Raw genomic sequence first — 288358 nt, 5'->3', positions numbered from 1 at the left:
TTAATCTTCACAACAAACCTATGAAGTAAATACAATTTTATCCTCATTTTGCAGATGAAGAAAGTAAGGCACAGGAAAGCTAGTTCACCCAGGGTGAAAGTTGGGAAACCAAGATATGAACTAAGGTATTGGGGGTCCCAGGGCCCACACTCTCAAACACCATCCCACATTGCCTCTCACTTTTACAGCAAAATCATCCCCTTGGGTTTAAGCCTGATTTCTTTAAAAAAAAAAAAAAAAAAAAAAGCTTTGCAAAATTTCTGTGCTTCTTGGAAAGAGTAATGGGACATACCTTTTAACCATTGTCCTTAGTGCCTCTGAGACACTAACGCTGTCACCTAGGAGACCATGAAATCCACAAACAGGACAGAACAGTAATGATTACACAAGAGGGAAGGGGGTAGGATCTTCAGAATGTTCCAGAGCAGTGGGTACCTGCTGGGAGGAGGCCGCCATCCACAGTCAAGAGACCAAATGCTTAGGGAGATCTAGAGTGGGTAGGGTGACTGTTTTAGGGTAACAAGCCAACTTTAGCAGCATTCCAGCTTGACAAGGGATTAGGAAGGGTGAGCAAAACTCTCAGACAACACTTTGAAAGGGATCAAAGACACAGAGTAGCTTTCTTTCAGAGAAAGTAGCCCCTTCCTTGGGATCCAGCTCAGTCTATTGGTAACCAAGTGCCTGGCTTATCCATCTAAGTCATCTGATAGAACCACAAGCTTGTATTTATATCTGCACTGAAGGACACCTGCCAGGCTGTCTTTGTCATTACTGGTACACCTGAGAAGGAATACCTTGTATTCTTTCCCTCTGCAGTGAGCTGAGCAATGATACTGTAAAACAGGTGCCAAAGCCCTGTGTCCTTTCTTCTCTTTCTAACTCCACCTCCACCCTTCAACCCTGATGCTTGCCTTTCTGCTCACCCTCTTTACTGCTGCTATTTCTCCCTTCCTCTAATTCTCAAAACCAAATCCAAGTTTATTCAAAAAATCTTTATTACATGGCCTATTACCTGCATGCCCTCATTCTATTTGTTATAGAGGATATAAGAACATGAACTCTGGTGTCCGTCTGCCTAGGTTCAGATCCTAGCTTTACCACTTACTAGCTATGGGACAACTGGGCAAGTTACTTAACCTCCCTGTATCTGTTTATTATCTATCTAAAACAGAGATAATACCTGCTTCATTGGCTTATTAGAAGGTTGAATTAGCTAACATAAGTGCTTAGAATGGTGCCTGGTACATAGAAGTATCTTGCGAATGTTGGCTATTATTATTAGAAGATGTGGTCCCTGTCTCATACCAAAGGCTTGTTAGAGAGACAAGATATGGGCTTCTAAAATAGTTAAAGAACAGGGGCGCCTGGATGGCTCAGTGGGATAAGCCTCTGCCTTCAGCTCAGGTCATGATCTCAGGGTCCTGGGATCGAGTCCCATATCTGGCCCTCTGCTTAGCAAAGAGCCTGCTTCCCCCTCTCTCTCTGCCTGGCTCTCTGCTTACTTGTGATCTCTCTCTGTCAAATAAATAAATAAAATCTTTAAAAATAAAATAAAATAGTTAAAGAACAAAACAATAAGTTTTGGGAATACTCAGGTCATAATCCCAGGGTCCTAGGATCAAGTCCCACATCCAGCTTCCTGCTCATCGAGGAGTCTGCTTCTTCCTCTCCCTCTGCTCTTCCCCCAGCTGGTGCTCTATCTCTCTCAAATAAATAAAATCTTTTTAAAAAACCAATAAATTGTTTTAAAAAATAAAATGCAGTGACTTTTTTCTATACTGACATACTTCTACAAAAATCCTTTTGTTTTTCAACCAAATCTCCAAATCTTGTTCGTGTTAGTCCCTACCTCAGAGAGTATAATAGGGACAAGGGGATGTTAAAAGTTTCAAAGAAATAGGAGCTTGGAAATTGTGTTAAGTATGAGCTTGAGTCAGTATGAAAATTAGAAGTAGATAATAAAATCCCACCCCACCTATTGGGATCTGGCTGTGTTGTTGAAAGTGGGTCTTAGTGGACATTTCACTGTTCCATTATACCTGAAGCTATTTAGCCACCACACAACAATTGGGGAGCACGGCGTCTTCTCTCTCAGCCTGACCTTTCCTAGATCATTTCTACTCTCTTTAGTAGAAGGTACCCAGCTGAGCCAGTTAATCCCAGTTTCAGACAAACCATTCTGTCTGAAAATTTACATTTTTTTCACAGCTTTTGAAGCACCTGGTCTACCAAAAAGGTTAGATGCTTAAAAAACACACACACACACACACACACAAAACAAAGAACAAAAAAACCTGAAGGGTGCCTAGGTGGCTCAGTTGCCTTTGGCTCAAGAAATGGTCTCAGGATCCCGGGATGGAATCCTGCATTGGGCTCCTGGCTCAGCAGGGAGCCTCCTTCTCCCTCTGCCTGCTCCTCCTTGTCCTTACTCTCTCTCTCTCTGACAAATAAAGAAAGTATTTTTTAAAAAAGAACTGAAAGAAAATCAATCAGCATTAGCAGTGGTTATCTCTGAGTAGTGGGATCCTGAGCCCCATATTTGCTTCTATGCAATTATTAATATTTTCCAAAATATATATGCATTTCTTTAACACAAGAAAAATAGTCATTGTTCTACCAGGAGGCCTGGAGGCCTAGAGGCCAGCAAACAATATCTGGATCCCTACTTTATCATTGGAGAAATGGCAGAGAGAGGGATTTCATAGGCTGCTTATGGAATTGTGCACATTGCCTTTAACCTCACTTCCTACCAGTCCATAAAACTGAAGTTTCCAGAGGGAGGAAAGCAAAAGGGCCCTACTTTGTTCTAGTGAACACCTCACGTATTAAATTCCAAAGGTGTGCTATGGCAAGGAGATTGCCTCAGCCAGAGTAAAATTAACAGAATTACAACAGGCCTCCCTTGTGCATGCCAGAGATCGAACTCCATTGCCCCTGGGACACCTCCATGCAAGAAGTGAAAGAAGGCAAGGTAATGAATAGGTGCCTATTTGCAACTTATATCAAGCCTTTCTCTTTCTGCCATTTCCTCTGGCTCCTTCCAGCAGATGGCAGAGGCTGCTTGAGTGCCAGTCCAGATTCAGAAAAATTGAATGTCCAGGGTAAGCAAGGGCCTGGTCTTATCTGTCCACCATGGCTGTGGTAATTACCAGACAAGCTGGACAGACTGCTCCATGTTTGCTAGCAAGTGACCGTAAAGAGGTAGGACCAATACCGGTTAATCTCAAAGTTAGAGTTGCTCTGTTTCTCAGCTTAGGAGAAGGTGCTATTGCCTAAAAAGGGAAAGTGTGGGGGTTTTTTCTACACTGCGATCCTATCACACAATGGAATGCCGAATACCTGGTAAAAAATGAGGCAGCTCTACATAAGCTGATGAGAAACAATCATCCAAGATTAATTAAATGACTGTGGTGGACTCTGGGCAGGAAACTGAAAGTGGGGGAAAAAAAGAGAGAGAGAGAGAGAGAATTCTTTTCCATGAATATCCTTTGGTAACTTTTCTTTTTCCTTTTTTTTTTTCTTATGATTTTATTTATTTATTTGACAGGCAGAGATTACAAGTAGGCAGAGAGGCACACAGAGAGAGAGAGGAGGAAGCAGGCTCCCTGCAGAGCAGAAAGCCTGATGCGGGGCTCGAGCCCAGGACTCTGGGATCATGATCCAAGTCGAAGGCAGAGGCTTTAACCCACTGAGCCACCCAGGCGCCCCTCCTTTGGTAACTTTTGAATTCTGTACCATATATATAAAACTTCCGTATGATTTTTAAATCATCTACATGCCCACATGGCCTACATACAAGCAAGAGTGCAGATCCCCTGCCCGAAACTATAACATACCTCCTCAGTCCCTTAATGCCACTTTCGAGAATCAGAACAGCTATGCCCTTGACTGGCCCATTCACTTCCACCCCTGTGATTGCCCACAATAGCTTAATTTCATCTCTCCACCACCCCAACCTCCCTAGCTTCCTATCTGACCACAAAACGCCATCACCCATTGCTACTCTCCTTAGCATCCCTAAATTTTAAAATATCTGTTCTATGTTGTATTTTCTCAGAACCTAGTATAACTAATCCACTAACTCCACCTAAAGTTACCCCTTCTGGACATACTTGCATATTAACTGAATTTAAGCTAGAGAGTGACTGATTTTAGGGCAAGTGAAGCAGAATCATAGCACAGTGAAAGGAATACCAGATTTGAGGGTCCAGCGACTTTTATCTTATTCAGGCTATGAGACTCAGGGCAAATAACTTCACCTCTCTCGGTCTCAATTTCCTTAACTTACAGAAAAGGGGGGGGTGGGTGGAGATGGGGTGTGTAAGAGATGATCTTCCCAGATCTAACATCCTACAAAATCCCACCGTACAATGCTGATTGCTATCACCTCTGAACTTGATGTATACTGTGTGTTCAATAGCATTGCCTGAAAGAAATAAAAAGTGAGTCATATATTTATATCATTTTAAGCATTCTAGCAACCCCACAAAAAAGTAGAAACAGCTGAAATTAATTTTAATAGATTTTATTTAACCCAACATACCCAAAATACTATCATTTCAACATGCAATCAATATAAAAATTATTGAGTTTCCATTTTTATAGTCCTATATCTTCAAAATCCAATGAGTATTTTACATTCACAGAACAGCTCAATTTGTACCAGCCACATTTCAAGTGCTCAAAATCCACCTGTGGCTAATGGCTACCATGTTGGACAGCACAGGTCTAAGTGTAACAAGGAAGCCCTCCCTTCATTTCTGACCTCATTAAAGTCAGACCTGAAGACTGATATGAATACCAGCCTCCATTCTTAGAAAATATCAAAGTTATCAGAGCAGTTCTGGTTCTGAGTTCCTTGACTGACTAGGAAGGTAGCTGGGGCTGGTTGCCAGACAATATGGCAGAGTTCAAGACGAACATCACACAGAGAACCTAGAGGCCTAGAAGCTGAATATGGAAGAACTTCAGGGGACAGACAGAAAAAGGAGTTGGGTATAGTCAGGTCTTTTTACTCAGACTTTTCACAATACAAAATATACCAAAAGCACATGGACCTTTTGTCCTGACAGCTATAGCAATTCATTAATTTAAACACCTCTGATAGCTTCATATTTCCTAGGTGCTTGGCTAGGCCCAGAAGTCCCTATGAAATAATAACTAACAGATGAGGACAGTGAGGCTGAGAAAGGATAGGTCACTTTCCAACAGTCACATACGTTGTAGAGCAGGGATCCAAACTGATTCTTAAACCCTGCAACAAGCCACATTCCCCAGCATCAAAGAGCTCACAGTTACTGGAGGTAACAAAGGACTTTGCAATTATAAGGCTATGGGGTCACTAACATAAAAAGGTGGAAGTAGACATCAGGAGAGGATTCCCAAAAGTAAACCTTGAGTAAGTCTGGAAATTTGAGGAGCTAACCAGGCAAAAAGTGGGAGCTGGGCCTTCCAAAAGGAACAGCAGGTGCTAAAGATACAGCAGTGTGAAGGAACATGAAATGTTCAGAAAACCATGACTGGCTGGGCCGAGGGCAGCGTGCGTAAGCAACAGAGGCCCCACATAAAAGTGGAGGGATTAGCTGAAACCAGTGCCTAAGGGGCCTTAAATTCCATGAAGAATTTAAGAAGAAATGCCATGTGAGGCATGCAAAGTCATTAAAGAGTTTTTTCTAGGGTAGAGAAAGGGACCAGATTTTCATTTTGAGAAATCATTCCAACAGATCTCAAGGCTTACCTGTCTCTTTTCCTCTTCTCAGGGTTCTTAACTCTACTTAAAAGTCCGTATGTATGGTGGCTCAGTAGGTTAAAGCCTCTGCTTTCGGCTCAGGTCATGATCCCAGGGTCCTGGGATCGAGCCCCACATTGGGCTCTCTGCTCAGCAGGGAGCCTGCTTCCTCCTCTCTCTCTGTCTGCCTCTCTGCCTACTTGTGATCTCTGTCTGTCAAATAAATAAATAAATCTTTAAAAAAAAAAAAAAAAGTCCGTATGTAAAAATACAGATTTGTTTCCTACAGAGGTGGACTACGCCCTAGGGATTCACCTCCCAAAGGCGTTTGGGTTTTATTTTTCCCACCCGCTTTACTAAAGACAAACTGTTGAGTTGGAAGGCCTGAAAACCAGCCTCTCGGAAACTACTAAGCATCTCCTCTATTCCTGGCATCAACAACGCCTGAAGACCCAGCAGGGGGCAGTTTGCTTGGCCTTCAGCCTCAAAAAAGGCTAGCCCCTGCTGGAATCCTTTTACAATTCCGACAGCATAGTAGTGTTTTACATTTATTTGCACGGAAACTTGTAAGATTCTTGTGGCTGGTGACAGAAAACGCTGAAACATTTCAAATACCCAAACGCTATGGCCCCAATGTGTCCTCCTCCTCCTAACAATGGATTGTTCATTGCCTTCAAAACCCATATCTCCCCTCTGGCCAACTCCCTCCATACATCCCTTCCAGCTCACCTGATTACCCAGTTCCATTTTCAGCTCATCAGCCTCTAAGGCTGACCTACTTTTCAAGGCCACACAAGCAGAAAAATTTGCATATTATACAAAGAATAGACTATAACTAGAACAACAGGACACAGAAAGCGGGGAGAGGAACCAGCAACGGTATATACCAAGGGGGTAGGCAGAACCTGGTTAGACAGCCATCAAACAAAGTATAAAAATACCATTGCAGAGCAGGAAGAAGGAACTAAAAGGAAGAAAGAGAACACAGGAATACTGAGTGTGTAATAGAGCAGGACTTGGCCACTGACAACCTGGAAAATTGAGCTGAAGCCCAAGAAGCACCAAACAAGATCACTTTACCCAGTGAGAAGAGCGGAGCAGCCTTACTTTGCTTTCAGCAGTTACCTGGGTGGTTCTGAAAGCCACGTCCTGGTATGAAAAGAGAGGACCCAAGCAGCTTCAAGCCTACTGCGAAACCACAGGAATGGTATATTGATAAATAACTTCTCTATGCTCCTCTCCACAGATCTGGTGGAGAAGAGCAGAGAAGAGAAATAGTGGCCCTCTCAGATCTTCACTCTGCCTAACTAAGGGCCTGACCTGTGAGACAATTTTCAGAGGTTAAGTTTTCCACACAAGTGAAAGGCCAAGGGTCATTCCATCAGAGTTTTCTGAACTTCCAGCTTCCTTACACTCTGACCTAAAAAACCAATCCTTTGCTTTTACCAAGAAGATGGAATATTTCATGGATATACTCTCCTTTCCCAAACCCCTCCTTTAGAAGGGGCCTTTGGTATAAGGGAGTATTATTCCAGAGGACTCGTGCTCCCTGGCCCTACTTTGTTCCTGCATTACCTACCAACACCAGCCAAACTAGGGTGCAAAGGGGAGAACACTCGGGCAGCAAAACATAGTTCACCAGACTGGATCAACTCTTTCTAGAATTGGGGTTGGCCCCACCCCTGTGGGGCCACAGCCAGCAATAGGAGGGCCACCATGGATGAGTTACTCTGCTTCTGTCATGGCAGACCTGGGGAGTATAGAGGTTGAGTGGAATGGGAAAAGTCACTCAATCGTGGATAGGAAGCCGGTAGAGAGAAAACATGGCCTCTTGGATCCGATGGAAGAGCTGAGCCAGCTTGTAGAGGCAGGGCAAAGAAGAAGGAGAAGCTGCAGGAAGAAGGAAGATTGTTGTCAGTATGCCTGCCTTTACTCCCCTCTTCTTCCCCTCAGCCTCAAGTCCCATCCCTTGGAAATGGAAGTACGGGTTATTTTTTTAAAGCATATGTTGATGCTTAATGTTATTTGCTCTTCCTTCCCTTCCCAACAATAAAGAAAACCTTCACTTTCTCTAGGATATATTCTCTGGGATATATTTTCTTCACTTGGATTACAGTGACCTTAAGTTTGCTAAGAATAAGAAAACATATTTTAGCCTAGCTTTCTGATACATACACAAACAAACTGATAATGGTGGCTGCCTCTGGGAAGATAAATTTGAGAAGAGACTTCACTACATTCTTTTTCATACCTTCTCAACCTGCAGTCAAGTGACAGTATTTTGTATTTTTATCCTAAGTTAATTATATTAAAAATAAAGTACAATCTACCTCTTTAGAATTAGGGCTGAGTTGATTGGTTAGTTTTTCCTTATTACCAATTTTTTAACTGATTTTTTTTCTTTCTTAAAAAGAAAAATGTTATTTTTAAGGAAAATTACCGACAGTCTACTCTTTTTATATCCTTCCTTCAGAGTTCTAGCTGCTGCCGAATCACGGGCTCTCCTCTCCCACAGAACCACCACTGCAATGAGTTAAATCTGCCACTGGGGGTCAGCAGCTCCAGGCCAGAGCATGGTTAGGCTCCAAGCAGCTGGGCAAGCCGCATACTCAAATTACCCTTTGCTGTTCCCACTCAGAAGAGCAGGACTTACAAGAACCACTGGGAAAAAAAAAATCTAAATTTTTATCAAGTCTCTGTGGAACAAAGTAGAAGTCTGCAAGTGGACAGGAATGAACACAAACTATCCTTAGCTTTCCTGAGAACTACAAGTGACGCTTTCCTTAAGCAAACAGAGCTATTCAGAGAAAATTTCTGCTCAGTGTTCAGCAAAGTGAAAAGGACAACTCTGAGCTATGCAAAAAAAAAAAAAGCTCACTAAATAAGAGGAAGGGGAATGGGGAAAATGGGGAAGACCTAAAGATTAAATCAAGAACTGGCAGGTTTTGTTTTTGTTTTGTTTTAAAGATTTGTTTATTTATTTGAGAGAGGGAGAACATGTATGCACATATGCTCGCAAGTGAGCTCCATGTGGGGCTGGATCCTACAACTCTGAGATCATGACCTGAGCTGAAACCGAGAGTCTGATGCTTGACCAACTGAGCCACCTAGGCGTCCCAAGAACTGGCAGTTTTAAAAATAGACAAATTATTTGTGTGACCGTGGGCTAGTTACTTTTTTCTCTTCTTGGGTTTCTCGATCAAAAAAAGAATGAAAAAAAGGAGGAAGGGACTAGAATAAGTGTTTCCAGTTTTTCCTGCAGTTTTCAAAGTTATATAATTCTATTCTAAGTCTAAATTCATGAGAAGAGTAAAGATTATATTGTAACTCACATAGAGTAACACACAAACATAAAAATCTAAAAGGGTGAGCTCTTAATCTTTGATCCAGCACTTAATTTCGAGGAATTAATTCTCAGGAAATAACAAGGGTTGTTCCCAAATAGCACTTAGGGAACTCATGTCTACTTCATAGCTCTGCAGAAAACGGAGTAAGAAATAATCAAAATGTTCAACAATAGGGGGTTATTAATCAATCACAGAAGTTTCTGCAGATTGGAATATTATTTAGCCACCTAAAGCCATGTTTTAAAAGATATTTATAACATGGGACACCTGGGTGGCTCAGTGGTTGGGCCGCTGCCTTCGGCTCAGGTCATGATCCTTTGGTCCTGGGATCGAGTCCCGCTTGGCAAGGAGCCTGCTTCCTCCTCTCTCTCTGCCTGCCTCTCTGCCTGCTTGTGTATACTCTCTCTCTCTGACAAATAAACAAAATCTTAAAAAAAAAAAAAAAGATATTTATAACATGCAAAATTGCATCTGTATCCATATAGAAAAAGACTGAAAGTATAACTATTACAATAACAAACTTCATAGGTGATTTCTGTTTTCTTCTTTATGCTTTTCTATATTTTCTACATTTTCTAAAATGTACATGTATTTCAATTATGATTTACCACAATTTTTTTTTAGGTATTATGATGAGGAAAAATAATTTTTTTTTAAATTTTCACATTCTAGTCAGAGTTCACCCTCCCGATAAAGTAGATGACAATGACTCAAAGTCAGTGTTCAAGGGTCAACGGAATAGAGTGAATTTCCTCCAGACTGCTCTCATGGACTTCAGGGCTATTCTCTTCTGGGCGGGCTGAGCTGGCTCTTGCTGGTGTCCAACAGTCCCTTCTTATGGAAGAGACTCAGGGAGAAGTGGACAGGAGATGCCTCCATCCCCAGGAGGGCTCTCACAGGCCCAGCCCCTATTCAACAGCCCCTTCCCCAGGAAGGGCAGGAAAGACGACAGGCTTCATTACTCACCTGGATCAAACCTTACCACCAAGAGGCAGAGGATCAAGGCAGCCAAGAGGCTCTTTTTGAAGGGCATGGAGAAGAAGTGGCTCACTGCAGAATCCCAAAGCCGGCGAAGCAACATCATTAGTGACAGGAACTTGTGGGAGAAGGAGCCTGGTCAGGGAGACAGCGCATACCTGCAGGTAACTCCACGAGAAACAGCTTCCCCCACTCTGAGCTTTGAGCAAGATTATGAAAGCTGACAAAAGGTAACAACACTAGTTCACTCCTGTAGTTCATTAAGTGGTTCTAAAAAAGATTCCAAAAGCTCCAAAAATATTTTAAGGACAAACTACATCACTAGAATGTCATCTCCTTAGAAGATAGTTTTAAGAGACAGCATCTACTCAGCTAGGTAAACCTGGCATATCTGGTGTATTTTTTAAATATTATTTTATAGCATTCTTTATATTTTGGCCTAAGATATGTACTGAGAGTTACAAAGAGCAGTAGTTCTTGATTATCACATTAATGCAGGAAACAGAGAGGCACTTAATATATATAGTGAAGAATTCAAAACTCAGGTTGTAAATATGAACACCACCAACTAAAATACAAGTGGTGCCAAGTCCTGACAGAACACTCTGAACTTGCCATCAAACCTTTTCCCCATCCTTTCCTCCTTAGGAGATGGAGGGGCAGAGGGCTTTGGTAGCCACAGGAAATTCCTGAAGCCAATAACCTGTTTTCAAAGAAAGGATTCTACATCAGCAGGTTCATGCTCTGTAGCACACAAAGAAAAGACACTTTGGAGAACAGGATTATAGTTAAAGAACTTTCATTAAAAAAAAAAAAGGATCAACCTGGGTTGCTCAGGAGCCACCTGGGTGGTTCAGTTGGTTAAGCGGCTGCCCTTGGCTCAGGTTATGATCCCAGGGTCCTGGGACTGAGTCCCACATGGGGCTCCCAGTTCAGCGGGGAGCCTGGTTCTCCCTCTGCCTGCTCCTCTCCCTGCTTGTGCTCACTCATTCTTTCTCTCTCTCACACAAATTAAAAAAAAAAAAAAAAAAAAGATCAGGCCTATTCTGTACACACCAAGAGAAAAATCAAAGAACAGTGGCTAAAAACTACCAAGAAAAAAACTTAAATTTCAGGAAGAACTTCTCTACAGAACTGCCCATACATGGAATGAGATGCTACTGGAGATAGTAAATTTTCTATCCTTGCATAGACTATAGGATCACTTGAGGAAAAGAGGATGGAAAAAATTCAAAGACCAGAGGAAGGGTCTGAAGTAGAGGACCTTTAAAATCCTTTACAACAAAATAACCCCCACACCCACCCCTATGTAGGCATTCCATCCCATGTAGGATAAAAGTCAGGTGTATGATGTTGGGTTTAAAATGGTTTCCCTAAAAAGCCATTGTGTGAAACTGCATTCCAATGGGCAGAGATGGGCTGCCCCTTAAAAGGCAACATCAATCACTGAAGAACATACCCAGGAGATCTAGGAAGTAAAGGCAGACAGGAGGTTGGGTGGTGGGGCCCAAGCTGAAGATAAGTAATTTTTATCTAAGTCAAGTTACCAAGTTACTGTGTCAGCTTTTTTTTTTTTTTTTTTTTTTTTTTTTTTTTTTTTTTTTTTTTTTTTTTTTTTTGCTATCCCCCAGCATACCTCAGCTGTGTTTGGGCCAGCCTTTAAAGAAGGAATAACATCCCACTCAGACCAGCATGATAGAGACAAGAGATCTAGTGACAGGACCCGAAGGAGAAGTTGGCTTTCAAAGAGACCAGAATTATGGTTCTGAGATTCAGCCACACCTCCCAGAGATTCTCCTTCCACCGCCAACCACAGACAGGGCTTCGCTTTTTATTTATTTTTTTTAAAGATTTTATTTATTTATTTGACAGAGAGATATCATGAGTAGGCAGAGAGGCAGGCAGAGAGAGAGAGGGGAGGAAGCAGGCTCCTGCTGAGCAGAGAGCCTGATGCGGAACTCGATCCCAGGACCCCGAGATCATGACCTGAGCCGAAGGCAGCGGCTTAACCCACTGAGCCACCCAGGCGCCCAGGGCTTCGCTTTCTAATCCAATCAACAGGTTTCCTATTCTGTGATTTGGGAATTACTCATACAAATAATTGCTCCCAAGCTCCCAGGAATGTCATGATAATCCCGAAGTATAAGGGAGAGCCCACAACTCCACTTGACAGAGGCCACCAAAGAATAATGTCCTACCTTCCTGGTTTAGCTTCTGGGCCTCCTCAGTGCCCGAGTGTTGGTGTTTCTGCTGTTGCCTTGCCTTACTAATGGCCTGGAGTAAGTCCAGCCGCTCTTCCTCACTGAAGGCTGCACAACCCACCACTAGCTCCTCAGCCTCCGACAAGCAGCCCAGAGGCAGCAGCACTCGGTACAGGTGAAGTTCTGCCAAAGCTCTGTATTCTGGAAGGCCCTGATTGTCAAGGTCTTGCAGCCAGGCACTGACCACTTCCAGCACAGCTCCAGGCTCTTGCATTTTGCTGTATAAAAGAACACTGCAAACCCAAATAATCCAATTTCAAAAAAGGAACAGTCAGTGCTCCATGGTCGGTTTACCTCTCATTACTACCACCCTCTCCCACCCAATCCTTCCCCTGTGTCCTCTGGGCCTTCCCTATGGGATACTAATATTGATAAGAATTAGGAATTCTTGGGAAGTAGCAAGAAGCTCTGTCAGCTAGGACTCCACTTCTATCATCCCACTTCACATCTCCTATTCCCACTGTCCCCCTCCTCCTCTTTTCCTCTACCCAACTCCTAAATTCTCTCTTCCTCATCCTTTATAGCTAGGTTTAAAAAAAAATTTTTTTTTTAATTAAAAAAATTTTTAAAACCAGGGAAAGAGTTAGATATAGAGGGAAAGGGTAGGGAAGGGGTAAAGAGAAGATACTGGGCACTGATTCAAAAAAGGACATGAAAATCCTCTTGTTTCTGAACTGACCCAGTGAATCAGAACAAGGACTTACCATAGTTCCAGGACTTTGGGAGGTAGCTTTTCAGGGACCTGGTAATACTGAAGAACCCAGGACAGGACTTCCTGCCACCGATTCATTTCTGCCAGGGCCTGGATCCCCACAACACACAGGGAGCATTTCACCTCCAAGGAACTGTCAGCAGAAAAACCAATTCAGGTTTAGAAGTGGTTCCCCTCCAGGGGTGCCTGGGTGGCTCAGTCAGTTAACAGGTGACTCTTGGTTTCTGCTCAGGTCATGATCTTGGGGTTGTGGGATCAAGCCCTGCACCGGGCTCCATGCTTCGGCTCAGTGTAGACTCTGCTGGAGATTTTTTCCTCTCCCTCTGCCACTCCCCCTGCTCTCACACACTCTCAAAGGAAGAAAGATGGATGGTTCCCCTGTTTCCATTCCCACTACCACCCTGGGACCATTCCCCCCATACAGTTCCCAACTCAGTAGCCATCACCTCTATCCTCCCCATTAGTATTTAAGTGGAGCTCAAATTACAACTGGTCTTACTAGCCCCAACAGAGAGAAAACTGCCCTTTCCCCCAGGAGTTCAAAGTTCCTATAAATCTGGAGACAACTCAACTGCTGCCTATCACACATCTTTGTACCCAGGTGAAATGCAGCACAGGTGTGTGGGTGGAAAGAGCTGGAGCTAAGAGTTTGCTTCAGTGAAGAAGTGGGGATTGAGCAAGGTTTCTGCCTGAGTGTAGGTATAGGAACTTCACAACTGGCCTATTAGCACCACCAAGTGAGGTACCTCCAGGAACCCCAAATCACAGCCTCTAGCATTTACTGCCACAAGCCCTACTCAACCCCCTAAAACACAGCCAGGGCTCCCTAGTTCATCCTTCTCTGGGGTCAGCTTTGACTATTCAACCCACCTCCCTAAAGTGTAGCCATAATCAACATTACTATCCACAGAGAAATGATTCCCTCAACTTCCCGAAGAGGCTAACAGCATTAGAAAGAGCAATGCAGGACCAAGGTTTTCATCAGATTGATACTTTAATCCAGTCCTTCAACAGTCCCAGAACACTACTCCTGCTGTGAACTCCACTTCCATTCATCAACCAAGATCAGAAGTGAACAACCTGGGGGAGAAGACTGTACCTAGGAGAGGACTTCCACCACCTGCTTACTGATCCTGCTTACCAAAATAATTAGGGTTAGAATGTCTTAATAGACATTCTATCTTCCCATCATGCCACTCTACACCGGAATAGGGAGAAAAGAATTGGCTATGGGTTTTCACTAAGCTGTTACCCGACTTGACAGCTTCCTCCTCATTGGCAGTGCCTCAGCTTCCTCCTCTGTAGAATGGGCACACCAGAGAGGGCTCCTTATGAGCAATGTGGAATGACAGAACTCCCCAAATCTTGAGTCCGTCCCCAAGATCACCCGGAAATGAACGGAGCCCAGCACGTACGTGCCCGCATCATCTTTGGCCAAGCTCCGCCAGGCGCGTTCGCAGGTCTGCAGTGCCGCCCGGAAGTCCAGGTGCACCACCAAGAGGTCTGCAGCCTCCTCTAGCAGAACCACGGCTGTCGACGGAGGCGGGGCGACGCGTACAGGCTCGCTGCTCCTGAGAGGCGCCCCGAGACCCTTAAGGGGGGCTGCAGGGGTCGAGGAGTCACTCTTCATAGCCAGCCTGGGCTTAGGGCCTGTTTCTCCAGACATCAGAGTGGCAGCCTCTCCGGGGTCTCCGGGATATCCCGCGTCGGCCCGGGAGAAGAGGGACAGTCCTCAAACGCTTGCCCACAGCCCTTCCCGAAGCCGAGTCCTAGGGAAGGAAAAGTTAGTAGACATGTCTAAGGCAAAGGCTGTTAGCCGGGCAGATGCTCCAGCTCAAGACACTGAACACAGGGAACCAATTCACACCTCAGATTTGCAGAATAGCTACATCCCTGGAATACCTGCCTCTATCTTCTCTGGCCCCACGACATGTACTGATACCAACTTAGCCCCGGGGAGGGCCGTTCCAGGTTCTTTTTCATGAATCTAGCCGCTCACTGCAGGCGCGGGACAAGGTAACCGACATGCTTCCTGCTCTCGCAGCCCCCTGCAGACTCATGGCGTCCCGATGGCGCGGAGGACTCTGGAAGTTGTAGTTCTCTGGCTCTTGGCTCAGTCGCCTTCTTGAGGTAGATGGAGGAATTTCGGACTACAACCCCCAGCATACCACGCCACAGAAACTGTCTCTGTCCCCGGAGAAAACAAACTTGGCACCAAAGCTTTTGGAAATAACAAAGCAGAGGATGTGTCGTGAGATGGGGAGGTCCTCTCACGAACCAGTTCCAGCAAAGGCAGAGGAAATTTCAGTAACGGAGGTGAAGTTATGAGCAGGCTTCTAAAAGCAGGAAAAGCACTGAAAGGAAACTTTAGAGCTGGATACTTTTCCTTCTATATTCCGCTTTCCCAGGCATAATCACATTTGTGCAGCGCTTTACGGGGCCTAGCTCTATGCTAAGCGCTTTTTGTGCTATCTCATTTAATCCTTCCCTCAACCCTGGGAGATAACAACTGTTATCACCATTTAGCAGGTGAGGACATTGGAGCTTATTTAAGCAATTTGCTGAAGGTCCCACAACAAGAGGTGGCAAAAACTAAGTCAACAAGGCTATTTTTGCTCAAAGCCCTGTATTTAACCACTATTCTGTTCTGCAGGACAGGGCTAGTCTATGCTTTCTATTCAGAGAATGTATAAATCATTGCCCAAGTAAGTTACATAAGCTCATTGAGCCTCCTTGCTTCGTATAAATACATAAGCTCATTGAGCCTTGTTGCTTCGTAAAATAGAGATATTGTGAAAACAAACCCACACAGTGTGTAATGCAATGTATAATAGAGTGCTAGAACAGATCAGGTATTCAATAAATTAGAGAGCTACAATAATTATTATTTGATAAATTTACACAGATACATAAATTACATTTAGTATTATACTATGTGCTTCACCCAGACGCTGCTGAATTTATACTAGGTTCTCTCAGCTTTAGCTTCATCTCAGTTCCCTACCTTTTGAACTCCTCATAAAGCTTCTCTAGGATTGTTTACTCCTCTGGTGATTAGAAAGGCCTGGCACGGGGTAAATGGTGGTTAGTACCACATATCCTCTTCCCTTGTCACTAGATAGAGACACACCCATCTGCTGGGCTTTCAGCTCTCTGCAGAAAGTCCTCATGGAAAGCTGAGGCAGAAACATGAAATCCATCAAACTCTGAGGAAGGAGAAGTATGGACCCTGTAACCGTATAAGGTGATGAAGTCAGGACTTCACTTACTCTGTAAATACTTTTTTTTTTTTTTAAGATTTTGTTTATTTATTTGACAGAGATCACAAGTAGGCAGAGAGAGAGGGAAGCAGGCTCCCTGCTGAGCAGAAAGCCCGATGTAGAACTCCATCACAGGACCCTGAGATCATGACCTGAGCCGAAGGTCCCAGTGAGCCACGCAGGTACCCCTTTGTAAATACTTTTTGAACACCTACTCAGTGCTAGGCCCTATTCTAAGTACTGCAGATCCCACAGTGAACAAAAAGAGACAAAAATAACCGCTTTTGTGGAGTTTGTGTCATAGTGAAAGAAAACAAAATTTTTTTTAATTTCCTTTTTTTATATATATATTTTATTTATTTATTTGACAGAGATCACAAGTAGGCAAAGAGGCAGGCAGAAAGAGGAAGGAGCAGGCTCCCTGCTGAGCAGAGAGCCTGATGCAGGGCTTGGTCCCAGGACCCTGAGATCATGACCTGAGCTGAAGGCAGAGATTAACTCACTGAGCCCCAAGAAAACAACATTTTTAAAAAGCAAGTGAAATACAAACAATAGTATGTCAGATGATAATAAATGCTGAGGAGAAATAAAGAGGAGAGATTGGGAATGACAGCAGTGGAGAGGTAGAGTTGGTCTCTACATTTAACTTTGTCTTCTAACAGGAAATCCAGGGTTGCCAGCAGAACAAAGAGAAATGTGGACCTTCTGCTCAGGACCAGGCTCTGTCAGCACGATCACTACTCATTTTGGAGCACTGCCCTTAGGACCAACATATCTTCAGGGTTGCTTGTGAGAAGCTCCACCCTACATCTCTCTTCCTTGCCTGCCAGTATTCATTCCCACACAGAAAACTCCAGATGAAAACAGAGATCCCTGGAAAGTGTGCTTCAGTCTGAGAATCAAGTTACCAGCTCTAACTCAGATTTTATTATTATTGCACTGCAAATAAAAGCCCTGTTCTCAGAACCAGGCAGGGGTAGAGGTCCTGCCGGAACAATCAGGAAAGCAGCAGGAGAATCAGAAAACAGACCAGAGCAGGACTAGGCAGGTTGAGATTGGTGCAACCACGCCACATCATTTCCGGAAGCACCACCTCAATTACTGCCTCGAAAGGACTCCATTAAATTCTAACAAGGAGTTTCTTGCTATTTCTAAGTGGTCCCAGGAGATGGCAGCACAGCCTTAAAAGAAGCAGACCTGCCAGAACCAAACTTGCCTATTTAGAGGTATGGCTGCCATAAGGAGGTCAAGATTCGGGGGAGGGGAGATTACTAAAAATCACGTAAAAATATAATTGTGTTCTGTTTCTGTGTTTCACCCAGTTTTTGACTAAACAGGACTTCAATGGTCTGTATGTAACCATTTAACCTTTAGCATTGTTAAGCCCACAAATTGACTCTTCAACCATCATTGTGACATTGCACTGTCTCCCCTGTCTGAATGTACCCAGAATTTCTCAGGCTAAGACACAACAATCCTAAACACAAGCAAGTTCATTCTACCTGAGCGAGAGTGAACGGACATTATATATATCGAACCAGTCTTTCTGACTCAGAGCTCACAACACAATCTTTGAAAGCACCTATCCTCCCCTGGGGATAAATCAAGAACCAGAAAAAAGGCCTGATCTGTAAGACCAGATCTAAGGTCTGGTCCATGCTAATATTTGTATTATCGGAATAGTTTCTTTGGAGGAAAATAGAGTAAATGAGATGAAGAATCCGCATATGAGCCATCCTCTGAGCCCAACCCAAGCACAGTCTATCAATGCATTGCCTTAATCTGAGAATGCAGATTTGCTCTGCCTGCTTTCAGCGGATGATGAGTTGGTATTTTTGTAGCTGAAAGAACTCTAGACTAGAAGATGAACTACCCCAGTTAAAATACTGGTTCCTTTGGTGACCAAACCAGTCACCAGGCCTCTAGAAAGTCACTGAAACCCTGTGGGCCTCAGTTTTCTCATCTGAGGACATGGGTAACAGCACCTGCCACATAGGATGTTTGTGAGGGTCAGAAGAGACCATGCGACAATGGCCTATTGAGCTCTCTAAATCTCTGAAACAGTTCAGGCTGATATAAGGCCAGCTGGTATAATATATCAGGGAGTGAGTAAGGAGAAGAAAGGATCTCATTCCACCTCAAAGTTCTGCAATCTTACTTTCTGATCTAGAATTTGACTTGACTCTTTCTTACACAGGGGAGTAGTGTTCATCCTGGCCTGCCCTCTTCAAGCTGATTCTACGTTCTATGACAATAGACAGCATCCATAGCTGACCCTTCTAACAGATCTCTTTCAGCCAGGGACATTGATGATAAAGCTCCTGTGGAATAGAATCATACCTAATATGGACCTTTGACCAGACCCACACCAGAGAGATAAATATTAGCAGGGTGGAGATAATATTTTTCCAGGATGGCCAAGTGTGCTCCCTCACTCCAGACCTTCATTGGCATCTTTATGGCTCTTTTTTATTTATTTATTTATTTTTAATTTATTTATTTGACAGAGAGAGAGAGATCACAAGTAGGCAGAGAGGTAGGCAGAGAAGCAGGCTCCCAGCTGAGCAGAGAGCCCAATGCGGTACTCAGTCCCGGGACCCTGGGATCATGACCTGAGCCAAAGGCAGAGGCTTTAATCCACTGAGCCACCCAGGCGCCCCTATGGCTCTTTTTAAAGCCTGGACTTGGTATTCAGGGCAGAACTCAATGCTTCATATTTGCTCCTGTCCATACAGATAGAGCAGAATTCTTACTTTGCTTCTGTGTCTAAGAAGTAATGATCATAATTATTCTCTTTGGTACTTTATAAAAATAAGACAGTCAATTTATATAGTATAGTATAAACTATGTACTAGGTGCTATTCTGAGTCCTTTACACTTAAACTTGTTATAATCATCAACAACCCTATAATATAAGTCTTAGTGTCATCCCTATTTTGTAGAAGAAACCAAAGCACAGAGAGGTTAAGTGACTTGTCGAAGGTCACACAGAAGCGCAAAGAAGGGCTGGGACTTAAATCCAAGCAGTTTAGCTCTAGAGTCTTTCTTCTTAACTGATGCATAATACTGGCCCTATGAAATATTTTCACTTATTTTATTTGAATTTAACAACCAACCTGTGAACAAGGTGACAGATATATTATTATTATAATTCCTATTTATAGATAGGAAACTAAAGCTCAGAAACCACCCAAGCTCAAACATTTGGTCTCAGTGGCAAAGCTGACATGGTTACTGGAGATTTCTAACAAGATCCCATGCCCAGAACCTTCTTCAAAGAGCCACCAGAGCTCCTCTTCATCACTTGAAGGTGACTAGGGGAGTCACTCTGTGGAGACCTGTTGTCCACCATTTCTCACCCACTATGGGAGTCAGAAGATTAACTCAGAGAAATCCGAGGAGATCTTCATGATGACAGACCAAACCTGAAAAATGAAACAAGTAATGGTTGCTCACTAGAAATAAGTCAGCCTTGGCTCTCTGATGGAAGAGTGGAAAGATGTTATCTCCTCCCTGAAAACTTTCCTGATCACACCTAATGCAATCTAATCACCACTTCTTCAAACTCCCAATTGTGCTTTGCTTTTTTATGCTGTTCTTCTTGTCCTTCCCAATTTCCAGGTCTTCTTATAGATTTTTTTGTCATTCCCATATTCAGCTGTGCTCCTCCTTAGGGCAGACACAGAGTCTCACTCATCTCAGGATCCTTGCATGGTTTAGCAATAGGCATAAAGCAGTAAGCACACAATGTTCAGGAAGGACCCCACCTCTCCTGAGCTGCTCTGCATCATTTGGTCTTAACATTGTCTGGTCAGCACTGTGTGAAAAGGTTGGACGCTGAGGAGATATTAACCCCACAAAAAAGAGAGACACCTAAAGGTGACTCCAGGTACCAATAGCCCTGGCCTAGCTTCTTGCCCATGGGAATTTGCAATGTTCCTTCCTGTGGTCTCTTCTTACTTCGTAGGAAATAGTCAAATAACCTCAGTCACCTTGAGTGATAAAATTTTAGAGTTGTAAGGAGGCTTATCATACTACATATGGCCAAGGAAACTGAGGCCAGAGGAGGTTAAGCAATAGACTGATATTACACAGCCAAAGAAGGCAGCATTCCTTGCCCTACCAATGCTGCCCCAGAAAGGACCTCACCTTTACTTAAAAGTGTTTTCCTCACTAGCACAGAAATGCCTGCCATTAATCATACTTTGGGGTAATCTATGGCATCCTGGTCACTGTTAATGTGCAGATACTAGCTGGGAAGAGCAGCACATGGAGCTATTGCCAGCCATTGACCCCCACCACCCCAGGGCTCTCTTCCTTCCCCTCCGTGGAGAACAGCAATGGTTCTCAAAACCTGTAGTTTTTACCCCTAGCAGGCCTTCCGGGGAAAACGGGATGGAAGGGTTCTCAACAGTTTTAATCAAGAAGAAATTTTACACTTACCATGCTTACTTGTTAATAGGTTTTATTTAGTAGACATTCCAAAACACTGTATTGATGGAGGGGCAATTAAAAGCGACCATTTGTACAAAAAAAGGTTGAGAACCATGAGAGAATATTTATGTCCCAAGTGATTTCCTGAAATTATCTCTGAAGTACAATTTTGAGTCAACAAACCAAAATACCTTAAAGTATTTGAGGAATGGCAGAGAAGGGAGAAATGTTGGGAAGGTTTCCAGAAATCTTAATTTTAACTTCATCCAGGTGAAGGCTGTAACAAAGGAAGGGTATGGTAAGAATCTCAAAGAAGCTGCGATTTAAAAAATAAATAAATAAATAAATAAAACAAGTAGTGAGCATCTGGGAATGCATATAATTGTCAAATCACTATTTGAGTACAGCAAGTAAAACAAATATTTGCCCAATACTGTTCCACCTGTCCAGGGCCTAAAACCAATAATGTAACAAATATAAAATAAGTAAAAGGAATTGCAGTTTGCCTTTGCATTTGTTTTAATTATTATCCTCAGACAATGATCTCAAGAGCCTCTTGGTATCCCCACCCCTAGCCCAGTGCCATGGTCCATAAATGCTCTGACCCATGTAGCCATTGTTTCTGGAGCGGAGTAAGAATAACACTGGAAAGAACATTAAAAAGTTACTAAAGTGAGGAAAACAGACATCTGACCATATTTTTTAACCAAGAGCAAGTCAGTTTATTTCAAAAATTAAGGACAACTCAGAGAAGCTCCAGTCTGTTGTCATAAAGACCTCTCCCTCTGCAAATCAGTGTGCTCAGTGGGAGGGGAAAATACCCTTCCTGGGATTCACTGAAGTTCAGCTCTGGGCTGTGTCCTTCACACGGAGTCCATGTGAATGCCGCCCTCTGGGGTTGTGTGGTTTTATGACCTACGTGTCCTATCATGGCAGCCCTGCTTGCTCCTGGCTCCACATTAACGTGGGCTTCAATGCTGAAATCTGAAAACGTTCAGTTCTTTCTGCAGACAGTTGTTCAGACAATAGGGAAGAACTGCCCATCCCCCTTTTGTCCTCACTGGGGTTGGGCTGCATGACACACAAGCCACGTCCAAGCTTGTGTGGACTTGACTGTAGGAAGTTTTCTGGAAAGATTATCATGAATGGTAAGGCATTCTGTCACTATCCCTTTTATTTCACGGCTCCCTGGGAAGGTTGTTCCTTTGAGTCTGGTCTAAAACATAGCGGGACAGTGGGAGCGGATTCTGAGTAGGCTCACCACACCCTTCCTCCTATCAGTCATGACAAAGGGTGATTACGTGAGCCGCATGAAAGAGGAGGTGAGTTCCTAGTCCTACCTGACAGCCAGGTCTAAGGGACCAGAAAGAATAGAGGGAGAAAAACAGGAATCACATGTTACCATAGCAAATTAGGAGACTCATGTGTACACAGGCTATGAAAACTACCTTGTGATTACAGCCCAGGAAATAAACAGAAGTGAAAGGTCACCTCTTCCTCTCCTTTCAGGGATATCTTAGAGGGATTCCCTTCCCCTCCAACTCCTTTTCACAGGCATTTGTCTTTACCATGTTCACACACTTCTCCTTATTGCCAGAACTTCCATTTTCCCTGTGTAAGAAATCATTCTCTGGGGTAAAAGGACCATACAATAGATGCTGCTAAAGTTTTATAGCCTGAGATCTGCCTGTTTGATATCTGCTCTTCTTTTGTCTTTTAACTGTTTTTGTTAAAATTACACCTATCCAGGGTGAAAAAATCCAAACAAGACAGAAAAGTATAAGAGAATAAGGACCATTGGAAATCTCATTACCCATAAATGACAACTTTGAACATTTTGATGAACATCCTTCCAAAAATACACATCATTATCCATAATTACACTGCCCTGCCGCCCAACTTACTCATTCCCAGTATGTGAGAGGAGTTCTTTTTATTTTCCAGTGGAATATTGCTATTACCTACTAAGTAAAACAAGAAACAAATAATCCTGCTGTGACTAGTAACAATTCACAAGTTTATAGTTCTTTGTAGCTAAAAACACTTGTACATACTTACTCCTGAATCATCCTGAAGCTGGAAGGAAAACTCTGGGGAGTCCATCTGCCTTTCTTATGGGCTTAATTCTAATCATACCTCACATTGGTGTAGTAGTTTACAATTTTAAAAAGCATCTTTACATGACTTTATATGATTATCACAAAGTAAGATGATTGAAAGTCAGATAAGTATCCACAATGCAAAAATAATGCATTGTCATAACTACACTTACATAACATGTTAATAATAGTTGTAACTATATATATTGAGAAATTAGTGTGCCAGGCTCTGTGCTCAGTCCATTCTGTACATCATCTCCTGTAATCCTCACAATCCCTGTCTTAGAGACACTATAACTAAGATTTAGAGGGCAGTAATTTGGTCAAATTTCCACAGCAAATCTAGGTGGGATTTTAATCCAAATGTGTCTGGCTTTAACATTCCTTGTTTTGTTTTGTTTAATTTTTATTTGTTTATTAGAGAGAGAGAGAGCACAAACAGGAGGAGTGGCAGGCAGAGGCAGAGGGAGAAGCAGACTTCCTGCTGAACAGGGAGCCAGATGCAGGTATCAATCGCAGGACCCGTGACCTGAGCTGAAGGCAGATGCTTAACCGACTGAGCCACCCAGGTGCCCCTTTTCCCTGTTTGTTTGTTTGTTTGTTTGTTTGAATTTTTTTTTTTTTTTTAGAGGATGGGAAGCAGCAGAAGGACAGAGAATCTCAAGTAGACTCCCTACTGAGTGCAACAATAGGGGCTCAATAGGAGGGGGCTTTCAATCCCAGAACCCTGAGATCATGACCCAAGCGAAAACCAAGAACTGGACGCTTAACTGACTTCGCTCCCCCACACCTGGCACCCCAACATTCCGTTTTTAATCAATGCATCATCCAACATTTTATACCAACCTTAGTGCAATGCTGTATAAAACACATTCCTCTGATTAAAGGTGCTGAGTGTCAAAATGATCTTTCAGCTCTCCAGAGAAGGGCACTCTTCCAAAGATCTTCCAAAAATCCTTCCTGCTGCATTGAAATCTCTTTCTTCTTCAGAAGAAGCAAGTCAGGGGCACCTGGGTGGCTCAGTGGGTTAAAGCCTCTGCCTTCAGCTCAGGTCATGATTCCAGGGTCCTGGGATCGAGCCCCGCATCCGGCTCTCTGCTCTGCAGTGAAGCCTGCTTCCCTTCCTCTCTCTCTCTCTGCCTGCCTCTCTGCCTGCTTGTGACCTCTGTCTGACAAATAAATTAAAAAAAAAAAAAATCTAAAAAAAAATAAAATAAAATAAAAAAAAAAAAAAAAAAAGAAGCAAGTCAGTCTCTTCCACAGAGACCAACCTCTTGGTCACATGCACGTGCTAGTTGCGAAGATATGAAGTTGTGGAGATCCAAATCATTCCTTCTTCATGGCTTTCTTGTGCTTTGGATAGAGGGCAGAGTTGGTCTATCTTGTCCTTTACTTCCAGAGAGGAGGGAGAGAGTGTTTATTCTTGATAATATGAAACTAGAGATGATGAAACAAAATAGAGTGGATGCAGGGAAACCATTAAAAGCAGGGTAAGTGGGAGGTATATACAAGGAATTAAACAGCATCTTTTTGACATACAGGCAGAGTTGGTTTGAGGAGGCAATTAGGCAATGAAAATTGATATTTTCTTCTTTAAAGATAACAATTTTTATTTATAAAGCACTCCCTGCTGGAATGAGCTCAAAGCATCTAATGGGTGCTGGCTAATTACCCCACCCAACAATTTGGCAGCCAGGAAAAGAGAGAGATAATTATCCCCATTTTTCAGGCAGGGAGACCGAGCCACAGAAGAGTGGTACCTTGCATAAAACCAGAGAGCTGAAAATAGAAGGCAAGCCTCCTAATAACACCCTTCCACCCCTGTGTATGTTTATAGACATTGACTCCTGAGGAAGGACAACCCACTTGCCAAAAAAAAGCAGCTGTCTCTTGTTGGGAACTACAGCTCCCAGCAGACACAGAGAGGAGACAGGGCTGTGCCCCTAGTGCCCATTCCAGATTCCCAAATATGGAGAAGGACTGGGTTTTGGAAGATGAACAGAATGCTCACCCTTGAAAGAGAGGGAGAGAAAGAGGGAGTATGAGGTAAGTTTGAAATATTTAACTCTATCTCCTAAATGTCTGCCTGGTCTTTGAAATATAGCAGCCAAAGTCATGATCTTTTAATAAATTTTGCTAGAAGATCTCACTCTGTAAACCAAACAGTTACTTTAGCAGAACCCTGTTTTTTCCTAAGATTGGATATGTGCTGGTTCAGTTCTAGGAGGTCAGAGACCCTTCCTTGGAGCCCAACCAGCTCGGAAGGTGATAGTGGTGATGGAAAGAAAGATTTCTGAGTAAAGGGCAGCCCTGCTGTGATAGGAGCAGACATTCCAGAGGCTGGGGCTGGGGGGCCGGTTTGCTGGACCCAAGCATGAGCAGCCCTGGGAGGACAAGGGTTACTTTTTTTCTGCTTTGGAGCCAGCTGAGCCTGCCTGGTGGGAAAGGCATGAAAGAACTCTTTCCCCCATTCTGTCTCATTCTGTCAACAAACACTTATTAAAGCACCGATGCTCAGGGCACTAAGCTAGATGATGAGAGGAAAACAAGTCATAAGACCAGATTTCTGTCCTCAGGGTGCTTATGATTGGGGGATTGGGTAGATACAAAAGGAAAAGGGAGCAAAGGGAAGAAAAAGACAGTGCAAAGAACCTATTATTTACACTTTTCATCCAATGTTTAGTTATCAGTTAATTGATCACCCATCGTGGGCCAGGCGCTGTTCAAGACACTTGGAATACAGTGGTAAATACATCAAAAGCAAGAGCTTCTGTCCTTGTAGATTTTACTGTCTGGTAGCCCCTGGATGTCTGGGGGAAGAGTCCTCTAAGCAGAAGGAACAATGAGTGCAAAGCCTTGAGAAGGATATGAACCTGGTGAGTTTGAGAGCAAGCCAGTGCAGCTAGAAGGAAATGGATGAGGACAAGAGCAAGGAGAAGTGAAGTCAGAGAACTAGTCTGAGGTCAAATCACACAAGGCCTTATAAGGGTAAAAAGTGTGACAAAGTTCTCATTGGGAAACTTGTTTTTAAGCAGTGGTTTGTTATGATTTAATGTAAAGGGCCAGATAAGGGGAACAGACCTGTAAAGGAGTTTGTAGAATAGAGGAGAGGTATCACTGAACTGGAATGGACAAGGAAAGCTTCCCAGCAGAATGAGATGCAAGCTGAGTGCCAATGATTAAATAGGATTTGGATCTCAAGAGAAGGCATTCCAGATGGAAGGAACTCCAGGAGCAAGGTGTGCTGTCAGGATGGACCATGGCATGTTCAGATCATCAATCTGCCATAGATGTGGTCATATGGAGGAGTAGTGGATGGTGAGGTTGGAGAAGGAGCATTGGAAAAATGTAAGGTCTCTATGTCAGAAGGTTCTGAATCTCAGGTTAACAGTCGTTGGGGAATTTAAACGCACAGAGGCATTTTCACAGGCTTCATTATCCAGTCAGAGAACTCGGTCTTCCCCAGGGTCCAACATTTTTCCCCAAGAGACTTATTTCTTTGAGTCCCAGGCTTTTGAGTCCCACATGAAATCGAGGCAGCTGAGTGGCACAATTCCAGAGGGCACCATTCACATTGTGCCATATGTGAAAGGCATCCCCTATTGTATCACGTAAACCACAGGGCAAAGGGTGCCTCTGGAGGTGTGTGATAGCAGAGGCCCTGATTAACATTTTAGGGGATAAAATACCAACCTGCCCACAGGCCTGCCCATAGTGCCTCAGAAGCTTCCTTCCCTTTCAGATTTAAAGCCCAGCTGAACTGGCTGCAGAATCAGTGGGGATTAGGGCCATCAGCTGACAGAGAACTGGAAGGGAGAACAGAAAGAAGAGAGATTCAGCGAGAAGGCAAGGGAAGAAGCACTTAATGTTGGTCATCCTTTTGCCTAGTGGAGCACAAGAGGGAAGTAAAGGAACTAGAAGAAGAAGGGTGGCGGGGCCGGGGGAGTGGGGTGGAGAAAGAACTACTCAGGTAGCTGAGCTGCAGGTGGTTTTAGGAGATTGCCCTGTAGCTGTCATCATTCTCCTGTAGGATATCCCAGTACTGCTAGTCTATGGGCCTCAGGAGGGCAGCAAGCTGCTGAGCAGAACTATGGTGGTGGGGGCGGGGCAGGGGAAGGGTGTCTAATGAATACTCTGCCCCTGAGACAGACTGACCACCCATTTACTTGTTTTTTATAACCACCCATTTAAGTTATGTCTATTTAAGCACCTCACCAAGGAGTCTCCCAACTTTCTACCTGAATTTGGGGAAACCATGGTGTCGTTGCAACAGATGAAAGCAGAATAAACTCAAAGAAAATGGCATTCCCCTCTGTGCCTTCTTCCACCGCCCCCCCCCCCCCCCCCCGGAAGCCACACAGAGAAGGGAATTTGCATGAACAGGGAACAACAGTCTGCTTGCCCAGGAAAGGGCAAGAGGGCGGTATGTTTGGGATTAGTATGTCCTCTGCCCAGTCTGATCCATTTTACATTCTCAATAATAAGTAGTAGCAGGTGCCTGGGTGGCTCAGTCAGTTAAGCATCTGCCTTTGGCTCAGGTCATGATCCCGGCGTCCTGGGATCAAGTCCCACATCAGACTCCCTGCTCAGCGGGGAGCCTGCTTCTCCCTCTGCCTGCAGCTCCTGCTTTCTTTTTCTGACAAAACAGTAAATAAAATCTTTCTTAAAAGATAATAAGTAGTAGCAGTCGGGGCAATAAAATGTTCTCCTGGGCTGTCATACTGTTTCCACACTCCCTCAGACATGGCAGACCCAGTAAATCCAAAATGAGCCATGTACCCAAATTCCAACAGTGTTACCTCTCCAGCCTCTCATTGTTCCTCCTTTCCTAATATAATCATTGCATTTGGAATAATATTAACCTCTAGTTCCTGCACTAAACCCAATGGGCATACAGCTGCACATATAGCTGCCCTGCCCCACTCTGCAAATGCCCATTTTTAAGAACCAGTGAAGAAATTCTTGACTTTAGCATGGTAGTCTCAAAGTATGTGGACAGATCCTTTGATCCTCTGATCTATCCAGGAATACCATAGCTATGTTCCGTCATGATGGCCAAGAACGTCTCCCCACCTGCCTTCTTCTTGTTTTCCCTTCCGCTGGCACAACTGTGCAGCTTCCTCATACACCTAGGCTCAGAGAGGATGCAGCTCTGACTGAGAGCTGTAGCCACTCACTGCCCTTTGATGGCCCAGCAGTAGGACTGTTTTGAGGAGCATGGACTCTTCCCCTCTACTGGAAGTGCTTGCCCATCACCTTCAGGGTAAGTGCCTACCAACCCTCCCAGCCTTATTTCTCACACCCGCAGCTCCAGGAATAAAGCCCTCTGCCATTTTCCTGACCAACCCTGCTCTCTCCAAACCTGGGATCTTGAGCAAATTAGTCCCTCGTCTTGGGAGCCCTTTCCTACTTCCTGGACTAAACTAACCCTCCAGAGTTCAGCTCAATTATCATCTCCTCTGAGGAGGTTCTCCTGAATCCCTTTTCACTTCTCTCAGGTGCCTCCTTATCTGTATTTCTGGAGCACCCTATACTTAGCTGTAGCTTAGTTAGCATGCTAACTGTCTGTTTACTTACATGAATCCCACACCGAACTATTAACTCCCTCAGGGTGAAGAGCTGTTTATTTTATTTCTGTATTTCCAACTTCCAACCCAGTGAAGTCATGATGATCATTTGTTGAATTAATAAATGGCCAGGAGGGGCACCTGGGTGGCTCAGTGGGTTAAAGCCTCTGCCTTCAGCTCAGGTCGTGATCCCAGGGTCCTGGGATGGAGCGCCTCATCAGGCTTTCTGCTCAGCAGGGAGCCTGTTTCCCGCCCCTGCCCTGCCTGCCTCTCTGCCTAGTTGTGATCTCTGTCTGTCAGATACATAAATAAAATCTTAAAAAAAAAATTTTTTTTAAATAAATAAATGGCCAGGAGCCTTTGGCCCAATGAGTAACCAGGTCTCCATCAGTGAGGTAAAATAAAGTAAGGCCATGATCTATTTTCCAGGCCAACCACCTGTCTTATTAACTAACACACCCATTTCCTGGAAAATTCTCTACCTACACTCTCACACCTTCCCTCAACCTCCCCCCCCACCCCACCCAGTCATCACCCACACATCTTGCCATCCTCTACCCTAAGGCTCTCCTCAGTATTCATTGGGCGGCTAAGAAGACACTAGTGCCTTTCTGGATTGCCAGAAAGAGAGTATCTTGTGTTCTTGGATGTCAACCTTCCCTTTCTTCCTCAGTCAGGAGAATGTTGGCTTCTGGCACCATTTCCAAACTGGGTTCTCTTTCTGGGTAACACAGAACAAGTTACTGACTCTCTGACCCTCAGTTCCTTTATCAAGGAAGGGAGTGAGGAGTAAGGATAGAGGCATTACAGAACACCTGTTGGTTAAGTGTCTGCCTTCAGCTCAGGTCATGATCCCAGGGTCCTGAGATCGAGTCCCACATTGGGCTCCTTGCTGGGAGGGAGCCTGCTTTTCTCTCTGCCTGCCACTCCCGCTGCTTGTGCTCACACTCTCTCTCTGACAAATAAATAAAATATTTTTTTAAAAGGATGGAGAGATTAGAATAAGTAAATTCCCATTCCACTAATCTTGCAAAGTTACAAAGATGAAATGTAACCTAAATATTGAGGTATCGGTGAGGGCTCTCTGTGACTCCCATTGTCCAAATCAACTTCATCAAAATCTTGGCAAGATCATTCCCTGCCTAGCTGTCCAGTCCTGATATGAGCAATCTCAATTCCATTTTTCTGGACTTTCTTTCTCATCACTAGATCTTGGCAAACTCCATGCCCTTAACTTAACTTAAAATGCTTGGTCTGATCATCCCCACCCCCACAGCTTAGGTCGACATTAAAAAGCAGGGAGACTGTGTCTTATTCACATCATATCTTCCATAGCTAATGATGCACATGGCTCCAGTGGTTGCTCAGCAAATATCTGATGAATATATGAATTTGTCTATGATTTCCTTCTTCATCCCTGCTTATTTCTTCATTGTTACCAAGATGTCAGTCTTTCTGACCTCATCCTGTGGGAATACCACAGAGATTAGCTAATTAATAAGGGTAAAGCTCTCCTGACATTTGTGTTAATGTTTAACAGAAATAGCTGGGAGTGTGGTGACCCAGGGAGACAACAGCAAAATCCTGTGGCCTTCTCGGACCATCATGACATCAAGTTGCCCCTGTTCTCTTCTCACTGCACAGACATTCAGTGGGAGGCCTGACCCTTGATCGTCATTGCTCCCAGGACCCTACTTTCTTCTCTTGGCAAGGCCTATCCCCAGGATCCAGCCTTGAGCCTAAACTCCACCCCACCATCTCCTGTGGACATTGCCTCTCCCTCTGGGGTATTCTTGCAACTGTCAAACAGGGGGAGGCTGTGGAAGTACCATAGGTTCTGGAGGCCAGTCACCTGTTGCCAAGGTTTCCCTCCTCTCTTCCTCTTAAGCAGATCAGATGTGGGGATCTAGGAATATGAGGAAGGGCAGTTTATTTGGTTCTTCCCTTCCACAGAAAAAGGGAGTGGAATGGTCACTGGCAGTGAATAAATCAAAGCAAAAAGCCTGTTCCAGCTAGAGATCATTGGAAAAAATGAGCAAATCCATGAATTATCCTGTTTATACCAGAAATGATAGTTTGGACCTTTATTAATAGATTGTCCTGAAATTACAGGCCATTCACAAAGATAAATGCATGAAGCTGTGTTTTAGTCCCTCCTTATTCATTGAAGACTTTGGCACCAAACTTCTAATTTTCTACTCTATGCCAAGTCTTGCTATCATCCTGGGTAACTTCAGTGTCAAACAGACCAATTATTTGCAAAGTAGGGATCACAAAACATTAGTGAGTCATGAAATCAATTAAAAAGGTTGTGACTAGAATTTTTCTTAAGAAACAGAATGGAAATGAAATGAAATATCATGTGTAGAAATGGTGGTTTGGGGTAAAACATTTATTTCAATAACATAATAATATATATTATTCTGTAATTATGTTAATAATGTATTATTTCAATATCAATACATACATATGTTCTAGTCATGATGTAAAATACATTTCTTTTTTTAAGATTTATTTATTTATTTTGAGAGAGAAAGAAAAAGCATGGGGGGGGCGGGCAGAGGGAGAGGGAGAGACAGATTCTCAAAGAGACTCTCCACTGAGCGTGGAGCCAGACACAGGGCTGAGTTTCATGACCCTGAGATCAGGACCTGAGCTGAAGCCAAGAGTTGGATACTCCATGGACTGAGCCACCCAGGCACCCCTAAAGTACATTACTTATTGTGGGCCATAATCAAAAGCTTTAGATGGTTAAGAGTACATACAATAGAATATTATTTAGCCTTAAAGGGAAGGAAATCATGGTACATACTATAAGATAGATGAACTTTGTAGAAATTATGCTAAATGAAATAAGCCAGTACCAAAAGGACAAATACTATAATGGTTCTATTTATAGGAGGCATCTTAAATAGTCACATTCATAAAGACAGAAAGTAAAATGGTGTTTACCAGGGACTGGGTAGGGAGCAGAGAATGGAGAGTCCGTGTTTAGTGGGCACAGAGTTTCAGTTTTGCAAGATGAGTTCTGGGGATGAATGGTGGTAATGGTAGCACAACGATGCAATATACTTAATGCCAGCCAAAATACTTAATACATTTAATATAATGCATTTAATACCCTTAAAATGATTAAGAGGGTAAACTTTATGTTTTGCATATCTTAATACAATTTTTAAAAAATCTATCAGAGAAGCTTCCAAGGTCTTTGACCAGTGACCTTCATCCCCACTCACATCCAGCTTTCAGCTTCAAGGTTATACCCTAGTCCCAGTCATCATCAGAAACTGTTCATCTCCCACTCTGTGATCTCCACCTCCACCTTTCTTGCTTCCACACTCCTTATTCTCATTGTACCAATATCTGTACCTTATTGCATCATTTCAGCTCTTGCTCACCTACCTTTTCCCAGTCTACCTTCCTTCCTGTATTGGTGCAACAGCTTCCTTACTAGTCTTCATGAGAGTTCTGCCCCCTCTAAATTGCATAGGTGTGACATTTCTAAAATTTCACTCTTCTCTTAAAACTTCCTACTTAAAACCCCTCAGTGGCTTTCTTGCTTTCAAGGAAAAGCCCTTAGCTAAGAAGAAAAACCAATTGTGAGGTGGCTTCTGGTTAACATGGATCACTTCTTCCCTGCCATCCTGCATGGCAATGTGTAGCCTTCAACACTACTTGTAGTTTCAAGTTCAAGCTTTCATTTGCTTGAGTCTGGACCCATTCTCCCCTTCCCACCCACCTCACTTGTTCTTCATTTGTCTGAGTCCTATTACTCAAGACTGGATTGGCTTATCACTTCCTCTAAGAAATTTCCCTCTACTCTCATAAGGTTGGATCTGGAGCCTCAAGTGAAGTCCTACAGTACCTTCGGCCTGATCAGATCAGAACACGTACCATGCTGCACTGTAATTGCCTGTTTACTTCACCATCTGCCCTCACTAGACTGTCATCCGCCTCCCTAAAGCTAGGCGTGGTATCTGATTCATCACTGCATCCCTGTGCCTACTAAAATACCTACCATGGAGTAGATACTCTGAGTGATGAGTAGGTCAGCAGACAGGAGGATGTTCAAATGGATGGATTTCATAGGTTTTGAAATTGAAATGGATGAATTTCACAGGTTTTGGAATCAGGCTCAATCAACAACTTTCAGCTGGAAATACCTTTGATCAAGGTCTAAAGAATGGTTCATCCAAATGAATAACAGTTACTATATTTGTATAACATTCAACAGTTTATAGAGCACTGTCATGTTTTTTTAATCTTACTTGACACATGTAATAACATATGAAGTAAGATAACCAACCACAAGTAGAAGTCTTGACACTTTATAACAGAATGGGTATTACACGTGACCTTAATTCTTGATTTAAAAACATGTTTATAGAGGTTCCTGGGTGACTCAGTGGGTTAAAGCCTCTGCCTTTGGCTTGGGTCGTGATCCTGGGGTCCTCGGATCGAGCCCCGTATCGGGCTCTCTGCTTGGCGGGGAGCCTGCTTCCCTTCCTCCCTCTCTGCCTGCCTCTCTGCCTACTTGTGATCTCTGTCTGTCAAATAAATAAATAAAATCTTAAAAAAAAAAACGTGTTTACAAGTTGCAACCTACTTCATGAAAAGTCAAATAGACAAAAAAGTAAATAAATAAAAGAGAGTGAGCAAGAAGGAGTGAGTGAGAGAGCAAAAAGAAATTCCTAAAAAGTCAACTTGTTTTTGTAAAAAAACAAAAACAAACAAACAAACAAAAAAACAAAACAAAACACAGAGGCGCCTGGGTGGCTCCCTTGGTTGAACGTCTCTAAAGTCATGATCCAGGGTCCTGGGACTGAGCTCTTTGTCAGGCTCCCTGTTCAGCAGGGAGTCTGCTTCTCCCTCTGCCCCTCCCCACTCCTGCTTATGCTCAGTCTCTATCTCTCTCCAATGAATAAATAAAATCTTTAAAAATAAATAAATAATAATAAAATAATGTACAAAGTAAGAAGGAAAGCCATCATCATCACCACATTATAAATGAGGGAACTAGGGGGTCTCCAATGTCAAAAAGGTAGTGAATGAAAAAAGCGGGATAAGTGCTCACAACTTCCTTCCACTCACTTTACTGTGATGCATTTAACCTTCAGGAATGAAAACAATCTGAATAATTAATCCCAAAACCAGAATCTTTCAGAAAACAGTATAGTATTTTCTGGCTTCTACAGGGCCCTGTCAAGATCCTAGCCCACACATACCTAGTAAATATTAACTAGCTCCACTGTAGCAAAACCCTCCCTGATGTGCCTTGCTTTTTTCACATTTCCCTGAAAAAGAAAGAAAACCAACCACCCTAAGGACCAATATCTGGGATTTTCCCCTTACATTCACCCTATATCTCTGTGTTACAAATCAAGCCCAATTTCTTTTGATTCTCAGCAGAGAGAAATAAATGAAGCATGAGTATTATTTATATCCCAACTGTATCCAAAAAGCAAAGGAGAAGAGTTTATCAGTAGTCCCCATATAAATAACCTTTTCCTTCTGCCCTCTCTGGTCCAAGTTAAACAATTCAATTGCATTTTGCATAGGATCTGTTTTCCAAGCACTCAGTCATTTTATTTGTTCTTATGTGGACTCTATCCAATTGTTCCCAGTCTCTTTTTTACTTTTAGAGCCAAAATTGGACATGGGTCACCAGTAAAATTCTGGTTAAATTCAAGAATTGTGGGAGGATGAAGAAAAAAAAGAAAAAGAAGAGTGGGAGGATGACACCCCATGATCCAGGAATAGCACTACAGGATACTTACCCCCAAAATACAGAAACACTAATTCAAAGGGATACATCCCCCCCTGTGTTTATTACAGCATTATTTATAACAGCCAAACTATGGAAGCAGCCCAAGTATCCATCAATAGATGAATGAATAAAGAAGATATGGTACACACACACACACACACGGGTATTATTCAGCCATCAAAAAGAATGAAATCTTGGGGCTCCTGAGTGGCTCAGTGAGTTAAGCCTCTGACTTCGGCTTGGGTCATGATCTTGGGGTTCTGGGATCAAGCCCCACATCAGGTTCTCTGCTCAGCAGGGGGAGAGCCTGCTCCCCCCCCCCCGCCTACTTGTGATCTCTCTCTCTCTGTCAAATAAATAAATAAAATCTTCCAAAAAAATTTTTTAGAAAAGGGGCACCTGGGTGGCTCAGTGGGTTAAAGCCCCTGCCTTCAGCTCAGGTCATGATCTCAGGGTCCTGGGATCGAGCCCCACATTGGACTCCCTGCTCAGCGGGGAGCCTGCTTCCCCCCTCTCTCTTCCTGCCTTTCTGCCTACTTGTGATCTCTGTCAAAATAAATAAATAAAATCTTTTAAAAAATTTTAAAAAAGAAAAGAATTAAATCTTGCCATTTGCAGCAACACAGATAGAACTGGAGAGTGAATGCTGAGCAAAATAAATCAGAGAAAGACAAATACCATATTCTCTCACTCATACATGGAATTTGAGAAACAAAACAAAAAAAGCAAAGGGGAAAAGAGAGAGACAAACCAAGAAACGGAAGCTGAACTCCAGAGGGGAGGTGGGTCGAAGGATAGGAGATAGGGAAAATAGGGGATGGGGATTAAAGAGTACTCTTAGCATGATGAAAAAATAAAAATTTAAAAATTTAAAAAGTAAAGAACAGTGGTAGGATGACTTCATGGACCTTAGGGCTTACCCACAATATGTATCCTAGTGCATCTCCTTTGCTCCAGCAAAGCAAGCCCTGTGAGGTTCATGGCTACTGCTTTTGCACAAGAGAAAGGACAGAAAGAGCATCTGGTTTTTTTTTTTTTTTAAGATTTATTTATTCAGGATAAAGAAGATAAACACACACACACAGGAATACTATACAGCCATCAAAAGAAATAAAATCTTGCCATTTGCAATGACGTGGAAGGAACTAGAGGGTATCATGCTAAGTGAAATAAGTCAATTAGAGAAAGACAGTTATCACATGATCTCTCTGATATGAGGAATTTGAGAGGCAGGGCAGGGGGTCATGGGGATAGGGAGGGAGAAAATGAAACAAGATGGGATCAGGAAAGAGACAAACCATAAGAGACTCTTAATCTCACGAAACAAACTGAGGGTTGCAGGGGGGATAGGTAGGGATAGGTAGCTGGGTGATGGACATTGGGGAGGGTATGTGCTATGGTGAGTGCTGTGAAATGTGTAAGCCTGATGATTCACAGGCTAGTACCCCTAGGACAAATAATATATCATATGTTAATAAATAAATAAAAACAAAAATAAAAATGTTCATTTATTCATTTGAGGGAGAGAAAGAGAAAGAGCATGCTTTCACTCATGAGCAGGGGGAGGGGCAGAGGGAGAAGCAGGCTCCCTGATGCAGGGCTTGATCCCAGGAGCCTGAGACCATGACCTCAGCAGAAGGCAGACACTTAACTGACTGAGCCAGGCGGGCGCCCCCGAAAGACCATCTAGACTGCAAAAAGCCCTTCCCTTTCCTACACACGTACACATAGTTACTCACCTCTATCTCAATCAGTTAAGTACAAATCCTTTGCCTTTTGTGAAGTAAAACTGAGCAAAACCTGAAACTCTGATTTCAGGAATACTGGGAAGGCCCATGTCTCCATAATCACAAGTCCTGGAATTTTCAGAATTATCCTAACTTCAGAAAGTTTATTCTGGTTTGCCATAAACCATCAAATGATCCTAGAAGTGTCACCATTTCTATTTCTAAATTACACTTGAGGAAAAGCTTCTTAGGGCACCTGGGTGGCTCAGTCAGTTAAGTGTCTGCCTTTGACTCAGGTCATAATCTCAGGGTCCTGGGATCAAGCTCTGCTTGGCAGGGAGCCTGCTTCTCCCTCTGTCCTTCCCTCTGCTTGTGCTCTCTCATTCTCTCTTTCTCTCAAAAATAAATAAATAAAAACTTAATTTTTTTCCTTAAAGAAAAACTTCTTTTATCTAAAATCATTTTTAAAAGGTCTACAGGTAGACAATGTGTCCAAATTTTTTTATTTAAAAATTATGGTCAGGGCACCTGGTGGCTCGGTCCATTAAGCACCTGCCTTCCACTCATGTCATGATCCCAGGACGCCGGGATCGAGTCCCACCTCGGACTCCCTGTTCCACTGAGAAACTGCTTCTCCCTCTGCCTCTCTCTCTGTCTCTCATGAACACAAAAATAAAATCTTTTGAAAAAGCAACAACAGGGACACCTGGGTGGCTCAGTTGGTTAAGCAGCTGCCTTCGGTTCAGGTCATGATCCCAGCATCCTGGGATTGAGTCCCACATCAGCTCCTTGCTCGGCAGAGAGCCTGCTTCTCCCTCTGCCTCTGCCTGCCATTCTGTCTGCTTGTGCTCGCTCTCTCTCCCTCTCTCTCTCTCTCTGACAAATAAATAAAATCTAAAAAAAAAAAAAAAAAAAAAAAGCAACAACAACTATGGTCAATGAATCTAGGTTTTTGCAAAAGAAACATCCCATCTGCTTGCTCCAACCTACAATTTTACAGTTAGAGCTTCAACCCTTTTTTATTTTTTAAGATTTTATTTATTTATTTGACAGAGAGAGAGAGATCACAAGTAGGCAGAAAAGCAGGCAGAGAGAGAGGAGGAAGCAGGCTCCCCGCTGAGCAGAGAGCCCGATGCAGGGCTCGATCCCAGGACCCTGAGATCATGACCTGAGCCCAGGGCAGAGTCTTAACCCACTGAGCCACCCAGGCACCTGAGCTTCATCCCTTCTAATCGGAAGGAGCTGCCAGGGCCATTACTGGGCAAATATCCATGTGAGATACGCTGTCTCAAGCTTTTATCAGTCATTTATAACTTAGAGGGGAAGTGTTTTAGATTCTATACTGAAAGCAAAGTTTTGTTCCAGAGAAAGAAAGGCAAGAGCAGGAGACCAGAATGACAACATACCGTAAAGAATGTGTTTAAGCATCTTCATGATCATTGCTCTCCCCATGACATTTGAATATCACAGATATACTGTACATCTGTCTGTGTGTGTGTAACGTGACTTCCTTTCTAGCAAACACGAGTTGTGGTTTTTTCAGTCCCCAAGAACAAAATTCCCTGCTTGAGGACAGTATTGAACCCTTTGAGGATGCATAGTTGAGAAGGAAAAGAGTTATGACTAAGAAGCTGAGGCACCAAAGACAAGCTCCTTGCACAATGCTGTCACGCTTGATTTAACCAGACTGCCTTTCCGCATCCTTGACAACCATTCCTAGACTATGGGAGCAGAATTCAGCCTCTGTGGTCTTCCTCTGCTTGCGGGGTCTCATTTTTCTGGCCCTGATAGTACTTAGCTTAAGTGACCCCTGAGCAAGAGACAATATTGCTGGGCAAGTAGGTCCCCGAGGAAAGCAGCACTTGGGATCCACTGTGGGGCCATATGTAGGGCTAGATGCCCCCTGGAAGTTGTCAGGTATGAATCCAGAGGTCTGCAGGCATAATCTGTCCTCTCCCCCTGGTGATGGAGGAAGAAAGAGCCTTACAGCAGGAAACACATGACTGGCAGACAGGGAGAAGGCATACCAAGTTCCACCCTCCTCCAGGGAGGCAAGGAGGCATTCCACTATGCTGATCTGGAACCAATGTTGTCTACTTGTTAATCAGTTCTAATTACTGCACTGGTAACTGGAAAGGACAAACTGGTTTCAAAGAGCCCCATAGACTATACGGTACACCTAATACTAATATAATGCTGTATGTGAACTAACTGGCATTAAAATAAAAACATTAAATAAACAAACAAACAAAACAAGCCAGCCCCACAGAAGAAAGCTAAGAGAAGAAAAGTGGAGGGATTATAAATCCAAGGAAGCAAAGAGCAACAGATAAGAAGCTGCTCACCAAAATCAAATCTAGATGAAAAGAAGGTAAATAAGATAATGCCAGCTAGGGTTGTCCAAGGAAACAAGAAAGAGTTCTATAAATATAGCCAGAAAAAAAAATATTTGTCTTAGCTGATGAGATCACCACACATGGCTCATGATAGGAATCTTTTGTTGCTCCCTTAATTGAAGCTTGGAAGAGAACAGAAATGAGAGCAGAAATCAGACTACTGGCCCACACGGTCCGTGTTCCAATAAGCTATTCCATTTTTAATTAAATGCAGCTGAAGTCATTAAGACTTGATACTATCAATCTGGACTGTGGCCTGTATTTTCATTGACATGCTGGCCCCCACCTTTTCCACCCACCCCTCCGCTCCCAGCAACAAACTGGCTAGCAGCTTACCCACACTGAGCAAATGGAGTCGAAAACAGGAAAAGGCAGATGGCTATGAGTTGGACACAGGCCTAGGGGAGGGAAAAGTGTGAATAAACCCCCAGCCTCCACTTCCCAGGGACTTCCTTTTTCTCTGAAGGACACTCACTGTACAGGCAGGAGCAGAAAAAGAGCTGGAGTCCTCCACAAATATTCAGTCCCTGTTATGTGCCAAGTAGAGATCTAGGCATTGAGAATATGCCAATGAATAAGACAAGTCTCTGCCTTAAAGAGCTTACATTTGGAGCTGGGAGTGGGAGAGTGGGGAACAGTTGAAGACAGACAACATAAATAATGAATATACGAGATAATTTCACATACTGTTAAGTGCTCCCCAAAATGGTGATAGAGAATGATTGGAAGGATTCTTTAACTCAGGAGGTTAAGGCAGGCCTGTCTGAGCAGGTGCTGCAACCTGAAAGGTGAGGAGGCGGTCAGGCAACAAGGCAAAGTGCTCCAAGACGAGGGAACATGAAATGGAAAGCCACTGAGTCAGAAAAGAGCTTGGCATGTTCAGAGGATGTAAAGAAGGCCAGTAGGGCAGTACCGTAGTGGGCCAAAGAGAGAAGAGGAAGGTGTCTGCAAAAGCAGGTAGGACCACTTAGGTAGGGTCTTACAGGCCAGGGATTTGGAATCTGGAGAATATTTTAAAGGGAAGAGTGTTTTGAGGCATATCTATTTCAGAAAAAACACTCAGGCATCTAAGGAGAGAATGGACCAAGCCAGTGGAGGCCAGGAATGGAGACAGGAAGACTAGGTAGGGACTTGAGTCCAAGGAAGAGAGAGGGTAGTGGTTTAGATCTGTGTGGAGGTGGTGGTGTATTTAGATCTGGTCCACGGTGAAATTTATTTTGAAGGTAAAACAAATAAGAAGATTTCTTGTGAGATGTAAGAGAAAGCAAAGAGTTAAGGATGACTCCTGTGTTTTTGTCCTGAGCAACAGGGTAACAGGTGGCTTCCTTTAGTAAGGTGGGGAAGACCAGGAAAATAAATGCATTTGAAGTGGGAAGGAATCAAGTATTTTGTTTGGGACATATTGACCTTGAGATGAATACTCTACATTCTTTCTTGGACACCAAGGAAACGTGTTGAACTTCATGCTTCAGTTTCCTCATCTTTAAATATAATACCTTCCTTGGTTTTTGTGAAGATTAAATGAGTTAATATGTATAAAGCAGTTAGGATAGACCTGGCACAGAATAAACAGCATGATATGTATTTGATATTAATAATTAGGCAGGTTTTTTTCTTTTTAATTGCAAATGGTGAGGAGGATGAGAGAGAAGAAAAACATCGAAAATATGAGAGAGAAAGGGTGAGCAGAATGATGAAGACCTTGTGGATACAAGGAATGATTCCAGGAGTCCAAGTAAAAGACTGACCTCAGATAGTTAACAAGGACACTTCTGCTGCAGAAACAGGAGGAGATTCTGCTCGTGTGATACAAATGCAGTTAGACCAAAGGGGCATGTGGAGGGAGGGGACAGTTTTCCTCTGACCACACCAATCTTCTCTGTGAAATAGAGGGCAAGGTCTTTATCTAGTATGAAGGGCTGGGAAGGGGTGCTGGAGATGCAATGAGAGTCAGGAGCATGAAACTGTCTTCTCCAAAGTGTGAAGATGTGGTCACCAAGAAGGGAGAGTCTGGCAAGTGGGAGAAACATTGGTCTCTCAAACTGCCTCACATGGTAGCAGGTTGGTTTTGCTGTTATTATAGTTTTTTGTTCTTGGTTGAGCAGGAATAGGTGCTGTGTGTCTAGCACTGCACTGCCCACTTGGGGAGTCAAGGTGGGGACACGGTATATGCAGTGTGGATAAGGAGAAAAGTTTTTGAGTAAATGAAATAATTTGGGGACAAATATAGTTCAATTTGGAATCAATAGAGCATGTTACCAAATTCAGAGGAAATGGAATTTGTGGTGTGCTGGAACTATGAAGGATGGCTTCCCAGGGGAAGCAGGGTCTGAGCTCAGCTTTGAAAGACAAGTTGTAGGAACTCAACCATCCACAACCCAGAGGCCACTGTTACCTATAATCCCTGGATCTTCCTACCCATCTTTCTCATGAATAGTGCCCCAAGACTGCTTTAATAAGGTAGAGCTGATATGCTGGCTTTGTCTAATGAGGAGCCATGCTGTGTCATCAGCAGAAACAATAGCAGAAGAATTTAATAGTCTTCTAGGTGGTTTTTCTTTCTTTCTTTTTTTTTTTTTAAGATTTTTTTTTATTTATTTGTCAGAGAGAGAGAGCGAGTGCACAGGCAGAGTGGCAGGCAGAGTCAGAGGGAGAGGCAGGCTCCCTGCGGGGCAAGGAGCCCGATGTGGGACTCCATCCCAGGATGCTGGGATCATGACCTGAGCCAAAGGCAGCTGCTTAACCAACTGAGCCACCCAGGCGTCCCTCTAGGTGGCTTTTCTGAGAGCGGGGCAGGTAGTCTTCTGAAGCTAGAGAAGGTTTCTTCCATCTTAATTGGCTCTCCTCTTCCTAACATCATCATTTGCAGGGCACATGAGAAAGTGTTAATTAGGAAATATTCTGGCAGAAAGATAACCAAAAAGGTCATACTGAAATCCAGCCACATCTTTTTCCCTTGAAAGTGGGGCCCACATTCTTGCTCCTTGCACAATACAACAGTCTATTTTATTATCAGTAATTATCAGCCTGATCCAGCTCTAAGGCCCTTGGGACCTACCCCAGCAAAAGGTCATAGAGACTCTTCTGCCTCCCTTAAGTGGCCAGCTAAGTAAGTGGAAAGACTCATGGCTGAACCCCAAAGATATGCTCCTCATAGTATTCCGGGCAGAAGGATCCAAGACTTGATTTGTGCTGGCAAAGCCATTTTTTAAAACTGGAATTGCTGGTAAGGCTGCTTCCCTAAAAGGCAACTCAAATCCCGTCTTCTCCTTGCCCTTCCCTGGAGCTATGGCTCTCTGCCATCATGTTGCTCTAAGACTCTCTAAGGGCAAGGGTTCTTCTGGTCCTTTCCTCCCATCTGAATCCCTTAAGTCCACACTTAGCTACCAGGAAAAAAACTATTGGAAAGCTTTTCCAATAATGTTCTATAAAGCAAAATGCTGCTGGTTGCATATGGTACAACACACAGCCCACACCTTCAGACTCTGGGATGGTACAAAGGCCTCCTGGAATCCCTTCCTAGCAGGCTTAAGACCAGTACAGGCCACTTTAGGGGGAGGGAGAAGAAGAGGAAAAGAATCCCAAGAAGACTCCTGCTGAGCGTGGAGACCTAAGTGGGGCCCAATCTCATGACCCTGAGATCATGACCTAGCCAAAACCAAGAGTGGGTCACTTAAGTGACTGAGCCACCCAAACACCTGAGCCAATAGTCCATTTTTTTTTAAGGATTTTATTTATTTATTTGTCAGATAGATGGAGAGAGAGCACACAAGTTGGCAGAGGCAGAGAGAGAAGCAGGTTCCCTGATGATCAAGGAGCCAGATGCAGGATTCAATCCCAGGCCCCTGGGATCACAACCTGAGCCGAAGGCAGCGACTTAACCAACTGAGCTACCCAAGCGTCCCCAGTAGTCCATTTTTAAAACAATGTTCATTGCTGGAAAGTATTGTAGGGGTTAATAAAGACGTTATCAGAGAGACCTAGGATTTCCGAAGCATTGTTTTTTATGGGGAGATCAGCAGAAAAACTAAAACTCTGAAGAAAAGTCTCCATTTTAACTCAATCATTTGGCCCTTCAAGTTGATCTGTCTGTTACTTTTTCCTTCTACAAATGATTTTCTGATTTGGGATCACCTGGAAACTGTCTTAAATGCTACCTAGATAACACCATAAGTTCAATTTGTGAAGGCAAGTTACAATTTGGAAGTAAAACGGCAGTCTGTGTAGGTTTTCAGTGGTGTAATTCCATATTCATTCTAAGAAAGACTTACCAAATCAATAGCTTATAGATTCTTAGACTGTGAGTGCCACATGAGCCTTAAGTTATCATGTAGCAGATAAGGACACCAAGTCACTTGCCCACAAGCACACAGTAAGGTACAAGACAAGATCAAGATCTTCATTTCCATTCAATCCCATAGCATTTCAGGTTTACTTGTAGATTCCATGATAATATTTAAGAGTTGAGTGATTGTGATCAAATTTGACACTATGGAAAAGCACATAAAAATAATTTTGATGTTGGTTCGACTTATGACGTAGAAAGAAAATGAAAGCCAAAAACAACTTGTCAATAAAAGTCAGTGATATTTGACAAGTAATCAAGGTTAGAAAATGGATGTCTTATGAGAAGAAAAGCTCAATTTCCCATATTAAAAATAACTCATTGTGGGGCACCTGGGTGGCTCAGTTGTTAAACGTCTTCAGCTCAGGTCCTGGGATCAAGCCCTGCATTGTGCTCTCTGCTCTGCCGGAAACCTGCTTCTCCCTCTCTCACTCCCCCTGCTTGTTTTTCCTCTCTCACTGTGTCTCTCTCTGTCAAATAAATAAATAAAATGTTTTTTAAAAAAATAAGCCATTGCATGCTGCCAATATTTTTATAACTTACGAACTGTCCTTTACGCTCATGTCAGCAAGATGTGTGACATCTGTCCCTTTATTCATTTTAGTAATTTTTCTATAGTTTTAAAAAATATTTTATTAGTTACTTTTTAAATCCCATTTTTTCTAGAGGGAAAGGGTAGGTGGAAGTTAAGTATTTATCAAAAATCAAGAAAAGTAGAAAGGTTTGGTTTAAGATTATTTAGGAAGTATGTTGTGAGTCTAGTAATAGTCTAACCAGAGTATCTAGGTCTGACGCCTGTAGTAGAACTAAGACTTTAGAAAGAGGTATGGAGAGAGGGAGAAAAGTGAGTATGGAGAAGTAAAGAAAGAGAAAAAGATAATGAGGGAAGAAATTGGTTCTGCTTTCTCCTGAAGGCCTCCCAGCAGAATCTATCACCCAAGAGCAGTACAAGCATTGCATAGAGAAATGGGAACATGACCAGTCAGAGATATTTTAGCCTTGCACACAATTTTTTTAAATTTTATTTATTAATTTGACAGAGAGAGATCACAAGCAGGCTGAGAGGCAGGCAGAGAGAGAGGAAGGGAAGCAGGCTCCCTGCTGAGCGGAGAGCCTGATGTGGGTCTCGATTTCAGGACCCTGGGATCATGACCTGAGGCGAAGGCAGAGGCTTAACCCATTGAGCCACCCAGGCGCCCCAGCCTTGCACACATCTTAAGTCTTAGAGTTTACTGAGCTGGTCTCCAGTTCAAGGCATACGGTCCTTTTTGAACTTCTGGACTTTACCTTCAAGGGGTCCTCCTTCACTCTTCTATACCCCTAAGCCCTGAGATCTCCAAGAATTCTGCAGGGCCTGGGAAAGAGCACTCAATCCCCCCAGGGAGAGACAGAAGAGCACCTTATTTCCTGAATCTTTGTGCTTCACTCCCAGGAATTGGGAGAACAGGAGGGTGGGAGAGGGTTGAAGAGAAGGGTTAGGGTGGAGTTTTCAGCTCCAAGCCAAAGCATTGCTCCGGGGAGAAGAGTGATGGTAAATGGAGTCTTGCTATTATTTTCTGTGTTGCTGCTGGGGATGGGGGTTCCTGGCAGCTGGCTTTGGCCCCAGCTTTGGCCTTTGTTTCCCTACTCTCTCCTCTTGGCACAGTCAGAGGCTTTCAGTGTTGTGCTTTCAGGGTCACATGGTTAAATCTTTGCACAGCTGCCTGGGGGGGAAAAAAAGAGTGAGAGAGAGAGAGACTGAGACAGAGAGAGCACCCGTTCTATTCTTACTGTGTGTGAGGCTAAACAATTATTATTGGCATGACTAAAAGCCCATCAAAGCATTCTCTCCCTGACCCCTACCCCTAGTTACATAACAAACCACCTCTCACTCCACTTCTGGACTATTCACACCCAAATCATCCTCTGTCCTCCACACACAAGCTTCTATCCACATTCCTATCCACACTCTCCTGTGCACACACACTCTCTCATATCCACAGTAGAGAGTGTGCATATGTATTATGGTGCCTACTGAAAGGGAAGTCAACATTTTAATCAACCCAATAACTTCTGCTCCTGATATTGGATAAAGAGTTTAATTTTTTGGGAAGGTATCAGTGGCTCTGGCAATTTACACAAACATGCACACACACAACTGGCCTTTTCCATACTACTTCAAAGTTTTATGATCTCTGTCCTTAACCATCTTTCTTCAGTATAAAATCATGAGTTTCTAGTCTCCTATTTTCTACTAATGCTGTATCTTTCCCACCTGAAAAGCCAACACAATGTGGTTTTTCTCCAGGTGCCCACTAGTAAGTTTTATCCCTCAGTCTTTCCCACAAAACCCCAACTAGTGCTCTGTTTATTTCTATATGTTTATACCACCATTAATCAGTCACTGTGAGCAGCAACAGCTGAGGCAGATAAGGTCCTTGGCATGTCCCATATTTCTTCAGGCTGCCTCAAATTGGTCTTCGCTAGTTTAACACCTTGAATGGCCAACGGGAAATTAGATCTTACAAAGTATTTTTATGAAGTAAGGTGGTTCATTCTTAAAAAACAAATAGACCTGGCATGCCTGGGTGGCTCAGTTGATTAACCTTGGGCTCAGGTAGTGATCCCAGGGTCCTGGGATTGAGCCCCACATTGGGCTCCCTGCTCAGCGGGGAGTCTGCTTCTCTCTCTGCCCCTCCTCTCACTTGTGTGCTTTCTTTCTGTCTCTCTCTCAAATAAATAAAATCCTATTTTTTTTTTCTTAAGAAAAAGACCAGTCTTCAATATCCAAATAAAATTTCACATAATATTGTGATCCACATCACTGGGTTTGGTCTCTTACTTCTGAAGGCCATAGTGAAACATCCACTTAAATGTGTAACTTTTGAAATGCTGTTTAAAAAGCAATCTTGTTGGAGTGCTTGGATGGCTCAGTTGGCTGAGTGTCTGCCTTTGGCTCAGGTCATTACCTTAGGATCCTGGGATCAAGTCTGCATTGGGCTTCCTGTTCAGTGCGGAGTCTGTTTCTCTCTCTCCTCTCACTCTCTCTCTCCCTATGTCCCTCCCCACTGCTCCTTCTCTCTCTCTCTTTCTCTCTAAGATAAATAAATGAAATCTTTTAAAAATAAAAAATAGTGAAAAATAAAAAGCAGTCTTATTATTTTGTAGGTCCAATTCTGCTAGAAGGTTTTGAAATATACAGAACCATAAAGATAGCTAACAAATACATAATAAATGCTTCCAATGTTTATTTCTTGGTTTATTTGCTGGAATTATATCTTTTATCGTAGGGGGTGTCAAACTACAGCCTGAGGGCCGAATCCTGTTCTTGTGCAATCTGTGAGCTAAGGGTGGCTTTCATATTGTTTCAATGGTTGAAAAAAATTGAAAGAATATTTCATGACATGTAAAACTATATGAAATTCATATTTCAGTGTCCATAAAGTTTTATTTGAATATAGCCACATTTATTTGTTTACATATTTTTGTTTGTTTGTTTACATATTTTCCAGGCTGCTTTCACACTGCTACAATGGAGTTGAGTAGCTACAACAGAAACTATATAGCTTCCAAAGCCTAAAATATTCACTATCTGGCCTTTTACCAGAAAAGGTTGCTGATTCCTGCTCTACAGCATCGCTTTTCTGTCTTCAAATATCTTTGGGAAAGCTTTACTAGAAACAGAAGCCTGAAATAATAGTGGCTTACACAAGGTAGAGGTTCATTTTTCTCTCATGTAGAAGAAAATTCATGATAGGTAGACTGAGCTGACACAGTGTCCTGGTGGTCATCAGAACCTACAGCTTCTTGGATCTTTCTGCTCTGCCGTCTTACTACAAGGCTTTCATCTCCAAGATTACCTCATAGTCACATAAAGACTACTGGAACTCCAGTCATCACATCATGTTCCCAGGAGTAGAAAGCAAAAGTATGGTCAGGACAAAAGAGCTGTCCTCCCAACTAAGTTAGTTCTTATTAAACAGCTTCACCAGAAGTTCTAGCCAAATATTCCTCTCCTTTTTTTAATCCAGGTGTATTCTTCTTATACCTATTTGGGCAGCTCCATTTGCAAAGGAGACTGAGAAATGTACTTTATAGCTGAGAACATTGCCACCCAAAAAAAATCAGGATTCTGTTAGTGACACACAAGAAGAGAGTGGACACTGGTTAGGCAGCCAACAATCTCTGTCCCAGGAACAAATGGGCTCTCCATATCTTTTTCTTTTCTTTTCTTCTTCTTTTTTTTTTTTTTTAAGATTGTATTTATTTATCTGACAGAGCACAAGCAGGCAGAGCAGCAGGCAGAGTAGCAGGCAGAGGAAGAGGGAACTGAAGCAGGGCTCGATTACAGGATACTGGGAACATGACCTGAGCCAAAAGCAGGTGCTTAACTGATTGAGCCACCCAGGCATCCTTCTCCATATTCTTTGCAATATATGCTGCATAATAGTTTCTCATAAACATACAAGTATTTTTCAATTACTCTTTTTTGTTGTTGTTGTCTTACTCAGTCTCCTCAGGTCTAGCTGTTTAAAACATTTATTCCACAAATATTGAATCATTTAGCCCTTACAACAACCCTGTGAAACACAGCAATCATTACTGGGAAACTGAGGAAATTAAAACTCAGAAAAATGAAGTAGAATGCCCCAAGTCACTCAAATAAGAAGTAGCAGCAGTGCAACTCAAGTTCAAGCCTCCTACCTCAAATCTAGTTGGTTTTTTCCACCATATCAATACTGTACCCAGTTTGATGCCACTGATGCCCAGACCATTTCCTGCCAACAATACGCCTTATTGGGATGCCTAGGTGGCTCAGTTGGTTAAGCATCTGCCTTTGGCTCAAGTCGTGATCCCAGGGTCCTGCAATCGAGCCCCACCTCAGGGTCCTGGGATCAAACGCTGCATCGGGCTCCCTGCTCAGCTGGGAGCCTTCTTCTCCCTCTCTCTCTGTGCCTTCCCCCACTTGTGCTCTCTCACTCTCTCTCTCTCTAAATGAATAAATAAAATCTTAAAAAAAAAAAAAAACCCGATACCCATTATCTCTAGTCCCCTCTCTCAACCATTTCTTCTCTTCCATGTCCTCCTCTCCCCCTTACTAACTTGACATCTTCGAGGCCCTAAGGATTTCTCTCTACATAGTCATGGCACATCTTTTCTGGTTGGCTTGCCAGAAGTTTTTGCTGAAAAAATATACTGATAGTCCTATGGAAACTCCTTTGTACATAACAAGTTGTTTTTCTCCTGCTGCTTTTAAAATTCTGTCGCCTTTAACTTTTGACAATTTAGTTATAATGTGTCTTAGTGTGGGTCTCTGGATTCATTTTTCTTGGAACCCTCTGGACTTCCTAGATCTGTCTATCTGTTTCTTTCCCCAGGTTAGGGAAGTTTGCAGCCACTGTTCATTTGCATAAGCTTTCTGCCTGTTTAATCTCTCTTTTTGTTCTGGGACCTTTACACATTCACTTTACTGTATCCTTTAAGCCCTTTAAGCTATTTTCACTCTTTTTCATTCTTTTTGCTTTTTGCTCCTCTAATTGGATAAATTCCAATGCCTTGTCTTCTAGCTTGCTTATCTTTCTTCCAATCGATCTAGACTACTGCTCAAACTCTCTATTAAATTTTCTGTTCAGTTATATTCCTCGGCTTTATGATTTCTGTTTAGTACATTTTTATATTTCCTATTTTTTTGTTGAAATTCTCACTTTTTTCATTGTTGTCTTGACTCAGTGAGGAATCTTATTACTGTCATTCTGAACTTTCTATCAGGTAAGTTATTTATCTGTTTCATTAGATGTGTTATCTGTTTCACTAGATGTGTTGCTAGAGTTCTATCTTGTTCTTTTGCTCAGAACATATTTCTCTGTTTCTTAATTTTCTTTGACTCTCTGTGTTGATTTTTGTGTACTAAATAAAACAGCAACCTCTCCCAGTTTTGAAAGAATAGTCTTTTGTGGGAGATGAACCTCACCAATTAGCCTGGCCAGTGCTCCTTATTGTCTCTCAAATCTTTGTGATTTTCCAAATCTTTGTGATCTTTCTTGCTCTTGGTGGGTCCCAATAGTTGAAATATGCCAAGACCCTTAATTGTCTCAAAGGGAAAGATCACAGTCAATACCTGTCAATACCAACACAGGCTGTTTGGAAGCCAGTCAGGTGACTGCTGGGAAAGTGTGTAGTTAAGTCCCTTTCAGGGAGAAACTGGGAAGTAGGCATTTTTGTCTGTTGCCTCTCTGCTGGGCCCTGGGTGTATAACCATGGGTGAGAGTGTGGTCCTGAATCTACTAAGAATTTCTTTGTTTTTAATAATACCATGGGACTCCTGAATGCATGCCCCATTGGCTATAAGAGCCAGGTGATCTGGGGGCCCATTCCTCAGGTGGCAGCCACAAAAGCTGGGCACAAGTCATGCATACAAGCTCCTTCCAGGGAGATACTGATGACTTGAAACAGGCTAGAGGGAGAGGACAGGGGAGATGTCTGCAGGCTTTCCCCGGTGTCTGGAAAGGATTGCAGTTATCCTCTAGTTGTGTGCTAAATTAGAAGCCTTACACTCAGGCAGCAACTTTTAAAGGCAAATAGACCCTTTTCAGGGAAAGACTGCGAGGTGGGCATTTCTGCCTATTCCCTCTGCACTGAGTCCTGAGTCCTGGGAGGGGGAGAATAGCCAGTTTAAGAACTGCTCCTTTGTCTGCTACTGTCCTATGGGACTCCTGAATGGAAGTCCCATTGGCTATCAGAACCAGGTGATCTGTGGATCCATCTCTCAAGTGGTACCCATGAAAGTGGGGTACAGACATATGTACAAGCTTCATTCAGGGAGATATGGTGATTTGGGACAAGCAGGAGGTAGAAGGCAGGGGAGGCATCTGCCAGCTTCCCTGGTTTTGTAGTCAGCCTCTAGATGCCTGCTAAATTAGAAGCTTGACCCAACGGCAGCAACTTTTTTTTGTTTTTAAGTAGGTTCCATGCCCAATGTGGAGCTTAAACTCATAACTCCGAGTTCAAGAGTCCTATACTCTACCTTAAAGAAAGAATATAAATGGACCCTATTCAGGGAAAGGCTGGGAAATTGGCAGGTTTTGCTGTCTCCCCCTGCACTGAATCCTAAGGTGATAGCAAAAGACAGTGCTCAGGTCTGTTAATAACTGCTTCTTTGTTTCACTATAGCCTTGTGGCCCTCATGAACTCAAGCCTCACTGATTTTCAGAGGTAGATGTTTTGGGGGTCTATCTACTGCATGAAAATCTTAAGAGTAGAGATATTAAATACGGAGTCCAAACTCTTCACTCCTTGAGGAGAAGCTTAGAATTAGGGGTTCCCTCCTAATTGTATGGCACTATCCATTTTGATGTGGATATTTTCTTGTTTGCTTGATGTATAGAAATTACTGAGCCAGGGATGCCTGGGTGGCTCAGTTGGTTAAGACGCTGCCTTCCGGCTCAGGTCATGATCCCAGCGTCCTGGGATCGAGTCCCACATCGGGCTCCTTGCTCCGCAGGGAGCCTGCTTCTCCCTCTGCCTCTGCCTGCCTCTCTGTCTGCCTGTGCTCGCTCTCTCCCTCTCTCTCTGACAAATATAAATAAATAAAATCTTTAAAAAAAAAAAAAAAAGAAATTACTGAGCCAGTTCTGGATTACCGTCAGAGGGACTGCTCTGTGTGCAGTTCTTCATTTGGTGTGTCCAGGGGAGCAGGAGAATTCAGGAGCCTCCTATATCACCATCTTTAAAGACCACTCCTGAGCAAGTCTAAATTCATTTTTAATAAGTAATAAAAAGTACAAAAGTATATCCATTGAAAAGTAAATCATCTTTTCATCTCTGTCTCCAGCCATCCAATTCTCTTACCCAAGACAACACTTGCCTCTTGAATATACTTACATAGGTAATCTATGCATTTCCCACTATGTGTATATACATACATGCATATACATGTCTTTATAATATTTTATTAGATTAAATGATAATATATTATATACACACTTCTCTCACTTAACAGTATACCCTAAGGTTCATTCCATCTGTACCTAGGTCTGTTTAAAACTCAGACCTTAACCATGTTATTATACTACTTTAAATTCTTTAGTGGGTCCACATTAACCCACAGAATGAAATTTATGCTCCTTAGTCTGACTTCAAGGTCCTCTCTAACCTGACTCTTCCTAGTACTTCAGTATTCTATCCCACCATCTACTGATTGCTTATATTCTAGTAGTCAGATTGCTTATAGTCTGCCCTCATACTCACTGTGTTATTTCACAAGTCAGAACCTTTGCAATGCCCTTCTCACCTTTCCTCATCTTAATTATATTTATATACCCTTCAAGAAAACTCAGATGTTTCTCACCCAGGAAGCTTTCCCTTTATGCCCAGCCAAGGCCAATCCCTGGTCCAAGGATTCCTGCATGCTTAGATCATAGCCATTATCATATTAAATTAAAAGTATCTGTTTAGGGGCGCCTGGGTGGCTCAGTGGGTTAAGCCGCTGCCTTCGGCTCAGGTCATGATCTCAGAGTCCTGGGATCGAGTCCCGCATCGGGCTCTCTGCTCAGCAGAGAGCCTGCTTCCCTCTCTCTCTCTCTGCCTGCCTCTCCATCTACTTGTGATTTCTCTCTGTCAAATAAATAAATAAAATCTTTAAAAAAAAAAAAGTATCTGTTTATGTGTACATTTTCATCACTTAACTTCTTCAAAGCAAGACTCTTACCATTTGAGGCTCATATTTGTTTCCCCAGAGCCTAGCATCATATCTAGCATATAGTTGAAACTAAATAAATATTTATTGACAAGGACTGATTTGAACTATTGAACTTCCTCTCTGGTAAGGTCAGAATCCTTTTTAAAGCCGAGAGTCAAATGAAACAGTACACATTCCTAGAAATAGTGAGTTGTGATTGGGATAGGGCTATAAGGAAACTTTCTTGAAAAGTTGATGTGAGCATGTTGAAGGTGAGAGACAAATCCTGCATTGGAAATGGCTAATGGGTAGGAAATGAAGAAACCTAAGAAGCATCAGTGAAAGGAGAGAAGGGAGCTAAGGATGAGTGTAGCAGGCAGAGGTATTAGGGACTAAATTGGACATGCTGGGATGAGTTAGCAAGAGGTGACTATAGTAGTATCTTCTAGTGCAGGGTATTTGTTCACTAATAGGCAGCCTGTGTATCAGGAGAGAAGGACCCTGCACATTGCAAACTCCACAGTTCCAAAATGACCTTCTTTTCTCCATCCCTCACTCCCTGATGAAGGAGTAATAACTCTTTCAATGGTCTGGGGAAAAAAGATGGCTTTTCATGGTATGGGTAAGGAGGATGGTTTTGAACTAATTATCTGCAACTGTTGATGTGGTTTGAAGTTCAGAGCCAACAGCCAAGAAAGAATTTTTGAGATGTTTTCGGTGCAAAAAGGTAGTTTTATTAAACCATAAGGTCAGGACCCATGGGCAGAAAGAACTACACTGGGGTTGTGAGGAGTGACTGATTGTATAAGATTTTCTATCCTATGGGAGGAAGGGTGATGTTAGGGTTCCAGGAAATCTAGTCTATAGGTTTCTGGAGATTGTTTTTTTCTTGTAAATCATTAGGACAGTTCCAAACTGATGGAGACTCATGTCCTGCATGACTATGATCTCTATCAGTTAACCACTTGTTTTTCCCTTTCCTTTGTTCTTGGGCAGCCAAGAGTGCCACATATCCCACCTGGGGCTGGGGGACTGGTCAGGGTATTAACTTGTGCTTTACCCTCAGCTTGCCTTTTGCTCCTTCATCACTGTGATTAGTGCTCCTCCTAAGGGCTGCAGGTGTCACAAGCACCAATGGTAGGGGACACCTTCTCAAAGAGGTCAGGGAAGGCTTCCTTGAGAAGTTTCAGCTGAGACTGTAGGTTGACTAGGAGTTAGCTAGACAAAGCATGGTGTGAGTGAAGGGGGAGGGAAATGTGTTTCATGCAAAGGGAAAACAATATGTGTGGAAGACTAAGGAAGGAAGATGTGAGGCTTATAGAAGAAAATAAGTTAAAAATGGCGTGGAATGCATGGCAAAAGACAAGGCTGGTGAAGTAGATAGAAGTCCCATCAGGCAGGGTCAGAAAGTTTGTGTACTTTATCCCCAAAACATTCAGAAGCACCTTAACGTTCAGAGGAATGATGTGATTTGTGTTTATAAAATATCACTCCTGGGGCACCTGGGTGGCTCAGTTGGTTAAGCATCTGTCTTCTGGTCAGTTCATGACCTCGAGGCCTTGGGATTGAGCCCTACATGGGCTCCCTGCTCCACAGGAAGCCTCCTTCTCCCTCTACCTCTGCCTGCTGCTCCTCCTGTCTTGTGCTCTCTCTCTTTCTCTATGTCAAGTAAATAAATAAATCTTTTTTAAAAATCCCTCTTGTCCATCATGTATAAGTGAATAAATAAAATTCAGTGTAGTCATACAGTGGACCAATATTCAGCCTTAAAAGGAAAAGAAATTCTGACACATGCTCCAAGGTGAATGAATCTTAAGAACATTATGCTAAGTAAAATAAGCCAACACATAAGGACAATATTGTATGATTTCACTTATATGAGGTACCTAGAATAGGTAAATTCATTGAGACAGAAGAAGAATAGTGGTTACAGGTGCTGGGGGGGGCAGGGTGGAGAATGGGGAATTATTGTTCATGGATACAGAGTTTCAGTTTGGAATGATGAAAAAAATTCTGAACCTGGGTAGTGGTGGCAGTTGTACCCCATGGTGAATGTATTTAATGCCACTGAATTGCAAATTTTAAAATGGCTTAAATGATCTCAAAGAGCTCTGAATAGCCAAAACAATTTTGAGAAAGAAAAACAAAGCTAGAAAGATAACACTTTCTGATTCCAAACTATATTACAAAAATATAGTAATTATAGTAGTCAAAACAGTATGGTACTAGCATAAAGACAGATACATGAGCCAACAAAAAAAAAAATAGAGTCCCCAAATGCCCCCCCACACACATATGGCCTACTGATCTTCAACAAGCATGTCAAGACCATGCAATAGGGAAAGACAGTCTCTTCAACAAATGGTGTTGGGAAAACTAGATATCCACATGCAAAAGAATGAAGTTGGATCCTTACCTTACAGAATATACACAAATTAATTCAAAATGGCTTAAAAACTTAACGGTAAGACCAAAAACTACAAAACTCCTAGGAAAAAACATAGAAAAATCTTCATGACATTGGGTTACACAATGATTTCTTAGATATGACACAAAAAGTCTAGGCAACAAAAGCAAAAATAGACAAATAGAACTACATTAAACTTCAGTGTAGCAAAGGAAATAATCAACAGAAATTAAAAGCAACATATGGAATGGGAGGAAATATTTACAAACCATATATATGATAAGGAGTTAATGTCTAATATATATATATAGAACTCTTACAACTCAACAAGCAAAAAAACCAAACAGCCTGATTTAAAAATGATTAGAGGACTTGATTAAACATTTCCCATAAAGAAGATGTTCAAATGATCAAAAAACACATGAAAATATACTTAGCATCACTAATCATCAAGGAAATGAAAATCAAAACCACAATAACACCTCATACCCACTAGGATAATCACTATCAAAAAGGAAAAAAGAAAAGAAGAGTTGGTGAAGATGTAGAGAAATCGGAGGTAGCCCATGCTTCTGGCTACCTGGTGCATTTAACTCTCACCCCTAAGGTAAAATGGTGCAGCTGCTGCAGAAAACAGTACAGAGGTTCCTCAAAAACTTGATAAAAGAATTACCATATGATTCCACAACCCTACTTCTGAGTATATATCCAAATGAACTAAAAACGGGATCTCAAAGATATATTTGCACACCCATGTCATTGCAACACTTTCACAAAGGCCAAGAGGTGGAAGTAACCTAAATATTCATTGATGGAGAAATGGATAAGGAAAAAATACATATATACAACGGAATACTATTAATCCTTTAAAAAGAAGGAAATTCTGTCACAGGCTACAACATGGATGAAACTTGAGGACATTATGCTAAGCAAAAGCAGCCAATCTCTCTCTCTCTCTCTCTCTCACACACACACACACACACAAATACTGCTTGATTCCACTTATATGAGGTATCTAAGGTAGTTGAATTCTTGAAAACAGAAAGTTGAATGATGATTTCCAGGGCCTGGGGGAGGGGAGATATGAGGAGTTTTATTTGGTGGGTATAGAGTTTCAGCTTTGCAAGATGGGAAGTACCAGAAATGTTGTTACACGATGTGCAAACAGTTAACACTATTGTACCATACACTTAACAGTGTTTAAGATAGTAAATTTAATGTTATGTGGTTGTTTGTTTGTTTTTTTTTTTTAAAGATCTTATTTATTTGACACAGAGAGAGTGAGAGAAAGAGCACGAGCAGGAGGGAGGGTTAGAGGGAGAGGGAGAAACAGGTTCCCTACTGATTCGGGGCTCCATCCCAGAACCCTGTGATCATGACCTGAGCTGAAGGCAGATGTTTAACCAACTGACACATTCAGGTGTCCTCATGGTATGTGTTGTTTTTTTTCCAAAGAATTTATTTATTTATTTGACAGACACATCACAAGCAGGCAGAAAGGCAGGCGGGGGGGGGGGAGCAGGCTCCCTGCCCAGCAGAGACCCTGATGTGGGGCTCGATCCCAGGACCCTGAGATCATGACCTGAGCCGAAGGCAGACGCTTAACCCACTGAGCCACCCAGGTGTCCCATGGTATGTGTTTTTTCCCTTTACTTGGTTAAAATGGTAAGTTGAATATTATGTATATTTTACCATGTAAAAAAGTAAAAAAGACATCACTCTTTCTACAAGATGAATTCAAGAAGAAGCAAGGATTAGGTGTTTGGTAGGCCCAAGCAAAGAGATGACAGTGGCTTACACCGGAAGAGTTGAAAGTAGTGGACAAAGTAAAGCTATATTCTGAAGATGTCTTGTCTCCTGAGTTAAAATGTGAGTTCCCAAAGGGAATGAGCACCATATTCTTTTTCTTTTATGTCCTTATACTGTATCCATCATAGATATACCATAAATATTGTTAGATCACCTGTAGGAAAGTGGCTACAGAAAAATCATATCCTAACTGACACGTGGAAATGAAGAGTTAATGACTTTTTCTCACAAGCATAGTGATTTGCCAAGTAAATCACTCCATAGTAGAGCTTTGGGAAACTGAGGTATTCTCTATAAAATGGGAGGATTTTCTGGTTTTCCTCTTGGAGTTCATAGGCTTTCATCAGGTCAAAGGAGACCCTATGGCCTCATTCCTCTGAGTGAAGGAGTGACTAACAGTTCTAGCAGCTAAATGATATCCCAAGGAAGCAAATAAGAGATAGGCTTGTGAGCTAAACTTGCCATGAGCTAGATCAGTTCTTCTTCCTGCATGTTCACAAAGTTCTGTTCATAAAGTTCACATGTTCTGTTCCATCAGAACACAGAATGCCTACAGTGTTAGCCAATCTGATGAGGACTAGAGAATGAGGAAAGAGAGAGAGTGGCAAATGGTGGTCCTTGATATCTCAGGAGGGTGAGAGAATGGAGGTGTTGACACAGGGAGACGTACAGGTTTTTCCTAGACCAAATAAAATACTAGGAGGAACTACAGATTTATTTGAAGCCTGCATCTTCCTTATGTGACATCATGCTTCTGACTTCCAATATTCTGAGAAAGAATCCAAGCAAATATATATGTATTATATATAATATATATTTATATTTATAAGCCTATATATAAACATATATTTATAAGCTTATATATAAATATGTATATGATATATTTATATATATTATTTATATATTATGTATATAATTATATATTTTATAGAATATATTATAATGTTAATAGTAATTAAAATAGTTAAGTGTTTATATATTATATATATCATATATTATATATTTATATATACAAAAGTATATATATCTATATATGCTCTTGTGTAAGTATGTATGTAGTTTAAATCTGCTTGTTCAGGTTATATATCTCTGCTTATGTACATGGTATGCCTGATACACACACATGGGGGACACTGCATCTACAGAGGTTGATACATATATACACATATGTATGTACACATATGTGTGTGTATATATCAGTGTGTGTATGTGTATGTGTCAGGCAGGGAGGTCGGGTAGAGGGAAGGGCTTTGAACTGAAATTTGATTATTTTTGGCCAAGATGAAACGCAATTAAAGTGGACACATCTTTGCTGGCAGACCTCCAGCTGCCTCATGATGTCAGCTGTAATCTTGCCACTCTCAGCCTTCTTCACAGCCCCATCACCCTGCTGATGAGGATAATGATCCCTATTAGTCACTGTCTGATTAACCAGACTGAGAAGGTCTCTGCCTTTAACGTGGGGAATCCCTGTAGGTAGCTCAGTGATAGAGGAAAGACAGATACCAGAGGAGCTAAGCCACAGGCAGCTACCTGGTTCCTTTAATTCTAAGCCCCAAAGACCATTCTCTTAATCAGAAGACATTTAATTCCATAAGTTTTAAGACTCAGAGACAGGATTTCTACTCATTTTCATTCAAGATCTCCCATTTCTCTCCAACTCAAATTCTCTGCCTCAGCCTGCTCATTGTCTTTTGAATAGACTTTGAGGCAGATTTCCTGCCTCCAAGTCTCAGCTTGCTCATTCCCCTACCCAAGAATGCACCTCTCCACCACCACCCTCATTTCTAAACACTACATAAGTATGAGCTCAGAGTGAGCTCTCCCTCTTCAGAACTCCACGGGTCCTTGTTCCTACTAGTTCCCTCCATAGGCATGGATCACCTTTCCTCAAACCAGATTATAAACTCTGCTCTCTCATCAAACACCCTGGTGTGTACACAATCAGAGGCCCTGTTCTCGCTGTTTTTCTTAGTCGTATTAAGTGTCCTTAGAGTATGTTTCAATCAGATAAGTCTCATTGTCTCTTAAACTGCCCTTAAAACACAGGGTATGTGTAACAAAATGGTCAAACAAAACATAACTGCAGACCATACATGGCCTATGACCAATTTGTAACTCCTGACTTTGAGCCAAAAAACTTATTAACTAAAGGTTTGTTTTTCTCATTTTGGATACTTCAGGAAGATCAGAGTCTTCATTTCCTGAGTTCTTTATTGAAAGCATTAAACCTTCTGGATAATCCACTTTAGAAAATCATTTGTAGGGTCCAGTTGGTTTGGGTTTTGGTTTTGAGATTTTTTTAGTCTACAAAATCACCTCTAGGAACAGGTGAATATGAATTTGGGACCCAAGATCCTGGGTTCTGCCTTTAGTTATCCATTATGCTTAACTCTCTAAGGACTGACAGGCTAGGTTGGGAATGATCTGAACCCTCTGAACTGTTCTCCTTAGCTTCCTGAGTTTCTTTTCCTTAAGCAGCTCTTAGAGGTTAGCCTGGGTAACAACAGCATCCTTACTGCTAGAACTCTTGTCCCAGACACAGAAAGAGCTAGGGTTCCTTAAGGATAAAGTTTCTGATATCAGAAATGTAAAAGTTCTCTTCAATGAGTCAATGTCACCTGCTTAGGAACTGGAAACCCTGGGGGGCTGTGGATACACAAGCAGATTCCAAATCTGCCAGGGGACATAGTTTTTCATTTGGACAAGGATACTGAAGTCTGTTGAGTAGACAGGCAAGAATCCTCCCTCACAGGAACTCTAGCTTACTTCAGCCTGTCAAGGTCCAGAGTGGAATTGACCAGGGTTTTCTGAGTAGCCCAGGTTAGGAAGCCCCACTGTGTAGGGAGACCATGTCAAAATGCCTCTATATTATGTCTATCTTGGCTTCAAACGGTGCTTGAGATCACCTTTTGCTTCATACTGACACATCACCTAATGGTCAGTTCTATCTAGAATGGTCCTACTACTGTGACTGAGACGGATCTCCTCCACCTGACTCTGAATTCTGTCTCGTTCTATTCCCTTCCTATGATGAGTACACAAGTACTTTTCTCTTCATACTTCATCTGTTACTTGCAAGTCTGCACTGTACCTACCAGTCACAGCTCCCCACCTGCTTAGGGCAGAACAAGGAATAGAAAGTGACAGAAGGGCAAAGCTCTCCACTTTACTAATTACACAGTTCTGGTCAAAATTAAGTAGCACTTGTGATGAACACAGCATAATGAAGAGACTTGTTAAATCACTATCTTGTGCATCTGAAACTAACGTAATATTGTATGTCATCTATAATTTTAAAAACTAAGTAGAGGACCAAACATTACAAAATAAAACTGTTATTTATCTTAACTAAAATAAATCAAAATTTATAATAGTTCTTTACATGGGACCCCTGGGTGGCTCAGTTGGTTAAGCATCTGCCTTTGGCTTGGGTCATGATCCCCAGGGTTCTGGGATGCAGCCTCACATCCGGCTCCCTACTCAGCCAGGAGCCTGCTTCTCCCTCTGCCTGCCACTCCCCCTGCTTGTACTCTCATTCTCTCTCTCTCCCTCTCCCATGCTCTCTCTGGCAAATAAGTAAATAAAATCTTTTTTAAAAATAAATAATAAATTAAAAAATAATAATCCTTCCCACTTCCATAGCACTTTTACAGTTTACAAAGTGTTTTATTTTTCCTTATATTTGATCCTCACTTGCACCTGCAAAATGAGGAAAACTGGTATTTCTATTCCTATTTGACAGTTAAGGAAATACATTCATTAGAGAAGAACCTTGATTTACTCAAGGTTACACAACTAATAGGTGGTATAGCTGGAATTCAAACTTAGGCTTTCTTATTTTAGGTCTAAAGTATCCTTGATGTTCATTTATTCTTCTTTCTGCTGCCCTGTAACAGGGCCAGACAGGATTGGAAGATCAGAACGCTCTCTGAGTGATCCCTTAAGTTTGTACTCCACCTGGCTTTTGTCTCAGTGGATGTGACTAAGTCCAAGGATGAACATTAGCTGTTTCCAGGCATGAGGGCTCATCGTATCCAGGTAGAAAAGAGTATTGACTTGCTAATTTACTGCTTCAAGTCTAGGAGCCTCTCCCAAGTCTTCAGCCCCAAGAGGCCTCCTACAGTAGAGAACATTCTCAGTTAGTGTGGTTGGTGCCAGTGACTAGGCTGGTTAGAATGGAGAGGCGCTGACTTCTGGATGTGTGGGAAACTCCATAAAGGAAGATGAAGTTCCCATAGGCATGCCCTCTTATCTTCCTACCCTTGGGCTTAGAGGTGTTTAATAGGAACAGAAGAGTTGCCAGGCACAGACCTGTCCTCCTTCCACCCTGGCTTGGACAAAGCCATAGGCAGCACTTGTTCCTAGCCCTATCTCCACCTGACCCGAGATATCATCATCAGAAAGTTCCTATTAAGCACCTAACTGTAGGTCAGAGGCAAGAGTGATTTCTGCAACACTGTGTCCTTGAGCAGCTACCCAGGCCTTCCTGTTTTGCAATACTGTGGGGTGATTCTAATTATCCCCTAGGGTGTGGGGGGGAGGCAGGCAGGTAGTGAAGGGCCAGGGGAAGGGTTGATAAATTCCCCAAAGCCAAGTGTATTAAAATTCACACCGATTTAAAAATAAATATATACCATCTGGCATTTTTAGTTAAATGGAGAGGAGTTGGGTTTGGGGAGGAAGAATTGCTAAGTGGCACAAAAACAGGTTGTAACTTCTCCAACAGACGTGAGTCACTCTAAGGAGCTCAGTCTTGTGTCTTTCATTCCAAAGCCCAGCTGGTAGCAAAGCTGGAGAGCAGCCAATCCCAGAAAACTGGGCTGGGCAAGGAAATACAGTGGGGAGGTTTCTGAGCTGGTCTCCAGGGAACAGAGGGAACAATGGAAAGAGGAGGGGCAGAGGAAACTCTTTACCACCTGGTGTCTTGCCCCCAGACGACAAAACCACAAAACCGCTTGGACTTTGATCCCTTAGTGACTTTATTAAATGCACACTGCCCTAGTAGACACTTTGCTGAGAGATAGAAAGACAGTGGTTAGGAGCACAAAATCTGTAGCCAAAATGCTGGGTTCACATTCTGGGTCTGCCATTTACTAACTTGTGACCTTGAGCAAGTCACTTAACTTCACCTCCATTTCCTCAACTAAAAAATAGAACTAAAAGTAATAACTACAGAATAGAGCAGTGGGTAGGACAAACACAAAGAATTGTGCTTGTGTTCTAAGTTAGTGAAATACAACGTTGATTACTGTTATGGCTGAGTACAATGGAGAACTACAGAGGAAGTGAAGCCAGGGTAGGAGAGCAGCTATAGTCTAAAGCACAAATGCATTTAAGGCAGAAACTTGTTCTAAAAACATGAATATGTGCCAGGAGATTTAACTATGGCAGTCTGGGGCTTACTATAGGCCAAGTTCAGGCTACCTCATTGGAACAAGATAATATAGTTTCAGAACAATGACACTTCTACCAGACCCTGAGAAAAAAATAATAAAGGAAAAAAATGTCCTACTCCATCTTTAAGAAAGTCAAATCATTCAAAACACACCTACTCTGTATAAAATATTCTGATAGATGTTATTAGAGTTAACATGAAATAAGGGACTTGTAACCTGTCATTTAGGGACCTTATAATCCCATTGTGGAGTCTGGGTCAACACTAATAGTGATAGAAGTGTATCTTTCCTCTTCTTGAACAATAAGAATCTACATCATAATTTTTCTCTTTGCCTAGAGCAAGTTTAAATTTTAATTTAGTGCCCAAATTCTGTAGCAATTCCCCCCCAAGGGCCCTTCTGGATTCAATTCTTCATTAAAAGTTTTAACTGTTTTTTTTTTAAATATATATTCTAATATTATAAACAACTCTGAATTGTTTTGGTAATCAGAGGGTCAAAAACACGAAAAACATTATCTATCAGAGAGAAATAGCAGTACAAGAGAAATGACCTATGAAGGCTCCCTGAGTTAAAGGGAACTTAGAAGTCATGGAATCAACATTTCTCCCAGAGTAGTATCCTCCTGTAAGATCTCTGATGTATGCCCCCCAGCATTTCCTTGAGCACAGTTCCAGACCATTCTGTTGTGAACCAACAATGTTGGGAAACTCTTAGAGCAGAAATCCATTTCACATTAACCATCATTCCTAATGATCCTACTTCTGCCCTTGGTGTGACATAGAACAAGTCACATACCTCTTCTTCATTTGACAGCCCATGAGATATTTGAAGATAATGATCATGTCCTTCAGAAGTCTCCAAGCTAAACATTCCTAGCTGCTGTGTCCTTTCATCCTGAGGAGCAGAGCTCAGGCCTTCACCGTCTTCTAGTGGATGGACTCCAGTTTACAGATCCCTCTCAGAACACTTACCATGCATAGTGATACAAATATGACCAGACACACACTCCCTGCAACATCAGATCACTCTCTGCCTATTAATAGAGCCCCAGAGGTTGTACCAACTGTTTTAGCAGCTGTTCCTCACTTGGGACTTTTACATAGTTGACTTGACTCCACCATCTTGTTTCACGTGAACTTTAGCCAAAGCAAGCCTATACCATACAATAGATTTTTCAACCAAAAATGTGGCCATTGTATATATTGATGCTAAACCTCTGCCTATTGGGTGTAGCTTATCATTCGAGGCAGATCATTTTTAATGTTTATATTGTCATCTATATACTAGAAATAGATTTCAGTCTATTTCTGTTGGCTATCTTTTCTAGCTTTCTGTCATCTGCAGATTTAATCAGCGTGCCTTCAGACTTCAAGATCACTAATAAAATTCAATGCAATCTCGAACTAGTCATTTCAGCTCTTTCGGCTCCAGTTTTCTCACCTGTAAAATAATAAAGGGGCAGGGAATGATTTCCTGGGTCCCAAGAAATTTGAATGTGTCTTATACAAATCAAATGGCCAGCTGGTGAAAGACTGGGAAGGGGGAAAAAGATGGGGTGATCACTTTCACTCCAGGATAACTTGCTCAAGTAAATTGTGAGAGTTAATTTAATGTGTCAACTTGACTGGTTCCTGGGATTTCCAGATATCCGGTAAAATATTATTTCTAGGTGTATTTGTGAGAGTGTTTCCAGAAGGGATTAGCTTCTAAATCAGTCAACTGAGCAAAGATCTCCTCACCAGAGTGTATGGGTGTCATCTAAGACCCAGACAGAACAAAAAGGCAGAGGAAGAACAAATTTTCTCTCTCTCTTCTTGAGTTGGGACGTCTATCCTTTCTTGCCCTCAGACATGAGGCTTCCTCAGACATGGGTTCTCGGGCCTTTGGACTTGAATGAATTACACAATGGGTTTTATGGTTATACAGCTTACAGATGGCAGATCATAGGACTGTTTGACCTGTGAGCCAATTTTTATAAGTATATACATACACATATGCACATATTATATTATTCTTTTGGGAGAACTCTAATATGTAAATTTTGTGTTCAAATAGATGGATTTCATGTATTTGAAAGGTTTTGACTTTGAACTCTAAAAAAAACATGGTAGATACCTTCACTCATAGACTTTCTATTTTTGCATAGCTCTAGTCTGTGAAAGAGAAAAGTTGCAAAAGATATAGATAATTGTCAATTTAATTGCAATAATTTCAGTTCCAAATTCTGTGTGGTTATCTAAAACTACCTGGTGAAATATTAGTTGTATATTCCCTTTAGTGAAAATAGTGCTAAATGTTGTGTTATATATTCAGAAATTTACTATAACATATCCCAATAAGAGAATTTGTAGATCAGTTACCACAGTGTACCCACTCCTGCCAATTTTGCAGCAGCAATTTGCCCTGTAGCCAAGAGCAAAAACCTTTCAGTATAATCTGGATTTACAAGGTAAATTTTTAAATAGTCAAAAATAGATCTCCCTTCCACCCCGCCACACCTAACTTTTTCTATAGAGGGATAACAAGTGCTTAAAGGACTTAGATGGGGTATCTGGCTGGTTCAGTTGGTAGAGCATACAACTCTTGATCTCAGGGTCATGAGTTCAAGCCCCATGTTGGGCGTAAAGCTTATTTTAAATGAATGAATGAACGAATGAATGAATGAATGGCTTAGAGAGACTCCAGTCAGTGTTGTACCCAGCTCCACTCTCCCCTACATGTCTTCCCTCTTTTGCTATCTTCTGCCAAGGAAGAAGGGATCCAGCATTAGGCTAGCTTTTCTTGCATTTTACCTTGACAGATCATCAGTAACATCAAGCAGTCTTATCTCACAACCTTGGAAAGTTCTATTACTCTTGCAGATTTTCTTCAGAGATCTCCATCATCCAAGCCCAACCCTCTATGACAACATTACTAAATTCACCTAATCATCTAGTCAGTGCTGAACACTGAACTAAAATGCAAGGATCAGAGGGAAATCAAAGACAGCTTTTCTTTTTCTTTTTAAATATTTTATTTACTTATTTGTCAGAAACAGACAGAGAAAGCACAAGCAGGGGGAGCAGCAGGAAGAGGGAGAAGCAGTTTCCCTGCTGAGCAGGGAACCCGATGCAGGACTCAGTCCCGGGACTCTGGGATCATGACCTGAGCTGAAGACAGACACTTAACCAACTGAGCCACCCAGGCATCCCAAAGGCAGCTTTTTCTGTAACAGGATGGAGCTTAAGCCACCACCAGAGTCAACAGTGAATAAGTTTCAAGTTCCAACATCACTGACATTACAGGAACTTGGAAAGCTTACCACTCTGTCTTAAATTTTTCCTCCCTAAAGTCTAACGTTTTACTATTTCTTGCTTATAGAGTTGTTATTGTTGTTGTTTTTTAACTATGGAATGTTTCATGAATTTGTGGGTCATTTTTGCGCAGGGGCCATGCTACTCATAGAGCATTTTAAAATAATAAAGAGCTATTGAGTTTTTCTGAATAAAATAAGCAAACAAAACAAAACTAAAACTAAAAACAGCTAACTACAATTTTCCAAAGGATTTATGAAATAATCAACTTCAATGCCAGATGCTAACTGCAGGCACACCAGACACTGGGAAATGTGTAAGTGGAATGGTATTGTGAATGCCTTGTGGAAGGGCCAGTGATTCAGAAATCCCCACTAGAGAAGAGCATTAGAAATTTTTAAAAATGTTTACACCTTACATTAGCATCCCCAAATCTAACAAAATATGTACAAGATCTAATATAAGGAACACTATGAAGCTCTGATGAATGAAATAAAAGGAGAACTAATAAATGCAGAGATATTCCATGTTCATGATTAAGAAGACTCAATACTGTCAAGATTTCAGTTGTTCCCAATTTGATCCACAGACTCAGTGTAATCTCAATCAAAGTCCTAGCAATTTGTAGATATTGACACACTGATTTTAAAGTTTATTTAAAGAAGCGAAAGACCCAGAATAGCCAACACAATATTGATGGAGAACAAAGTCAAAAGATTGACACTACCTGATCTCAAGACTTACTATAAAGCTACAATAATCAAGACAGTATGGTATTGATGAAAGAAAAAACAAATAGATCAAAAGAACTAAGAGAGCCCAAACATAAACTCATGTAAATATATATAGTCAACTGATCTGCAACAAAGGAGCAAAGACAATACAATGAACAAAGATAGTCTTTTCAAAAAACAGTGCTAAAACAACTGGATATCCTCATGCAAAAAAAAGAATCTAGACACAGACCTTATACCTTTCACAAAAATCAACTGAAAATAGATAGCAGAGCTAAATGTTAAGATGAAAAACTATAAAACTCCTAGAAGATAATATAAGAGAAAAACCTAGATGATCTTGAGTATGGAAGTAAGTTTTTAGATAAGCACCAAAGGTACAATCCATGAAAGAAATAATTGATATCTTGGAATTCATTAAAATTAAAAACTTCGAATTGCAAAAGAAAGTATCAAGAGAATGAGAAGGCAAGCCATGCACTGGGAGAAAACATTTGCAAAAGACACATCTGATAAAGAATTATCCAAGGGCACGTGGGTGGTTCAGTGATTAGGCGTCTGCCTTCAGCTCGGGTCATGATCCCAGGGTCCTGGGATAGAGCCCCACATCAGGGTCCCGGCTCAGTGGGAAGCCTCATTTCTCTCTCCCACTCCCCTTGCTTGTGTTCCTGATCTCGTTGTCTATCTCTGTGTCAAATAAATAAATAAATAAAGACATACAAATGGCTATCAGACACATGAAAAAATGTTCATCATCACTAGCCATCAGGGAGATTCAAATTAAAACCACAGTTAGAATGGCCAAAATTAGCAAGACAGGAAACAACATGTGTTGGAGAGGATGTGGAGAAAGGGGAACCCTCTTCCACTGTTGGTGGGAATGCAAGTTGGTGCAGCCTCTTTGGAGAACAGTGTGGAGATTCCTCAAGAAATTAAAAATAGAACTTCCCTATGACCCTGCCATTGCACTCCTGGGTATTTACCCCAAAGATACAGATGTAGTGAAAAGAAGGGCCATCTGTACCCCAATGTTTATAGCAGCAATGGCCATGGTCGCCAAACTGTGGAAGGAACCAAGATGCCCTTCAACGGATGAATGGATAAGGAAGATGTGGTCCATATATACTATGGAGTATTATGCCTCCATCAGAAAGGACGAATACCCAACTTTTGTAGCAACATGGACGGGACTGGAAGAGATTATGCTGAGTGAAATAAGTCAAGCAGAGAGAGTCAATTATCATATGGTTTCACTTATTTGTGGAGCATAACAAATAGCATGGAGGACATGGGGAGTTAGAGAGAAGGGGGTTGGGGTAAATTGGAAGGGGAGGTGAATCATGAGAGACTGGACTCTGAAAAACATTCTGAGGGGTTTGAAGTGGCAGGGGGTGGTGGGAGATCGGGGTACCAGGTGGTGGGTATTATAGAGGGCACGGATTGCATAGAGCACTGGGTGTGGTGAAAAAATAATGATACTGTTATGCTGAAAATAAATAAATTTAAAACAAACCTAGAAAATCTTTTAAAAAATTATTATCCAAAATATACAAAGAACCCTTATAAAAAGGACTCAAATAAGAAAGAAAACAAATAATTCAGTTTAAAAAAAAAATGGACCATAGACCATAACAGACCCCTCTCAAAGAAGGTATTCAGATGAAAAATAAGCATATGAAAAGATGTTCCACATCATCATCACAGGGAAATTCAAATTAAAACAACAATGATGGGGTGCCTGGGTGGCTCAGTGGGTTAAAGCCTCTGCCTTCAGCTCAGGTCATGATCCCAGGGTCCTGGGATCGAGCCCCACATAGGGCTCTCTGCTCATCAGGGAGCCTGCTTTCCCTTCCTCTCTCTCTGCCTGCCTCTCTGCCTACTTGTGATCTCTGTCTGTCAAATAAATAAATAAAATCTTTAAAAACAAAAGCAAAAACAAAAAAACAACAACAACAATGAGGGATGCCTGGATGGCTCAGTCCGTTAAGCATCTGCCTTTGGCTCAAGTCCTGATCCCAGGGTACTAGGATCTAGTCCCACCTTGGGCTCCTCGCTCAGCAGGGAACCTACTTCTCCCTCTGCCTGGCTGCTCTGCCTACTTGTGCACTCTCTGACAAATAAATAAAATCTTAAAATAAATAAATAAATAAAAGGAGATGCCACTGTACACCTGTAAAAATGGCCAAAATCTTGAACAGTGACAACATCAAATGCCAGCAAGGACGAGGAGCAATAGGAACTCTCATCCACTGTTAGTGGGAATGCAAAATGGTATACCCACTTTAAAAGAGAGTTTGGCATTCTTTTACAAAACTAAATATACTCTTAGCATATGATCCAGCAATCATGTTCCGTGGTATTTACCCAAAGGTAAATTTATTTACAAAAACCTGTACATGGTTGTTTATAGCAGCTTTATTCACAGTTGGCAAAACTTAGAAGCCACCAATATCTCCTTCAGTAGATGAGTGGATAAATAAAGTGTGGTATATTCGGACAATGGATTACTACTCAGTGCTAAAAAGAGATGAGCTATCAAGTCATGAAAAGGACATGAAGGAATCTTAAATGCATATTACTAAGTGAAAGAAGCCAATCTGAAAAGGTTTTATACTATTTTATTCCAACTGTACAACATTCTGAAAAAGGCAAAACTATAGAGACAGTAATCACAATAAAAAGATCTATGGTTGCCAGGGGTTAGGCGATGAACAAGCAGAGCACAGAGGATTTTTAGAGCAATGAAAAATATGATACTAGAATGATTGATGCATATCATTATATATTTGTCCAAACCCATAAATATGTAATACCAAGAATGAACTATAGGACAAATTATGTGGGCAACAATGATGTATCAGTGTAGTTATAACAACTGTTATTAACCTTGGCAGGGGATGTTGATGATGGACAGGCTATGCATGTGTAGGGACAGGGAAATCTCTGTACCTTTCCCTCAATTTTAATATGAACCTAAAACTGCTCTAAATAAGTAAAGTCTTACAGTGCCTGGCTGGCTAAGACTGTTAGTCAGTTGGTGGAGCATGCAACTTTTGATCTTGAGGTTGTGAGTTCAAGTCCTGCATTAGATATACAGATGACTTTATTAATTTTTCTAAAATTTATTTGAGAGATGGGGGGCCTGGGTGGCTCAGTCGGTTAAACGTCTGCCTTCAGCTTGGGTCATGGTCCCAAGGTCCTGGGATGGAGCCCCACATCAGGCTCCCTGCTTAGCCGGGAGTCTTCTCCCTCTGTCTGCTGCTCCCCCTGCTTGTGCACGCTCTCTCTCTCTCTGACAAATAAATGAAATCTTAAAAAAATATTATTTGAGAAAGAGAAAGAGAGCATGAGAGAGCAAACACAAGCAAGGGGGAAAGGCAGGGGGAGAGGGAGGAGCAGGCTCCCTGCTAAGCAAAGAGCCCAACTTGGGGCTCAATCCCAGGACCCAGGATCATGACTGAGTTGAAAGCAGATACCTAACCAACTGAGTCACTCGGATACCCCTAGAGATGATTAAAAAAAAAATAAAATCGTTCATGACTTTAAAAAAAAATCTTTTTTAAAAAAGTAAAGTCTTAATCAAAAGAAAAAAACTCATATCTTTAATCCAGTATTTCCAGTATTTTAAATCAAATATTCACAAACATGGGCAAGACTTATGTAGAAAAATTTTTATTACAGTTATATGAAATCAATAAAAATGGGAAATAACTCAAATATTCCATAAGAAATTATGATACATTCATAAGCTGAAATATTATGTAGTATTTAAAGTAATGTTCTTATTTTATTTTTTTTAAGATTTTATTTATTTATTTGACACAGAGAGAGGCAGAGAGGTAGGCAGAGAGAGAAAAGCAAACTCCCCACAGAGCAGAAAGCCCAATGCAGGCCTTGATCCCAGGACCCTAAGACCATGACCTGAGCCAAAGGCAGAGACTTAACCCACTGAGCCACCTAGGCACCCTAAAATAATGTTTTTAAAGAACTGTAATGGAGGGTAAAATTCTTACAAGGTTATTTTAAATGAAAAGCATACATACACGGTCTTTAATTATACATACATGGTCTTTGTCTTAGTTCATTCGAGCTGCAATAACAGAATAACATAGACTGGGTGGCTTATTAATAACAGAAATTCATTTCTCATAGTTTCTCAGAGTTGGAGAGGTCCAAGATCCCCAAGGATCACGAAGTCCCATGACTGGTGAAGATTTGTAGACAGTAAGCATTCCTCTCCATGAATTCTTACATGGCAAAAGGGGCAGAGAGCTCTCTGAAGTCTCTTTTACAAGGGCATTATTCCCATTCATGAGGGCACAGCGTCCATGACCTAATCACTTTCCAGAGGCCCCACTTCCAAATACCATCACTTGGAGTTTAGATTTCAACATATGAACTTGGCAGTGACACAAACATTCAGTCTATGGAAGTCTTAGTTTAATGATAACAAGAAAAAGACTGGAGAGAGTGCCTGGGTGGCTCAGTCCATTAAGCATCTGCCTTCAGCTCAGGTCATGATCCTGGAGTCCCAGGATAGAGTTCTGCATTGGGCTTCCTGCTTAGCAGAGAGTTTGCTTCTCCCTCTGACCCTCCCCCATCTCATTATCTCTTTCTCACTCTCACTTTCTCAAATAAATAAACAAAATCTTTTAAAAAGACAGGAAAAAATAGGAATATTAATCATAATTTTCTTTGGATGATAGGATTATGGATGATTTTTATTCCTTTATGTTTCTGTATTTTTCAAGGTGTTTTTTTTTTTTTAAGATTTGTTTATTTATTTTAGAGAGAGAGAGAGCATGAGTGGGAGGGGCAGAGGGAAAGGGATAGAGAATCTCAAGCAGACTCCATGCTGAGCTTGGAGCACAACGCTGGGCTCAGTCTCAGGACCCTGAGATCACAATCTGAACCAAAACCAAGAGTTGGATACTCAGCCAACTGTGCCACCTGAGCACCTCTCAAGTTTTCTAAAATAAACACCTTATTTCTTTTTATTGATTTTTATCAAATTTTATTTATTTATTTGACAGAGAGAGCGAGGGAGGGAACACAAGTGGGTGGAGTGGGAGAGGGAGAAGCGGGCTTCCTACTGAGCAGAGAGCCAGATGCGCAGCTAGATCCTAGGAACCTGGGACTATGACCTGAGCTGAAGGTAGACACTTAATGACTGGCGCCCCAGCATCTTATTTCTTTTTAAAAACAATGGAAATAGGGGCGCCTGGGTGGCTCAGTGGGTTAAAGCCTCTGCCTTTAGCTCAGGTCATGATCCCAGGGTCCTGGGATCGAGTCCCACATCGGGCTCTCTGCTTTAGCAGGGAGCCTGCTTCCTCCTCTCTCTCTGCCTGCCTCTGCCTGCTTGTGGTCTCTGTCTGTCAAATAAATAAATAAAATCTTTAAAAAAAATGGAAATAGAAAAAAGTAGTAAATGAGAAGTAGAAGAAATTATCAGTGATTCTGGACATCCCAGGAAGTTTTCCCTAATATCCACTTGGGCCAAACCCTGATGGCCTCATGCCCTCCACTATCATGTCACACAGAACTGGGTGGCAATTCCAGTTTTACCACTTATCTACATGAATAGCCTTGCACAAGCAAGTAACTTATTTTGTGGGTTTTTATGTTCTTAATTTATAAAAGTGATGTAAAATCTTGTAGGTTGACGGGAGGATTAAATGAAATAACCCATGAAAAGCCCAGGAATATTGTCTGAACTCGGTAAAAATGTATACCCTCCCTTATTCTGGAAGTAGAGCAAAACATCTGCAGATAGGTGGGTGGAATAGACATTGATGCAGAGTTCTAGTGAATGAAGGACTCAGGACATCAAGCAGGTACCACCTCTGCACTACAACCCTGATCTTCTCAATAGCCTGATCCTCATATTAAAGACTACGGAAATGAGGGGAACACATTAATGAGGCAGACAATGATATGATTAAGGGATAACCCTTGTGACAAACAAGAGCCCTTTCTTCAAGTCATCAGGCAAGGGTCAGCCCTCTTCCGAGAGTGCTGACAGGAGTCAATCTGCTTTTGACTACAGAGCCAAGATGGATATCATACTGAAGCCAATGGTCCTTGAAGACAAAATAATCTCTAAGGCTTCTTTCTGCTCTAATTATAATGCTATAATTATAATAAGCAAATGCTGGTAGGAATTTATTCAAATCTATCCAGTCTTCCATCTTTAAGTGCTTGGCAGGTTTCTTTCAAGTTCCATGGGCTTTGACAATCCAGGGGGCATTGTTTGGGAGTGTGAAATAAGATCACTTTAAACTCCAGCAGCAGGAGCTCTTCTCAGAGTAAAGGAGAAAGGTCTAGGTCCTGAGCCCTTGAGAGGCTTCCTGCAACTGCACCCTTCCCCCAGGGAGTCAAGCACTAATCTCCATTTAGCAGGATTCCCTAGGGCAGGGGGCTTTAAATTATGGCTGGAAATTCCAAGCCTTAAAATGCTAGTGTGTGTGTGTTGAGATGGCCATTGGGGAGCAGGGGAGGGAAAGAATCCCAAAGGAGGAAGGAGGGTTTGGTTTTGGTTTTGGCTGGAGGCTAAAAAACAGACATTCTGGACAGTACCATTCAGGAACTCCACTTCTCTTAGCTCCCTTGTGGTCAGCAGATCCCAGGAGAATCTATCACGTCATCACTCATCTGTTACCTTTTCCCCACTGCCTTCCTCAGCCACCATCAAGCCTCCCGCTCCTGGTCACCATAGCAACCGGGACGAGCCAGCATCCAGCTCTGCCGCACTGACTTCCCCAACCCCAGCTGAGATGCAGCAGTGAGGACAAGAAGCGAGAGGCAGACACACAGGATCTAGGTCCTTCCTTGTTGCCCCGACTGTGAATCCCTGGACCCTGGGAGAGAGTTGCGGAGAAGGGACAAGGGGGAGAAACAGCTGTACCTTGGAGCCTCCCGATGCCGACCTCCGGTGCGGGGTCCAGCGCGAAGGTGGAGTGGGCAGCACTGAACGTGTGTGCTGCCATAGCCGCGGCACCTGTACACCGAGGACCAACCGACTCTGGAGAGCCAGCATCTGTTACTTATCGAGGAGATGCCCTTTGAAGCCCTAATCGGTGAGTACCATCAAGTTTTCCTTTGGGTGAACAATCTCTGAAATGACAAGGTTATATGTTTTGATTACTGCCTTTAAGAAAAAAAAATCATATTTTTAAATTGCTTATGATTGGAAAGCATTTTCCCTTCTGACATCTTTGGGTTTCTGGGAATTGTTATTTCCTTCTCCCTTTAAATGCGCTACTCCCTTAACCAGTGGGAGCTACACTCCAGTCTGTGTCCCCATTACCGCAGAACACCCCACTGGTGCAGATACCAAGCATCACAAATAAACACTCCAAAGGCTATCCGAGAAGCAGCAGGGCTCCGTTTCCCAGCACCTTCATCCCATTTGCTTTGCGTTCTTATCCTACAATCAAAGAAATAACGTCCTCAGGCAAACCGGTGGCATGCCAGATGTCAGAGGAATGCCAGGAAGTCCTTGTTCCTTTTTGGTGAGCTCAAGGAAATGAATCCATTACCTCAGCGAGAAGAAACAATTGTTACACGAGGAGAGAAATCCACTTCATGCCAGTAGGGGGCGCGAGCGCTTGCCTGCGCGGCTAAGTACACAGCCCAAAGGCCACACAGACACGCACGCACGCGTGTACCCGGAGGCTGCGGGGGGATGGAGGGCACTCCTTCTCCTGGAGATTTTTAACAAAAGGATGGGCAAATTCATTCCTTCTTGGAAGCACAGGGAAGCGCCAGATGGCTTCTAGGGGACTGCATCTTGTTTTTAGAATTGAATGATTACGACTCCGTGGCAAAATACTTTCTGTGTATTAAGTCCTTTCCTTGCCAGACTACTCTTCCCATTACTCTCCACCCCTCCCTCGAAAAAAAAGCTTTGTTATTGGCCTAGCACTGTAATCAACTACTTAGAGTTTTCATTGTTATTAAGATTCCTTTCAAGGGAAAGGTGAAATCTTGTTAAAAGGTAAACAGAAGGCGGAACTGTTGGGTCCTTGCCTCACTGTTCAGTGGTTCTCCGCTGGCCGCCGGTTGGAACACCTGGGGAACTTGAAAAAAAAAAATACTGATTCCTGGGTCTCATCCCCAGAGATTCTGACTTAATTGGTCTGGGACACAGCCTAAGCTGTGGGCTTTTTAGAGGCTACGAGGTGATGCTAATGAACTAAGTTTGCAATCCACCATTCCAATTGATTAGGATGACATTTTTCCAGTTGAATTTGATAGTTAAAATAAGTCTCTCAAAGAAGCTACTTCTGTGGGGCACAGTATATAATTGTTGTGAATGCCTAGAAGCTACAAGCTGAGACAGATGGCAGGGATCTAGCTGCCCAAAGGGCTCAGAATGAAGGTGATGTTTCAGATGTGGGTGGGAGCAAGCATCTCTTTCAGAATAGGTTCTGTCACTAACTGAAATGTTCTGATTTATATTCCAGGGCAAGGGGAGAGATGTGTGTTTTTGCAAGTCTGTAGGGTGAAAGCCATGGCTCCCGGTAGATTTATAGGCTTTATGTCTGTTGGTACTAATCAGGGTCACATGTGTAAATCTTCCCCCCACTGCAAGGAGAATGGACGTGGAGGGAAGAGAAGGGGTTTAGAATGCAGTGGTCACTCTGAAAAAGGGAGAAACAATAATAAGATCACTTAAGAATCATAAAATCTTATTCTTCTCAGGCTGAAACCCCTTCCAAAGGGCTTGAACTCCTCCTAAGCTTAAGGGGTATCCGAACATCTTAGGTTCCCTGAAAATTCAGGCATCAGCTCTGCAAGTACCACTGCAAACAGGAGGGCAAACCTTGCAGGAGGTTTTTCCAATGCTCACATGGTAATATTATCTCATGAATATTCATAAATTCTGTGAAGCAGGTGGGAGGCAGAAACTACACAGCAATACCTAAGGTCCTCAAGGAGATTAGGTAAGACCTCAAAACTCTGGGCATGAGAAGTTCAGATTTTAAATACTTTATTAAGTATCATTTACCAGCCTGGAGTCAGAAATTCACCCATCATGGCTGTCTTTTGTTCCTGCTTTAATTTTGGTTAGAAAAATGATTACGGCCTCCTTGAGGGATAAAAGTACTATATCTTCTGAAACCCTCAGCAAGCCTCATTCACCAAATAAAAAGGCAAGAGAACTCAGATTCTGTTTAAAGATCATACAAGCTACCTGATGTGGATCACAAAGCCTAATGTGCCAGGGCCACTGAGGGAGTAACTGGGAGGTACTTCCTGACCACAGAAACACCACACTGCTACACGGGATTATTTGTATGCCTGCATTCTCAGGCTCTGCCCTCCACAAGTCCTTCCCTAATACCTCTCTCCAAGCAACCCAAGACAGTTGTAACCACCTCCATCCTGCCCTTTAGTCATTGTTTTTCTAGTCTGTGCACAGCCATATACACAACACTATTTGTTCCCTCTTGGAGTCCATCTGACCACCCCCCTCCCCTGAGACAATGCCTTCCCTTACCTGCCATGGGTCTCCCCCAGGCTTCCTCCAGCATTCACTTGTCAAGTCAGGCCATAGGCATGCTTAACCTTGCCTGCTCTTAGCTCTCTCAGCTGAACTGGAGCTACTTTCGACTAATTCCACATGAGGGACCGCTCCCGGTGGCTTATGCTACCTCAGACCCAAGGCCCTCCCCCAAGAGACCACCTTAGAGCTGATTCTAGAAGACCTTTTTATCCCGGGTGTGTTGATACAACTTCTGTTCCTCTTATGTTGTACTGCTCTTTTGAGATTGAACAAAACCTTTAATTTAAAGTATTTTGAATACTACAAAACAAACCTTTGGAACTCAAAAAAAAAAAAGCACACACTAGAATTCCATGCATAGCTATATACTGTATGATTCCATTTACATGACGTTCTGGAAAAGACAAAAACAAAAAAAAAAAATTTTAGCAATTACCAGGAACTGGAGGTGTGGGGGAGAAGTTGACTACAAAGGGGAACAAGGAGAGTTTGAGGACAATAGAGGTATTTTACAGTGGCATATATTTGTTAAAAGCCAGAGCCTTACACTAAAAAGAGTACATTTTTAATATGTAAATTATATCTCCATAAACTTGACGGGGGTGGGGGTGAACTCCTTGGATAAATTCAGGGTCCATAAAAAGAAATTCACTCACTTGAGGAAGTAAATGAGCAAACAAACACATAGATATGTGTTTGTTTTGACAGCGATCAAAAGTGAAAATTATAACACTGTGCTACTCTTTTATTTTTTGCTAATGATTAGCAAATTTTAAAAACTGGGGCACCTGGGTGGCTCAGTTGGTTAAAGGTCTGCCTTCAGCTCTGGTCATGATCCTGAAGTCCCTTAATCTCCCTGTTCAGCCTGTAGTCTGCTTCTCTCTCTCCCTTTGTTCCTCCTCCCCACTCATGCGCGCACGCGCGCGCGCGCGCGCGCGCTCTCTCTCTCTCTGGCTCACTCTCAAATAAATAAATATACAATCTTAAAAAAAAAAAGTAACATAATGCCATTGAGGGGGCAATAAGATTGCATTGCTTATTGTGTGTTGCAGTGTAAATTGGTAAAATTAGGGGGGGATGGAAGATGATCATATATAGGAAAAGTTCTAAAAGTACTATATCCTGGAATTTTTCTCAAAACAGTTTTTAAATAAATATTTTAAAAATTCCAAATGCATGAAAGATATCCTCTAGTGTGCTACCTTAAAAAAGAAAGAAAGAAAGAAATAGCTGAAATGTCCAACATTGGAGGAATAATGAAAAAATTCATGGTACATCAACACAATGGAATATTTTGCCTTCATAACAAAAGCTTAAATCCAGAGACAAGTAGAAAGAAACATGGAAGAGATTTATGATTAAATCGATGACAAAATATAAAATAGCAAGCATTCCATGTTTGTAGCTTTTTTTTTTAAAGATTTTATTTATTTATTTGACAGAGAGAGTGACAGCAAGAGAGGGAACACAAGCAGGGAGAGTGGAAGAGGGAGAAGCACGCTTCCCACAGAGCAGGGAGGCCAATGCAGTACTCAAGCCCACCTGAGATCATGACCTGAGCCGAAGGCAAACACCCAATGACTGAGCCACCCAGGTGTCCCTCATGTTTGTAATTTAAAATAACTGTGTACCTGGAAGCCAAAAATCCTCACGTGCGAGTTACTGTGCTAAACTGAGGTACTATAGATGATTTTTAAGTTTTAAAAATTCATTATTCATTTGCTGTTATACATTGCCATCTCATTAATAAAGCCACCACCTGGGTGGCTCAGTGGGTTAAAGCCTCTGTCTTCGTGTCAGGTCATGATCCCAGGGTTCTGGGATCGAGCCCCTCAAGTCTGCTGAGCAGAGAGCCTGCTTCCCTTCCTCCCTCTCTGCCTGCCTCTCTGCCTACTTGTGATCTCTGTCTGTCAAATAAATAAATAATATCTTAAAAAAAAAAAAGAATTCTCAAACCTTCAAGATAGAAAGAAGTACATGTGGAGGAGAAAAAAAATCCCATAAATTATAATATTACAATGTAGAATGTTGTTTTCTTGGCTCTAGAAACCAGAGAAATAATGAGAGTCACAATTATGTTGAATAAGCTCAAGCTGTATAGATTTTTGTTCATTCTTGTTATGAGCTAATGTCAGTTTTGGTAAATTCCTTGCTTATGGCAAGCAGTTTGTCAATATCTGCTTGACTGAATAATTAGGTCTTTTAGTTGTGTTTTTCACCATCTCAAACCTAGGAAAACCTGAATTTATCTCTGAAGAAGCATCAGAAATCTTAGTACAAATAACACTTTTTCCTTATCTATATATTGTGAGAGGACTTTAATTTTTCCAGCATAGTGAATGCCATCTTTGGGTTCCCCCCTCCATTAAAATAATTATAAGATCACTTTAAGGAATGTCTGGTTGGCTTAGTTGGTAGAGCATGCAAGTCTTGATCTTGGGGTTGTGAGTTCGAGCCCCATATTGGATGTAGAGATTACTTAAAAATTTTTAAAAAGAATTATAAACTAATTTTAACTAGGTCACAGCTCTGAAGAGAAAGACAGGGTGTAGCTTGGATAGAAATCTGGAGAAATTTTCTTAGAAATTTGCCTAATGTAGATGTTTAAATGATGGAGCTGTTTTATTTGAGGTGAGAAGGAGAGTGGGGGCAAAAAGAAAACCAACAACTTAGAAAACCTGCTCTTTTGGGGTGCCTGGGTGGCTCAGTCGGTTGTGTCTGCCTTTGGCTCGGGTTGTTATCCTGGGGTCTTGGGATGGAGTCCTTCATCGGGCTCCCCGCTCCATTGGGAGTATGCTTTTCCCTTTCCCTCTGCCCCTCCCCCTGCTCATGGTTTTATATGTGCACTCTCTCTCTCTCAAATACATAAAATCTTTAAAAAGAAAGAAAGAAAAAAGAAAAGAAGGAAGGAAGGAAAAGAAAACCTGCTCTTTCTCTTCTAGGCTCTAGCACCTTCAGACCAAATGGCCTAGTGTATCATTTCTGCCTCCCCACCTTAACCTTTGGTTTGCTGTGTAACCTAAAGATAGACATTTAGTGTCTCTGTGCCTCATTTCCATATCCTTAAGAGGAATGAAAATTTTTGTCTCTTCCTTTTCCAAAGGCAGGTTGGGTGGAAGATTTAGATTATATGCATATTTATGTACCCCCTCTGCTCTTTTTCCTAAGGGTGTCTGCATTTTCTGATAGACCTTCCACAGACAGGACATCAGGACACAGGTGGAGGACAGAGATATGAGGGAAACCTCCATAAACAAAACTGTGTGTGTGTGTGTGTGTGTGTGTGTAAAAGAGCGAAGGACAGAGGGAGAGAGAAATTGTACTTGAATCAAGTCAGAAGCAATAATCTTTGGACTAAAAAAAGAATCGATTTGTTGAACTAACCCTACAGAGATAATAATTTTCATTTTTAGGGAAATAACATTAATATGTATTAAGCACATACTCCAGGCCACTGCCTTCGTGTACATTATTTCCATCAACCCTCAACAAATCTCTGAAATAAGCATTATTTTTCCCATTTTTCTGATTTAGAGGGAATTGCTGCAATTTGGAGACATTAATGTAACCGGGGTTTTATGCAGAAAAGTGGGGATTTGAGTTCATTTTTCTCTCAGGACAAAACCTGCTCTATTATGCCTCCATGTCAGATAGACTTGGGCTAAGATAGCTTAGTCCATTCATTAGCTGTGTAACCTTGGGCAAGTTTTTTAACATCTCTGAAGTTCAATTACCTTGTATTAAAATAGAGATAATAATGACACAAAACTAGGTTCTTAAGAAGGTTATCTCATACCTTGAGTGGTGTTTTGTTTTGTTTTGTTTTGTGGTTGCAAACATCAGAGATAGACTTTACGGCTAACTTTGGGGAGTGGTGGGAGAAATTTATTGGAAGAAGATGAATTAGCTAACATAAATGAATGAAAAGTATACTACCAGATCTTGCTAAGGATGAGAAACAGGGCTGCTAAGGGGATCTAGAGAGTAGAGAGAGAACCAGTTTCCTTCTTCAGGATATTCACAACGGGATGTAACAGCTTAGGTCAATTTCAGTATTTGTGTCTTTCCATAACACTGAAATTCGAAGAAAAGAAGTCAGCCTGGCCTTGGCTGGGCTGTGTGCTGTCTACCTCACAGGTGAACAAGATGCTTAGGCTGACATGCCCACAGGCCTGCATGCAGCAGGGAAAGGAAATTCCCACAGAAGATATAGGTGTTGTTCCCCGAGAGAGGACCTGGGTGCTGAGTAGGCACAAGTCAGTGATACCCACCATGGAACTGATCCAGGTCCTGGCACAGAGGAACAGTCTGTGAATGCTTGCTGCTGGCGTTCTCACATCACTTTCTGTAAGATAGCAGTTCCAGATCAGCAAATTGTGGTATAACAGTAATCCTGAAATCTATTTCAGTGTTCTCCATATGTGTGCTATGTTAGGCACATGTAGAAGATGGTATTTGACCAGTACCCTGGGGTGAACTGACAAGGTACTCCTGCAGGAAGAGGCTAGATGGAAGGCTCGGGCCACTGCTGGTCCTACCTGGCAGCCCTGAGAGCTGAGGGCATCACAATGTGGCACCCATTAGTGACACACTGGTAACAAAACTTAAGCTTATATAATAGAGCTTTCAAACTACCCACCATTACCTAGTCTCAACTCAGCTTACACCACCTTTCCTCCTCCCAATTTTTTTTTTTGAAGATTTTATTTATTAATTTGAGAGAGAGAGAGAACGAGAGCATGAGAGCACATGAGAAGGGGGAGGTCAGGGGGCAGAGGGAAGAGCAGACTCCTCACCAAGCAGGGAGCCCCAAGCAGGGCTTGATCCCAGGACTCCAGGATCAAGACCTGAGCTGGGGGCAGTCACCCAGGCGCCCCCCTTCTTCCCAAATTTCTCATGAGGCTTCCCAGTAGGCAGGCAGGAGTTGAAGTCAATAGTGGTGACCCAGAGTCATCTTCAGTCTCCACTCCTTCCTTAGGGCTTTCACAGTCAGGAATTCAAGATTTGCAGAAAATCAAAGTAACTTCTCTTGCAGATAAGGTTTAGGGATATTTGGCCTAAGGGGCCTAAACTATCTTAGAGATTTTATTTTGCTGAAGCCAATGATTTTGCAATGATATACTCTCTGGGACTGCACTGAGGCACGCTGCAGCTCTTGTTGAAGCAAATAGGCTGGGTTTCCCAGCAGGACAAGACGTTGGCCATACAAAAGATGGCCACGATTGTGGAGGCAGCCAGAGCACGCAAAGACTGTGTAAAGTTGAAAACATGTGATGCCCTTCTCATTCCTTTTTCTCTTTTTTGGGGGGGGGGTGCTGTTTGAGGAGGAGGCTGTTGAGGAAGAGGAGGCTGTTGTTTTTATTTTTTCTCATTACAAAAGCATGTTCCATAGTCCATTCTTTCCCAAAATGAAAAAGCACAAATAAGCAAAAAGAAGAAAATCTCATACCCTACCCATCCCTTGCTTTACTTAGATGTTAACATGTTAATATTTATCCTTTCAAATTAGATATCTATAGATAAAGATATCTATATATCTATATATATAGATAGATATATACACAGAGATATCTATATATCTATATATATAGATGTGTGTGTGTGTGTGTAGACATATATATAATTTTTGGTAAATTTTTCTTAGATGTGGCTGCATATGAAGCAATTAGTCCAGAAAAATCCTGTTATCAATATTTGCCATGTTTCTAGAGACTTCCAAGAACTTGGTCTGAGTTGGATTAGAGAAGAGCCTTCTTGCACTAGTTTCCTAAAACTCTATTTTGATGATGATTACAATGTGGTAACCATAGATGTTATTTTGCAGCAACTTTAATGATTAGAGATTTCTTCTATAGACTATACTGGTTTCAGTTTGCTTACACGTAGATAGAATTTCTGACCACAAATGTACGGACCAATGAGCTGGGACAAACACTTCTTAATTTTTTGACGTTGTATTATGGAAAATTGATGCAAAAATAGATTTGCAATTTTTCAAGTTGTGTTTAAACTTTTTCCTAGCATGGTGAAACTTGCAAATCAGGAGTTAGTTATATTTAATTAGTTAAAAGATTTCTAACTTTTTAAAACCCCACTATGAAATGTTAGCCTAGGGATAAACCCCAGAACCGAGGATGTATTCCAGTTCTTGGACATCCCAATCTATGATTCTCTTTTCTCCAGAAGACTGGGTTATTTCAAACCAGTCTTTGGTATAGAAGAGGAGAGGAGCAAGGGCATCAAGTTTTTCATCTCATGTCTTCATAGGTCTATATGACAATGCATGTAGCCCAGGAATCAAAATTGTACCAAACCATCCTCTTCTTCCCTCTTGATTCTCTTATCCTATAGAGAGAGAAGAGAGCATTCTGAGTCTGTCTGGCATCCTAGAAAACTTTATGCTACACATAGCTTGGGATTTCCCTGGAGATAGCTTCAAGATAAATACCTCCTGGAGTCATGATGCACTTAACTAGCAGTGGTAATGGGTGTGATATTTGGACTACAGAATCTCCCCACAACTAGTGTTTCAGTCAGCATTTTTTGCATTGCCAGTGACAGAAAGCTGACAAAATCTGATTTACGCTTAAAAAAAAAGGTGGGGGGAGTATTTACTATTTCATATAACTGGCTTCCCATGAAACTTGATTCAAGGCTCACATACATGACCAAATCCAACTTTGCTTCTCTCCATTTCTCAGCTCCACTCCTTCAGGTTTTTTCCTCCTGTAGGCAAAGTCTACCTCATGGCCCCAGATGGCTGCCAGCAACTTCCAGTGCTACCTGCATCCCACTTCAAGTTCAGAGAAGGGTTGTGATTACTTCCAGCCAAACTACACTGAAAATGGGGAGAGGTAAATTCTTCCATGAGAAATTAGGCTGTCGATAGCTGGAGAAAAGGACTTTATGTAGGGGCAACCACAAAACAGAAAGCTCAAGGACACGAAAGCTAAGCAGGAGCTGAGAGTCACGTTGAGTGGACTGGTGAACCACTCAGTACTGGAGGATGGGCTGCCAGCTTGGCCTGTCTTGGATTTATCCCCATCACAGAATTGGGTCTTATTGAAGAAGCACAAACTGATTTTAATATTGGCCTGTACTAATGGTGACACATTTTACAGCTGAAAAAATTTCTATGCATGGATTTGTCACCCATTTCAAAGTTATAGTGTATAGATTTATGTGTTATTTTGAGCCATCTGTTCCACTACCATTTTTATTGGTTCAGGTAAAATGACACTGAGTTTATCTGAGCTCTGATCATTTGAACAAATTCTACTCTGATTTTTCTATCATTTTTCAGGGATTTGGGAGAAGGGTTGTTAAATGGAGGAAAAGGGAAACACTCATTTTCCTGTTTAGTTTCAGGGCACTTGGAAGGAAAAATATATATTCACCACTTTTTTTTTTTTTTAAGATTTTTAATTTATTTATCTGACAGACAGAGATCACAAGTAGGCAGAGAGGCAGGCAGAGAGGAAGGGAAGCAGGCTCCCCGCCGAGCACAGAGCCCGATGCAGGGCTCGATCCCAGGACCCCGGGATCATGACCTGAGCCGAAGGCAGAGGCTTCAACCCACTGAGCCACCCAGGTGCCCCTATATTTACCACTTTGATAGGTAAAAATACACTATAATAATTGAAACAACGAGATGTTCTTCATCTGTTCAACTGACAAGGATTACAAAAGAAGAGAAATGCCCAGGATTGGTGAGGGTTCAGAGAAATAGCCCCTTCATAGCTTACTGGTGGGAAAGTAACTGGTGTAAACTTCCTGAAAGACAACTTGCCAATATATATGGAACACTTAAAAATGTGTATGACCTTTGACCAAGGAATTGTGTTTCTAGAAATACTAGGAAATAATCATAGCATATATAAACATTTATATATGTGGATAATCTTTGAAGTTACATATATAATGGAAAATTGGAAATAATCTTTATGACTAAAAAGAAAATCTTGGTTAAATAACTTAAAGTATATTCATTTAAAGTGCAGTCACTTAAAGTCATGTATTAGAATAATATTTATTGGAATGGGAAAATTCCTAGTCTATTGTTATGGAGAAAGTAGACTGCAGAGGAGTTTGATTAAATTTTGTTTAAAAGATACATACAAGGGGCGCCTGGGTGGCTCAGTGGGTTAAGCCGCTGCCTTCGGCTCAGGTCATGATCTCAGGGTCCTGGGATCGAGTCCCGCATTGGGCTCTCTGCTTGGCAGGGAGCCTGCTTCCTCCTCTCTCTCTCTGCCTGCCTCTGTGCCTCTATGCCTACTTGTGATCTCTGTCAAATAAATAAATAAAATCTTAAAAAAAAAAAAAGATACATACAAAAAAGACATGCACAAATATACAAAGAAAATACAGGAAAAATACATGGAAATAGTAACAGTGATAAGCTGTTAAGGGTAATGAGTAATTTTAACTTTTTGTAAGTCTCTGTATTAAAAGTTTTTTAACAATGAACATGTATTACTTTTGAAATCAGAATTTTTTTTTCTTAAAAGTAAGACAGAATTTAAAAAAAACTAAGACAGAATACACCATAATTCTTTGGCCAAATCATGGGTTGATATTATCCCCCCCCTACTGTTTGGTACATGTCCTGTTATTTCTGGGTACCCTCCATTTTTCCACCTTCCTCCCCAATACAGAGGCCATCTCCCCCACTCTACCCTTTCCCAGAAGCCTGTCCAGTGCTCTTCATCCTACTCTAAAGGACATGCTTTCCGGCATGAGCTTGCAGTCAGCCTGGGAATGGAATCCTGTCACATAATTTGAGGAGTTTGGGCTGACCCATTCCTCACTAAATGAATTTGATGTTTATCTCCCTCTCCACTTGGAGAGTACAGGCTTCATTTGCCATCAGTCAGGAAAACCCCACACAACCTGACAGTCCTTTGCTCCTGGTAGGTGCCCACTAAATGTTAGAGTGCATAAAGGAAACACTTAGATAAACAGAGGTTTTTTTTTTTTTTAAAGATTTCATTTATTTATTTGACAGAGATCACAAGTAGGCAGAGAGAGGAGGGAAGCAGGCTCCCCGCCGAGCAGAGAGCCCGATGCAGGACTCGATCCCAGGACCCTGAGATCATGACCTGAGCCAAAGGCAGAGGCTTTAACCCACTGAGCCACTGAGCCACCCAGGTGCCCCAGCAGTGGGAGTGAAAATTAACTGGACTGACTAGCCCTGGGCCAGGCAGAGATGGAAACAGGAGTATTGCCTTCAGAATTATCAGGCTTATTTTTCTTAATGATATTAAAAGTTTACTGGCTCCCACATCATTTTGCGAGGTGGTCCACCCCTGTGAGGATTTCTGCAGTTTAAAAAGAATGAGATCATTAGCCCAGCTTACATTTTCAGGGCTGTGTTACAAGTGTGAGTGGAGCAGAGTACTTTACTAAACAGCAACTAGGAAACTTCCCAGAATCTGTAAGCAGCAGCAGCCCTGCACATAGAAATCCCTTCCTCCTGGGCGCAGGGCTGATTGTATCTCCAGGTACTTCAGGCAGTGGTGGGGGTTATGGGCAGTTTTTGTTGCCCTTTGCTACTGAGTTTGCCAGGTGTGTCAAAGGCATAATCTCAGAGATAGAATATAAACACGACAGTAGAGAGAAAAGCTTAGTGCTTCTCACTACTTGTAGAAGCCTTCCTTGACTTGTTTTCCACCCACTGTCAGCACTGGTGCCCTTCTCCCTGGATTCCATGCTGGGGGGTTTGCTGTTATTTCTTCCCGTGTTGCTTATAAATTGCTCTCTACTGGTTATATGTGAAAAGACTGTGTTCACTCAGGGAGCAGGGATTTCAGTGGGGAGAAAATGACAACTTGGAAAACCAGACTTCATTATTGAACACTCTTGTCACCAGAGTTAAACTGGTCAGCATTTCTGAGCTGAAGTTTTCTCCTCACTGCAGACAAACTGCTCGTAACCTTCCTGACATGGTTATTTTGAGGCTGAAATGGTATTATAGGTATAGACATGTAAAAAATGATATAAGTGTATGACATTATCTTTTGAATGGAATGCTGTAGCTTCTTAAGAAATAGGAGATAGTGGGGTGCCTGGGTGGCTCAGTGGGTTGAGCCTCTGCCTTTGGCTCGGGTCGTGATCTCAGGGTCCTGGGATTGGGCCCCCTCAAGCTCTTTGCTCAGCGGGGAGCCTGCTTCCTCCTCTCTCTCTGGTACGTCTCTGCCTGCTTGTGATCTCTGTCTGTCAAATAAATAAAATCTTTAAAAAAAAATAGGAGATAGTATTGCACTATGGGTTTGTGAAGGTAGAAATGACAGACCTCAACATGTGTACTTGGGCAAATCAGCTTCTTTAAGGCTCATTTTCTCTCCATAAAACAGGAATAATAATAGCACTTCACAGAGTTCATGTGATGGTGAAATGAAATGATACATACAGAGCATTTCCCAATAGTACTTAGCACATAGTAAGCATTTAATGAACGTAAGCAGCTGCTGCTGCTGAAAATGAATGAGAGAGGAAACTATATTAATAAAAATTGCATACTGGGGCAGAAACTCAGGGTTATGGTGGCACTGAGCAGAAATGGGAGCTCTATAAGCTCACAGCTTCTGTTAACTAACCTGGGAGTTCAAGGAGAGACTAGACTTTCTAGAACTCACTGAATAATAGTTGGAAGATGAGTTGGGGGTGGGGTGGGGCCTGGATAGTGGAGCTATTAGAAAAGTATCCCTAACACCTCATATAATTTGGAAGAAGGTTGAGTGGATGTAGGATGAGCAGATGATGGAAGATTGAAAAGTTCTGAAAAATAAAGGTGGAGTTGGTCTGAAGTTTGGTGGCCAAAATGTTGGTCTAGCTGCTGGTATAAAGCTCTAAAATTGAGCAGAATAGGCCCCCAAGGGCTGTTTTCAAGTCTTGAATTTGACGTGTAGTGTGACTAAAAACAGAATTAGCCATGAATAGTTGAATGGTATGCCAGACACTTCAGATAGTGCTTCAGCCACTCTAATGAGAACTGCCCAGTGAGCTGTGTTGCTAAAAGTATGGATTCTGGACGCTTCAACAGGTGTAGTAATTACGAATTGAAACTTTTATACTGTGGAGGAAGAGAGAAGGAAGAAGAAAAGGTGACTCTTGTAAGAGTAGAAATTATGAGATATTTGTAGGGGGGAGTAGAGAGTTGGGGTGTTCACCACATATAAGAAAAATGCTTTGCTTTAAGAGAGGAGGGACAAAGAATATTGAATGTGTCTTTACACAAGATGGAGTCTATAGTGTTTGTATAAAGTGTACTTTCAACTAGAAAGTGTATGTTCAACCAACGTTTTTTAAGATGGGGGAACATACCGAAAATTGAAGAATATATATAAATACTGCCAATCCCACGCAAAGGATTATAGGACCACAAAATATGAAAGGACCATCAAAGATCATTTCTAGTTCAATATTGTCATTGGATTAGATGAGGAAACTGAGGCCGAGAGATACAGAGTAACCTATCCAAAGTCACACACATATATCTGGTGCAATTCTCTCCATATCTTGTTTTAACTCTCTTACCCCCAAATTTGAGGAGCCCTTAAATTGTTTCCCGTCTGGATAAGATCAGGAAAAAAATTCTGGTTTTGTTTTGTGGCGGCTTCTGAGGGAAACAAACAAGTTCCCTTTAAACGCATCCTCTCTTCTCCCCATCTGGCAGGTTTGATATGCCCACCGCGTTTTTCCATTGGCCATTTTGTGTGGTTCCTTGCGCCCTTCCAGGATTCCCAACCAATCAACTCCTCCCTTTCTCACTTGGGCTGTGCTTTGAGGAATGTACCATATGGACCGTGCGGGGGGATAGAGAGGAGGAAGGGAGTGGCGACAGTCTATTTCTTTACCTTTTGCATATACCATTGAGGTTCTGGCAAAGCCTGAGCCTGCAGGTAGCAACAACGCCCTGAGGACGGGAACCACGTACCAGTTTCAGAGGCGCACTTAGATCTGTCGCCCCTGAGACTGGGGTCCTATAGCAAGGGCTGAAGGGCCGCAGCCCCCGCCCTCCCATGTGCCCGCCCAGCCTCCGGCGGCGGCGCCGCTGCTTCAGCTGCGGCCGCTGCTGTTGCCCGCGCGGACGCTGCGGCTGGCGCGCGGGGGCTGCGGCGCTGCGGGGCTGCGCGCCGGGAGCGGGGCTTGGCGACCCGGGCCGGCCAGGGGACGCCGGCGCCGGGGGACACACCAGCATGAGGCGAAGGTGAGGACCGGGGTTCGAGACCTAGACTGGCCCCAACCGTTCCGTGGGGGCCGCATCTCACCCGCGCCCTGAGCGCAGGGTTTCCGGGGTCCCCAAGGGTGACTCCAGAGCCGGCGAGAACCGCGACCAGACCTGTGGCTGGAGACCTTACCCGGGGTAGCCGGGAGGGCTCGGGACCCGCCGTGGACGCCTGGCGCCTCCTTCTGGCGGCCCCTTCGAGCCCTTTTCCTAGCGGGGCGGCGGAGTGGACGAGGAAGCTCCTCCTCGCGCTTCTCCGGCTCTCCCGACCCCTGTCCTTGACCTCCAGGAGTTGGATGTTCGGTCAAGTGTGGCCTCGCGTGCCCAGGAGTTCCAGGGGAGGCTGGCATTGGGGAAGCCAGGGGATTGGGGAGGCTTCCAGCGTCTGTGGGAGTGGGAAGGAGAGTGGCTGGGACTGAATTTTCTGAGGAAGCTTTGGGGGTGGGGGCGAAGATCTCTTATCTTAACCCAGGAGTGGTGGGGTCCCGAGGCTTGGAGATGGGGTGCGTTCTGCCCTGGCGCCCAGGCCCAGCCTCCTGGCCATTGGCCTTCCACTCGAGCTGGGGTATGGGACTCCTCTGTTGCATCGTGGCCGGGCTAGTGCTGGCTTCCAGGGCGGTAGGTCCTGTCTTGATCTGGAGTCTAACAGATGCTGAGTGTGGATTTCTGGGTCGCTCTGGGCAGGTGGCCATGAGAACCATGAAGTGCTTTTGCCTTTTGTTTTCTTAGGGTAGTGGTGGACTGGGTGAGATGATGGCAGCCACGTACGTCACTTATCTATGAGCCATTCCCCCTTGCCTAACTGCCTTACAAGGTGATAGTGTTATTGGAGGTCTGTGTGATACAACTGTGAATTCCTAGTTTAAAAACCACCTGGAGGAGCCCTTACACACATCAGAGACTTGCCTTGTGTTAGCAGAAAACCAGACGTAGTGATAGTCTTTGCTGGTTCTGGCATGGATGGTAAACTAGTCATCACAATTGTTTGTTGGGCCCCTCAGGCAAGGCCTCTACCTTATCCCATTAAGGGGCATGGATTAGCCCTATGTCTTGGCTGGTTTTTTCTCCGGAGGTTTAATTCAGGGAAAACGTTTCCAAGAATCCATGCAGATCACAGTTACTTTCTTTTAATGTTGGTGTTTAACACAGACATTAATTAAGGTTAACATGAAGTGCATTAATGCAGAGAATTGTGAACATCAGAACATCAGTATTTGGTCCCATTTGACACTTTGCTGTGTGGGCAATCATGTAGGATGATGGTTTGTACCCCAAGGGTGAGAATGAGTTGGATTTTATTTTTTTTATTTATTTTTTATTTTATTATTTTTTTAAGATTTTATTTATTTATTTATTTGACAGAGAGAGAAATCACAAGTAGGCAGAGAGGCAGGCAGAGAGGGGGGGGGGAAGCAGGGTCCCTGCCGAGCAGAGAGCCCAATGCGGAACTCGATCCCAGGACTCCGGGATCATGACCTGAGCCGAAGGCAGCGGCTTAACCCACTGAGCCACCCAGGCGCCCCAATGAGTTGGGTTTTATAGTGAGAAAGATATCTTATTTTGCATTGTTGCTGCTAGCAGGGAGGCTTTGCCCTCTCATTACCTGACCACCCAGATGCCAACTCATTATTGTGGTTGCTTTCTTCCTGTGAGCACATCTGTAAAGAGCCTGGAAGAGAGTAGTATACATTCTGGGTTTGATTGTCAAATGTACTCTCAGGTCAGAAATTTGGCTCAGATTGTTTTAGCCCTTAGTGAATTCTTTCTTTCTTTCTTTTTTTTTTAAAGATTTTATTTATTTATTTGAGAGAGAGAGACAGTGAGAGAGAGCATGAGCGAGGAGAAGGTCAGAGGGAGAAGCAGACTCCCCATGGAGCTGGGAGCCTGATGTGGGATTTGATTCTGCGATTTCGGGATCATGACCTGAGCCGAAGGCAGTCATCCAACCAACTGAGCCACCCAGGCATCCCATCTTTCTTTCTTTTTTTAAGTTCTTTTTCTTTTTTAGAAAAGAAAAAAATTATTTTGACAGACAGAGATCACAAGTCGTCAGAGAGGCAGGCAGAGAGAGAGGGGGAAGCAGGCTCTCGACCCAGGGATCATGACCTGAGCTGAAGGCAGAGTCTTTAACCCACTGAGCCACCCAGGTGCCCCCCCTTAGTGAATTCTTATTGTGCTCTATGTTTTAAACATTTTTGAGCTTTTTTTGATAGTATATTAAATAACTGCAGTTAATTCCAGAATTATAGGAAAAACGTGGTTTGAGTATTCCTCTTGCAAAGAATCTTTAGGAATGTGGACCTGGTTCCTATCCAATTTACAGAGAAGGAACTAGGGTTTGGTAGGACCCTAAGTCGAAAGAGTGAGAGCAAGGCTGGCACTCAAACCTGGGCTGTCAGATCTCGAAGTGTGTGCTCTTAAATCCCAAGCTTTAGTGGTGACTAAAGGGCAGATGTCAGTCCCTAACTCTTGTTGCTGGTGCCTCCCTGGGGCCTGATGGCGCTGTGATCGTACTGGGCCTTTATTTTTCATTGATGTAAAGTTTTCACATCCTGGAATTTTTCTCGAGCCGGGGGCATTCTTCTAGCCAGGTGTAGGGTTGCTACTTTAGAAAAAATATTCAGAGCCAAAAAGGCATCTATATTTGGAGAGTAGGAAATACTTAATAAGACCAGAAGGTAAGAATAGGGACAGAGAGAATCAAGGTGGTTTGTGGGCAGGAAATTTGTGATTTTCTAACCCCGGGAATATCTTTACTACCCAGGCTTTTTAAACTTAGGCTGTGCATTGAAATTGTAAACTTGGAGACAGGGCAGCACTGGGCTAAAATCTGTGTAGTAAGGCTCTCAGTTTCTCGTTTAGATGGCAGAGTTGAAATTCTGATTCCTTTCCAGGCTTTAGCTTCTACAAATAATCCAGTAAGTTATGGGAATGATGGGGATATTGTTTGGAAATTCACCTAAACTCTTTGTGGACTTCCCCTTCCTTTCATGCTTCGCTCGCCCATCTTCAGTTCCACTTTTTCAGAATTCAGCTCTGATCCTATGGAGTTGGAATGGTGGAGGGTGTCAGGCTCTGTGATGTTTGGGACATACCAGTGGATAGAACATCCCTACCCCCGTGGGCTCTCTCTGCTGTACATGACTTGCTGTTGTCATGGTTTGGGCTTTAGCTGTCTTTGGATAAAAACTGGGGATGGAGGACAGGGAAACCATCACCACAAACCCTGCAGTTCATTGATTTGTCATTGTGGAGTCAGAATTTCACAGAGAAAACTGCCAACTGCCACAATTTACAGAAAATGAACAGTGGTGATAATCAGATTACAGAAGGGTGGTGAAGTAGGACTGTTGGTTTGTACCTTGCTGAAAAGGAGAAGAAAGGCAGGAGTTTTTGGTAAGTATTAAGTTTTGTGATAAGAACAACTGGGTCTCCCTGCATCCTTCTTGCGTGGCTTGCTCAGTGTCTATCACAAGAAGGGAGAAACGAGCATGTCTTGGTGTGTGAATGGAAGTCAGGAAAGGAGTCTTTCTGCATTATATAGGTCTACAGAGGTCTCTTTAATTGTATCTCCAATGAAGGATCTGGTTTGGTTAACTCTGGAAGGAGAGAGACAGCCAAGTGGTTAACTAGTGGCTTTATTGACTTCTTTACTATTTTAAATAATAACTGAAAGGCACAGTGAAACTTTAGTTCCAGCCTTGTCCTCTCTTCTTCCCTGCTTTTTTTCCGTTGTTGATTTACATAAGTATGAAGGAAGGCTGAGTTTGGGGAAGTCTTCTCTTTGTCAGTGTTGGAACCTGAGAAGAGAGGAGGGGCAGAGTATCCATCTGAGGGAAGATCAAGAGTAGCAATACTTCTAGCTTCTGTAGCCCCTCTGGATTACACAACAAACCTTCAGCACAGACTGCTCCCAGCCTACAAAACTCTGACTTGTGAAGGTCCCAGCTGCACTCTTCCCTGTCTTCCCCCCAAGCTTCACCCACCTTCACCACCAAAGCTGCCTTTGATTGAGAATTGTTGGGTTTGTGAGTGGAAAAGGAAGAGAAGCAGGGAGAGTAACACAAGGATGATAATGATGTTGGCACTGGTAGCAGCAGCAGACACTTAGAGACAATTGACTGTGTACCAGGCTCTGCGTGGATGAACTCATTCAGTCCTCATAGCAGCTGTGGAGGGTAGGTGCTGTTCCAATCCCAGCTTTCTGCATGAGGAATTCAAGGCCCAGGGAGTAGTGACTTATTGAATGTCTCACTTAGTGGTGGAGACGGACTGCGTATTTAGGTATTTGGTTCCAGATTTGTGCTCTCATGGACCAGTTAAGGGCAGCTGACTTGGGTAGACTTGTACCTAAGAGTTTTCTCTGGCCTGAAGGTCGCCTTTTCTCTCTTACAACCTGCCTTCCATTTTTATATTTAACCCCCTCTTTAATAATCTGAAATGCTATAGGAGAGATGCATTTAGGTTAAGTGGTATATTCCTTTAAAATTCGGACAGAGACAGAGAAGGTAATTCTGAAGCTACATGAGGGGCCTAGGTGGGCTTCCAAAAAGGATACCTCAGACAGTGTACAGAGTCTTCAGGGACCCAGAGGCTGGACCATGGGATCTAGAAAGAGTACTCATTATAGCACTGCTCCCAGAAAAGATGAGGAACCTTTCCTTTCCCACCTCTACCTTTTTGCTTGGCATGGGTTGCTGATTCCCGAGACCTAGAACGTGAGCAAATCCTCTCACTGCCCTAGCTCAACTACTTTATGGATGATTTTAGTTTCATTTTCTAACTTAATTAAATAAACTAGTCTTGGGTCTTCACCATGTTTGGAACAGAACCTTTTACCCAGTTTGGTCATAACTGGTTAGGGTCATTTATTTCCCTGTGAAAAAGGAAAAGGGAAGTATTGTGACTAGTGGCAAGGACATGTGTCATTTTGTTTCCAAACAGGTTTTTCTCAAAACCAGACTTGCAGAGGAAGGGGGAAAAAAAATCCACCTCTGCCTTTGGCATTTTAAGCATCTTTAGACAAGTGAGTCCTGTGCACAGTTAGGTAGTAATACTTACTGAGTGTTACTGTGGGCCAAATACTGTGCCAAATGCTTTAATACACACACACATCATATCTAGTCTTCAGGTAGACACTCCTATTTTATCATAGGAAAAATGTTCCAGAGAGGGTAAGGTCCATAAACCCAGTAACTTGCAGAGGCTTGATGACTCTGAATCACCTCGTTGTAAGGAGCGAAAGGAAGAGAAAATGGGGAAGAAAAAGACAGTATTGGGCAGGGGAAAGAAATTCATAAGATGGCAACATGAATCAGCCCCCAGTATTTACTGTATACCTCAATGTACAGTAGGTGTACTGGATGGGGCACCAAGAAGCCTATGAATTCCAACCACCCTTGGGGAGCCAGGGAACAAAGAAGTTTCAGAACCTAAGAGTATTAGGTTACACTCTGGGACTTGGTTTTAGTATGGATTTATTGAGTGATTACTATATAATAAAGCAAGTGCCAGGTATTAAAACAATGTCTACCTCCGAGAGGTCACCAGATTTCTTAAGGCAAGCTGACTTGAATCCAGAAAACCATAGTGTGTTATTATAAGTGACTTCACTGGCCAGAGAGCCCTGCATGTGGAGTGGTGCGGAAAATTTATACTTACTGGCAAAATATTTCTTCTTGATTCAGTTTTGTTTATTTCATGCACATAAGATTGAGAATTTCTGAAATTTATCCACCCCTGTGGCTATTGTTTCTGGAATGTTTGTGTTTTAGCAAACAGAGGATCTTTTTGCAGGTCCTCTCTTGAGGATCAGCTCTACACCTTGGTTGCAGGAAAGACTGTGGCCACCTCCCTTTCCTGCAGGTTGCCCTTAGATCCATCACTACTGCAGATCTGTTGGGTTTGGTGCGCTTGTCCTTGCACAATCACTGCTCACTTGGAGGTATAGGTCTACTCCAACACACCAGTAGCCTTGCTAAAAGAGCATATTGCTGGGCTGTGCCCTTTCCAGGTGTTCTAACAGGTGTGAGAGCAGTCCTGGGCACGATGATGCTTTACCAGTGCTTTGGGAATTAGATCAGACCATCTATTACCATCTACTACTATGGCTCCTTTCTAACTCTAAGACCACATTACTGTGCCAGCAGTGACCTGGGCACCCAGTGGTAGCCTTGTAGTGATTGGTATCCGCCAGCCCTCCTACTCCTCCTCTTCCTTCCATATTTTCTTGTCGTGTGCTATATTTGAAAGCTGATATATTGTGGAAAAGGCCTAAAGGGGCTTCTTATTGCTTGATGTGCTTAGTGAGATTGTTTTTGTTCGTGTTTTAATCTTTTATAAGGCCTTTGGATCACTATGATCAGGTCCATTCAAGTAGAAAGTACATACATCTCCTGGACATTAAGTTGACCCAGTTTGGTAATAACACTTAGCATCCTTCACATGCTGCTCATGAAAAGCTCTCTCTGTCCATGACCAGTGGCTCAGAGAAGGTTTCATCAGTTTAAAGGTATCCCTTGTGTTAGGCATACTTGATGTATGGAAATTGTATTGACCTCCAAAATATAATTGTGTGTGTCTGTACTTCTTAGCTTCAAATTTAATTCTTCACAGTAAAGGAATTTTGCAACAGAATTCTCTCTCTAGGAATTTAAAATTTTACTTTTTCTGTGTACAACTTTTTCACGCAGTCTGATCTTCCACCATTGGTGGAAATAACTGCATCACTTACCTGCTGGGACCCTCCCCAACCCCCAGTATGCATGCAGCTGCAGAGCCACGGGAGTTACTGGGCTCGCCTTTACAGGTTCCCAGGCCTATCACCCCGGCTCGGTGTGACAGACAGAACCAGATGCTGTTATGGCCATCAGTCAGGGCATATCCTGGCACTGCCTGGATGGCCAGCTTTGGCTTATGCACAATTCAGTTGCACACCAGGATTCATCTGGACCATCTCTGTCTGTGCTGCCTCACTTGACTCCATGCGCACTTTTCTATCATGCTTGTCTCCAGGTTATTTCTGCAGGCTTTCATGAGGCCCAAATGCTTGGCCAAAGGTGATAGGCAAGAAAATGCAAAGTGAAGTGTAGATTGTTCCTGGCTAATGGGCCAAGGGCTTTTGGCTAAAAACCTTGCATACATTGAAGTATGGGACAAGTGGGAAAGGAACTAATATATCAGGAGTCTACTTCATAAAAACACTTGATGACATAATCTCCTTTGATTCTTAAACAACAGTTAAGTATATGGTACCCATTTAACAGGTTGGGAAACGTGAGACTCAAGGAAGTGAGATGACTTGCCTGATCGATATCTCTCATTTGGTGAATGGTGGAGCTAAATTAGATTAAAAAGACCAAAATGTGGAGTGGTTAAGATCATGAACACTGGAGGGGCACCTAGGTGGCTCAGTCAATTAAGCATTTGCCATCAGCCCAAGTCATCCTGGGGTCCTGGGATCGAGCCCCACATTGGGCTCTCTGCAGAGCGGGGAGTTTCCCTCACTCTCTCTTTCCCTCTTCCTGCCACTCTGCCTACTTGTGCCCTCTCTCTCTGTCAAATAAATAAATCTTAAAAAAAAAAAAATGAACATTGGAACTAGACTGTTCTACAACATTTACTAGGGTGTGTGACTTTGGGTGTGTGCTTTAACCTCCTTGGGGCTCAGTTTCTTAATCTGTGCAGGGGCACAACAATCCTATTCACTTTATTTGGTCATAAGCATGTGGAATTCTGCCAGGTACCTATTGAGCATCCTATTTATTAGCTGTACGGTTAGTGACTGTTGCTTATGAAACTTGGAGCTAAATACTGAGACACTGGGTTTCTTCTCCTCCAGGGACAGAGCCTGTGTGGGTTCATGCTTAATATCAAAGTACCCCCAAATGCCCCCTGCTCTCAACCATTAGCAACTATTTAGACTTCCTGGAATAATTTGTTCATTAATTTGTCATCTGCTGGGCTCTTCTTCCTCCTGTTGCACTATGCTGGGTATTAGGGCAGGGCACAGATTTGTGGAAATGTATGAACTTACCCTGTTCTTGATGAATGCATCTGCTTCAGAAGATACGGTATAATTGTTAAAAAAAAAAAAAAAAAAAAAACGTCTGGGGGAAGAGGAAAGAAAAGCAATGACGTACCAAAGTGGCACAGGCAGGTGACTCCAATTGTAAGGACAATAACCACAGCTGACACTTGAATAACATGGTTTTGAACCGTGTAGGTCCACTTACATGCAGCTTTTTTTTTCTTTTCCTTTTTTTTTTTTTTTTTTCTGTAAGTGCATTCTGGGACTACAGATGTATTTTTCCTAGGATTTTCTTCATAACATTTTCTCTGGTTTATTTTATTCTAAGAATATAGTGCATAATGCATATAATATACAAAATATGTCTTAACTGTTTATCAGTAAAGCTTCTGGTCAACAGTAGGACACTATTGGCTAAGTTTTGGGGGAGTCAAAAGTTATACACAGATTTTCAACTGTGGGGAGATTAGCACCCTCAACCTTCCATTGTTAAGAGTCAGCTGTATTGTCCATTCTGCAAGTTAGATGGTACTGTATCGTCCCTGCTTTGTAGATGAGGACTCAGAGATACAAGTGTCTTGTCCAAGGGCACACAGCAGGTGAGTGGGAAGAGCCTGGGGTTGGTACCCTAGTTGACACTGACTCACCTGGGCCCGGTCATTGGTAAGATCGTCCAGGTGCTGCTGTGAGCAAAGCTTGGGTTGAGAGTGAGCAGGATGCCTTCCCAGCAGTGAGGAGGCCAGCCTGACTGGCTTGCAGTTGAGTTCAGGGTTTGTGGACTGCTGTGCCACGTTCTGTCTGGGTGTTGGGAGATGAGTAAGACATGTTCCTTGCCCTCTTAGAATTGTGCTGTAGCTGGGGAGACAGACACACAAATAGATGATTTCAGTGTAGTGTGGTAAGAGCTGTGATGAGGGTAAGTATAGGGTGTTGTGGAAGCCAAGGGAAGGGAACCAGGAAATGCTTCCAGAGTCTTGAAAAGGTACGCTTAGCAGGTGAAGGCAAGAAGAGTTTTCTAAAAGGCAGAGGGCGGCATGAACAAAGGCATGGCCTTTGTGGGCTTTTCTTGCTAAAAGCAAGTTTATTCACCTGTTCTGATGGATACCACGGGACCAGGTGAAGTTTACAGGCAACACCAGAGGTGTTGGAACGCAGAGTAATAGTGTGGAAATAGTGTTTTGTGTCCATTAATCTGGTGGAGGCAGGAAAGATGAAAGTCAAGCAAGACCACCTGTGGGAGGAGTCGGCAAACTTATCTGCAAAGGGTCAGAGAGTAAGTATTTTAGGTTTCAGTGGGCCATGTGGTCTCTGATGCAGCTACTTAGCTGCTGTCATAGTAGGAAAGCAGCCTGGTGGGAAAGCAGCCGCAGACAGTTAGTAAACAAATCCGCATGGCTATGTGCCAACAAAGCTTTACTTGTGACCCTCCAAATTGAATTTCATAAAATGCTCACATGTCTCAAAATAGTCTTTGATTTTTCTCCCCTGAGCCATTTAAAAATATAAAACCCTTCTTTGTTTGCAGGTTGGATTTGTCCCACAAGTCCTGGTTTGCCCACCCTGAGTGATTGGTAGTAATTCAGGTGTGACAGGACAGGGAACTGAAATAGGTAGTTGGCAATAGAAATAGAGAGGAAGGGACTTGGTGCCAAAGACATTTTGGAAAGAGGACATTGATTAGATGGAAGAGATAAGGGAAGAGAAGAGCCCCAGATGAGGCTGAAGCTTCAGGTTTTGTGGCTTCCCACCGTCTTTGGTAAAATTGGCCCCATTTTTCATGTGCTGAGAATATGACTTGATTCGGGAGAAAAACCCGAGAGCTTGACTTGATGATGCTAGAGAAGAGCCCAGAGATAGCGGCTGCCTTATGTGATCCCTAACTTCTGTCAGCATTGTTAATTGTTCCAGTTTTTTCCCCAAGAGCGTCACTGTGCCAGACTCCTCTGCTGCCTTGGCCTCTGGGTGCTTTAGGTGAGAGATGGCTCCAGCTATAACTGGGAGAGCATGGGCACCTGTTTGACGGGGCACAGGTGAAGTTCCTTTGTTGGAGAACTTCCTTTTATATACTTTCACACAGAGAAGTTGCAAGAGCAGCCACCTTCTATCTGTTACCTAGGTCTATTAAATGAGATTTTAATAATTTTTTACATTCTGTCCCATTCGCTGTTTTATTCTCTCCCCACTCTTCTCCCACTTTTTCCTGACCCATTTGAAAGTTGGTGACATTCTGCCCTCTTTTGCCACTAAATACTTCAGCATGAATTTATCAAAGAAAAGGTAACCACAGTGTGGTGGTCAACATCTAATGGTGGTTTCTGGAGCTAACACACCTCTAATAGCTGTTACTCATAGACTATCTGCCATATGTAAGGAATGATGCTGTCATTCCCCTGACAGTTGCAGACACAGACACCTACCTGGCTTTGGGGACCCACACTCCCCGCAGTAGCAGTTCTCTAGGACTCATGCTTGGGCTGGTCCCTGGGTTTCTCCAAAAGGAGAAGCAGCCCCAGGGCTGCAAGGTCACTTGGTGTCTTGAGCTGCTGAGCTGCCGGAGGGCAGGCACTTTACTCCTGCCATTTCCTGATGCCTTCATGAGAAAGCTCTTCTCTGAAATGGAGCACAGCTGCCACAGCACCCAAACTCTCACTTACGGTTACAAACATATTCTTTTTCTTGGCTTTTTTCTCTTCCATTGCTCCCCAGCCTATGGAAAATGATTCTTTTAGAGTGGATTTTGTTTCAGGCTTGATTGGGGTGGAGTGGGGGAGGAATTAAATTGGAGTCATTTATTTTGGGAATAAAATGGGAGGGAAAACTATATTATCTTTTCTGGCTTAGAGCAAAAGGGGATATTCTTTTTTCCAGACTGAAACCAGAAATAGGGAAATATTTGATGCATACTCTTTAGTTCCTTATCAGTAGTGATAGCTTGTTGAGTTTCATGGGAACTATGGAAAAAGGAATCTGGAAATTCTGCCCCCAATGAGAAAGGAATAAAGGGAAGGCTTTTATCTTAGTGTAACATGGGTGTCTCATTCCATTTACCCAAGTTCTGTATGACTTAACTGAATGCTTGGTCTTTGCCAGTGTGGATGTGATTGGGACCCTTCACTGTGTTCAGTCATTACTGACCTTCAGAGAGCCCATTCTTGAAATCCAGGACATCTGAAATCTGAGAGTCAGGAGTCTTCAGAGCCTTAGATCTGCGAGGCCTTGTGCTGGCCTTGGGGTGGGGGGCGGGTCACAAAGGAGGATGAAGGTGTCAGGTGCCTCTGCATTCCCTCATCTCCCAATCTACACGAGAAAACCTTGACTCAGCTGTTGTGCAGTTAGCTCAAGTGAATCACTTAATGGTTCTGTGTCACGGTTTTGCCATTTGTAAAGTGGAGAGATACTGTCTCTTAGCCATTTAGAGGGACACCCTGGAGGGGCACCTGGATGGCTCAGTTAATTAAGTGTCTGCTTTCGGCTCAGGTCATGATCCTAGGGTCCTGGGAACAGAGCCCCTTGTCAGGCTCCCCCCCTCTGGAGGGTGAGGGGGTTGGAGGGAGAAGCCTGCTTCTCCCTCTCCCTTTGCTCCTCCCCCTGCTTGTGCTCTCTCTTGCTCTCAAATAATTAAATCAAAATTTTAAAGGAGCATCCTGGAGATAAAATTTGAGTATAACATTTGCAGGTTTGCTTGGAAACAAACTACGAGTACTATTTACATGCTGACATTTTCATAGGAGCACCCTTACTTAACACAGGTGGAGGTTACTGCTTACCACTAGTATAGGAGGACTGATGGTCACAGATGTCCAAAGCTGCCCTCACGGGATCTGCTTGTTTTCTTTGTGGTTTATGGAATCCACAAAGGCAAGGCAGGCAGATTCAGTAAACAGTCATTTAAAAGTACTAGGGACATACAAAGAGGGTAGAATTCACAGGCTCTGTTTGTGGAGTTCACAGTTCATCTGGGAAGTCAAAATAAATAGTAAAAGAGCAGTTAGTGAACAGCAAGCAAATACAGAGAATCCATGTATGTAAACCATATATTCTGCTGCTCAAAAAGCAGTGGGTATTATTCCCTTTGCTCCCTGTGCTCTAGCTTCTCTGGGTGTCGTGCTGTTCCTTGGACATCCCAGGCATGCCCTGCCTCAGACCTTTCCCCAGACTGTTTGTTCTCTGTGAAGCAGGCTTCCCTACGATGTACACAGTTGACCTCCTTAGTCTCTGCCTGCCTTTGGTCACATGTTACCTTCTTTATGAAAGCTACTCATGCCACCCAGTCTGAAATTTCAGTGTGTCCCCAGTATTCTAAATTCCTTTCATCCTGCTTTTTCTTTTTTACCAGAGTACTTAAACCACCCTCTAGCATGTTTTACTTCTGTTTATGGAGAGGCACAGTAGCCTGGGCTCTGGGACCAGACCGCTTTGGTATAAGTCTTGGCTTCACCACTTATTTCTTATGTGAACTTGGGTAGATTATGGAACCCTTTTAGTCTTAGTTTCCTCATTTGTAAGAATAATACCTAACTCAGATAATTTTTTTGAGCATCAAATGAATTAATATTTATTGAATGCTTAGCCTAACACCTGTCATGGAGTAAGCACTATATGAGTGTTTGATGAATACAGTTTTTATTGTCAAATGAAATTGCATGAGGTCACAGGGCTTCATCTGTTTTGTCCTCTAATGTATCCCTAGCATTTAGAATAGGGCCAGGCAGGAAGAAGGCAGTACGTGCATGTTCAGTGAATGAAGAGGTTGTGGAGAAGTTGGTCTGGAAAGGTGAGTAGTGAGGTGTGGGCAGCGTTGTGGATGACAGGCCAACCTGGGATCCCATTCCAGCTAGCTCTGCACTCTGTAATCTTGGACCAGGGTCTTAATCTCTCCAAGGCTTGAGCTCTCACTTCCCTTGCAGAGTTGTTAGCAGAATTAAATGAAAGAATATGCATTTAAGGGCCAAGCACGATACTGGCCTGGCTGGTAGCAGATGGTCCATAAATGTTAGTTCTTTTCCTTCCTCAGCACCCCTGGAAGAAGTGAGTCAGTGAAGGAAGCTGGTTGTTAGGGAGGAGCAGGGGAAATCCTGAGTTTAGGTGCAGAGAAGAGGAACAAAAACAAGATATTCGATAAAGATGTGACCATCACCAACACGCTGGACTGAAGTGCTTAGTTAGAAGGGGCTGTTCCTTGTCAAGCTTTGATGTTAAGATGAGAAGTGTAGGGTTTTGTTTGTTTTGTTTTGTTTCTTGTAACTTTGTTTTGCTGCAATTTCAGAAAAGTGCAAGCATAGTGTAAGGAACTCTTTTTTACGCAGAACCATCAGTTTTCATTTTGTACCATTTGCCTTTCACATTTTTCTTTCTCTCCATATGAATTAAAGACATTGTATTCCTTGTCCACTAAATAGTTAAGTCTTTATCTCCTAGGAAGAGGAATATTCTCTTAGATTTTTGATAGGAAGCTTTAGGTTCTTAAATAGGGTAGTGGCACTCTGAAAAGTACCTGGGGAAGATGGGCTAGAGCCTGATGAGCAGGCAGTTTAGGGTAACTTCCCCTGGTGGATAATGAAGACATATTGATGAACAGAAATGGGAAAAGGGAGATAGACCTAGGAGATATATAGGGAGTCTTGGGTATGTTACAGCTGGGGACGAGGTGAAAATGATAACTAAGGGGAAAGGAGGGCTCATATGTAGCAGGGCTGCTGTCTGGGGAGGAGAGCAGCATGCATAATATGAAAAAGCAAATTCAGCTTTATTTTATGCTTGGGAAAATGAAACCTCACTCCTGGCTTTGTTCATGTTATTCAGTCTACAGAAGATAAAGGTCCACCAAATCCTGGCTGATGCAGTAGAGTCTATCTCCTACAGACTTAGAGGAGCAGCTGTGACAGGCTTGTATTGTCAAAGGCATAGAGATACACAGTGTGATCTGAAGGACACTGCAGTTGCTGAGAGCTGGGGAAGTACTTTAGGCTTTGTTTGCCATGAAAATAGTAAGTAGAGATGAGCATTCAGATAGTCCGATGGAGATCTAGGAGTTATTAGTGACAAAGACAGTTGATATTGTGTGGGGACAATGATGAGAAGCCAGGGACCAAAACAGCTTTGGTGAAGTGATCTACAGCGAACCAAGGAGAGGGACGATGACCAGAGAAAGAAACTTAAAGGGAGGGTAACAACATTGATGTAAAAAGAAGTAGCATTTAGGAGGACCCAAACTGAGCTAAAAGAGATCCAGGGAGTCGGTGAGTAAGCTACCAACAGTTCCCAATGCCAGCCCAGTACCTTCTGGGGCCTGGAGATACTTGCTGGACTGTTTTTTCCAGAGTAGGAGCCAGAACTCATGAGCTTTAAGGAACACCCTGTGAATAATGCCACCCAGGGTGCTAAACCAAATTAGACTGTTAAAGGATTTTAAATTAACTTCCCAGTGCCTAAGTGTGTTGTGGAAGAAATCTCAGGGAGAATTTATCAAAAATATCTTACTTCTGAGCTTATACTAAGTATTAAAAGATCTCCTTGAAGATAATGTGTTACATGGAGCATTCTGCTATTCTCTCTGGCATTCAGAATTCTCAGGTACAGTAAAATCTTGTTATAGGAAAGTCTTGATTCCCTCTAGAAAAGCAGACTCTTAAGTAACTATTAGAGATCATGCTTTGTTTCCATGAATATGCATGAGTGCCTTTTGTGTACTAAACACTGGGAATATAGTAGGATCATGGCCTGCCTTTTCAGGAATTTTGCAGGTTGGTTGATAAGTACAGCCATTATTAAAAATTCTATAAACTTACAATTGAATATATTAAAAACAAGGGTAATAAATACTCAACATTCATCTCTTCCTCATTAATTTAGCACAAACAATGCTCTGTGTTTCTTCTATCCATATGGTTGAGATACTCTGTAATAGGTGAGCTATGGTGCATTTCTTCCCAGCTCAGCGCCCATGCTAAGAGATGTCAAGTTGGTAGCTTGAAATTGACCATGATGGGAGTATATATTCCATGGAAACAAACAGCACTAAAAACCAGGGCCTGATTTATTATTTTGTTCATTGCCTAAGAAAGTGATGGAGAAAATGTTAACATTTGCTGTTCAAACCTAGTGTTGTTTTTTTCCTAAGATTTTATTTTATTTTATTTTTTAAAAGATGTTATTTATTTATTTATTTATTTGACAGACAGAGATCACAAGTAGGCAGAGAGGCAGGCAGAGAGAGAGGAGGAAGCAGGCTCCCTGCTGAGCTGAGAGCCTGATGCGATGTGGGGCTCGATCCCAGGACCCTGGGATCATGACCTGAGCTGAAGGCAGAGGCTTTAACCCACTGAGCCACCCAGGTACCCCCCTAAGATTTTATTTTTAAGTCATCTCAGCACCCAGTGTGGGGCTCAGACTCACAGCCTCAAGATTGAGAGTTCCATGCTCTACCGACTGAGCCAGCCAAACTTAGTGTTCCATGTCTAAAGCTATTTTACTGTGAATTAATATGAGAAATTGATGAAATATTCATCTAGTGTTTGAAAGCTAGGGAAGGAAGGAAGGAAGGAAGTTGCTCATATCCTGTTTGATATACATACATCTTTCTTGTATTGTTCCAATTTTATTTTACTCCTTAAAGTAAAAGAAAATATCAACATTCACCTATTAGTTGAATCCATGAGTTGGTTATAGATATATGAGTTAGACAAAAATCTGTGACAGCAATCTGTAAGAATCAATTGGCTATATGGAATTTACAGTAGAGAGTATTATATATTTTATTACTATATACTTTAGTATATATTTATTACTATTCTGTATATTTTGTTGTATGCTATACATTTTTATATCAGTAAAATTTATTATTAAAATTATTGAAATTTATTATAAATGTAAATATATGTTCACATAAATATACCTGTAAAGACATGAGCATGTTTTGGGGAATAGGCGGTTAAGCAATTACCAGCACCCCACCCTAGTCAGTTAAATAAACACTGCCTTCATGGTGTTCGCAGTTTAGTGGGAGAGACAAGTGTAGTCACAGAGATACCTAAGTCTGTGAAGGACCTGCAGGAAGGATCAGTGCAGGGTCCAGGGAAAGTGTGGGACAGAGTACTTCATCAGGGCTGGAGTAGGGAGGTGGAAAAGGCCTTCCAGGGAAAAGGATACAGAAGTTGAGCACAGACAGCTGGCAGCTGGGGAGTGGAGGAGGGCCTGGGGCAGAGTGAACAGTTTAGGCCTGCAGGAGGTTTGTGGGCTTGAAGAGTAAACTTGAGACTGAAGCAGAATGATAAGAAAGAAGGAGAGGGCAGTTCTGGAAAGAAAGGTGGGTGTGGACCACATTGTGTGGGTGCTTGCTGTAGATCATGTGAAAGTCGTGGTAACAATTTAAGGATTCTGCTTTTAGGCTGTTTGGCAACTGAGATGCCAACATTATTTTGGCAGACTAATGTGGTTTAAGAAATAAGAAAAAGAGGCATTAATAATATTTTTATTATTCTTAATAATATATGTATTATAAAAATAATATATAATATATTTTAAATATTTTTTTGTGACTAAATACTTAAAGTTGACAAATATGAATTATCCACTTATTATATGTAGGACTTGGTGCTAATGGTTTTCTTTTTTTTTTTTTTAATTTTTTTTATTAACATGTAATAAATTATTTGCTTCAGGGATACAGGTCTGTGAATCATCAGGCTTACACAGTTAACAGCCCTCACCATAGACACATACCCTCCCCAATGTCCATAACCCCATCCCTTTTCCCCCCATCCCCCAGCAACCCTCAGTTCATTTCCTGAGATTGAGTCTTTTATGGTTTGTCTCCCTCCCCAGTCCCATCTGTTTCATTTTTTCGCCCTCCCTACCCTCCCATCACCCCCCCAAATTCCTCAGGTGCTAATGGTTTTCAAGGAGACAAATCATTAACACTGTCCTTACCTACCAGGAGTGTGTTGCAGGTGGGGACGAGCAGAAACACCTACAATTAACTGTAGTATAAGGTGGCTTTAAATAAATGCTGTGGAGGAAGCAATTAATTCTGATTGTAGGATGGGGAAGGCCATATGGACAAGGCAGGATAGTTAGTTTTGCAATAATTTATTTGGGGGACCCCAGGAGAATATCCTGCTTTTGACCAAAGACTTTTACTGTCTCTATTTCCTGATTTATCCCCATTACCCACTGCCCTGGAGTTTCAGCTTACTTCATGAATGCCAGTTCTGCCTCCAACCAGGCTGCTAGAGAGGGACCACATCCCAGACTTCCCTCCCATTACTTGGAGCATCTGACCAGGAGCTCATGTTATGTGCTTTCAGAAATATTTGTTGGCTTTGTATGTTCATCAGCAAAGCATCTTAGAATCCAGGTTTAGAAGAAACTTTAGACTGAAAATATCAGCTTCATGTGCAGGGGCTGTCCTGGGCTGGAGAAGGTGGTACGGCAGGGCTCCTGGCTTCTCTAGGCTGGGACTTGTCTCACGGAAGTCACTGAATGCAGTGGCGAATTCCTCTAATGAAATCTTTGGTGAAAGACTCAACATTTCTTTCTTTCTTTTCTTTCTTTTTTTTTTTTTTTAAGATTTTATTTATTTGACAGACAGAGATCACAAGCAGGAAAGAGAGGCAGGCAGAGAGGGAGAGGAGGGAGCAGGCTCTCCGCGGAGCAGAGAGCCTGATGTGGGGCTCGATCCCAGGACCTGATCATGACCTGAGCCAAAAGCAGAGGCTTTAACCCGCTGAGCCACCCAGGCACCCCAAGACCCAACATTTCTATTATCTTTATTTAACCAACATTTATTGATTACCTACTGTGTGCCAGGACCTTGAGCTAATAACCCTTGTTCTCAGTTGGGTTTTTTCTTTTTTTTTTTTTTTAACAGCTTTATTATATAATTCACATACCATTCATTTCATTCATTCAGATTATACAATTCAGTGGTTGCTAGTGTAATCAGAGAGTTTATAACCATCATTCCAATCAATGCTAGAACATTTTTGTCATCCCCCAAAGAGGCCGTCTACCCATAGCACTGACTGTTTACTTATCTCCAGTGCCCCTCCTTCTAGGCAGCCACTAGTCAACTTTGCTGTCTCTGTAAATTTGTTATTCTGGATATTTCATATAAATGGAATCACACAATATGTGGTCTTTTGTGAATAGCTTCTTTCATTTAGTATAGTGTTTTAAAGTTCATCCTTGTTGTAGCATGCATGAGAATTTTATTCCTTTTTATGGCCAAACATTCCATTTTATGGATAGACTCCATTTATCCATTCAGCAGTTCTGCTATGGGCTATTTTGAGTAATGCTGCAGTGAATGTTCATGTACGAGTTTTTGTGTGGACATATGTTTTCATTTCTCTTGTTTATTTATGTACCTAGGGGTGAAATTGCTGGATCAGATGGTAACTCTGTGTTTAACATTTTGAGAAAGTGCCTACCTATTTCCAAAAGTAGTTGCACTATTTTGCATTCCTACCAGAAATGTGTAAGGGTTCCAGTCTCACCACATCTCATCCCCACTTTCTATTATCTGTCTTTTTTAGTATAGCCATCGGGGTGGATGTGAAGCCCTATTTCATTGTCGTTTTGATTTGCATTTCCGTAGTGGTTAATGATTTTGAGTGTCTTTTCATGTGCTTATTGGCCATTTGTGTATCTTCTTTGGAAAACTACCTATTCAAATCCTTTTCCCATTTTAAAATTTAGCATGTCCGTAGTGGTTAATGATTTTGAGTGTCTTTTCATGTGCTTATTGGCTATTTGTGTATCTTCTTTGGAAAACTACCTATTCAAATCCTTTTCCCATTTTAAAATTTAGATTACTTTTTATTATTGAGTTGTAAGAGTTTTTTATATATTCTAGATAAAGTTCCTTATCTGATACACAATTTACAAATATTTTACCCCATTCTGTGGGTTGTCTTTTCAGTTTCTTAATGGTATTCTTCTTGCTTTGAAGCATAAAAGTTTAATTAATTTTGGTGAGTCAAATTTGCCCTCAGTTCTTGAGTAAACCCAGATTTATATGACAGATTTCTATGCTTTCAGGTATTTGTTATATTTAACAAGTCTTTGTTGAATAGTTTATAGCCAGTTTTATAACCTTTAATACTTGCAACTTCTTAACGTGGTGAGATTTATAGCTTTTATTTATTTTTTAAATTTTTAAAGATTTATTTATTTGAGAGAGAACGCGCATAAAGAGTGAACATGTGAGCACGTGCTCATGAGCTGGGGGGTGGGGCAGAATGAGAAGGAGAGAGAGAGAGAGAGAGAGTCCAGGCAGGCTCCGTGCTCATGGGGCTCCATCTCACAACCCTGAGGTTAATGACCTAGCCAAAATCAAAAGAATTGGTAGCTTAGCCAACTGAGCCACCCAGGTACCCCTGTTTTAGCTTTTAGAAACTTAAAACCCTCTGAAAGCAAAGACTAAGGCATATAGACTGTTTATAGCATTTTAATCACCATATCGCTGGTAAAAATACAGCCATAGGTTGATGACTACTGAACCCATTGGGGCCAGGCTTCTGGGAGTAGTTGGATGTTGAACTGAAGAATATTGAGATTGTATTTAAGCACAGGCCAGGAAAATGGAGCATTGTTATTTCCTATTGTAATTTTAACTCCTTTGTGTTATCTAACAAGATTTTCGGCTATATTTACTCTATAAGGCAAGGCATTTAATAATAAGAAGTCCATCTGGGTTATGTAAATATGTTAACAGAGTGAAATACTTAAACTACCTTCTACCTGCTTCCCTACAGAATATTTTAGTTGTCTACCTTCTGCTTATATCGTTCAGACAGGACTAAAGACGTTTTACTTTCATAATAATGTTAGTTCTGTTGCCTGTTTTATTTGTTACCTCCTCTGAGCCACCTAGCACTTCCAGGATGGTATATACTGTCTCCTGTCAATGAGGGAGCAAGCTCAGGGGGCATGCAGCAGGTGCTGTTTCTTGTCCAAGATCACATTCCTCCTAGTAGGTAGGAATGCTGGGGTCCCTTTGGGGGGACATACTGGGGATTACTTGCAAATATGGTATTTCAGAGCCTCATTTGTTTTGTATCCCTTTAGCTCTCTTTATAAGGTATTTCCCTTTCTAAGTTTGGATAAATGAATGTGTGAAGTTTCTTCCTTTGCATGTAATCTGAATAAGTAGGTATAAATCATGCAGCTGGGGGCTGGGAGTGTGTGGAACATAAGAACAAAAATATGAGAGGGAGAGGACACCTGATTAATAATCAGGAATAGTGGAGAAGACAAGAAGTTCTGTCTTCCCATCTTCAAGAAAGTAGTGGGAATTTATGAACTAGGAAGTGAATCAAGTAGGCTGTAAGGCAATTTAGATTCTTAGGCTTGTTCACTTCTTGTTACCCTGAGGTATCAGAATGCTTGGGTGTCTTTAGCAAGTGCAATTTTGAAACAAAGCCTGGTTCCATATTCCTACTTTGAATTGGGCTGCCTGGGATCAAGTGGATTATAGTGGGTGATGATACTATCTTAGATTGCTCTAGCCTTTGTCTTCCATAGAACCATGCCATATGGTTTTGTGATTACAAGGTCAACCTGAGACTGACAGTTCTTTCAAAGAAGTCACTCTCGGAATGTTTTTGAACCTGTGACACTTTGGCCTCTTTGCCTACTTTATTCTTAGTGAGGGCAGATACTTTGATGATGGACATGATGTGGTTAAGACTCCAAATTTGGACTGCCTGGATTAAGTTCCATCTTTTACTACTTAGAACTATGTGACCTTGAGTATATTACTACATTTCTATCTCTTCACCTATAAAATGTGTATATTAGTACCTATCTCATGGAACTTTGGAGAATTAAAGGAAATCCTGTGTGATGTTCAGAGAACAGCATACAGTATAGTGCTCATCACATAGTAAGCACACATTAAATGTTAGCTGCTATTACTTGTCTTTGCTGTTGCTGTGAAATGACCAAAACGTTAATTTGGACCCAGCTTTTGTAAATAAAGTGGGCAGTTAGGTTGGGTAGCAGTATTTTTGGTAAAACATGAAAATAAATAGCAATCTCTGTAGTTCCTATTTATTAAGCACCTCCTGTCTGTTAGGCCCTATAGTGTAGGCTCTTACTCATACTTCCTCAGTTAGTTCTGATGGTGGTCATGCAGGGTGGTTGATCAGCATTGTTGAGGGACACGGTCACAGTTCGACAGCTGCTCAGTGGGGAGCAGCTAGTCTTGGTCACACAGCTCTCAGAAGCCGGGCTTTCTCTTGACTATACTGTATTGCTTCCCTTGTCTCTGTTCACCTTGGCAGCCAAAGTAACAGGAAAGTCTTTATTTTCCATGAGCCTGTAATTTTGGTTATGCACACAAGCCATAGCCCAGAGGGAGGTAAGATTTCCAGGGTATAACTTTTTTTAGGTGAGTCTTTTCCATTGTGATGATTGAACAGTGAGGAGAGGAGGACCTCGGTCGATCTGTCTTTTAAAAAGGCCCATGGTCATCCATTTCAAGCCAGGTGGCTATTAGTTCTCCTGGCACTCACAGCCTTAATTAACTGCCACCACTGGCTGGGGAATGAATGTGGAAGGGGGTTCTTGCCCCATCCTCCATGGTCATAACATATAGGTCTCAGGATGAGTGCAGGGTCTGGATGACCCTTCCTGTGTCCTGTCTCTCTTTGGAAGGAACATGGGCTCAGTTACATATTCCCTAGAAATAAGTCTCTTATCAGATATATGATTTGCAGAAATCTTTTCCCATTCTCTAGATTGTCTTTTCACTTTTTTGATGGATGTCCTTTGAAACCCAGCATTCCCTTGCCACCCCTCCATTTCTTGTCCACCCCCTGCCCTGTTTCCCATAAGGTGAGGCTTTGCAAGCGTTGGGATGCCACAACATGCAAAAGAAGGTAGTAGCACCCACTCCCTGCCACCCACATACACTTCCTTTCATTTTAAAATAACACAACCAAAGAAGAGTTAAGATTAAAGACCCATTGTTAAGTAGGCATGGAATAAGAGTGAAGTTCTGCCCCAAAGAATCCGAGACTGCAGAGAGTGGTGGAGGGCCTAGCGCCGCCTGATGTGGGCAGTCCAGGTGAGCTGTGAGCTGAGCGCAGGCGCAGCCTCCCTGGCGCTAAGGGGCGGGGCCACAGGGCGGTTGAGCCGCAGGTATGTGCTGGTGGCGCAGGGGCTGCCCGGGGAGTGGAGCATGGTAGGTTGCTTTGGGTCTGGCACTGCCAAAGACTACATGGGCTGGTGGTTCAGGTTACAGTTGCTGTGGGAACTGTGACCTTTGAGTTTCCTGGCTTATGCATGGAATTTCAGTTGCATAATACTACAACAACTTGGATTTTTTCCCCCCTTCTTGCCGTTCTTGACATTTAATTTTTTTATCCCAGTGAATGGGATCCATAGCTCTTTGCCTCTCCTTCCCTTGGGGCAGACAGTTTCACTCACTTTACTTCTCCTGCTTCCTCTGAGTGTGCCAGGGAAGAGAGTAGCCTTGGCCCTTGGCCTGTGAGAATCTTCCTCTTGTCTCCAAGCAAGGCCCTGAGGTTGGGGTGAGCCGGCCTGGAGCAGCCTGTGTGGGGGACTGCTGTATGTTTTAGGGTGGGCTCAGTTGTCCCTGTGTGCTTATTTCTCTCAAATGGACTTTGCTCGTTTCTACTTCTGCACCTCCATTTACACTATTCCCCATGCCTCGAGTATCCTCTGCAGGTGGCTTAGTTAGATACTCCATAGACTTCAGTTTCTACTTGAGTCCCACTCTCTTTTGGAAACCTGTTGTCACAGTAGCCTAAAATTATGCCACTTTCCAGTGAACTGTATATGACTTGAATGTTTCATTTGGCATTTAATCAGATATTGCCTTAGGATATTTTTCTTATCTCGAGAACATTTGTCATTTGGGGTGAAGTAGTCTGGTTTCTTTTTTCTACAAACCAGATTATAAGATTCTTGAGGGCCAAGATTTTAAGTCATTGCATTGCTTATTAAATGGTCACTGGTTTATATGTGATTTGGTGAATTAAGTGTGTATTTTCTTAATGTTTGAGAATGGAGAATGGAGCTGGTAGCTACAAAGGGAGAAAAACAAGGTCCTTACATCCAGAGTCTTCAAGATGCCTAGCCTTGCCTGGGGTGGTATGGCTGGCCACATTTTCCTTGCCAACCTCTTATTTCTCTCCCAGTGAACTCTAAGCCCAGTTACAGAAAGTAAATGGCCTTGGTTCGTGGAAGGCCCAAGTCGGTTGTCACCAGACAACCGGTGCACATGTGCTTCCTTCTGCCCCCAGAGAAAGTGCCTAAATTCACTTAGCACCATCCTTCTGGGCTCAAGTAGGATAATACTTCCTTTCCTGACCACCTCAGCCAGGGAGGTCCCTTCTGTTATTCTCCCTTACATTCACTTTTGTTTTCCACCACAGACTTTTTTGTAGTACATAAGTATAAACTTAATTGTTTATGTGTTGACACTTCTCTTTTGATGGTTATGTCCACCACTGTATTTCCATTTCTGGCACATAGGAGACCTAGCACGTTGCTCACATTCTATACTCATTCAGACCCAGTACAATGCCTCGTGTTTGATAGCCTCATTGGAAATGCTTAAATGATTGGGCATTCTTACAGAAATGTATGTACTTTTTTTTTAAGGGAAAGAAAGGGGAAAATGGTGATTTATCCTGTGATCTATCAGCTTTGGTTGGTCTGCAGTAGACAGGCCTTAGGACCTACCCAGGATCCCTCTCTTGAGATAAAAATAGGAACATCTTTGATCCTGGCAAAGTGTATTTGCTTTTTTCCCTTTCTTTCTCTTTTTCTGTCATCTTCCCTCCCTCCTTTTTTGACTTGTCTAATAAATGAGTTAAGGCAGCTTTGGCTGTCTATCTGTTCTGTACTGTGAGGAGGGAGAGGCAGGACTGTTATTCTATTCCCTATTCTGTGGAATTCAGGACACTTTTTGCGGGGGGGGGGGGGACCTTTGGGATGCTAACTTTTTTCTAAGCTCTTAGAATTGAATTTGAGAAGCAGCCTTTACTATGCACCAGAACGGCTATGAGAAGGCGCTGCTCGTCCACTTTCTTCAGATTTCCCTGGGGCAAATTGGTGTGGGTATGTGTGCTTTTCCTAATCTGTTAGGGTGGATTTAACATCTTCACTTTCCCAGGTATTGGATCCTGTATATGACTTGCCTTTGAAAATGTTTAAGTAAAGAACCTAATGTCTCCAAAGTACTAGTACTTCAAGTTCTTCAGGAAAGAAAGAAGTGCTCTGTAATCTCCGAGTATAATTATTAATCAGACTTTCCTTTGGTCCACTTCTCTGCCCTGGGTTTGCCTTCTGCTGCTGCTTAGGCTGCCAGGATTAACATACGGAAAGTAACTGGATCATCTTTCCCAACCCCCCTCCTGGCATGGTGGCACAAACTGTGGATAAACATTCTGAGTGACTGTCCTCAGTTTGAGGAGTGGCAGCGGTCTGAGTGAATGCTCTGACACAGAGTCTTTGGTTCCTCTGGATGGCTGTCTCTGCCTCTGCCCGCCTTCAGTCCTGCATGCCATTTTCAGCTGCCTCTGACACCCACATTTCTCAGCCAGACAAGAAGAGAGGGGACTAGTTCTCCTTCAGTAGGCCCTCTTGTGTTGTTGAATATAAGCTGGGAGTGGGTACCAAGTTCTAAACCTGTTTTTCAGTCCATCCTTCAGTGAGCAATTAACCCAATCAACTGACCATGGGTCCTACACCTCAAGGGTCTCCATTCTCCACCCCAGTCTGCACTGGGCAGGATCCCTCTAGGAGTCAGATAAAGAAGCTTCTGCAGTTGGAACTGTGTCCCTTTTATTGTAGCAGACTGTCTTATTTGTTTTTAAACTTTAGTTTTCACTTCTTTTTTTTTTTTTAAAGATTTTATTTTATTTATTTGACAGACAGATCACAAGAAGTCAGAGAGGCAGGCAGAGAGAGAGAAGGGAGGAAGCAGGCTCCCTGCTGAGCAGAGAGCCCGATGCAGGCTGCATGCCTAGCACTGAGCCCAGTGAAGGGCGTGAACTCACTACCCTGCGACTGAGATCGGAGCAGAAATTAAAAAAATGGGACGCTCAACTGACTGAGCCACTCAGGCACCCACCTCCTTGTACATATACTTTTTAAACAATCCAAATTCAGAAGCAGAATCTGATCACTTCCCCTTCATTGGCTTTTCCTGTGTCCCTTCCTCCCTCTTACGAAGTCCTATTGCGTAGTGCTTATTATGTTCCTAGCACACAGTAGGTGCTTTAATAGTTCTTAAGTTGGAGGTGGTGGGAAGAGGTACCATATAATTTAGCAGGATTCACCAAAATGTAGGAAAAAGTTTTATTTACTGTTTTCCCTGTTTGTTTTTTATCTTGTCCTCTATTTCAGCACTGTTCTCTACTTTGAGGCAGTGAGTCCTAAACTGTGTTCCATAGACTGTTAAGATGTGTTCTAGAGAAAATTAAAACATTTCTTAATAAGATAATTTTACTTATTTTGTAGTGGTGAGAATTTTGTTTATGAAGTTTTAAAAACAGATTGTTTTCTGCAACAGTTAATTTATCTATGAGACCTTTTGATTTGTGGTTAATAGAATACAACTTTATCCAAAATGTGGTTGAATTCATAGTTTGGATCACTAGGCACTTAAATTTGTTGTCCCTTGCTAATCTAAGTGCCCCTAAGACCTCTTGAGCTCCTTTAGTATTCTTTTTTAAGTTTTAGTGTGGAACTGTTCTGTGGCCAAATCTGCTTGAAAAATGGTGGACCAGCATGGAACCAGCCTTACCTTTAAGATTACCTTGTGGGTTTTGAGTAGTCATGGTGATCACTGAATTCTCTGGTCTGTGTTGGAAATGTCCTAGGCACTTCAAAGAGGTTGCCTCTTTTGAGCCTTACCTCAAAATATTTATGTTCCAGGAGTTAAATAGTACTGGATCTCTGTTTCACAGTGGGGAAATGTAGGCTTAGGAAGCCTTGACTATCCAAGGGTATAGTAAATGGTGGATCCCAGATTCCAAGATTAACATCCAGATCTATGGGATTCCAAAGCCTGTTTCCACAGTAGCCTCTGACATCTATACTGCTCATATTTTGAGAAGCTCTGTCTCTTCAGTATTGAGAGTCTAAACTTTGTGCTAAGGTTACTGTCCTTCCCTCCATTTTCCCACATCACCATTCCCAGAAAGGCAGGCTTCACTACTTTGATTTGTTGCTGTATCTCTCCTTTGCCCATCATGCTGATTTTCTTATGTTCCTTCCTGTCCCCTTCTCTCTGCCCATCTCCCCCTTACTCATCCTTCAGGATCTCCTCAGATCTGTCTTTCTTTCTATGAAACTTGCTTGGATCTACTTACTTTTACAAGCACTATTTTTTATTATCATAGTTAAATGTTTATTGTAATTAAGTTAGTTGCATGTTTATTGAATTGAATCTATTAGAAGTTTGTAGTCCAATCTCTACCCTGCTTCTGAACTCCTGTTGTCAGTAATCCACATGCTGTAGGCAGTGACCTTTTGTGTGTGTTAATGGCCTGAGCTTGGTTTGATTTAGTGCCATCTCAAACATACATATTCTGCTTTTTTTGCAATATGTAGTTGCTGTTGTGATTAACAACATGTAAATTCATTGGAAAATGTTGAATTCATGGTGCATTTTTCATGGTAGGTTTTTTTGTATTGTTAGGCATTTTTTTTTTAATCGGCAGGTTATAAAGAATAGCCTATATTGCATAACAACAATAACAAAATAGTTGATGGTAAAAAGGAGTCATCATGCCTCCCACCCTCCGCCACCAGAACTGGGAACTGCTGGCTATCCTATCCATTTGGCATGTATGTATTTTTTTTTGTATTTTTAGTTATTTTATGTGTTGCCTTACCTGCTTAGCTAGATTGTAAGCCCTCTGAGTATGGGCCCTTGGAGCACTTGCACATAATCAGTGTCCAGGAAATATATACAGGTTTGATTTAATCTTGAAATCTTATTTTCCTTGTTTCTCTACCCATCTCACTGTATTTTATTTTCTTGAGCTCCCTCTTCTCGTCCAGTTGGTTTTTTAAAAAGTTTTTATTTATTTATTTGACAGAGATCACAAGTAGGTAGAGAGGCAGGCAGAGAGGGAGGGAGGGAAGCAGGCTCCCCACTGAGCAGAGAGCCCGATGTTGGTCTCCATCCCAGAACCCTGAGATCATGACCCGAGCCAAAGGCAGGGGCTTAACCCACTGAGCCACCCAGGCGCCCCTTGTCCAGTTTTTATAAAGAATCCCTAACCTCTAATAACTTCCCATCACTGCATTGCAATTACTTGTTGAGCTCCAACTGCACATTCAGCAGGCGTTTGGCTAGGCTGCGGGCAGATGCATTATCATTTACATAATTATTTGTGGAGCATTTTGCAGGCATCGTGGAAAATACCTTAGAAATGCATTCTCTCATTTACTTCGTAGAAATACCCTATTACGTAGGCACTGTTTCTGTATGCATTTTACAAGTGACTTATGTAAGAATTGGATAGCCGAGGGTGCGGCAGTCCGCATCCAATCTCACTCAGACTCCCAACCCAGTACTTGGAGGCCTTCTAACATCTGCATCTCCCAAGGATCCGGCATGGCTGTTCCCCTAAGGAATTTTCCACTGGGGAAATAGAAACAATGGCAAGCTATACTGCTTGGTTAAGAGTAAGTATCAAATTGTCTAGAACTGTGAAGGAGCTCAGAGGCGGAGGGACGCAGGCAGAACCGGAGGAGCTGAGGGGCTGCACAGAGGGGCCCATTTTCTGCTAGGGTCTGAATATGGTGGAATTTGGGTGCGGGACTGCCATGAGCCAAGGCCTGAGGAAAATGTGCTGAGCGGCAGCGGGGGCAGGGATGGGCATGGGGCTGGCCCAGCTGGAGGGCACAGTATCTCAGAGAAAGTGGGAGAGGAGACTGGGTGACTAGAGCCAGCAAATCTGTTGATTTTTGAGCAGGAAGTGACAGGGTGAATTTTCTGTTTTAGAGCCACAAGGTTGGCAGCAGATGGCAGATTGCTCATGGCACAATTGTTGCCTTCATTCTCTTGTATAGTTCTCCTTTCTTAAGGCTTCCTTCCCTGTGTGCCCCTGGGACCTAGGGTCACCTCTTCTGGTCCCAAGAGTAGGGTCACCTCTTCTGGTCCCATGCTGGTTGATTAAACTGTCTCAGAGTGAAAAGGTACTGAACACGGAGGTCAGAGACCTAGATTTGACTGCTGGGCAGTAGTTCACTGGCTAGACAAATTATCTAACTTTTTTTCATTCTCTTTTCTCCCTCCATCTGTGATCTGCAGATAATAGTAACAACTAAGAGTTGTTCCAGGATCAAGAGACTAACAGATATAAATATAGAGGCTGTTTAATAGTCTAGTGGTTCCAGAATTTCTGGGATCAAGTGCCAACTCTGTCAACTTACTGTGTGACTTTGGGCAAATTTCTGAACCTCTCTGTGTCTTCCTTTCGTTATCTATAAAATCAGGCTACTTCACAATGAGAATTAAATGTGGAAAGCTAGGTCAGTGGATAGTATCTAGCTCTTATACAATACTGGCACGTGGTGATGTGATTAATAAAGCAGAGCTGCTGTCATTATTATCATCTTCATCACCACTGTCACCACAGTAGTCAGTATGGAGTATGTGCTTTCTTTACAGCAGGAAACCAATGAAGAAAGCCTCTAAAATATATAGTAAGAAACTCCCTCTAATTAAACTGGAGAAATATATGTCTTTCATTCTGATTATAGAGATATATGTCTTCATCACTTCTCTCCTTTTTTTTTTTTTTTTTCAAGAAAGATTTTTATTTGAGAGAGAGGGCACACATGAGAGAGAGAAAGAGCATGAGCCGGGGATGGGCAAAGGGAGAGGGACAAGCAGAGTTCCAGCTGAGCAGGGAGCCTGATGTAAGATTTGATCCCAGGACCCTGAGATAATGACCTGAGCCAAAGACAGATACTTAACCATCTGAGCCACCCAGGTGCCCCCAGTGCTTCTCTTAAGCAGTACCATATATCCATCTTCCCCCAATTTTGGGATCTTTTGGAGATTCCAGGTATTACTGAAATTCTTTAAAAAGTCACAACTTGCAAAGTTGGAATCACAACTTTTTCTCAGACATAGAATTATTTCCTTCTTTTTTAAATAAAAAGAGGGGAGGAGGGAAAGGAGAGAGGAGAATGCCTGGATTTGCTTGGGCCACACAGTTCTCTCTCTGTCAGAGGTCTTCTACCTCTGAGTGAGAGGCAGGGGCCGTCATGGGACAAGGCCAGCCCTGCTGGATCTGTCCTGGGACTGAGTGGCACTGAGGCGCCCATAGGGAGTTCAGGGCCTGCTTTGTAACCCTTGAGCTACAGTGTTTTTGCTTAGGAATCTTTCCCCTCCCTTTGTCCCAGACCTAGACTAGCACGTGGAGCTTTAGCAGTGCAGTTACATTCAGCAGCCAAGGCCAGTACATTCTGGCTGCAGCTTCTAAAAGACCCCAACCCCTTGGTCTTGAATCAGCAATTATGTCTGAGTCTTGACTATATCTGTGTGGAGCAATTCTTTCCCCTTTTTTTTTTTTTTTTAAATACCCAAAACTCAAATTGTTGGACCTTGTCCTTTGCAGATGAAGTGAGAGTTGTTTTCTGAGGACTGGTTCATACCAGAAACCAGCTGCTTTTAAATTGCTACAGATCTTTAAAAAGACAGTTTATTTGTGGACCAAATTCCCTACCCACAGAACCTTGATGTCTGTAGGATTCTCGTGAAGACTGTGACACTGTTGAGGTGGGTGACAGCTGGCAAAGGTACATGAGTTTGGTTTTAAGACTGTAATCTCATGTAGGGTCAGAACCTTGTGGAGCTAATCCCTTTGACCCCCCCCCCCCCACACACATTATAGTTGGTAAAATGTGTGGATTTGTGCCATGGACTGAAATGGTGAACAAAACCCAAATGCATACATTAGGCATATGGGCAGATGATCAAACGAAAGTAAAGACTTATCATTTGGGAGCCTCTGGCATTGGCAGTGGTGTCTTACATGGAACAATGCCCTTGATTAGCAGTTACTTTGTAAAGGGCCAAAAGACTGGGCTGTGTATACTTGGCCTCAACTGTGCAAGATAAAAATGCAATCAGAAGGATATGATAGGAGAACAGCCTTTTGGAGGGAGTGCTGGGTGCTGAAGAAAGCAGGGTGACAGAATGATAGCAACAGGCTTTGCCTCCAACTTTGCCTTTCTTGGATTTGCACTGGCTCTGAGGGGGGGAGGCTGATTTTTTTGGGTAACGACTGGCTCTTTTCTTCATTCTTGTTAGAACATGGAATTCCAACTCCAATAATAATAATACTATTTGAATTAATTTCATTTATGTCCTATAGATTTGGATTAGAAAGTACATAGATCTCCATCTGGTTTTGGGGAAGTCTAGAAGAAAGTCTCTTTTACTCTGTTGGCTATAATTGCCTTTGCATTAAAAAAAATCTGTGACGGGGTCAGATTTTGCCATGTATTATAAATGCAGTAAAGATGGGGATAGTGTCTTTAAAAATGTCCCCAGGACATTTTTAGGGGTGCCTGTGTGGCTCCCCAGCCATTCTTAATGTCCCAACTCTTGAACTAAGCTCGGGTCTTGATCCCAGCCAGGGTGGTGAGTTCAAGCCCTGCCTTGGCCTCCATGCTGGGCAAGGAACCTACTTTAAAAAAAAAAAGAAGTGTCCATAAAACCTTCTAGATATTTGACCCTCAGCTAGTTAGTTAGTAGGTGAAGAGGTTACTTGTCTGAAGCTAGGACCGTCTTATCTTGAAAGGCTGATAATGGAGTGTGTGGTATTTTATTTGGGTGTGGGTTAGGATGGGATGGGAGGTGGCAAATAAGACGGTCCTAGCTCTACTGTGGCCCCTTCAGTGTGTGTGGCTATGTCCTCAGTAGAGCACAACTTGCCAGGTTTGTGGATACTCCTGAGGTTCAAGGGGCGGGGAGGGAGCTGGGGTGAGTGAAGAGTTTTCCTTAGTGCCAGTGGAGTGATAGGTATCCTTCAAGCTCCAGCCCACTGTCCTCATCTCTTCGGGTTGCCACAGAGGGAAGATGGTGCTTGGCCATAGTGAGGTAAAAGGATGGGGAAAGTAGGCCCATCAAATGTTAACAACTGTTGTGTTTTACTGTTTGGGAAATAGGAATTTTAAGATCTTTTCCTCCATATTTATGTAAATGGAGCAGACAGACTAATTGCTGTGAAAGTGTGGAGATGGCTGTCATTCGGTCTCATGCATAGAAGACTAATGGAGTCTTCCTTTAAACATTCTGTTTTTAGGGGATGTTTGGGTGGCTCAGTCTGTTAAGCATCTGCCTTTGGCTCAGGTCGTGACCCCAGGGTCCTGGGATTGAGCCCCTCATCAGGTTCCTTGCTCAGCGGGGAGCCTGTTTCTCCCAATGCCTGCTGCTCCCCTTATTTGTGCTCTCTCCCTCTCTCTGACAAGTAAATAAATAAAATCTTTAAAAAATAAAAAAATAAAACATTCACATTTAGGACAGTTGTAGGTAAAGTTAAGGCATTGACTGGAATATGGACGTATTTGTCAGCCTTCCTGCCTTTGAATAGGATGCAGATGATAAAGTCAGCAGTTGATTTGTATAACCTCTATATCTTATCTGCTTTGTTATTTCTTTCTTCAGAATGTCTTTGGAAACTGCTTATCTCTAGCACCTAAAACTATATCTGCATAATTTGTTCTCAGTATTTGTTAAATGACCTTCCCTTTTAAAATTTCGGTTCCCACTGCCACAGCTCCAATCCGGTTCCCATCTATTAGGTGCCCAAGTGATTGCATGGGCTCCTGGACATTGCTTGGCTGAGGTTCCATCTTGCTTCTTATCACCCTCCTGGCTGTGGCCAGGCCATTCTGCTGCTTTGAGGCTGGGCTGCTCCTCTATGGCCCCTGTCATATGGCTCCTCTCTTACATGGCTTCAGAAGCTCATAGGGAACTTCTCACCCTCCTCCTAGTCTCCTGCATGTGTTCTGCTAAGTCCTTCTTCTAATCCTGTCTCTGCCTTCTCTTCCCAGTCTTCCCGAATCATAACCATCCTAACCCTGATAGCCTGGCCATACAGTTTTAGGATGTGTTTGCTTGTTTGCTGGGGTACATGTGTTAGTTTTTCTCTGACTGGATTGTAAGCTTCTTGAGGGTAGGGATATTGTCTTGTATGTACTACTTTCATCAGCCAGCATACATTGGTCACATTGTGAGCATTATGAACACTTAAACTTACCACTTTCGTAGTCATTGGCCTAGAAAATAATCAGCAAGAAGCACTGTCCTACCTTTGCCCCGTTTTAAATTCTATTTATTTATTTATTTATATTTATTTATTTTTTTAAAAGATTTTATTTATTTATCAGAGGTGGGGGGAGAGCGAGCACAGGCAGACAGAATGGCAGGCAGAGGCAGAGGGAGAAGCAGGCTCCCTGCTGAGCAAGGAGCCCAATGCGGGACTCGATCCCAGGACACTGGGATCATGACCTGAGCCGAAGGCAGCTGCTTAACCAACTGAGCCACCCAGGCGTCCCTTATTTATTTATTTTTTGTATGGCTTGTCTTTCTCAGGTTGAATATTCAGGACATAGCTTATGTGGATTTGTAAGAAACCCCAAATAGTATGTTTTTATTTTTTATTATTATTTTTTTCCAAACAGTTTTTAAACAGCTTTTTAGGGGTGCCTGGGTGGCTCAGTGGTTAAAGCCTCTGCCTTCAGCTCAGGTCATGATCTTAGGGTCCTGGGATCGAGCCCCGTATTGGGCTTTCTGCTCAGCAGGGAGCCTGCTTCCTCCTCTCTCTCTGCCTGCCTCTCTGCCTACTTGTGATCTCTATCTGTCAAATGAATAAATAAAATCTTTAAAAAAATAAACAGCTTTTTAAGGATGAATCTCACAGAAATGCAAAGTACCCTTTTGGTCTTTGGAAGGTGAGGGGGTAGAGGAGAGGAGTAGCTCTAGATGAGTGATACAGTGGTATTAGTGGTGGCAGCAGGGGTGGCCTGGGAGGCCTTCGTTTGAGCAGGAGATGCTCTAGAATATCTGAGGGCAGGCACAGCCTGAGTGAGAGTGGGTTTGGGGTACAGACCCTCAACCTGTCTCTTGACTTACCCTTCTTATCTCCTGTTATTTCCTACCTCCACCCCCAATTCTGTACCACCTCCTGCCATTATTGCCTCCTCAAGTAACACAAAGTGTGGGGAAAAGACCCTAGTAGTTGGGTATGTACTAAGAATATGGGTTTCTGCTTTATTTGGAGATCCATTGAGCTGTCCTGGGCCCATTCGGGATTGGTAAGGAGTTCCAGGAGCAGATTTGAGGATGTGAGACCGTGTGCCGGTCCACCTAGGGAGGGTTCCTGGTTTTGAGAATGCAGGAGGCAAAGTTGGGGGTGAGAGGCTGGATCTGGAGAGGATGCCCTGTGGTCAGATCTGGAGCATGGGAGAGGATCTCTGCCAGGTGACCTTCTTCCCCTTCAGGGGACACACACAGTGAGAATGGCCACGGGATTATTTCCCTATTTCACTGCCTCTACTAGGACCCAGAAGGGGTGAGCTTTATATGTTGTCCTTTTGTTAGGTGGTTCTTCATTTATCTTTTTAGTTCTTCGTGCCCAAGCTCTTTGGATGCTCCATTAGCAAGTCCTGTCAACTCCACTTTCCTGTTTGGACTCAGAACCTAACTGCAACCTGCACTGATACTTCTTTAGGCCAAGCCACTATCACCTAGTTCCTGGAGTTTCGCAGTAACCTCTAAATCAGTTTCCCTGCTCCCCGCTTTTTACCCCTAGACGTGTTGTCAACACAGCAGCCAGAGGGTTCCTCTGAAGATCTGACTGCACTCTCATCATTCTTCCTTGCTCACACCTCTGCAGTGTCTCCCCCTGGTGCCCCAGTAGAAGCTGAACCCCTCGCTGTGGCCAACAAGGCTTCACACAGCCAGATTGCCTCTTGTATGTCATGACCCCCTCTTCAGTCCATATGCTGCTCCCTTGCCTCCAAGGCTGCCCCACCCCCAGGTGATCCGGGATTTGCCCCTTTCTTTCTTTGCTGTGCTCTGTTTCCTCACAGGCTTCCCAAACCGAATGGTTAACCATGCCACCTCCTACCCAACCCACCCCCAGGGCTTTCTAGCCTCCTTCATACTCTCTTCTTCCTCCCTAGCGTGTCTTTCCGTCCAATATATCAGGGTCCACCTGCATGTTGTCTGTCCCCCTGTAGAATGAAAGCTCCACAAGGGCAGGAATGTTTGTCTTGTTCACTGTTCTGTCCCCAGTGCCAGGCGCACAGGGAGTGAACAGTACATATTTGGTGGCTTCATTCAGTTATTCTGCACCCATTAGGCACTAGGCCCACACATACACACAGACACACACACATAGACGCTACGCACACAGGAATAAGTACATATTTGGTGGCTTCATTCAGTTATTCTGCACCCATTAGGCACTAGGCCCACACATACACACAGACACACACACATAGACGCTACGCACACAGGAATAAGACAGGAATTTTGTTACCCTCCCCTTCCCCCAATGAGCTCACCGCCTGGTGAGGAGCAAACAGTGAAGTAATACCAGTGAAGTGAAAGTAATACTGAAGGAGAGATAAATAAATTTCTATGAGGATAAGGAGGAAACTGGCTGGGGTGGGGGAGGGAGAGGGGCTGGGAGAGCGGCACAGATTCTCTCAACTCTGAGGCTAGCTTAAACACATTCTGCTGTTCTTTGTGCACATCTGCTTTCCCCCTTCCCCCTTCTCAGCTTCCATTTGCTAATCAATCAACAAATACTAAATGCTTTTTTGTGTTCATTTGTGCACTTGTAAACACTGGAATACTACTAGATCTTGAAAGCAGGGAAGGTAGCATGAGTTTTTTCATCTTTATGCCAAATGAGTCCAATTCCTTTAACCTTCCCTTATAAGGTCGGTCTTCTAACCAGTTAATCTTTTTTTTTTTTTTCCTGTACCCTTTCCAGTTTTTTTTTTTTTTTTCCATCTTTGTTTATCTTTGTTTTTCTGTCCTAGAAGGATCACATCCCTACCAGGAGGAATTTTACCTTCTTATGCTACCTAGTATTTTACTAGCAAAACCCCCCTCCTGCCTTCTCCAAACAGTAGGTAGTCATTGTAAATCACTATTGGTGCCAGCTGCATTTAGGGCCATACCTTCATGTAAAACAGGCCCCAGGGCTTGGGCTTCTACCACCTAAGCCCCATTCTTATGGCCAGTTCTGGCCCTACTGGCTGCAGCCATGGTATGATCTACTCGCCCAAGGACAGTTCCATTTTACCTGTTGAGGGTTATCTTTGGCTCTTGGGGTGGAGAAGCACATCTGTTTCAGCTTTAACAAAAGAGGGTGGGGTGTCAGGCTGGTAGGAGACACCTTTGGAAGGAGGACAGAGCTGAGCTGTAGCTCTGTTTTCCTTTCTTCTGTAACCACCTCCGGCCATTTGTTACCATCATCAGCACTGTAGAGAGTATTCATTCAACTGAGGCTCTGTCAGGCATTTCATTTGCGGGAGCATAATACAATTAACAACATGTCCTGAAAAGTGAACCCTAATAAGGGTGAGTCTTGGTTGGTGAGTTAATGAACTGAAGGTTTTGAAATTCACTGAGATTTGGATTGGTAGGGCTTTTCTGCAGGAGGTAATATTAGAAGATAAACTAGCCTAAAACTGTTAGAAATTGATTATAATGGGGTTTGCATTATTTTAATTGGTGAGGAAAATCTAGTTTTGTATCATCTAGGGTTCACTGCAGAGATCAGACCATGCCACCTTAGTGAATCAGTTGTTTCTGAGATTTCGGTTATGGATAATGTGGAATATTTAGTTCCTTGGGGGTGAATCTTCCTTCATCTTAGCTTCCCAGGAAAAGCTCTGCTCTTACTAGATGAAACTGCAGCCAAAGCTGTGTTTTTGTAAGCAGGTACCAGTTGAAAAGATGCCAGGTAGAGTCTGTTCTGTCTCCATATGCAAAACTGTATACCATTTTATCTCCTTTGGAGCTTCCTTTGGTAAGTAAAGGGCTTCTTTTAAGGTCAGTGGTGTCAGTTAGGATTAGTTTCAGTTGGGAATTGCAAAATATGGCTGAAACGTGAAGGTTTTCTCCATTATGTAAAAGAAGCCTAGAGGTAGGAAGCCCAGAGCCAGTATGGCCAGTTCCATGGGCATCAGGACTTTGGCTAGGATAATAGAAGTTCTTCTGTGTTAGCTACAATATGTGGGTCCACTCCATGGATACATAGGTGAGAATTTAACTTGACCTAACTCTACTATCCTGGTGCATGATTTCCATCATTTAGGTTACTCATGGTGAAATGTAGCTGCTGGAGCTCCAGCCATCATATTTCTGTTTCCAGGGAAAACACAAAAGGGAAGAAATGAAGAAAGACAAAAAGTTGTTCTCCCATGTGAGAAAACACCTTGAAAGGAGTCTTTCTGGAAGGCTCACACATTTCTACTTGTATCTCCTTAGCCAACACTTAAGAAAACGTGATATAGTTGGCTTTAAGGAAGGCTGTAAAGTGTGACTTTGTAACATTGCTAATAAAACTGTAGTTCTACTTTTTTTTTTTTTTTTAAAGATTTTGTATTTACTCATTTGAGACAGAGAGCACAAGCAGGAGGGAGGGTCAGAAGGAGAAAGAGAAGCAAACTTCTCACTGGGCAGGGAGCCCAACAGAGGGCTTGATCCCAAGACCCCAGGATCACAACTCCAGACGAAGGCAGACACTTAACCAAGTGAGACACCAGGCGCCCCTGGAGTTATGTTATTAAAAAAGAAATCTTGGGGTGCCTGGGTGGCTCAGTGGGTTAAGCCACTGCCTTTGGCTCAGTTCATGATCCCAGCATCCTGGGATCGAGCCCCATATCGGGCTCTCTGCTCAGCAGGGAGCTTGCTTCCCTTCCTCTCCCTCTGCCTGCCTCTCTGCCTACTTCTTATCTCTGTCAAATAAATAAATAAAATCTTAAAAAAAAGAAAAAAAGAAAGAAATCTTTGCCCTAGTCGGTATGTCTAACTTTTCTGCCCTGTCTCCCATGGACACGGAGAACTGAACATATAAGTACATAGTAGTCCTTTCTCCTGATTCTGTACTTGCATCTCTCCTTTTAGCCAAATAATAATGTAATTGCAGGAGTTGGTTGGAAGCTGGTTGGGTGAAAGAATATGAGTATTTCTGTGGGTAACCGCTCAGTTAGTAGCTGTGGTAGCAGTGCAGACTGGGGCATACTGGGGAGGTAGCTTTTCTTATGTCTCTGGGTTCTTCCTGTTCTCTCTCAATTTTGCTTTGTTTAGAAGTTGTGATCTTGACGTGAAACCTTTTTTTTTTTTTTTTTTAAAAAGATTTTATTTATTTGACAGAGAGAGAAATCACAAGTAGGCAGAGAGAGAGAGAGAGAAGCAGGCTCCCGCTGAGCAAAGAGCCCGATGCGGGGCTCGATCCCAGGACACGGAGATCATGACCTGAGCCGAAGGCAGCGGCTTAATCCACTGAGCCACCCAGGCGCCCCGACGTGAAACCTTTTTAGCTCCTTTCCTTAGCTTACAATCACAGGACCTCCGGGGGATTGGGCACTAGCTAGGTGAGCACACAGCGCTTTGGATCATGTGGATTAAGCCAGTGCAGAACACGAGAGGGTGCTGTGTGTATTTGTGTGCTTTCCTTGCAAATTCTCTCTGCAGCTGCATCTCCTGAAGAGATCAGGGATTACAGAAGATGCATTCTCAAAGGTCCTTCTTCCTGCTTATTTTCTCCCCTTTTGTACATAAATACTCACAAATGCTGGTTAATGGGCCAGGATTTGGGTTTATGGCTAAAAATCTGAAATCCTGAAATTCTCTGGACCCAAGTCCTCAGGAAACCTGGATCATATACTCAGCTAAGTGAGCAAGTTGAGATCTTTTGGGTCTTTTCCAGATTGAATCCTCAGCAGTTCTGTGATGTCAACTCGGGGCTTTTGGGGCATGAGATCTATTTCCACCTTCCAGGCCTAACTGGAAGTTGTCCGGAAATTGTCACTGACACATTGAGATGCATAGCAAATGGGGCTGTCAGGGGAAATGTGGGGTTCATCTTAGAAAGCACTGGTCCCAGCAGCAGCTTGGCAAAGTGTTAATTTGTGAGAATTAAGTTGGTGTATTATGGGACGGTAGTAGGTGGGACTAAGTGTGTGAGTGAGTGGAGGAGACTGGCTTGGCTCTTAGATTTTCATTGGTTCTCAGCTGGCAGCCTTTTAAGAAACCGTCTGTTTTCCCCTGCTGTGCACAGTCTTTCAGTGCTAGGTCTGTCTTGGGTGAGCAAGTCACTGCTAATTCCTCAGCATACTGTTATTTACATCCCCTCCTGAGCATGACAGAAAGAAGCTTCTCTGTAGAGAGGATGGGTGAGCATAGATTTGACAGGAACAAAGGGATGGGGGGTGAGGCAGACGCATCTATAGCTTAGGTTAGGGTTGGGATGGAACAGGGCTGTCACTCCAGTCTGATCCTTTGATTCTGTGTGGTCCTTGCCTCTATGCTGTCCCAAACCAGGGGGATTTTGAAGAATGGGCAGGGAGAGAAAATGATTATAGCTAATAGCCACCATTTGTTGAGAGCTTACTATAGGCTAGGCATTAAATAAATAAGTAAGTAAATAGGCATTAAGTAAATAAATACATTGTCATTAAATCCTTAACAAGAATCTTATGATGGGATTTAATTTGAGAGAGCTGGAGTGACTTGATTAGTCACATAGCTTAATAAGTAGCAGAACTGGGATTTCAGTCTCATTCTGTTTGATTCAAAGCTTGTGCCCTTAACCGTATCAGGTTTCTGCTTCCCCCTCTTTCTTTCATTTATTCAGCAAGTGTTTGAGTGCTCATTCTGTTCCAAGCACTGTTCTAGGTGCTGCAGAATAGCAGTGAGCCAAACAGCTAACAGTCCTTGCTCTCGCAGAGCTTCTGATTCCGCAAGGGGTTATTTCCCACCTTCTTTCACAAGTAGTTTCCTGTATTCCATCTTTTCATCCCCATATATTCTATAAATATCACACACACAGGATGTTCCTTAAGTGACTCTTCTTTTTCTCAAATACTAGAACAAGGGTTTTCTTGTTTGTTAGATATTGGGATATTGATCCCTACTCCCGCCTCCACCTGTTATCAAAGCCCATCATTGGGACAGTGAGCACTTTCGGGAGGCCTGGGGGTGCTCAGGAGTTTATCTGTGCCTGGGATCTGGCTTTGCCTATCAGATCAGTTCCTTTCTTTTCCAGGGAAAGGTATGCCTGACTTAGGTGGATAGAGTTCTTTGTCTTCCCTCCCCTCCCCCACCCCCAGAAGTTGTTTTTTGAGGTGGCTAAGAGTGAAAGTCAAGAAATCAGTGATAAAAATAAATAAAAAAATAAAATCAGTGATAATGTTGATTCTTGCTGTGAGCTGCCCTTTGGGCTGATCTCAGAGGTTCTTGTGTTCAATTTATTTTAGCTAGTCAGTCCCCCACCCCATCCCCAGCATCTGCTTTAGGCCTTATGGATATAAGCTGGAAAAAAGAGAAGGTTAGCTGGATGTTTTTATCTGCCTTCAGATCAGATTCAGGTACCTAGAGACAGACGACTTCTTGATTCAGAAGAAAGAGGAGGGAAGATATCAGGAGATTAATTTATACCTGCAGTATAAACAATGCAGTTATGGGCTTAGAGTAAGTATATTCATCTTGTGTTCATGAGATCTAGTGAATGAAGAATTTTGAATTTGACATTGCCATCAATTTTCTGATGTTAGGCATACGCAACAGGGAAACTCCAAATTCACAGGGAAACTCCAAATTCCTCTGTGGACTGTGTTTGGATCCAGCTGGGTAGAAAATGGACAGGAGACCTCTCAGAGCCTTAGCTGGGACTGTCCTGGCTACAGAGTACTAAGAGGACCTTGAAGAAAGTCAGTTGTCTCTTTCTTTAGGAGTTACAAATGAGTATTAATGTATTCCCATTAGAAAAAAGAGCTTCCTAGAAATTATAAGAATGTTCTCTCCCAAAAAAAAAAAAAAAAAAAAAAAGAATGCTCTCTCCCTTCCCTGGTCCCTCTGAAACCATCAAGACCTGACTGAGATCACATCTCGGAATTGGTATCTGAGGACCAGGGCATAGGCCTGTAGCAGGAGGGGAGCTTTGGGACACTCACACCTAAAGCAAGTTTGGGGAATGCAGTGGCTTCCATGGCTATTGCTTAGTAAAGCCACCTGAGACAATGGAGGGGTTCCCTGGAAATAGGAACACACTGATGTTGCTGCCCCCAATGTGCTGAATATCATCCATGTGGGTGAATTGGAATGTAGATCCAGGAAAGAGGGTAAGTCGTGGCCAGCTGGCCCATCAGGTGGTGTGACAGTGGGGCAAGGCTGTGCCCAGTTCCCACTCCCCCAAAATGCATACAGGTTGGCTTAGTTCTCCCTCCTCATCTCCAGAATTGAAGCACATTTTAAAAGCCTGGGAGAGTGGAATGTGATAAGAGATTTGAAGAGGAGGCATGCTACCTTTGCATGTCAGAGCTGGTCACTTAACTCCGGACATTTATAATCTGGATGCTGGAGTTTCCTTGGTGGTGCCACAAAGAAATGAAAACACAAGATTGTTGGAAGAGTCTGGAAAGAAGTGCATGGGGTATTGGGGTGGCTGGGGGCCACCCACCCCTATTTCAGTCAGAGAAGTTGTTACCTGTTATAGATAGATGTCGGGCACTAGCCGCTAACAAAATCTTTAATTGCTTAGCTAGTACAGTCCTGTCTTTTTACAAAAAAGGAATCTGAATCTTTCCCCAAATGAGTGTTTTATCCAAGGTTTTACAGTCTAATGAGCCACTGAGTCAGTGTTGGAATCCTGTTGCTGTGCTTGCAATCAATTTGTGCTTGGGTTTTCATGTGTCAGATAACACAAGTAGAGAGCGAAGTGTTTTGACTCCTATAGGGCTTCTTTAGAAAATATTACAATATTGATTCTCATGAAGTGAATTAGTAGATTGCTTTCTTATTATCCCGTAACAGAGAAATGTTTGACTTCATGGCAACCTTTAGTGGTCATTTTATTCCTCAAAAGTCATGTACAGGTGGTACTATATTCTTAAAATAAAGTCATCTAGAAGAAAGAAAATCATAAGAATGAGTACCTGGGTGGCTCAGTTCGTTAAGCATCTGGCTCCTGATTTTGGCTCAGGTCATGATCTCAGGGTCGTGAGATCAGGCCGTACATTGGGCTCCTCCCTCAGTGGGGAGTCTGCTTGAGATTCTCTTCCTCACCCCCACCCCCACCCAAATAAATAAATAAATCTTTTTTTAAAAAGAAAATTGTAAAGAAACAAAAATAAATTTACAGCACTGTATTGTAAAAAATCCACATTATGAACCCACATAGTTCAAACCCATGTTATTCAAGAATCAAACTGTTATTTAGTATTTGACCTTAAACAAGGCCATGGTTTCTTCTTTGTGCTTTGAGTGTCTCCTTTTTTTTTTTTTTTTTAGATTTTATTTGTTTATTTTGGAGAAAGAGTGCGAGTGCTTGCATACACATACATGAGCGTGGAAGGGGCAGAGGGAGAGAAAGAATCTCAGGCAGACTCTGCTGAGTGCAAGCCCCATGCAGGACTCAGTCCCATGACCCTGAGATCACAACCCGAGCTGAGACCAAGAGTCAGTTGCTTAATTGAGTGAGCCACCGAGGCAGCCCATTTTTCCTTTCGTAAAAAAAAAAGGGATAGTAAACACTAGATAGATACAATGGAGTACTGACATAAAAGGAAGAGTGTCATAAAGGGTCTCTTATTTTTCAGAACTCTAGGAGTAAGGAATTGGGTTTTTATAGTGCTTTACAACTTATGAAGCATTTTCACATACATTGCCAAATTTGACTCCTAATAGCTTGGATTATAATTTCTGTTTTGTAAACGTGAAAATGGCTTTAGGGAGGTTATAGAGCTTAGTAAATGACAGAACCCTGATTCAGATCCCTGTTTCTAATTCTGAATACAGTGCTTCCCTGCCACACTACCCTGCCTCTTCCCAAACACAATGTGCACACTGTGTGACCTTTCCTTGCATCTGGGCATTCATTTCTGTTTGCTGAGGAATTCATTGGGAAAAGGCAGTGCCACTTTGTCTGAAACAGCAGAGGAAATGACCCAGCCAGGAAGTTGGGCCACATCACCAGATGGCATAGTTGGAGAGACCACTATTCTGGCCCTTCTCTTGGGAGATCTGTGTTAGGAGGCCAACATAGGGTGGGGCTGACAGTGGGGTTTGCTTTCCTGTTCATTATGGGATGGTAAGTATTTAAAACTGTCTTGTGAAACATTCTTTGGCTAGTGGCTGAGTGTGTGCCAAAGTTCATGGCTCTAAACTTCTGAGCATCACCAAGTAGCTGAGTAGTTGGGGCTGCCTTCTGTAAGATATTTATCTTGGTGTTACCTTTATTAGATCAACAAACTAAAGTCATTCTCTACCTCGAACTTATTCTCAGGCCAGTCAGTAAGAAGCTCAGGGTTCTTCAAAGAGAATGAAGGCTCGTAATTCCTAGGAATTAAGTGGTGATACAGTTTAGGAGTTTTTTATCTTTTTTTAAAATAGACATCTGTACCCTGAATGACCTGTGTGTCTGTGCTTCTTCTTTCCTGGAGTTTGTTTCGTTTTTCCCTCCATCTTAAATATCATTTTGGGGGACACCTGGGTGGCACCAACTGTTAAGTGTCTGACTCTTGATCTCAGCTGAGGTCTTGATCTCAGGGTCATGAGGTCAAACCCTGCATTTGGTTGCACGCGGGTATGGGGCATACTTAAAAAATATTTATATTTATACATATATATATATATATATATATAATGCACATTTTCTTTCTTCCCAACACTCCACCCTAGACTTCTCCAATTTTTTTTTTAAGAGTTTATTTATTTATTTGACAAATAGAGATCACAAGTAGGCAGAGAGGCAGGCAGAGAGCTAGAGGGAAGCAGGCTCCCCGCTAAGCAGAGAGCCCAATGCGGGGCTTGATCCCATGACCTGAGCCTAAGGCAGAGGCTTTAACCCACTGAGCCACCCAGGCGCCCCAGACTTCTCCAGTTCTACTCAGTCCTTTAAGGGCTCTGTTTCTAATTTACTTCTTTACCTTTTCTAGACCACGCCAGCCCAGAAAGACCTTTGAAATACTCTAGCTCCTTGATCACAGCATGTTAGAAACATAGCGCCAGGGGTGCCCCCTCTCAGTCTATTATGTGTCTGCCTTTGGCTCAGGTTGTGATCTCAGGGTCCTGGGATCAAGCCCTGCACCAGGCTTCTTGCTCAGCGGGGAGTCTGCTTCTGCCTCTCCGCTCTAGTTGTACTTGCTCACGCTCATAAATATATTCATATCAATATAGAAAATTTGTCAGAGCCTGTATGGATCATATAAGAGATGTGACATGCGTACTCATAAAAATTTACTGCTAAAGGTTAAAAAAATGTGAGCGAGGACACAAATTTGAGTCCACCAGGTGAAGCAGTATTTGCGGAAGAGGCATATAGGCATTGGAGCCAGCCATGTTTCTGTAGGTGGAGTCTCCCAACTTCATCACTTGCTGTCTGTGTGTGTCCTGGGGGAGTTTGTCCCTTCATTGGATTCTTTGAATTATCTTCTGTTTTATAAAAGGGATAAAACAGAGATAACTTTCTTAAGAGTCATGTTACAACTACGCTCCCTTGTATTGTTTTATGATTTCCAGGATAGGTCATAAGCTCCTGAGAAATAAGGTTCCAGTCTTGTGTATTTGACTTCCCTAAGAATGCTCGTCCCAGGAAGGAGTGCCTGGTATTAAATGCTATTCAGCTGGTGTGTGAGGACGTGAGAGGAGCAGGAGCTTGACAAGGGAGAACACTGCTGCTTGCTAGCCCTGCCTTGGAATACCATGCCCATCCCATCTCCCCCTCTCCCACCTAGTAGTTATTCTTTTACAGATCCATGCACAAAGCAGACTACTGAAAGGTGAACTCTGGTCTAAATAGCTGTCTTGGGAGCTCTCAGAAATAGATATAGAGGGGTGCCTGGGTGGCTCAGTGGGTTAAAGCCTCTGCTTTCAGCTCAAGTCGTGATCCCAGCGTCCTGGGATCGAGCCCCACATAGGGCTCTCTGCCCAGCCGGGAGCCTGCTTCCCCGCCTCTCTCTGCCTGCCTCTCTGCCTACTTGTGATCTCTCTCTTTGTGTCTGTCAAATAAACAAAATCTTTTTTTAAAAAAATAGGTATAGGGGGCGCCTGGGTGGCTCAGTGGGGTAAGCCTCTGCCTTCGGCTCAGGTCATGATCCCAGGGGTCTGGGATCGAGTCCCGCATTGGGCTCTCTGCTCGGCAGGGAGCCTGCTTCTTCTCATCTCTCTCTCTGTCTGTCTCTCTGCCTATTTGTGATCTCTCTCTCTCTGTCAAATAAATAAATAAAATCTTAAAAAAAAAATAGGTATAGAAAGCCAACAAGATTGTGGCAACACAAAACGTCTTCCTGCAAGCTCTTATATATACTTCTGCACAGGGCAGGGAGGGGAGTAAGGGCTTGTCAGATTTCCAACTAATTTGTCCTTCAATGGCAAGCAGCAGAAGGAGAGATGGATGGTATAAGCATCTGGTAGATCAGCTTGGGACCTGTTAAGCTATTGTGCATTTACTTTGTTAGAGCAGAGACTTGGGGACTTCAGAGACCTTAGAGCTGATGGCCGAGATCCATATTGACAGGTTGTGTTTTACTTTTTGCTGTTGAACACGTGGTGTCTGTCTGGAGCCAGGCAGGGTGTATGTGAATGTGTCACAAATACGCTTCTGGCTCTTTGAAGGTGAAAATCATTAAGGTTACCAGGGGGACCATCATAATCTTTTACTCTTGATTCAAAATAAAACAGAGGAAATGCCTTGTTTTCAGGCACTTTTAATTTTGAAGGGATTGAGATAGCTTCCTAATACTTGTAATTTTACAATGACAAGCCAATGAAAATTGACATTTCTCTTCACATTGGTGATTTTTGTAACAGCTGTGTGTATATGATACCCTGAGGTTTAGTAGAAGGAGGGCCATTATCTTGGAGTTAGCATGAGGCTGCTGTATCAGAGTGTCTCCCTGTTACCTCAAAGGATTTCTTTCCTCTGAATTAGCTGCTTGTTAAGGGTGAGGCTGACTGTGTGATTGGAGTAGTTAGGTTGGTGGGCGGCCTTCAGGTTGAGTAGTTGTCTTGGCTGCTTCAGCCTTGCCCACCGGGGTGCGGATTGCAAGATTACTGTGTGCAGGAGCTGTGGGCTGGCCTGAGAGAACAAAGAGGAGAATGTCGGCCAATCGAACCGTGTGGTACAGCAAGGGTTGTTCTGCTCTTAGATGGACAACAAACAACTTACGTACAGTCTTTCTCTTCTGAAGTCATATTCCTACTTTCTTTGTGATTTAAAAAATTTCTCCTCTCCCACTTTTACTCCAGGCTCCTCAGTCCGTATTCTTTGAAGTCTGAAGGGTGGGGAGGTGGTATCAGGGCTGCCACAGCCTCACCTTCCCACATGGTGTCAGGAGCCTGTGCTCCAGCCAGAGCCTTTTGCTGGAGCGCAGAGAGCGGGGCGCCCCTAGGGAAGAAGGAAGGAAGGACCAGAGGCTAAAAATAGGCAGCTTGGAAGAACCTGCTTACTGTTCTTTCAGGTCAGATGTGGTCCTCCCATGACAACCTAGCTTGGAGTATAGTGATGGTTTTGGAATAAAGAAGAGGAAATAAATCACCTCTCATTGAAAGAAAGAGAGAGAGAGAAGGAGGGAAGGGAGAGAGAGGTAAAGGGAGGGAGGGAAGGAAGAAAGGAAGGAAGGAAGGAAAGAAAGAAATAATCATAAAATACAAGCTTTTGCAAGAAAGGAAAAGGAAAGAAAAAAAGAAAAGAAAGAAACATCACCACAAAGTATAGACTTTTACTGTATGTTCCAGATAAAAGGAACTTTCCCAAATGGCCTGATGGTTTTGGATGTGTGTCCCCTGAAGTTCTGGGGATATATGTGTTTGGGAATGTGTGCGTGCACGTGTCCCTGCGTGCCTGGCACTAAAATGGTTCATTGTGTCAGATGCTGAGACATTCTGGGACTGTGGGTAGGTGTTCTCACAGAGGTTTTTCTCAAGAGATCTTTTGCACATATAAAGAAAGATGTGTCCCATTTATAAGGCAACTCTCCTTATACTGAATGGAAGAAACTCCCCTGGGTTGTGTTTGTACCGTAAATACACAGTCTGGGTCATTGTTTCTTTCACACAGGAGGCATACCAGATGCAGAACAGAGGATCAAAAAGCGAGCTGTGTCAGCTACTCCCGTCCCTCCCTTTTCAGTCCTTTTAAAAAAGTGGTCTCCTCCCCGCACCACCCCTGGCCTCCCCCCACCCCCCACCCCCAACCACAGAAAACGAAATCTTCCCTGAACTCCCTCCCAGACTATCTAGCAGGTGCAAAAGTTGCTGATTCAAGCTGGTGAGAGTCCCTTCTACTCTCCCTGGGATAGCTGAAGGGGACTTCAAGGGAAACAATAGAAAGTCCTTGAGATGCTTTAGGTCATTTATACCTGCTTGCCATATCTTCCTTCTAAATAAACGGTACCGTTTTTCTGAGGGAGAATTTTCTATCCTGACTTTCAGACCAGATTTCTAATAACTTAAAAATAAGGCTATTGCTTGTATATGCCCTTCTGCTCTTGTTTCTGCCTTTTCCTGTAACCTGAGAAAGTAGCTGTACTCTTCAGCAAACTGACCCCAGCCCTGATCCTACCCTGACATGGCTCGTGGCCCGACCTTCCACTGGGCTAGGCACTAATGAAGTCCTTGTGTGGTGTTGGCCTCTATGACTCATTTCATTCCTTTTATCTTTGTCTGTTAGCTAAATATATCTGTTTCTTTCTCTCACCCTTTCTCTGATCTCTGGGCAGAAGATGAACTTTGTCTATGGTCTTCGATGTAGGGGGGCTGGACTAGAAAGGCATTCTTGGTAGGTGTGGGAGCATGTGGTAGAACTGGGGCACATTGATGCTGCTGGCAGGCTTGCGGCAGGGGAACCCCACTGCTCTCACAGAACTCCTCTCCCTGGGTGTTGTGGTCCACATTACCCCATGACATCCAAGTCACAAGGCATAGCTTCTCTGGTAAAAGAAAGCATTTCCTCCTGTGAATTTTGCTGTTTTACTTGGGGGGAAATGTGGGAATATCAATGATTGAGGATCTTCTTAAGGGTCGGCTTTTTTTCTGCCACAGGTGACTGTCCTGCGGTGGGTGGGGATGCACTTGGGACTCACAGAAGATGGTGGTACTACCGTCTGTGGGGTAAGCTAGCCAAGGACCCTGCTTTCACATTGGGCCAGGGTGAACCTCAGTGTGAGCCCAGAGCCCACAGCGTCCTTGAATGCAGACTTTCATGTATATTAGTGGCTGAGGAAAAGGAAGCACAAGCCATTGGGTAGTTTTAAGACCTAGGCTATCAGCTGGCAGTTCTGAGCCCAACCGGGGAAGGAAGTACGAAGACAAATGGAACTCTCACCCAGCAAGAGAAACAACTTTTGGAAGAAGGTAAAGACAGAAATGGCAATGTGAGAGAAAAGCTGAATGTTCTCTTCTGGAAGTCAGGGAGAATCACAGTTGACAGCAGTCATCCCTAAAAGGCTAGAGTAAGTCTAGCCTGAACCTAATATTAGATTATATCGACTGACTTAATCTTATCTAGTCATACTGTTTAAAAAAATGGAGTCCCATTGAGACATTTATATTTAATGGCATTCGATACTATATTTATCATAGAGTAAGTTTTAAGAGCTCAGAGGGGTGTAGTGATATTATCAGAAATAAATAGGGCAGTGATTTCCCAGTAACTCCTCCCCCTTTTACCAGCATGGTATGCCTGGCTCTCAGAGGGCTATTTGAGGGCCCAGCAGCCTCTGCTTCTCTTAATATGTTCAGTTGTACCCTATTTTCATTTAAAAATGCAGTTCCTCCTACATGCTTTCTCATACAGAGTCATGTGAACGTAGTGCCCATCTCTTGCAACCTAGTCGCTCTGGCCTTTAATCAGAGTTGAGTGCTTGTTCTCCTTGCTGCCTGGCTGTGTCCAGCAGTCTCAGCTTGTAGAGTCCCAGGAGAGCTGGCGCACACGTTGCTGGGCAGACTTTGCATGGAATGTTGCCCTCGTGCCATTAGCCAAAGCGGAGGCTGCTCTCTCTGCCTCCAACTTTATTGTTCAGGACTTAATGTAATAATATGCTTGAACAGGCGGAGAGACTGCATTAGCTTGGCTCTGCAATTGTAAACAATATTTGCTCTGTGAGTTTTCTCCTTCACCCTGTACTCTCCTGGATCCCTGTGCCCCCTACCACCAACACCCCCTCTCTTCTTGCATATTCTAACCTTGGCTAAACAGCTTCATTCATAAGATGGTCAGTGTTTTCTGGGAGGAAAATGTACTGAAAATAACCAAGTCCCCAGAACCTCCAGCTGTCATGCACCGGTAAGAACAGCTTTGTTTCTGGGTAGAGATTTAATTAATGTCTAGATAAGCAAAGTATTTTCCTTATATTTCCCACTCCCTTTGCTACTTTGAAATCCTGCTTGAAAACACATACATATGCACTCGCGCACACTCAGGTAACAAAAAACAACTTTCCTAAAACTGACAGCCTCCTTGGCAGGGAGCACTGGGAAGATTCCATTCAGTGCCTCCCAGAACAAAGGCTTCTGTGTCAGTCTTGCCAGGAGTGGAAGGTGGAGAGGGACAGGTATAGGGGCCTAGATGGTCTTTACTTACATGTAGGGAATTGCGGAGTTTCTATATTTTTTCCATAGACAAGTTTTTCTCCCTCTACTTCTCACTTTCTCCTGTAGTTTAACACAAAAACAGGGTAAAAGAAAACCCTTCCTCACACCTGCACCGTCTTTGACAGTCATTATGGTTGGCTTCCTTCACAGAACCTGCTCCACCTTCTCTGTGTTGATTGGTGGCTGATGATGTCATGGCATAAAACTCAAACTGATTGTTTTCTCTGTGGGCCAGGACAAAAAACAGCAGACAGCAGAGCTCTTGCTCTGTTGTCTCCTCCAGTTCATGCTCTCAAATGAGATGGAAAAAGGTGGGAGCAGAGCCATGGCAACAGATCACTTTGATTTACTCATCAAGCTCAGTCTCCAGCACGTGGAATAGGGAAGCTTCTCATATATGGAAAGAGCCTTTGTTTTTTCCCAAGAGGACCTACTGCTTTTTGCACAGAAGAGATTTTGATCCTTTTTGCTTTAAATCTGTTTAAGGGATGGATAGAGGTATTTTCAAGGAAACTATATTGGCCCAAGAAAGGATAGTAATAGGAGTTAATTTCAGGAAAATAAATAATAATTGGAAAAATTTCACTTGGTTCCTCACAGAACTTGGCAACTCTTGCTGTCAGCATGCTTCTGTCATGGAAGTAAACTTCAGCTCTATAACGACAACTCTAGTATGTGAATTAAGGGGATGGTACAACCTCGGAGTGTTACATCTGATCTGAAGAGCCCAAGGAAGAGAAGTTACATGTGATTCTAGTCTTGAATGGACTTGATGAGATTCACTTTCACCTTGGACCTTCCTGGGCCTACTGTGGTACAGGCAGAGCAGTTAGGCCTGGCCTGAATCTGGGGTGGGACCCATCAGACTTGAACCTTCAGGACTGCCTTGGTTGACATCAGGGGTTGGGCTCACCTTATACTGTGCAGCAGAATTACCAGCATTAATAGACCCTTGTCATCTATAGCTGCTCATAACATCTGGAAGCCTAGGGGAGAGTCCAGGCTCCTTCAGGGGCTTCTGCCACAGATAGCACCAATGAGTGAAGCATCTAAACAAAGCTCTGTCTTTCGTCAGGTACCACTGACGACGGTCTTCAGACTTGGTAAGGTCGCTGAGCATGTGAAAGCCTTTCCCCTTAGATTTTACACATTACCTCAGGACATATTTTTTCAACCTACCTTTCTTTTTTCAGATTTGTGGTCATACTTGAATTACCACTAACCTTAATGACCATTTCCAAAAAGATTGACCGGAAAAGTCACACCACTCTGGTAAGTGGAGGAGGTGAGGCATATCTGACAGGAGGCATCATTGGTAGGACAGAGGCCTGGATAGGAGTCCCTCCCAACCCACAGAGCTGTCCTTGGTGGGGGCAGTCTATATTTACTCTCACTGAAGCACCCAGGACTTTGATTTGTTGATTTGTTGGACAAAAGGAAACTCTAAAGCTGGCCTGGCAACCACAGTCACTCACATACAGTCTTCTTCACCCACTTGGATTGTGCTTAATTCTGTGCTTCCCTGCAAACATACAATCTCTGGGCTATCTTTAGATACGTTGCAGTGTAACTTCACCCCAGGAGAGACAGAACATTACAGCTGGTTTACATTTTCCTGAACAAAACATACACACTGAAAGATTAGGCACACCATTTCCTTGAGCTGTGTGGAATATTACTCATTTCTTTGCTGGGAAGCTCCCTTTTTGTTAATGTTATTTTAAGTTTGGGGATAGTAGAGATTTTTCAAATATGTGATTGACATGAATGTAAGGGAGAAGGCCTACTCGAAGGTAGATAAGCCTTTCATTATTCAGCCAGATGTGTGTTGCATTCCTAAATTTGCCTTCTGTTTCCTTTCTTCTCAACTTTGGTGGCTCAGCAGAATCATGGTGTGGGGAGAGTGACATATACCTACCCATCCCACCACAGAGATTCAGATTGGATTGATCCGGGGTAGGGCCTGAACGTTGGTAAATGTTGTCAAGTTTCTTGATGAGTCTAATGAATAAATAGCTGATCTGAAGAGTATAGTAAAATGTACCCCCAGAATGGTACATTTGAAGTACGTGGTAGTTTCTTTCCCATCATCAAATTCTTAATCATCAAATAATTCTTTCTAATAGTTGAGAATTGCCTACATTTTCTGAGCAGTGACACCTGTTGCTCTGGTGTGGCATTTGACGGCTCAACTTACTTCTTCTTTCCTTCTTTTAACTTCCATCTTTGCAAGGGAACCCCTTGTCTTCTGGGAGGAACCCAGTCATAGTCTGCTGAGGGCATCTCTCTGAGCCCCAGATTTCTCTAGAAAAACTGAGAATGGGGAAGTGCTTTAAATGCTCAAGGCCCTGGCCTGCTGTTACCACTCTCCACTGATGGAAGGCTTTTCTCCCCTCCTGGGAATGGCTGGGTTTTCAACTTGGCTAAGTAGACAGTGTTTTTGTTCACTTCTTCAGGCCAGAGAAAAATGGTGTAGAACAGCTCTTTGCCTCATTTTACCCCACAGTAACCAAAATGAAGACTCAATATAAGTCTAAGAGAACCAGAATTGTGGGGAACAGTCAGTGTTGAGTACAAGCACCTGCTGTACCTGTGATCAAGTGGGGGGAAGAAGTGCTCTACCTGGTTCAGTTGTCTGGTGGCCTCTGAGCACAGTTGGGTGTCTTGTACACTTTTAGTGTGCAGGTGGGAGGGAGTAGGTTGGCCCATCATTCTTTCAGAGTTCTGACCTGATTGTGGGAGTTTGCATGGCTTTTGGCTGGTTTTGTGTAATTTATTACACTGTGATTTAATAGCTCTCTGAGCATTTGGCACTAACCTGTTGGAGGCAGAATTTATGGCTTTTTCTTGGAGAAGAAATTAGCCCATTGTTTGAGAAAATGTTCTTTAACTCCTTAAGTATTCACTACCTCATTTCTATGCCTTTCTCTACCTAGTTTCCCTTTCTGAGCCCCTCTGTAGCTGCCACTGCTCTTGTATTTATACAGATTTGAGTTTATACTACCTTTGCCTCTTTCCTGTGATAAGCAATTTTTTTTTCTTTTATTCCCAGGTATGTTATGTTCTTTGTATCTTCTACCACTGGACTTGACTGTTTCATGGAACTAGTCCTTTGCTGTTCCCTTTGATCTTCAGGTTTGATTTGCCTTTTCTAATGTTGTGTTGTACAGATTAACAACCTTCATCAGGATCAGTTCTCTTCTTTGTGGGCTGATTCACAAATACTTTTCACCTGTGTGAAATCTTGTTTTTGAAGTGGTGTTCAACTGGCTCAGAAAGACCAGATATTAAAATGGCAGCTAATGAGGGGTACCTGGGTGGCTCATTCAGTTAATCATCCGAGTCTTGATTTTGGCTCAGGTCATGATCTCAGGGTTGTGAGATTGAGCCCCACATCAGGCTCCACACTGGGTATGGAGGCTGTTTAAGATTCTTCTCCCTCTACCCTCCCTCACCCAAATTCTGTCCCTCTCCCTCTGCCTTGCCCACCCCCGTGCAGTTAATAGAAAAAATCCGACCTTGGGAGTCGCATGGTTGGCACAGTGTGTTAAGGCTCTGCCTTCAGCTTAGGTCATGATCTCAGGATCCTGGGATCAAGCCCCATGTTGGGCTCTCTGCTCAGCGGAGAACCTGCTTCCCCCTCCCTCTCTGCCTGTCTCTCTGCCTGCTTGTGATCTCTCTCTCTCTCTCTGTGTGTCATATAAATAAATAAAATCTTAAAAGAAAAAAAGAAAAAAATCAGACCTTGGTTCTGAAACGTCCAGGTATCCTATAAGATGGTAGACAGGTGAAATCTGGAAGACACCATGGAAATCAGTGGACTCCAAGCATATTGCCTCTTAATAAGTACCTACTTGGAAAGACTACAGAGGATATGCCTTAGGAGAAAGTTCAGTTCAAGCAAGAATAGGGAGAAAGCTCTGGTAAATGAGGCTGTATATGTAGGGGAGTTGGTTGGGTATGGAGTGATAGTTATAGAATGCACAATGGCCAGATTTGAGGCTTGAAGGTAAGAGAAGGAACAAGGAAGTTCAGGGCATTATGGGAAGAAAAGTTTGGTAACATAAGAAGCTCAGGAGTCTTCCCCATTTGGTGTTGACTATTGAAAGTAAGGTATTCAGTAAATTTTGTATCAGTTCCATTGAGGAAGAGTGAGCACTAGCCCTACTGATAATCTTTTTTTTTTTTTTTATAAACATGTATTTTTATCCCCAGGGGTACAGGTCTGTGAATCGCCAGGTTTACACACTTCACAGCACTCACCAAAGCACATACCCTCCCCAATGTCCATAACCTCACCCCCCTTCTCCTAACCCCCCTCCCCCCAGCAACCCTCAGTTTGTTTTGTAAGATTGAGAGTCACTTACGGTTTGTCTCCCTCCCAATCCCATCTTGTTTCATTGATTCTTCTCCTACCCACTTAAGCCCCCATGTTGCATCCCCACTTCCTCATCTACGGCCATGCCACCCTGAACGCGCCCGATCTCATCTGATCTCAGAAGCTAAGCAGGGTCGGGCCTGGTTAGTACTTGGATGGGAGCCCTACTGATAATCTTGATGACTTTTTATTCCCTTTATTCAAATCCAACCATAGTAATCGAGTGATCATCAGTATTAACAATCCCTTATTGAATAGAGATATATAGGATTTGAAATTTTTAATATTAGAAAGATATAATGTGATCAATTTTAGATCATTGGTTTATCATTAAATGTAACATTTCATTCTCATCAAATAAATTATGTAGCTCAGTTTAACTAGAGCAACAATCCTAACATTTAAACTTTTTTAAATTTAATTTTATTTATTTATTTGACAGAGAGAGAGAGATTAGGCAGAGAGGCAGGCAGAGAGGAAGGAGGAAGCAGGCTCTCTGCTGAGCCAAAAGCCCAACGCGGGGCTCGATCCCAGGACGCCGAGACCATGACCAGAGCCAAAGGCTTAACCCACTGAGCCATGCAGGCGCCCCCCCTCAACATTTTAAAAATTTAAAAAATTTAAAAAATTTTTAAATATTACATGCCTTTTATTGAAATATAGTTGACATACAATGTTATATTTAGTTTCACATAGTGATTCAACAGTTCAGTACATTACTCAGTGCTCACCAAGATAAGTAATAATCACCATCTGTCATCATACAACATTATGACAATATTATTGACAATATTCCCTATGCTGTGCTTTTCATCTCCATGACTTATTTCATTTTTAAAATTTCTTAGCTCATTTCAGTACCTATTTTCAGTAATCAAATAATATATTAACATATTAGTCTTTTAAGAGAATACAAAGGAAGCCTGATTATTTGCTTTTGGGGTCCTAATCTGGAGTGTGTAGGTTCCTTCCAGGAAAAGGAAGTTCATGACATGGTTTAGCCCAAATTAATATTGGCATTTGGATGCAAAATATGTTAATAAAGATGATTAGCTTCTCAGTCATTGGATACCTCTCATATATGGTCTTTGGGAACTTTTTGAATATGGTGGCTGGGAGCAGAAAGAATTCTAATGTTTATAGGCTTCCTGGAAAAATGTCATCTCAATATTACTTATTAACATATTTACAATGTTATGGAAGACAGTGCAGAAAATTTCAATATCATGTGTTATCACATTCTTTATAAACTTCATCTGTCCCAGGCTTTTTTTGCTAATTAATGATTTGAGGATATTCAGTTGGGTCCTTTTGCCCAGAAGTCAGGTTAATGTATAGATTTAAACATCTTTTGAAATAACATTAACTATTTTATTTTCCCTGTAACTCTATTTTGATAATTGACAAAGTCAGTGATTGTAATCAGGAATAGGTTACTTAGGTGGTGACTTACTGGTGTTTTGTAATTGGAAGTTTGTATTTCTTAATTCCCTTCACCTATTTTGCTTGTCATCTGTACCTCGCTGCCCCTACAACCACCACTTTCTTTTCTTTATTCAAGCATCTGTTTGTTTGTTCATTTATTTTATTTTTATTCTTCACATATAAGTGAAATCATCTGGTATTTGTCTCTGACTTAATTCATCTACCATAATACCCTCTTAGGTCCATTGTCACAAATGGCAAGACTTCATTTTTATGGCTGAGTAGTACATATATTTTTATAACTTGTGATTAAGTAAATTTACCTATTTCCTTTGTCTTGAAAATATAGCACATATGTATACTTTATTTAAAAGGCAAAGGTGAGGGGCGCCTGGGTGGTTCAGTGGGTTAAAACCTCTGCTTTTGGCTCAGGTCATGATCCCAGGGTCCTGGGATCGAGCCCCATATCAGGCTCTCTGCTTAGCGGGAAGCCTGCTTCCTCCTCTCTCTCTCTGCCTGCCTCTCTGCCTACTTGTGATTTCTGTCTGTCAAATAAATAAATAAAATCTTTTAAAAATTTTTTTAAAAAGGCAAAGGTAAAAATCTTTAAAGATTTTGCAAATAATATATTTATAATTTGATTATTTCATTTTGCCAATAAAGGAAGAAAAATTCATTGTATGTTTGGTAGTGGGGGTTGGGGAAGAACCTTTAGACCTTGGCATTTCTTTGCCAGCCTTTTGTCCTTGGCCTCCGAGTTATAAAGCCCAGGGCCTTCTGTAGTGATCTTATAGGCATGTTCTGACCTAGGAGCAGAACAGGATTGCTGATAGTGATGACATGACTTCTAGGGCTACTTGGAGGAGTATTAGTATCTTCAGTAAATATAATAACATGTTCCTATGTTTCCTTAAAGTGTGTCCAGATGTTTTCTGAACGGGTGTCACCTGTTTCCAAGGTGCCTTGAGTGAGGTAACTTTCTGATAGTAGACAAGGCAGTAGTGGGTAGGACTGTTTGACTTCGGAGAGGGCAGTCGCTCTAATTTAATATAAAGATAGGAGCCTAGTTTCTCAAGTCTCTCTCCAGCCAGGAAGTAGTTCTCATTTCTAATTATGATTAGAAGTGAAGTGATTACAATTTTCAGAATTGTAGAGACAGATGGGTCTGTCCTTGACAAGGTACACAGAGTTGAATCTGAGCCCTTTTACCTGGCGAATTTGCTGCCCATAGTCCAGATCGGCACTCATGGGCTTCATGGCCTATCTCATGGTGTTTGCTCTCCTTGATGTAAGTCAGGGGTGCGTGGCCATCACTGGCTCCGAGAGGGCCTTTGTGTGAGTAGTGTGTGCATGCCGCTCCTTACCAGGTGTATATTTTTCTGAGTGGGGTTGTAGCCACATTTCAGCCCCATCCATTCCCCTCTTTAACTGGGGAGCTCGCAGTGTTCCACGCGGTGGCCAGGGGTTGGGGAGCAGGAGCCCGGTATTTACTTGGAATCATGATCTCTAGTGACTGTATGGATGGATATTTATCCTTCATTAACTTGTTACCCAAATGGTTTTTGCTGTAAGTGCTTAATGTCCTTGAGATTTCAGCTAGAGCCAGGAGCACTGGTGGGAACACAAGGCAGAAGTGGCCTCACTCTCTGCTCAGCTTCCATTTAGTCAGTTAGTCTCCAGTCATCTGATTATCAAAGCATCGTCTTAGAGCAAGGGATTCCTAATTCACCTTGACATCCAAATCTTTTGTCTAAAACTGTATTTGGCACCAGAGTATAGCACAGTTAGCTCTCGGGTTTGATGTCATTAGGGGCCTCATTGTAAGGAAACTACCTCCCACCCCCCATCCCCCATCTTTCCCTCAGCAGTGGTTGGAGCTGAACCCTGCTGTGCTTGGTGGTATAATAAATCATGATATCAAATGTCTAAGGTTTGGAACGACTTCCTTTCCCATTGGGTGCTCTGGTCGCCCTTCAGAGGTCTATGTTTGTATTCCATTTTTGACGCATTAGACTTCTTGGGGAAGAGATGGGATAATTTGGGCTTCAGAGTAATGCACTCCTGGGTTTGAATGTTACCATTTTCAGCTTATTAGCTGGACAGGTTAATTATCCTCTGATTTTCAGTTTTCTCATGTGCAAAGTGAGAATCATAAGAGGTCTTGTAGGGCTCTTGTGAAGATCAAATTAAAAGATTTCTGTGAAGTGCCAGCATACAATGTTTGGCACATAGGAAAGTTCAGTAAATGGTGACAGTTGTTATAATCAACAAGAAATAGGCCAATAAACCTCTTAAGCCTCATCCTTCCAAAGCACAGAGTATTTGTAAAATCTTACTCTTAGCTTGAAATCTGATTGCTGCGACCATTTATAAGAGGGAGAAGAGAATATATGAGTTTTGGTTTTTAAAGTTTGTTTGGTTTACTCCTATCTTAACTGCTTTAATGCTGGGAATAGGACATGCTCCTTGTCCCTGGGAACTTAGAGATCTGGGAGACAGTCATAAACTGGTTATACTGGAGTATAACTAACCTTATAGGTGCCATGATAGAAGTCATTGTGGGATACGGCAAAGTAAGCAATCCATCTTTGATAGTGAGCATCCTTTTTTTTTTCCCCTGCTTTGGGCTAAACTTGTCTTCTTACAGTAAGTAAGTACAGGACTGAAGTAGATGGGGAAGGCTACTTTGATATTATCTAATTTAAATTGTTGTCCTTGGAGGGTTGATGAGTCCTTGGAAGGACCTTGGGCTTGCTTAAAAGTATGATATAAAGAAGCAGAGGGAGAATAATGGAGAGACTTTAACCTTTAAATTGCAGTGGTATTGGTAGCTTTTTGTGTGACTCAGGACAACTTATTTCATCTTTAACAACTATTTTCTCTGGCCGTCAAGAGGAGGACATTAGCATCTGCCTTCCATACTCAACTGTGCAGGGAGTAAGTAGTGTAATATATGTGAAAGTGCTTTAAGAAGCAGGAAATGCTACCTATATGGTGGTGTGGTTGAGAGCAGTATATAGACAGACATCACTCCCGTGTTGTATTGTATTGTGTTGTATTTTTTCAGTGTTCCAAGACTCCATTTTCTTTGTAGAGGAAGATGGCACTGAGAATCAGCTAGAGAGAGAGAGAGGAAAAAAAAAAAGAATTAGAGAGGAAACCTGTGGAAATGTTCAAGACTGAGCACATGGTGTTCCCTCTTCTTGTCCTTTAGACCTCTGCTTTAAGTTACCTACTCAGAAGAGCTTCCATGACCAACTTATTTTAGGGCCCCTCCTATTATTCTGAGTCAGAGAATCTGCATCTCCTTCCTGGCACTCATATTTTGTAATGATATGCTTGTTTGCTTACTTGTTTTCTGTCCATATGCTCCATAGGCAGTAAACTTCCTCTGCTGAGGTGGGAGCCCAGTGTGGGGCTCAATCCCAGGCTCATGATCTGAGCCAAAGGCAGATGCTTAACCAGCTGATCCACCCAGGCACCCTGTATTTAAATTTTCATAACAGTAAACTTCCTCGGCCTGACATACACTGCAAACTCAACAAATAATTTGATGAATGAGGTGAAAGGGGGCAAGACCTCTTGGTTTTCTGCCTGGAAAATAGCTGCTTTGGGAATGCCCGGGTAGACATCTCATTCTTTTGTAGGTACAACCAGAGGCAGGGTGTCTGTGCCTGAGACTGCTGTTGCACCTCCCGATTGCAGGTTCTAAATGCCACAGGCTGGATTTGTGACTCATCTCTCCCCTTCTCCCACATGTCCCTTTCTACCCATTTAGAGACCCCTAAACTCATGTGCACATTGAATTTGGTGACTCTCCCTTGGAAAGTGAAAACTTACTCTGAACTGTGGAACTTGGTTCCAGGGAGTTGAGAGCTTGCCAGGCAGGGAGCATGTGTCCTATTTACTATTTATAAAGTGTACCACCCTGGCTCTTGGTCAGAGGCCGCACCCCTTGGGTTCCCAGCTGTCTATCCCCATCTTATGCCAAGTAGCATTGTGTCAGGTTCTTCCTTGGTATGTGAGGCATAGTGTAAGTTTCATTCATGTATGCTGCTGGATGCCCCTCAGATTGCAGTTCTCTTAGGACCCTGAAGAGATGCCCTTTTTTGGTTTATTTTTTGACTTTTTTAAAAAATTAATTATTTTTATTAACTATAATGTATCATTTGCCCCAGGGGTGCAGGTCTGTGAATCATCAGGCTTACACATTGCACAGCACTCACCATATCACGTACCTTCCCCAATGTCCATCACCCAGCCACCCTATACCTACCGCCACCCCAGCAACCCTCAGTTTGTTTTGTGAGTTTAAGAGTCTCTTGTGATGAGGCACCTGGATAGCTCAATGGGTTAAAGCCTCTGCCTTTGGCTCAGGTCATGATCCCAGGGTACTGGGATCGAGCCCTTTCAGGCTCTCTGCTCAGCAGGGAGCCTGCTTCCTCCTCTCTCTCTCTGCCTGCCAAATAAATAAATAAAACCTTTTTAAAAAATTTTTTTAAAAGAGTCTCTTATGGTTTGTCTCCCTCCCAATCCCTTCGTTTTGACTTTTTTTTTTTAATTTGCACTCAAAGGCAGACGCTCCATGATCGAACCACCCAGGCACCCCTGCAACTAAAATTTTTATATATGTAAATATCTGTATGTGTCTGACTGGGTTCAGTTGGAAGTTGAGCTACTGTGAATTTGGGTTATAAAGGATTTATTACAGAAATTCATGAAATTAGACCTTACTCGATTGAGGGAAGAGCTAGGAAAGCGAAGGTCCAAAGTGGGGCATTGGAATCAGAGAAGAGTCACTAGCGAGTCTGCCTGAAGCATCAGCATAAGAGGACAAATCAGAGGCTACAGGGAAGTCTGAGAAGTCTGCCGCATCTGTTTCTGGGGTGGAGCCACCTACAGAGCTTTGTGGGAAGCCATAGCCTCTAGGCAGCTACTATCCATTCTGGTCTACAGCCAGTTGTCTGGTGGTGGATCAGAGGGTCAACAGTGAGACGGAAGAACAGTATAGGGGAGAACAAGGACCTGCTGGAACCTGCCAGGGATCTCTGTCTCTGTCCATTACCACATTTGACTGCTAAGACCTTCAGAGAGTAATGGCCACTGATTCAGTACCATTTTCCAAATCTCATGCAAGTTCCTTTTTTGGCCATCTCTAACTTGGAACCCTAACTGGGGATTCTGGGGAACATAGTTCCCAGCTTAACTAAGCTGACACAGCACTGTCCAGCACACCATCCAGATCAGGATTCTAAAGGCCCCCTCCTGCCCCTTCCCAGACTGTGTAATACCACCCCATCACTTACAGTCATTTTTTAAAAATTATTTATTTATTTATTTATTTATTTATTCATTCATTCATGAAAGACAGAGAGGGGCAGAGGGAGAAGCAGGCTCCACGCAGAGCAGGGAACCCAATGTGGGACTCGATCCCAGGACCGTGGGGTCAGGACCTGAGCTGAAGGCAGACGCCTTAGCCAACTGAGCCACCCAGGCACCCTGCAGTCATTATTTTGACTGACTTCTGCACATAGATTTGAATTGCATTTGCTTATGATTGTTATATAAATGGAGTCGTGCAGTATGATCCTTTTGTGTGTCTGCCTTCTTTGCTCACCATTAATCTGTGAGTTCATCTGTGTTGTTACACGTTGCAGTGGTTCGTTCTTTTTCACTGCTGCATAGTATTCTAGTATAGGAGTATAACTGCTGCTTATTTCTCATTTTGCTATTTTTGGTCATTTGGGTGGTTTCCAGTTTGGGGGTATTATGAATAAAGCTGCTATAAACATTCTTATATTTATCTTTTGATCAACATAGACATTTTATTTTTTTGGGATGTATTTCCAAGAATAGAATTTCAGAGGCTTATATGATTAAAGGGATGTTTAGCTTCAGGAACTACTGCTGAACAGTCTGCAAGGTGGTTGTGCCAGTTCACACTGAGTATCTGAGAGTTCAGGTGTTCCATATCCTTTTCTACCCCTGGTATTGTCTGTCTTTGATTTTAGTCATTCTAATGGATGTGTGATAGTATCTCATTGTGGTTTTGCTTGATCTCTTCCGGATAACTAATGATATTGGGTGCCTGTTTATATGCTTTTTGGCAACTCGGATATCTTCTTTTGTGAAGTACCTGGTCAGATCTTAGCTCCTTCTTCACTGGATGTCTACATCTTTCTTATTCGTTTGTACAAATCCTTTGCATCTTCTGGATATGAGATTTTTCTGTTACAGGTAGCCCTTTAGTTTTAAGGAGGCATGTTCCTTCTGAAACAGTGAATAGGTGGGGCTTCAGGCATGTTTGAAGAGGGAAGCCTTTGGAAAAAATGTGTTTATTTATTGCTCTTTTCTCAGGGAATTAATACAGTTCAGGACTGGAAATTAGCAACCCAACCTACATGTGGTTTTAAAAATAAAATATAGGACCCACAGATATTTCTGTTGCTTTTTAAAAATACAGTTTATCTTGAGCACTCAAAATACATACACACAAGCCAAAAATTTAATTCATTCCATAAAGCTTTGAATGTTACTTGTGGATCTGACTCAGCTAAAAGCTGAGGATAGAAACCTGGCTATGAAACTCGCTATCCCCTAGGAGCTTAGAATCCAGTGGTAGGTATTTGAGGAGTAGAGGAGAGATCTATACCTAGGAAGAAGGGAAGAGCAAAAAAGTTGGGCAGAGAAGCGCTCAGAGAAAATGTGGAAAGGGAGCCCTGATGGACGAGTAGGTTTATATTTATCATCAACCTCGGTTTAGAGAAGATTGAAGGAGGTCAAATGTGTGTGCATGGGTGGGCATGCATGTTGTAAGCTCTGAAAACAAAATGTACAGGAAAGAGCATAGCATGTTTCTGGAGCAGCCAGCAGATGTGAATGCCTGAAGCATGGGGCACATGAAGGCAGATGTAGAGAGTGATGAGGATGAGGTTGAAGCCGGGGCTAGCATGGGGGGGCAGCCAAGGAGTTTAGTCTTTCAGGAAGATGGTGTCTTTCAGAGTATGAAAACAAGAGAGTGGCATGATTCGATTTGTTTAGGAAGATCACTTTGAAAGAAATGTGGTATATGAACTGGAATTTCAAACTTGAGACAGGGTCTGTAAACTTGTACAGCTGTGTTCATAGCAGCATTATTGACAATAACCAAAAGATAGAAACAACCCAAGTGTCTAAAGATGGATGAATGTACACAGATGGTAGAACATTATTCAGCCATAAAAAGGAATGAAGTTCTGGTACATGCTACATTGTCAATAAACATTTGAAAATGTTATGCTGAGTGAAGCAAACCAGGAAGAGGAGGGCAAATATATGTTCTACTTATATATGAGGTAACTTAGAATAGGCAGATCCGTAGAGAAAGCTGAATAGAGATTACCAGGGGGTGGAGGGGAGGGAACATGGGGAGTCACTGTTTAATGCATTACAGAGTTTCTGTTGGGGGTGATGAGAGGAGTTCTGAAAATAGTGGTAATTGTTATTCAACTTTGTGAATTTACTTAATGCCGCTGAATTGTATACCTTATAAAATGGCTAAAGTGATCAATTTTATGAGACACACACACATGCACGCACCTTCCCACAAAAAATAAAAAACCTACCTTGAGGCAGGATCTGCATCTAGGAGATCTAAAGGTGTGTTTTGACTGTTGTAGGAATTAATGTAGAGATAATGAACTTCAAGGCAATGAATTTGAATAGGAAGGGATATGTGAGAGTAATTTAGGAAGACCAAATGGGAATGAATGTATTTTGTACTGTCCTGTGTTCCCTCCAGTACTTAGTATAGTATAATCCTCATCTCCCTTTTTTTCGCCAATGAGAACTTGGGAAGACAGATACGGAGGCTGACACCTGGATTCTGGCTTTGCTGGGTGGCAGTTTTATACGAGGATTACAATTCAGGGTTGGGGGCGGGTGGACAAGTTTGGAAGAGACAATGAAGAGTTCTGTTTCGAGTACCTGAGTTGGAGCGCCCTGACATATTCTGATGGAGATGTCCAGGAGGGAGTTACAAAATTGGTGCAGAATGAAATAAAAGGAAGAAAAAGTCAAGGGTAGAGTCCTGGGAGCTCTCATTATTTCTCGGTGTGGCAGAAGTCAGAGGAGCAACCCGAGAGAAACCAGGGGAGGAGAGTTCAGTTGTGTAGTCCTCTGTCTTTTGCTGGATTAGCCTTCTGATTGTTCTCAATAGAGTCATACTTCTCTCTTGGGGTATTCCCTCAGCAAGCCTGATTGTTCTTTGGAGGGCCCACACCTCTAGAGTGCTGAAGATGAGTATAGTAAAATGCACTCAGGGAAGTGTATTCATGTCTAAGCAATTCAGTTGTGTATTTGGGAGTTGTGGACCTGTAGCCTTCTAACCTTTCCTGATTTTCTGATTCAGTTGTCCCTTCACTGCTTCTTCTTTTTTTTTTTTAACCCTGCATATGAAGAAAAATTGATGGCTTTTGACCAACATCAATCTCAGGATAAAAGACATCTGTAAAACCCTACAATCCCATGGATAAAATTAAGATGCCTGTATGTTTATGGTTTTCAAAAAGGTTAATGCATTTTTTTCATAAATTTCAATTATTTTGTTTGATCAGTGGTTTGGAAAATTATTGGGTTTGGGATTCAAGACCTCTTGTTTTACACTGTGCTTTTGAAAGCACACAGCTTTCAGGAGGGAAGTGACAGTGTCTCCTTCAAGATTTAATTGAGATCTGTTTGATTCTTTTGCCCTAGTACTCAAAATCTGTCCGATGAAAAGAGATTTGTGTAATAGTACTACTGATACATCACTGGGGAAGGGTGCCAGAAAATGTAAACAGATTAAGGTAGTCTTCCTTTTAGTTTGGGAACCACTATTCGCAGCATTTGTTACTTCTTTAAAAAAAAAAAAAATTGTGTAAGGTTCCACGTCCCTCAAACTAAGCCCAGCCAAGTGCTTTTCAGACAAGACGGCTGTGATTTCTCTTCTGTGGCTTGCTCTGAGTTCCTTTCCAGATGCTGAATTGGCAGCAATAGCAAATGGATACTAACATCTTTCTTCATATTCTTTAGCCTCTTAAACTAAGCCATAATCATCTTCGTGTTTGGGAGTTATTAAAAAGCCTCCCTGAAGTGATGGAAATGTTCTGAAACTAGGTTTAGTGGTGATGGTTGCATAGCTTGGTAAATTTACTAAAAATCATTGAATTGTACACTTAAAGCAAGTGATTCTTTGTGTATGTAAGTTATACCTCACCAAAGTTGTTTAGAAAAACATCCCTTCCAATCCTGAGCACTGCAACCATTTCTCCTGCCTAAATGCTACTCTTTTCAGGCAACCAAAGCCCTACTCAAAGTCCTCTTGGCTCTTGGCCAAGTACTGGAGGGTTCTCTCAGGACTCTGGCACAGCTTGTGGCTCTTGCCTGGCTCCTCTCCACTTGCTCTGCCCAGTGCATCCAGCACCTAACCTGGTTGAACTACCAGCCAATTCTGTTTCTTTTGTGAGGCTAAAAGGTGAGCAGTTCAGGCTCTCTAGGGCACAGAGGCCAGTTACTCAGTTTGTGGTTTATTCTGAACTGATGCCTCTTGTTTTCCCTTGCTGCTTGATCTTTTTACTGCTGTTAATACCCAGGTTACAGGGTAAGCAGACTATTTCAGTGCAACTAGAACCTTGCAATATGGCCCTTCTCAGCGGTTCCATTTGAAGGTTCAGTGGGAAGAAAGGTTAAGTAATGTTTCCAGTTGTCTGTATATTTTCTAACCTCTTTATCCTCTTCTGCTTTCCTCCCCAAGTTGTCTAGATGACTGAAAATGAGGTGAAAACATTTTCCTGCCTTCACCCCAAATTTCACTCTACCTAGTTGAATTGCAGCAAAGTTTGTTTCATATTGGGTGATTACTGACTTTCTCTTCCAGAGCCATAAGTTATGAGGGCAGGGGTCCTGTGTACCTTCACTGTTACGAGTGGGAATTGAGCTTTAATACAAACAGGTGGGTTAAATTGCCACACAGGAGGTGGGCAGCCAGAGCACAAAGCAAGACTGCCCAGTTTGATGTCATCCTACTGTGAAAATTATTGAGTTCCTGCCATCCTCACACTGTACTTGGAGGTTCTCTGTTGCTTCCGGTCAGGTGTCTTTGGAAATATAAGGTTGTTAGTTAAGGGTCTTTTTTTAACACTTAGTGTTTATGTCTGTCGTGCCCAGTATTTGGATCAAATACAGATTTAAGTTAGAATGCTTTCTTTTTTCTGTCCCAAAGTGAGTGATATTTCTTCAGGTGGTATACCTAATACTCAAAAGGGGAACTTTAGAGGGTGAGATGCACCCCCTTCAGCTTATAATGCTTGCTGTTGAGTAGTCTTGACTCGTGACTACATGCATAGAAGTCTCAGTTTGTGAAAGGGCAGGTGGCATCCTTTGGTGCCTTCCTCCCAAGGATGGCTTCCCTGGAGTCTGCCTAAGCCACAATGGTGAGAGGGTCAAGTAGTAAGTAACACTTTATAATAGCCCCTAGGGAGCATTTGGGTTCTATCGGTTTCTAGATTTCAGTCCATGGAGCAAGCCAAAGTGTTTACCTTCTAAATGCCAGAGCCAGCAGGTCAATTAGCAGTTGTCCTATGTCTGTAATAAATTAGGCAAGGATTTTAGAAAATCAGGCAGTGGGCAAGGAATAGCTTTTAACCTCATACTGTGCTGCTGCCAAACCAGAGAAGACTGCCTGGTGGCAGCTCTGTGCCTCTTGGCGGTGTTGGAGTTTTAGGACAGGAATGGATGGGGAATATAGTTTTTAGGCCCTTTCAGGGCTATATCACCTCAACTCTAAACTCATTGGCACTAAAGTAAGTAAAGATTAATTAATACTCTGTAGAAAAACTTCATAGGTTGCTGGCTTTGAGCTCTAAGTAGTGGAATTTTGGAGCCTAAAGGCCCTGTGTCAGTTGGTTTTTGATGATTGGTCTTTGGGAGAGTAGAAACTAATGTGTCAGCAGTACTTCAGCACCCCCTTGGACAGGGTGGGGGGGTCATTCCCAGGGGCTGGGGGTGGTGCAAGTAGGTAGTAGCTGTGGGCTATACACTTTGAAGACCCTGCCAGAGTGTTGCTTAGGGAATTTTTAATATTGCTTAAACATAAAAAAGAATTTTGTTACTCCCTTTCTTTGGATGTTTCATTTCTAATCAAATAGACTCTTTCCCATGTGAAGGAGTTAGAGATACAGCTGTGGGAGTGATCATCTGATGTCAGAGCTCAACAAGACTCAGAGTAGAGTAGGGGTTAGCCTTGAGCATTTGATACAGAGAAGACTGTCTCGCTGGGAAAATTATGCCTCAGTTCCATACCCTTTTAAGCTAATTCAGAAGGGAAAGTATATTTTATAGAGATGGTTTAAAATTAGCCCTCTCGGTTTATTTCTGCTTTGGAGAGAACAACTGCAGTTTTTTCTAATGAAAGTGGTTGAAGAAACCATGGCCTTAGAGCCAGGTAGCCCCATCTCCTGTGGCCCAGAGCCGAGGCAGATCTAGTTGGTTGGCTTGGTTCAGGGATTTGAGGTGGAGGGGGCACACCTAACTTGCTGGGAAATCAGGATCTCTTTTTTGCTGTCAGCCTCCTGAAACAGCTTCTCTTAGCACTCCTGAGTTACAGCCACTCTTCTCATACTTCACTTGCTTTGTCTTTCCCTTCCTTCCCCTTTCCCATCTCCAAGAAACCTAGGGGGCATCGTTTTTTCTTTAAATGCTTTAATTTGAGAGCTTCAAAGCCACAATTCCAGTAACTTAGGGATCATTTGTATCTGAAAAAGGGTAATACCATTCTGGAATGTGAATTGAAAGTAGTGATCCTTTTTATAATCAGGAACTGTCCAGAGATGGCCACTTGTCTTTCTCTCACACCCTAAATCAGTAACAAGTCAATAACAAACAAATCGTCACACAAATACCTTTTTCCCTTTTCTATACTTCTGTGACATTAAACACTGTGGCCCAAGTAAGCCTTTCATTTATGTTTTTTCTTCTTTCCTGGCACCTGCTTTTCCACAAACATGTGTACTAAGTGCAATAAAAATGAATTACTCTTCCTCCTAACTAACATCGCATGAGTAATAAGTAGACAGAAATGGACATAATTCCAGAGCCATTGGTAAGTGTTGAAAGAGATGTATGTACCAAGGTGAGAAGAGACACAGAGGAGGAAGTGATGAACTTTGACGGGGGGTGGGTGGGTAGGTTGGGTCATTTCAAGTGGACAGGGAGAAAGGGCATACTAGGCAAAGGGGAATGACATAAACAAAGTTCAAGAAGTTTGTAAGAGTGTGGTACATCCCAGTAACTGCAAGTATGACTGAAGAAAATGGTTTGTGTTTGGAAGCGTAGGAAAGAAGGCTGGTGTTACATCTTGGTGGACCTTCTGAACCTTGCTGATGGTTTGGATTATTTCCTAAAGATAGTGGAGGATTGTAATATCACATCAGAGGCAAAGAATCACACTTGCTCTTAAACAAGAACACTTTGGCACTCGTGGAGGGTGGATTGGAAGGGAATTAAGATTCAAAGGCTGGGGCACCTGGGTGGCTCAGTCAGTTAAATGTCTGCCTTTAGTTCCGGTCATGATCCCAGGGTCCTGGGATCAAGCCCTGCTCAGCAAGGAGTCTGCTCCCCTCCGCACTTTTGCTTGCCCTCTCACTCTCCGTCTCTCAAATAAATAAATAAATAAATAAAATCTTTTTTTTTTTTTTTAAGATTTTACTTATTTATTTGACCGAAAGAGAAAGCAAGTAGGCAGAGAGGGGGAAGCAGGTTCCCTACTGAGCAGAGAGCCCGATGCGGGGCTCGATTCCAGGACCCTGAGACCATGACCTGAGCCAAAGGCAGAGGCTTAACCCACTGAGCCACCCAGGCGACCCTAAAGTCTTCAAAAACAAACAAACAAACAAAAAAGATTAAATAGCTATTATAATACAGTCCAAGCTAGACATTGTGGATGCTTTTACCACCATAATGGTAGTGAGTATTAACTCTATAAATAGAAGTCCTAGAGAGTTAGAATCAGTGGGACTTTGCTTTTGGTTGATTGGATTGAGAGGTGAAGACAGAGAAGGGTCTGAGATGATTTCCATTTGATTTGTGGATGGTTGTAGCGTTAGTCTGTATAAGATGGTGTAAATTGGGGGAGGAGAGCAGAAATTTGGATTCCTCAGTCTGAGGTAATACGGGATATCTAGGTGAGGATACTTAGCATTTGGACCTCAGCAAGGTCACAAAAGATAAAAGTTTAGGGGTCATCCAATTTTATGAAAGACAGGAACACATGATGAAATCATTAGAGCCATTTGAGAGAGATGAGCAGCAGTGAGAATAGTAGTAGGAGAAGCAGGAGATAGAGCCAGGGGAGGGGCAGTTTCTAAGAAGAGCTACTGAGAGGGAACAAGTAAGATAAGGATTGAAGTGTCTGAGCCTTTCACAATTAGGAAGCTATTGTCAATCTCGGTGGAGTGATGGAGACAGAAGCCAGATTGAAGAGGGAATGAAAAGATGGACAGAGGAGTCACTAAGAAGTCATGAAGTGGTAACAGAAAAGTCGACTGCTTTTCCAGGAACCTCAGTTATGAAAGCAGGTGGGAGAGATTGGTAGGTTGGCGGGCATACTGGTTTCATGGCCGGAATGGGGGGTGGGGGTGTCTATGTCTGCGTGTAAGATGGAGAGACTCCAGCATATTGGCAGGCTAACGGAGAAGTAAGCTGGTAGTGAAGAAGTTTAAAATGTGACACATGGATGGTGGTGATGGTTTATAAACATATGGGTGTACTTAATGCCACCAAGCTGTACACTTACAAATGCTTAAAATGGGGAAACGTGCGCCAGTAGATGGACCCAGATTCAGAGGAGAACCACGTGGATGGGCTGGGCAGCCTCTGGCTGGTGGGACTTTTCTCTGAGATAGGGGAGCAGGAGGGTGAGGGCATCCTTTACTCTTTTCTTGACCATGTGAGAGGCAAGAGCATTGAGAGTGGAAGGGGTTATGGAGTGGGGGACCTGAGAACACAGAGCCAGGGGTACAGGAACCAGAGTGAGTGCCACGAAAGAATTGCTGGATAGGATTGAGGCCCTACCTGTGGTTGGATGTGATGGTGTGGTGTGGCCACATCAGGCTGCATGGCTGACTTTTTAATTTTTTCTCTCCAGCATCTTAGAAAAGTTTTTATCCCATCTCTATTCCACTTCTGAAGCTGGTATTTCAAGTGTCACACTATCTGTCTGTGTTTGCCTCCCTACCTCTCCACCTAATCTCTGGGCAGCCTTATCAGAAAAGCTGGTGAATAGTGAAACGCATTATCACCCTTGGCTCCCCTTTGTTATCCTGCCTTAAGTGAAAAAGTGCTGCCTTTTCAGACACCCTGGGCTTAAGACAGGTTGGTGGTTTTCTGATGCAGATTTAAAAACTACACGCGGCAACTTGGATTTAGAAATATTATGGCTGCTTCCCTTATCTCTCGGGAAGTGGGCTGGGGCCTGTTGTATAGCATTTCATGCCACTGATACCACTCTTCTAAAACCCAGTTTCTTTTTATAGGGGACTGTGGCTTTGAACCTGTTTGGCTGTTGAAAGAAAGCTGTCTCTAGGTCTTGGCTCCTGTCCTGCTCTCCTCTACACCTTGCAGGTCCTGAGCTGGGTGCAGTGGCCTCCTGGGCAGGGCCTGGATAAGGCAGGTCTAGTGGTCATGTGGAAGGACCAAATCATCAGAGCAGAGGGTAAAAACCATCTGGATTCTCCTTGTGGGATTGATTCCCTGATCTCTGTATGTGTACTCCTCCTCCTACCCTGATGGCATTTGCCCAAAGATACTCAATCCGTTTTCATTTGATATGATTTACATCTCAAATCTTAACAGAATTCTGCCTTGGCAGGCTGGAGAAGTGTATTTACCTATTCACTTACAGTGAAGGCCACGCTAGAGAGGTGACATTTGAATAAATACCCAAGGGTAGTGAAGGAGTTAACTGTGTTCCTGTCAGCTCCATCAGAAGACTTCTGCCCTTGAAGGTGAGAGTGTTTTTCCCTCTGTTCACTGTATTATTTCAAGAACCTAGAAAAGTTCTCAGCACATAACGGCTGCTCAGTTCTTTTTGTATGCATGAATGGTCTGAGGGAAGAGTATTTCAGACAAAGGGAGCAGCTAGTGCAACGATTGAGGTGTGTGTCTGATGTGTATGAGGGACAGCAAAGGGGCTAGTCTGGCTGAGGGAGTGTGCACGATGGGTAGCAAGAAGAGGTTAGGAGAGGGGTAAGGTGTGTCTGGGGTGTAGATTTTAGGGCTCCCTGAGACCTTTTCAGGGCATCCATTAGGTGTTTTACAAGAATTCTAAGATGATATTATTTGCCTTTTCTACTCTTTTATACTCCTGAGTGTATAGTGGAGTTTTCTGGAGGCTACATGATATGTGTGTGTTGCAACAGATGGAATGTAATATGGGAATCCAGCTATCTTCATTAGACAGACATTAAGGAGCTTTGCAAAAATGTAAAAACATCACTAAATTTTGTTTTGGAAAATATTTTTTGTTTTGTATAAAATATGTTAATTATGTGGCTATATAATGGATTGTTATTTTTTAATGAATTAATAACTATTGAAATTATTTTTTCTTTTAACCTTAAATACATTAAATATAGATAGATCTTTGGGCCCTCCATATTTTTAAGAGTATAAAGGAACCTTGAGACCAAAATTATGTGAAATACTGCTACAAGGTCTTGTAGGCCATTATAAAAATAGTTGTTTTTTCCCCAAGATGGCAGCTATAGCCATGGCTCTGGCTGAGTCAAACAAGATGAAATTCATTGAAAGTAGTTAAAAGGTTCTGAGGGGTCTTGAAAACAAAGCACATAAGTATAGGGTTAGGGAGACACATTTTAGAATAATAAGAATTTGGAGATGTACTATACAGTATATATCAACAGTTCAGGGTACATTTCAGTCAAGCTCTTTACTTTTTTTTTATTGGGCCTCCATTCCGCTGGAGGAGGTAGACAGTAAGCAAATAAACCACATACTATGTCAAGTGATAACAAATGCCAGAGGAAAAATAAAGCAAGGGTGATAGGAGATTGGTGTTCTTTCATGTAGGTGGTCAGGAAAGGTTTGATTAAGTAGGTGGTATTTGAGCAAAGATCTGAAGAAAGTAGGGAAGAAAGCGTGTAGCTGTCTGGGTGGAGATCACCAGGCAAGAGACAAGGAAGGTCAGAGACTCGGGTGCACAGCCTGCTGAGGGTGCTTGATGAACAGGAAGAGGCCAGTCTAGCTAGAGCCCAAGGAATATAAGGGAGAGTGATAGGACATAAACAAGGAGATACGGAAGTGGGGACAGGCTGCTCAAGGCCTTAGAGGCCATTGTAAGGACTTTGGATTTAGCTATAGGGTGGGAAGCCATTGGAGCATCTGAGCAGAGGTGTATCACCTGATTTGACTCACGTTTAAGTGAAAGCTAGGGCTGCTGTGTAGAAAATATTCGGGGTTGGGGAGCAGAATTTGGACAGTGGAAGGGGAGAGAGGCTATTGCAGTAATCCAAGTAAGAGATGATCATGACTTTGGTAAAAGTGGTAAAAGAAGAGATGGTGAAAAGTGGTTGGATTGGCTCTGTGTTTTGAAGATAGGCCAAAGTTACTGAGAAACTGAACATGAAATGTGACAGAAATTAGGATAATTCTAAGGTTTTTGGATTGAGTGAGTAGGTAGAAGGTGGTATCATTTGCTAAGATGCAGAATACTGAGGAAGAAGCACATTGAGGGTAGGAATGGGAACCAAGTACTTGGTTTTGTGTATGTTAAGTTTGAGATGCCTGTCATATATCCAGGTAAAAGGTGTCAAATAAACAATTGGTTATACAAGTTCAGAAGAGCGAAATAAATATTGGAGCACCATCAACTATCTCTACTATGAAATGGTGCTTAAAGCCATAGGACTGGAGCGTTTTCAAAGTGAATTGTGTCTCCTTAATGGGTCATGAAATCAATACAGTGGGGATCAGTAATTTTTTTTTAAGTGAAATAGAATACAAAACATCAGAATATCTCAGTAGTAAGGGTAAACTGTGAAAGTTTAAAAAATAATACCTACAGAGAGATAACTGTGTGTACAATTTAAAAATTTTAAGCCATCAATGATCTTTAGGGAGTAGATGTAGATTGAGAAGAGTACCCAAAACGAGGTGATCCTGTGGCTCTTTCAACATGCAGCAGATGGCAGTGTGTGAGGGACCAGCAGAGGACACAGGGAAGTGGCTAGTGAGGCAGGAGGAGAACCAAGAGAGTGGTGTCCTAGAGGCAAAGAAGAGGGTTGACCAGCTGTGACTCACACTGCAGATAGGTTGCGGACACAAGGATTGAGAATTGGCTGTTAGATTTGACAGTAGGGAAATGATGCACTTCCTTGATGAGACATTTCCATGGAGTGGTCGGGATCAAGCTAATTGCTGTAGGTTCAAAAGAAAGTGGAGAAGAAAAAGTGACCACATGCAGTTCTTTCTGGGAGTGGAGTAAGCTAGTCAGAGGACATGGGAATAGGGGATGGTTTTTAAAAATGAGAGAGAGGTGTTATGTTGACGGAGATTTTGGGGGAGGAGGTTAATGTGGGTGAGAGGGACCAGTGTAGGAGGCCATGTAGTTGATAGGAGGGGATGGGATTGGGTGCACAGATGGAGGGTTGCTTCAGGTCAGCATGTAGATAATGGTCTGCTCACTGTTACAGGACGAAATGCAGATGAGATGGGTATAGACATTAATGATGGGAGTTTGTCAAAGAATGCTAAAGAAGGTAAACTGAAAACCATGTCAAAATTTATTTTTTTTTTTTAAAGATTTTATTTATTTATTTGATAGACAGAGATCACAAGTAGGCAGAGAAGCAGGCAGAGAGAGAGGAGGAAGCAGGCTCCCTGCAGAGCAGAGAGCCCGATGTGAGGCTCGATCCCAGGACCCTGGGATCATGACCTGAGCCGAAGACAGAGGCTTTAACCCACTGAGCCACCCAGGTGCCCCTCCATGTCAAAATTTAAACAGTTGACGGAGAATGTGTAGATAGCAAATATTTGGAAGGTTGTTGCGTAAAAGAGAGGAACTAGTTTTGTTCTGGATGTCGCTTAGGGGGACATTTTGGATCACTGGGTAAAAAAAATGATGGGCAGAATGATTTTGGTCTTCTACATAGAAATTGAGTCCTTGGGAAATTAGCATTTCAAGCAGATGGAAGATGGTGAAGACTACTTCCTAAGATAGAAAGTTGCCTGTCATTGGAGGTGTTTCTGTGTTGTGGCTGTTGTACAGAAGATGCAAGTGTGGGATGGCTGGCTAGGTTAGATGATCTTTCAGATCCTACCCAGCCTTGACCATTGTGTATTTTGTGATTCGTGGTAACTGGTAGTAGGCAGACTGTACAACTGCAAAACCCCAAATTCTGTTCCAGGTTAATCTCTTGCCAGTTGTTTGTATGTTCTGGGAATGGTCTGGCTGCAGGTCTGCCCCTGGGGGAGGCAGATCATTAAGATGTGACAGAGTGAGTGCCTTTACAGGACCTCGAATTTTTCCCAGCAGCTCTACAGTCATCTTTACGGGGGTGTTTGTGTCCCTTTGGACATAAACACAACGTTGGTGTTGTCTGAGCCCCTGTGCTTAGTTGACCCTACCCAGCACTCTGCCCAGGTGTCAGCCAGATTATTTCCTGAGTCTGCAGAGGGTGTACCTGGCTTGGTGTCCCCTTTAGTCAGCAAAACCTCATTGAACATCTGTTGTGTTCCTAGAACTGGTGCATAGAACTGAACAAAGTAGATGCGAGTGCACCCCCTTGTAGAAGAGCAGCTTTTGGGTTGTGCTTTCCTACAACCTCAGTGAGCCTTTCTCCCGGCCAGAGGCCCTTCATCACCCTGAGAGCCCGCGTCTTTGTAACTCAGTGCTGTCCTCTTAGTAGTGGGTAGGTTGAGGTTCACCTTCTGTAGTGCCCTGAATTCTTACAATGCATGGGATGGCAGTAGAGGATTCAAACATTCTTTGTAATGGGCTTCTCAAAGGTGTTGCTGTTGGCTGGGGTGGGAGAGCCTCCTGAAGAATGCAGACTGATAAGAACTCTGCTAGTACTATTTTAGTTGCCTTGCCCTTCAGCAGCCAATGGGAAGAATTGCTGGAAACCAGACCGCCCTTACTGCCATTTATGAAAGGGCTCCATTTCAAAGGAGCAGATGCAGCGATAACTTGTGAGAAGAAAAAGAATCGTGCATTGTGTATCCTTACTAAATTTGCTTGAAACTGCCTGCCGGTAGCTGAGCAGTGACCTTCGTAACAGGCAGCGTCTGTCTGTGATCTGTGTGTACACCTGCAGGTTCTGGCTCTTGGGCAGCAAGGGGCTGGGAGCATGCTTTCCAATGCGCCTTGATTTCTCCAGCTGTGTTCTCAGGTGGTTTCTCATAGAGGTGAGGCTTTGGGCTCTGAAGTAGACAGCTCAGGATGCAAAATACAGCTGCATTACTTTCTTGCCGTGTGGCCTTTAAAGCTCTTCAACTTGAAGGGCGCCTGGGTGGCTAAGAGGGTTAAGCCTCTGCCTTCAGCCCAGGTCATGATCTCAGGGTCCTGGGATCAAGCCCTGCATTGGGTTCTCTGCTCGGCGGGGAGCCTGCTTCCCCTCTTCTTTCTGCTTGCTGCTCTACCTATTTGTGATCTCTCTCCCTCTGTCAAATAAATAAAATCTTTAAAATAAATAAATAAATAAAGCTCTTCAACTTGAAGTTTCCCCATCTGTAAATGGAGGGAATGGATTCTACCTCAGAGGATTGAGGTGAAGATGCAAATACCTGACAGCTAGTAACTGTTCGTGCAGTTCGTTAGCTATTTTTACCGTTATTGATGGAAATCCATCTTTCTTGTTTTAATACTTAAGTTTGGTAGGAACTTACACAGATCTTATCTAGCCCTCCACCATTATCATACCTTCCAGAACAGATGGAATGGAGAGGGTGCAGAGCAATGATGGAACAAAGAAAGTTTTGAAACATTTTTCTTTTCAAAAAACAAAGCTGTCTGAGCACTCGAGTCCTAGTATGTGAGCCATTTATTTAGCTGGAGTATAACCTTTTGTTGCCGGGATTGTAAACAACTGGTTAATAATAACTACTGCCACTTACAGGGTCCTGCCGTGTGCCTGGCACTGCTGAACATTTCACATTCATTACTTCAGTTCCTGCAAAACTCTGTGATCTCGTGGGTATTACTTCATTTTGTAGATGAGGAAACTATTAATTATAAGAAACCAGCCTCAGGGATTGTTCTTTTTAGACTGGAGGGGGGCATTGTTCTTTTTAACTCCTTGTTTTTCTGGTGTAAAATAAAGTTAGAGAAGGTGTAACACCGAAGATAGGGCCTTAACCATGTCTTCAGAATTAGAGACTTAAAGAGAGCACAGAGATCACTTTGTCCAGGCTCTTTCTCAGATCTCTCTAGAGAGGGTCATAACAAAGGATAAAGTGGTATGAGAATTCATAACAAAAGTGCTACATTTTTTTTTTTACTTAAAAATTTTTTTGAATTCATTTTTTCCTATTTATTTTTTAAGAGATATATTTATTTATTCATTTGCGAGAGAGTGTGCAAGCCTGAGTGGGGGTTGGGTCAGAGGGATAGGGAGAAGCAGGCTCCCACTGAGCAGGGATCCCCAACGCAGAACTTGATCCCAAGACCTCGGGATCATGACCTGAGACAAAGGCAGACTCTTAACCAACTGAACCACCTAGGTGCCCCTCCTATTTATTTTATTTATTTTTATATCATGATAAATGTTCTCTTTAATCCCTACCCCCTACTTCCTTATCTCCCCACCTCCCCTCTGGAAAAAAAAATTACTAAACATAATAAAAACATGAGTGACAGTCAATAGAAAAAAAATAGCACATGTACAAACCCAGGAATTATAATAGAGTATAATATAACTTAGTGTAATAAACTTAATAGGCAAAATACTGAATAAATACTGGTTTTTAGAGCAAGAGACGATAAAAAAATGGGCAGGAAAATATGAGAAAACTTTCAGAAATGAGTTCTAAAAATGTTGAAATTAAAAACTAAACAACTGATTAGAGAAAATGAATAAATCTAAGCATTAAGGGATTATCTAGAATACAGTATATTGAACAAGGGGAAAATATTTTTTTTATTCAAGTAGAATTAACATACAATGTTACATTAGTTTCAGGTGTACAGTATAATTTAGCAGTTCTATGCATTTCTCAGTGTTCGTCAAGATAAGGGTAGTCTTAATTTCCTTTATCTGTTTCACCCACACAGCTCCCCTGTTGCAACCACTAGTTTGTTCTCTGTATTTGAGTCTCTCTTTTTTTTTTTTTTTGGTCTTTTTTGTTTGTTCATTTGTTTTGTTTCTTAAATTCCGCATATGAGTGAAAGCATATAGTATTTGTCTTTCTCTCACTTATTTCACTTAGCATTGTACCTTCTAGAACCATCCATCTTGCTGCAAATGACAAGATTTAATTATTTTTTATGGTTGAGTTATACTTCCTGGTATATATCCCTCACATCATCTTGATCCAGCCATCTATGGATGGATACTTGGGTTGCTTCCATATCTTGAAAAGTGCTACATTCTTGCTAGTGTCTCTTAGGACATCACTCTCTGTCCAGGCTGACCTTTGCATTTTTAGATACAACTTTTTTGGTAGCAAGGTAGAAGTCTCTGTAACATGTATCCAGTTCTCCTCCACCTTCCCCAGACATGCAGGCCAAGGCCAGTGCTTTTCCCCAGGACTGGTCCTTCCAGTGTGGAGTTTCTGGGCTCCCATACTGAATCCCTTGAGGAGATTCTGTTCCCCTCATCAGCTCCAAAGAAACTGTGTTTCCACTACAGGTCAGGCTCTAGCTACAAAGACCTGGGCCCTACCATAAGGAAGCTCTTAGTGGAGGAGGGAGCCATTTATGTAATGACTTTGTGAACTGAGTGTTGCAGGTGAGTAATACAGTATGACTAAAGAGTAGATCTAGGGTTTGGGGAAGGGCACGAGGTAGGGTGGAGACTGGTTTCATGTGTCCTCAGCATCTTGCTGAGTGTCAGTTTGATGCTAAATAGGACGGGAAGTCAGAAACAAGCTGAGGACAGACTAGTGCAGAAACAAGAATGGAGGAGAAAGACCACTTTCCCAATTGTATTTTGGGCTTGCTTCCTAGGTACCTGCAGAACTTTAGATAAGGCTGTGAGAGAGAAGCCACTGGTTCCCGAGATGAGAAATAGTAGGAAGCGACAAGGAGTCTCATTCCCAGACTGTCTGGTTCAGTCAGCTCATTGCCTCCTGAGGTGACGGCCTCAGTGTTCCCATCCACAGATTATAGTAGCCTGAGTGGTCTTTGTTGCAGAAAGACTGATGAAGAGCTCAAGGCACTTGGAAACTTTGGTCTTTTGTTTCTGAGACAAAACACACAGGAATCTCTATAATCTGAAGCGCAGTTTTCATCCAAGTTTCCTCCTAATCACATTCCAAAACCTGCCTTCCTGTAGATCTATCTACTTACTGCTAAGATCCTTTCAGACAAGTCACAGCTCTGACTGAATGGGTTAGGGAAAGAAGCATTTCTTAGATTCCTTAATAAGATTCAGAGATTTACACATCTGCTGGTATAGTGATGCTGCAGTGGCTAGGGAGAAAATTAAACTTGACTCGGGTTTCATACTCTTCTTTTTTTTTTTTTTTTTAAGAGAGGGAGAGAGATTCCTAAGCAGTCTCCAAGACCCTATATCGTGACCTGAGCCAAAACCAAGAGTCAGACACTTAACTAACTGAGCCACCCAGGCGTCCCTGGTTTCATACTCTTAAAGTGTAATTCCTACTTTATTGTTTTGTTTCTCTTTCCCTTACCTATTTTTTTAAGGATTTTATTTATTTATTTGAGCAAGAGAGAGAGAGAATGAGTGGGAGATCGGGAGGGGCAGAGGGTGGGGGAGAAGGAGACTCCCCGCTGAGCATGGAGTCTGAAACGGGACTCAATCTCAGGACCCTAGGGTCAGGACTGGAGCCAGAGGCAGCTGGCTCTGAGCCACCCAGGGTGCCCCTCCCTTTTCTTTCTTTCTTCCTTTTTTTTTTTTTTTTTTTTAAGATTTTATTCATTTATTTGACAGAGTTCACAAGTAGGCAGAGAGGCAGGCAGGGGTGGGGGTGGGAGAAGCAGGCTCCCTGCTGAGCAGAGGATGTGGGACTCAATCCCAGGACCCTGAGATCATGACCTGAGCTAAAGGCAGAGGCTTAACCCACTGAGCCACCCAGGCGCCTGCTCCCTTTTCTATCTTTAAAGATAGTTCTCCCCTCCTACAAATACTCATCCACCTACTCGAAGTTAAAGATTGAGTGTTCTCATAACCAGCCATGAGTCAGTGACAGCTTTTTACTCTTGTAAATAGAAACATAAATTCTGTTCTGCATGCACTTCATATGCTGCCTCTCCAGCATTTTCCTCCACAGCCAAGGAATGTGGAAGGTTTCTGAGTCAGCAGTCAGCTGCCACGGGACAAAATATGCAGGATATAGTCCACTGGCAGAAATTGTACCAGTGCCCTGGAAACCTGGCATCATCTCCTCTTCCTCTTCCCTCCTCAGATTCCTCACTTCCCATTTCCCTTCCTTCTACACCTTGGCTTTTCAGTCCCCAGGATTTCTGGCCCCCTCTGGCCAGGTTTCCTGGTCTTTAGGTTCCTGTAATTACGAATACAGAATTTTCCCAGGATACTAGGATGTTTGGCACACAGGGATGGTCCAGGAGAGGCCAGGAGAAGCAGGATCTGAGTTGACCTTCAGGAATGAGGGAAATGAGGGCGACAACAGGAATGGCCCTTTTGCAGTTCTCCCCAGCTGCTCTCAGAATGAATCAGAATGCCAAATTCCCCTTGCTAAGTGACACAGTCCCAGTCCAACAGAGGTCCAGAGTAATGCTGTAGCACTTGGGAGTATCTTCCTGCTGTGGTCATTTGGCTTGCAAAGTAGGAAAAGTGAGGCAACCCAGGGGAATTAATCTTGTGTACTCTTACCTTGGGTGCTTGTCGCATTGTTCCAGGAACCAACTTACCTCTATTTATCTGTTGTCATTAGTGACCTGCAGGTCGAAATCCCTTAGACTGTGCATTTAATACTTGACTGCTGCTTGTGAGCAGACTGTGTGCAGCTGTCTGGGAGCTGTGGCTGAAACCCGAAAGTCAACAGAAGGATTGGGGGCCAGTTATTAATGAAGGTGTTCATCTGGGGTGGAGGTTGGTTTGGAAACTCTCTGTGGTGGTTAGTGGCTCTGTGGAAGTGAATATTTCAGAGTGGGCGACAGCCAACCAAGGAGGTATTAGTGTACAAAGCAGAATTTTTCTTTGAAAATAAATGCCCAAGACACTTTAGGGAGTTGTAAGCTTAAGATAGGCATTATGACAGAGGAAAGGCTTTTAGAAATAATGTTGCAGGAATTTTTTTAAAGATTTTATTTGTTTGAGTGGGAGAGAAAGAGCGCCTGCATGCATGCAAGCGAGGGGTTGGGGGCAGTGGGAGAGGAAGAGAATCTCCAGCAGACTCCACACTCAACGTGGAGCCAAACTCGGGACTTGATCTCAGGACCCTGGGATCACGACCCAAGCCAAAACCAAGACACAGATGCTTAACCAACTGAGCCACCCAGGTGCCCCATAGTTGCAGGATTTTTAATGTGTTGGTTTCAGCAAGAACATCCTGCTACTGAGTGCTCCAAATGCTGGCAAGGAGTGGGAGGTGACTGCTTTTTAGGAACAAAAAGAAATCATTTTCTTCTTTGACAAGAGGCAGAGTGATCAGACCAGGTGTTTTCAAGGCTTTCCAAATATTATGACTCTGGTGGAGTCAAAGTCGACTATGAACAGAGGTCGGGCATGCAGGTTCAGGATTGCAAAATGCTGTCTGTTTGCCAGAAATGCAAATAAAGCCACAGAAATCTACACAAGGAAGGCAAGAGGCAGTCACTCTGGGACCTTTGTTTCCAGTCATCAGTTGTTACCTGTTACCCTTCTGCCTTTGGATAGACATGTCTTTTTTCTGCTCTTGCAAGACCTCTTTTTACTACGTACCATTTCTAAGATAAGCCTTGGCATGTAAGAAAAAGAATGGGCTCTTTGTAGGAATTTTAAAATACTTCTCTTGATGCATATTGTTTCCTAGAATAAACTTTTATTTAGGAGGACCTGGAGGTTAGTTCCAGTTAATTCCGTTTCTTGATGGACTCTTGGCCAAGTGGCTATTGAGACAAGCTGTGTTTTGTAGCAGTGTAGTTTTCCTGTCGAGAGCCAGGAGAGGTTGTTGAGTAAGTATATATCTGAGATGAGAAGTCAAGTCAGTGTGTTCTGGGTGAAGAGTGCCGGGTCTGACATAAAGGGAGAGTGTCTGTTCTCAGTGGATAGCTATTGTTTTCTCCCACGAAGCTTAAGACAGGTCTCTTCTTGATGTGGTTTAGCCTTATAATATCATGGTAAAGAATAGAGACGAAGGATGTTACTTCTTCACAAGGGGGGATTCTGTTGCACAGACGCTTACCCAGTGTAAGAGCTTTGGGACAGAACATGGTCTCATCCACGTCCAGAGCTTGGTGCCTTCTTCTGACAGTTGATTTCTTCAGCACATACAGTTTGATGGTTCCCAGTACTCTTGGGTTGCTTCTCTAAAAACTGAGTGAGTCACTTCTTACCTCTGTATCCCTCCTGACCACAGTGGATCTGTTCTGTTTCTCCCCATCTCCAAGAGTGAGTCTTCTTTAAAGCAAAGTTTCAGTGCAGCCCTGTTTGTCACACTAGTAGCAAGTGTGACACTAGTGTCACACACTAGTGTGCCTATGATGGAGCTAGTTCAGACCAGAACACCAGGAGTGAGCACTGTGACCATGAGGATTTTCTTAGTACTAAATTCGGAGAACTTCAGAATTGGAAGAAGAGTTTAGGGACCATCCAGTGTAACCCCCTTGTCACACCAGGGAAAATCGAGACCTGGTAAGGCAAAGTAACTTGCCCAAGGTCATGCAACCAATATCTGGCACAGGGGGCTCGGAGCTATATAAGTGCTCATCTCCTTGCTCTCACCTGCTTCTCTGTTCTTACTGTGCCTTAGTTTTCACTCTTGGCCCTTTGCCTCCTACCTCCCAGTAGGAGTTCTAAGTTGTGATGATACATGCGTGAAACGTGTTACAAAAATGATGAAACAGACTCAAGGGAGTGAGTGCATTAGAGGAGCATGTAAAGTGCCTTCTCCCATCTTAAAGCTTCTGTCCAGCAAACATAGGGTGGTTGATGTGTAGGTGTTTTTGATAAGTGGAAAGTGTAGACATTATCATTACTTTCAGATATGTTTGTGGGCAAAATGAAATGGCTGTAAAGTCTGCCCACCCTGCTATGTACCACACACAGGGGCAGGACTTTAAAACCCTACTGACTTGGCAGCTTCTGAACTTTGTGCTTCTTAAACTGATATGACACTGCCCTTTTCTTCTCCTCAGACCTCTCTCCACTGTGCCTCACAATCTTGTTTAGAGAGCTCATCTTTCTCTACCAATTTCTTACAAGTTGACGAGTCCCAGATCTCACCCAGGGCCCACGGGCTCTCTCTTCCCATTGGCTCTCCTTGTGTGATTGTACCACTTTTGAAGATGCAACTACCATCTGTATGCTAATGACTTCTGAATCTGGGCCTGGGTTCCCGGCTCCTCCCCGAGCTTCAAATACTGCCTAGCAAGTACCTCTCTTAAGGCAGCTCAGACATAATAAGCCAAAGGGTACTCACTACTCTCCCCTCACAAATGAGTTCTTCTATTTTCTGCTATTTTTAATTCATTGGCTTGGTGTCATTATTTACTCTGTGGCCTAAGCTGGAAACCCAAAAATCATTCTTGAGTCTTTCATCTGTAAAAGTCACTCACTCACAAGCCTTCCTACTTTATTTCTTTTCTTTTTTTTTTTTTTTAGATTTTATTTATTTATTTGTAAGAGAGAGAGAGAGTGAGAGCGAGCACAGGCAGACAGAGTGGAAGGCAGAGTCAGAGGGAGAAGCAGGCTCCCCGCGGAGCAAGGAGCCCGACGTGGGACTCGATCCCAGGATGCCGGGATCATGACCCGAGCCGAAGGCAGCTGCTTAACCAACTGAGCCACCCAGGCGTCCCTCTACTTTATTTCTTTTCCTACCTTCCACACTTCTTCCCTGCCTGGCTAACACTGACTTACCCTGAAAGACTCACCTGTCACCTTTCAGAGGTTCATCTTCAGCGAGGACCCACTACAATTAGGTACTCATCATCTTCGTTCCGAAATCCCTTACACCTCTCTCTCTAATGATACTTAGCAAAGTACGTTTAACATTGTATTTATGAGTCTGTCTCACCCACTAAGCTGTAAGACCCTTGAAAGCAACATTGTCTTACTCATCTTTCCATCTCTAGTGTCACAGATAGTGCCTGGAATTCAGAAGATATAGGATATACATTTGTTGAATAAATGACTGTGATACTTCAGAACTTCATCTGAGAAGGAGCTATCTCTCCTAAAAAAACGTTTATAGGTAGAAATTTGGATTTGCTAACGATTCCTTTTTATTTCTTTATTTTTGTTAGATTAATGTGACAGAATCAAGTGGATCAACAGCCATCCCACTGCCCCCTTTGTTGGGGGGTGCTGAGAGTGGGGAAGGATGGAGGACAGTAAGAACGAGACGATGAATCGCGCTCACATCCTCTTTGACCGGTTTGTGCAGGCCACCACCTGCAAGGGGACCCTCAAGGCCTTCCAAGAGCTCTGTGACCACCTAGAACTGAAGCCTAAGGACTACCGCTCCTTTTATCACAAGCTCAAGTCCAAGCTTAACTACTGGAAAGCCAAAGCGCTGTGGGCAAAGTTGGACAAGCGGGGCAGCCACAAAGACTACAAAAAGGGAAAAGCGTGCACTAACACCAAGGTAAGGGTTCGGTTTCTCCCAGACCTTGGGGTCACTGACCTAAGGATTTAGCCACAAGAGAAAAGATTGTGAGGACAAGTAGGCCAAAGAAAGGGATTGAGTAGTGGTAGACCAGGTGAGAACTAGATAGTCTAGCAGAGACTTAGTACAGAAAGTCAGACTCACAGAGTCTGTGTTCAGTTGACTGTTCCATATCCCAGACCCTGTTCTTATTTCATGTATTCACATTGAACAGAGTTTTAGCTATTTAAGTACAACCCTGAAGTCAAGTGATATAGGAACTTTTTTCCCCCGCTGAGAGCTCTGTTTTGAATTTCACACTGTTAAGAGGATGCAGGTTGCTTAGCAAAGAAAAAGCCATGCCATGTTAGCATCCTGTCTGAACATGGTTTCGTGGTGCCTGGCATGTCATCTTTATAAAGTCGTCATTCCATACTCAGTGACTAATATGGTCTAGATAGTATTTGCTAACTTGGGGATCTGCCACAATCTTCAGACCTCTTTTCATCCATATTCCAAAGGTTTGTTTTGATAAACAAGGGCTTTGTGAGCCAAAATATTTCTTTTGCTTTCTTCATGATCTAGGGAAATAGAGTTTTCATGAAATAGCTGAGGTATTCAGTCACCTGTGCAGGGGGTAGGAACAGGGAAGTGAGAAGGGACAGTCTATTTCCTGCTTTCCTCCTTATGTGAAAACACCTTCTTTTGAGAAATTTGGAAAAAACTAGCAGAGAAACGAAATTGCAAATGAAACGAATAGACTTCATGACTAGATTATTAATGTCCTTTGATGAGCTTTAATTTGCCCTGTGTGGAGACCTAGAGACCCTTCCCCTGCGGGTTTGCCTCTAGTAGATACTCATCAGCAAAATCCAAGAAATTCAGAGACGCATGATTGAGTGCGGTGTTTTATTAAAAATAATACAAATTAGTTAAGTGTCCATTCTCACCTTGAGTACTCCTCTAGAATATGGGTTTTTAACATCATTTCCCTGGATTTTCAATCCTAAGATGGTGATTTTAGAACTCTTTTTAGCATATAAAACTTGGGCTCTTGGAAGTTGCCTTCTGGGAATCCTTGAATGGTAGATTCATTTCAGGACTCTGAGCTATGTATTTAATAATCTGTGTCTCCTTGGACAGAAATCTGCTTGACTTAGAAACCCTTCAGAATGTCCTCTCCTGTTAATAAAAGGTGACATGTGATTTTTCGAGTCATTCATTGAAACGATGACCACTTCAGTATATTGCAGACCTACAAGGTGAACCCATGCTGGGTTTATGTGAAGCACTAACAGTTAACAGTCTCCTCTGTCCATAACATTCACCAGCTTTCCTCTCAAGCCACTGCTCTCCTGTGACCCAGACAGGTCTGAAGATTTCTTAGGTGAATAGCCTAACTTGGAGGCTCTAGGGAATGATGGTTATCAGATCATGAAACTGTTACAGAAATGTGAGCTTTCCTAAGAGGTTCTGCCTTTGCCCTGAAATCAGATGTGTTTTTCAGTGTCTCATCATTGGAGCTGGGCCCTGTGGTCTTCGTACAGCCATTGATTTATCCTTATTGGGAGCTAAGGTGGTCGTTATTGAGAAACGAGATGCCTTCTCCCGCAACAATGTCTTGCATCTCTGGCCATTCACCATACATGATCTGCGAGGTCTGGGTGCCAAGAAGTTCTATGGCAAGTTCTGTGCTGGAGCTATCGACCATATCAGTAAGTAAAACTAGTCCTCCTGCAGGATCCCACGCCTGCCCCCTACCCACTTGTTCAATAGAAAGAGCTTATTTGAGGAATTCATACTCAATAGCCCAATTTGTTTTGGTATCATTAACGACCACTGTGCTTGGAATCAAAATACCTGTGATGCGGTGGTTTATAACCTAGGACTCTTACCTGCAGCACAAGTGTTATCTCCTATGACATGAACTTAACTTAAGAATTTCTAAAGTTAGGTCTTGAATGCTTCCTGAGCACTTGCAGTGGGTGGGATGGGCATTGGTCCAGCCTAGGAAACACTACCAGTTTGAGCCTTGACCCTCTGATGGTTCTTAGGCCATTGGAAAAAGCACAAAGCATGAGGCTCTCTCTAACGTGATATGATAGATACTCTACTAATGTAAGGACAAAATGCTGTGGCATCAGTACTGGGGAAAGCACAGTTTTAGAAGCAGCCTCCTAGTTTAGTCACCAATGGCAAATCAGTAATGAGATTCATTTGGTTAGGTGATTCTCGTGAGGTCTACAGTGTGGATAACTCTGGCTGAAATTTTGTCATCTCCAAGCTCAACTTGGACCTGTGCTTCTCTGAGATCCTATAGAATAGATACAGGTCAGTGCAGACAGTGGTTTTCTCTCCATGACTGTCAAGTGGCGTATCTGAAAGGTGATGGAGAATAGACGATATCTACATTATGAAGTTTTGAGTCTTGTTTATTAATCATTGTAAATGATTCCAGGAGATTCTTATCAAGGAACTTTTGTTCTGAGCTCCTCCAGATGTGTCCTGCAAATACATCAAACCGTTGGACTGTTTGCTCTTCGTAGTGGTTGTGCCAGTTCACCAAACATTGGCCGGCAGCTGCCACAGTCCATTGACAGAGGAAGCACTCTGCCCATCTGTTGGGCTATAATATGTAAAGCATCTTGGAATCTAGTTGTCTGCAAATATTAAATGTGTGCTAGAAGGGGATTTAATGAGCCTTTAGGAGTGTGACTCAGAAGGGTGGTGGTTGTGATAAGCTGGGACAGAAAACCAAGATGACTTAGGTGAGGGCCTGTACGCACCACATTAGTCAGAGGCTGCAGGTGAGATTGGTCTTAAGAGAGGACCAAGGTCATTTGATTTGTCTGGATTTGTCTGCCTTATGTGGAATTTGTTTCGGAGCTGAGAGAGTCCTACATCGGGGACTAAATTTTTATCTCAGTAGACCTGGGGCTGCTACCATGTCTGACACTTGGTGGTCACTCATTAGACACAGAATAAATAAATCTTGCTGTGATAAGGAGCAAGATTTTCACTCATTTTGAGCCTCAGTTTCTGTGCCTGTAAAACAGTGGTGGGAGAGGGAATGGTAAAAGACTAAGGCTGGATGAAGGTTTCCCCTTCTCACTTTATAAGAGAGTATTAGATCAGGATGAAAGGGAGATGCTGTGGGAATCTCAGGAAGTCATGCAGCCCTTTTGTATCAAACTGGAAAACCCACTGCAGGGCGCACACATTTTGCCTTCTATGGTAAATCCCTTGTCCTGTCAGGATAGTGGATTCCGCTAGATGACTGTGGCTCTGATGGATTCGGGGGAAGATGGAAAAGAAGGTCTCTGGTTGGCCACAATCTGTGTTGTCTCAGAGCTTTAGGTTGTTTTGAACACCCAGCCCAAAAGGTCGGCGTGGCCTTGCATGTCTTTTTAGAACATCTCTTGCACTGAATTGTATTTGCCCTTAAAAAAAAAAAGAAAGAAAGAAAGAAAGAAGCTATAGACTGTGGCTTGGAAAATATCTCCAGCTATGGGAGGCTTTGAGAATCTGGATAAACTGTGTTGGTGGGCGGGTAAGAATCCAAGCAGTAATTGCTGACTAATACTCTCCTTTTAGTGTGCCCTCACTGGTATCATCTTTTTGTTCCTGCAGGTATCCGTCAGCTTCAACTAATACTTTTGAAAGTCGCCCTGATCCTGGGCATTGAGATCCATGTCAATGTGGAATTCCAAGGTCTTGTACAGCCTCCTGAGGACCAAGAAAATGAACGTGAGTTAGGTTGAACAAATGAAGGAAAGATAAAAGGGCATGGAGTGTGTGAGAAAAAGATGAGCTCAATGGAGAAAAGTATAAGAATCTGTGGGTTGTTTTCAGAACTAGTTAAAGAGGTTTCTTCAGTTGTACAGCCTATCTCTTTCAAGGAACTTTTGGCTTAATGAGGAGGCTTTTGACATAGTATTAGATGTTGCAAGCACTTGTATTCATTATAACAAATTATGTTGTGGGGAATATTCTTTTGTGAGCCTTTTCCAAGGCTTTTTTCCCTGTGTTTTGTATCCCATGCTTTTACTCCTAGTGTTTTCACTTTGGGGTTTTGTGCAGTTTGTATCTAGAGGTGTCTTAGGTGTATGAATATAGTCTGGGTAATGACCTTCATTTTGGTCCACAGGGATAGGTTGGCGGGCACTGGTCCACCCCAAAACCCATCCTGTGTCAGAATATGAGTTTGAAGTGATCATCGGAGGGGATGGCCGTAGGAACACCTTGGAAGGTATTGGTCAATGCTGCTTTACCTGGTTCACAGCAGAGTGAAGGGTGACCCCCACCCACCACCCAGCCCTGTGGGGAGAGTTTGTATCATCAAAGAATCCACATTCCTTAGTATCTGTTTATGTGTGCTATCTATTCTCACTGAATGATAGACCCAGCCTTGCACTAGCCAACTAGTATTTGGGTTCTCTTCTTACAGGGCACCCTTGTTAGAGCACTAAGAGGTAATTAATTGGTTGACACTGCAGGATTATATCTGTGTTTAGAAAACTGGTGTCTTCCTTTTCTTTCTCTTCTTTTTTTTTTTTCTTTTCTTTCTTTCTTTCTTTCTTTCATTGGAATCCATTGCACTGAGTAGTATTCTGGTCAGTTAGATTTCACATTGTTAGTGCGTGGGAGACTTTGACTTCCTTCCTGAAATTCATGTATTTTTTGGCAGGTAAACACCTTATTTTCAGATAGAGAAGAATTGCCCTAAAATTTTCCCATTGATTCCCATCCCGAATGTTCCCCGATGTCTTCATCAACACCTGTTCCTGTTTGAGGTGATCGTCCTTCTTCTCTAGAGAGCCTTGGTCTCCTCTGAAAATTTCTTTCCTTCCAGGATTTCGCCGGAAGGAATTTCGTGGCAAGCTGGCCATTGCCATTACAGCAAATTTTATTAACCGAAATACAACAGCAGAAGCCAAAGTGGAGGAGATCAGTGGAGTGGCTTTTATATTCAACCAAAAATTTTTCCAGGAACTGAGGGAAGCCACAGGTTGGTGTAGATATCTCCAAAGCAATAGGGATAGAATTTAAATAACTACTTGTGATCTTTCTCTCAGAGGGTTTGGTAGAGTGGGTGGTCATTGGCATTATTGCTATTGTTTGCCCCGCTGCTCGCTCTTTCTCTAGTGCTTTCCTTACCACTGTCTCCTCTTCTAGTGTTCTTTATCCTCTTTACAGTGACAGGGCTGCTCAGGGCTTAGTTTCTATTTATTCGTTTGTTTTTAAGGGGCTGTTCTGCCTTTTGCCAACTCTTCTCCAACCCTCTCCACTATGCTGTGGCTCTAAGTGATGGTGCTCGATGCAGTAAGCTACTGATGGGTAGTTCTCTGGTTTTCTAGAACCTGACTTTAGATACTGAGTATACAGTCTCCTGGAGTTCCAGTTTGGGCATGAAGTAAACCACGTGCTAGATAGGAATGAGATTATTGTATGATAGCTTTTGAATAAATTAACTTATTTTGCTGCTGCAAAACTGTGCATCAGATTTCATTTCTCTGTTTTCTCGAACATGATTGCTTTCCATTATATCTGTTTTTTAGATTATTGAATTATTACTGAATTAAAAACATCAGTAGTTCACGCTCTGCTTCCAGACAGAAGAGCAGAGGTGATTCTCCCTGTTGCTTTGATGACTATCAAGATGTTTAACTTGAAAACTAACCCTGACCTCTTACTGGAAGTTGACCTTTCTTTTTCTTCCAGTCCTTCTATTTCTGCTTACTATTGATCATGGTTTTTAGGATAACTTAGGGTATCAAGTGAATTACAGAGCAGTGCAGGTATAAACATAGCTCCTCCTCTTCTCATGAACAGAATATGCAGGAAGAAAGAATCTGGGCTCAGACATCTTTTTATTTTCACTTTCTCTGCCTAGAGTGTTACAGCCTGGTCTCTGTGGACACGTATAAACATTCTGGCTGCCCTAACGTACCTTCATTTCAGCAAGCCCATATGTGACAGATTTGCTTTCTGGTTGCAGGTATCGACTTGGAGAATATTGTCTACTACAAAGATGACACACACTATTTTGTTATGACAGCCAAAAAGCAGAGTTTGCTAGACAAAGGGGTGATACTGCATGTGAGTAATGGATTTCTTTCAAATCTCTTTTTATGTTGTACTAGGTAATGTGACCACTAAGAGAAAGAATTTTATTGTCTGATGAGTTTTTCCTGCAAGGGAAGGAAAATGAGCACCCAGTTCATCTCCTGGAAACATGTACTCCTCTAATGTTTTTTAGTTTAACTTCTAAAAATTCTTTTGTTATGGAGAATTTCAGATGTAGAGAGAATCATATAGTGAACCCCCCCCCCCCCTTGCCCACTATCTCGCTTTAACAATTGTCAACACATGGCCAGTTTTATTTCAGTAGTACCTCACCCACTCCCCACTCCTGCCATTGGATTGTTCTAAAGCAAATCTCAGATCTCAGTTATTTTGGATACCCAGTTAAATTTTAGGAGATTTGGTATGTCATTATAACTAATTCTGCATATGACTGATTAGTAGTTGGTTAATAGGTCATCTTTTGGGATAGGGTAGTAGGGGGGAGGGAGTTTGACTTGGAAGTCTGAGAATGGTTCTGGTTTTACTGCAGTTATGTCTCAGAAGTCTAGGGAACACTGGCTGGATCAAGGTATATTTAGACCTCTTCTTGACCTAACAATCATGAGAGGTCTGCTTCAGCCTTTTTTCCAGGTGGATAATTGTATGACATTCCCTGAGGTGATGAACAGAATATGAAATCACAGAACCACAGGATAGGTGGTTCTTTAAGGAGAGTCTCTTAAGTCTTCTATGGTGCTCAGTCTGAATCAGAATTACTATTCCCATGTGATGACTTGGAAGGAAGAGGCACCAGATGTGCTGATTCAGGCCTCTACAGGTCTTACCACAGACTCCTGGCTGAAGTTCAGGGTGCCTTTGTCTCTGCAGCACTGAGTTATACTGTTGCCATATCTGAGAGCAGCATTGGGGGCAAGCCAGTGAACACGTGCCTGCTGCACAGCCTCTTCCCAGTCACAGACCTCATTATCTGTTTCTCAGCCTTGAGCTCCTTTATGTACGTGAGGAGAAGCAGGACAGAACAGTTCATGCAGCCCATTCTGCCAAAAGCATAAGCAAGATGGCAAGATGTACTTGGTTTAAAGCTGTATCAGTAAGAAATAGCCAGTAAACCCGGGGGTAAGCTGTAGACTAAATTAAGACAAATCTATCATCTTAGGCAAAATAGTGGTTATTAGTTGAAATTATTGTTTTATTGTGCTTCACAGTTAGTGCTTTTTATTTATTTGTTTTTACAAAATTGAGGGTTTGTGGCATCCTCGCACTGAACAAGAGAATTGGTGCAATTTTTCCAAAAGCACTTGCTCATTTCATGTTTCTGTGTTATATTTTGGTAATTCTTGACAGTACTTCAGGCATTTTCATTATTATATTTGTTATGGTGCTCTGTGATCAGAGATTATAACTTGCTGAAAACTCCAATAATGGTTAGCATTTTTTAGCAATAAAGTATTTTTTAGTTAAGGTAGGTTCATTGTATTTTTACACATAATGCTACTGCACACTTTTTACAGCATAGTATAAATATAACTTATATTTACTGGGAAACAAAAAAAACTCATTTGACTGCAAGTTCTGACATTCACTTTATTGTGACATTCACATTGTGGTGATCTGACACTGAACTTGCAGTATCTTGAAGGCATACCGATATACAGGAACAGTCTAGAATGCCCTGATACACTTTTGCTTTTTGTTTATTCTTCTAGAAGGCAGGGACCATGTTTCTATGTGTGCTGCTAATACTAAACCAGTTGTAGTCACTTACTCGATGTTGAACAAACATGGTTTCAAGGACCAACTTGAGTATTTGTGTTTTGACTGTTAACATCTTGTAGTGGTAGCTGGAAGTACCATCAGGGACACTTGGAAACAAACCATAGGCCCCACTTTAGGAGAATAGAGATCTGGCTCAGTTAGCCAGGAAATCTCCAAAACCAAAAAGGAATTTTTCACTCCTTTATGTGGAAAGCCCATTTTCCTCTCATCATTGTTTTTCTTTGTTGGTGGGTTTCTATGGAGTCTTTCAGAATCTTATTTTGAAAACCTCTGTTCCATTTTCAGTGTATTTCTTCTCACCCCCTGGCTACTGTTGCTCCCACCTCACATCTTTTTGGCACTAGAGCTTTCAGGTGCATCCTTTGGGTTTGATGAATTACACAATGCTGAGTATTTCATATGTTCCCATTTGCCCGAAGCTATTTGCTATCCAGAAGATAACAATTGCCAATATAACATAAATTATAAAATACGTTTTCAATTTAGAAAGTACCATCACATAAATTATTTTATTTGGTATTCAAAACAACCCCATGAGTTGAATTAGGCAAGATTAAAGAAGTATGACATGCCCAAAGGAAATGGAAACACCAGGCAGCAAACCTGTGCTCTTTTAGAAACAGTCTCCCCCATGGGGCACCCAGGTGGCTCAGTTGGTTGAGCATCTGACTCTTGATTTTGGCTTAGGTCACAATCTTAGGGTAGTGGGGTCATCAGTTTTCATGCTCAGCAGGGAGTCTACTTGGGATTCTGTCTCTCTCCCTCTCGCCCTCCCCATCCCCACCAGGCTCTCTATCTCTCTCAAATAAATAAATAAATAAATAAATATTTTTAATAAATTTATTTATTTATTTACTTATTTATTTATTAAAAGAAGGTCACCTGGGTGGCTAAGACAGTTAAACATTTACCTTCAGCTCAGCTCAGGTCATGATCCCAAGGTCCTAGCCTACCCAGTGGGGAGCCTGCTTCTCCTCCTCCCTCTGCACCCGCCCCTTCCTGTGCTGTCTCTCTGCTTTCTCTCTCTCAAATAAATAAATAATCTTTTTTAAAAAAATAAATAAATAAAAAATTTTTCAAAGGAAACAGCCTCCCCTTTTGTCTTTCATTTATGTAGAAGACTTGTTTTGGAATATGAAATCACTTTAGGAAGAAGGGAAAGGCTGTGAAACTAGCTTACATCTGACATGTATAGTGTGGCTCTAGCAGGGCTTTTCCTTTGACCCTCTTCTCTCTCTGGAGACAGGACTACGCTGACACAGAGCTCTTGCTTTCCCGGGAGAATGTGGACCAAGAGGCTCTGCTGAACTATGCCAGGGAGGCGGCTGACTTCTCCACTCAGCAGCAGCTGCCATCTCTGGATTTTGCCATCAATCACTACGGGCAGCCTGATGTGGCCATGTTTGACTTCACTTGTATGTATGCCTCTGAGAATGCTGCCTTGGTGCGGGAGCAGAATGGACACCAGTTACTAGTGGCCCTGGTTGGGGACAGCCTCCTAGAGGTGAGTGGTAAGGACGGCAGCACTTTATAGTAGAGGCAGTAGTAAGGAAGCAGTAATAATGAGGAACAATGGGAGTATCCCAGGTTGCAGAGCAAGTGCCTATAGCATGGTGCAGCAGAGGTAGACTCCCTGCAGAGATACCCAAGGAAGTAAGGAGGTTGCTCACTATGGATGGAAGCTCTGCAGCTTTTGTGATTTGTTCTGCCGGCTTATGAACAGTTGCTAAATAGTACCGTCAACAACAGACTTTCTCTCTTAGTTTAGTTTCCCTCTATTAAAAGGTAATTTATTTTTATTCTTTGTTTTCTGTTCCTTCATAGCCTTTTTGGCCAATGGGGACAGGAATAGCCCGAGGATTTCTAGCTGCTATGGACTCAGCCTGGATGGTACGAAGTTGGTCTCTAGGAACAAGCCCCTTGGAGGTCCTGGCCGAGAGGTAATGGGAAGTAGCCACAGGTCCCTTTCCTGGGAGTGATGATTGGTTTGCTCCTCAAGCAGAATACAGGTTTTCTTCCTTCTCTCTCTCTCTCTCTCTCCTGCTTTCTTAATTAAAGATGTTTTCATATTTAAGAGAAGAAAAGCAAGATAATGATTAAAAGTCATAGATATGTAAAGACTATCTAATTTAAGTGCTCTTATTTCTTTCCAAATTAAATTCATTACTGACAGATGGTATCTGAATCTTTGTATTCCTTTAAGGAATAGTATCTGTTACCTTTATGGCAGTCACACAAACAAATACATAAGCATAGTACATTAAATCTTCCCATCCTTAAAGTAGAAAGACTTGCACTAATGAAATCAGTGTGATAGCAGGGGACATACCAGGGGGACATAAGAAAAGAAATACGAAGTGACTTTGGATTCAAAAGAAAATCCCAAATTGCTTGCAAATATTTCTTAAACTTTCAAATGTCAGATATGTTGAAGCAGATTATTGCATATGAGGTAAGAATCCTAGGATTTGTTTGCTAATAAAGAACAAATGCCCTGACCAGAAAAACTAGAGAAATAAGATTTCCTGGGTGTAGTCTGTGGTTGATAGCATTTTAAGTCTGTTATCTAAGGTACTCTGGGCAAGTTTAGTGGCAAGTTCTTTTTTCATCTGTGGTTTTCTTAAATATTGGCCTACTTGAAAAAACAAAAGAGTAAATTATTTGCCTTTTAAATTAGAATCAGGCTTTTTATCCCAACCCACCATGATGTACTTGCTCTTGCTACTGGTCCTCAACCAGTCCAGTGCCTGTGGAATCACTGGAGTAGTGGAATGGGAGCAAGGGCTGATGTAGGTTTGGATAAAAATGGCCAATGATGAAGACTTGTCATATCCTTCAGATTATTTGGGATATTGACAGAAAATAGGAATATTATCAAAGGAGAAGGAGATATGTATGGTGCTTGTCACTGCTCTGAGTAAATTGTTGTATGTTCTTGCAGAGAAAGCATTTATAGGTTGCTGCCTCAGACCACCCCTGAGAATGTGAGTAAAAACTTCAGCCAATACAGCATTGACCCTGTCACCAGATACCCCAACATTAACGTCAACTTCCTCCGCCCGAGCCAGGTAAGAGCCTTCTAGTCAGTTATCTACATCTAAGCCCATATTCAGGACGGATCAGACCTCTGAAACACTGAAATATGTCTGTTAATACCGTATACATATACTCCATTCATAATCCAAGTAGATGTCTCCCTGGAATGGTATCACTTTCCCTCAGTGGATTGAGCAGCTAAGGGAGGGAGTTGGTGAATGACTTGCCAGAAGATCCCATGTTACCAAATCCAGGATCCAGGACTTTGTCCAGGGCTTTCTCATTCAAGCTGCATGTTGTAAGGGAGAGAGTACTTGCTCACTACTCAGGAAATGGGACTTCTTGCATTATTGCCGCCCATCACTTTGATGTGGATTTGTCATCCCATCTTCTCTGAACCCCAGTTTCTTCATCAATAAAGTGGAGGTGATAGTCCTGCTATTCACGAGACCATTGTGAGGGCAAATGAGATTGTTCACTTGAACAGACTTTGAAAATTAGTACCTTCTGTGCAAGTTAAAGATACTATTGGTCAGTTCTGTTACACTGCTGAGTCATTTCTCACAATCTCTAAAGCCTTAAAATTGCATTGAGAATGACATTTGACAAAGCGCTATAATCCCAAAGAACCCAACTGTTTTTAGAAAGCGGCCCGTTCAACATATTTGCCTCTGTACTTGTATAATTTTTTATTTACTTTCTAGCTGAAGTTTATGGCTCTAAGCCTTCTGTATACCTCTATTTAAGGGGCCTGTGAGACCTGCTATCAATGGGCAGTATTAATGGTTCAATAGTGACTATCTTGAGTAGCTAATTTTTAGCACTTTTTTACACTAACCTGTATTTGTTTACATGTAACCCCACCACATTCCAGAAAGGATTTAAAGGTCATTGTCTTAGCTTTTATCTGAACTTTGCCCAACCTGCTATCTTAGTCTTTCATTTTGCTCTCAGGTGGGAACTTGTTAAGTGGTGTTTGATTTTCCTTCTTAACTTTCTGCCAGGTGCGCCATTTATACGATACTGGGGAAACAAAAGATATTCATCTGGAAATGGAGAACCTGGTGAATTCTCGAACTACCCCAAAGTTGACTCGCAATGGTGAGTTCTGGCAATGGCCTATTAAATGCGAGTACCCTATTCAGAGAAGTCTGTACTTACTGAGCTGGTAGTGCACACAGTACTGTATAAGGCCATGAATCTCAACTGGGGTGATTTTGGCCCCCGGGGAACATATGGTAGCATTTGCAGACATTTTAGATAGTCATGACTGGGGGAGGGTGCTAAACCTCCTACAGTGCACAGGTCAGCTCCCCACAACAAAGAATTGCCTAGCCAGAAATGTCGGGAATATCAGGGCAGAACCCAGAGAAATCAGGTATAAATGCTGTTGAGAGAGAGGAAGTGAGCACACATCCACACCAACTAAGGTTTCTGGGGGAGACTTTAGGAAAAAGCAGTGGTGTTTTAGCTGAGTACTACAACATTGCCAGGATACAGTTATGAGGGATAAAAGCCATTCCATATTTTGTGTTCACTGAAGGGCCCCTGTAGATTTTTTTTAAAAGGAGAGCAAAATGAATGTACCTAGTCAGCTACATGGAAGATGGGATGGAGAAGGGAAATGCGAGAGGCAGGGCCACTAGTTAGAAGTACATTGTAGCAGTCAAGCTAACGGCGGTGAAGGCCTGAATCTGATGCTCATGTCGAGGATGGACAAGGGAGTGGAGCGTAGTTAGAACTCTGACTTTGGAGCCAGGTGCAACTGTGTCACAATTTAAGCTTTGCCATTTGTGAAATTTGTGGGCCAGAACAGGTTATTTTGCACTTCTGAACTTTGGTTTTCTTGTCTGTTAAATGGGTGTAAGAAATAGCTACTTCCACCATGCTCACAAATGGCAGCCATTTTGTCATTGTTGTTATTCATTATGCAAGTGAGAGTATATTCAAGAGCCAGAAACAATAGGCATCAGCAGTTTGGTTGCATGGGCAAGAGATGGTTGCAGGTGGTGCCGCCATCAGTTTGGACAAGGAAGCAGGAGGATAGAAGGTTTGAGTCTGTTTTAAGTTTGACATGTTATTGCAATATCAGGGTGGATTTCACAACTAACAGGCAGTTGGAAGCATTTTCGTCTATGTCCACTCAGGTGTCATCTACTTGAAAGCAGGCAGTAAACCTTTGTCACTATCATTTTAGAGCCTGGAATGTTGAAGTTGCCCAGTACCTGTTGGGTTGGTGGAAAAACAGATTTGGGAGACATCTGAACAAAGTTAATTTCTGAAGTAAATTTCTGATTTATGATGATAACAGCAGGAGTGTTTCTCTATATAGTTTTAGAATACATTTTCACTGAAAGATTTAAATGAAACAGGGTTTTTATGATACACAGTTTTTTGTTTTGTTTTGTTTTGTTTTTTATAAAGATTTTATTTATTTATTTGACAGAGAGAGATCACAAGTAGGCAGAGAGGCAGGCAGAGAGAGAGGAGGAAGCAGACTCCCTGCTGAGCAGAGAGCCCGATGCGGGACTCGATTCCAGGACCCTGAGATCATGACCTGAGCCGAAGGCAGCGGCTTAACCCACCGAGCCACCCAGGCGCCCCCACAGTTTTTATCTTATGTTCCCAAGTCACTAAATGACTTCATACAAGGTTAGATATTTCCAGCTGCCAAAGGTAAGAGAGCAGACATTCTTGGACACAGATAGGAATTCACAGATTGTTCTAAATGCTCCATATCAGAGCTCCTCTGATGCAGTTAAGAAAAATGGACTTTTAGAAATGCCATCCATGTTCAAGAAGACACAGCAGTGAACTGGAAAACATTCAAGTGTATGTGTTGATGTGTTCACTTTTTCAAGTTGTGATCATTTATAATATGGAGTGCCAGTCCTGGCCTGGGGGACTGTTCTGGTCCAGGGTCTTTGGCCTTGCCATTGTAATCCTACGGAGTTTGTTCATTTGCCAAATCACTCTATACCCTGGAACATGTAAGAGTGGGCTTTGTGCATTATTGATTTAACGTATTGCTAGAGAGAACAGACTCTTTACTGCTGTATTCCTCCCAATATAATTTGAAGGGAAGGAGCTTCTTCAGCTAGCTGCCAAGCCGCGCTTCTAGACCTTCTTTAGGTGGGGATAACAGGTCAGTAGATGGTGATCTTCCAGCTAAGTCAGTATCCAAGAGTGCTGCAGGGACCCTGGGCTTCAGGACCAGCAGATCCAGATCATTCCTCTTGTGACTTATCATTCTATTAGAGGGACTGGTGTTGACATCAGATACTGGGTAAATTTGGTAGTTTCTTATCTACCTAAAATTCCACTATTATGATACCAATTACGTAGCTTTTTACTTTTGAAAAACAGTGATAACTGTTTTGTTCCTGCCTTTAGTAAGTTTTTAAACTGGTATGTGTACTACAAGGAGGATCCTACATCAATACTACCAGGTGACCACACTTCTGATGGTTTTTTTGTTGTTGTTTTAGAGTCTGTAGCTCGTTCAAGCAAACTGCTGGGTTGGTGCCAAAGGCAGACAGATGGCTATGCAGGGGTAAATGTGACAGATCTCACTATGTCTTGGAAAAGTGGACTGGCCTTATGTGCGATCATCCATAGATACCGCCCTGATCTGATGTAAGTTGTGACAAACTTTGTGTTTCATTTTGTATTTGCTCATGATCTCAGAGTGTTTTGCTATCAGGTAGCCAAATTTTGCATTTCTTCCTAGAATGAGATACATAGCAAGATACTTTTTTCTAGGAGGCAGTGATTAATTTCAAGTTAGTTATATTTAAAACTTGTGTCAAGCATCGTGTAGCTGAATCCAGCTGAAGTTTTAAAAATCACAGCACTCAGAAGGTCAAAAACTAGTTTTAATACCCACCTGGGCCTATTAACATCACACAAAGGAAAACTCTGTTTATTGGCCCCAGGTTGAACTCTTCATTTCGGCCAGCTATTTCCCAGATGCTGGTGGTCATAAGGAAAACCTCACTAGAACATTTGGCTGGCTGAAGGCAAATATGTCACTACCAAGAAACTCGAAAGCAGTGAATTTATCATGGTTCATTGGTATTTTCTCTGTTAAGAATTGTGCCTTTTGCAAATATACTATGCCCAGGCCCATAAGATTCAGGCCACCTTAACTCGCTTATATCAGTGACACCCTCTTTTTTGGCCATTCTTTACTCACCTAAATGCAAAATCACTACAGTAGGATGACCCCAGGTCAATTACAGAGACCAGTGCCTTCAGATTTCTCCCATAGGCATTCGTTACCATGGAAGCCAAACAGGAAGATCCAGAAACAGGAGAAAAGACTGTTGAATTATTTTGGCTGCCTGTCCTTTTCATTAGGGCCCAAATTTGTGCATTTGCTTTAATGATTGCTTAAGGAAACCTAAGAAACATAGTTCCTGTTTATATTAGGTTATAAATTAATAAGGCCAGAGCTACTAGAAACTGCTTTACATATATGGTTTTGGAATAAGAATTTCTGATTTATTTAGATAAAGCTAAGTGATCTCCAGTGCTCCTGTCCCATAGGTAATGCAAAGGTTGGTAAATGAATGTAGGGTTCCCCCCTCCCCCATCAAGAAAGGACAGGAGAAGAAAAAGGAGTACTTTCAGAAGGATTGTGATGAATGGCAGAAGACTGGGTGAATCTGTTCTCTTCCAAAGGGAAGGCAGGAAAGAAAAGGAGGTGGAGGCAAAAGGAGCTGAAGGGAAGCTAGCAGGTGAGGTTGGGGGGTGGTAGAGGGAGAAGGCTGCCTGCAGAAGGTCTAGGGAAGTTCCATGTAACAGACACAAAGCAGCGGGGGTAGGTGATTTGGCACCGTTTAGACTACAATAAGGTCATTCAGGATGAGGCCTTCCTGGTTTGATAGACTTAATCTATAAAGAAAAAGCATTTAGAAAAATGAAAACCTTGCTACAGAGTCAGTAGTAAGTTAACACAAAATAAGGCCTGCCAGTTGATCTGAAATCACCCCTTAAAGAAGAATGGTCTCCGTCTTTACTTCATTGAATGGCAAGAAGTTTGAGACACAGCGGAAAGTGTTTGTTCATTTAAGTACTTGGGAAAACGGGAAATTTAGCCTCAGAAACATCTTTTGAGGAAGGTTTTGGAATTTCCCTTCATGTAGAAGGCTGAATAAGATTTACCAGAGCTGATTGAGTGCATCAACAGCTCGTCCAAATGACACAGCGAGTGATAGTCCTAAGCCTTTAGAAGCAGTCTGATCCAAATAGGATATCATCATTATCGAGCATTAGTGTAATATGTACAGATCACATACAAGGTACAAGAGGATACATATTAAAGATAGTTCCTATTCTTGGGCTTACCTATTAGTAAGAAGTTTACATTATTGGGAAAATGAGAGTAGTTCTTCAACTTTTCCCTCCTTTTTTACTTTCTGGGTAGATCTTTAGTCATCACCCTCCTTGAGGGTGATTTGCATTTTATTGGTGTAAAGGAGGAGACCAAAAGGGGAGAAGAGCAGGTTGGCTCTCAAATTGCAGTAAACCCCGCACCCTGGATTTTAGCTGGAAGACGAAGAAAATGATGATGACTCTACTGATACTGTGTTTTCTGGCCTGAGGATAAGCAACCCTTCTTGTGTTTTTCTCCTTCTGTTTTTCTTAGAGATTTTGATTCTTTGGATGAGCAAAATGTGGAGAAGAATAACCAGCTGGCCTTTGATATTGCTGAGAAGGAATTGGGCATTTCTCCCATTATGACAGGCAAAGAAATGGCCTCGGTGGGGGAGCCTGACAAGCTTTCTATGGTGATGTACCTGACTCAGTTCTATGAGATGTTCAAGGACTCACTCCCGTCCAGTGGTAAGGGCTGGCGGGCACGAATATGGAAGGCCTCCATTTTTTCTGTTTTTCCTGGCTTTTCTTTCTTCCCTTCTAACCACGTCCTTCATTAGTACCACCAGAAGCAAACCTGCACTTACTCTGTATTATTATTGGTTGGCAGTCTGGGTAAGGCCCTGGAACTTTGCTCCATTATTTTTTCCTTCTTGACTAGTGTGTTCTCAGCCATTATTTCTTTCCCCAAATCTTTCTCACTAAGTCTATGGGTTTGCAAAAATCATTCCTTTGCAAAATGTTTTCCTTGACTCTGCTACTTCCTTACACCCTTCCTCTCAGAGCCAGCCTTTTTTAAAAAAGTGGTTTGTTCTTAGTAGGACCTCTGCCTCCTAAGGCCTAAACTTCGCAACACTTTGCGACCTGGCTTCTTCTTCTTTTTTTTTTTTAAGATTTTATTTGGCAGATCACAAGTAGGCAGAGAGGCAGGTAGAGAGAGACGGGGGAAGCAGGCTCCCTACTGAGGAGAGAGCCTGAACATGACCTGAGCTGAAGGCAGAGGCTTTAACCCACTGAGCCACCCAGGCACCCCCCGGCTTCTGTTTTAACTGCTCTTCCAAAAACTATTTACAGTCGTGAAGAATCATCGAATTTGCATTCTTTTCTCCTTTTTGCTTCTCTCACTCACTTGGCTTTTCTGCATTATTCAGCACTATGGAATGGTATTCTTTTTCTTGAAATTCTCTCTTCTCATTGGCCTCTGTGGTCCTGTACTTGTTTTAGCTTCATTCTCTTTCTTCTGTAACTGTTCCTTTTCTGGCTTCTCTCTCTTCTCCAACCTTTTAGTGTTTTTCCAAGTCTTTGGCCCTTAGCCTGCTGCCTCAGTCTACCAAAATGCTACCAAAAATATTCCTGTTATCATTTATTGTCCCTTGAAGTAAGTCAGTACACATATTGCTTTAGAGTGTTGACCATGGTACCCAACCTGGATTTACTTCCCAGTACTTGCACCTGTTTGACCTTAGGCAAGTTACTAAATTTCCCTGTGCCTCAGTTTCGCCATCCATAAACTGGATTTTATGTACATATAACATGAAACTGATGAGCTAAAGAGAGTGTTTGGCAAACAGGCATTTAATATCAGCAGTATATTATTCATTTTGATTACTTTTTAAATTACTGTTATTACTAATAAAATATTGCAATCCATAGAGTTTGTGGTTCCACAGTGTCTTCTAGCCTGTGTACTCTTACAGATGTCCGTAGCTTTTTCTGATCAGATATGCAGTTCTTACAACAGGAATCCACAACTCTCAAATCAAATCCCTGTTTAGGGAGAGCCTTCCTCTTATGTGTGCCTGTGTACATGGTTGCCTGCATCATCAAAGCCAGTGACCCTGAGCTATGTACCCTTCCTCCCTTTCTCCCTCTACCTTGAAGTTTTTATCACAACAGTGAGGCTTTAGCAGTCTTTTGTAACTAACAATCATAGGCAGATTCCAATGTTTGAAAAGCGAAAAGTGGAGGGTTTTGTGACTATAGTGAATTGGAGAAAAGAGTTGGTTTTGTTAACATGGATGGAGAAGAAAGCTCAACATTCAGACCATAGTGTGCATTTCTTTACTGAGTTCCTTTTGCTTTTGTCAGAGCAGATGAACCTTTATTTATTTTTTTTTTTAAGATTTTTTATTTATTTCTTTGTCAGAGAGCGAGCGAGAGCGAGCACAGGCAGACAGAGTGGAAGGCAGAGTCAGAGGGAGAAGCAGGCTCCCCACGGAGCAAGGAACCTGATGTGGGACTCGATCCCAGGACGCTGGGATCATGACCTGAGCCGAAGGCAGCTGCTTAACCAACTGAGCCACCCAGGCGTCCCGCAGATGAACCTTTAAAGTTTTCTGGGGTTCTGTGAGCCACCTGCAAGGAGTGTAGTTCTGGTCAGTACTTTGAAGCCCCCTCCAGGGCTGTGCTCAACATTACTTCCTGTTCACAGATGCCCTGGACCTAAATGCCGAGGACAAAGCAGTTCTTATAGCCAGCACCAAATCCCCCATCTCCTTCCTCAGCAAACTTGGGCAGACCATCTCTCGGAAGCGTTCTCCCAAGGTAAATAGAGGAGGGTTTTGACCTGCTACAAAGCTATAGGTGAGGTATGGTGACTAGGATAATGCAGTCTCCCTCCTCTCTTGATATAGGATAAAAAGGAAAAGGACTTGGATGGTGCTGGAAAGAGGAGAAAGACTAGTCAATCGGAAGAGGTAAGATTTAGCTGGGATTTGCTAGAATGGTCATACTGAATTGCCCATTGGGGCTGAAATTAATTTCCAAATTGATATTGCTAGATCTTTTCATATTCATTTTTATGAGAATTTCTGAGAGCAGCTGCTTTTTCAGCAGGCTCTTGCCTTTGTACAGCGTTTTGGAGAGCATCTAAGGAAGCATACACACACGTGTGTGCACTAGTGCTTTCCTCTCTCTTCAGAATTTTACATTTTGCTGGGGGCAGTGGCTTTCTTGAGATAGGACAACACCAGCCCAAGTCCAGGTACCTCTTTATACTGCCCCATGCACCAAAAGTCTTGCTGACTGCCTCTGGAGTTTAGAACCTTGAAGAGAGCTGTTAAGCTTAACTAAAGCAAAAATAGCAGCTGCCATGCCAGGCACTGGCTGTACTCCTTTGAGGGAAGGGCATCTGTGGGGGACTTCTTAACCAAGGCCAGTTCTTGGGTGTTGGTGTTTGTCAGGAGGATGTGCCCCGTGGTTACAGAGGAGGAAGGCCCACACTGGTGAGCACCCTGACGGACAGGAGGATGGATGTGGCCCTTGGCAATCAGAACAAAGTGAAGTACATGGCGACCCAGTTGTTGGCCAAATTTGAAGAGAATGCACCCCCACAGTCCACTGGCATGAGGAGACAGGTAAGCCCCACTTCGTATCTCACCCATCCATGCTTGGTCTGGCCATATAAGAAGGAGGGATCTTAGTCAAATGAAGTGGGACAGGGTGTGTCTCAGCCGAGCGTTCACACCCTCATGACTGTGTCTGGTTTTCTCCTTGTCTGACTGTGGCCGAGAAAAGCTTTTGATAAGCCCCTCCCATGCTTTCAGCACTGCTTTCTCCTCACCATTCATGTCTGAGGTGTCTGTGGCAAAAATCCAGAAGAGGGATTTGAAGTTTTATAAATGTCTATACATATTTATATGCTCACATATGTGCACAATTCGAATTATTAAAGAGATAGATGCTTACTGAGGAAAATGCTGGAGAAAATAATAAAGGTAATCAAAACACCTCTAATTCTGTTAACATTTTTTTATATTTCTTTCTTGTCTGTTTTCAGTGCATTTTTGTTTTTATAGTTGAGGTCATTTGGAAGATACACTTTCTGTTCTGCTTTGTTCACGTAACTTTGGGCATATTCCCATGTTGTTCCAAACTCTACAAGCATCTTCCAATACATGTGTGTCCGTGCTTTTCTTAACTCTTCCTCTGGTGTTGGATGTTTTTGATGTTGTTCATCTTTCATGATGAAGTATAAAGATAAAAAATGTTCTTGTGAGAAATCTTCTTTTGTGTGTTGTGGATGGTTTTCATAGGCTATCCTTGAACTAGGTCAGGAATTATGAACATTTTAAAGAGTCATCATGGATACTAACTTGAGAGTGCTAGACAGGAGCATTTGACTTGAGATGTCTTTGTTAGGTCATCCCTCCCCTCTTGCTTGTTTGAAAGTCACTGAGACTTCTTATAAGAGGAGGTGCTGGGATTTGGAGATAAGCACAGGAAGTTTCTGACAGAGCTCCCAGTGACCTGAGAGAACATCCAAAGGAAAGGGAGCCCATTCTTTTTATTGTTTTACTCTCTTTCTTCAGCTTTTTCCATACATATCAGCCATTGTTCCAAGGTTCAGGGGTGAGGGGGGTACTGACTTTGCTTGGAGTCTGGCCAGAATTAACTTCTTCCCACATTTAGCCTTTGGTTATTAATTTTTACACTCCAGTCGTATGTATTGTGGCTCATAGAGAGGAATAAATACTGTTCATTGGTAGACATCTGAGGTTGCAGCTCTGGCAACTGTGGGATCTGCCCCATCTCAGGAGGTCTGGAAAGCTCTCCTTGGGAGGAAGTTTGCCCCTAAGAGAAGGTTGTGTTCCTCATTTTGAGTAGAAAGTTTAGTTTTCCAAACCAGAATTAGTAGTTTAGGTTCAGAGCTTTGAGCTAGGGAAGAGGAGAGTGAAAATTACAGCTTCTGATTTCATTTTTTTCCTTTTGCATTTGCTTTTGGTTTGTGGGGTGGGGTATTTTATTTCCTTTGTAAATGTAACTTTCTAAGAATTAATTCTGTGTCTGTTCCCACTCCCTCCTCATAGATGTGTGTCTGTCCACCATTATCTTTTTTGTGTCTTCTCCTACCTTAATGTATTTTATTTTGTTTTGTCTCCATGTCCTGTCCCCCACCCATACTTGGCCTGTGTGTCACAGCCGACACAAGAGCGTGGGGTCAGCCAGCCGTCCTGCTGCCTACCTGAGCAGGGTCACCCTGCTCCCACCCCCCAGTGGAAACAGGTAAAGGAGCTGTCCAGGGGCCAAAATGGGTGCTGCTTCCCTGGGCCTTCCCAACCTGCTCATCCCTCAGAGCCAGCCAGGGCTGAGGCCTACACTTTAGAATCCTAGCTCCCAAGGACAGGAAGCTTTTGTACTCATTTGAGTAGCAGCTTTGGGGAACGGTTTAACAGACAGTGCTAATTGTATTGCTTGATTTGTTTAACTCCTTGGGATTTGAGAAATTAGTTAAAAGAGTGGGGGTAATTTGGTGTTGAAATTAGCTGAAGCTCTGTGGGAAGTTGTTCCAGGTACCTTAGCTTCTCCACTTTACCACTGTAACCTTTGACCCAAGTTGACTTTTTGCTTACATGTGTCCTTGTAACTAATGGAGGGAGAATCCTGAACTCAGCAAGGCTGAGAATTGGGGCAGTAGAGCCTTTCATGTTAAATAGGGAAATGTTAGCCAAGAAATATCTTGAACTATGATTTTTATTTGTTTCAGACCCTCAACAGAGATGATCATGGGCCTTTTCTTGGCGTTTTATCTCCATTTAACATACACCTTGAAAATTTTCAGTAAAGTTTTTACAGGATCTCCTAGAAGGCTGCGTCTAAGCAGTATTGGATAGGACAGAAGAAGTGAGTGGAGGGATGTCAGCTGGTTGATAATAGGAAACCCTTTAGTAGCATTGGGGCCTCTACTGTATTTTCTCCCAAGTCACAGTTGAGCAAAGTCCTGCTCTAGTAAGTATAGCCTGGATTCTCTGTCTTGTGGTTTGGTATCATCTAGGACTAAGATTCTGAGAGCTCAGGTGAGCTGACTCTTGATTTCTTCTTGTGCTATAGAGTGCCAGCTATTGCTGGGAGGTGCTGGGGAGTGGCAAATGGATTTTATTTGAATTACATTCAGGGCAAAAGTTCCTTTCTAACCTCTTTTAAATAATATGCCACATTGAAGGCAGGCTCCAGGAGGCTGAGATGGAAGCTGGGGAACAATGTTCATACTCACAACAGAAGCCAAGCTGCTTCTTCCTCTGTGTTTGGAGGACATCTTCTGGAAAACAAACAAAACTCATTGGAAAACCCGTTTTATTTTCTTACCCTTTGCCTTGAAGTCTAGGTGGAATGTATGATTGGAAAGGTAATTTTTAGTTGAGGATCTGCTAAAGGAGAAAGTGAACTCTAGATACCCCCAAACTCTGGATTCTGACAGTATTTATCAAGGTCACCTGACATAGGAAGAGCAAAGGGGAAGGGAAGTCAGTTGTAACACGTGTAGTGGATGAACAGATGACTTTAAATGTCACATGCCCAGAGCAGCTTTGGGTTGGCTTGCTGGGAAGTCTCGAGGGTAGTAAGTGTGACCAAGGAGCCTGGCTCAGCCAAGCCTCTGTCCCCGTGAAGAGCGGCATGTCAGCTCATCACCTGATGGAGCTATACTGAAGGGGCATCAGGAGCTTGGTGTTGGTGGGCCTGCTTGTGTTTCTCCTATTCATGAAGTATCTGATGGCCTCTGACCTTGTGCACGGTGCTACATGGAGACATAACAGCTAGGTTATGGGTAATTTATGAAGTAAAATATTGCTCAGCTCTACAAGCAGCAGAATAGAGCCCTTGAAGTCAAACCTGGCTTCTCTGGAGTGGGCACCAGAGATTACAGTTGGAAGGAGTATCTGGGTAGATCTTGGTAAGTGAAAAACGATGAGCCATGAAAATCCTATTAGATCGTTGCTGGATAGAGTTGGGAATTGTAAATTTACTTCATTATGAAAGAACTGTAACTCACAGTTACATGTAATTTTTCCTCAACACTAAATCAGGGATGGCATTATGAGTCTTGGCGCTGTCAGTTTATCTCCTGAGAGAACAGGAACATGCTGGTGTTCCAGAAACATGGGAACAGAGGAACTCCGGTGGGGTGCTCCAGTGGCCCTCTGCTTCTGACTCATCCTGATGATGGCCTTCATTAGCTCCCTTTAGGAATGAGGGGCTTACCAGCCAGACCTTACAGTGACTCACTTTCTGTTTCTCTTGAAGAGATTTTACTTGAGGCAGGAGGTTGTGGCAAAGCAATCACTGGTGGCTGAGGTGGCATGAGGATCAGCTTTAACTTCAGTCATGGTATAGAAGAGGGAAAATGAATAATAGTTGGCTTGCCAGTGGCTTCTCTTTTTTGCCTTCCTATATAAATAAACACTTCGGCTCTTCCCTCCCCACCCCTCTGCCATTTGTTCTCAGAAATGGGTCCAGCAGGCAAACTCTGCATATTAACCAGTCTTGATTTGGAAGTAAATTGTCGTGAGAGGTGGGAACAAACCGGGGAGGGGGGGGTCTGTTTCCCCGGGCCCTACAAGTTCCACACCTTCTTCTCCCTCCTGGGCTCCCCCTGTGTGCTGCCCCACGTGGTCATTGTGGGCATGAGGAAATGGAGGATTCCTCTGGTCTGGAAATAAGTAACTGTTTCTTAAGCACCAAAAAGTTCTGTAAGTCACAGATGTATAAGGGAATACAATGGAGAGGGGGAGAATGGGGAAATAATCCATGGATATATATGGTGTTCAGTTAGTGACAGATATACTTATTTTCTTATATTCTGTTTCCTGTACTTTCTTCTATCTCCCTGGTGGTTTTCCAGAACCTTTTAAGTGCACTCCAGAGGCTGAGGAGAGGGAAGCCATGGCAGGGTGTTGTCTCAGTTGGCACTCAGGGAGCATGCTGCTTTGCTGCTGGTGGGTGTACAGGTGACCGAGCCCTCAGGGGCGGGTCTACACACTCCCCTTGTGATGGTCGGCCTGTGTGCCCTTTCTCTCTACCTACATCTGAGCTCATTTCTTCTATCCTCAACTTCCCTGATAAAACCAACAAAGGATATATCCTTGATCCCTGGCATTTAGAAAGTATTACATGCAAGTTCTGTCCCAAGACCAGCTGCAGAGATGACCCATTTGATCTGCACTTACCAGATAGCACAGTCACTGACTGTGACTAGCCATCTTCCCTGACCACACAGCAATTGTCATGGAGGACAGAGAGGCACGGGAGGGATGTCTTTGGTAAATGCTCTTAATCCTTCTAGAACCAGCCTAAATGTGGCCCCTGTTTCACCAATGTTCTCTCTATTTGTGTCTGTTGGTGTAAAAGCGACTGGAAAAGGAGCATTCTCGGACCTGCCCCAAAAAAGTGATCACGCTCTCTCCTTCCCCTACTCCACCTCCCTGTGGGGCGCGTGGCAGCCAGCAGGTGATCTTCTCTGCATGCTCCGTGGTCCTCGTTTCTGTCTTCCTGCCTGCCTGCCTGTGTAGGTGGCTAGGGTGGAGACCAAATCAGGATTCCATCTTTTCAGAACTAACAATTAAAAAACAGAAAGAGCATTTGCAGCAGAAGCAACCTTATTACTACAAATGAGCAATTCCAGATCAGACCCCAGGATGGCACATAATACATTCAAACCCTGGCTGGTTGAATCTAGTCCCATATCATAGGAAAACAATTATGCAAGCACAGACTAAAACTATATTTGTCGCAGATGCAAAGTCCAAAAGCCCTGAAGAGCAGCACATTTTTATGTAACCTCATTTAAAGCAGCCACTTTTGTCTTGCTACCCAAGGAGGTATATTTAGATGGTCTTTTGGAAGGCTTTTATAGGGCCTCACTTTATGAGTTTTGTTCTTTCTGATTTTGAGAGCCCTGCTTCTTGCTTATCCAACTTGTGCTAGCAAACACCTGCCCTTCCTGTCTACCCTACTCACACTCCAGGAAGTTCACTTTAAAAATGCTTTCAGAGCAGTTAACCACAGACATGATTAAAGGGGACAACAAGGATACTTATATAAAGTACATTTATAGAATATATATTGACTTTGTAGGATATCTGTATAAAATAAAATACTAATTTTAAAGGCAGGAGCTATGGAAAGACATTTTCTCAACTAAGGTGGCTTATTTAAAAGGTGATCCCTAGTAATGTGTCTGAAAAGACCCATACTGTGTTCCTGGGTCTAAGAACTGAGCCACTATACGTTTAGCGATTTTGCTGTGCCTTATCTCTACTAAGAACTAACACTTAGATCCAGGTGGTAGTCTCAGCCCTTCCTGTGTTATCTCATCCAATTCTCACAGTAACCCTACAAGGCAGGTACTATTATCACTTCCATTTTACAGATGAGGAGACTGAGGCATAGGATAGGGAGGCCAAAGCCCTTGGTACAAGTTCATACAGTAAGTAATGGAGCCAGGAGTCGAATCTGGGGTGTGACTTGAGCCCAAGCTCTGGCCTCATCCTGCCTGTGGAGACAACGTGCTCATGGCCCCCATTACCAGCTTTGGATTAGTTTTTCCACCAGCACACGGCCATAAGCTGAATCCTCAGAAGTAATCCAAAGAGTGATAAGAGTAGCCTTTCTTTTCTCTGTGTGATTGCTGATAGTGGTTTCCTCAGGTTGGTGGTAGCAGCCATATGCCTGTCTTCCGGATTTCCATCCCTGTCACGTACATATTCCTGTTGACTGAAAATGCTTCCAGTCATTGTCCATGTCTCCCTTTAACAAATAATGCTCTGGTCCCGTATTCCTATTCAGGGACCACTCCCCACCCTGGAGTTTCCTCTGGACTGTTGTAATGGCCATTTGTTCCAGCCAGTTTCCATCTCCCCACCTTTCCTTTCTAATGTCTTGTTGTGGAAAACTTCACCCTCCTAACCAGCCTCTCCTATTAAGCCTTCTATTTAATGCCTCTGATCTTGTGCCACTGTGTGAAAGAAATACGTTTGTCCCACTTTGGTACTAACCATAGTTCTTTATATCTGTGGCTGACCTCACTGGAGGCCAGTTGGACAGAGTGCTGGACAAGGGGTTGTCCTAGGGTTATGGGATTTGATATAGATGGGATTGTGGTTACCTGGGATGGGGATATGTCAGGTGCAGGGAATATGTGTTGAAATGAATTCTGAATTTCTGGCACTGTCACTTAGTAGGTCCACATAGAACATGTGGATGGAGCTTAAGTTTCTACTTTGTTGCCAACAGACATACAGGGATCTTGATGCTGACAGCCGTGGCAAGCAGAGTCCCCATCAGGAGAGGGTAAAAGAGCATGAACTATGGCATGGGATGCTGAGGGCCAAACAGATGGGGCACGCTGTGGGGGGTGGGCAGAGGGAAGGTGGGGATGGTCCCTGCTCCCCTTGCTTTCTGCACATTCTTGTCACCCAGCCAAGAGCAAGAATTCTTGTTGCTAACCACATTGACCTGTGTAAATAGCATTCACGGGAGAGCATTCATCTGCCCAGTATTCAGATCAATAAGCAGATGGCATTTGCTTCTATCTTTTGACATTCTGGGGTCTAGAAGTAGAAATACTGAGAGAGCCAAAGCTCTTACTGGTGTGGGGATTTTCTAAGTATGAAGAGGGTGGAGAGGAAGGAAGGCGGTGACAAGATGGGGTACGTAGTGAAAAGCTTCAGCTATTCTTTTCTGAAAAACTGAAGGGGCAATTACTGATGACACCTGGACATCGTATCATTTGACAAACAGCAGAGATACCCCTTTTAAAAAGCCTGCTTATTTTATGAAGCTTTGGGGGTTGTTGTTACCCTTAAACCCAGTCCCTGAGTTGGTATAGCTCTGCAGCAAAAGTGAAGAATCATCTTTTAATTTCGCATGGGCCTTTTTCTTTTATTTTTGCCACTCTTTCTGCTTTTGCTCTCTGAGAAATAGAGTCACAGCTAAGGAAGCTAGTACTATCTCCTTAGGCCCTGTCACCAGGCGAGAAGCAGATAGGCTATGTGTTGTCAGGACCACGCAGGGATTGGTGCTGGGTGAGAGAGAAGAGGCCGGAGTGGAGGTGGAAAGAGGACATCCCTTTCACCTCCTCACACACAGCCCTGCTCTGCCTCCTTCTCTTCTGCTGGGGCTGCTTCCTTCCACAAGCACTGCGTGCGCCCGGCCTCTTTCTTTCTTCTTCCTAGGCTGTATTCCTCTCAAAAAAGAAAAGTAGGCATTTCCTGGAGACGGGCAAGCCCTACATTTCAGGGAATTCATACTTAAAGGAGGTCCTGATGATTTTTCATGAAACAGAGCCTAAGCAAAGAAGAACAGAGGGAAGTGTGTCAAGGAAAAGGAGAGATGGGCAGGGAGAAGCTATCAGACGTCTGGGGCTGCAGTGCCCAGAGGAAAGGTCGCATTTTCCCAATGAGCTGATTTCCAGATTCTTCACGGCAGCATTCCTGTCTAGATACCTTTAAGAGTTACGTTTATGTTCTCTTCCAGGATTTTCTCTCCACTGTTCCATAATCTTGCCTGTGCACTCATCTGCTCCCTCACCCTCCCGCCCCAGTCTTCTCATCACCTTCACTGCTTTGCCTTCTCTGGGGGAGCAACCTTCTGTCTTGTTTCTCTGTGGTGGGTAGTGCTCTTCTACAGAGATCGCCAACACCCCCCCCCCCAAACCCTGCCTTGGGTTTATGTTTCTGAGCCTGCCCTGCATGTTGAGTGAGCTGGCAGAGCATATGGAGCAGGGGTGGTTACACTCTATGTTGCCACCCATTCAAGCTATGAAGTTAGTGGGGAGCACTGAACTGGGGGTGCCATGGATCTGCTTGGAGCTAGAGGGCAGAGGGCGTGATATCTACCGTGATAGTACCTCTTTCCTCTACCCTGCACATACTTTATCCTGAACCTGTTAGGAAACTAAGCAGTTATCACTTGCCAGAGCTTTTAGCCCTCTTCTTCCTCTTCTGGCGACTGGATGGCTCTTGGCTGCACAGGTCATGGAGGATCGTGGCTGACTTTTGTTACACATGCTGCATGCAGTCTGTAGGAAACTTGGGATCTTTTCTCCTGATCACTGCTGGGATTTGGCTGGCTCGCTGGCAGGCAGAGTTTCTCTGAGCACTGGCAGTAGGAAGAGGCAAAGCCACCTTTCTGGCCTTTATGGATAAGGAGTCAGCTTCACTCGAGATTTGCTATCTCTGTTCACTGTTTATAAGATGGTAGAATCTCCTTCTGCCCAGGAGAGGTTCCAGCTCACGCCAGTGAGGGGCCCTGCAGAGCATAAAGAGTGTGTGTGTGAGCAGGACACCACCTTTGCCCTCTCCCCGCCTCCTGGCTGGTAGTGTTTTCCACTTGGGGTGGATTGAGTAAAAACCACCAAACAGGAGAAGACAAGGCTTTCAGAGGAAGCTCACAACTAGAGTGACCGTGTTCCAGAGTGAGCTTCACTTTAAGCACGAGGCGAGGGTGAGCTAAAAGCAGAATGGAAGGCTTGAATGCACCATTAATGCTTTTGGGAGCTAAGAATATTTCTTTACTTCATTTACTATTTAGATAAAGGTCTAAAACTCCCGAATTCCGTACACTCAGGTCAGTATGTAACTTTTTATTTAATATTTCCTTTGATTTTTTTTTTCTCCATCTTGTATTTTGTAGCCAGAGCCTGAACCTTCTCGTCGATTTTTTGTTGACCAGTGGGAGCTTTCTCTTAGTCTCCGCTCTTCCAACCGCCCTGCCTCTCCCTCCTCTGACTCCCTCCGACAGGTAGCACAGCCTGGAACTTGGCAATGGTCTTTCTTCCTCAGTTCATCTACACAAATGTTGTGTAGCCCAATGAGGTTGCAGTGCTATTAACTTTGGCCTGTCTTCTGTGGGAATCCACGTGTGTGTGTGTGTGTGTGTGTGTCCGTCTCTCTGTTTTACATATGAGGTCTGTAGGCATACACCAAAGTTACAGAGGCTGCTAGCTTTCATTGCATCAAATTCTGTCAAATAAACCCACTTTTATAATATTTTAGGTATATCAAATAAAAATAAATATTTTTTAGCCATTAGCTTTTTAAATTCCAGGTGTCCTCATATTAATACATATGACAAAATATGAGCCATAGTGTAATTAAATCTCTTCCATGGAGTGGTGATTATGCAGTATTGTGGGTGCCTCTTGAATTGTAATCGTTTGAAGAATGAGCCCTGCTATTTCCTACAATGGAACTGATCCAACTATAGAGTAGTTTAGAGAGCAATTGGCGGGTCTTTTTGCCCTTTCTGTTTATGTTTCCTGTTCTCGAGCAGTCTATGCAGTACGTGTGCGGAAGCATATGCATGTGTGGTGGCAAAAGTGTAAGTCCAACAATTGCTACAGTTAATCTATTTCTTAAGAGAGGGGAGAAGGAAACCATCTGTTTTTCGTGCCAGAAAAAATAGAACTTGAGTCTCCACCTCTTTTGAGGGGATGCTTGTCAATATTACCACATCGCTGAGAACTGAATGTGACCAGTACCTTTGTACGCAGGCAGCCCTGGGCTGTATTTGCTGAATATGCCGGTTCCTGGTGGGAGGAAAGGGTCCTGGCTGAACAGTGAGGACCCTGGGCTTGCTTGGCATTCCAGCCTCGTGTGTGACATCTGGTCTGTGCTCTCACTTACTTTCTGCAGAATGAAGTGCAATTTCCCGTACCCTCAGTGTCAGCTAACTATCAGCTCAGCTCTGCCTGGTGCCAGTCCATTCCAGGCACGAGCTTCCCTGATAGCTCTCAGCAAAAGAAGATTTAGATTTTAGAGCCACTTGTTTTTCTCGACTACTAATCGGTATAAGCTGTGGAGTTAATGAGCAAGTGGCACCAGTCCTTGGAAACCTCCCTTATTTTAAATTGAAAAACAGAATTGACTCCTTGGTTCCAACAGAACCTTGGAGAATTGTTTGCTCACTTGGGCTTATTCTCGTAGAGTTCACACGGAGTTAGTTTTCCCCCAGAGTGCTTCTCTTCTTTGTCCCTGCCCAGCCTTGGCCATGCCGTTGCTCAGGCTAGCAGTTCTCGTACATATGGGTTGGTGTGTATTGTCTATTCACACCACTTCCTAATGGGGTTGTGGACATCCCCAAGACAACGGACCTGGTGTGTTTCTCAGTCAGAATGAGAGGACTCCTCAAACCCGGCCTGCAGCTGTCCTATTGCACATAATTTACGAGAGGGAGTATCACACACACAGCGTGTCCTGACCATCTCCACATGGAAGGGTGGCTGTAGAGCCTCTAAAGGATGGCCGGCAAGGCTTTGACCTCATTCTCTCGGGACAGGCTCAAAGCGAGGCTCCCTAGCAGGAAGGCTTACAATTGAAATTTGGTAGGTTCTTGTTACTTCTTCCACATTGCTAGAAAGAGGACTGAATTGGTTGGATATTTTCTTTTCTCTTTTTTTCAACCTATGAAAAAATAATCCCTCCTGGACTAAAATGCATTCTGATTTCCCAAAACTATACCGAGCCACTTGTCTGCATGGCTGCGCATGTTAGATTCCTGAAGCCGAGTTTAAGAAGCCCAGCCCAGTAGTGTGTAGTGCCCGGATAGAACACATACATGTCAACAGGAAGAATGGGCCAAGAAGGATTCTACAGATGAATTTCAGGAATATTTGATGCATGTGACAGGTTATGAGTGAAACAGTAATAGAAGGAAGGTGATCATCACTAATAATACTAGGCTGTTGGCATCTTTTACCCAAGAGGAGAGTCAGCCTTGCAGGAGTGAGCTTGGTTTCTTTCTAAATGAGGAAATAACTTCCCAAGCCCTCCCCAGACCCAGCTTGAAACATGCTGTTCATCTGGACATTTGCCGTCTTGGTAGGAGTTGTTCCTCTTGCATTCTTTATATGTAATTTGAGTCACTAGGATATAGGCCCTTCTTATTCCATTCTATATTTGTTTCCTTCCTGTCTTCCCACCTCCCTGAACTATATATTCCAAAAAGACATGAAAGACTATTCTCCCTTATTGAATTTAATTATTCCTGCAGCCATTATTCTTACCAATGCTGCTATATCTGTGTGGACAAGGACACCCGTTTTTCTTAACACCAAGTTTCCCTGCTTGTGGGCACTGTGTTGGCATGGTTTGCTGCTGCACCTTGTATTCATTTTATACCTTTCAAAGATTTTTTTTCCCTGTCTTCTTAATTTATTTATTTTTTTCCTTCTCATTTCCCTTCATTCTGGTCATTTTATAATCTCCAACCAATAGAAGTATGTAAAGATGTACACGGGCGGAGTGAGCTCATTGGCTGAGCAGATAGCCAATCAGCTTCAAAGGAAAGAACAGCCCAAAACCCTTCTAGACAAGAAGGAACTGGTAAGAGATGTATTAAGGGCACTGTCTGTCTAGATATAGCACAGCTGTGGCAAATAAACCTGGTTAATTCTAAGTAGCTTAGTAACATATCTAGCCAATGTCTGCCATGTGGTAATTTTTTTTTTTAAGGTTGTCGGAATTTTGTAACTAAATTTCTAGGACTGAGTGGTTGTTTAGAATGTCGTGTGGAAAAACGTACTTAGTATCTCTAAAAGTGATTGCTCTAGAGTCCAGGGGACCCAGATTGCTGTAGAACCATGTGAACACTGAAGAGGTATTTTTATGCTACCTTCTAAACAGAGTTCTGTCAAAATAATTTGGTTTGATTGTTGTGCAGTTCTGTAAAACCAACTGGGGTTCCCTCTGAACTGTTGGTTAACATCAATTCAGAGTCTGCCTTCTGCAGCTTGCTGCATAGAAGGCACATGTAACAGTCACAGCTATAGCTCTGCTGTGTTGTGGAAGAGCCAGTAGCAGAGGGAGCCAGCTTAGTCTGTTTCAAAGCACAGTTGCACAGTGAGGGTTGGTTTCACATATGGAGAAGTCATGCACCTCCTGGAGGTGAGCCTGAGAAGTGTTGCCCTGACATGCCTCCCACCGCCCCCTGTTACAGGGCTCGATAAAGAAGGAGTTCCCACAGAACTTGGGAGGCAGTGACACGTGCTATTTCTGCCGGAAGCGGGTCTACGTGATGGAGAGGCTGAGTGCTGAGGGCAAGTTCTTCCATCGGAGCTGCTTCAAATGCGAGTACTGCGCCACCACCCTGCGCCTCTCTGCCTATGCCTATGACATCGAGGACGGTAAGTTCATTTGCACTTGAGGCCATACTTAGAAACTGGGCCTAGGGACGCTATTTTCCACGTGAGCTGATCTTAGGGCCTCTTTACTGCGTTCTTATATATATACATTTTTCTGCCTCTCTTAACCCTTCCCATCCATCTCCCTCTACTCTTTGTTTCTTGTTTCTCTGAGACTCCTTCTTATAAATATTTCCCTAAAGTCACCAGGTTGTAGCATAGAATTACTCAGCAATGGTGGTAATGAGAATGGCATGTGTTTACCTAAATCACTTCCCTGGCTTCATAGACACTTGTTCTTACTTCAGGGTGGGATCTTAAAATAAAAGGGACACAAAGAGGATAAGGCTTTTTTTTTTTTTTTTAATACTTTATAAACATATATTTTTAACCCCAGGGGTACAGGTCTGTGAATCGCCAGGTTTACACACTTCACAGCACTCAGCAAAGCACATACCCTCCCCAATGTCCATAACCCCACCCCGCCTTCTCCCAACCCCCCCTCCCCCCAGCAACCCTCTGTTTTGTGAGATTAAGAGTCACTTGTGGTTTGTCTCCCTTCCAATCCCATCTTATTTCATTTATTCTTCTCCTACCCCCTTAAGCCCCCATGTTGCATCACCACTTCCTCATATCAGGGAGATCATATGATAGTTATCTTTCTCCACTTGATTTATTTCGCTAAGCATGATACGCTCTAGTTCCATCCACGTCGTCGCAAATGGCAAGATTTCATTTCTTTTGATGGCTGCATAGTATTCCATTGTGTGTATATACCACATCTTCTTTAGAGGATAAGGCTTTTCTTGTCTTTACTTTAGGGAAGGGGAAATCACAGATCTGTCAGAGTCCTATCTCTTGTCACAGATCAGTGACAGCCTGGATCTCATGCCACCTGGATTCTCACACTTTGCTTCTGAAGGATGTCGCTCTCTAGCATCAGTGTATCTCTGATGAATTGAGAGCTTGTTGAACAGGATCTAAATCTAATTTACCAGAGTGTTCAAGCCCTCGCCTTTTGTGGCATGTATTGTTTTTATAATGAAAGACCTTAATGGAGCAGAAAGTGGGGAATTATGCAAATGGATGACAAAGCCTGACAGACAGATAGAGGCAGACTGGCATGCCTGTCATTTGAAAACTCTTTAAGATTAATTGAACTGGTCACCAAAGACATTGATGATTACTGTACTCATGCCTGTGGAGTGCTGAAGGAACTTCATGAGAGGCAGTCTTACTGATTCAAAAGTAATGAAAACACCTAGATTAACAGGAGTCCTCACAGAGGTGGCATTATATGACTCCTTTTTGGAATCTCTGACCCGATTCCAATCTAGGAGTGGGGGGAGTCCCCTACCCCCCAAGCCCCATAACACCAGGCAATTCTCTGACACCAACAGAGTGTATGAAAGTTCAGCTCAATTCTGACCCTATCAACTCTGCCCAGCGATAGTATCGCATTCCACAGGTTAAGCAGGCCTGGAAGACTGCACCTCACTCCCCACTTAAGACACCAGTCACAAGGGGCGCCTGGGTGGCTCAGTGGGTTAAGCCGCTGCCTTCGGCTCAGGTCATGATCTCAGGGTCCTGGGATCGAGTCCCGCATCGGGCTCTCTGCTCGGCGGGGAGTCTGCTTTCTCCTCTCTCTCTCTCTGCCTGCCTCTCTGCCTACTTGTGATCTCTCTCTATCAAATAAATAAATAGAATCTTTAAAAAAAAAAAAAAAAAAGACACCAGTCACAAGCCCCAGGCTGTTACTTGTGCTTCTGACCCATCAACTGCAGATTGGAGGTTCCAGTGACCTCTTCCCTAGGTTCTTTTCATTTGCTAGAGCGGCTCACAGAACTCAGGAAAACACTTAGGTTTACCAGTTTGCTAAAGACTATGATAAAAGCTATAAATCAATAGCCACATGGAAAGATACATAGGGCAAGGTTTGGAAAAAGGGCATAGAGCTTTCATGGGGCACCTTTCCAGGGACGCACTACTCTCCCTGCAGCTCAGCGTGTTCACCAACCCAGAAATTCTCTGAACCCCATCCTCTTGGGTTTTTACAGAGGTTTCATTGCAGTCATGTTTGACTAAATTATTGGGCATTGTTTGATTCAAACTCCAGTCTTCTCCCCTGGAGAGTTGGGGTACCCTCTAATCCCACGGTTCGTCCTTCTGGCAACCAACCCCTGCCCTTGGGTGGGGTCTAAAGGTCACCTTAATTATTACAGCAAAAGATGCCTTTATCTAGGAAATTTCAAGTATTTGGAACTGAGTCAGGAACCAAATATATGAGAAATATATTTGGTTTTCTGATACGTGTGTCTTATAAATTACAGTATTGTACATCCATTACTACGTTGGTAGGTAATTTTTGACTGAGGAGATAGTAAGATGGTGTCACATAGGAGAGGGAGTCACCTATGAGTCACCTCAGTCATCCAGGCTCTGCTAATAATGGATAAATAGGTAGCTCTGTCAGAAGGAGCAGTAAAGGAGCCAAAGTGATGAACTGAGAAAAGCCAACTCTTTCCATGATGATACCTGCCTTTTGTAACATTAGTAAAAAGCACCACCTTGTGAGGGAAGAGTTCAGACAGTTACCTAAATAACAAAAGTATATCCTTAGGTATCAGATTTTCTCTGGCACCATTCCACACACATATGTGCTCTTTCGGTAATGCCTTTGACCTCCAAGGATAGGGGTTGGCAGGTGGAGCCCACCAGTGTCTTTTAACTGTCCTTAATGCTCAGGTTATTTTAGTTAGCCTTTTACTGAAGTCTGTCTGGAAAGAAGATTCTTCAAGGTCCAGCCAATAGATCCCCATTGATTGTGTACTCATCTCTGCCACATTCTCTTGAGGATGCAGACAAAAGGTAAAATGTTCCCCAAGGAGCTTACATTCTGATGGGCCTGATAAGACAAGGGCACAAGGAGCAACAACAAATGATGAAGAGTATATAATTAAGGGCTCAGAGACAAAATACAGATTCTAACTTTGCAGAAGTTCAAAGGAAGAAGAAATCACTGAAGCTTCCCAGTTTTTAGGAATGACTGAACTGACCTTAGGCTAGACTCTGAGAGACAATAAGTAAATATAAAATGTCTCAGTGGAGGAAGAGAGGGCATGCCAGACAAGAGAACGACAGAATAACAGGAGCACAGATGGGAATGAGCGTGACATTGGGAGCAGATGAGGCAGGCCAGGTTGGTTGAGTGCATTGTTCACACTGGCGGGGAGGACAACAGATCTAAACCAATTCCCCAAATTCTAACCCCAGCCCCTCCACAGAGGACAGGTGAACTAGAGAAAAGAATGGAATTTTAGGGATCCTGAAATTTTAGTCTGTTCTTTATCTGCATTACTGTGTGACTCAGAAATCTAACTGAAGTGCCTCAGATAAGAAAAAGACGGGGAAGTCATAGGTCATTTATAGGAGAAAAGAAGTAACCCAGGCACTGTGGTGGGCCCTCTAACACATACCATGTCCTTCCATCCTCACAACAACCCTATACAGTATCACAGTAACCCTATATAGTAACTAGTTACATTTGCAATTTTACAAATCCAGAAAGCAAATTTGGAGAAGTCATAAGTTCCTTGTTCAAGTTCACCCAAAACTAGTAAGTGCTGGTTTACACTAAATGACCTCTGGGATCCCTCCAGGTCAGATGTTCTGGAATTAGTGACTCTGTGCCTGTGTCAGCTCCACACTGGCAAATTGAGAATCATTTCAGCTCTTTTAAAAGGATGCAGTCTGCCCTAAAACTAAGCTCCTCTTTCTCTTGCCAAATACTAGTTTATTTCCAACTGCCTCCAAGTCTTAAGACAATGACTCTAAATCAGACAGTGTTTCAGGTCTTAAACTTCCATCTCAAGGAGAGAAAACCCACTATCTGCTAAGGTGGTCCGAGAAGGGCCAGCATCGGTAGCGACAAGCCTGAAATAGTCCACTGCTCTCTGTCTCTTCAGTACCAACTGCCCTGATCACCCTTTGCATCTTCCTCCGGGACTACTGGTCTCCCTGCCTCCACCATTGCCTGCTATGGCCTGCTTCCACAAAGCAACTGAGGGATCTTAAAAGATATAAATCAGATCTTTCCAGCCTCCTGCTTTATACCCTTACCATCTGCTGTAGTCCAAATAGAATCCGTTTAGGCTGAGAGCTTTGCTTGTCTACCCCAGCCTACATTTCCTCTCTGCTACCAGCTATCCCCTAGCTCGCTCTACTCCTGCCACATTGGTTTCTTTCCATTTCATAAACCTGATTAGGCTGCTGCTACCTTGGAACTTTGCTCTAGCTGTCTCTTCTCCTGGAATGCACTTCCTCCTAATCTTCACAGGATGGGCTTCTTGTCCTTCACAGCTTCGCTTACATAGTCCCTCCCCAGAGAGGCATTTGCAGACCTCCCAATCTGTGGTACTCATCACTACCTGGTGCTTATTTACACATTTTCAGCTCTTTTGAGCAGAGACTAGTCTTTCTTCTTGACTGAACATTCTCGGTGTTTAGATTAGTACCAGTCCTATGATGGCATTCAGTGAGCTGTTGAATGAATGAGTCATGGCCCATTATGCCTTAATCTTGCCCTTTAGCCATTTGTTTCCTCTAATTTCTTTTTCCAGTCACGCCCATATTTAATTACCAAGATTTAATTTATTTAGACCATCTAAAATCAATGGTTTGGCAGAATCAACCATAATTTGCGGTTAGTTTATAACATTAGTGTGGCTGTATTCACTGATAGAGACGGACATCATAGAGTAGTGACTAAATGTACAGATTTTGGAGCCAGGCTTCCCAGGTTCAAATCTTCTGTGAAGTTCAGAGTGGGGGCACTTGGGGCAGGTTGCTTAACCCTTCTGTGCCTCACCTGGAAAAAGGTGGAGAGTAACAATATCTACCTTATTGTGTTCTGAGGACTAAATGTGTTGGCAGATGTTGCAATAGTTATGATATTATCTGGCACACGGTAAATATTAGATAAAATTAGCTCTTTTTGTTATTAATCAAAGAAGCAAAAAGTACCATGAAATTGAGCTTCAGAAAGGGTTTGAGGAGATATTGAGTACCTGCACATAATATGATTTCTCATTTACTTATCTCATCCTATGAGTATTATCTTCATATTCTACGTGAAGAGACATGTTTCAAAATGCTAAATAGTTCACATGGCTATTGAGTGGTTGAGACAGTATTTAAACTGAGATCTGACTTCAGTGCTCATGTTCCTTCCATCACATGATACTACCTTTTTAGAGAAAACAATTTTCTGGACTTTTCCTGAAAATTAGCTTTTGGTTAGGTTTGGGACTTGCTTTGAAACCTAAACGTCTTTTCTTTATTAATTTAGGATACTCTAGCAGAATTCAGTGAGGACTCCCTGGAGTTCAGCCTATTGAGTTGTATTTTAAAACCTAGGATTCTGGGGCACCTGGGTGGTTCAGTCATTGGGCGTCTGCCTTCGGCTCATGATCTTTGGGTCATGATCCCAGGGTCCTGGGATTGAGCCCTGCATTGGGCTCCCTGCTCAGCAGAAAGCCTGCTTCTCCCTCTCACACTCCACCAGCTTGTGTTCCCTCTCTTGTGTGTCTCTCTCTGTCAAATAATAAATAAAATCTTAAAAAAATATAATAAAATAAAACCTAGGATTCTACTTTAGTAGAAGAAAGCAAACTAATGCAGGAAAAAAAAATAGAAGAAAGGAATGAAAGTAACTATAACTGTAGTTATCTGATACTGTAATAAAACAAGACTATGCCACCCAGGCACCCCAGGAGCATTCTTTAAAAAGAATAAGGTACAGGCGCCTGGGTGGCTCAGTCAGTTAGTTGAGCATCTGCCTTCAGCTAAAATCATGACCCTGGAGTCCTGGGATTAAATCCCTCATCGGGCTCCCTGCTTGGCAGGGAGTTTGCTTCTCCCTCTGCCCCTTGCCCTACTCATGTTCTCTCTCTCATGCTCTGTCTCTCTCTCAAATAAGTAAAATTTTAAAAAGAAAGACAAAACAGACAAAAAAGTAGTCTGTGATCCAAGCACTAATAAATTCTGTCTTGCCCTTACTAAATTTTATCTTCCCCAAAATTCACAAAAGGGAGGGGTGCCTGGGTGGCTCAGTCAGTTAAGCATCTGCTTTAGGCTTAGGTCATGATCCCAGTGTCCTGGGATCATGCCCAGCATCAGGCTCCCTACTCACTGGAGAGCCTGCTTTTCCTTCTCCCTCTGCCACTCTCCTTACTTAAGCTCTCTCTCTTAAAAATTCTAATAAAAACTTATAAAAATTAAAATCTTTCTTAAAATTCACAAAAGTGAAATGGTTTATTACAGATTATAAGAGATTTTTGTCTAAGCTGAAAAAAATAACTCATAATTCAACAACCCTTGTAGAGAAATCAGTAGTGAGACTGATGGTCCTTTGGCCATCAGTGTTCCTGACAATAGATGTAGTGTCTCTGAGTTCTGGTTGTGTGCCAAGAGCTGATAGGAAATTCTATTTCAGAAAGCATGCTATATAATGAATATTATTTGAAATTATGAAATCCATAAACTACATTTTTCTAAAATATTTAATCAGTGTTGGGAGGCAGGGTACAGGTAAAAGAAGACAGAAGTCAGTTACTTTGAAGGAAAAGAGGAATGATACAGTAATCAGAGCACCAGCTCTGGAAAAGAAAGGCCATCTCACCTTTATTTCTTTTGACTTTTATGTCCTCCCCCTTTTTTCCCTAGATTTATTGAGCTATAGTTGACACATAACAGTATTTAAGTCTGAGGTATACAGTGTGTTGATTTATACTTTTTTAAACTGTAAAATTATTACCATCATAGTATTAGGTACCATCTGCATTGTATCACATAGTTCCTAATTCTTTTTTGTGGTGACAATCTTCGCTTTTTTAAAAGATTTGTTTGTTTTGTTTATTTATTTATTGAGAAAGAGCAAGCAAACAAGCATGCATGTACACACACGTACCCATAGGTCAGTGGAGGAGGGAGAGAGAGAATCTCAAGCAGACACTCCACTCCCTCTAACCACCCCCCCACCACCATGCTCCTCTGAGCATAGAGCCTAGCACAGGGCTCGATCTAACCCTGAGATCACAACCCAAGCCAAAACCAAGAGTTAGATGCCCAAGTGACTGAGCCACTCATGTGCCCCTATGGTGAGAACTTTTAAGGTCCATTTCCTTAGCAACATTCAAGTATATAATACTGTATGATTAACTATAACCACTATGCTGTGCATTGGATCCCTGAGCTTATTAATCTTATAACTGGAAGTTTCTACTCTTTGACCAGTATCTCATCATATTCCCCACCCCTTAACCCCTGGCATCCTCCGTTCTGCTCTCTGTTTCTCGGAGTTTGTCTTCTTTAGATTCTTCATTTAAGTGAGGTCACACAGTGTTTGTCTTTCACTGTCTGACTTCACTCAGCATAGTGCCTTCAGGGTCTATCCAAGTTATTAAAAATGGCAGGATTTCCTTCTTTCTCATAGCTGGATAATATTCTTTTGTGTCCATGTACCACATCTTTGTTATCCATTCACTCATTGACAGACACTTAAGTTTATTTCCATATTTTGGCCGTTGTAATGCTGTAATGAACATCAGAGTGCAGATAGCTCAATAAGATTCTGATTTTCAGTTTCTTTATCTACCCAGAAGTAGATTTCTTTTGACTTTTATGTCCTTCCCCTTTTTTCATTTATTGAGGAACTTCCATACTGCCGTCTGTAAGGGCCGCACCAGTTTACATTCCCACCAGAAGTTCATGAAGATTCCCTTTTCTCCACACCTTCACTAACACTTAACTCTTCTCTTTTTAATGATGGCCATTATGACTGGTTTGAGGGGATATCCTGTGGTTTTGATTTGCATTTCCCTAATGACTAGTGATGTTGAGCACCTTTTAATCTACCTGTTGGACATTTGCAAGCCTTTTTTGGAAAGCTATCTCTTCAATTCTGCCCATTTTTTAAAATCAGGTTGTTAGTTTTTTTGTTGTTGAGTCGTAGGAGTTCTTTATATATTTGGATATTAACCACTTGTTGGATATATGATTTGAATTTTCTCTCATTCTGTAAGGAGAAATACTGCCTTTTCATTTTGTTGATTGTTTCCTTAACTGTGCAGAAGCTTTTTATTTTGATGTAGTCCCACTTGTAGAGATTTTACTTCTATTGCTTGTGCTTTTGCTGTCATATCTAAGAAATCACTCCTGAAACCAGTGTCAAGTTTCTTTTCCCCTGTTTTCTTGTGGTTTTGTGGTTTCAGGCCTTACACTTAAATCTTTAATCCATTTCAAGTTCATTTTTGTAAGCGGTATAATATAGAGATACACTTACATTCTTCTGCATGTGGTTGTCCAGTTTTCCCAACACCATTTATAGAAGAGACCATCCTTGTCCCATCAAGTATGCTTGGCTCTTTTCTCAAACTGGGGTTTATTTCTGCATGTTCCATTGGTCTGTGTGTCTGTTTTTATGCCAATAAAAACATGTTGATTACTATAGCTTTGTGATAGAGTTTGAAATCAAGAATTATGATGCTTCTGGCTTTGTTCTCAATATTGCCTTAGCTGTTGAGGGTCTTTTGTAGCTCCATATAAATTTTAAGATTTTTTTCTACCTCTGTGAAAAATGGCCTTGGAATTTTGATGGAAATTGCATTGAATCTCTAGATGGTTTGGGGTATTATGGACATTTTAATATTAATTCATCCAGTCCACAAACATGGATATTTTTCCATTTGTTTGTGTCCTCTTCAGTCTCTCTTATCAAGGTCTTGTAGTTTTCAGTGTGTTGATCTTTTACTTCCTTGATTACATTTATTCCTAAGTATTTTATTTTTTTGATGCTAGTGTGAAAAAGATTGTTCTCTTTACTTTTTCAGATATTTGGTTGTTAATGTGTAGAAACAATTGCTTTCTTTGTGTTGATTTTTTATCCTGCAATTTTACTGAGTTATTGATTAGTTCTGGTGGTATTTTGCTGGGGTCTAGGCTAGGATTTTCTACATACAAGATCATATCATCCTCAAACAAAGACAGTTTTATTCTTTCCTTTCTTATTTGGATGCCTTTTATTTCTTTCTCTTACATGATTACTCCGGCTAGGACTTTTAGCACTTTGTTGAATAGGAGTGGTGAGAATGGGCATCCTTGTGTTCCAAATCTGAGAGGAAAGGTTTTCAGCCCTTCAGCTTTGAGAATGATGTTGGCTATGGGTTTGTTGTATATGGTCTTTATTGTACTGAGGTGTGTGTTACTTCTGTAACCCAGTCTATTGAGTGTTTTTATCATGAAAAGGTGTTACACTTTGTCAAATGCTTTTTCTGCATCTGTTGAGATCACATGGTTTTTATCTTTCATTCTGTTCATGTGGTATATCTCGTTTACTGATCTGTGTGTATTCAAACGTCCTTGTATTCCAGGGATAAATCCCACTTTGTTGTGGTGAGTGATTGTTTTACTGTGCTGTCGAACTGGGTTTGCTAGTATTTTGTTGAGAATTTTTGCATCTGTGTTCATCAGGGATATTTGTCTGTGATTTTCTTGTTGTGTCCTTATCTATTGTGGTATCAGGGTAATGCTTTCATTGTAAAATAAGTTTGGGAGTATTCCTTCCTGTTTGATATTTTGGAAGAGTTTGAGAAAGATTGCTGTTAATTGTTCTTTAAATATTTGGTGGAATTCACCAGTGAAGCCATCTGGTCCTGAACTTTTCTGTTTGGGAAGGATTTTGATTACTGATTCACTCTCCTCACTCAGTATTGGTCTATTCAGATCTTCTCTGTCTTCATGATTTTGTCTTGGTATGTTATATGTTTTTAGAACTCTGTTCATTTCTTATAGGTTATCCAGCTTTTGGTGTATAATTATACATAGTAGCTTCTCACAATCCTTTGTATTTCTGTGGTATCAGTTGTAATGCCTCCTCTTTCATTGCTGATTTTACTTTTTTGAGTCTTCTGTTTTCTGAATTAGTATAGTAAAGTCTTGTGAATTTTGCTTATCTTTTCAAAAAGCCAGCCCTTAGTTTCCATCAATCTTTTTTCCTGATTTTCTGGTTAGTTTCTCTTATTTTAACTTTGAGAACAAGAAAGTTCATTTGTCAAAGGAGTAACCTCTGCAAATGAAAAGGATAAATGGGATTACTTCTGTTTCAACAGTTTCTATAGTAGGGTCTATCCTTTAATTTTCATAAGCCTTGGCTCTTTAAAGTGGGAGTAAGGAAAGAGCCAGGAAAAAAATTACCCTTTGTGACTGACTCCCACTACCGGTGTCATGGGAAAAGCCAAGATCATTGTTTTTCAAACTTTAGACCACACCTGCAAAAGAAAATGCATGTTTCATTAGGGCTTAGTAAACACATATAGACACAACTAAAAGCTGTCGGGACTGATACTTAACTCTGATTAGGCTGCTGTGCACTTGACTGCCTGTTACTGCTTCATTCTATTCGTAGTCCATCGCAGGATTGTTTGGTTTGGTTTGGTATTGTTTTTTAATGCTGGTTGTGACCCACTATGGGGTCATAAGGCTGGCTTGTGGATGGTTGCAGCAGAGGGGGTCCTGTCAGAGCCAGTGCTCCATGCTGCCCCACCCCCTGCAGCCTTCACGCCTCCACCCTGCGCTTATGTTCATTCTTGGTTTCCCCAGAAATGCTACTCCCAGCTTTCCATGTGACCACATCTTTGTTCTGCACACACTGCCACTTTGTTCACTGGCCCTGCCATGCAAGCTTCACATCTTTCCTCTGGACGCTGATTGGGTGATAGCTCAATGGCCTTCACATATCCAAAAGAAATCCCCTCCCCCTTCAGGCAAAGGGGAGAGGAGGGCTGAAATCAAAGTTTATGGGGAGGGTTTGGCCTCCCTGGACAAGAAGCCTGGGCAGTGGTGACAGTAACCTGTGGCTAGAGGAGATAGACAGGAGTGTGCTGAGACAAAGGAATCAAGTTCAGAATTAAGAGTCTCGCTCACTTCCTTTTCCCCCTGTGTCTTGCTGCCTACAGGTAAATTCTACTGCAAACCACACTACTGTTATCGACTCTCCGGCTCCGCACAGAGGAAGAGACCGGCAGTGGCTCCTCTCTCTGGAAAGGTAATGGTGATCCATCAGTAGGTGGGGGAAAAGCAGCAGGTGCATTTTAGCATGGTGACAGGTGAGGGTGTGGTTAGCTGGGCCTGCGAAACGGCCACTAACTTGCCCTTCTTGTGAATGGGAAGGGCCTGAGAGACGGTCACAGTCCAATTGGGGAGGAAACCCACTTTTCAAGTATAATCTTGATACTGCATTTCACTAAGGTGATGTTCCATCCACCACCTGAGTTGGATTTATTTGAGAGATTGTGTTAGGCCCTCCTTTTTACACTCTATAAAAGAAAACTTCAGGGCGCCTGGGTGGCTCAGTGGGTTAAGCCGCTGCCTTCAGCTCAGGTCATGATCTCAGGGTCCTGGGATCGAGTCCCGCATCGGGCTCTCTGCTCAGCAGGGAGCCTGCTTCCTCCTCTCTCTCTCTGCCTGCCTCTCTGCCTACTTGTGATCTCTCTCTCTGTCAAATACATAAAACCTTTGAAAAAAAAAAAGAAAAGAAGACTTCAGTCATTGTAAAAAGCCTCCTTCTGAGAGAAGGACACCCTGCAAAGGAACTTGGCTGTAAATAATCTGCTCTGCTGGTCAATTCCTTTCACTTTCTTTATTCTGTGAATTACTTATCTAAGTTCCTTTATCCTTCTTACTTTTTTCTCTCTTTTTTTTTTTTTTTACCGAGAATAGCTCCTCCACTTGTCATTGTCCAAGTGAACCGGCTATTCCCTTCATAACAAGATGTTCCCTTGTCAGCATGCAGGCTGACTAACCCGTCCTGGAGGGGCTTTTGTTGACTGCAGAGGGACCTGTGGGGAAGGGAAACTTATTCCAAGATGGACCTAGATTTTGACTCCTGGTGATTTCTCCATGAATTATGTCCTGGGTTTTTAAAGAAAGACTGTGAGAAATATGGTCTGGATTGACTGGTGAGAGCAGCGAACTAGCCAGGCAGGGGCCATTGTCTTCTGAGATTTGAGTGCTTCGGTCAGTCACTCTTCTTCTTCTCGTGGACTTTCCTAGGAAGCCAGAGAAGCCCTACAGGATGGCCCCACTGTGGACACAAGTGGACGGGCCAGCACCATCGCCAGCCCTGCTGAGAGAACTCCAGGTAGCCTCACTTCCTTGTTTGGCTGGGTGGTGCGTCACTCTCTCGGCCTCTGTGACAAGGCCAAGGGGATGAGCCAGCACCTCCAAAGCAACATTTCTTCGATTGGGCATCAAGTGGCCCAAAACCCTTTGGACTCCTTTTTCATGTGCCAGCTGCTTGCATTCGGAGTCCCCTTTCTCTATGGCCTGTCAGAGGTGCTGGTACAAATCAGAGGGGAGTTTCACTTGCAGGCCGTGAGCCAGTAGGGGCGCCATCTGGTAAGCGGGATCACCTGAACTTCAGGAATGTCTGTTCACAACCTCAGAGTATTGTTGCCAGAGCTTGGGAGGCTGCCCACACCTCTTAAGTGTATCTTAACACTGAGGTGGTTGGTCCAGGCCCTGCCCAGATAGACAGGAATTCAGAACAGGCTGCTTGCCAGAGTCTCAGGGCCTTCTTATTTTGGACTCCTTGGACAGCATGGAATTGTAATAAGGCCACATGATCTAGATTTATGTTCACCTAAACTTGAAATTCTTGCATCCTGTCCCCTATTTGGGTATCTACATAAGCTGACACTATACTTCTATTTGATGTGTAACCACTATAGGCCATGCCCTGTCCTAATCACTTTGGGGCATTTGAACTTGTAATGAGGACCAAACCCTAATTTGTTCAATTTCCCCTAATCATTTCCTTGTGTCAGGAAGTGAATGACACTATCCCTACCTCTGAAAACGTTTATTCTGGTTTTCAGCTCATGGGCTCATGGACATTAGGCTTATTGTGAAGAATTGTAGTTTTTCCCTTAAAATTGCCTCTCTCTCTGCTCCATGTCAAGCCAGCCCATGAGATATGTCCCCAGTTCCACAAACTGCTGGAACTGGTCCCAGTACCCCCCAGTGAAGCCACAGACTGTATACAATCCAGGGTCTTCGTGTAGGTGAGAGAGGAAGTCAGTGGGCCATGTTTCTGCTTCTCACACCTTCTGTGTCTTTCACAACAGATAGAGCTCAAGCAGCCATTTACAAACTTGAAAATTACCATATAAAAACTAAAGATCATCCCAATTTCTAATGCTAGAACCTGTGGAGCAGGAGTTGGCAGTGAAATTTCCATAATGGGAAAAGAGAATGATCCACTCCACTTTCAGATGACAGGTTTTCAGAGTTGCTTCCCTCCCTGTGCTTAAGAATTAGAGAAAGGGAGAATGTGCCCAGGGAGGGCAGTGATTTGGAGGGTAAGACCCAGCAAACCCCAGCTGAGCTAGGTGAATTCAGCTTCTGCTCCCATGTGTGCCCTTTTTAAAATCCGGGGAAGCTTTTTTTTTTTTTTTTTTTTCCGGGGAAGCTTTTTAAGTGCCCTGCAATTTGGACCAACATTTTATAGCAATGTTTAAGCCACAAATGACTTTGAAATGTATAGCTTCAAAGCCCTTTACAATCTGTCTTTTCCATGAAATGCTGGCAGCCTTTTGCAATTGACACTCTCAGAGCACCAGGGGGAAGTACTGGTAGCGGAGACAGAGTCTTCAACTGTGGGGTCTAGAATGTGCATTTGACCAGGTGAGAACACCCTCTCATCAATCTGGGCCTTGTTCCAGCAGAGATGGATTTCCCAAGGAACTTGGCTACTCAGTAAAACAACTCAGAGAAATGAAACTTTCCTTTTGGGTATCAAGTACAGAACATTCTTTTTTAAAAAATCTAAACACAATGAAGTTCAGGTTGTTTCTGAGCATGCCAAGTTTGTTCACTTTCCCATGTGGTTCAGTTTGCCATTCTTACTGTCTAGTTTGAAAGCGTAATGGATTTAGAGTTGCTATAGAGAAGAATATTCTGTAAAGCAAGGAGAGAAGGTAAGAGTCTGACAGTGTCATTAAAGACTCAACCAAGAAAGAATCAAGTCCCTGAGGATGTCTCAGCCCCTATGGTTCATGATTCTGAAGGTGACTTGCCTGTTCTAGCACAAGGGGTTCAAGTTGTGCATCCCAAAGGAAACCCTGCTCGAACCCTAACATGAATGAGGCACGCACTGTCCTCCCACTTGAAGGCAGCTGAGGGTTAATGGGGTTCAGTTCGTATCTGCCTCTGGGGACTTTTGGAAATGACAGTGCTGAGTCTGAACGTGCTCCAAAGCCCCAGCACTTCCCCTATGAGGTATCTAATTCTTGCTAGCCTCTATAGAAAAGGAACAGAATTATGGGTGGTATTTTATAGTTGGCATGAAGTAGGTTTCTTTTTTTCTTTTGATAGGGATGTCTTTCTCTAAATCCCACACTAAACCTTTGATTGATTTGGGATTTCCTTTTGAAAAGCTTCAGAAAAACTCAGGTATTTCAGGGTTTCAGAATATGTCCTTGATAAGTCATTAACCCAGATCCATGGTACATCTCCTCTCCTGTACTATAGACAAGAAGAAGCTGCGAATGAATGAACTTGATTTCACTGTGTATAAATAGGCCATCCTCCTAGATGCATATCCTCCAGAAGGCAGAGCTGGAAAAGCTATGGCCAAAGCTGGCACTTAAGCCTACTGTGCATTATCTCTGGGCCACCTCTGTATTTGTGGCAATGCCCTCTTTTCCCTTATGTGCTTGTCCCCTTATGCCAAAATTACTGCTGTTGCCAAAAAATCCCAGACAACTCACAAGTTGAAAGAACCTATTCCAGCCTGCTTTGCAGTGTTGTCTCTCTCTGATAACCTAATCTGTAACTGCTGCTAATTTAGTGTTTGGAGGAGGACATGGTTTACAGTACTGTTGTATATAATGTGCTTTTAATATAGAAACCCTCCTTTCTGTTCCCCAAATCTGTAAATGCTTTTTTTCCAAGATTCTTATACTTAACTACTATAAATTAATGGACCTGGCACAGATTTTCTACCCTGGCCTCCTGGTACCTACTCTGACTTTAAGTAAAGTTGGGAAAACAACAGGTAGAGAAAAAAAAATCCCAAATTATATATTTTCTCCTTGGACATAAGACCCTCAATTGCAGAATCCCCTTTACATTTCATATAGAGAATAATAAAAAATGAAACATAAAGATTATGGGGAATCATAAGGGAAGAGAAGAAAGCTTTTCTTGTAGTACAGGTTAGAGAGTGGGATGGAAAGGACGATCTTAACTTGAAAAGCTGCCTAATAATTAACAAGAGGCAAGCATCTGCTCCCTGTCCCTAGACAGCCCTTGTATGATCACTTTTAAGTTCTATAGTTTGGGTGCTAAATGGACCAGAATAGCCATGCGATACAAGGAATGTCATGCAATCCTGGGGTTCCTGCCTGTCAGGACGAAGTTAGAGAGTCTCACTGCTTCCCAAGCCCTCTTCGCTTATAGGCATTTCTGGAAAACCTCTCAGTAGAGCAAAGAGAATTGTGCAGTCCAGCGTAACTCCCCAGCCCTCCCCCAAGAGTCATAGTTTGATGGTAATGTGCAAATATTTATACATATACACATGTATATTTATATAGGTATAATTTCATAAGACAAGTAGATATTTATCTATCATGGCCTAAATAATTATAACCATACTAATGAAGCTGTTTCTGAAGCTTCTTTTTCCTGGGTTCTGGAAACCAAGGGAGCTTTTACAATGGGGAATCATGCCACTGGCCTGGCTTAGAGTCAGGTCAGGGTTTGGAGGGAACAGAGCAGGCCAGCACATGTGTGGAGGTGGAGACTTTGGGGACAGGGCATGGGTATCTCAGAAAAGGAGCAGTACCCGGCCCCAACCTCAGAAAGTTGACTTACGAGCAGACTAGGAAAGCAGGGGTTCTGTTGCTCATGGACTACCACAGAGAGGCAGACCCCCTGCCACTCCCGTTTTGCTTCCAGGCTTCTCTATCAGTTCCCCTGGCTTAGTTACTGCAGCTTCCTTCTGTCTCTTGGTGTTTGGTGTGTCTCTGTAGGGAAGTGGATCGTTCTTAGTCCCTCCTAAATGGGCCTCAGCATGGCCTGGAATGCCCGCCCAGTGGATTAAGGGCTTCCCTTTTTCTGGGCCATTCAGCTTGAGGGTGGAGGTCAGGATAGAGGTGGGGGGTGGCAGCCAGCCAGGTTCCCACGGCCATGGTACAAAGAGGCCATAGCGAGGGAGGATGCACTGTGCCAAGGAACACATCACCTGTCTGCTTCTGGCCTTCCCTGTAGCCTTTACGTTTGCCCTTGTTTTTAATCTGTGCTGTGAGTTTTTGGTGTGTTTCTTTGTGAGTTTTTTAATTTAATTGTGTAACTTTGTTTTTGCCATTACTGTGAAACTAAGGTGTTGTGCTTTTAATTTTTTTTAACAAATGTTACCATTCTTATTTAAGAGAATAAATTCCAAACAATCTTCGGGTTTCTGAGTTTTTCTTTTCCTTCCCTTTCTCCTGTTTGGAGGGTGGGAAAGGGGTTAGCTTAGGCAGATCTCAAGAGTGGGCCTGAAGGCCATTGTGTCTAAGGACTGTCGCTTCTGAGGTAGAGTCAGGAGAGAGTGTGGATGTAGTAAAAATGGGGGAATGGGGTGTTTACACCTAAAATACAGATGGTCGTTAACAGAAGGGCCTCTGTCCATGGGGGTTGGCATGGTGGAAGACATTTTGTTCTGTAGCAGCTGCAGGTAGAAGAGACCGAAAAGGTGCCACCTGTGCCCCATAGGCAGGCAGGCAGCATGAGGGACTTGAGGGCTAGAGCAGGTGGAGGGATAGAAATTCACGTGGAGCCCATGTCTGCCATGGGGACACGGAACCAGAAGCTTGCCCTTCCTGTTCCTGCCTCTGGCAGGCCACTTGGGGAACTGGGAGCAGTTATGTGTCTCTCCTCTGCTTTAAGGCTTTTGCCTAAGGCACAGTGACCTCACTCCTGGTGACACTGAAGGTTTTCTGTTCTCTCCAACTGATGTCCCTCTCATGCTGTCTCTGCTGTCACCTGCACACTGAGCTAGGATATCCAGTTCTGCTTAGCCACTCACCCTCAAGCCAGGAGAGATGAGCCTGTTGCCTTCTCCCACACATTGCTCTGACCTTAGCAGTGGTAGCTTCTTGTGTCGTGTTGGCACGCCAGCCACAGTGGCACAGCCCAGCTTTGTTGCCACATTGGGCCAAAAAAGGGCACCAGGTAGGGGAGCACTCCACACCAACTGACTCTAGGAAATTGGGTATCTATTGTTAAAAAGGCTGCGGAGCCTCCTCTACTCAGAAGCAGCCCACTTAGGACTCTGGGTTCTCAGGCTTACCCACAGAATAGAGAAACCGAGTGCTGGGTTCTCTTGATATCTAGATTATCAGATTCCCCTGTCAGGGAGGGTCTGTATCCTTCCATAGCTTCCAGTTCTGTCAGAACACTGTTTGTACCATTTTAATCCTCAAAGCATTCCTGCAACAGAGAATTTGAGCCCTCATTCCCACTCCCCACCCAAGTCTATAGTCTTTTGCACCCCTGTCTCTGAAATAAGTCTCTCAGTATCCTGGTACCTACAAAAGGCTAAGAGGAAAAGAACTGGGATGTGGGGGATGCAATAAGTGACAGTGAATAATTGACTAAGAATCGATAAGGCTAGATCTACATATATAATTGAAGAATTTTAGACCTTTGCTTCTGTTGTCTGTCCCATGCCCCAGTAATAAAAGGGGAGGAAAGCCAAGATTGTTTAGAACAGGATACTGAAGCATCTAACAGGAAGGCAGTGACAATGAATGTGATTCTGTGCCACCCATTGTGAAGACCCTGGACGAGTCCCTTTGGGTCCCAGTTTCTTTCTGAAACTTCTTAAAATCCATCCCCCTGCTTCTCTTTAATAAATTCCCTGGAGATGTCCGTAATTGAGATACTCCCTAGGAGAATCCTGTGGTGTAGACGTGGAAGCAGTACAGGCAATGAAAATGGGCCACTCTCTATTTTCATACTGAAAAATAGGGCAAGATAAGGCCATGTAGGACCCAGGTCCTACAAGTGTCCCCCTTGAAGTACAAATAAAAGAAAAATGCCCAGGTGGGGCTGTCTTAAATGTAACAGCCAGGCATAGATGTCAGGAAGAAGCCTCCCTGAATCCCATCCCCTTTCACAAAGCTTCAGAACCTTATCCAGATTCCAAAACCAGTCTTTACCTTGGAACTCCGATCCAGCCAAGCACCCAGCAAGTGCCAACAAGTAGATTCGTCATAATGAAATGAGGGGGAGGGACATCAGATTGGCGCTCCCTATCTTGGTTAAGCCATAGGGTTGCTGTGTTCTTTGCTGTGTTCTTCTCTAACTCCTCTCTCTCTCTCTCTCTCTCTTTCTTTCTCTTTCTCTCATCACTGCCCACAATTCTCAGCTGTGTGTTGGCTGCTGATGCCTCTTTCTTCACAATTGCTCCTTGTCTCTTCAACATGTACATTCTGGAGGGGGTAGGCTTTTGGGCAGAAATACCTTCCATACACCTGAGAAGAGAGGCGGGGCTCCAGCATATGTGACTCTCCTTCAATTACTTCCAGGTTTCACTAGCCACGTGAGCACCATTTCCTTTTTTACTTCCTGTGGATCAACTGCCGCATAACTTTGTGTAGTTAATGAACATTTTGAATATTTCTAAGGCAGTTCTGTGGCCCTTCAAGAAGGACAATGGGCAAAAGTTTGAGTCACTGCCAACACCCAAACCCTAACTCAGGCTAACTAAACTCAACCTTGCCTTTGATGTTGTTCTTTTCCTCCAAATCTATATGTACACGTGTAGCCAGAGGGCTCCCAAAATGTGAAGAAGACTCCCAGCCCTCAGAGAGGGCCCTTATTGACATGAAAGGGGGAGTTTGGGGAACATACTTCAACAGAAAGGGAGTCTAGGGCCCCAGCTCTGCCTGGCTACAGAACAGAGTCTCTTGGGGCCATGCTAGGAGAATTACTAGAAAAATTCTTACAATTGAGTCAGAATTTCTATTGGCCTCTTAGGTTTCCTTTACCTCTTCTTGCTTATTTACCCAGCTTGTGTGATTATGCATTAATCACATGAAACTGTTCCAAGTGTGCCTATTAAGTGATTGAATTCCTTATTCTGTACTTTTGTAAAATATCAGGGTTATTGCCATTTTATCACTTATTTCGTAGTTTAGCCTTATTTTGTTTAGGTCCTTGCCTGACATTATAGGTCTTTCGTAATTATTTCATAGTAAGTCACCCTGTTACCAGAAGAACTTTATACCCAGGGCCACCTGCTTCTCTTAAGGTTCAAGAGCTGTCTTCCCTGTACCCTGTGTCCTAGTGTTCCTGGGCCTCTACCAAAGACACCTCCCTGAAAAAAGAGTTCAGTTACTAAAGACCACCACTACCAGGCAAGGTCCTACAGGTACCAGAGGAATTCAGGACCTCGATGAGTTTTGGTTTCCTCAACAAATAGGACAAAATCAGAGCTGTTTCACTGGTGAGACCTAAATAAATATGTTTTCCTTCCGTCCTCATGTTCTTTCAAGGTTAATAAAACCAGGAATACTATGAAAATAAATTCCAGGGAGGGTAATCCTCTTGACATTAAGTAGCTGCTCAGAGATCAGACCTGACACTAAAAAGTGGGATTAGGCAACCTTAGGGAGAAGAGTTTGTCTCCAAAAAGCTAAACCACAGTGTGTTTCTTTCTTTTTTTTTTTTAAAGATTTTATTTATTTATTTGACAGGCAGAGATCACAAGTAGGCAGAGAGGCAGGCAGAGAGAGAGAGAGGGAAGCAGGCTCCGTGCTGAGCAGAGAGCCCGATGCGGGACTCGATCCCAGGACCCTGAGATCATGACCCGAGCCGAAGGCAGCGGCTTAACCCACTGAGCCACCCAGGCGCCCCCACAGTGTGTTTCTTAGACTGAGTTCAACCCCTTAACCAAAGAATAGCTGATATTGACTGTAATAGGATTATAACAGCTTATTTATTCATGTTTCCCTGTTTTCTAGAAATAAGTCAGGATCTAGAAAGATCAGATTAGAGAGGGACCAGCTATAAAATCCCTCCAAACAGTTTACCAACAAGAGACATATTTGAGTTAGTAGGTTCTTCTTTTAGAAGTAAATATTCTCAGGGCACCTGGGCGGCTCAGTTAGTTAAGCTTCCAACTATTGGTTTCAGCTCAGGTCATGTCATGATCTCATGGTTGTGAGATCGAGCCCTATGTTGGGCTCTGCGCTTAGCGCTGAGGCTGCTTGAGATGCTTTCTCCCTCTCCCCCTGCCCCCTGCTGTGCTCATGCTCACTTTCTTGCTCTCTTTCTTCTTGTTCCCTCTCAAATAAGTAAATCTTTATTTAAAAAAAAAAAAAAAGTACATATTCTCTCCTAGAGTTTAGTCTAAAGTGAGTTACTCTAAACCAGCTATTTGCTTGTCTTTTACCTGTTTCACCTTTCTTGGGAATTAATATTGGTAGAGAAGCCTAGGAACATGGGGACACAGAGTGCAGGGAAGACAGCTCCAGGGCTGTCCAAATCTCAGTGAAGGGTTTTGTAACCTCAGAGAAGTAGGTGGCACTGGATATCTGGGGTAACTATGGTAACAGGGAATTGATGGCCTGCAGGAGTTAACAGCTGAAGTCTTAAGGGCTTTGCCATACTGCTGAGAGCTGGCAACCATCCAGCTCTGGAACCATCCTCCATGCTGCTGGAAATACAGTGCCAAAGGGTCGTCTATATTTATAGTCAAGGGAGCCCCCTTGTCTCCGAAGTCTTTTCCTCAAATAAAAATAGAAATTAAAACTCATAGTATGCTAACTCCTGTCATTTCCTCCCTGTGATTACTACCAGCCAGTTTACCATCATAGTGTTTGTTGTATACTAACTCATAGAAAATAATGTGGGAAGACACATAGTCGTGATGTAATAACACAGCACCTCCTGTGTCCTGGGCACTGTCCAGGAGCTTTCTGTGTAGCCGTCATGTAATCTGCACAGGAGCTTGTGAGGGAAGTGTCATTTTACAGATGAGGAAACAGGCAGACAGAAGTCAAGCAAACTTGGTCAAGGCTGCATAGCTAATCAGTACAAAGTCAGGATAGAATCATACGAAAGATATGAGAGCATTGTTCATGCACTGTGCCCTACAGCTGCCCTTCTTCTGCTCTCGAACCTCTCCTGTCAGTACTTGGTAAGAGGCAAAAACACTGTTTAGCTACACAAATAAGATTAAAAAAAAAAAAAAAGGTGAATTCCCTGTATAAATCAGTGTATGCATTTGATTATTTCTGAAAAACATGCCCCCTGCCCCCAGTTTCCTGGGCAGTAATCCCAGGGCTAGGAATGTGTCTTTGGACATATATTAGTTGGGGGCACCTCGTGGCTCATTCAGTTGAGTGTCTGACTCTTGATTTCTGCTGCTGTGATCTCAGGGTTATGGGATCAGGCCCCTCATGGGGCTCTGTGCTCAGTATGGAGTCTGCTTGTCCTGCTCCCCCATCCCACCTGTGCATGCACTTTCTCTTTCTCTTAAATAAATAAATACAATCTAAAAAATAAAAAAGATACTAAAGAGAAAGTTGTTTCATCACTGATGTGTAAGGAGAGAAAGTCATCAAAAGAAATTGAGGAAGAGAATAATAATCACTGAATCAACTATAAGTAATACAAAATGGACTCCCTCTTCGTTTTCCCCATGTCAGCTCTCATTGCTCGTCACAAATAGAATCAAGCCTAAAGCTGATTATTAAGAGTAAGCCCAGAACTGGAATGTGTCCCTCCAAATGGAACGTACCCTGCCAACAGCCTAGAGGAGATGGGATTCTGTTCAGGGGGGATGTTTCTTGTTCTCTGGGCCCCAGTGTAACTGCTTCTAACTTATAAATCTTTCAGCTTATCCTCTGTCTCTGCTGGCTCGTTTGATTGTCCTTTTTAAAAAGGCCTCATGATGTTTGAGCTGCCTGACATGTTTATTATAATTGTCATTCATTGTCCCCATAGGAAAACACCTGCCTGGCCCTGGGTGGAGTTAAGGTATGAGGGAAAAGAGACGTGATCTTATGCCTCCTTTTGTACTGAGAGTTTGAGCAGAGTCACCTGTGACATCAGAGAGAAACATGGAAGTTCTTACCTATCCAAGTTTGGGCTACTTTGGTCTCAACTCACATGTAAAATGACTTGATTTTTAAGTCTTTGGGCTAAATGTGCATATCATTCTGGGCAAGCAGTTTTGGTTTTGCCCTGTTAGATAAAATTTGATTTAGGCACAGAAATTATTTCAAGAAGTCTCCTGAGCATGTGTAGACGTAGCTTTGGAAAGGGATGCCAGGACAGGGAGCTTTTAGAGCTCGTAGATAGGATGTTTTGGGTAAGTGGGAAAAAAGAAAAAAAAGGTGAGTTTTTCCACATGTGTCTTCAAGTCTAGTTTTTCCCTGGGTTTAGTGAGAGGTCTGCCCATCATGTGTCACAGGGCTATTCCAGCTATCAGCAGGCTACTGTATCCAGCTGGAGAAAGGGAGAGAAAGGAGGACTTAATCAAATGCATTTTTTTGGTCTCCTTAAATTCCTACTTCGGCCTGATAGTAGGATTGACACCCAAGACAAGTGTGGATGGTTTGGGGGGGGTGGATATGTGTAGGTTCTCTTTGAGGGGCATTGCCAAGGGTGAACAGGGTCAGCTTGTAAATGGAGTTGTACCATAAGATGAAAAGTCCAGAAGTCTCATGCAATGACTTATGGTACCTCTGCTCAGTGTGGGCCATTGGAACAAGCTCCTCACTCAGCATCTGAACATCTTCCCGCGGTTCCCTTTCTGTAGGCAGCATGCCAAGAGCTGTCTGTTCACCATGGCAGTTCTCAATTGGTCCTTCATGTATTACACTTCTATTGGTAAAGATGTCTTACCTTGGCAAGAGACATGAAGATTCATGAGCTCACTAGTCTGTGTTCTACATGCACCCCATCCAAATCAAGCCACGGTCAGAATATTTGGTGGATTGGTTGACCTGTTGGTGAGAGATTAGGGAGAGTTTGATCTAACTTCTAGGCCAGTGCTTTTCAGGCTCATCAGTGTTGACATTTGGGTCTGGATAACTCTTTATGTGGAGGGCTGGCCTGTGTATTGTGGGATATTTGGCAATATATCTGGCCTCTTCCCATTAGATGTCAGAACACACCACCTCCCAAGGGTGTGATGACCAAAGCTGTCTCCAGCCATTGCTAAATCATCACTGAGGGAAAAAGGGCGTGACACTGACATGCAATTAACGTCAAATTTATTGTTTCCAGTAGGAGATCAGGAAAGAGGGTGAGCGAGAATAATGAAAGTGATACAGAACCATTTTGGAGCCTTACAGGAGTGCCTCTAAACCTTACTGCCTCCCCCTGTGAAAATCATGAGCACCTGTGTCCCAACAGTGTACTTATTTACATGAGGGTACCCCACTAATACTGCATGTGCTATTGGACATTTACAAGACATTTTAGAAAGCAGGGTAAAAAATTAAGAATGAAGATCTAGTGTTTCTCTTCTCTACCCCAATGAATTAATTGTCCCTGTACCCTCAGAATGTACTCATCCTTCTGTGGAGATCATAGCCTCAGAGCATTGGCCTGGGTCTAAGTGGAACAAAAAGAGTTCTTAATAACAGAAAATGCTAATTTGAGTTCCAGCTCTGCAGCCTGTTGTCCTTGTCATCTTTGGTCATTAACTTCTCTGAGCCTCCATTTCCCTAACTTAACGAAATTATAAAATGAAAAAAATGCAACCTTTTTCTTTCTACTCCATAAGATTGTTGTGAATCTCAAATAAGCTAAAATATATAGAAATTTGTTTATTCAAAAGCATTACAAGAACATCAAGTATTATTACCATTGGTAGGGATCCCAGAAAATTCTGGAGTAATCAGAGTGAGAAAGTGAGTTAGGACTGTTCTCTATTCTCTGACTGACTAAGGGTCTCCTGCTCTGGTCTGTGCATCCTTTGGGATTAGCACAAGAAGCTCCACTGGGTTGTATTCTAACTGGCAGAGGCTTAGGGGAACGGAACAGTAAGAAGGGCTTGGCTCTCTATAGTCTTCAGCAGAATGATCTGGGGGGAGTTGACCTGCACTGAATGCCAGGTTTTTTGAAGTATTGTTAAGACTCTACAAGTGCTTGGCTAAATTTGGCATTGCTTTTTTTCTTAGCCTGCATGGATGGGATGTGAAGTCACCTACTAATTCCATGATACCCTGGGGGCTCTTCACTATACTAATGAAAGTAAAAACAATCCTAGATAGGGTTTACATTTTGAACTAAATTTTGAACATCTAACCCAAAAGTCAGGACTGACCAGGAGTCAGTTAGCCGTATCTTGGGCAGAACTAGGGTTATACATGGTCCTAGGCATGTCTGCCTCTGTGTTGCTTTGACCCACAGCCCCTGCCCCTACCCCCCCACCACAGGCCTCATTGCTTACGTTGTGACCCTTTTGCAGAAGATATGAGAAGAGGGCGTCTGATTTCTTCTAGGAATCAGTGCATGGAAGGGCATTTTATGGGTGACCAGAGAGCACTGGTCATTAGTAGGGGCTATCTGACCCTCTCTGAGCACTGGCTCAGTGCTCAGTGCCCCTATTCCATCAGCCTTTTATGGCCCTGTCCCCAGGCATGAAGGTTTTCCAGGCCAGGTCTCTGTGACCTTCAAACAGATGAAAAGAAAAGTATAACTGTTGTAGATATGAGTATCAAGTGGTAGTTGCAGGCATTGCTGGAGGAGATTTTAATTACTTTCCAAAAATGTATCTTCAGCTAAGAGAATGCTGTGTATGAGGTTTTGTGTCCTTACGGAGGAACCTATTTGAGAGAGGCTTTTGTGGGGATGTGGGTTTGTCCTTACTGATAGTCTGATGATAGACAGAGCCCCCGGAAGTTGAAAATCACTTTCCTGGCTGAGCAGCTGGCCATGTGTAGGCCACCTCGGAGCCAGCTTTGGACACAGTCTTGACTGAAGGGCTCTGGCACTGTGCTCTGGAGAGGAGGAAGGACTGGAATTTCAACCTGGCATCTTGGAAAAAGCACACCCAGTTTGGAATGCCTCGCCTGCAAACTCATGGTCCTTCTCTGCCTTCCACCTTTCCTCTCTGCCTCTTGTTCTTAGGTCTGCTCTTCTGGTAAGCAAGCTGCTGCCTCTAACTAGACTACTCTCTGCTGGGAAGTACAGCCATCAGTTTTGGACATCAGATTCTTTGAGGTAGACTCTTCAAACAGCCTTAACGCATGGTCTTCTAAAACGCTGGCGACCTTGTAGGAATTTCTCTTTTTCTCTGGTGCTAAGGGAAGAGTTGCTGTTTTACACGTTTACCCCTTTCACTGGTTCTATCTCTTGTTTGTTCATGGGGCCTTGCACAGCATCCAGCTGCTTGGGAGCCAGAGGCCTTAAAGTTTCTGCATTAGGTTGAGGAAACAGACCGTACATAATATATTCAACTAACTTCCTAAATTATATTGTGATATTCTAGTTTAGGCCTTTTATGCTGGTCATTTATTCAAAACATGTTATTGACATACCCACAGGCATCAGAAACACAAAGATGACTGGAATAATTCCCGTCCGTAGCAGAGCCTCTGGTTTCTGGGTGCATTCAGACCAGTGAACAGGAGATAGATACATGAAAGAGTCCTTCAGGAGGACAGAAGTAGAGCCTATAGGCAGAATTGGGAAGCAATAGGCAGAAGTAGGAGAGAAGGGATGGTCTTAGCTTACCTTGTTGAACCATCCTTCTCTTTACCTGCCTCAGGATTTCAGAGGTCAGCCCCACAGCTGGATTGATTTCACAGCTTATATATACTTAATTATACAGAATCTCATGGGTTATGAGGCACGTATATAAACTAATAGGTTAAAATATTCTGCTCAAGGCCCATTGCACAACAGTTAACCCTTCTGAGATTTTACCCTCAGGAATGTGAAGGTGGGCAGCCAGAGAAGGAAGGTAGAATATTGCTAGAGCACAGCTCTCCTGAGACTTAAGAGAAAAGACAGCCAGAGCTCTGTGCTTTGGACATGCCCACCACTTCCCAACACCCAAGAGGTCACCAGTTAGTAGGCTGACCCCACTGATTATGGAGGAGCAAGTCGAGTTTCATCTGTGAGATAGTACAACAAATGAGAAGTACATTGTCAAGAGAGCTACATGATACACTGGTAAGAACTTTTGTAATAAAAACTAGGGTATATACTTTAAGATAAACCCCTTTGCCTTGGCCAGATGTACCAGGATTTCCATCTGCCAAAAAGGTGCCTTTGGAACATACCCTAATAGTAGCAGGAAAAACAATTTAACATTAGTAAATGAACTTAAGGGTAAAAGTTTCATGGGATCACACAGATCAAGAGCAGAGGCTATGGACGGTGGAGAAAGGGCCACTCAGTAGCCTGCTAAAGGGAGGGAAGTGCCCTTAGCATTCCTGAGAGACTGTCCCAGTCTGCAGGAGTCCCCATTCTCATGTGGATGGTTATCTCTGGTGCTGTTCTGATTTGTTCCTTGTTGGGTTTTTCCCTTACTGGTTTTTGTCGTGTAATATTTAGCACAGAATTTCCCAACTCTTGGTCATTAAATATCTCCAAAGCAATTGAGCTTCCCCTTGAATCCACATAATCTACTTTTCTCTGTACCCCACATAAAAATACAGTTACCCCATGAAGAATAAATTGTTCATGAGTAAAGGGCAATTAACAATTCCGTCCCACATGGTTTAGTGGAACAAGCTCAAGCTTTGGCATAATAGAGCCCTGGGTTTAGTCTTGGGTCTGCCTCTTTGAACCTCTGAGCATGTTACTCACCATCACAGAGACTCAGGTGTCATAGTGGTAACAACCGTGACTGGCTAGCATGATGTGACAGGCACTGCCAGCGTGTGCAGCATAGCTGTCGCGGTGATTGACACAGGCAGCTCTCTTTATTCCTCCATCACCCCTGCTCCACAAGCAGATTCTGTAAACTCCTCTTCCCTGCCAGCAGGAAGCCAGAGAAGAGTCTATCGGAGGGTGAGTGTTTACGGGTAGAAGCCCTCCTTTCTTTGGTCTCCAAAGCAAGGGGATCCCTTTCCACAGACAGCTGCGGTGCTTGTAGAATGGTTAGTGCCCCCTCAGAATGAGAAATCTCTGCAAAAGGTATAAAAAACCGTGAGCCCAGTCAAGCAGGGTCTGATAAGACAAATGACCTGAGGGGCTAAAGAGGGAGAGAGCCCAAACGGGTAGTTCCAAGCACCAACAAACATGCAAAGAAAGGCCTTTTATCAGCCCTAGTAAATCTTTACTCCCTAAATGGGGTTCTAGGCTGGGAGTGACCTCCTGATCCTCTCAGAGGTACCAGATCGAGCAGTAAGGAGGTCTCTGAGGCAGGTGACCTATTCCGTTATTTTGTTTCTAAGCCAGGATGACACTGAATTGGCGTGGTGCGTGCTCTGCCTGCCTTTCAGGCCACTGAGCAAAAACACATAGAGGAACTATAGCTCAAAACAAGATGGACGGAGTGGGTTAATATCCACGGTGACTTCTAATTAGGACCAGCCTGGCTCAAGTTACCAGGGTCCAACTGCAGCCTAATACATTCCAAAAGGAAGCAGGGCCCAGGCCCCAGGCTTTGTCCCACATAGGAAAACGTGTCTGGGCTGGACGGTGGTGGTTCTGTTTTAGACTAGCCACCACTTCAGATGGCTTCATCCTCCTTTCCCAGTGGATGAAGAAGCATGGGAGAATATAGTTTCAGTATCGTTTCTAACAAGAGCAGGGAGAAAACATAATTAGGACACAAATTCCCCCTCATAGCCTTGTAAGGATTAGGGTTCTGTGTGAGGAGGGGTATGCTAATTTCCCAGGGTGATTTTGTGAATGTTTCTGAGACCAGTGAACAAGCCAACATAAAAGTCACTTTGACCAGTTTTGCAGTGGGTCCAGGAATTTTGATTTATACTGCCAGCCTGGTAATTCTTTCTTCAGGAGGCTTCATCTTCCTTAACACCTCCTTGAGACCTTGTAGCTCAGACCTAGTTCATGGTCTGGTGCTTTCTTTTATGCCAGATCATGGACAGGCCAGGCTTTGCACAGATGTGTGAGGAGGCCATCTGAAATGATTTTCGTTCATCCTTCTTAAAAAAGAAATCGCAACAAAAATATCCAGTAACTTGTTCAGGGAAACAGAAGTAAAAATGAGCAACCTTAAGGGAGAATCTCTATATTCCAAAATGGCAAAGGGTGCTTTTCTTCTCAAATGGTACCAATCATTTCAAATCACAGGGCCATCTCTTATTAGAACATGGCCACAGTTGACACCTTTTGATACCCTGGGTCATTGGTCTCTCCCAGCAGATAGGTGACACCCATAGTCCATCAGAGTACAGGCTCTTCAAAGGCAGAAATCTTGCCTATGTTGCCTGATGTACGCCCAAGTGCCTAGCACGGTGCCTGGCTGGAAATAGCTATTCCATAAATAATTGTTTAATGTACAGTTGAGTGAATGAATCCGAGCATCCATTCAGCTTACGGGTGTGGGAAATATGATGAAAATCCATCCTGAATCTCAGTTCACTGTGCCTTTTCCTAAAGTCCTTTTTAGACTTTCAGATTCCATTCAAGCTTTCCCAAGCTTATAGAGAAGGAAAGGAAAAAAGAAGGGGAAGCAGGCCAGACATGAACATGGTGCAGGGCGAGAAGCCCTCATATGTTCCAGTCTCTTAGCTGACATCCTTCACAATCACCTGAAGTCCTTCAGTGTGCTGGGCTGCTGGCCACCACCGCAGGAGGGAAAGGGGGAAGAAGAGCCTCCCGGGGAGGATTGGGAGGGCTCGCCTCTTCGGTGTCATCGTGTCCCTCTCATCCCTTCAGGAATCGGACAGACACAAACAACTGCTTTTGGCGGCTCTTGCACATCAGCTGAGAGCAGGTTGTTCTGTTAGGAAAAATATTTCTTTCAGGATGATGTATGGTCCTCGTGCTGGCAGTGACTGTTCCAAAACAGAGAGTCCTGGGGTCAGACCCAGAGCCTTTTTCCTATTTAGGAGACGACCCAGATCCTGGGAGCCGTTTCCTTCTGGTATGTGTGAAGCTGGAATTGGCCTCCCGTGACCTGAGATCTGACTTAGTGAGGACGCGGCCTTGGAAATCATTTCAAAACTTTCACCCGTGTTGAGCTGGAAAGTCCCCGTGTAGTTGCTGTTGCGCTGAAGCATGTGAAGTGGAGGCCAGGTGGGCCCTGGCCAGGCAGCCTGACCCCACTGCTTTGCCTCTCACTTGCCAAACCCACATCTGTCAGCTATTTTTACAGCTGCGCTCCGATAGCCTTTGCTTCCACGTGCCCTTCATAGAGAGGGGGAGGTCCTGTGTCTGTCACTGTTATAGCCACTGCCTGGGCCCCCTCCACTCTTCCTTCCTTTGATACTGTAGTTTATCATTGCCACCTGGTTAATGCAGCACGTAGCCCCTTGCCATATCACAGAGAACCAAACATGCTGCTTTTGTTGATTTTTTTTTTTTTTTTAATCCCTGTGGCGTTTTGAGGTTATGGGCTAGGAATGTTAAGCATATTTTGGCAGTTGGTGAATTTTGGATACTTGCCGAGTATCCTCTGAGGTGCCACATTCCCTTTGGGAAAACAGAACCTCCCTGGAGCCTCGGCCCTCAGGGAGATGTAATGCCATGCTCATGTTGCTCAAAGCTCTGGGTGTGTCTAGCTCCATGTGGACATGGACCCAGTGGGCATAGGAAGACTGGAACAATGAGGCGACTCTCTTCCTTCCACCTCAGTTCTTACCAATTCTCCAGTGGGACCCTTCTAACAGTTTTCATGAAAAAGCATTTTTTCTCTGTAGGACTGATGTATGAATGATCTGAATAGTTCTGAGAGCCTCTCGCTTCGCTATTGTTGATTGTGGCCAAGGCCAGAATTAAGTCAACATTTCCCCTCCCTAAAGCCCTAGACTCTGCGTTTGGTCTGCCAAGTTCTGTTACTTGATGATTACTCCACAGAGCTTATAGAAACCCCAGAGAAATAACTTTGGAAGGAGGACAGAATGTCATTGCAAATGCCAGATCCTGTGCTCTAAGATGCTTTCATATAGTTCTGTGTCCCTCATGTTGAAAATTATAGTGGGGAACAGATAACGGTGAGGAGTCCCAAAGGGGAAAGCAGAACAGGACTGTGTGGATTAACGCTGCCCTCCTTGGATTCAGATCTTGGCTCCACTGCCCACTAGCTTTGTGACCTTGGGCAGGTTGGTTAATGTCTCTGAATTTCAGTTACCTCATTTGCAAACTACTACCTAGCTCCTCGGATTTTCTTTAAAGCTGGTTAGGCTAACACCATATTCCTCCACAAAGTCTTTCTTGACTCCCCTGGGGGGTGGAGCTGCCCTTTTAGGCGCTCCCGTAGTTCCACCGTGCGGCATGAGCTGTGGTATGGGATACAGCATACTGCCAAGACCCCTGAGCGAGACTGTCTCTTCTGTGACTAGCCTACAGCTCTTTAAGAGTAGAGAGTGTTTTAAATCTGCTTTGTTTCCCAAGGTTCTAGTTGAATTTCTGGCAAACGGTATGGTTTTTACCTGCTAAAAACAGGCATCACTTCTGGAGTGTTTCTTTCCGTGAGTATATTTGTTCAGTCCACCTTGATATCACTTGTATCTGAGTTGATGAGTGTTAGTTGTTTGTTACTCCTGAAGTGATCATTCTTGTTCTTTCTTCTTTCCCTAGGTAAAAGATATACTGGTTTTTACTCTTTATCTGTGGAGTTCCCCAAAATTTTATACTTGGGTAGTGGCTTCACATTTATTTCACTTTCTTATTTGCTTTCTGTTTAAGGGCATTTGTCAAAAATACATGATGGGAAGGAAAATATCAAATGATACTCTAGTCAGGGAATCCTTAGCCTTCTCGTGTTTGTCATGCTGGGTTTTGCTGAGGGGAAGGAGCAAAAGACAACAGGGAGACGGCTATTTGGAAACGATGAGCTGATTCGGGTAGAGCTGGGGGCCAGATGTGGGGAATGCTATAGGGGCTTCCACCTGCTCTGCTCCCTTGCCTTCCTACCTATTCTTCCAGATGCCCTGATCCTGCATCATAGCTTATACTTCAGGGGCCCTGAGGTCTGCGTTGAAGAATGGACCAGGGATGTATAAAATGTCCCAATGGGGTTTATAAAAACTAGGACAGGTGGGCATTGCACAGGGCCCTAGGGAGCCCAAGGATTCATGCCATGACCCCATCATTAGAAGTTTCGTAGATAAATGTTTCCTGGGTCTTATTTATAGTAAAGGCTGTCTAGTAAATTTGAAAGATGCTATTTGGTGGAAGATCCAGGTAAATCTGACAGATATGCTAAGACTTTATTCTGTGACTGCTTGGACACACAGAAAGTTCTTTCTAATGACAATATAGAGAGATCCAGAACATTGTACACAACAAAAGTGCCAGGCTTCCAGAAGATTTTCTGTGGACCTGTTGTGTCCCAAAAACTACTAACTCAATAGTCCCACCGCTTTCCTTTAGTCCTACATTACAGAGATTCTGGCTTCCCCTGATAGCCCATCTGTTACCCAACACCAGGTCAATATGATGTCGCCTGCTAAATAAAGCCCAGTGTCCTCTCTCAGAGCTTAGAATGTCATCAAAGGCCACATGGGCCCTATTCCCACCCCGGTCTCTTCTCTTCCTTACCGCGTTAAGAATACTGCCACTAGAAGATCTAATAATACCAACCGGCCATTACAGGCCATTGTACCTTAACTGTCGCTGTACCCTCTGCCCAAAACTCTCTTCCCATCTTTGTCACGTGACTCTTGCTCACAATCCAGAGCAAATGGACACAACCTACCTACACAAAAATACACACTAAGAATGTTACTGGACATCAGTTATAGCACTTAACCTGTAGTTGCTGGATTCTGCCCAAGTGCAGGGTTTAAGTAGAAGAGAAAGATGATGGGTTCGGGCGCATGAGAGTCGGCACACACACGTACTTACGTATATATGTATATAATTCCATCCTGCATTTATAATAATCTAGTAGGAGTTGAGGGTTGTCCTCATTTATAGATCAGGAAATGAGCTCTTGGAAGTTACGTAATTTTCTTAAGATCCTTCAGGTCACTCGTGGTCACAGGTGTCTAGCCTGGATTTGTCTGATGCTAAATATAAACCTACGTCATATTACAGTGAAGACATAGAGTAAAGAATAAATACAGTGGGCCTCTTCTGACCCAATCTGGGATAAAAAGGCACATCAAAAAAAAAATAATGATGGATATTAAGGAGGGCACGTGTTGTGATGAGCACTGGGTGTTATATGCAACTAATGAATTGTTGAACACATCAAAAACTAAGGTACTACTATATGCTGGCTAACTGAACATAATAAAAAAAATAATGATGAAGGAGTTAATAAGGAGGGAGACAGGGAAATTTCCAGATTAAGGGAGATGAAGAAAACACGGCAAATACAACACTTAAGTTTTTGAAAATCCGTAAGTCATGTTGGTACTCAAAAAAAAAGAAATGGGAAAAGTTCTTTGCAAAGAATGACAATGGGGAAGGAATGATACAATTTTTAAAATCCCTGTTCATCAATCGGTACTAAAACTCCTGGGTGGAAGGATAGTGGGGTAGGATAGTCCCATGGTTTGTACGTATCAACTCCATGGATTACTTATTAATTACAAAAGGGGAAAATACCTCTTTACAACGGAAAGATGGTTGGGCACCACTTTAACCAAGCAGTCAAGCTGATGTCACCAAGAATGAGACGACCTGGGTGCCTGGGTGGCTCAGTCATTAAGTGTCTGCCTTTGGTTCAGGTCATGATCTCCGGGTCTTGGGATCAAGCCTCACATTGGGCTCCTTGTTCAGTGGGGAGCCTGCTTCTCCTTTTGCCACTCCCCCTGCTTGTACTCTCTCTCTCTCATTTCTGTCTCTGTCTCTCTCTCAATAAATAAATAAATATGGGGGGGGGTAAAGAAGTGTGAGGCAACCCGACCATATTCCTTCTGTGTGCCGTGGAAGGGGCACAGCATCACCCACGTGGTGTTCTTCCTAGATGGGAAGTGTTTACCATGAATCTAATCACAAGGAGATAGACAAACCCACTACGTGACAAGTTCTGCAAGCAGCTAGCCCGGACGCCTCCATGGATCAGCCAGAAGCAGTGCATGAACCTTGACTGGGTCCTGGGTCATCAGGGGGTGGGCAGCTGGCAGGACCCCCCCTTCTCAGTAGAAGCTGAGGTGGGCGTGGTCGGTGAGAAGCTCCTCCTTAGGGTCCAACCCAAGTCCCCTTTCCTCCTCCTCCCCAGTCACCATCACCTCTTCCCTCCGCTGTGCATGGATTCAGGGCTGATGGAGAAGAGTCAGCCTGGGGCAGCCATCTCGGAGCATGACTGGGACAGTCATCTCAGGGCAGATGTGCTGTCTTCCTGTTTCTCCTGCTCAGGGAAGGGTTGCCGCTCTCACCCTGCAGTCCTTTCCTGGCCTGTGTGACCTCATGGACTCCCTGTCTGGCCCCCATCCCTCCTTTCACTGAAATGAGTGGTGACTGCCATGGATGCCTTAGATATCCTTCTGTTGGCGCCTCCTCCTTCCCCGCATACCCCCTCCATCCCTCACCACTTGTGGTCATTTCCCACTTTGCTTGTCTTATAGGTTCAAGTGTGAATGGTCTGGAAGAGCCTAGCATTGCCAAGAGACTCAGGGGCACTCCTGAACGGATCGAGCTGGAGAACTACCGCCTGTCTGTGAAACAGGCCGTGGAGCTGGAGGAGGTGCCCGAGGAGACACAGGCCGAGCACAACCTGAGCAGCGCGCTGGACAAAGGTGCAGAGGAAGACGTGGCCAGCAGGTCAGCCTGTGCCCGGGGGCTGCAGCCCGTTTTCTTGTGTGTTGCTTCATACCTGTGGTTTGTCCTGGCAGCCCCTTCCCCAGATGAATGTACCTACGGGGTGAGGCAGCACTGTATCCCCGGCAGGGGACCTGGGTGCCACCTACCAGCTATGTGACAATAGGCAAGTCATATAACCTCTCTGTGCCTCCATTTCCTCATGCATGAACCTTGACTGGGTCCTGGGTCATCAGGGGGTGGGCAGCTGGCAGGAGTGAAATGAAGGCAGTGCTAGGAGTTGCCTCACACAGTTGCTGTGAGGGTTAAATAGTAAGAAGCGTTGGAAACAGTATGTGGCATGCCTGTTGATGGCAGTTGCCTTTATTACCCCTTTGCATGGCACCGGACCATTTCCAGAGGACTTCTGTATCCATTATCTCACTTGGTCATCACCTCCCTTGGTCATCCTTGCCAAAGTCCTGTGAAGTAGGCCAGAGCATACATCTTACCACTCCATAATTACGGAGACTGCTGGTGACTAATACTAGGATCGAGGGTTGACTAAGACTCAGACTCAGGTTTCCTGGATCCAAGTTCAGGATTCTTCCTGTTTTCCCTACTGCCTGCTGATCTCCCCGTTTCCATGCAGTCCCCTGTCTCTTTATCTCATTAGCCAGTAAGAATCACAACCCATGGGACGTAATTCAGAGATTTCAGTAAGTATTTCTTGGACACCTACCATGGGCTTAACACTTTGCCATTCATTGAGAAGGTAACAGAACAAAAATGACAGTCCCCGCTCCTGCCCTTGGGCTGTTGACAGGTTCACTGGAGGGACAAACCATGCGCAGAGGGACAACCAGAGGCCTGAAGCAGTGCGCTGGGTCAGTGGCAGGGGTGTCAGGGTTGGAATGAGGGGCTCCTGCTATGACCCCAGGTCGCCCGGCAATCTTAGGGAAGCCACCTCACCTCTCCAGGCTTCTTCCTTCCTCCTCTAGCTGCGATGGAAGGTAAGTAAGGTAAAGAGGTAAAGAGTAGAGCAGAGAGCCTGTGTCCCAAGGCTGTAGACACAGCCAGTGGTTTTTTGGCGTGGCCATGCCAGTGTTTTCGTGATGTTTCAGTGAGTGATGCCTGAAGGGAACATGCACCCTGCAGCCCCCACAGGCCTCCTGAGTCCACTGTCTTTGCCCCAGGGCCTCACATTCATTACTACCCAGGTCTGCCAGAGTCAGTACAGGATTCAAAGTGCTCCATGGAAGATGATCAGGGCCACCAATAGAGAACAAGATGAAAGATGGTGTAAAATCACTATCAGTCAGACTGTCCTGCAGGGCTTCTGGGATGAGAGCACCCATGGTGTCTCCCAGACTGGTGGAGGCTTTCCATTAACACTGAGACACACACTGGGTAATGTATAGCCAAGATTTGCATTCCTAAAAAGTTCCCAGGTGATGTTGTTGTCTAGGGACCACACTTTTCAAACCACTGCTCTAAATCTCCCAAATTTCCCTGATGATAAGGGCCACCTGGGACACTTGGTACCAAAGTAAATCCTGGACCCTCCCCTGGAGTAACTGAGTCGGTGGGCTTGAGGTAGGGACCAGGAGTACCTGTTTTGAACACACACACTGCGTGAGTCTTATGGGTGTCCTGATTTAGTTTACCTAAGCAGGCACTACTGGCCCAGACCTGATTAGCTCCATGACCCTTCCTTGAAGTAGGGGAGGGAGGAACATCTTCCAAAGGACACCCTAGAAATAGTACTTTTATTTTCTCTGGGAGAGAACAGGTGCCTAAAGACAAAAGAAAACTAGGGGTTTTCTTTGTTTATTATAAGATATTACTTATTTATTTGAGAGAGAGAGAAGGGGAGAGTACAGAAGGAGAGACAGAGGAAGAAATAGACTCCCTGCTGAGCAGAGAGCCCAATGCGGGGCTCAATCCTAGGACCCTGAGATCATGACCTGAGCTGAAGGCAGATGCCTAATGGTCTAGGCCACCCAGGTGCCTGGAAAACTAGCTTTATGATTTTAGTTGCTGGGCAACTTCATCCCAGGCAATGAAGATGGCTTGGGCGGCACCCATCTGGTGAGAGCCTCAAGTCAGTGAGGGCTAGAGCAAACAGGTGCCCTTTACAGATGGGGCAGCCAGATCACAGAGGACTCCCCAAAAGTCCATGACAGGCAAGTGCTAGTTTTGTGACGGCTAGTTGTGGTGGAAGAGGCTTGGCCCTCCATTGGAGTAACGCGATAAGGAGAAGCCCCTTCTTCAAGGTTGACATAAATAAGTGGAAATTCCTGACTGGTCCTCTCTCTCCCTCACCCTTCCCAGTGGTCTTCTCTCTCCCTCACCGCTTCTCCAGCAGAGGCAGTAATGGGAGCCGTCGCTGAGCAGGATGCTGCTTTCAGCACGGATTAAGTTTCCATCGTGCCACGATAGCTGGACAACATCCATCTTCTCAAGCAGTGTGCCGAGCGGTGGAGTGTGTATACAGTTGTCAGAGCAGATGAGATCTAGGAGTGGGTACTCGGATATCTAGAGTGGATTCATTTAAAAATGAAAAACCACAATTTCCTATTTTCCCTTGAAAACCACCCAAGAACTTCAAGTGGTATTTCGCACAGCAGTCTGCCTCAGTCACCGTAGGGCCTGCCCAGATTTCCAGTCTCCACTTTCTGAAGTTGGACCCAGGCAAGCAGGAGATGGTCATGGTCTTTTTCCGGGGTTTGGCATCCTGACAGCTGCCAGTGGCTGAAGAACTCTGGGGTTCTTGGCAAACCATCCAAGAGGGCGCAGTGTGACAAGGGTGTGGACACTGGTGGGAATCTTGACCTCTCACCCAACCTCTTTAAGGTTCACTGGCCTCATTTGTGACAGTGGGGATGTTAATATGTCCTAGAGTCCTAGAGTTATCGTGTCCTAGGGTTAATGGGTAATTAAATGACCTAATTCATGTGAAGTGTTTTGTGCCACATGGCACTTTTTAGAGCTCAGGGGGCATTCACCATCACTGTTACTATCCTTGGCCCTTCCCTCCTGGCATGGCAGACTCTCTATTCAGCACATTTATTAAGTGTGGAGCAAATCTTGTTTTTTTAGAATCTTGTCCACATGCCTGCTGGTCTGGCTTCCTCCTTCCAGGCTCCATCATAGCCTCAATGAGAAGAAACTCAGGGAAAGTGCTTTAAGATCAGGGATTGGAAGTACCATAGCAGGGAGGATTTTTGCAAGATGTTCTTCTAACTGAAAGGGTCTACTCCTTTTGATGGACTTCAGAGGTCTCATCTCCATGACACCTGTGAATTTAGGCAGCAGCTTGCCCTGGCTTTGCCTCTTTGGACTGTGCAAGGCCGCGTGGTAAGCCCTGCAGCGAGCCAAGCAGACCTGTCCCTGCTCTCAGAGAGCATGCAGTCCAGGGGGACCCACCCACATCGAATAGTCACACAAAGCAATTGACTGTTTCAAATGCAGAAACAGACACCTGTCATGATGGAATGCTGATCTCGAGGACTGCATTTTCTGGCCCTCATCTCTCCTAGGAAACTATAAATTGAGAGGTCGCCCCCTCTTCCCAAAAGGACAGAGAAGTTGGTTGACTGTGTTGTATTTTGTTCTGGTGTGTAGCAGCAGTTCTCCACACTTAAAAAGTTTCTAGGCTGACTCCAGGTGGTCGGGGGTGGTCTACCTCACTACACATTCCTTCTCTTCCCCCTTTCTCCTAGCCTTTTCAAAGTCCAGACCCAGAAATTCAGGCACTGATGACAGCCAGAAAATGAGACTGGGCCTACTGAATTTGCGCTATGAATCTTACATGACTTAAGGAGCCTATTAAGACTCAGAGAACGGCTCCAGGGCCCCAGGGAGATGATGGCCTAGGAAGGAACATTTGGCAACACCTGTCCATCTTCACAAAGGGAGCAAGTCTGGTTTGCCTATCTCAGATTTCCAGAAGCAATGTAGCCAGGCCTCTCAGAAATGGACTGAGAGCTGGTAGCTTTTGAAGAGAGGCAAGTGTTGGCCTTCCCACCTGATTTTTTATGCTCTGTGCCTCACTCACTATTTTCCTGTGGTCTTTGAGCTATCATAAAACTAGCCAGTGTGGCACTCAGAGCTGTATGTGGGGCCCCATTGTCTCATCATGGAGCCCAGTGCCACCACCCTCATGACAGGGCACAGTACAAGGAGCCGGGAAGCTGCAGTGAGGGCCCGTTGAGTCTGCTGACTCCTGGGGTAACCTTCTGACTGTGAAGGAAGGGCAAGCTGGCCTGCCTTCTGCCCAAGTGAATTTTTAATACATTTACATAAGATTTAAGATGAGCATAGGAGGCATTCTTATCTTTATTTCATGTTGGAAAGATGTTAGGTGATCTATGTCGGGTTATACGTTGTTAAGTAGTAAGAAAGTAAACAAGTGAGGACACAAAAGTAAGGCAAAAATAATACTTAAGTAAGTCGTGAAAAAGAGTAAAAGTCCAGATGCCAAGCTTTCTATGGCCCAATTTCTTATATTTACTCACCTTGAACTACCTCCTCTCAACCCTTCATCCCCCTACAGTAATGTTGTACCTTCTTTTATCATTGCCGTGTTTGCATCTTATCTCCCCTGAAGAATGAGGCTCTTTTCTTTGTTTTTCTTTCTTTCTTTTTTTTTTTTTTTTTTTTTTTAATTTATTTGTCAGAGAGAGAGCACAGGCAGACAGAGTGGCAGGCAGAGTCAGAGGGAGAAGCAGGCTCCCTGCCGAGCAAGGAGCCCGATGCAGGACTCGATCCCAGGATGCCAGGATCATGACCTGAGCCGAAGGCAGCCGCTTAACCAACTGAACCACCCAGGCATCCCTGAGGCTCTTTTCTATGTCACTCTTGTATCCTCTGCAATGTCTAGGAAGTGCATTACAAGTAGAAGATGTTCAGTAAGTTTTCAAGGGGGCTGAATGAATGAGTGAACAAAGTAGCATTCACTAAAGGGAGCTGCTTGCAGTAAGGAACAGACTCCCTTTATTTTTGTACCTAACTTTAATAGGTGAACTTTAATAGGCACTCAGAAATGTTCATTGAATGAATGAAGGAACGAGTAAACAGAGTAAACGAGTAAACAGATACAGATACGTGAATAGCCAGAATCCCAGAGTGTAACACAAACATGAAAATCAGGAAAGTGCCTGACCTTCACAACATTTCTCTGAGGCAGGTATTAACATTCCCGCCTTACTGACAAGGATGCTGAAGCTCAGCTATAGTCAGCTCAAGGTCATACAGCTGGTGAGGAGCAGAGCCAGTGTAGGCCTGTGAGAATCAGCCACCTGAGAAGTCATGGGCACACAGCCTCCTGGACTGACCTCCCTTCTGACCCGGCCGGAGTATGGGCATTCCCAAAACCACCCTCGAGTTCATTAACTTGTTAGAAGGATGCCCAGAACCTGCCAAAAGGCTTATACTCATGGTTATGATTTAATTATAGGGAAGGATACTGATTGAAGTCAGCCAGGTGAAGAAGTACACAGAGCAGAGTCCGAGAAAGTATGGACATGGAGCTCCCATCAGCCTCTCCCTGTGGAGTCAGGGCTGTGTTACTTTCTTGGTATTAATGTGTGACAAATCCCATGTAGTATTACTCACCCAAGCCTCGATATTCAGAGATTTATTGGGGCTCCATTACCTAGGCATTGATGGACTGATTTTCTACGTGGTATGATTGATTTCAGTCTCCAGGCCAACTAGTACCGCATGACTCAAACCTCCACCCTAAATCATACGTCTTTCGGATGTGGTCAGCCCTCCCCCTAAATCACATTATTAGACTGTCCACCATGACCCAAGGATTCCAGGGAAATAAATACATTCCCATCAGGCAGGACCTCCCAGGGGCTTAGAGTTGACCTCCCAGGCCCCAAGACAAAGGCCAGACCATCTGTTTAAGCAAGGTGAAATTCTTTACTGCACAGGTACGACTAGTGCTGGGGGTGGGGTATTATGGACCTTATCGCACTATATTCACTGATGCCCTCTCCACGTGCACTGTCCCGCTCCAGGCAGGGAGAGAGCAGCCCACTGTCACAGGAAGACGGGACCAGACCTTAGCCTCATGTGCAATGCCTCTGGGGTTTGGCTTTCTCGTGCCAGAGGTTGGCACATGCCACATTTTTCCCAGCCCAGTCAACTACACATTTTTCACTGAGGGCAGAGCCTCTCCCGAAAAAGACTTGGGGAATTATCGGACCGTGAAATAGGTCTGAGGAGCTTCATTTGTGTCGTGCTGATTGGGTTTTTCTCCTGCTCTGCAGCCCCGTGGTAGGGCATTGAATTTTATTCTTGTACCACCTGTTGACAGCTCACTCTGCCGGCCAGGGAAGAGGGTACAGATGCTCTGGGGCCATGGCTCTGAGGGCAGTGGTCCAGGATTTGGGCTTGCATAAGTCACAGCTAGTGTCTCGCAGCATTTAGTGCTCCTTCCCTTTTCCAGCTGAGCTCTAGACTGCGTGCCATCAAGGGAGAATGGCTGGTGGTCAAGGGTGATGACCCCAGGGATGTGATGTTTTTTTCCATGCCCTCCCCATACCCCCTGTTCTGTAACTTCAGCGGACAGTGCCTTTGCTGCCTTGTTATGCTGCCTTGTTAACTGCGTGTTCACCATGGTATCGTACTCTGGGCATGGCATGTCAGGAACACTGTGGAACTGAATGCACAGCCTTCACTCCAGCACACACACCTTGATGGCTAACCCGTCTGTGGCTAAGACTTCAGTTCACGCCTCTTGGAAGCAGCTCTTTCTCACCGTGGTTCCCACGAGATCCTTCCAACCCTGAGTCAAGTAGAATTGAGGTCCTCAATAAATAAAAATTTATTTAAACCAAAAAGTAGGTCATGATGAAAGTACACTTTCTCTCCATTCTTGATTCCCTTGGGTCATGAGTTCATATCAAAATGAGCCCATGCCCCTACTATCTCTGAGGGCCTCTAAGACTAAACTTGTTGGAGTTGCTATTCACTGAACAGAGCGCACCGCCAGACTGGGCTGTTGGCTCATGTGGCTTTATGTCGGGGTTACCCATACGTGTGTGTTTTCTCTGGCCCTCTACTCACTCTCCTTCCCCTCGTGTGTCTTACCTGGGCGGGGAAGCACGCTGCACCCCTCCGTGCCTGTCCTCTCCCCCTTCCTGCCCAGCAGTTGCTTTGCTGGGACAGTTTGCCTCTGGTTGTGACTTTTTTTTTTTTTTTAAGATTTTATGTATTTATTTGACAGAGAGAGATCACAGTAGGTAGAGAGGCAGGCAGAGAGAGGGGAAGGGAAGGAAGCAGGCCCCCGCTGAGCAGAGAGCCCGATGCGGGACTCGATCCCAGGACCCTGAGATCATGACCTGAGCCGAAGGCAGCGGCTCAACCCACTGAGCCACCCAGGCGCCCCTGGTTGTGACTTTTAACTGTCTACTCACTTTGGTTGTGTGGTTGTTTCCCCTACAGCAGTTCTGAGTCCGAGATGGAGGAAGAGGAGGAGGAAGAGGAGCCCCCTCTGCCCCCCTCAGATCTGGGCGGTGTTCCTTGGAAGGAGGCTGTGAGGATCCATGCTCTTCTGAAAGGAAAGAGTGAAAAGGAACTAGAGGCCTCAAAGAGCTACGGCCCTGGGAATGAAGAGGAGGAGGAGGAAGAGGAATATGAAGAGGAGGAGGAGGAGGAGGAAGAATATGAGGAGGAAGAGGAAGAATCTAGTGAAGGTCAGAAAAAAAAATCTCTTCTCCTAACTCTGACCCTGTCCCACCCCTGAGGCAGCCTGTTCTGTTCTTGAGTAAGGTTTCTGTTGCACATGGACTGGAGTCTGACACACAGATCTGCCTCCCCCAGCCCCAGAGATCATCCTTCCTGCCTCTCTCTGACCTTAGTTTCGGGGGGCAGAGGAGGCCATTGACAGTGGAAATAATGTCCATTGTGCACATTCTGGGGAGAAATTGGAAGTGGAAGGCAGAGGGTCAGCAGATGGACTTCGTCCAAAATAGGTTACTCATTCTCCTGTCCTCATTTTTGCTCTTTTTTTCCCTTTAGTTTCTGCTAAAAGAAATTTATTTTAATAAAGAAAAGGAATTTGCTTTCAAGAGGTTTCCTGGACTCAGAGTCCAGGACACTGGAGGCTGCAGAGCATTGACTCTCACTCTGCTCGGAGCTGTTGTCACTGAGGAGGGGCTAGGAGCCCACTAGACAGGGTTCAGTTCATGGCAGGTAGTAACGTGTTTGGATCAGTGTCCTGAGAAGGAGCATCTGTTCCAGCACTTGGTCTGGTTGGCTCTGAAATGTTCTCTTGCCTTGAACTTGAAATGTTTCAATTCTGCCCCCATCTCTGGCTGTGTGTGTCCTTGAGTGATGAGGAAGAACTTGGTGGGCCTCCTTTTCTTGCCTCTGTAAGAGAGAGGCTCATTCTTTCCCTTCCTTGGCTGCCCAGAAGTCTGGTGGGTGGTGAAGAAGAAACTAGGGCAGATAGAGACCTGAGCTCCCCTGACAGCAGTGCCTATCATCTCACAGCTGTGCTCTCTCCAGAGCACATGGGGGAAGGGAAGGACATGGGCCTTTAAAGCACCCATCCCTCCCAGCCATTGTTAGAGGAGCGCATTAATTTGGGACAGCTCTGGGCCTCTTTGAGTTGGCAATAGATTTCTCTGCCGCTCTTCTGCTTACCTCTGCTCCTCCTGGAATTCATGTCCTTCGCGGCCCAGACCCCATCCCCCAGTCTGGCCCAGGGAAGGTCCGAGTGCTAACCAGATGCAGAGCCCTTCCCAGACAGGGTGCATGGTACTGAGATGGTCCTGAGAGCTGTGTAACTCCGAGACCCTAGTGAGGCAGGGCAGACAAGAGGAAAGACAGCCTCCTCCTGCCCCCAAGCTGCCTGATGCCAGTGGGAATGGTCAGAGGCCAGGTACTTCCTCAGGTCCCTGAGGGGCTTCTCTAGACCTAGTTCTCCTGCACTCTTCCCTCCAAAGACAGAGGCTGGGGGAGGCCCACAGAGGCAGCCCTTGGTGGCCTGACCCTCTCTCCCTCCTTCTGATGAGAAATGAATAAGATCTGTGGAAGAAGGAGGTAGGCCCTGGGCCAGGAAGCCAGTGTCTTGAGTTCTCCAGTCTGCCATGTCTGCAGAACCATGGTTGGCTCAGTCTCAGGGCTGTCCCCTCGTCCCTGTTCATCACAGGGGCCATCAGGCTCACAGGACATCCGGGAAAAAGATATTTTGTTTGTATCATTTCAGACATCATTCTCTTCATCTGGTGATTCATATGCTTAGTGGCTTTAGCCCCAGACACAGCTTAGGTCAAAGTCTGTACCCTTTGCAGGAGAGTTTAGCTGTGCTTTCGTCCCTGCAGACTTAATTTCCTGCATCTGGAACTAGCATCAAGACCCAGCCCGCAGGGATGTGCTTTAACTGGAGAAATACCTACCGACAAATTCACCCCAACCCTGGGGCCTGTGTTCCTAGCCCATGGTGTTTGTATCTTCTGAGCAGTGGACTTCGATGGCTGTGTAGACAGTAACAGAATGGTCTTGCCTTGCACCTGAAGATAACTCTTCTCTATTCTCTTTCCTCCCTTCCATGCTCTCTTCTCTGTTTATCCCCATGCGGGGTTCTTGATGCTGTGTTTGTGGGTGTCTGGCTCCCCCTGCTGTAGAAGGGGAGTACTGCCCCTGGGACAGAGAACTCCTACAAGGCCAGTGGCTCCAGCAGCTGTCAAAGGAAGAAGCTACGGGTACACGTAAAGGTACCCGCTCTGCCCGTTGCCCACCTTCTACCCTGGCTCCCTAACAGCCATCCAGAATCTGCCTTCAAGAGCAGGTCCCACATGAAAAGATCTGTGCTTTATAAAGCTGTGCTGACAGACTTTGGCATATGCCTAGCTTGGCACCTGTCCCTGGGCCCAGCCTTCATGGATGGTCACCTGCACAATAGCATGTAAGACAGAGGAGAAGCAAGGGGCAGTCAGAGGAGAAGATTCCAGAAGATCCTTATTGAATGTGGCCCCGTTTGTGCCCCTCGTATGCTTTGCTATAAGCCCTCTGCTTTAGCGAACACCTTCTAACGTAGAGAACCTCCCGTTGCAGTCATAGTGGCCGTAAGTGGCAGAGCCGGCACAGCAGAGGGGCCCAGAACCCCCCGCCATTGTGCCTTGTCACATTTCCCCTAAAATCCGGCTCCTGTGTCCCCAAGGCTACATTTATGACAGGAAGCAGCGCACTATCTGGGGAGAAGACTCACTGTCTTCTCTTTGTTGCTTAGAAGATGAAGACGGGGTCCACGTTTTTCTCTGACTGACCTTCCTTAGTCGTCTGCCATTCGAGCTGTTGGGTGACTTTGCTGTGATTCAGTGCCATCCAACACCATAAAGGCCGGTTGACCTGAGGAAACGAATCTGTGGAGACCAGCAGGTTCAAAGGGAGCATGCATGCAGGCCTACCACCCCACATTTAACATAGCATACTGCCTGCACCACATTCGCTGCTCTTAGTGTTACTTCCTGTCCAGACCACATTCTCCATTGTTTAAAAATGAAGAGGTTGTGTGGTAGGGAAGCCAAAGCCAAACTGTCCAGGTAGACTGTTGAGAGTGGGCTCCCATCAGGAGTCCCAGAGTCCTTCAGATCAGGTGGCACCTGCTCTTGCTGCCTGAATAGCCACCCTCCCTCCTGAAGCATCCCCTCTCCAAGTTGCTGGCTATCCCTTTATTCTCACCCTGCTGTATGGCATGGTCCAAGCTCTGAAGACAGGCAGTTTACAGGGCAGGGGCTGCATGTATAGTCCTTGGGCTCTGGCAGCAAGAATCAGTGGAAGGGCTGCTGGTCAATTCTCCTTTAGCTGAAAAGGCAGGTCTTATGTCCAGAGAGGAGCAGTGGGGCACCAAATGGAGTTTTAAGGAAAAGGGCCTTGACCTCAGAAAAAGCAAAGAGGTATTGTTTTATTCCTGCCCACGAGCTCCCAAAACTTTGGGGATTTACAGGATAGAGCTCTGCTTCGTCTCCCAGCCATTGCCTCCCCAAACTCCATTTCTTCCCTATAGCCGTGTCCCTGCCACAGACCAGCATGCAGCATGAGACCTATTATGGAAGGGGGATTTTTTTTTTCTCTCTCTCTAACTGCAAAAGATAAACACTAAAGGACCAACAAAGTAAGTTTCTGTCCTGCGTGAGTCAGCTGGTTCCTGACAGAACGATACTGTCCCATCCCACTTTTCTCTTGTCACTTGGCTTGAATCTCAAAGGAGAAGCTGTCAGCATGACAGGTGGCGGTAAGCACCACGCTGTGTGACACAGAAGGGACATGAATGGTGCATTCTCTAGGATCTCACACTGTGCTGGGTGACAGAGCTGAGTACTCAGGACCTGGAGGGATGGCCCTTCGGAGGGCAGTTGTAACCTTCCTTTTTTTCTGACTTGGCATTTGGGTCTCTCAAATGCAGAGAAGATGAAAAGAGCATCAGAAAGGAGAGTTCTTTTTGGAGTTGTAATGTATGGTTCTCTTTATTGAAATTACAGTATAAGTGAAGCTTAAAACAACTAAATCAAGTTGAACAAATGGAAATCGTGTGTGTGTGTGTGTGTGTGTGTGTGTGTGTACACGCACATGTGTTCTCAGTTTTTGCCTCTTTCTGATTCAAACTGATCCTGGCAAATACAGTAACTTTTCTTTCTGTTTCCTTTCCTGTGGTATTCCATCCCCTCCTTTCCTTGATTGTTTATTTTCTGCTTCCTTCCTCCATCATCTCTCCCTTCCTCATTTCTCCCACTTCTGACCCTGGTATACTAGTCGGGAGCCAGAGGCTACAGCAGATCATAAATCCGGCCGACCCCTTGGAGATCCAGGCTGATGTGCACTGGACACATATTCGAGAGAAAGAGGAGGAGGAGCGAATGGTACCAACCTCTGAGTCCTCCACTTCTAGAGGTAACTGTTTCAAAATCCAAGGTCCCAATGCCCCTCAGAGCACCTTCCCCTCTCATTGTTGTAGAGGACTCTTCTGTCAGGACCAAAGCCTTCAGTTTGATAAAAACGTAAGAGCCAATGAACCATTTTATTTTCCTGATGTTAATTGTGACCACTACCCTTAGCTATTGTTTGAGGATATGTAAAGTTCTCTGTAGGTTAAGAGGTTATGAGCTCTTTCTTCATGGTTGCAAAATAGTAAAATGAACTTGACCTTGGGAAAACCAAGACTTTGCTTTCTGTCCCCGTATGACCAGACAGGATTACTCTGTCCACTTGGTAAAATGTTCTGGTGCTTTCCTTGTGTGGTGTGTGTCTGAGTGTGAATGTACATTGGTAGGACAGGGTGGGGCAGTATATTTTGAACTGAAATGAAGTTTGTTTTTTTTTTTTAAAGATTTTATTTATTTATTGGACAGAGAGAGGGATCACAAGTAGACAGAGAGGCAGGCAGAGAGAGGAGGAAGCAGGCTCCCCGCTGAGCAGAGAGCCCGATGTGGGGCTCGATCCCAGCACCCTGGGATCATGACCCGAGCCGAAGGCAGAGGCCCAACCCACTGAGCCACCCAGGCGCCCCTGAAATGAAGTTTTAAGAAGAGATTTAGATCCAGGAGGCCTTTAGAGTAGATAGTATAATGTCCAGCTCTAGGTCTCAGGTGAGATGGTCTGTGTTCTACAGTAGGGTGAAGACGAACTTTAACCTCACTTCTTCAAGGAATAGCAAGCAATAAAAGGGGAACATGGAGACTGGTGAGAGCTATGTCAGCTGCCATGTCATTCTCCACACCTTCCCACCTCAGCATACCCACTGTCCAAATATGGAACCTTGGTGTCATCAACCTCTGTCTCTCACTCACTTGTCTTCATGCTTCCATTCAGCGCCTGACGGGGCCACACACCCTGTAAGGCTAAATAGATAAAACGGGTGCTCCCTGCCTTCCTGAAGTTTAGCCCTTTGGGACATGTGATCCTCCCCAGCCCCAAGTCTTCACCTATAGACAAGACCAACCTCTGTTAACTACTCTGCAGCAGCATAAATACTCAGCGGGAGTGACAAGAGAGACCCTGCTGACCAGAGACATCAGACTGGCCTGCAGCCATGGGCTCTGCAGCCTTGAGCCGCCGTTGACCCTCCCTGTGTTTTCTCTCCTTTTCTCATCCCGAATACCCATCCTGTAGGCTTACAACAGGACTCTGACCCCTCGTCGTTGGCTGACAGGCCTCTGGCTTGTAATGTCTCTCAGTTTCTCTTCTGTTTGGGGGCTCTAGGATGACCTCAGTTCTCCTCACGGGGACCACACATTCCTGTGTAACTTTGTATCTATCGTCTGTTTTAAATTCAGTGCCTGACCTTCCCTCCATACGCCGCGCAGCCGTGCAGGCCTGGCTGGAGACAGTCTCCGGAGGTAGTCTGGTGATGTTTGTTCGCTCTCCATTCAACATAACCACTCTCTCTCGGCAGCTCTGCTGGTACCTTAACACTAGAATTCTGGTCCTGCTGCTCGTGCATGCCAAGGTTGGCGGGGTGGGGGGGGCACATGCATGCCTCACTCAGGAAGCCCGTCCTTGCATGGACCAGATGCGCACCCCACACCCTTCAAGGAAGATCTGGAGGAGAGCGATAGCATAGACAGAACTAACTAAACTTTCATTGTTATTACTATTAATAAAGGTTGAGTAAAGGCCACATCCGAGGGAACATTTTTAGCAGTGATTTTTAAAGTCTGTAGGAATTAAGTTATGTAGCAATTGGGTATGAAAGTGGAGGAATCAGTTAATATTCCACAAACCCACAGAAGTCCAGAGAAGGAGACAGTCAGTAGTCAGGGCTGGGGGGCTGGGGAACAGAGGATTGGTGGATATTATCCAGCTCAAAGTAGAGGGACAAGCTGGGTATAACTAGACGTAGTGCCCCCTGGGTCTGCCTACTGAGATGTGGGGTCTCTTTAAATACTTAGACCAAGAGATAGCTCAGAAACCTCAGTTGTCCTTCCTGACCTTTGCTGGAGAGGTGTTTCTCAACACAGACGATACCAGTGTTCAGCGAGGGCAGGACTATTCTCTCTCATTGTGGGACATTTAACTTCCTTGGTCTTGGCTCTCAAAACGTCAGCCGTGCAGCCCCAGCCATCCAGACAACAACCAAAAAAAGCCCTACACACTCTCAAATTCCACTTGAAGAAGGGCAGCATGGCCCCCCGGTTGAGAACTCGGGTCCTGGTGGTTGCTTCTGGGGTGGGTAGGATTGGTGCTCATGGATCTCTACCAGCAGCCCAGCCCATTGTCCTCACTCTCAGCAGGAGAAGTGGACACAGGCACGCAAGTCACAGAGCCACAGGGAGAGCTGGGCCTGTGCACAGAGCTGCTGCACGTCCCTCCTAGTTAGTCAGGTCTCCCAGGATGCTCAGAGAAGGCCGAGGTGTCAGGACTTCCTCCCTAGCAGCTGAAATAAAGCAAAAGCTACATATGTCTATGATTCTCAGCTTCCATAGTGTGTGGCAGCTTCTAGCACTCTGCTCTCCATCTTAACCTGGGTTTAATCTCCCAATTCCATCCCTCCAGCTGCGTTTCTCCAGTATCTTCTGCTGCTGCGTTTATATTTCTCACTTGTTTGTTTTTTAATATATGTGACAATTGTTCCTTTCAAGGTGCTCCCAAGGACTGTAGACTTAGTAACTTTCTGACTCTACAACAGACATTTCTTAGTAGCAGCTCTGAGTCGGAGAACCACTGGGGCTGGAGTCAGGCTAACATGGGGCAGTGTGACTGGAGTCCTATCGTGGTCTCCTTTGTGCTCACATCTGGTGCACTTGCCGACAGAAATATAAATTACCATCTTGAGGTCCCAGCACTCATAGATTCATTTGAGCATGCATGTTGGGCACATTGGGCCCTAATGGGATGAGCCCCAGTTCCATTTCCACTGGGTTGGGTGACAGCCAAAGGAGAAAAAGGCTGGGTGAAGAGAGGTGTTTGTGTCCCCACCTTTTCAGAAATGGGGTCATGAAACCATGAGCTTGTTATCCACGCAGGAAGCTCAGGTTTGAGGAGGCGTAGACTTTTGTGATCCTCAGAAATCCCACTTCTTAGTGTTTGATGAACTGAAACAGCAATGTTACCCCACAAAGCTTTTCAACCTGTGGAAATAACTGAGTAGTTTTACCCCCAGTATTTTTCCCAACAAATACCACCGTCACAGGAAAGCATCGTGGGATTACCAGCTCTACCGGCTGCCCTGGTATCTCAAACTAGGAACGTAACATTAACTATTTGCTAGCTTAGAACTTATTCTGGAACTCTCTCATCTCTCCCCATAGTCCATTCTGAATGGTTCTCCGGAATTAGATGGAAGTCACACCTTATTTTTAATAAGTGTACGAAAGCTCTTATATAGCTTAAGGAATTCTTTTCATTGTTGTTGTTTTTTGAGAAAGTGTGTGTCTGCAACTGTGCCAGCAAGCGAAGGTGGGGGGCACTTGCAAGACAGGGAGAGAGAATCTTGAACAGGCTCCATGCCCAGTGTGGAGCAAAATGTGGGGCTCGATCTCACCACCCTGAGATCATACCTGAGCCGAAATCAAGAGTCAGACATTCAACTGACTAAGCCACCCAGGTGCCCCAAAGAGTTATGTATATAATATCTTTAACAAAAACTCCTATGACTAGGGCAAGTCAGCATCATCTTCAGAGTGCCCCTTTCCTTGTCTTCCCCACGCCACCTCCAGATAGTCTCTTGATTTTTTTCACACTGAGACCTTGGTGTCTGCACTCACCGTGCACATGCCATAGCAGGGGTACAGATTCATGAGGCTGGACAGTGAGGAGACCAGTGACTTGAGAGGACCTGGTCCTTGCACAGCCTCTCGTGGCACCACCTTTGAAGAAATCTCCCCAGCTCTACCACAGCCAGTGTCCCTGCTGCCCACCCAACCCCCTTGGGATTAGATCTCCAGCTCTTGGATTTGCAGATCTAAGCATAACCCCTGTTTCTGAAGCGAGAACCATTAGGATTGTTTGGAGAGTGGCTGTGCTTCAGACCCTAGAAGAAGCCCTTAGGACCCCTGCTGGATGGGCAGTGTCAGTCTCGGGGAGCATGGGGATCTCAGGGCACCCTTTAAAGGAGCCCATGTTGCTTTCTTAATTGCTTTTCTTACTCCAGACTGTTAGTGTGAGTTCCAAGTGTGCAGAGTTTGTGTGTGTGTGTGTGTATTTAGGGGCTGGTTCCTCCTGAGGAAAATGAAGTCAACGAGTGCTTTGCCTCATTCTGCAGCACCAAAAGGCTACTCTTGAGTCTAGAAAATGAACTTTACATATCCCCTCAACCTCTCCCTCATGCTTTAAAAAAAAAAAAAATCATTTCTCTGAATGATCCCAGAGCTGCAACCTCTGCTGTTGGAGAGGGAAGGTAGGTGTCCTCAGAGGACTTGGTGGTCACTCGGGATTTCACCTAACAGCACTGCGGCTGTTAGATGGGGCCATGTGGCCATGAGCAGGTAGTCTCCGTTTCCCCCAGTCCCTCTAGAGTATCAGTGTGAGGACTCAGTGCCTTGTGCCATGTAATGCAGTCCAGAGAGTGCTGTTGCTGCTGGATCTGCAGCCGGGTATCTGCTGGGCCTGGAGAAGCAGTGTCTCCCCCCTGACCTCACACCGAGGAGCTTACAGCAGCCCTGGGGAGGAGGATTGATGCCCAGACCTGGCAGTGCTAGTCCCAGGTGTTCAGGAAGGGCTCCAGGGCCTCGCCAGCACCCAAACTGCTTTTAGCTCCCCCAAGTCTGGCTGATGTCTGCTGTGGGGTTCAAATCCAGACACGTGAGAATCCATCTCCTCGCTTCTTGAGGTCTTTGCATTGCAGCCCTGGGAAGACCAGCACTCATTTACACCGGCATAGGCAGTTTCTCTGTCCGTCTGTCTGTCCTTTTCTTCCTTCCTTTGAACGTTTCTGCTTTACAGTCCCATTTGATGAGAATGACCTGGAGGAAGATGTGGACTCGGAGCCGGCAGAGATAGAAGGGGAGGCAGCGGAGAATGGGGACACAGGGGACACTGGTGCTGAGCTGGATGATGGTACGGGGGACCCCAGAGCCTCCCCTCTCCACTGTGCTGACCACCCTCTTCCCCACTGTGTGATTGCAACTCAGGAAGGATAATATACGTTAAAGCAATAGCAAGGCAGTCAGTCTCCTGGTCACGTTCTTTGTTCTGGCAGTAACTGGGATGTGTGTCATTCCGCCCCTAAGCCAGCAGCCAGCAGAGCCTGCATCAGTAAGTTGTGGTTGAGAAGCTGAACAGACTAGGTGCTTTAGACAAGGGCTTCCAATTCAGTGGATGTCCTCTGAAAGGTAGCTACAAGAGGATGGTGTTTTAAGAATTATAGTCTGGTTGGCTGGGGAAGAAGAGGCAGGGACTAGCCTGGGAGAAATGAGGTGAATCCAGGCAAGACTGTGAAGGAACATGGTCATTGCAGTGGTGTTGGGGGAAACACAGACCATTGGTGAGTCCACAAAGCAAGGCCTGCCCTTCACAGGCACGTGCCCTATGTTTCTTTCTGTTCTGGTCCATCGGATGCCATCTTGGGCAATTAAAAAGAAAATGGAGCACCGCAGGCTTTGATGAGAGCACCATGTTGCAGAGACTTTGGGCCGAGTCTCTCAGAAGCTTGGCAGGGACCAGCAGGCAGGGCCCAGCCAGGGCACAGAGCCAGGACTAGACCTTAAGCCGAGATGTTGGTTTGGCTGCTTTCTGGGGATGATAGGAGACTCAGAAAGAAGCGGAACCTCACTCAGGTGGACTATGCTCTCCCTTCCCTCCGGCAGATCAGCACTGGTCTGATGAGATCCCATCGGATGCTGAAACGGAGCTTCGCATGCAACACCGGGCAGCCTTGGAGGCAGAGCTGGAGCTGAGAGTATCAGAAAATGAGGACGAACAACCTGCCCCCACACCAGGGTACCAGGAGAGAAGTAAGTCCCTGTCTCAGGAAAAGCTGCTTCCAGAATTCCCACTGCAAGGATGAGAACAGCCCCCAGGACACAGGTCACCAGAGTAGAGCCAGAGCAGACCTGGAGCAGAGCCTGCAAATGGCAAACAGCTCTGCTTGCTGTCCTCCTGCCCCATGCGTGGACCCTGCATGTAGCTTTGGCCTTTCTATGTGTGCTGTGGAGCCGGGAAAGGGTAGGAGGTACACCTCCAAGCTGGACACAGATCACACACACAGGAACAAAAGTCCACACTTCCAGCGTGAGCAGAGGTGGCATCCAGGGACTCTGTGGGAATGCACTTTCCTGCTGTTGGCAGACAGTGTCGCCCCCCCCACCCCACCCCCCGCTCCGCAGAGCTGGCTGGGAGAGGAACCCTCAGGGGAGGCAGGGAGTACTTCCTGTTTAACCCTCTGTCTGTTCTGTTCAGGTCCTGCCCAGGTCCCCAGCCCTGCCCCGTCCCCAGAGGAGCAAGCTGGTCTGCTCTCCCCAGGCCACAGCCCTGTGGCAGAGGTAAGGGCTCAGGGCTCATTGTCCGGGACAGAACTGATTGGGACCCTGAGTGGATATAGTAAGTCTTCGTTTTAGGGCCCTTGCTGTGAACCCATATTTTGGCTTCTTGTGCTTAGTGGAGCTGCTAAAAACAGGAGTGGCCTTGGGGATCCAGCTTAGTCCTCACCATGAGGACAAGGCAGTCTAGGCAGCATCTCCCTAACCCAGCGCTATACCAGTCCCAGATCTGAGTCATCCCACCACTGTGTCAGTCTTCTGTCATACCATACCATTTCAAAAGTAAATTTAGGTTAACACAGTAATTTGGGTGGAATCATCAGTTTGATAGGACAGATGTGTTTGTTTCTTAGTATAAAATGAATGTCTGACTGAGTTTTAAAATTGAAAACATCCACCCAGATTACCAGTGGTACATGAACCACACATTGGAGAATGGTACGTAAAAGGATTGCCACAGTGTCCTGTGGAATAGGTTTTGGGAAATGCTATCTGGAGGACAGATTTGGGAAGGAGGCCAAACTCAAGACCTGGGTTGGCCTGATTTGGTCTTTGAGATTCTAAAAAGCAGGTGAATTTGGTGATTTCATTCGTGAAATTGGGGGAACTTTGCTGAGACTAACGGGTGGGTGATAGAAGAATTTGTGCTGGAATATATGGATCTTTGAGTTTCCTGGGAAGGACAATTTGTAGTATAGACTATAAAAATATATATATATAGCTGTTTTAAATCTTACCATGTGGGCCTCTGTCTTCATACATCAGAGTTCTTGGGGTCCATAGTCAGGAGAGCTGGCTCCTTCAGTGTGCTTTGGGCAGTGTCCATTTCAGTGCACAAGGAATGTAGGATGTGTTTGAGATGAACCAAACCCTGAAAGCTGAGTCTGTTGAGCAAAGTAGAGTGGCTTTAAAGATTGAACAAATAGAGCGGAGAGTGAGAGAGTGTGTCCTGGAGCCATTTCAATGACAGCCTAAAGGAGAGGGAGAGGAATTTACTTCATAAACACAGGCCCTTTGAGAGAAAACTTGCCAGTGGGTTTCTTCTGACCATTGAACCCTTCCTTCTAAGCAGCTTCTATCTTCCTTTTCTGTAGGGGGCCCAAATCCCACCTGTCTCTGTTGCTACCAAGGTGAAATTGCCTGAGGACAGCCTTTTCCCTGAACCTTTGCTCCCCAAAGTGAAGCCCAAAGCGGAATTGCCCACTGACCAGAGGGCTATGCGCTCTCCTATCCGATTGCAGCCGGTGGCTCTGCCGGAAGCCAGGACACCTACCTCCCCAGTTAGCACACAGCGCCTGTCACCATTGGCCACCTCCACCCCCACCACCACCCAGCTCCCCATTTGTTCCCAGCCTCAGCCTTCCTCTGAGGCCACTGTCCCATCCCCCACCAAGTCCCCCATATGTTTCCAGCCTGTTCCAGCCAAAACAGCCATCCCTGTGGCTTCCCTCCCCTTGAAGAACCAAGGGGACACCAAGGATAGACTGGGTTGCCCTCTAGCTGTGGATGAGGCCCTGAAACGGAATGACCTGGTGGCAGAGTTCTGGATGAAGAGCGCTGAGATCCGCCGCAGCCTCGGGCTTACCCCTATAGATCGGAGCAAGGTGTCTGAGTCCAGCTTCCCCTCACCTACCTTTAAACCAGTGTCCCTAAAATCCTATTCAGTTGAGAAGTCTCCTCAGAGTGAGGGGCTCCAGCTTCTAAAACTTCCACCTGTTCCTAAGAGGCTAGGCCTGCCGAAGCCTGATGGTGACCAGCCCTCCCTACCAACCCCCAAGTCCCCATCTGACAGAGAGCTGAAAAGCTCCCATGAAGAGAAAAGAGATCCGTCAAGCAGCTCTGGGCTGGGCCTTCATGGGAGCTCCTCCAACATGAAAACCTTGGGCAGCCAGAGCTTCAACACCTCGGACTCCACCATGCTCACTCCACCTTCAAGCCCACCCCCACCCCCACCCCAGGATGAGGAGCCTGCAACTCTTCGAAGGAAGCTATATCAGACTTATGAGCATAAGGAGACCAAGCCCAAGGCCTCAGTGATCCCACCCTCACCACCTGCCTCCTTTATGCGGACCCCCCGAGAGCCTGCCCAGCCCCCTCGAGAGGAGGTGCGGAAGTCGTTTGTGGAGAGTGTGGACGAGATCCCCTTTGCCGATGATGTGGAGGATACCTATGATGACAAGACAGAGGACTCGAGTCTACAGGAGAAGTTCTTCACACCCCCTTCCTGCTGGCCTCGCACGGAGAGGCCCCTCAACCCACCCCTAGCCAAGGAGAATGGTAGGTTGCCTACTCTGGAGAGTGGGATCCAACCACAGAAGAGGGGCCTGCCCGTAGTCTCTCCAGAAGCCAAGGAACTGGCTGAGGAGCGCATGCGAGCCAGGGAGAAGTCTGTGAAGAGCCAGGCGTTGAGAGACGCTATGGCCAAGCAGCTGAGTAGGATGAAGGAGATGGAGATGGCAGCTGGGACCTCCAGGCCCCCAGGAGGCACCTCCCGCAAAGCTTCCTCAGTTCCCTCCAAAGGAAAAGATCTCCGCCCCGAGTCCCCTAAACGCCCAGTTCTCAAAGGTCCCAGGGAGCCCACCCTGAAGCACGAAGCCACTTGTGAGGAGGTCCTCTCCCCGCCATCGGACTCAGGGGGTCCCGATGGTTCAGTCACCTCATCCGAGGGCTCCAGTGGGAAGAGCAAGAAGAGATCGTCACTCTTCTCCCCCCGCAGAAACAAGAAAGAGAAGAAGTCCAAAGGTGAGGGCCGGCCCCCAGAGAAGCCCAGCCCAAACCTCCTCGAGGAAGCCACTGCCAAGCCCAAGTCCTTGTGGAAGTCAGTCTTTTCTGGGTACAAAAAGGACAAGAAGAAGAAGGGCGATGACAAGTCCTGTTCCAGCACCCCTTCCAGTGGTGCCACTGTGGACTCGGGCAAGCATAGGATGTCTCCCATCGTGAAAGCAGGTATGTCAGCACCAGGGGACCCCTCCTGGGGCAGGAAGTAAGGGGTGTGTCCTCCATCACCAGTTCTTCTCAGAAGATCCATTTCTCCTGCTGCTTGCCTGAGGGTTCTTAGGAGCGATGCTAACGGGGTAAATAAGAAGGAAGCCGAACCATGGGCTCACAGGGCATATTCCACATGATGGAATCATTGTAAAACCCAGCTTGGCACTGAGTAAGGGAGATTTGGGCAGTGTGTGCACCCGTCACCCGGTCCCAGAGCAGGGCCTGATTCTGAGCACAGTGGAGCGTGGCACTGCAGGGAGGCTCCAGGTGGGCTGTCCTCCAGACACTGTATATTCAGTGGTCGCACTGCCCCTGCCGGCACAGGGGTCAGCTTCCAAGCTCCTGGCTCCCTAGCCTAGGTTAAGAGCCCCTCAAACTGGGAAGAAGTCCACCCTCTCCTTGATTCCTCTGGGCGACACATGTGCATGCAGAATTTGGGAAAGCACCGTGGTGTCCTTGGTTTGCCTCTTCTCTCCATCCCCTTAGAGCTGCAGCTGCGGCGCCAGCTGAGCTTCTCGGAGGACTCAGACCTCTCCAGTGACGACATCCTCGAGAGGTCCTCCCAGAAGTCCAGGCGAGAGGTATGTAGGGTCAAGCTCAGCCCAAACCTCTGGGTAGTCTTGGTGGGCATTCCAGCCCAGGGTGGAACCCAGTGGCCTCCTCTGATTGCCCAGTGGACCCCGGGCTGAATGCTCATAAAGGGAGTGCTTCTCTTGGGCTTCTTTTAACAGCTGGGGCTTATTTGTTTCAATGGCAAGAGTTCCTGTGTTTCTTTCTTGGGAAGAAGACAGAGACATTCATGCTCAAAGATTCACTCGATTTTTAGCAAGCTGCTGGTGTCATCCATTTGTTCTTTTGTCCTCAGAATTCCCATGGGGAGTAGCATCCGCCAGTGTCCAGAGTGACAGCAGAAGGGTTTTCTGCCTAGATCTGGTGGAGGTTGGGACACGGACGATGGGTTTAGGCAGTAGATGGAGGCTGAGTCACTAAGGAGTGCACCCTGTCATCCTGCCTGCTTTGTACATTTGTGGGTTAGAGAGGAATTTTTGCTATTAAAGAACCAGTCCAGGAAACTGACCTGGATTCTGTGCTGAATAGGACACTCTGGATTTGACTTGGTTCCTCTTACTGCCCCAGGAATGGGAGCTGAGGTGGCTGCTCAGCTCTCCTCAGAGCGAACCTGCAAGGTGGAGGCCTCTTGGATATTTATCCAATCTTCTGATTTCTAAGGGCTCTTGTAGCTCTGTTGTAGATCCATGAAGTTGGAGGAGGGAGTGGGATTAGAGAAAGTTCTAGCAGGGCATCAGCATCACTGAGACAGTGATGGGGTGGGGAGGACAGTCTAGAAAGGCCTGGGCAGCACAGAGGGGCAGTTGACGCTGCACCGTCTCCACTGTCCAGTCTGGGACAAACTCTCAGCCTCCTGTCCCAGGCGACAGCCCAGCTATCTTCAGCTCCCTTTCCTGAATGACAGGTGTCCCCAGAGTGTTATATAGCCTTCTTTATAAGGCTTTCCAGGACTTGAATTTGAGTCTGCTTCTCTGTTGGCTTCCAAGGAGTTGCCACGGCAGATCTGAGCCTCACACATGTCTGGTCAGTAAAGATGGCTTTAGCTAGTCCCCTCCCCCCATCCCGCTTCACCTTCAACAACTTGGCACACTGGAGGAAACCCATCTTTTAGTTCTCCTCTCATACTTGGTCTGTTGGCCTCCCTGGCCATGCCAGCTATTTAGCTGTCCACTCCCTTAGGACACCTGAACAGTCAGGCCTCCGATCCCACCTGTCCCTGCCAGGCCAGCACTGAGTTAGGGTAGGGACCCTGTATGCTGGCTCTCTCCCAGGAGCCTAGCTTCGTGGGTCTCCTATCAAGTGCTCCCCATTGTACTTTCCCAGGCAGCAGCATTACTATGACATTGGGACTAAGAACTGCTTCTGGATATGTACATGGGTCCCCCAACATGTGCCAATACTGGAGACTGGTGCTGCCTACTGGTCAGAAACTCCCATCCATGGTTGCTTTTGTGGTCAGTTTCTCCACTGTTTCTCAGTTAAATGAAACATCCCAGCAGAACGCAGAATGGCAGGCTGCCCAAGCTGGCCATGCCCAGGCTTTCTTCCTGGTGATATGTGTCACTGAGGACAGCCTCCCCTTGGGGCCCTGCTGACCTGAGGCACACAGGGAGCTCTTCCCTTCTATGTGACCAACAAGTCATGGCCCCCACTCCTAGACTCCCAGAATCAGAGGCATGGGGGCTTCACATTGCGTGTGTGCCCCTACAGGACCTTTTGCTGGAGGCTGAGCAAGGAATACTAAAGACAAAGCTGAGCCTAGGACGTGTTGACTTGAATCCTACCAAAGTGTGGGGTCGGCCTGGGGGAGAGTGGACACTGTATTCTCAAGGATGGACACTAAAACAGGAAAACAAAAATAGCCATGCTGGACACTTTGGAATAATTAAGTGAATTTGGTCACAGATGGTATAGTATGTGTAGATATGCAGTGTTACCACATCCGTGCTAAGTTGCTTGTAAGACATTAAGGTACTGTAGTCATGTAGGAAAATGTCTCTGTTCTCAAGAAGTACATGCTAAAATTTGTAGGCACAAAAAATGCCTACAAATGACTGCCCCCATAAAAAGATTATATATAAATATATACAAAAAGATATGTATAATATCAAGTATGTAGCAAAATGGTCAAGTTTAGCAAATCTAAGCAAAGGTGTTCATTGTTCTCTTCCAACTTTTCCTAGGTTTGGAAATTTTCAGAGCAGGAAGTGAAGGGAGTGGGGACCCCTAAAGGGACCACGGGGTCAGGAGAGAGCATCTGCGGGAAGTGGTTCCCCTTGCCTCACAGACCCATCTCTGAGTCAGGCATCTGGGAAACAAGTGCCTGAGTTTTGTTTCACAGTACATCATTAGTTTCTGACGTAGTGTTCAGTGATTCATTATTTCCGTGTAACACCCAATGCTCATTATAACACGTGTGGTGACTAACATAACACAACAACAAAAATAATAATAACATAAAATAAAATACAAACAACAAAAAAACACCTAAAATTGAAAATAACTTACTTTTATTTAAAATGTTAACTTAGAAAAATTAAGATAATACAGACAAAATCTATATATCACCTGTTACACTACCAACAAAAGATCATTCACATTTGTCTCTTTTCTTTGCCGGAGGCTAACTTTAAATATAAGTGATGCATGCGTCTTAACATCTGTGGCACAGCCACAGGCATGTGCCTTTGCTCTGGGACAGGCCCTAGTCCCCGTGTCGCAGCAGAAGCAGCAGCTTCTCTCAGTACACCACAGATGTGTCATGATTTCTCTCCTCGAGTCGCTGCCTCTGCTGAGTTGGTACCTGCCCTCCTCTGCCAGAGGCCAGTCAGGGACTGCCCCCACTCCCTTTACTTTTTACAACAGCCACAGGTGCTACTCCTTAGGTCATGGTTACATAGTTCCTATGGAGTGATTCACATGTGGTTTGGGGAACTCATCCATCTTCTGTTCATTTAGCTGATTTGTTCTAATAATGAGATTCATCCTCTCACTCTGTTTGTGGGAGACATGAGTCAGTCTGAGGCAGACATATGTGCCTGAGATAGTTTTGGCTATTATCAGTGCCCTTTCACTGGGCATAATCAAGAAATGGTCCCCACCCCCACCCAGGATTTCTGGGGGGCCCACTAGGAACCCACCTGGCCCACACTGCCGGGAGAGAGCCTTTTGGAAGAGAACATCAGGTTTGCTTTGTATCTTTGTCTCTGTGTGCCCGGCAACGGAATTTCCCATCACCAGTGCCCCACCCTCCCACTGGGCTGAAAGAAGTCGTCTGAATTTCCACAGGCAGATGGGTTACTGAAGGAGAAATGGCATCTGTAACCATACATTTATACAGCTTTAGTTTATGCTGTACAAGGGAGAGTGAAGAGAGAAGAGAAGTTTAGGGCATAGTGAGGATGAAGCTGTCTTCTCAATAGAAAAGTGAACCCAATCCTTTTCTCAAAACCCGGGTTCACAGAGACTCTGCTGCAGGATCTGTATCCCCAGGTCCCTCACTTACGCAGTCCTGTGTGACATTGTGAAAAATAATCACATGTTTTAGTCTTTAGTCTCGCCTGTTTGTTTTAAACTTCTAACTGATTTTGCTCCATTTCTGTGTTCTATTTTTAATTTTTTAATTGTTATTATTACTATTCTGTTTTGTTTTCCGTTGCCATCCCCTTAAAAGTCGATTTATGTACCACTCGCCTTGGCATTCAGGAGATCCTATGCATCAAAGGTAGTATCTCATGGCCATGGCTGGTCATTGTTGCATGCGTGTCTGTGATTAACCACCCGGAGCTGCGCCCAGCCCTGGCCCTCCGGCCACATCCTCACTAACTGTTCACACATGCATGGAGCAGTAGCCAACACTGGCAGCAGAACTTTCTTTAGCTGTGTCATGGCAGAGGAAGGGAAGACGCCCTACTCTTGACTGGCTGGAGTGCATGTGGTCATTTCACTCCAGGGCTGCCCCCTTGGGGACTGGGCACCACAGGGTTGGGGAGTTCGTGAGCCCTCAGCTCCATGAACTGCAAGGGGAAGTGCTTAGGGCACTAGAACAGCACAATGTTCCTTGAGGACTTAGCTGCTCAGTTGGCCCTCCACTGTCCTTGAGCTCTTAAAATAAAGATTAGTAGACTACACTCCTGAGTTGAATTTGGAAGTCTCTTTTCAAATCTATCAAAGTCTCTCTCTTTTTTTTCCTCGGAGGAAATGAAGATGTTAGGAATAGAGGCAAACCCCTCAGCATTTGCCTCTTGGTGGTTGCTCAGTGTTAACACAAGGCATCTGACCCTGCCTTGCACCCTCAGTGCCCACATTTGCAGGTGGAGCTGCTCAGGCGGTTGTGTCCGTGAATTGGCCCTGGGTTTGGCCTGTTGCCTCCTGAGGGCTCATTAGCAGGGGCTGAAATTGCCCTGCCAGACCACCTCCTCCCTTCTCTCAGCAGCTGACTGCTGCCCCTGGGCAGACCCTGGGGGCGTTCCTAGTTCACCTCCGGATATCCCTTCTTCAGACCACATTAGTTAGCTTGGGGTGCACTCAGACTTAAAAATAGAAGCATCCCCATTTTCTCTACTTTTTTAAATGTTACTTCCTAGAGAACCTTATAAATATCACTCGTCTGAAGGAATTGGCATTTGATGTTAAACAAGAAAATAAAAGGATCCTGATTTTTCTTTTTCCTTTCCCTGAATGCCTTCAAGAAGCAGGAGGCTTGTGGGAACTAATTATATTTTTACCTCCAGAAAGTCTTAAAAAGAGCCGACATCCTTCCATTGGAAATAGGTGATCTCTGTGATAAAGGAGCATATGACCCTCGGTCCCTTTAACTTCCTAGCTGTTGGTCCCCACTGAGCCTCCTGTCCCTGCCACAGTGGGGAGGTATCTCATTTGTGGTGCTTTAGCTGTACCCTGTAGCAGTTAGGGCTCCAGCAAGGACAAACGTCAGTGAAGCCTCTGGCCAAGCTGCAGCCCGGGAGTCTGCCCATGGGCATTCTGCTGAAAGGCAGCTCCAACCAAGGGGAAGTGCTCTCCATGCCCAGGCCTGCTGCATATCACTGAGGAAATCTCTCTCATTTTCTCCAGCCAAGAACTTACACAGAGGAGGAACTGAACGCCAAGCTGACCCGGCGTGTGCAGAAGGCAGCTCGGAGACAAGCCAAGCAAGAGGAGCTGAAGCGGCTACACCGAGCCCAGGTAAGATCACTGGAGGGGCCACAGCTCCTGGGTAGGAAAGAGCCTTCTCTCCAACATGCTTGTCTTTGCCCATGACTCGGGAGGGTAAAGAGGACAGAACAGAGGTAGACGGGGTGTCCCTGATATCTGAGAGGACAGCCCCAATGTGTCAGGTCACAAGCCTCTGGCTTGATGAAACTACAGAAGCCTTATTTTTATGGAGTTCTTGATAGAAAAGGAAGAGCTGGGCTTTGAGTTTCTTCCTAAATTCCTTGCTCTGGTGTCATCCTTGTGAAGTCAACTAGTTCAGTTGTGAGGATTGTCCTTGAGAGGCCATCTATGACCTGTCAGCCTCTGCTGGGCCTGGGATTTCCAGGTCAGAGCTGTCCTCCAGGCCTCAGCCTCTGTCTTCAGGCCTCACAGAACCTAGACCATTCCAGATTTTCTTTCTGAAACAAAAAATAATTCCTTTTATAAAGTATTAAAGAGCATTACAGGGGTGCCTGGGTGGCTCAGTGGGCTAAGTCTCTGCCTTCAGCTCAGGTCATGTTCTCAGGGTCCTGGGATCGAGCCCCGCATCGGGCTCTCTGCTCAGCAGGGAGCCTGCTTCCTCCTCTCTGACTACTTGTGATCTCTGTCTGTCAAATAAATAAATAAAATCTTAAAAAAAAAAAAGAATATTACAATAAGGTTTTGTAATAAGTTTGTGTATATATAGTTGTATTCATATCAGTACACTAATCAAAAGCTATAAACAACGAAAAACATTAACAGCAAACCCAAATACCAAGGTATTTCTCTGAATTTTCATGTTTAGCAAGCATCAGAAACCACCAGTATTTTAGTCCTTTTCTTGAACATTCTTCTGTATCCACATTCTCTGCACTGATTGGATCCTTGGATTTTACTTCATTTTGTGTGTGCCATTTTCCAGATATATGTCATGGGCTGCTGCTTTGGGGGTTGAATGTCCTTCTAGTATCCATGATTAGTTCCCCCATAGCACAGGGAAACTTCTCACTGTATGCTTCCCCACAGATTCTAGCACACTGCTCCATTCTGGATTTTTCTTTTAATCTTCTAGATTTTTTTAACCTTTTTTTTTTACCTTTTTTTTTTTTAATCTTTTTAATCTTGCAGTGTGCTCTAGGAACCCCTACAAGTGCTTTAGCAACCTCACTGTTGGCAGTACTTAGGATGCAGTACCTCAGTCCCTGCTGCAGGGGCTGACATCACCTCCAGGGTCTGAGCTGCCTGCCGAGACACGGACACCACACGCTGTGTGCTTACTAACGACAGGCCCTGGGGGATTCGACGCAGGGGGGCTTCCCTCCCCACTCCGGGCTTAATGCCTGTGGACCAAAGCCTTTCCAGCTTTCAGACCTAATTTGTTTCTCTTCCTGTTTGTGTTTGTACAGTTTAGTTGTCCTCCTGAAAGCTAGGAGATGAGAGAAAGAGGGGCACTCACACTGTTCTGTTTTCCTGTAGATTATCCAGCGGCAGCTGGAGCAGGTGGAGGAGAAGCAGAGGCAGCTGGAGGAAAGAGGGGTTGCCGTGGAGAAGGCGCTCCGTGGTGAAGCAGGTATTGTCTGGGTCTCCTTTGTGAGGGGGTTTGTTCCTAAAGGAAAGGCCCTGCCCCCACCCACCCATGGTAGGCTACTCTTTTGTCACCTGTGTAGAATTCAGCTGGGTTCAGCAGGGTTCTCTGGGGCCCTTCATCACTGAGACTGGGGCTTCCTATTAAGCAAAAGAAAAGGAAAGCCTCTCCATTTGGGACTGCCCCAAGGCCTGGACTTGTTCTTCTGCCCTCTTGGAGGGTTTGCTGTTTATCTATAGAACCAACTCTCAGTCCGCTTCACATGTTGATGGCAAGCACTGGGCCGCCTCCTCTCTTCTTCCTCCTTTCGCCCTCCCTGCCTTCGTTTCCTCTAGAAGAAAAGAGCTGGGTATGAGGGACACTGTACCACAAGGAGCCATCACAGAACTGCATGAGTGGGTCCCCCAGCCGGTTTCCCATACCACCTCCTGTGTTTAGCTTTGTGGGCTCCCTCTCCCACTCAGACTCAGAGAATGGGAGGACAGATGCCCCGCAGAGCCCTCACCACCTCCTCCAGTGTGAATCCGGGCTCTGTATCTCCCAGAAGCTGGTCACTCGGAGCAAGAGACAGGCTCGGGGGATGGTGGTGAGCCAGCACAAGGTAGACACGGGAATGGCTTTGAGGGTCACACACTCAGTGGCTTCCGTGCCCAGGGAAGAGCTGCGAATGTAGTGCTCTGTGGTGAAGCACTGTTCATCCAAGAAGCCTGTGAGGTGGGTTCAGCACAGTGGGGCCCACGGAAGCAAGAAGTACCTGAGTCATCCCTGGTCCCAAGGGTCAGGAAGAAGCCCTGTTGGTTCAGGACCTTCAAACCAGTGGGCCAACCCCAACTACAGGCCCAACTCAGGCACGGAGTGACTGATCTCTGCTTTCTCAAGAGTTCATGAGTCTTGGTCCAACCTCAGGATGGGGAAACCTCCCTGTCTTTGTAGAAAGCACAGGCCTCCAGGGTCAGCAATCAATTTGTGAGGCTGGGGGTAAAGAAAGGAGGTGACCTGACTTTGCAAGTAACCCCTTATCCCTTAACCTAGCGTGGCAGAGGGACAGGGCGCTATATCTCCTGGCAGGCAGGCTCTCTGTAAACTGAAGAACCAGTAGGAGGCAGCAGGAATGGGGCCAGTTGCTGCCCCATCTCGGATCTTACTGAGCTGACCTCACAGGAAGTGCCAGATGTCCAGATGAATTCGTAGAGTTCGATGGATGGGTGGGAGCAAAGGTGCGGGCATAGAAGAAGATCTTTCCGGGCCCTTCAAGGCCTAGGTATTGCAGCTGAACAGTTGACTCAGTGATAACCTTCAGGTGAAGAGATGGCATGGGGAGAAAGATGAGGATGTGATGTTCTTGGTTTTGTGCCTTACCTGATGCCGGAGTTACTGCTTGAAGCCACCAAATGAGCTGCAAAAAGTTGAACCACTGAGCAGCCTGTAAGCCAGAAGCCTGGGACGTGTGACTGCAAGGCAAGCACTGGCCCATGTTGATGAGTGGAGATTCGGGTTCACCTCAGAGGGTCTCCAGGCTTCCAGATGAAGCTGTGATGTCCCCTGCCATCCCTGTTTTGACTCCCTGCCCCGCATGCGCTTCCTTGGCCTCCTGAGTTAAGCCTCACCACCCAGAGGGAGTTAGCCTAAGCCCAGCAGGGATGCCCTCCCCAACTGTAATAGGACTCACAGGGTCCTACCCCCGTGGCTTTCTCTTCTTGCAGATGTCAGGAGGGAGCCTTCTTATCCTTCCCCACAGATTACTTCTGTGAAATGGAAAATGAGGGATAGATCTTCCAACACATAGTCAGAGTAACTCAGTAGGCTTGTATACCTCCATTTCATTATTAGTCCTCCATTTCATTCAAGTCCTCAAGGAAGACAGCCTGCGCTGCCTCTTCATGGGGTTCTGAGGTTCAGGTGGGCCACCCCAGGGCTAATGGTTTCCGCAAAGCACTTCTGTACTTGTTGGAGGCTGTGCGGTTCGAGACTGTGGCCTTGCTTCAGTGTGTCTAGAACAGGCCATGTTACTCAAGCTGCTGACTGCCAGGGGGTCATAGAAACTTCCTTTGAAGACTGGTATGCGAGCTTGCCAAAATTCCCCTTTCTAGTTGTTTAGATAATTACCTTGCCATAAAAATAAACAACCAGGACTTCATTTAAGTCAGTGGTTTTCCAACTTGTTTCAAATTGTGAGTTTAAGTTTAAATAAATAAAATCTTTAAAAAAGAACCACTCTGGAATGTTGATGAGCACCAATTTGGAAACACAAGTTAGAGTAGAGAACTGCATGTGATAATGGGCCTCAGCCTCTGGTCCATCCCCAGGGCCAGCGTAGAGAACATCCTGACACAGGGAGTTGCCGGAAATGGCAACAGTGTTTGAACAGTTCACTCGGAGATCTCAGGATACATGTGGTTTAAGTCGCCTCCATCTCAGAAGCCGAAGGTGGGAGCAGTAGGAATTGTTTACACAGTTGACTCACTACTAAATCAAGCAGCAGTTCATATTCCTTATAAAGAGTAGATCTAGAGAAAGTCTCCCAAGCGTGCAGTAAACCCAAATGCCAGCTCTGCTGTGCTATCACGGCCTGGATGTTACCCTCCTCCAGGACCGCAATGTGACAGGAGCTGCTCCGACAGGCTGGGTTTCCCTGCACAATGGTTCCCCAGGATGCTGCCCCGTACAGCTGTTTGCTCCTTGCAAGGCAGAACTTAAATAAATACATAACGATAGCCTCTTCCCTAACACATTTTCAGGGAGTACAGATCCTTGCATGTGCAGGGCAGAGGAAACTTGGTCCTGAGAGCCTCAGAAAAGAGAGTTTCCCTGATAGCACAGATGGACATGTTGATGGTCTTTAGTGGGTTAACATCGGCATAGCAGACTTCTGAATGTGATGTGTCTTATGTAAGAATTAAAGGAGTTCAATGTATTTGCAAGTCAGGTAGTTGGGAGATCACTGGAATAGCACTCAAAGAGCCCAAAGGTCTCGCAGAACAGTTTGAAAACCACTGTTCTAGTCCGAATTCTTATAAGCAAAGCTATATCAAAACACCTTCATCCATTGCTTCTCGGCCTTTTGGCTAAGATCAAGTGTTGTATCTGTTCTTATCAGTTTAATATCTGATACATCCTCTATCCGAGGACAATGTATTAAATGGATTTTTAGAGCAGGGAGATGGAATAGGAGCTTGCTCCATCCACTCTACTCATTGACCTGGTATTGCCATATTTCCAGGAATGGTAAAAAAACAAAACAAACAAACAAAAAACACCCTTCATCCAGATACAGATTTGCCCTGTTTTTAAAGACAGACTTTGGTGGCTCCATTAAATTTCCCCATGAGGCATTTGGGAAATTCTCAGGATATAGCAGCTCTTACCATAAGAATGTATTTCCAGACATACTTTTTTCCTTTTCTTATTCTAAGTACCTCCCTTGTAAGATTTGCCTCTTGTCAGTAGTCCCAGTGGCCCTGTTCCTACTTGGCCAAGTTCATCTTTGAGGATGAACTGTGACCACTGGCTGTCCTTTCTCTCCTGCTTCTGCATTCTGTTCCTCTTGTTAGTCTGGTTGCTCCTGGCTGAGTCCTTAAGGAGATAATCTCAGCTGAGCATGGCAGTTTGGAGTCTCCAGCCATGCTGGCTGGCCCCTTTCCTGAGGGTGCACAGTTGACTGAGCCTGCCATCCTGCCTCGCTCAAGGCACCCCAGTTTCCGTAGCTCTCTGAGGGGCCAGTCTGTTTGGCCAGGCTGCCCTTCCAGATGAGAAATCTGATGCAGACCTGCCATCCATTGAGAGATTGCTCTCAATCTGTCTAAAGCTCATGTGTATCTGGACCATAGTGGTTAGGTTCAGAGCCTGCAAGCCTAGGGCAGCGGGGATTTCTGGGCTAGAGTACCGGAGAAGCCCTTTTTATTTCTGGAACCACGTTGCAAGTTTTATCTACTGCATCAGCCTTGAGCACCAGTTGAAAAACCATTCCAGAATTACATTCTACTTTGTGGTATGGCCATTCTTAAAGGGGGATCCCTCATGTGGAACAGAAAGCTGTCAGAATCAGCATGCACACTGAGAGATCTGGAGGCAAAGGGTAACGAGGTGCAGCTGCCTTTTGTTGTACTCTGCATTTGCTTATGATTCTGGGAGGACGAGGACTGCCCAACCAAGCCCAGCCCCTCAGCAGTGCCCAAGCTCTGCATCTCAAGAAGGCAGCCTCCTTGCTGAGCAGCCCCGTGGAGCTGAAAGGCAAGGAGAGCCTGAGGCCGGCAGACCTCCAAGAGCCTTAGGGCAAATAGTGACTTCTGCTTTTAAAGAGAAGTTGACTGAATTTGGAGCCTAACCTCAGAAGAAACAGGATCTCCTTCATCTCAAACCTGTTCAATAAAAGCGGTTCCGCAAGGAGTTTGACAGCTGAGCCGTGGGGTCCCTGGTGAATTCTTGGGAGAGCTCTGACTGCTTTTAAACCTAAGGCTTGGTGACCTTGCAGAGCTTTCCTACAGTGTTCACATCTCGCCTTCGGCCCCTCAGCCTGGGGCTGCTAATATTCAAAAGTAGTAAGTAGCCCCTGATGTGCCCTTGAATTTTTAAAAAGTCTTTGTTAGATACAGTTAACTTCCAGCAGGCCAGGACTCCCAGCAAAGCCAAGGCCTCTGTCCTGTCCTAACTGCTCAGAGGTACGGACAGCAGCCACGTGGTTAATTGGTGGTTTACTATATCACCTATGGGTTTAGCCAGCTCTCTGTTCCACCACCAGAGAGTTTACAGCCGCAGCACGTGTGTGTGTGTGTGTGTAGTGCACTGCCAGAGAGATGCATGCTTTCCAGCTGTCTCTCCTCGCCCTCTTGCTGCATCTCCGTGTTTTCTATGCCTCATGTCATTGATTGCTTTGGGTCTGGGGCCACAAGAGGGTTATCTGATCCAGTAACTCTCTCTTCACCAATTCCTTGTTGTAGACTATTGGGGAGAGTCTTATTACAGTGACCTCATCGACTTGCATCTGGGTGGTATGTATAGCGGCGTCTGTTGCTGGCACTAACCCTGCTGACCCCCTTCCCACCCACGGTCCCCGGTCCCTGCTCACAAACAACAAGAAGAAATCAACCCGATAACCAACTGGCAAAAGCACAGGCCCTTTTCCAGCACATTTAGAGCAGCATGCTGGATCTTCCGCATTGTCCAGAGGGAGATTTGAGAGTGCCTTTGCTTCCCCACAGTATTTTAGTTTTTTATCATGGAAGTTCACCTGCCCTTACCCATCTGTGTCTCATCTGCATCCCGGTCCCTCTGATACTGTTTAGTCATCTGACAGTAACACACATGCACACACACTCACATGCACTCATTCTGGTTTTCCCTCTCTCTCTGTCCGCACCCTGCCCCCACTGAAACATGGCCTCTGCTCTGATCTCATTCCCATTCCTTATAACTTGTAGAAATCACATCCAGTAGGACTCTCCCTGCCACTCATAACTCAGAAGCCAAACATGTAGAGAATTCAGCCTCACCTGTTTTCATGAGGGTGTGTTCATGTTTCCCCTAAAAGATCCAAGTGTGTGGGAAACATGTCAGTTATGATTTATGCCCAAATTCACTGAACTTGAGGCTGTGTTGACAGATGGCTATAATAATGTCCCTCCCTCCTTTTTGTGTCATGGAACTTACTTGCTGTTCTTTTCAGTGAACATATGAAAATTCTAAGGCAGTAGTTCTCAAAGTGTGGGCTCTGGGCCAGCAGCATCAACAACATTACTTGGTAGCTTACTAGAAAGGCAAATTCCCCAGCCTTACCCCAGATCTTCTGAATCAGAAACTCTAGAGGTGAGGCCTGGTTCTCTGTGTTTTAACAGACCTTCCAGGTGATTCTCATGCCCCCTAAAGCAGGAGAACCACTACCTTAAAGGAATTCACCATTTTTGAAGTCTTGGCTGTACAGAGCTCACCACTTGTTTTAGATTAGAGTGGTAATGAAGCCATGAGTCTCATTTCTAGACTTTGGGCAGTTTTGTCAAGAGGAGAGCCATGCCGCTGCTCCTGAGGTTAGCCAGGGGAGCTGCGGGCTCCTGGGATGAGCGGCCCGACCTCTTCACCTCCCATTACAGGCTCCTTGCCTAGAAGTGGTCTTAAAACAGAAGAACCAGCAAAGATTATTCTCTGCCATTTTTTGCCATAATCCCATCCTTTTAAGAGTCACTCTCATTTACAAGCAAAGGGCCTAATTCTGTGATCCCTACTGTATGACAGTGCCATATTCTTAGAGAACCTCAAGCACTAAGGGAACAGGCTCTTGGCCTCAGGTAGGTTGGGTTGCTCATCTCTGCTCTCTGTTTTCCATCCCCAGGTTGCCACAGATTCCCACCCCTCTGCAAACCCCCTCAGTGCCCAGGGCTTCTGGTGTGTTCAGAGACTTCATACTCGTGGCCACTGATGTTGTAAAAGGGCCGCTGCTTGCATTCCACTTAACAAATCCTGTTTCCTGTCTAATAGCCTCGACTCCCTTCCCCATCTCCTCCTAACATGCCCTGGGGTTGGGGGGCAGTGTTCATGTCAATCCAAAAGGAATCTCCTGTGTCTGAAAGAGAGTCTCATTAATTCAGAATCTCCTGGAAAAAACTGTCAAAACCCATTTCTTTACAATTATATTCATCTTCCCTCCAGCTCAAGATCTGTTGCCACACTGATCACCTCATGTGCCTAAAGTTTTGTTTTCTTTACCCCATGCTTGAGGGAGGAAATGTACTTGGCTGTTTTCAGTTCTCTGCCTTGATAGCTACTAGCCTCTCAGATTTATAATTCCAACAGATTTCAGGGGGAAAGGAAATAAGTAGAAAAAAGAAACCCTGGGGTATCTTCTGAGTTATAAAATATGTCACCATCAAATGCCTTCTAGCCCCTGCTACTTGGTTCTCATCAACTCAGTACTTCCTCTTTTGCCAGCTCAGTATGATTTCAGTGTTAAATTTAGACTTCTCTGTGGTTCCACTCACCACACAGAGGCTGTTACTATCCAGCCAATGAAGCAGGAAAGAACCGTCCATTCTGAAGGTAGTCCTTTATAACCCAGGCACAGATCAAGGACCCTCTGGCCCCTGTTCCTGCCCAGCTCCAAGAGGAAAACAGATGCCAGAGTTAGGTCCCTTTTTGGTTTCTGCTGATGCTTCATTCTTAAAATACTTGGTAATATTCGTTGTTGGGGGGATGGAGGGTTGCCCTTTTAAAATCTGGTGCCTGAATTGTAGAGCCTGATTGCTTCTCTCCTCTTACATCCCCACAAGGCCACAGGGCAACCCATTGCTGGACCCAGCACCAATCTTAGTTCTCAAGTTGAATGAGACAAAGCTCCAGGCAGTGTCCAGGTGTTGAAAATTCCATACCCTGCCCAGAGGAGACCAGACTACTGATCCCTGCCCTACATTCTGCCCAGTAAACTCTGTCGCTTTAGTAGGATCTTTCAGTGGCTCTCAGCTAACTATTTTAAGGTTCCAGACTTATATTAAAAGTCTTTTGGGGGCACGTGCGTGGCTCAGTCAGTTAAGTGTCCAACTCCTGATTTCAGCTTAGGTCATGATCTCAGGGTCGTGAGGTCAAGCCCCACATTGGGCTCTATGCTAGGCCTAGAGCCTGCTTAAGCTTCTCCCCCTTGCCCTCTGCCCTTTCCTACCCTCGCATGCACGTGCACTCTCTCTTTTCCAAATGAACAAAAAAAATCACTTTTTGAGCCACAGAGTATAGAAAATAAAGATATCTTCTTCACATAGTTGAATCTTGGTGATTTCAAAAGACACCATTAGAAAAACACATAGTGAACCCTGGACCAGAGAGGTGACCCCAGGTGACCTCACTCCCCTTCCCTTTTCTTCTCCAGACCCTGAGCAGGCTCTCCCTAACTGGTCCACCCACCACGTTTTGTTGCACTAGGACAGATAGATGACTGGAAATCCTTAGATAAAAATGGCCTCTCTCCAAAAGAACTTTCAATTTAAAATATATACCTAATTTCTCATTTTTGAAGATTTCCCCACCTGTATGTGTCAAAGGGAAATTGAAAGAATAGGAACAGTTTAGAAATGTAACAGAAAGGCCTGAAGGTCTTTCATTGTTGCTGATGAGAGGCACAGGGAGGCCTAGCCCAGGCCTACTCACTTCCCTCCCTTCCTGTTTTATTTGCTTTCCTTAATTTGATGTTGGTACATTTTTTTATTTGTCTGTTTGGTCTGCTCATTATTAGCCTTGCTGTTTTTGCTTAGGAACTTTAAAATTCTTAAGATTTCAAATCCAGCATTTTAGCGTGTGTGTGTGTGTGTGTGTGTGTGTGTGTGTTTCTAAGTGTACATATTAGATCTCCATCCTTACCTGTTTTTTTCCTTTTCTTTGGTGGGGAGCTTCAGTTATTCCCCAACCTAGAGATTCATTCTACACTGAGTTTTTATAACACAAGGCACATCTTAGGCCTGGCTATGTATGTAGACTGGGGCTACTAGACCAGAAGGCTTCCACCCTATTATGTTGCGTGCTTACAACTCAGCAGCATTGCAAACTAGCCAACTTGATTCCCTCTGGGTTTGGAATTGGCCGCGTCATCCTTGCTGTGCAAAAGCTGCCTGCCTCAAGTCAGGAGCGTGGCATTGATACTGAGGAGTTAGAATAGGCAACCAAACATCTGGTCAGTCTTACCTTGCTTCAGGCTACATAACTTCAACTACACAGAAAAGAACATCAATGAAAGCCTCATTCCTTATACCTGAATCACCAAGAAATTCTCCCAGTCTTGGACTCTCTAGAAGTTTAATCTGGTAGATTGAGCTTGGAAATGAAAGATGATGCCCCTGATGATCCTTACCAAAAGATAAAAAACATTCTGGTTGTATCTGTAAGCATGAATTGTAAAAAAAAGATATGCTACAGTGCTAGGGAAGCTATCCACAGATAGAGTGGCATTACTGTCAAAAACCAGGCTGAGAAATGAGAGCCCCACCCAGGCAAGATGACGGCCACACAGCCTGGCCCACAGAGACAGGCCCAGGGCTACCATAGCAGGAAAATGGAACCACGAAATAGGACCAAGAAATAAGCATTCCTGTGTCCTATCCAGGACACCTTGGAGCTTGTTCAAAGGCCAAAAGGAAGTGGAAAAGGATCTCTTCCTTTATGTGGGATTTTCCAAAAAATATAGCTGAAAGGAGGTAGTCTAACCCAGGGCTACTTTATGGATTTTCATACATGAAAAAGCTATCAAAAAGTGTATCAAAAGGTGTTGGAATGGGGAGACTATTTTGAGTCTATGAGAGGATGATATTTCTATGGTGTTTGTGAGGTAATTGTTTGGAATTCTGCCTTTTCCTGTGAAAATGCAGTTGTAAGTGATGGCTCAGCTTATAAAAAGCCCATTTTCCTCATAATGTCTCTAGTGCACAGTACAAGGCTATCACTTTCTAGACTATAACCATAATCCCATGGGGAAATACAGCAGTCCATGCTGGTACTTCTGGAATGTAGATTTGTCCCTATCCCATCTGTCTAGACCCTCATCCTCGTCTACCAAGTGCTGTCAGTAGAGACTCAAGCTTTAACCCTGAGGTGAGGGCTCCTTTGTCCAACAATAGGAACTGGGAGCTTGTATGGTAGGAGGAGATAAGTACCTGGGTTGAGGCAGATGCCCACAGCTGTTCCTGAGCTCCAGAACAGACCTAAACATCCCCTTTATTTTTGTCCAGGAATCCTTGAGACTGACCCACCAGCTTGCTCCCAGACCAGCCCTGGACCACATGAGAGGCAGGGCCTAGAGTGAGGTGTCCCGGCAGGTCAGGGCCAAGTGATAGTATGGGGAACACCCCCAACCTAGGATTCAGGTCCTAGCTTCACCGCGTGCCCAGCAAGGTCACTTATCTCTCTGAGCCTCTGCAGAATGACGGAAGGAAAGGCTGATGCTGCCGCCTTCCCAGGCCTGGCCTTCTGAGTAGGGTCTACATGGGACTCCTCCATCTCCTGGTTGCTTCCAGGAGCTACCATTTGTTAGCTTTGCCTCGAGCCTTTGTGGGCCATTTCCAGAGGGCAGACAGACTCTTGGTTCAGAAAGGGAAAGGAGGATGTGGGCTTTAGTCAGGCAGTGCCACATTTAACTGCTCAGAGCCTCAGAGCCCTCTTTTGGAAATAGAGCTGGTATACCTGGCCAGGTAGCCACCCGGGAGCAGGGTAAGGCTCAGACGAAGTAGCACTTGTGAGCATGTTTTGAAATGAAAGCAGGATTCATGTGTATCACATGCAGCACACTGACTCTACATTGTGCTGTCAGTGGCCATCTGCACTGCCCCCACGTCAAGATGAGTGGCACTAAAGAACGTACCAAAAGGAAACCTGTGGTGTTCAGTTTGCTGCCAAGATAGAAGGTGGGGCAGGCTAGCTTGCAGCATCTAGAGGGCAGGCAGAGCAGTCGAGGATGAGAGTGTAGAACTGATGTTGAGAAGCCTCCAACCAGGACCAGATTCTGGGTTTGCTCAGATGGTCTGACTTGAGGTCCAGGGAACACAGGGATATCTGGAGAAGTGATCACTGTGGTACCCATTGCAAAGACACAGAAACCTACTGCCCTGACATCTTAAAATAATCATAACAAAAGTTTTAAAGACTTGTGTTTGCCACAAGCTTGACAACATCTTTGTTCTTAGAACTAGTGGACCAAATCATCTATTTCTCACATCTCCAAAAAAGGCAAACAAAATACACTCAAAATCAGCACCTCTGTGTTTCCCTGGTGTGCTCATTTCAGATTCAAGTCCTAGCAGAACTCCCCTCATTTAAATGATTTTTTCTCCTTGATTTCTTATTTTTAAAGCAATATTTATTGGGTATTTTTTCTGATTATAAAAGTAGTATACATTACTACTTGGACTTTGGAGCACAGAGGAAAGTCTGGAGAAGATAGTCCTAACCATGCATCCTGTCTGCTCAGCCCAGCTCCTCTCAGAGGGGTGGCCCACTCCCATTCTGCATTCTGTCTATTACTATGACAATGCCTTCTCCTTTTTTATACTTTTTTTAACACTTCCTTTCCCTGATGTCCCCCTTACTAATTTCATTTTCAAATTTCTGTTCTGAATATCCTGTTATCTCGTATTGTCTTCTGTATTGGAAAGGGTGTATGAGGATGTGGTCTACATAAAAGGAACTAAAAGTTACATTTTGTGATATCCAGAAAGTACATATGTGCAAGTACATGGGCTCCACTATGCTGGCTGTGCATCATGTCCCCATCCCTTGCTAACAGCTGCGGACACCATTCCACCCCACACCAGTCTATCTGCATAACACCAGTACCAGGAAGCCGCAGACATTGTTCATCGCCATTGTCTTAGTTGTCCAGGTGTTCTGAGCGCCATAGAGTCTACACTTTGAAACAAGGAAGGTTGGATATGGATCAGCCCTGAGCAGAGAAAGGAGCCCTTCTCCCTTCCCCTAGCCACATTTGTTTAGAACCCTGGATGTGATCAACATTATAGACACGCATGCACACCCACAAACAAGTCTCTGGCTTTAGTTTTGAAGTTTTACCCGACACCAGATTCACTGTGCACAAAGCACTATGAGGAAGGGTTAAAAAGAAAGGGAAAATGTGGTACCTGCATTTGCAAAGCAGAAGGGCTCCTTGGCCAGTAGGTTGTCTATTGGGCCTTCCTGTTGACTGAAACAGAGCTATTTCTTAAACTCTGCTTCAATCCTAAAACCACCCCTGCTCTCTACAGTCCTGAGGCCATTTCTCTGAGCCTGTGTCTCCTGTGTGCCCTGGTGGTTCTGTGATGGTCCCTTGCTGGGCTCCTCCCCTTCTCCCTCTCCCTGAGTAACTGTCAGGTCTCCCTCAGTCCTAGGCATGTCTCTCTGCGCCCTGTCTTCTCTCAGTTGCCCCGTCCATGACTCTTACCAGCATTGTTACTGTGAGTTTTCGATATGTCCTGTCAGCTCACCCCCTTTGGTCTTCCAGTCCAAAGTGTGACAGCCTTCCCCCAGCTGTGCTATTGGAGATTTCTGGAGATTCTGGAGATTCTGGAGATGGAGGGGCAGAAGAAAAGGGGGTGGTTGGCTCTCCCTGGTACATGGTGGGGGGATATGATGCGGACCAGGGGAAGTCGTTTCTGTGTGGATATGTTTCCCTCAATTTGTCCTGGCTCAGAATTCACAGCACTGTAGAGTGGGCCCTGGAAGCCTTCCCCAGATGAGGCACTACCTCCATAGACTCAGAGCTGCTTTCTGGGGGCCTGGTAATCTAGTGGTGGCAGACCCCTCCTCACCTGTTAAATTCTCCAAGGCCAGTTGTATGTGGAGCGCAATGCGTCTATGGTGACATCGTAGAATGTTTCACACGGGTTTGGTTGGTGACATGAAATTATCACCGGCAAACCTAGGAGCAGTGTTGGGCACAGATTTAATCATGGACTCTTCCACAGAGGTAGGCTGACCAGTCCCAGGGGCTTTGGGCATTTTTGAGGAGGGAACCCAACACCCAAAACCCAAAGGCTACCATATGATGGTATCCCAATGTCTCCACCCTCACAGTAAGGAACAGAGGAAGAAGGAGCAACCCACTCAACCCCAGAGCCTCCCACCATTGCCAGGAAGCACATGCATTCTTTTTTTAAGCCACACACCTGATGCCTGGGTCTGCCCTTGTTCAGTTTCCATGCTGAAAAAAGGACTTAATTCATTTGTAGACTTTGTTTCCCTTGTTTCTGCTTTTCCATTTCTTGTATTTTTTTTCTTTTCCTCCTGTTGTTCCTTTCTCACTTCTTATGCTTTTTGTCCTCTGCTTGTTTTTTATTTCACCTTCTCCCTGTCCCTCTCCACTTCCAAACTCCTCTTCCTCCTCCTTTTCCTCCTCTTCCTTTTTGTCTTTCTTCGTCTCCTTCTCCTCCTTTTCCTTGTTTGGTCCTTTTTGAAGTTGAGCCCAGTGGCGGGACTCCACGGCGTAGACCTCTCTCCTTCTGCCCTTGCTGTGTCCAGGAAGGTAACGTAACTCCCCCAACCTCATCCCCACTGCCTCTCAGCGGTCATAGCAACACTAGCCAAACAGGGACCCAAAACCCAGCTATTTCTCTTTTTCTCTGACACTCGATAGCCTTGTTACAAAATTCCATGAGTATGTGGCAGTTTCTTACAAGGTACAGTATCCCTTTGACTGTCTTGGGGAGGACTGGGGTACAGAGGGAAACCAGAGAGCCTCCAGGTACTGGCCTTTCAGGCTATAGCTGAAGCATCCCATGATGTTGTGCCACCATTCATGGTGGGACTTCTCAGACTCAAATCGAGCAGATAGAGGGGACACACGGGTGAGGAACCTCCTACCTGTGTGGCAGAGATTTGTATCGGTGGAGTCGAGGAATACTGTCCTTACAAAGACTGGTCTACAAATGCCCCCAAGTTCTTTTCCCAAAAACAACAAAAACAAACAAACAAAACCACTAAATGCAAACTTTTCTACCCTGTGTCTTGCTGAGTGTGTGTGTGTATTTTCTTTTTAAGTTTGTCTGATTTAAAGTCTGTTGTGGTGATAAGATTGTTGTTGAAAAGGCATGTGGGAAGGGGAAAGGGGAGTGTGGTCGTGACTAACCCTTGCTAACCTCTTAACCCTGCTCTTCATGGCGCTCACATTTGACTTTCACCCACCCCGCCATATACCTTTGCTCATCAGCTGTGAACAGTCTCTACCATAGCTCATGAGCAGTGTTCAGATGTCTCCCAGTGGAATTTTTGTCCCTGCTCATGGGGAGGCGGGAAGGAGGGAGAGACTTCCCAGTGCATTCCCAGCTTGCCGCACTGGACAGCTTGCATGCCTCAGGGCTCCATCTTCCATGCCATGTGGGCACACTGTGCAGAGACGCTCAGAAAGGAATGCATGGAACTGAGCTGTGGGCTGCTCTGAAAGCCAAAGGACCAAGTCTATTGGGTCGGGTAAGGAGAACTTGTGTCCCCAGACACTCCAGCACTCCACAGAGGCAGGCTCGGCTGGTCAGGAGGGAGTTTCTGCCTTGCAGAGTAGGACTCAGGGACAGGCCTCCACCTTGGGAGCACAGCCGCACGTGTACCTGGGCTCTGCATACACTAACCCCCGCTTGTGTGAGTGCTATTCGTTTCTGCCTCTCCAGAGTGTGGCCCCATTGAAAGACTAACTGGCTTGGGCCTCCTGCGTGTCAAGCAAACAACACAGCAGAGAGTTGTCTTTGAACAGTGTGCAAGGAAGTCAGGTGGGAAGAATATAGGAAAACAGTGAGTAAGGAGCTTGACAGAGGAGCGTTGTCCCACCTGAGGGTGTATTCCATATGTTTCTGGGTCTGGTCTTAACAGGATAGGACATCCACCCAAGTGAGTCATAAAACGGAAGGCACTTGGAAAGATCTCCCAGTCCAGTGCCTCTTAACCTGGGACCCACAGGGGAACTTCAGGGAGCCCACGAACACCCTGAAGTTCTGTATAAAATTGTTGGACATGTAGACATGTATTTTTCTAGGAAGAGTGTCCCTGGATTTCCTGAGATTCTCAGAATGGTTTGAAATCCAAAAATATTGAAGACCACTGATAGAGTCTGTCTTTTGCTTTAGGCAGGACCACACTATTGCCGTGAGTTTCTTTGTGTTCCAAGGAAAAGGAGTTTGTTCTCTCCTTGGGTGGTCTGATTCCTTGGAAAGTTCTTCCTACTGTTCTGCTGCCTCAGTTAAGCCCCACAGGGTCAGGCTGCCACTGATGGAGATGGAGTTTTCAGCTATGTGTTAGTGCAGAGCACTAGCCCCAGAAACTGCTGGGTCAGAGCAGAGGGCACTGCCTGATTTCCTAGTGGCTGTTCTCTCTGCCCTTGGTGAGAAGCCTGACAGCCATCCTGGGAGGTACTACTGCATTTACCATGCAGGATTCCTCAGGGGAGCGTTTGTCAGGAAGCCCAATAAAGCCACAATTTGAGAAAAGCCATCTCCCTAACCAGGAACTAAAGAAACAGGCAGACATCAGTACCAGTGGCCCAGACAGGGGCAGGAGCTGGGTCAGTGAGGGTACTTTCAAAGGAGGGGTAAGTGCAGTTTATAAACTTGCATTTGCCTGGTTCACGAGACTGCTTTTCTTAAAGCAGATCTAGTACCCAGCTAGTACCATACAGATAGGAAATGAGTGGGGAAAAAGGGTAAAGAGAGGACAAAGCACTTCAGACCTACCAAGAGCAATCCATTGAGCAGGAGGGGTCCAGACAGGCTGGAATCAGGTTACTGGGGGGGGGTGTGGGCTGGGCCTGGGAAGGAGAGGTGGAGAGCACAGACTCTATTAGACTCTGGGGCACCGCGCCCCCCTTCCATGGCTGTAGGCAAACTTTGGACCTGGCTTGGGAGTGTTCCGGCAGCATCCTGCTCGGCTCTCTTTGCACATTTGCCCCTGTGTGATGACTCCTGCCGGCCGGGGAAGACGGCAGACGCTTGCTGCACCTGACGCACCCTCTCTCTTGGCAGGCATGGGCAAGAAAGATGACCCCAAGCTGATGCAGGAGTGGTTCAAGTTGGTGCAAGAGAAAAATGCCATGGTGCGCTATGAGTCGGAGTTGATGATCTTGTGAGTAGCCTTTGGGTGGGGACCCAGCCAAGGGGGGCCATCAGCTCAGCCCCTGTCACAGCAGGAGTGCAGCTTCTTCCTAATTTAGGGGATGAGGAGATATGGCCCCCAAGTCAACGTGCTTATCTCCTTCTCTCCTCTCCTCCTCCCCTCTCCCGCCCCACTCCCTTCCCCAATGCCAGTGCCCGGGAGCTGGAACTGGAAGACCGGCAGAGCCGACTGCAGCAGGAACTACGGGAGCGGATGGCAGTGGAAGGTAAGCGGGGAGCAGGACTCGGGACCACCGGGGAAAGCTGGGTGTGGGCCTGCTGCCTCCTGGCCCTAGAGACCTAATGTCTTTGGCCACTGCCCAGATCACCTGAAAACTGAGGAGGAGTTGTCAGAGGAGAAGAAGATCTTGAACGAGATGCTGGAGGTGGTGGAACAGAGAGATGCCCTCGTGGCCCTGCTCGAGGAGCAGCGACTCCGGGAAAAAGAAGAGGACAAGGACCTGGAAGCCGTCATGTTGTCCAAGGGCTTCAGCCTGAACTGGTCCTGAGCTCCAGCTGTGCTCCAGCTGGCTGGTCTGTGGCATCCACCTGACCCAGGCTGGGTTCTTCCAAACCACCCAGATGAAAGATCTCTCAGAAGGCCTGGCACCTCCTGGGAGTTTACATGCAAATGTCTATGTGCCTCTTGAAAAGTGGGTCAAGGTCTATGCTCTGGGGAACCCCAGTTGAAGATGATTATCTGAGGTGACTCAGCCTCCTTGGAAGGGGCCCACCCTGACTCCCTGCTCCAGTGAGAGAGAGGAATATTTGACATGTGAAGTGGGAATAAAGAAAACCTGCCTGCTCCCCGAGGCTCCACAGTGGCTGGTGCTCCTCCTTCTACAAGAAGAGACAAGAGAAGAAATCTGCTCGCTGTCTGTCAAAACCACAGCCACCAGAGTGCACCTCCACGGAGCGGAAGGGACGGCAATCTTCTTCATGCTTCCTGAAGCACCACCAAAGAAATGAAGAGGACACCCCGATGACGGGGACAAGATGGGAAGCAAGCCCGGGGAGGGGGGCAGTGGCCCTCAGGTGACCACCTACCCCAGCATCACAGGGGAAGCTGGAGATGGGCTGGCTCCGGAATTCATGTTGCAAGTAAGGAGGACCCAGGAGGGGTCTGTCCCCCGGCCCCCTGCACCGCACACTGGACCCCTCATGGCCAGATGCCCCAGGCCTCTCTCTGGCTTTGACCTGAGAGGCCTGTGGACTGCTGCATTCTGCTTTGAATTCACAACAATTTTCACACTGGAAAATACTGATTTGGGGGGACAGGATGAGGCCCTGCATTTCTAGCCCCCAGTTGACAGACAGGCGTCATTACCGTTCAGCGCCTCACGTCGGGGTAGGAGATTATCTTTTTCCCTGACATTTTTCCTGTGTTTGCACATTGAGATGAAGCTGTCAGCCTAGCAAGATGCTCAGCCACTTCGGACCCTTTTTGTCAATTAACTTATTTTTTTAATACTTGAAAAGAAGTAACTTCCTTTTTATATCTTTACTAGAGACACTGATCACTTGGCACCCGGTGTGGGAGTGACGGGTGTGTCTGCCGCGTCCACCTACACGGTCCCATCCCGACCTGACTGAACACTGTCCCAGCCGTCTATTTATTAGCCTTCTTCAGAGTGTCACTGACCCAGTTGGCATCAGGGAGCAGCTGAGACCCCTGCGTGGGTTCTTGCTCCTAGCTCTCCTGTCCCCTCCTGTACTGGGTGTCCACCCCTCCTCCTCCACCCAGCCCACCCTCACTGTGGTACCAAACTTCGTGTCTGCACCACTCATTTGTCTAAGGGTACATTTCAGCACTGTTGGAGGCCAGGCCAAAGGGCACAGATGCCACTCGCCTCTTCCTGTTGACCCTGGCTCTGAAGAACCCACTTTTTTTTCTCCGTTTTAGTGCCAGGGTTTCACCTCCCCTCAGCACATTTATTATGAAAGGTGAGCCCTTTTCCAGGCTGGCAGTGTGTGCCAGGACCTTGTAATCCATCTGGCTGCTGAGAATTCCCTCAGCCCAGCCTCATAGCCAACCAGACAGAGATGCAGATGTTGGAATTGAGGTTGGTCTCTCACAGTTGACTCCACCCCAGACCTCCTGTGTAACCCTATCTTCATGGAAGGCCAGGGATAATGAACACCATGGAACTGGCTCCTTGAGTCAAACTGCTCATTTCTCATAGTTGAGCCAGAGACCGACATCATCCGGCTAGCTCACAGAGCCACAGTGGGGAAGACCTGGTGACTGACAGGCAGTCAGCCCAGGGAGGGTTCCTGCTTGGGCGGGGCCAGTCTGGAAGGGGCCTCTGGTGGACTTCTGGTGGAGAGGGGCTGGTGGAGGGCGAACAGAGGCCTGGCAGCTCTTCAGGGCAGCCTAGATCAGGTGTCTGCGCCAACCTTGGCACTTCCATGGGAGCCCCACCATGCCTCAACTTGAACCTTCATTCCTAGTACAAAGGAGCAGAGAACCTGTCTCACTCTTCACTTTGTCCAAAAGCTGCCATGGCTCTCCTGTGGAAACGCAGGAGGGGTGCTGCTAGCAACCGTCACAGCTCTGACTCCTTCGCTTCCTGTTTTCCGATGAGGTGGAGTGTCCACAATTATTCTTATTCTTAACAAGGCAAGAGGAGGGTGTTCTAGATTCTTCCTTTAAACCTCAGCCTTCCGGTAAAATTGAACTTGAGACAGGACTTTCATCGCCTGTGTGGCCTTGTCCCTAACCCTCTTCGTCTCCTGAATGCCACCAGAACTGGACCAGCCCCCCAAAGAGCCGCCTCCATCCCTCGAGGCTTTTGCAAACCCCAGAACAAGGCAGTGCTGTGCCAAGTGGCGGCTACAGGATGGGGCCGCAGGGAGATGCTGTTAGTGGCCTCATGTGGTGGGAATGCCACATGGGACCGTGCGCCCCACTGCCGGCCGGGACGGTTAGCCTCTTAACACTACTGCATTCCTGTGAAGCACACCCAGTGACCTGCAATTACTAGAAAGGGGACTGAAGACCTTCCAGAGAAGCTTCTAAAATCCACAAGCCTCCAACATGTGCCCTAGTTCTCCGCTCTCCACAGTGTTCCTTCCAGCTCTTGCAGCGCACCTTTCCTTTAAAGCTCCCGTTTTATAACCACTAGTTTGCAGTTTATTTTAGAACCCTGGTGACATGCTGCATGAAATGTTTTCCAACTCTGGAAACGCATGCAGCTCCAGGCAACTGTTCTTCCCCAGACTGAAGTCCCCTTCAAGGCAGGGGATGTAGGAAATGAAATGCCAGACTTTGAGTGAGCCCAAACACAAGGCCGATACGATGGGCAACCAGCTCCCCATCACCAGAGGGAAAGCAGCAGGCATCTCCATTCCTGAGTCTGTGGGCCTCTGTGTGGGGTTCTCACCCTGTTTGAGTGATGTCTTTGGGCTTTTGCCCCCAGAAACCATCTTCCAGTTGCTTTTGACCAGCAATGATAGGTTATTCTTTTTCATTTCAGAAGAGAAGAAATTTTTCAGTGGGGCAGGAGTTAGAGTTCAAAGGAAAACATTTGAAAGGTGGTAATAACCAAGCTGCAAAGGGGAATGGGCCATTTTCTGCGCAATAAAAGTTTTTCAAAGAAATACAGAGTGTATTTCTTAAGTCATTTTACCAGACTTGGCCATGAGCCAGGATGTAGTTCCACATTCCAGCACCTGCCTTTTGCAGGTAGATGGTGTCCACTCAAGTCATTTAGATGTCTGGCACATGTATGAGTGTGTGTACAAGCTTGTTTAAAGAACACAACTCCATAGTATCGTGGCTCAGCCATCAACTGCTGTCATTTGAGAAAATGCATAAAACAACTTAGTGTCATAGACGCTGTTCTTCAGAACCAGGCCCCAGTTACCCTCTAAAAGAGAAGAAGCATGTTCTGTGAAAGCAAGAGTCTTCAAGTTGGTGTGGTCCTGTGCCCCTGGCAGCATTCCTTGCCAGTCCTGCTGCCACCCTGGCCTCTGTCCTTTGACACAGCTGACCAGGGAGCCCAGTGGCATGGGGTCAGCAGCCTCTGGGCCTTAATCATTTAGATGTGTCAGTGTCTACGAGGACATTCAGCATAGGGTCTTAGAGAGATGCTATCACCCTTCTTTGGACTGGAATCATCCCCAAGAGATTAAAGGGAACAATCCTGGCCAGCTCTTCTCTCTTGGCTACAAGAAGCCTCTTGGGTTTGTCTCCAAATGGAGACACATTCCAGCTCTTCCCCTCCCTTGGTGTGATGACTTTGTCATCGCCCAACAGCTAATCCCAAAGGCACATGTCTCCCTCTGGCGCAGTAACGGCAGCAGGGAGAGACAAAATGGCAATAAATGGGTGGAGGTGAGGGTTGTCCAGCCTAGAGCCAACTGCCATGGAAGCTGGTTCCCAGAGCCTTTCAGCTTTGCCAGCTATCTCTCTCTGACACAGACGTGGACATCTCAGGCAGAAAAGACAGAACTAGCTCAAGTGAACATTGTGTGGCTATGGTACATGCCATAGCCCTATGCCTTGGGGAAGGCTGGAGTTCAGTAGTCATCACCTGTGCTGATCTCAGTCACCTTTTGTTCCTCAGAGGGGCTTTGATTAGAGCTGGAAACAGGCAGGATTTGGCCACAGTTCACAGCAGCCCCAGGTGGCAGGAGATGATGATTGCTAGTTTTAGGCAGGTAACCAGAAAGACTGCCCAAGCCTCCACGCAAGTGCCACCGCAGAAGCACATCCTCTCTTTCCTTCCAAGAAACAACCAGGTCTTATTGCTCCGCAATCCCTCCTGAACCCTGAATCTTCTGGTCCCTTCTTAGGAATCAGAGTGAAAAATGGCAAACGGAGAGAATGTGCCATTTTATTTGATGAGCTGGCCAGACTGGCCCTCTTTCGGAGAATCACCTTCTCCTGTTGGGTTACCTGCTCGGAAGATTCTCCGCCCCCCCCCCCCAGCATTGCTCAGTGAAGAGGGTAAGAAAATCCTCTTAGCTGAGACATCAGCCCGGGGGACAGAGCTGCACCTCAGATGCTAAAACAAAGAGCCTGTTAAACCAGGTGCCCAGGGTCACACAGGCCTTTCATGGACACTCCCAGATGGATCTCCTGTCGCTGCCGAGCTTCACCAGGTAGCATTTTGTGACAGTCCCACTCCTTGTGTTCCCCGCCCTGAGGTCTTCTTGCAGGTGGGGCTCAAACAGGGAGCCTGGAGTCCTCACTTCTGTGGGTAGGCCCTGTGTGCCAGCTGCCTCTGCCTGGGAAGCCACCTGTTACCGAGACCTAAGTGGAAGAGGAGACAGTGTCCCACAGTGCACGCACGATTCACACGCACGTGCACACACACGAGCACCTTCCTTTTCATGGTCAGCATGGCCTTTCTGAACCAGAGTGGACATCTGGCTCTAAAGAAGGCTGGATTTAAGCCTTTGAACCCAGAAAGGACTAGCCTAGAGCATGAAAGACCTCGGTTTCATGGGCCGGTCTCTGAAGTAGGCAGGTGGAGCATTCCACCAGACCCAGGGGAAGGGGCGTTTGGAGTCCCCAGTGCAGGTGTGGCGCTGCCTCACACAGCTTGTGAGATGAGAAGGAGGTTGCTGGTGTCTGTCCACACGTGAGAGAGCGGTAAGGAAAGGGAGTTAGACAAGATTAAGGTTAGCATTCAGACATGAGACTCGTTCCTGTCTCTTCTCTGACTTCAGAGGAAGCCTGAGGCTTATCATTTAACTGGTGAGTCCTCCCTCCTTGTTAACCAGCCCACAGGATCCATGGGAGGGCAAAACATTGAAGGGTTTGAGATTCTTGAATCAGGGCTTTTGTAGATGGACAGACGCCTTTCTTGATAGTAACTAATATTGAAGGAAGGCAGTCCCAGCTCCTCTAGGGGCTGTCTCCTTCCTATCCAAGTTCATCTCACATCTATCTGGTGAGCCAACAGAGTTGTGCGTTTATTTTTAGTTACTTAGAATGCTGGGCTGAACCTTCTGTTTGCTCTCAGGAACTTATCTTACACAGTACAGTTGCTATAGACAGGCAATGTTCACAGAACCTTCAGCTGGGCCACTGAGGGGTGCTCGCCTGAGGCTGGACAATGCTGAGCCTGAGTCAGCACTCAGTGCCTTACTGGGAACAAACCAGCACTCTCAGCTCAGGGGGACACCCTGCCTTTTCCCTCCTGCCTCCTACAGCCACCAGCCACCTCCACCTCCACCTTCATCTTAAGGTAGCTCCACCAAACCTACTCTCCCCGCAAGGGCTCCAGGGGACATGTCGTGGATCCCTGGTCTTCCAGAGTCATTATCAAGGATAAGGAATTCATCCAGGTAAAGGCTAGGTTATGTTAGTGTTACAATGCTGATTGAGAGCCAAAAGAACAAGGGTTCATTCATACATGACCAGAGGCAGCTGGCACACCAAGCAATGAGAAAGTGAATGTTTCTTAGCAAAAAGGCCCGGCAGAATACTCAAGTTTAGGCACTGTGGCCTTCAGGTTGTCTCCCCAAGAGCTTGAATGCCAGGTCTTACCTGTGGGAAAAAAACACAAGCAGCACCTAACAGCCAACAGTCCCCTTTCCCCAGCTGCATTTTATTTAACAGTTTTTTTAAATCTGTATTTAAAGAATTAAGTACCATTTTTAAAATGTAACCAGGGCCAGACTTACTTGGTGCCATCCTCCCTATTCGGACAGAATACTGTTTCTGGCCCTAGTAATTAATGTCTCAAGTCTTCATCACCTGTTAAGGTCACCTATAAAAATCTGGGTGGGGAAGGCCATGCCTGAGGCTGAAGGATGCTGGCCTTGGGTCAGCATTTGGTGCCTTATACCCGTGGGGAAAAACCAGCACTCAACTTGGGGAGACCCCCTCTTTTCCCTAATGCCTCATCTACAGCCCAGGGGATCAGAGTTGGTAGAGCCTTAACTCACCCCAGAGTGAGTGTCTCTTCTGAGTGAATCACCCCACCATGGCCTGGGCCCCCTGTTCCTGGAAGATGCAGAGAGCAGACCCAGGACCCTGCCAAGTTTTCCTATGGGAAGATACTTGGAAGAAGCATCAAGAAAAGACAAGTCTTCTGCAACACCGTGCCGGAGGAAAGTGGGGAGAGGGGTGTGCCCACCGCACTGACTGCAGGGCTTGACGTCGATGTGTACACTGAGTTCAGGCCTCTGTGTGTGAAGAGCCATGCCCACCCTGTTCATGAAGTTTAGAGTCTTGAGTGGGAAGGAACGAGGGAAACAAGTAGTAACTTTTCTTCAGTTTTGTGTAGGGGAGTGCACATTTACCCTCCAGCTGTTTGCACTCCTGTGGCCAACAACCAAAATAAAGTCAGTCATTGTTTTTTTCTTTTGTGTGGAAGAGGATCATTTCTTCCCTCCTTGAGGTGCCCCCCTCCTAGCCTGTCCTTTGGCGGGGCTCGTATTTATGGGGGTGGGGTGGAGGGAGGGCGGTGAGCTGTGTTGCTGCTTGTTCCTCCTATCTCCTCCCACTCATCCCCACCTTCCACCCCACCCCATCCCGCTCCAGTCTTTCTACCTGCCCCCCACAATTTTGTTTGGATTGGAAAAAAAAACAGGAGAATATTCCTGCCTCTCTTTCCCTTGATCTTACTATGTATCTTGAAAGAAAAGAGCAAACAGAAAAATTGTCTTTCTGCCCTAGCTGAGGATCGCACTTGCCCCTCCCCGCCCCCCAACATCTGCTTTCTCATCTCTGGGTGAGCATGGGAAGTTTTGCTGAAGCACAGTGGTGGGGGGGGTGCCTAATGGAGAAAGGGTACCTTTGCTGTTGGAGAAGGTAGGATGGGAGGGGTCTTAAGGGCAATAAAAAGAAGACATGGCTTCAAAACCTAGCTCCATGATCAGGAAACTAGGAACCTGATGAAGGAGAAGGGCATCGGTGGGTTGACCCTGGAGGAGGCCTTAATCAGCAGAATGAATTGGATGGCACTGAAGGGGGGGTGCCTATTGGCCTCTCCAGGGTGGGCAGCCTGGCAGCCTGGTCCCCTTGCCTACCCAGCCTGGGGAGTACGTACATTCTGCTCCTACCTAGGCCAGGGGCACCTGGCTGACTCAGTGGAGCGTGCAGCTCTTGATCCTGAGGTTGTAAGTTCAAGCCCCACATTGGATATAGGGATTACTTAAAAATAAAATATTAAACTAAAAAAAAAACAAAAAAATTTGAAGTCAGTGAAGAACTTCTTGTATAAAGCAAGTGGAAACAACGGGATTTTCAGGCATCCTACCCCAAACTCCATACTTCCTTCTCCCTGGAGAGGTATTCTCCAAGGACCCTGGGGGAGAACAGAGACTCTCTGTGGATTGGGCCATGATAGCAGGAGCAGCTGCCTGCTTGTCTCCAGGGGGTGGTGGCTGACAAGAATGCTGACAAGTCTCCTTCAGCTGAGGTGAGGCTGTGCCCCTGGACCTGGCAACTGAGAAGGGCTTAAATATTCACAGATGTGTTTGGGCCTTCACGGGCCTAGGAACTGATCTTGGCTTTGAGAGCCCATAACTAAGTTCAGCCGGGGAGAGTCTGCTGTAGTTTTCATCACAGCAAATGGTGTCTATAGCAGCGCTATGAATATTCTTGGTCCCGTGGATTTGGAGAGGTCTGCTGTTGAATACATTTCCCATCCATTTTTCCCACCAAGCCAATACAGTGGTCTTCCCTAGCCCCCTCCCCTT

General features: G+C 44.2%; 2 protein-coding genes, 1 non-coding gene and 1 pseudogene across 22 annotated transcripts; 3 read left to right on the top strand and 1 right to left on the bottom strand.

The window, feature by feature from the left end:
* Positions 1-4509: 4509 nt before the first annotated feature.
* PEX26 (peroxisomal biogenesis factor 26) lies at positions 4510-15109 on the bottom strand. 3 transcript variants are annotated; one of them, XM_013046445.2, is made up of 6 exons: positions 14894-15109; positions 14442-14795; positions 13019-13159; positions 12252-12547; positions 10042-10188; positions 4510-7618 (listed from the first exon to the last, which is right to left on the bottom strand). In XM_013046445.2, exons 2-6 carry the CDS (start codon positions 14690-14692, stop codon positions 7518-7520), a joined length of 936 nt encoding a protein of 311 aa, XP_012901899.2. In that variant the 5' UTR covers positions 14693-14795; positions 14894-15109; the 3' UTR covers positions 4510-7517. The 3 variants fall into 3 exon arrangements, with proteins under 3 accessions (XP_012901899.2, XP_044927528.1, XP_044927529.1); XM_045071593.1 differs by having other exon boundaries at positions 14929-15109; XM_045071594.1 differs by having other exon boundaries at positions 14933-15109.
* Positions 15110-71600: 56491 nt separating this feature from the next.
* Positions 71601-287017, top strand: MICAL3 (microtubule associated monooxygenase, calponin and LIM domain containing 3). 18 transcript variants are annotated; one of them, XM_013046424.2, is made up of 40 exons: positions 71601-71998; positions 168951-169291; positions 170799-171006; positions 172922-173038; positions 173439-173540; positions 174144-174299; positions 175290-175390; positions 178401-178658; positions 178979-179094; positions 180096-180222; positions 181195-181291; positions 183679-183826; positions 185841-186037; positions 188001-188113; positions 188203-188265; positions 188752-188925; positions 190490-190573; positions 193694-193792; positions 195578-195634; positions 197978-198085; positions 200560-200667; positions 201281-201467; positions 212477-212565; positions 213573-213660; positions 235187-235382; positions 242820-243070; positions 247134-247271; positions 248654-248716; positions 252261-252374; positions 253124-253270; positions 253716-253798; positions 254890-256741; positions 257270-257364; positions 261027-261077; positions 262427-262537; positions 264005-264098; positions 277024-277089; positions 279572-279671; positions 279854-279927; positions 280025-287017. In XM_013046424.2, exons 2-40 carry the CDS (start codon positions 169028-169030, stop codon positions 280207-280209), a joined length of 6681 nt encoding a protein of 2226 aa, XP_012901878.1. In that variant the 5' UTR covers positions 71601-71998; positions 168951-169027; the 3' UTR covers positions 280210-287017. The 18 variants fall into 18 exon arrangements, with proteins under 18 accessions (XP_012901878.1, XP_044927652.1, XP_044927636.1 ...); XM_045071701.1 differs by lacking the exon at positions 71601-71998 and adding an exon at positions 86306-86638; XM_045071703.1 differs by lacking the exons at positions 71601-71998; positions 277024-277089 and adding exons at positions 86306-86638; positions 269051-269101.
* On the top strand, positions 139980-140098 carry LOC123389663 (annotated as a pseudogene).
* LOC123389665 lies at positions 267159-267349 on the top strand. Its single transcript, XR_006604297.1, has one exon. It is a non-coding gene; the product is annotated as a U2 spliceosomal RNA (small nuclear RNA).
* Positions 287018-288358: the final 1341 nt, after the last annotated feature.

Source organism: Mustela putorius, unplaced genomic scaffold, assembly GCF_011764305.1.
Source record: "Mustela putorius furo isolate JIRA1106 unplaced genomic scaffold, ASM1176430v1.1 tig00003988_pilon_pilon_pilon, whole genome shotgun sequence".
Taxonomy (NCBI): domain Eukaryota; kingdom Metazoa; phylum Chordata; class Mammalia; order Carnivora; family Mustelidae; genus Mustela; species Mustela putorius.
The sequence above is the reverse complement of the archived record's forward strand: the minus strand, read 5'-3'. Positions and strand labels throughout refer to the sequence as shown.

Coding starts and splice junctions, on each gene's coding strand:
- MICAL3 (XM_013046424.2), top strand. CDS start 169,028: ATGGAGGACAGTAAGAACGAGACGATGAATCGCGCTCACATCCTCTTT. Junction 179,095..180,095: donor TTGGAGGTCCTGGCCGAGAG/GTAATGGGAAGT, acceptor ATGTTCTTGCAG/AGAAAGCATTTATAGGTTGC. Junction 277,090..279,571: donor CCCTTGCTGTGTCCAGGAAG/GTAACGTAACTC, acceptor CTCTCTTGGCAG/GCATGGGCAAGAAAGATGAC.
- PEX26 (XM_013046445.2), bottom strand. CDS start 14,692: ATGTCTGGAGAAACAGGCCCTAAGCCCAGGCTGGCTATGAAGAGTGAC. Junction 13,160..14,441: donor GCCAAAGATGATGCGGGCAC/GTACGTGCTGGG, acceptor TTCTGCTGACAG/TTCCTTGGAGGTGAAATGCT. Junction 10,189..12,251: donor CCAGAAGCTAAACCAGGAAG/GTAGGACATTAT, acceptor CTCCCTGACCAG/GCTCCTTCTCCCACAAGTTC.